The following is a 288,358-nucleotide window of genomic DNA, read 5'->3' on the forward strand; positions in this document are numbered from 1 at the left end:
TTTAAAACATGTTCTTGTTCCAGAAACAGGATTAAGGAGCAGGATGTGAAAGCTCCTTTTAACAGGCTGGGTGGGGTGAGGGTGCTCCTGTGCCTCCTGGGCACGGGGCAGGACCTCAGCTTTGGCCATCTGATCGGGAACAGTAACGTGGGCAGAAGATGACAAGCAGCTGGGAAAAAACCTCCAGAGGCTCGGAGGAGATGGGGGTGGTGGGAAAGTTACCACACGAGCTATGCTGCTGCCTTGCAGAGAAGGACTGCCCACCCAGGACCTGCCACGAGTGGGTTTCATCCCCTCTCTACCAGCCCTGGGGACCTGCAAACGGCTTCACAACGGTCTGTGAAGGCAAGCAGGGAGGTTTAAACACGTTAGGCAGGCGTGCACCATGGCAGGCCACCTTCCAGAGGCTCGCCTGCTGGGAGGGCCGGGAGGAGGGTGTTTCCCCAGGAAGATGAGGTGTCCTGGGCAGTGCACGGTGGAACGACGTCCTTCCGTGATGAGCTCTGCTGCCTGCGGGGCTTCCCTTTGAAGGGTGCGCTGGCGAGGTGACTGGGTGCCGGTGAGTTCATCGCCGGGTTAGCTGCCTCCCGGAGCTGCCAGCACTGCCCCGACCGGCCGGCTCGTGGGCTGGGGCCGCTCAGCCTGTTTGCCAGGCTGGCTGCTCCCGCCGGAGAGGCTGTCGGGTGCCAAGCCCCAGCAGGCTGCGGAGCTGACACCAGCAAGGCTCCTGCCACAGTTTTAATTAAATTTAATGGTTTTCATCTCAGAAGGGTGACGTCCCCACACTCGTTTTGTTGGTGTGGGCAGGCTTCGCAATCGCAAAAGCGTGTTCGAAAAGGTACGCACATAATCTCCCGGAGCTGATGGGGCAAGATGTGCCTCCGCAGGGGTGACGCCACCCCCGCATTGCCTACACGCTGCCCGCACCGGCAGGCTGGCCCACGCGGTGCACGCCCGATCCGAGTCGGTGTAGGTAAAGCAATAAAGGACCCCGAGTGCAGAAACAACACAGAAGGACCTGGAGCCCTGCCAGGGAGAGACTGCAGGGAATTTTAAAAGGCCCTTTGGAGGAAGCTGGTGCGAATCAGCTGCCACGTTGCTTGGGGGTCCCTGGCGAGCCGGGCCGGGCCGGTGGGGTACGGAGCGGTGGCGGGGTTGGACCGGGCACCCTGCGGTGACTCATGGCCTCGTCCCAGCTGGCAGAGGAGATGGAGAAAGCCCAAGGGGCAGGCGTGCGGGATGAGCATGGGGTGTCACTTCCCCTCTTAATGGCGTGCCGCGCAGGCACCTCTTCGTCAGGCTGCCGCAAAAGGGCTTTGGCTGCTCTCGAAGCCTCCACCCTTCGCATGCTGCGGAGAGACCTTGGCTCCTGCAGGGTTGCCTCCTGGGGTTTTTACACTTCTCCTCCTCCTCATGGTTAGCAATGGAGGAGAATGAGGCCAAACCCTGCCTCTCTTTCCCCATGGCTGTCTCAAACGAGGGGATGCATGCTGGTGCCCCAAGGTGCTGTGCCGGAGCTGGGGGATGTCCCCAGGGGAGTGTGGGCTGGCGCTGCAGGACCTTTCCCCTGCTGGAACCTGTTCCCAGCAATATGCTTGGTTGACCTGTTCGACCAAAACAGCTGTAAAACTGGAGATGATGAATCAGGCTTCGAGAGTTTCCTGCCGGAGGAGCCCTCCGCCCCTTGGGGGCCAGAGTGGCGTTCCCTCCCGGCATGGCTTGGAGTGGGGCTGGCAGTACAACTTAGCCAAAGTCACTGCGATGCCCTGCCTGAGCCCCGTGCCCACAGATGCCTCGTCCCAAACTGGGGGTGTCTACTGGGATTCAGAGCCCAGATGGGAACAGTGGAGGGTGACAGCACTACTGAGGAAAGATGGATCTGATACCGCTTTAATGAGCAATAGTGGTAGGGTCAAGTTGGGCTGCTGTCTTTCTCCCAAATCCCACACCATGGCCATAGCTCCAGTGTTGTCTCTCTCCCCAGGTACCCTGCAGGGGCGGGTGGCATTGTGACCCCCATGGAACCATGGATCCCTCAGGAACTGAGGAGCAAATGGACCTTCCAGACCATTCCAGCTGGATGCAGGTCGTTAATTCAGTGCTTTAGCCACCACACCTCACTGCTGCTTTGTGTCTGAGATGCACATGGTGCTTGCCAAAGCCAAGCAGGGGTCTTCACTGTGGGCAACACTCAAGAGGTCCATTCTGGAGCTGCTGGTAGACGGCGTAATGAGGGGTGAGGGCTGCAGATTGGCAGGCTGAGGATGCTTGGCAGGAAGAGTTTCTGCAAGGGAGATGCACAGCCCCGGGTAGGTACCCAGAGGAGGGATCTCCAGGCCTCGGGCTTTGCAGTAAAAAGCCACAGCAGATCTGATGTCGTGTTGGTTACATCTTGCTCTAAGCAGGAGATCAGGCTGGGGATGTCCTTGCCTGTCGCTGCCAGCAGTATTCAGGGAGTGCCCAGCTGCCACCCCATACGCAGTGCTGGAACAACACCTGGGGACGGCGTGTGCCTGCTCAGCACCAGGGGTATGACCCCGCTCACCCCTCGCCGTTGGGCACACAAGCTTCCCCCTGCTGCCATTTCACCCCTTGGGGTCACCCATCGCCCTAGCCATTTTGACTTCACTTAGTGGCCCTCTGCCCTGACCTGCAGCTGGGTAGCTGGGGGACAGGCTGCAAGTTTAGGATGGCAGCAGGGACAGGCTCCAAAGAGGGTCTCTATGGGCCCTCAGCAGGGATGTGCTGTGCCCCCGCGTTGGATGTGAGAACGTGTCCCTCCCTCATTCTCCGACGCTTAAGCTTCTCCCACTGCAGCTTCCTTGCAGAAATGTTTCCTTTCCTTTGTGCCTGCCTTGGAAAAAAAAAAGACAAGAAAAAGAAGGGAGGAACTGATAAAGTCCATTTACCCATCCAGATAGCATCGGCCCCAAACAGCCAGCCGGCATGGGCTGTGCTGGGGCTGGCGCGTGCCAAGGCTGCCTGGAGCTGGGCAGCGACGTCTCGGCTTTGCTGCTGGCCCCCCGGCCACGCCAGCAGCCTTCGCCGACGCCAAGTGTGTGAGCCAGGGCTGATAGCAGAAGGCGAAGGTCCCCTTGGCGTCACCTTGGCGGCATGGCGGAGGCTGGGGCCACTCAGAAATGCCTCCCACCTCTGCAGGCTGCCTTGGGGCCCAGGGCTGCCTGCTCACTCCGGGTACCTGCCTGCACTTAAATATTGGCATTTCTCCCTGGCCATACTTGCCGTTCGGGACTGAGACCTTTCCCTGAGCTCTGCAGCTCTGAGCACTCTCAGGGACTCGCACTGCGGCACCCCATGCAGCCCCGGCAGCCTGGGGTGCTGCACCTGGCTGCACCCCCTCTTCCATTGCCCGGGCATTTCCCGGAGGACGCGGCGGCTACTGGACAGGGCTGAGTTTTGCAGGGATACGGACTCTTTGATCCCCAGGCTGTAGGTGAAGACAGCTCCAGGGCTGTGCTGCAAGGGAGGGACAGCAAAGCCCCTTCCCTGCTGCCTGCTGCCCTGGAGGTGCTGAGCTCTGTGGGGTTCATCTGGCAACCGAGGTCCAGGGGTATTTCTCCATTTCGGTCGCTGAACATTTGGGGTGGTGGAAAATCCCTTCCCATGCCTGCCTTGGTCAGTGGATGCTGCCTGTTGGCACAAGGTGGCAGCCCAGCCCAGCTTATTTTCAGCAGGGCCACGTCCGGCGCCTTTTGGGCGGTGCTGGGCTCTGTCCTGCCAGGGGGGCTCCTGTCCCCGCAAACTTGGGGTGCAAGTCCTCTGCAGGGTGCTGCCCTCGCCCTGCCGTCGGTCAGCGTTATGGGACGGACAAGCCCTGCTGCAGGAGACAGCCCCACGAGGCACGGGGAGCAGCAGGGAGCCTTCGGTCAGTTGGCCAAACTGGCCATGGTGGCACAAGTCAGAGCCTGTCCCCTGCCAGCACCGGGAAGCCTTGCAGAGTGTGTCCCCTGCAAGCACGCGCCCAGCAGGTTGGTGCGAGACCCAGGCAAGTTGCCTGTCTCATTCCAGATCTGACATGTCCCCAGAGGAGGGCTGCCAGCGCAGCTGGGCAGCAGCCCCTGTGTTGCACCCATATTGCCCACCCTCTGGAGGACGGAGGGCCCCTGGGCACTGAGCTCTCTCTGACTCAGGCAGCAGCCCTGCCTGTGGGCACCCATGGGTTGCACCTCAGCTGTCCTGGCTCTGCTGTGCCTTCCCTCTGCGAGGGGATCTGGGGACAACGACATGCTGGTGAGCTCCAGTCCAGCAGCTCCTGGGCTAGAGAGAGCAAGGAGTGAGGCCACACCAGTTACATGGTTGCTACCAGGACCTTCTTTCAGGGCCTTTCTGAGCAAGAAGGAGTGAGGGAAATGAGCCAGCACAGCAATGGGGAATGATGGGCTCTTCTCTGCCCTTGTTGGGAGCAGGAACACCCTGGGGTCTGTGATAACCAGCCCAAGGTGGGGGTGTTAGGGTGCATTAAAAGTGTTCACAGGCTTCTCACCCTGATGTGGCCCTGCATCTCCAGTAAAGGGATGGAGAGAGGTGTTTTTACAAAGTCATGATGCTGTGGGGACTCTGGTTCTTTGGCATCAGGTGTCACTTCTTGGGGTTCACGGTATTCCCGTGTCCTGCTGTTTCCCTCTGCCCATTGCAGGTTGGAGGCTGTTTTGTGCCCAAGATTCCCTGTGGATGTGTTCAGTGACACAGCCATGAGGAGGCATGGCAGGCTCCCATTTCTTGCCTCCCTCCCTCCATGCATGATCTGCAGGTGCATTTTTGTAAGGACAAGACAAGTTGCGAAGCTCCTGACATGGAGTAATTCAGTGAGTGGATCTTCCTGATGGTGCCTGGCTCAGACTTGGGCTTTACCCATGACACCGAGCAGTCAAAGCTGGTGGGTGTGCCTGTGGTGCTGGACCAGCTCTGTCTTGATGTGCTCTCTTTCACATCTTCTGCTTGCTCATCTCTAACAGGGACACTTGAGAATGCTTATTGAGAACACCTTGTTAGAGGTCTGCACCAGCTAGCATTTCCTTTGTATTTATAGTGGAATCTCATGCCAGACCTGTTTAGCCCTTTGTTGTTGCCATAACCTGAGCTTTGACTATCTAAGGCTGGGAGCTGGGCACCCCCAACCTTTCCAGTCATTGCAGGACCCGGCTTTCCAGGCACTGCACCTTTGCCTTAAAACCAATTTTTTGGGATAGGGGCTGCTCCCAGCTTCTGTAGGAAACTCTGGCAGAAAGATGCCTCACTGAACGGTTGATCTTCCCCTCTTGCATCTTAAGTGCATTTGCAGCATCTATATATAGAGGAAACCAGGTCAGAAGGAGCCCATGGGGCAGGGGGGCAGGTCTGAAGGAGGGGCTGCGGTAAGTGCCAGCAGCATCAGGTAGGGCTGGGCAGCGGGAGCATGCTGCTGCACTGTCAGCATGCCTGTCAGCACCCAGAAAAACCCTGCCTGAGCACCCACCTGCGCACAACTGCTCTCCCTGCTCTGATGTGCAAACACATCCAGGACCATAGCACAGGCGTCCTGCGCGCAGGGGGTAGCAGGTAGCAGATAGGACAAACCTTGCGGTCCCAAATCACAGATGTGCATGACCTTCCACTGGCCCAAGACCTTCCCCGAGGTTTCGGCATGCTGCTTGCAGGCAGAATGGGAGCTGCCAGGTCTGGCTGCGTCACTGGTTTGCCGGCCAGAGAAATGCTCAGTCTGGCTGTTATTTCTGCCTTAGCTTCTCCCACTCAAAGCAACGTTTGGGAGCACCTTCAGCTCCCAGTGCCCACCTCTGCCCCCCATGCCTGCCCTTCATTTCCGCGAACGCACTCAATCCCTCACCAGGCTCTTTGGGAGGATTGAGAATTAAACGATGCAAAAATCCCTTCCAGCTGCCTGCGCGGGGCTCCCCGGATGAGTCTTGCTGGCTCAGCACAGGCAAGTGCACAAGAAAAAGAGGCCACGGCCACGGGGGAGGCAGGAGCCTCGGCCCCCAGCTCCGAGCACCGCAGCTGCCCCCGTCCTGGGGAAGCATCTGCCGGGGTGCAGATCCCTGGTGCCGTGGTGGAGAGGTGCGAGGGTGGCTGGGGCTCAGCAAAGCCCTCTCACCCGTGGGCTTTGCGCTACACTGGTGGAGGATGCCGCAGCAACGCCAGCAGCGAGGGCAATAGATGGAAAGTGGTTTTGGGCTCCCTGCAGCAATTTACAGCTCAGAGGACCTGCCTCCATACTGTTCACACTTAGATCTGGGGGGGCGGGGGGCGGAAGCCTCACTAGCAAAGCTGGTTTGATTTTAGTTCAGAGGGGAAAAAAATACAGCCTAAATGTGACCTAGTGCTGATAAATGACACCTGCGGATGCAGCTTATGCCGTTGAGTGAGTCCTTTGGACACCATATCCATGCTGTGGAGGCAAAAGGGCACACACTGGGTAGCTTTCACCCGCAAAGCTCTCCGGTGTGAAAGCCCAAGGGCCCAGGTCAGGAAGAGATCACAGACACCTCGTTTCGGGTGCAGGTGGCTGCGCAGCAGTGGGAGACAGTTGTCTACCTTTGGGGTATCCATGCCCAGACTGTGCTATCTGAACATGCTCCACAGGGATGAGCTATTTCCAGAAGCTGCCTTCTCACCCTGACAGCGCTGGCTCTGGAGTTTTATACCCACCGGCTGCAGCTGGAATAAACACACAGGGGAGCATGGGGGTACGTGTATCTCATAAAAGTGCGGCTCTGCAGACGTGCATCCACTTTGCTGCCAAATGGGTGAGGGAAGGAAAGAGGATAATGTTCATGAATTAAAGTTTCGGCCCTTTCCTACTCCATTACTAATCCCCATTCAGATTTAATCAGGCAAAGAGTGTACTTCAGTCCTTGTGGTCTGAGTTATTGCAGCAACAGCTGACTCCAGAGGGGTTGTACTTCAGCGGCTGTTGTGCAAGCTCACAATAAAAAGACAAACCTGTCTCTGAGAGGTTGCGATGTGAAGCACAGCAGCAGGTAGGGACAATGCCGAGGGGTACTGGCAAAAAACAAAGTCAGCCAACGCTGCACGGATCTGAGCATGCTAGCTGAGCCAGTCAGTCAGTTTGCATTTTGGGAGCGTTGCAAGATGAGTGTGGAGGGATGCTGAAGACCCTAGAGATGAAAACAAGGAGACAGTGGAGAACTGGGGGAGCCAGATGACAAATGCAGGAGGTTCATGTGGTTTCTCTTTAGGACTGTGTTAGCCAGATGGGTCCAACTTTTGGCTGGGAAAAAGCACCTTTGCTGCACAATTCAAAGTAGCTCTGATGGGAGATTTGAGGAGCCTCCTCCCTGCAAGGGAATGGGGAAAGATCAGAGGTGTTGTGCTGAATGGATCTGCAAGAGTTTGGTGTGGAGAGGGATCTGATTTGAAGACAATGTATTGGTTATGGGCTGAAAACCTGGTCCGGTAACAATTTTGTACCACATGATGGAGGACCTGATGAACATGCAGAGCTTTGTTCTGGACAGGTTGAGCTTGAGGCCATGGGATGTGTCTGTGAGGAGAAAATTGTGGCAGACTGAGTTAATTTTGTACAAAGAAAGCTACATCTGGGAAGAGAGGCAGATATGGGAGTTCCCAGCATGGAGCTGCAGAAGCTTCTGCCCATATTCAGAGATGAAGTGTTGGATTCATCTCATCTGACATTTTCCTTACTCTGAGCTAAGGTACCTAGCCTTCTTTTACAGTCAGTGCAGAAAAATAGGTACATTTGGGGCATCTAACCTAGTCTGAATATGTATTTGAGGGTGAAGGGAACTGTTCCCGAAAAGTGTTTCCACTGAGTATGACGAGGGACACAGTGGGAAGAGCTCAGAGACAGACACCCATGCTGTGGGCACCTGCATTTGCCCAGCTAAATCCTGAGCCACAGGGAATCTCACAGAAAGCCCAGGGGGATGCCCACTCCCAAAGGACACTCTGAGGAAAGGACCAGAAAGGTCACAGGACACAGAATCCGAAGGAAAACGTGGTCTCAAGGAGAAAAACATGGACAATGACCCAGCAGTGACAAATTAAGGAGGACAAAGCATCGTCTCACCCTCTAACACTGCATTGGGACGGCAACAGGACCGAGACGGGGCTAGAAAATGTCCTCCAGAGCTTTGCAGGGGAGCGGAGCAGTCGTACAGGCTTGTACAAACCCATTGTCAGGAGAAAGCAACCCCCCTGCTTTTGCTTCGTGGCCAAGGCACTGGCACATCCCATGTCTGTGAAACAGCTAGAGCTACCTGTGTGGCTGTACGAACACATAAAAATGTAAAAATTACGAGGCAGAGCGCATTCAGTGACAATGGCCTTGGAGGAAGGTGCAAGGATGAGTTTTAAAAAACCCCTGCATGCAAAGGGAATGTTTCTTCGTCTCGGTTTGCTTCTGCGAGATTGCTGCTGGCTCCCAGCTGTGCTGCCTGCTCGGCTCTTGGCCGGAGGCTGCAGTGTGCATCGCAACCCCCTTTTCCCTGCTGTCAGGAAGGGCTCGTGGTTTGGCTGATGGTCTAACACACACCTAAAGCACTAGAAAAGCTCTGCTTTTCCAGAAAGCTAAGATAGGGCGCAGATGCCAGGTCCTCCATCCCCACAAGCAGATGTAATTAGTACTGAAACTTAGTACTTAAGGGGCATTCATGTTGCCTTCACAGCAACCTGCAGTTAGAGATTTTGGCCTGAAAAAACTCTCTCTGTCAGCACTAAATTGATGAGGCCACAGGCAGAAACTTTCCCTAAATAACACCAAAACTGGGCTGTTTTCTGGTAAATGCTGAGATTACAACAAAGCCTGAAGAAACACATTAGGTTTGACCTGCAAGGCTCTTCAGTACTTCCAGCCTCTGCACTAAAACCTCTGGATCCTGCAGGGAATCACGCACTTTATTGCTGATGGATGCTGTCTTTACATGCAAGGGCAGGATTTGGGCTGTTTGGCAGTTTCATGGGAGACCTCTAGAGAAACTTAGCTGCCTTATGGGAACGTGGATTCAGATAGGGATGCTTTTCTCCTACATCTGTGTTGTCTCTGTAGGGGGTCCTGGTGCCAGAATATTTGGCTTTTTGCAGTCAAGCTTGCCATGGATGCTGCAGGCTGCACTTAGCCTGAGGAACTGAGCGTTTGCTTGTGAATGTGTCAGCCAAGGCTTGGCTTTAAGTAGCTTCTGAATGCAGAAGACAGCACCCGTGTCACCAAATGGGAACAGGAAATGATAGTTGGCTGGATGAGAGCTGCAAACCAGAGGGGAATTGCTGGGCAGGGGGAGGCAGATCATGGACAAAAGATCCTGTGACAGAAGCAAAGATCTCTTTACCCAGTATCTTTGTGAGCCATCAGCCGTTTTGTATGTATGTACGCAAATAACCCATGGGAGATAAATGTCTAGCAATTAAGGATCAAAAGACAGGGCAAAATTATGGTATCTGCATAAAATTTCCTGCATTTTGGATGTGGACTTTTTCTAGATTTGTGCGGTTGCCAGTGCTCAACATTTTTCCAAGCAGAATTTTCTATGTTAATGCATGTAGCTCTGAACATGAAAGCAAACAGCATCTGGAAGCAAACAACTTGTAATGAGTGCCATTAAGAATTTCAGTCTGCAAACCACAAAATGATCTCTAGCACATGTAAATGACTCTGCCAATCTGTCTCTTTCCTACCCACTAAGCATAACAATGACACTGGGTTCATTTTCCCCGTTGGGGGTCCTACTGCTCACACCTCAGCTCTTACAGCTCACACTGCTTGCATCAGTATTTCCCCAAATGGCAGGAGAACCTCTGACTACTATAGACAGTATCCAAGCCACCCAGGCAATACCCATTCTACAGGCAGGCCATGTACAGTGGAGCCATTCCCCAAGCTCTGCCAGCATTTAGTCTCCCACTGGCAAGGGAAACAGCCTTGCTAATGACTAGAAGACCTGAAAGCATCAAATAATTTAGAGCTAGGCTCCCTAGGGAAGAGGAATGGCATATTCAAGCAGTTACCTAATCATGGTCTAATTACTCAACTGGAATTTGGCCAGGATGTTGGCACTAAGAGCAGTACCCTAAGGAAAGGGTTGTAGGGTCTCTGGTGAGTGTGTGCACTTGGGATCTTGGCTTTATATATTTAGTGGAAAGTGTGAAGGGGCAGAAAGCATGCCTGGTACTGCCCCAAAATGCTCTGGGCTACACAAGTACCATTTCAGGTAGTTTGCCTCTTCATGGCTTCTTATTTCTAGAAATTAGACACCCATCTCTGCCTCCTGACAGGTCTTAGACACCCCAACTATTAATTGGCAGGGGCAGGTTTTGGTGCAGACAGGGGCCCAACTTAACCTTCAGCTGGGCACCCCTGTCATGATCCCATCAGCTCATACTGATGGACATCATAGAATCATTTAGGTTGGAAAAGACCTTTAAGATCATCAAGTCCAACCGTTAACCCTGCATTGCCAAGTCCACCACTAAACCATGTCCCTAAGTACCACGTCTACAAGGCTTTTAAATACCTCCACAGATGGTGACTCCACCACATCTCTGGGCAGCCTGTTCCAGTGCTTGACAACCCTTTCAGTGAAGAAATATTTCCTAATATCCAATCTAAACCTCCCCTGGCGCAACTTGAAGCCATTTCGCGTCACCCTATTGCTTGTTACTTGGGAGAAGAGACCGACCCCCACCTCGCTACAATCTCCTTTCAGGTCATTGTAGAGAGGTGGGTATCTAATCAAAGTTGGAGTCAACGGAGGGACAGGATTGCTAGGAGAGGAGACATCATGGCGTCAGTGCTGTTAACTGGGAGGGAGCCAAGACAGGCTGTGTGGTTTCAGAGCTCATGTGTGAGAAACTACATGAATGGGGACAGGGAATAGCACCTCAGCAGACCATGAACAGAAAAAGTTCATTACCCTGTAGGTGATGGGAGGCTAGACGTGAGCTGCTCTCCATCCCTCCTACAACACCCTGCTTTCCACTGCTGCATGTGACCGTATCTCAGTGGCATTACTCTGTTGCTGCCTTTTTCTTCAGGATTGTTTTGCTTTTGTGTCCCATTTCTCATTGAGAAACACCAGTTACGTGCTTAAGACAAGACCTGGCAAACTTGTGCATCAGGCATGGGTTAAAGGCATTGCTGGCAGCCATGCTCTGGTTGTGGGCTCTGAGAGATGCTTCAGCTAAGCCTTTTTCAGGCAGAGGGGAAGAGATGAGAAAGAAGAATAGCAGGGAGGGAAAAAACAGCCTCGGGTAATGCAGGCACTCTTCGGGGTGGAAATGGCGACTGCAGATGTTGGTGGCCCCGGATCCTTCCCTTTGGGTGGGTTTCGACAAGTGTCCCAGCTGAGGCGAGGGACGGCTGTTGTATCATGGTGTATTGCAAAGGGTACCGGGCATTACAGCAAGTCTCAGGGCTGCCTGCCCCGGTGCCCCACAAAAGAAATCCCCATGGGGCTGGCAGTTATAATCTAGTAGCCGGGGACTTTTCACTCCTCAGCTTTCGTAGCTTGCTGCCAAGGCAAACCTCGACCATGGCAAGATCCTTGTGGACCCCTTATCACAGCCTCAACGTTTAAACAACCATATCTGTGCCAGGCTATTTCTCTCCAACCTTTGCTGATTTTCCTAAGCAATTTTATGTAACCAGCTGTGTTGGATTTCCATTAGTATAGAGCAAAGGTTTATTGCCCTTTTTTGTTTTATTATGGTAGAAGAGAAATTTGGAAAAGCAGTATTTTCTTCCTTTTTTCAAAAATATTTTATTTCTTTTTATATCTCTTCTTATCCTCAACTCTTGGGAGAGGCTCAAAGAGCTTGTGAATGATGTCTGTTCTACTTGCAGCATAAAATGATTAATACCCAGCCCAAGAAACAGAGGAGATCTGGGATTGTTAGCTACAGTTTTGAATTTTGCTTTTGTGTTTGCTTTTTATCAATTTATTTCATTCAAAGATGCAGCAAGCAGTATAAAGAAACAGTCCCTAAATAATACTTACTCTGTTCAAATAGATGTTACTCAAGGTGTTCCTGGGGAAGATTTCAAAAGGATCCTCTATTTTTGCTACTCTTTCAAAAGCCACCCTCTCAGACCTACCACCAGGGATACAAGCAGAAGTTCAGCAACGCACAAATATTGGTAATAAACAGCTACAGTCCATAAAAACAACAGCTTTCATGCTGTAATGCTATGTCTTCTGCGACTTACCTTCACCTGCAGCTTGCTCTGTTATTAAGGAAACTGTGCCCCACAAGCTGCCAGGCAGGCTGTATTGTGGACGCAAGTAAGTAAAATCTGGAGAGTTCTTAATTTTTATTTTTGTTGTTTAAAAAAGGAGATTTGAGGGAGGAATGGGAAAAAATACCATCTGGACAGTGAGATGCTTCCTAATTTTTAGTTATTGCTTCTGTTAAACTGCAACAATCAGCAGCAAAGTGCTAGGCATTGCACGGGCATTTAATGAAATGGATAAGCTTCTCTTATCTCTGCATTTTAAATTCTTTGGAAAAGGATTCTTCCCGATCCTTTGGAAAAAGGGACAAAAAGGGGAGTCAAAATGTGGACTAGAGAGACTCCTGGGTGAAGCGGGGAGGACAGACTTGTGAAATGCTTGCTTTCTGCACATCCCACTGAGGAGGCCGGTGGCAGAAAATGTTCACAGCAGGGCTTCTATTCTGTTATCGCAGCTCTGAAAGCTTGATCCGTGTGCCTGGGGGAAGGCGAGCCTGCCTGCCTGCCTGCTTTTCCCCTGCTCTTCACGTAGCAGGAAGGTATGGCACGTACACACGGCACTTGGACTCTGGCGCCTACGGAACAAGTTAGCTGGAAGGTTAAACAGCCTGTTTGCATAGGAAATGTCAGTCACCTGGCCACTTTCTAGAGGGTTGGAGGCTCTGCTAAACTGTGGGAAGTTGCCCTTCCCCTGCAATGTTCTTTATTGCTTTAGAAAGTAATTTTACAAGAGGACTACAAAAATCCTTTGACAAAAAACACATTGCTCGTAAGTACAGTTAAATACCCTCCCATATTCTTCATGGGTCATACTGAGGCATTTTTTGTTTTCCTCTAGAAGCCCCCCTTCTCTGCCCGCTGCTGTCAGAGAACAGATACACTACCATACGAAATCACACCAGATGGGAGAAACTCCAGCCAGTGGCTCCACAGTAAAGCGAGAGGGATCCAGTATCCCCAAGGGGTAACACGGTTTCCCATATGCCTGTGATGCTCTTTGCTGGAAGGTGACTTTTGGCTGTGGTCCTGGGGTGGTGAAGCAGGTCAAGCAGACGGAAGAGTCCTTTTTGGTCTCGTGGCACTTCTTCCTCAGAGCCCATCACTTCATCTGTATTTGCCAACTTTAACTTTGACAAGTATCTCCTCTTTTATTTCTGACAAATATTCTTCTTCAATGAATAAAAACTACAAAAGCAAGAGGAAAGCTACCCCCCTTAGGCTTCTCTATTGAAGAATAACCTTCTGCACTCCTCAAATGTCTGCTAATGTGAACAGAACGAAAACTGAAGACATAGCTGTAAAGCAGGAAACAAGCCTGTCTGGGGTGAGGGGTTTTGCACCTTGCCAAGTTAAAAGTGACTCTTCTTGGACAGGCAAAATACCTGATTTCATTAAAATAAAAGAGTTACTCCCTTCCTTTATAACAGGGAAGCCATGGTTCAATTTAAACATGAATCCAAAGTGGAGGATGGAATAGCAAAATGGGCGTCACCAATTTTTACTGAATCAGAAGGTGACCACCTCACAAAACTAGATAGATCTGTCCAGCCAGTCTGAGGTATTGACGTCAGGAGATACTGGCCTGATCCTAATGACACCTGCTGTGTACAATACATGTCATCCATACTTGAGAATTGTTAACTCAATCAGAAAGAGCTATAAAACAGAAAGCAGGCGGTCAGAGCCAGTGGTCTCTAGACCAGTCAGAAAAGATGCCTTTTTAAAGTCTGGCAAAACAAAATTAGAGAGAGGACAGGGTTGCTGTCTTTGGATACATCTCATGGGTAAATACCAGGAAGAAAGAAACACCATTTTAGCTGAAAGGCGAAGCTGGCAGAAGGGTGAAGATCATGAATATGGTGGAGATGGTGGCTGCTGAGGAGTTCCTGTAAAGTACCAGAGAAAACCCCCAAGTTGTTTGTGAAAGAGACAGGGCTGGGGAAAAGGGGCAGTGTGACTGTAGGCACGGGGCTTCTGAGCCCAGAGGTCTCTTCCATCCTCTGTCCCCATGTCCCTAGCTCCTGACTGATGGATGGCAGGTATGTGTCAACCGGGAGACAGTTAAGGATAAAACATAGCCAAGAATAAATACTGCTCGAAGGATAGTATTTCTGCTGATCAGAAAGATCACTCCAGCTGAAGGCAAAGGCTTTCAGAGCACCTGAACATCCTTGTTGGATGGCAACAAGGTGTGACGGCACCTGCTTTTGGGGGAGCCGCAATAGTGGCAGTGTCCATGCTGGCCAAGCGAGGTATCACTAGCAGAGAGCACCAGTCCTAGCGTGCATGATTAGATCCTGGGGAAATATCCCCTGTCAGGGTCTATATTTCACAGAGACCCTGCATTGCTGGTGTTGCTTGTCACTGCTTGGACAGACAGAACCCCTATGCTGCACGTGTGTGGCACTGGATGTAGCCTGCAGTGCAATCCCACTGTGTTGCTCAAGGACAAAGTGACCCAATGTGAAGAAGAAATGCTGTGTTTGGGATGCTTGGGATAATTGCATGAGAAATGGGTTCAGTTCTATTGACTCTGGCATGAGCGGTTGAAAGACTTTTCTGCAGAGCAGCTGTAATTGAAAGGTCAGTTCCCATGGAAGCTGCCCCCTTATGCAGAGGGTTTTTTCCTTGAGATGAAAGGATTCTTCTCACCTCTCCAGCCTTTTGAACATGGATTTGTAATCTAAAAGCTGGCAGATCTCTTTGTGCTGTCTGTTTTAAATTGCTATATGGTGACAGTCTCCAAGCATTTCATCATTCCTAACATATTTATAATCAGGACAGCCCTTATCTTTAATAACTCCTTTCTAAAAGAATTATTGCAACCTTCATTTTGTGGATGGAGACTTGAGGCACAAAGACTAAACCCTACCCAACTGTTCATGCTATGCAGGGAGAAAAGCTAAATGGCTGCAGGGAGTTCCTGAGGATGCCAAAAGGAAATATGCAGTACGGGGACTCCAATGGCATGGTGGCAGGCTGAACAGGACAGTTGGAGAGTCTCTGATTCAAAAGGGAATTAAAATTAAGCCACCGGTTAATGCCTTAAATTGGCAGATCACTGTCACTTTCAGATGTCACCAACCTTTAGTAAAAGCCAAGATTGGGACACTGGAAAGAAGATGCCCCAAGTTGCAGCCTGAAGTCTGGCTGGTTGTTTGGTGGGGGCTACTGCCCCTCGTTGCCCTGTTCACCTCACTGCCCTGCAGGTGCAGAAGTCCTATCCACTCCCAGACTTTTAAAATTTCACAGCTGTCATCCTGTTTGAGCATTTTGGAGTGTTAAAACCAACATTCTGGTTTACATATAGCTGAGAGGATTGCAGGCCACTTCCCTGTGAGTTTCAGGGCATGTATATGGTGTTCTTCAGCTACTGCACTGATAGTCAGCTGTGATCCACTCCAGAGGAAACTACATTTCAAGATGCTATTGAAATGGCTCCCACACACAGGTAAGACACCACGCAGTGCTGTGAAAAAGATCCTGTGATCCCCTAGCTGTTCTGCAAATGTTACATTTTATTAGTAAACAAATACAGCAGAAATACTAGTGAATGGCATTTCACTAGCCTGTTACCTTTACAATCAAATCTGAGGGCTGCTTCCCAATATCAGAATATCAATCAACTGCTTAGTCTATATTCAGCACTCAATTCCTACCAAATGTCCTAGGGTAAATTAAAAGCTTTTCTCCCTTATCTTTAGAGCTTAGCCCCAAAGCCAGGTCTGAGATGATTTTTTTTTGTCAGTTGCGTAACAGAAAAAATGGTTTAACAGATCTAAACCTTTTGATTTAAAATAAAGCCCACGTGGGCTCACTACATGCCAAGTTTCAGCTTCAGCCACTCGCCAGCAGCAGAAATACAAAACTCAAAAAAGGCAGAAGAACAAGAAGAGATGAAGAAAACACAGTTTACTCAAACTGCAAATACAGCTACAGCATTGCTCTCTGAACAGGGAAACTATAGCAAATAGGCAGGTATAAAATAGCTCGCAAGCTGCAGTGAGTGGACGATCACCCATTTATTCCTTTCCTATCCAACAGTAGGTGAGCTGAGACCAATGGCTGGAGTCTGAGCAGTCAGAAAAAATTAACTCTTGTGCTGCAGGGAGTGAAACTTGGATATTGCTTTGGAGTTGGTAGTAATGCCTCCTTCCTGAGTTTGCAGAGTACATCAGTCTTTGTTCAGAAAGGCATATAGTTTCAGTGTGTCTGAAGGTACTGTAGTGTGCTTGCTGCACTGTATTTTACCTCTTTAATTCAGTGAAATTCTCCATTTAAAAAATTACACTGCTGACAGTGTACCGCCTGTGATACCGGGGCACATTGTCAGCTGCAAATTTAGATCCAGTCTGCTACAACATGGTTTGGGGCCTTGCTTGTAGTTACATATTTGTGAACCTGGCATTCCCCTTTGTGGATTTATAGAAACTGACTTGGAAAGATTGGTCATGGTTAAGAGGTTGAGGATAGCACAGGAACTGGTGGAGTTATTTTTCTCTTTCTATTGCAGTGGTTTTTATCACTAAACTATTTTTGTATTTATGACAACTATGTCCAGAGGAAGAACTAGAAAAAAATAACAGAGAAAGATGCATTTAGCGAATGTCACTTCAGCTGGGCAAACATAAGGAAGTTGATTTCAAGAAGCAAACGTAATTTAGAAGAAGGTAATTCTACCTTGCAGTAGTGGCACGGTCCTTCTTCCAGCCTATATGAAGCGGAAAGGAGAGGAGGGATGGACAGACACACAAGTAACCACCGTATTTGAGAGTAGGGAGTTACACAAATGATGTCTTCTGATTAGATAAAGACTGGTAAAACACTTGCATCTAATTAGACCTCAGAACTGCAGGGAGTTCATAACATCTATGATAATCCCAGCATTCACAGTTACTGTTGGTAGCAAGATACCTCATCCTAGCTACAGGACGCTTACTTGATTGCCATGCTTGCTAGTAACACATTACTATCATTTTAAAATGTGTATGGCATCATCTGCCCTTGATGAGATAATTTCTGTATTATGGTAGCATTTACAAGCTGTGGGCAAGATAGGGACGTGCTGTACCAGGTGCTGTGTGACACAGTGTGACAATCATGGCGTCAAGGGCTTTAATTTTTAAATTAGGACAGGCAGAGCAATGGGGCCCGGCAAAGGGAGGAAAGCAGTCATGACGGGATTGTGTGGTTATGGCAGAGATTAGTTTATGCACAGTTTAAGAGTTTTCATTTGCAACAAGGCTGCAAAGGAAGACAGGAAAGGAAAGGCATCAGAACAGCTCAGGGAACCCTGAGCAGATCTTTTGCTGATGAAAAGCTCTGAGGCTCTGATGAATGCAGAGGAGCAATGGATATCTGAAAAGGCTGGGGATCTGGCATTGTAGCCTAAGGCACGTGGCAGATAAATAGTAATAGTAGTAGTAATAGTAATTACAGTAATTATAGTAATTATAGTATAAATAGTAAAGGAATTTTAGAGCAAAACACTAATGTCCCCTGAAGTTAACAGAAAAGCCAGTGTTGTGCCCAGCTTACGGACAGGGCAAGCTTTGATGATGTATGGCCAAAATACAGAGGCTGGTGTGCTAGAGCCCTTACAGCCTGCCACTGCTAAACTTGAATCACACACAAAGCAGCAAGCCAGAGCTTTTGAGTTTAGCAGCATTTCAGGGGTAAGAAGAGTAGATTCCATTCCCGCCTGCCTCAGTGCTGGCACTTGCAGGTCCCTGCACCGACAGTCTGAATTCATACTGCTAAGTGGAAGTATTCCCAATACCTTGACACTGCCTCTGGTAACACCTCTGGGACACAGTCTGCTTGTTTGTTTGCAGGAACATCATGGTTTGTCCTTTCAAGTGGTTCCTCTCGGTATCTCAGAGATACTCTTCTGTGCAGCAAACACAAGGGCAGTAAAACACGCTGTGCTGGACAGGGCAGAAATTAAATCTCTCCCATCTAGGTGTGAATTGTGGGAAGGTTGGTTGTGTCTTTGAAACACCCAGCTAGGAGTCTTGTCCTCTACCTCAAAAGTGTAGACTCTTGAGTTATTCTAAACATTAGTGTGATAGCAATCACATTATATGTCACTTTGCTGTCAAGTTTCAACATCAGAAATTATTTATTTCTCCTTGCATCCTCTGTTTGGAACTAGAAGCACATTCTGCAGTGTTATGGTTATTTATAGGTCAGGATGAAGCTGCACTAAAAGCATTAGAGGCCATCAGGGAAAATTACTAGAACCAGGCTCTAGGGAGAACAAAGAATGGTTTTTCCTGCAACAGACAGCAGACCTGTGAAACACCTTATCAGAAGATGGGGATGCAAGGACTTTACAGGGACAAGCAGAGACATGGATTGGGGGTTACTAACCTCACAAACACGTCAAGCTTGGGAAGCCCTCAGAGCTGGTCACACCTTGGAGCTGGAAGGGTACTGATGGAGACCTTAAGGCACAGTAATCACAGCTGCTTGTCCTGCTCCTGCTGTTCCCAAAGTGTTTGCTTATGTTTTTTTGCTGCATGAGGGGATATGGAAGGTTGTTGCTGTGCATCAGTCAAGCTTCTTAACAGTGATACACCAGAGCCTGTCCCAGGACAGGTGGAGTGTAAAAGGCGGAAATGACTCCTGCAAAGACGCAGGCAGGAGCCCATGTATCCACTAAGTTCTCCTGCCTTGCAGGAGTGAAACAAAAGTGAGAAAAGTGAGTAAAAAAAAAGGGGCAAAGTACCAAAAAAAACCCAACCAAGTACAGCCCTCCCCTGCCCCAGGCAGGGACATCTCCGAGCCGGGGTCGGGCAGCGAAAGGGACCAGGACCCTGCCTCCACTGCCCTGCCCGGCGGCCTGCCGGCGCGCACGGGCCGTCCCCGGGCCTTTCCACCCGCACACGACGCCCCGGGAACCCGAGCCGCCCCGGTCGCCGTGCGGCGAAGGCATCCATCTCGATGAGGCCCACGCCGGTGTGCCCAGCTGTGCTTTCCTTCCATCGGTGCTAATTCCGGCGCTAATTGCAGCTCTCCACCCCACGCCGGTGTGCCCAGCTGTGCTTTCCTTCCATCGGTGCTAATTCCGGCGCTAATTGCAGCTCTCCACCCGCCGTAGCCCCAGGCCCGGGCGGTTGCCGCGGCGACGGCACTGCAGCGGTGGGGGGGGGCGGTGGCGGCGCCCCCTGCTGGCCGCCGCGGAGCAGCGTTAGCGGGGCGCTGGGGGGTTGCCCCGCCCTACCCCGCCCCGTCCCGGCCGGTGTCGCCCCGCCCCTCCCCTCAGCGGGGCGGCTCCGCCCCCTCCCAGCGCCGGCTCCTCACCCGCCCCGTGGCTGCGGGGCGGCATGCGGAGAGGTGGGGGCCGCTGGCGGGGCCGCAGCTGAGGCGCGGTGGCCGCCGCCATGTCGCTGTTATGCGTGCGAGGTGAGTTGATAGGCGGTGGGGTCCGCGGGAGCGGCGGGGGGCGACGTCCCGGCTGGGCGGAGCCCGGGGTGGCCGGTGCCGGGAGCGTCTGAGGCCGGGCCGGGCGCTGGCTGGCCGCGCTGTCCCGCCCCGAGGGGTCTCCTGCCTCACCTGCGGGGAGAGGCGTGGGGCGAAGCCGCCGGGCCCCAAAGGCAAGGCCGAACCTCCGCAGTTAGCTGTCACCCGGACACGCGGCTCTTGAGTGGGAGCACGGCCGGGAGACTTCACGCGTGCGTGGGGCTGGGGTTGGTCTTCTTTTAAACGCATGACTTCCGTCTGTCGGAGCGGAGACAGTGACCCCCCGGCTGAGCCCGTGCGCCATCGAGAGTGGACAAGCCGTCCGGGGTGGGAGCCACAGCCGGCCTCGCGCCGGAGCGTCCACCTCACGCGTGGGGCGAGGGCGGCTTTCGGAGCGAGGGAAGGCGAGAGAGCAGGTGCGATGTTGAGGAGCAGCAGTCCCGCCTGGTGCCAAAACCCCGGGAGCGAGGAGGAGCCGTGTTTGGTTTTTGTGGTTCCTTTGGGCACGAGTTGAAGCGCTGCTGCTGCTGCTGAATGAAAGCTCGCAGGAAGCCGGTTGCTGTCGCTGGCTTTAACGTTGCAGTCTTTGCTCTCCGTATACTTGCTTGTAACATGCTGCATTATCATTTCAGATACGTTACTAATTATCTTCTCATCCTGCTATCAAGCCTCGTTCCCCTGCTGAACAGGTTACTGAAAGGCGGCCCTTTCTCATGCAGGCTGGATTATAGTGCTAGCGGCTTGCTCTCTATTTCTGGTTTTCAATTTCTTGCTCTTGTGTGCCAAAAAAAAAAAAAAAAAAAAATCCCCGGAGAAAGCCATCTGCCGGGACTCATCGTTCTGGGACGTGTCTGCTGTCAGTGTTCTGCGCTGAACGCTGTGGTCACAGGGTGTCCCCGGACACCAGCTGTGCCTTGCGGCTTAAAAGTGTAGTTTTAATGTTCTCAACTCCTTTGCCAGGTGTGATAAAAAAAAGTAGCACCAGTGTGCTGCTGACAGGTGAGCTTCTTTCGCTCACATCAGTTGATTTGATAATAGCTCTTCATCCAGCTGTTTGCCACATTTTTGAGTATAAATCCTTGTGTTGACAATGGTGTTAAGAAAAAGATGCCAGCAGAGTATCTTGAGTGTGCCTTATTTTGGGGAGAATGCTGTTCTTGTGGGAGAGTTTTTAAATTAAGTTTCAGCCCTTTTATTAAACATCTGTTGTGTTTAAGGAGTTAGGAGAGGTGTACAAATGCAAAGTTTATCTTCAAAATTTTTTTGATGTAGTTCGGTGTAAAGTGTGAAGCACATATAGCATCTCTGGTAGACTTGTCTAGTCCATATTGAAGGCTTTGCCAAAATGTCTTCATTGAAGCTGATTCTCACTAGCTCAGGGATGCTTACATGTTACAAGTGCTTCTTCATTCTTTTTGGTGGTTCATCATCAAAATGTTCTCAGGCTGTGCTTTAAAGAGATGTGGCTTTGATACCACTTGGAGCTGACCCTGTTACAGAGATGTGTTTATGCCCCATCTGCTAAGAGTAGTGAAAGAATATGAAGAGGATGTTTGAGTTGCTGAAATTGTCTCGCCTCTTTAGGGTGTTAATCCTTGGTCTGTAGAGTCTTTGGGACAAAAGCGTTTTTCAGCAGCCTGGAATGATGTGCTCTTGTGTTTGGCTTACTCTTTGGTTACGTGTAAAGAGCTAAAGAAGAAACTTCAAGTGGCTGGTGAGTGTGTGTGATGGACAGTTATTGTGAAAATTATATCTTTCATTTCCATCTGTTGTGCTAAGACAGTAGAAAATACCATCAGTAACTCAGGTAGATGATACTGAGCAACCTTATTATAAGAATGCAGAATATAGTCAATTTACTAAACTTGAAGGAACATTTTTTTCTGAAGTGGTCATGACTGAGAGAGTGAGCTGATGAGATCTCAAGTATGAACTGGTAAATGTAAAATGGAAGTATGCTGAGGTAGAGCAGTCTGAAAACCAAAATGGGTACCAGGAGCTGAAGTAAAAGAATAATTTTTGGGGCAAGGCAGAGGAAGATCTATTAACTCTCACCTTTTTAAAGGAGTGACACTTTTCCTGCATTTTTCCTTTCCCCTGAAATGAACTAATCTTGCTGAGAAAACAGTGCAGCTGTTACTAAGAAAGTTGGAAAAGCTGCTTTTTTTCCCATTAGACATGGTTCACATGCAAGACTGCATAGTAACATGAGGTTGGATGCTGTAGACCTGAGATTAAAAATGAAAGACAGCAAAAAAACCCGTGTAAGAAATGTAGGCAATTGGGACACTGTTAATAGCCTCTGAATTGCAGTTTCACAGATAAAGGGAAATGTGGAAAAAACCCTAAGTGGCAGTGTAACAAGAAGCCTGGCAGCCAGAAAGATAGTGTTGTAATTCATTGATTTATTTCCCCCCCTGCCTTGAATTATGCACATTAATAGTATTTTAATGAATGGCTAATCTAAAACAGCGCACACCAAACACATCTGAGTGCTGCCTTTGTTCCTGAAAGAGCAGCTAACAGAATCACAGAATCACTAGGTTGGAAAGGACTTCAAGATCATCAAGTCCAACCATTAATCCAGCGCCACCATGTCCCCTAAACCATGTCCTGAAGCACCACATCCACACGTTTTTTGAACACTTCCAGAGATGGCGACTCCACCACCTCCCTGGGCAGCCTGTTCCAATGCCTGACCACCCTCTCAGTGAAGAAATTTTTCCTAATATCCAATCTAAAACCTCCCCTGGTGCAACTTGAGGCCATTTCCTCTCGTCCTATCACTAGTTACTTGGGAGAAGAGACCAACACCCTCGTCACCACAACCCCCTTTCAGGTAGTTGTAGAGAGCGATAAGGTCTCCCCTCAGCCTCCTCTTCTCCAGACTAAACAACCCCAGTTCCCTCAGCAGCTCCTCATAAGACTTGAGCTCCAGACCCCTCACCATCTTCGTTGCCCTTCTCTGGACACGCTCCAGTACCTCAACATCCTTCTTGTAGTGAGGGGCCCAAAACTAAACACAGGATTCGAGGTGTGGCCTCACCAGTGCCGAGTACAGGGGCACAATCACTTCCCTACTCCTGCTGGCCACACTAGTGCTGATACAGGCCAGGACGCTGTTGGCCTTCTTGGCCACCTGGGCACACTGCCGGCTCATGTTCAGCCGGCTGTCAACCAGCACCCCCAGGTCCCTTTCCGCCGGGCAGCTCTGCAGCCACTCCTCCCCAAGCCTGTAGCGTTGCATGGGGTTGTTGTGGCCGAAGTGCAGGACCCTGCACTTGGCCTTATTAAACCTCATACAGTTGACCTCTGCCCAGCGATCCAGCCTGTCTAGATCCCTCTGCAGAGCCCTCCTACCCTCCAGCAGATCAACACTCCCACCCAGCTTGGTGTCGTCTGCAAACTTACTGAGGGAACCAGGGACATACACAGCTTCTTGATCTCATGGTTAGCGGCACGTTCCTTTTACATTTTCTTCTTAGATAACAAATCAGGATTTTTTTTTTTTTAAAGCAGTGAGTTATATCTGCCATAGAAGTACCTGACAGAAAAATCTGAGCTCAGAGGAACTTCGAGTCTAGGCTCACCTGCCAGTGTGTAAAGGATGAAGTGAGCCAGTTGTAACAGGTTGTTGTAGGAGCAAATTAAGAGATTCTTTTGGAGCAGGAAAATATGCAGAGGGTGTAAGTGAAGTGAAGGAGAAAACAAATCCTGAATATTACATGATTGAGGCTTTTAGAAGAAACTTCTTTGTATTTTGATTCTATTGCTTAACTGCAAAAGAGATTGCATATACTCCTGTTTAGAGCAGCTGTGTCTGGATTATGTCTGATAATCTTCTCTTGGCATAGTTTGCTTTATTAGTTTGCATTTAGTGTTGTATTTGTGGAAATAGCACTTATAAAACTAAACCCAGTGAAGCAGTCTAGTTTTTCACATCAGTCTTGCATCGTTAACTTTCTTGGCCTTATCCTGGAAGTCTTGATTTTGCCTCAGGTCTCAACTTAATTAAATTTCTTCTTCTGATCTTTCCTGTCTTCTGACTTACAGCTAGAAATAACTACTATCCCAGCACAGCTTGCAAGAGTCGTAGCAAAGAAGGACCCTGCTGAGGTTGGATCACCCGGTCACGGGTGCTCTGCCATCGGTTCCTTTGCTCTGTTTGCATCATTGTCCTGAGATATACTTCAGACCCTTTCACTTGCTCACTCTTACTACATCTCACTTTGTCCCCAGCTCTTGCTATCTCAGATTAGTGATGGTTCTCTTTTAGTTTTCCTCCTCTTTGCTTAATAACAGCTTATGCTGTGTCTTCAGTGCCTCTATCTTCCTAGCGTCTTGATCTACCTTATCTGTCTGATAATTACAGTAAAAATTGTGTCTCTTAGTCTCATGCCGGGCCTGTCCTGTTCACTGTATCAATGTCTGAAATGCTTTGCTGCTTTGCTATTGCAAGGATATTGGCAGTGGGGATCGTCCCTCATCCCTGTGCCCGGTTACCTGGCTTGATCCCATGAAGGCATAGTGCTTTTGTTTGGGGCCCAATCCACAGTATCTGTGTGAGATTTGGCTGCCTGAGCTATGTAGGAGATTGAGTTAGGTGATCTCTTCTAGTCTTTCACTCTAAAATTTGAAGTTGTTGACTGCTGTCTGAAATCACACTGACTTTTTTTTTTTTTTTTGCCTACCGTTTATCTTGCTGCTGCTCTGAAGAGTTAGAAAAGCTTTCTTATCTGGTGACAATTTTGGTGTGTCAGTATAGCTGGTGTGCTGGAATACTGCTCAGTGAACTTAACTGTGTGTCCCTGTATTGCCAGCGAAATTCACGTTCTGGTACCTGTCAGTCAAACTGAACTCTGTTGTCATCCAAGTGAAAGAAACAAATAGGGAAAATGGAAACGGGTGTTAATGATAAGAGAAATGAAAACATGTTCGTCATGTGGAGTACTTAGAAATATGCATAACTAGAAGCCTGGAAGTCAAATGTCAGGGCTTTTTCTCTGTGTTTAAAGGATTTTTTCCTTCTTTGCACTGCCAATAGCCTCAGTTTACCTCAGTGCTCTCTGTAAGGCTGAATGCAGGGCCTCCAGGTCTTTCCGTCTCAGGGTGAAGGTCTTTGTCTGGAACTCCCTGCATTGCACACTTGTAAATATTACTCTTAGCAGTAGGGTAACTGTATTGCTGTGTTGTGACAGTATTGTGAAATGGTTGCAGAATTGAAAAGCCTGTCTTTGTGTAGATGAGAACAGAAAAGAACAGAATTGGACTCTAAAAGTGGTAGCAGAAGTACAGGTTATAAAAGTATGTTATGAATAAAAATATGATGCTTCATGAAGAATTTGCTATGTAAGTATTATGAACTCCTTTTCTCTAGCTGCAATTAGGGAGCTACATATGTATGTAGTGTTGGAACAAAATAAAATGCATGAGGAGTTTGCATAGTAATACTAAGATAAAAGACTGCTACTAAAGGAGCTTCTTTGTGCTGAGTCTTAAGTTTGGGGTTTCTAAAGATGTAAATTCTGGCTTAATAGGAGAGAAAACTTAAACTTTCAAGCTTCTTCTGTTAAATAATAGGAATCTTTAAAACCTACAAACCACATTTGGTTTGTGATGCACAGGCAGTCATTCATTTTCCTGTTTCAAACTCTCTCTCCTTCAGCTTTGGACACTTTTACTGCAAAAGTTTCAACAGAGAGTGTGGAGTCTTGGTTTTAAGTATTTAGGGACTAAGAGCTACTTGAAACCCCTCTATGATTTCAGTGGGATGAGGGAAATGTGGGGAGATGCTTCCTGAATTTGAATAGCATCTTCTTTCTTCTTGCTTTTTTGGTGTTCTCTCAGTTGACTCCTTCAGTTTGGGATCTGCCAGGTCAAACTTACTAATGTTGTTGTTAACATACAGTTCTAATATGCATCAAACTGCTGAATTTAAACTGCTGGATTTAATCCAAATGCTGAAAGATCCTCGTTTTGAACTCTAACTGTCTGAGAGCTAGTTGCAATTTACACAATGGCATATAAAGTCCAAGCAAATGAAACTGCTTTTTTAAATCCAGGACCTTACTTCAAATATTTGACTTGGAGGCATGTGAAATGCATATGTCTGATGGCAAGTGATCCTCTTATAAATTTCCTTTGAAATTTCCTCCTACATATTTTTTTTTATGCCTTGTGATCAAATTTTACTTGATATTTTGAAAAATACTTTAATCACTCAGTGAAAACTGTGCTCAGTGCTTTTCCAAGAGAGCTTAAAGCAGAGCGATGTGCCTAAATAACTTTTGCTTTTTCATTCACATAATTTGTTGTATGGTCTTGCAAAGAGATAGGGAGCTGCTATGAGGATGTGTATGGTCTTCCCTTACTTCTGCCTCTTTGGTATGTTAAAGCTTACTAGTACCTGGTGTTTTCTTGGTATGGATGTATGTGAAAGCAGCTTCGTATTCTTGTCTCTTGTTGGATAGAAAGACTTCTGGAGTCCGTAGTTGGAAAGGTTTCTCTTTAGCATTTGAATTTGCTCTTCTTTGCAGTCTTTGTTTTCTGACCATACTTCTAAAGTTTCTATAGAAATTAAAATTGCATTTAATATTATTGTGTTGATCTCATCATCATTAAATGGAGAACTAAAATCTGCTTTATTCCTATTGCCAACTCGTGCTTATCTGTGCCTGCATTAGCCATCTTTGCCAAGGATTTTGCTGAAATCATGTTTTGCTTGTCTAGTATGACCTGTAAAATTTGGCAGATGCTTTCTGTGATACTGATTCCTATTCTGTAGGTGTATCCTGGATGTTCAGATCAGATTTCCCTGCATTTAGCAGGACTTCAGGTGGATTTTCTTTTCACTTAGGCCCTCCTTACACTTGCCTAGGCTGCTGTGCATAATGCTTCTTTTATTACTTGCCTCTTCGCTGGCTTCTTTGCCCTGCTTGGTTTTGTATAAACGGCAAATGACCGATCTAGGAGTGAGAATGTTGAAACATGGCAGCCTTTAATACTGGTATTTGGGAAACCCCACTAATTGTGACTGGTCTCTTAAGTGGCTACTCTGTTTCACTGGCTTTCCACCATATTATGTCATTTTTTACTTTAGTGAGAATATCCTGCACTGGTAAGTCATACGTCTTAATGCTGCTTGTTATATTGGTGTGGTTTGGGTAAGTCTTTCCAAACCAGTCTTGAATAGTAGGCATCACTTTTCAAGAACTTCAACTCCTTACGCATTGATTGCTGTATTATTTTTTTCAGACATTTGTCTGGTGTGCGGAGTGATCTGTAGGTGCCTCTCCTCCTACCAAGTGTGTCCTGAGTGTGGTGAGGGTTCTGGAGCGCAAGTCTTATGAGGAGTGGCTGATGGAACTGGGGTTGTTTAGTCTGGAGGAGAGGAGCCTGAGGGGAGACCTTATCGCTCTCTACAACTACCTGAAAGGAGGTTGTAGTGAGGTGGGTGTTGGTATCTTCTCCCAAGGAACTAGCGATAGTATGAGAGGAAATGGCCTCAAGATGCACCAGGGGTTCTGAAAGAGTGGTCAAGCATTGGAACAGGCTGCCCAGAGTGGAGTCACCATCACTGGAGGTGTTCAAAAAACGTGTGGACGTGGCACTTCAAGACGTGTTTTAGCGGGCATGGTGATGTCAGGTTGACGGTTGGACTTGATCTTAAAGGTCTTTTCCAACCTTAATGATTCTGTGATTCTATGACTCTGCTCTCCTTGAAGCTTGTTTTCTAATCTCTCAGGATGCATTTAAAACAGTTGTTGCTGGGCTGCAGAGTTTTTCACTGACATCTGAGTGCCAGTTACCTAGACCTTCTGATTTTTATTATTTGCATCTTGGATGTTTAATGTCATCTTCAGTTACTGATGGGCTGGAAAGTACCTTGTCACACAAGTACTTGCCTCTACCTGAGCGTGGGGCAAATGTTTATTGGATGCCTGTCACTTTGCCATTAACAGTTAAGTCAGTGAGTGTGTTGGGAGGTCAATAATCTTGTTACTGTTATTTTTTTTCTCTAATATACTTAAGATTTTTTTTGTTATACTCTCTCTTTTTTTGTTGTTGAACTCTCTTGTTTTCCCCTGTGTCTAACTTCCTACACCTAGGGCCAGTCAATCTGTGTTGATACTGTTCATTTCTTGTATCCTGAACTGTGGCTTGCTACTTTTGGGGTGGGATGGACTAAAACTGTCCTTCTTGCTTGAGGAGTAGTGGCTTTTTGGACCCCTAGAAAACTCTTCGTAAATGATTTCTGCATCTGATGCCACAGTTTTGGTTCAAATTTTTTCTTCTGGGTCAATTTTCTAATAATTATCCTCAGCTTTATGAAACTAGCCCCCTCTGAAATGTCCCTTGCGTATTGCTAGGGATTCTCTTTGATTTGGCTACAACTACTGCAGGTAACTTTAAAATTATTTTTAAATTAAAAGTAAAATTCTATTTACTTTTACGAAAAGTAAATCATAGTGGGGATCCAAGATAGTTCTTCTTTTGTTTAGCCCTTTTTGAGTTGGACTGTTATTTAGAAGTTTTAAGAGAACTGAAGAATTACTGGTGGGCACGGGAACTCTCCAGTGTTTCTCCATTTAATGGTCTTTACCTATGGTTGATAGTTTAATGAAAAGATGGAAGTGAGGTTTACCTGTTGTATCAAAAAAAGCTGAGATTCCGAACTCCTTCACCAGGCTTTCAAAACAGATTCCTTAATGTCCTTTTAAGTTATTTTTCCCATTATTAACTTTGAGTTTCAATTGAATAATTACACTTCTAACTAACAAATAACGCACTGGGTACCTTTTCCTTCTTCTGCATCATGGAGTGCAAGAGACCTGCTGTGACTATGGGGTCAAGTTAGATGATGAAAAGTTCTCAGCTGGTGAATTCTTTTGACTGGTACTGGTTGAACTTCATAAGCACTGTGTTATGGCGTGGATTCATACCCTGCTGCTGTGGGAAGTGAAAAAGAAATTGGAGCATGGTACTGGCAGGTTTGCTGTCTCTCTGACAGCTAGGTGAGGGCATCTTAAAAATGAAAGGAAGCATTGCTGACAACTTTGTGCTGATCTCAGACCTCTGATCCTCTTCCTTGCAGTTGAACATCCCTTGTAAATGGAAAGTGAATTGGACTGGAATGGCATATCTGATGAGGGATAAGAGGAGGTGTCTTGTTTGAGATAATCTCTAGCCTAAAACTGTTGGTGAGTCTTGAAAGAAGTTTGGCGTCCAGCCTTGACCATGTCCCTTTAAGGAATACTGGTTTTAACCTTATTACTTAAAGCTCTTGTGACTTAAGTCTCTTAATTCTTTACAGCTAAATGCTCTGCTAAACAGCTCCAGCATGGAGCTCTACCATGGAGACATAATTATTAGGTGTATATATATACAGTCTGTAACTGTAGAATGACACTTTCAAGTATTGGCACACTCAATGGTTATTTTCTCAGCTCAGGCCAAAGTAGTAAATTTAAAGAACTTTGTTTAAGTTTAAACTCAGTTTAAGAAACATCCTTTAAAAAAATAATTGACATGCTAAAGAACTTCTTTGGTCACCCCTATGACCAGATGAAGTCTGCAACATATAACAAACCTACTGTTGTCTTTGTTGGCCTCTCCTGAAAAAAGGACTTTGGGTCTGGAGGTAAGTATGGTGGCCCATTAAACCCTTCATTCTTTTAAACTTTTATGGCAGCATAGTGGTGCAGGCTCTGTGGCAGGGATGCAGGTGTGCTTGAATAAGGCAAAGTGAACTGGTGAAGGGAATGCATCACCTGAAACCTGTTCTGGAGGATGACAGAGGGCTGCTGTCCAAGGCCTGAGCTCGGAGATGGTTGGTTGGCTTGGAAACAGACAAGCGTTGTTGCTTGAACTTCTTCTATGATGCTGTAGCAAATCTGTCAAGTGTTGTCCTGCTGTCTGGCATTTTTCTGACTTTGCCGCTAGACATTCTCTGCTCAGCTGTACCAGGGCAGCATTTGAGCTGGGGAGTGGGGTGGGTAGTGGTGCCCCGCACAGAGAAAAACCTGTAGAGTCAGGCACTGATTTGGAGCCTCGTGTGCTGATGAAAGTGCACTGTGCTTCTAACCCTTCACATGACTTTTCCCTGGCCTCCTCTGTTGACTTGCCATAATTTTTGGAGTTTTCATAGATTTATCTTATTTTTCTTACCAGTGGATACCTGATCGAGGCTCAACAGCTTTATAAACTTAAAGCATGGGGAGCTGTGTACTTTATTCTGCTCTGTACTGATTGTTGGCGTCCTGAGTATTACAAAAAGGTTACTTACTGTAAGGCTTTTTTTTTTTTTTTTTGGTAAATCCTTGACCAGGTTATTCAAAGACTGCTGTGCAAACTGAGTTCTTTCAGAATTTTGTGGGTTTTTTTAAATTGCTCTAAAATATGTTTTAACGGTATTTCAAAATAGTTCCATATAGTCAGGTGGTGATGGAAAGGCTAGGCATGAAGAAACTCTGTGTCAGATTTCACTTACGCTATGTCGTAAACTGAAAATTTCTGCTTATCAAACGTAGCAGTTTCCAAGGAATAAATATATATGTATGTATATGTAGATATTTAAATTTCTAGAGAGAAACTCGTTAGAGATGTTTTCCTTGCCTGATGCCGTGTATAAACCTCAGAATGTGTTTTCAGGAAATGTCCAGGGACTTTCTTGTCACACAGTCTTCTGTTGCAACAACCACAGTCCTTTGTAAACAGAGTCCCTGTGGAATGTCATGACTACAGTTATACGCTGGAGATCCACAAACTGTTATTCCAGAAATCTTTAATAACTGTTTTTTCCTATAGGGCCAGGAGTACCAGACACTAATTGAGATGATGCCAAGGTGGCTTATCAGCTTTGGGTGAGGAGGGAATTTGACTGTTAAGTAAACTACTACACACATTTTAGAAAATTATGTGTCATTCCTATTTTGTTAACCTTCCCAATTTCATGAGTTGTTCTTCATCATGAGAATTCTTTGAAGGCAAGCAGGTGGTGTTCTTCAGAAGATTGTTTGGCCTCTGTGGAAGGCACCTTCATGTGGTTCCTCTTTGAGATGCTGAGGGTCCATAAATTACTGGAAAGCTGATACTGCCTTTGGTTTTGGATTTTGGAGTTTTAACACTACCAAAATCATAATGCCATTTCATAGATTAATAAAGTCTTGTTTTTTAATGAAATAAATTATTGTTATTTTCTGGTTCAAACATCCCCCAACCTTGAGCTTCTGTTACCAACCTAAACATGTAGTATGTGATTTGAATTTGGCACCCAACATGGATATGGATTCGTGGGAAGGGAAAAATGGATGTGAAACAGCAATTTTATGTCAGCCTTTCCTACCTGGTATAACTTGCTGCATGTGCAAAATTTTATTAGATTTTGACATATCAAATTAAGTAAGTGGAATCTGTGTATGCTCCATTTTAGTAGGACATTTTTTGAGGAGATTAACTGCTTAGAAACTCTATAGTTTTAAGGCCAGAATGGATTGTTGTAATCATCTAATATGACCCTCTGTAGGACATAGTATTTTTTAGTATAACAACCTATAGTCTTCTATAAAAAGATCAGATTCTGAATTAAAACTAATGAAGCATTTTCTGCAGTTCTTGGCAGCTTTATATTAATTATTATCATATGTGACAAACTTCTGCTTTTTAGACTGGTTTTCCAGCTTCAGCATCACAACACCAGAAGTTGGTGTGCCTTTCCTTAGATTTGAGAAGCCATTATGAAATCTGTATTCCCTGCCCTTCCAGTGCTTAAGAATTGGGAAAAATGGAGTTGGGTAATGTCTGTTACGTGAGTAGAGGTATATGGCTGTTGTTTTATAACTAATCTGACTATAATGAAAGTGTTTACGTATTTTTCTATGGTTAAAAAAAGACATGCCATGATCTATTGGATTGCAGTGTTAAATCAGTATTTTGTTACACTTTGGCTATGTGGGAGGAGTGTGGTTTAACAGAGGTTTTCTGACAAACCTTTTACGTCCGTTTTAAACTTGAGTTTGAAGTTATTGTTCTGTATATATCTGACACTTGGGTCAAAGATATAGAAATGTGTTCAGACTTAATTGGAGCAGAGCAGCATGTGACAAAGCTGAATATGTATGAGTTAACTCTGTGCACACTTGCTGGGGGCCTGTATTGTATTTTTTTTTCTGCATAGAGCATTAGGAAGGAGCTGGTGTTGGAGATGAAACGGGGATTACATGACCCTGAAATGACAAGTGATACAGTTATATAAAGTAAACAGTGAAAAGCATTTTAATTAGTAGTTTTGTTTCCAAGAAGGTGCAAACGCACTAGTATTATGAAGCAAAGTGGGGAGCCTGTGGCTAAAGTCGTGGGAAGGGGGCTGTGGGTGTAGGACTCAGGACGAGCCTTCACAAGGTTAGGAGGAGCCATGAAGAGTGGGGGTTATGAGGGGAACAGAGACATTGGAGGGGGTGCCCTGCTCTGGGAAGAGAGGAATAAAGGTGACTGGGAAAATTCCACTGTGTGTTAGTGATGCAAAATTGTAAAGCAGCATTAGTGTGGATAAAAGAGAACCAGCTGGGATGAAATTGCTTTGGGAAGAGCTGATAAGAGATTTTGCTGTGATAGCGCAAGAGATCTACTGCATGTAGTCCAGGATTTAAATGTGGGTAGAAATCTCATAATATGGTTAGAGAGAAGTATTTCTGGGTATTGTCACTGTGAGAGACTAACTCCCCACACCAGAGCATGAATGCTGTTGGTAATGGCTGAGTACAGAGAGCTGTGTTATCTGGCAGTTTCGTCAACAGATAGTGACTGAAGCCATAAACTTGATGGACTTAACTGTAGATGTGGCTTTAAGAAGCACAGAAGATGCTTCAGGGAAGCTGGATATAGAAGTAAACTTGGTTTGAGTGATCACAACTTAAACTAGGTTGAGTTAAGCAGATAAAAATGTTGACCAGTAACTGTCAAGCCTTTAGAGAAACTGGAGAAGCTTTTTGGTGAAGCGAAGAGCTTGGATATGGAGGAGGGCATGAAATTCAGTGAAGCTACAGGTGTAAATATTAGCATCTCAAATAACAGAAAAGGCTCCACCTAGGAAATGACCCCAGAGCTGATGATTCACCTGATCATTGCGTCAGGATATGGTGAGCAAACACAGAACCTCTGAGAGGTGTGGGCAAAAAATCAGGTTGTAAAGGAAAGTGTATCTTGAGGATCAGGAAGTCAAGGGCTAAGGCAGGGGCTTCCACCTTAGCAGACAAGGCGAAGTCTTGCAAAGGGTATTAAAACAGGTAACAGAAGGTGCTTTGGTCACATGAAAAGGAGAAACAGCCAGTCTCACAAAGGAAGGAATCGAACTGCTCTGCACAGGGACAGGGAATTGAGTAAAAATGATCTGGGTGTGATCCCTGAATTGTAGGAATTGTTTCTTAGGAGGATGACACTGAAAATGAAGCACAGATATATGCTGTGGGAACAAAAGTTTTAATGCCTTAAGTGCTGAAACATGCAAAACTTGAAATCTGAACTCTTTAAACAGAAGTTTAACTACTGCTGTAAGCAAGCAGTGGCATTACCTAACTGGAGAACAAGAAAGGTGGTTTCTGTGGGTTGGCACGACGATAAGGAGACGGGTGATAAATGTGGATAAGTATGTGTCTTGACTTCAAAAGCAGGCAAGACTATGATAATATGCAGGGTTTAAAATCAACTTTAAAGAGAATAATAAAAACTTTATAGACAGGGTGAAGTGGTGTGGAAGATCATTGGTCACATATAAAATGAGGCATGGGTTTGTGAGAGGAAGATTGTACTGAGCTAACCATTGTTTCTAGATGAAAGCATGCATCTATTTGGACTCTTGTAATACTTCACAAATCACCATAGCAGTCATTTTCTTTGTGAAGAAAATTAGAATTGGCAAAAGACATGTAAAGAGTATAAGGAACTGGCTGTAGCAGAAGCTAGTAACATTGCAAAGACTGGTGGGAGAAGCAAATAGATGTCTTCTGCTTGTGGCGTGGCAAAAAAAGTAGGAATGCGTGTGTCAAAGTTCTTTTTAAGACAAGCCCTAATGGCATAATCAGTTTGGAAGTAGATAAATATAACACATGAAGGATCCAATGACCCTGAGGACAGCGATAATGAAAATGAGTTGGTATTATGTAGAAGAGCTGTGCATTTGAAGGCAAATGACAAGAATTTCTGGAAAATGTAAAGCTTGGTGAAAGGAGAGGTGTTGGGGAGTCCTTGTGACTCAGCACTGTGGTGTCAACCAGTACAGAATAATCGTGGGGAGAGGAGAAGGTGATACCAGTATTTGCTGGGGAAAGTATTCCTGGCAGAGAGGGAAGGACAAAGGCATGGGTAATTTGTCCTTGTGTGCTGTGGCCTATGCTGGTTGGCATTGTTCAGGAAGGATGAACTTAGGTAGGACTAAATAGAGAGGTTGAAAGAAAACCTTGACTGACACTCTCTTCACTCTCTGTGGTGAGATAACAAGGAGGCTGTGGCTTATTCCAGCTGGTAAACAGAAACTGATGGGATCTATGAGTTCTGTGCATTAAAAACATCAGAAAATTAAACACGGAGTGAGAAAAAACGTTAAAGTGGAAGATAGTGTTGACATAAGATATAGAAGGTGTAAGTGTGCCATTAATTAAAGTGTAGGCTGGAAGTCAGGAATGATTTTGAATGGGTTAAGCGGTACCGGTGATGGGAAAAGCAACAGTAGGGTTACTGACCCCAAAGGGCCCTTCCAGTCTTATGATCCTCACAGCTCATAACTTCATTATAATGTGAATTACTGCTTTGACAACTACTTGCTATAGACAAATTCTATATTAAAGTAAAATTTTGATGTAGCATCTTGCTTAGTTATACATTTTAATAATACAAAAACCCTACATGTGAGGGAACTTGCTCATACGCAATTGTTACCTAAGGCTGTTTATTCTAGTTAATGATTTTGATTCTAATGGCTTATAGCCTGATGGAATTTCAGTTTAATCTTTATGGAGGCCCAAATGCAAGCAAACAACATGGGCTTCAGGAGAACAGTCTTGGGTATAATCCTTGTTATTAGCAAGACCTGGTTGTGGTTCAGTTCTTTGTGTACATGCTGTGTCAAAATGAAAGTATTGGCAGGGGAATGCTAATGTGTTCGGGAGATACAGCTCCTTCAGATACTGTAAATCAAATGGGGAGCAGCCATTTGGTTCCTTCTCCCAGATGGAGTTAAAATCACATGCTTGCTCTGGTATCAGTCTCTAGGCTGACTTTTATAAAACACATTCTATCTTTACAAACTTAACTTAAAAAAAACCCAAACAGTCCCAAACAATCCTTTTCAGCTTCCTCGTAGGGGAATATTGTAAGTGACCTATTTCCAAAGACTCTAAGCAAAAAAACCAAACCAAAACAAAAAAAACCCCAAACACAAAAATGTTGGTGTCAATCTAACTGTCCTATTGCTGCATGTTGTGTGTGTCCTTTAGGGACCAGTGTTGTCTGAGAAGTTTGTGAGTGCTAAGAGTAAAGTCAGGATGCCAAAGAATTAGTCTGCAAACAGTGTCCTGTTAGATCTCCTGTTGCTGCCCTGGGAATCTGATTCAGTTACACCATAACTCATATCCTGAACAGTTCTTGTAGTCTTTCTTAATGCTCATAGTCAGCTTATTTCTATCTCCTAGATATTAATCTTTTCTCTGGTTTGTGAACTCAAGCACGTAACTATTTAAGTAACACAATATTTTCATTACAAATATTTTTCAAACTAGACCAGTACTGCTTCATTATTTGGTGCAGGAAAAAACAGGTGCTCCTTTTCCTGGGAGCTTATCATTTGCTACAGTATGGTGGGATCTTTTTGCTTTAAAAGAAATAAATGACTGAAACCACTGCCAATGTGGTGTTGCTTTATTTCTGAGTTTCTCTTTTGGTGAATGTGCTAGACATCTGAAGTTGAACAATGATATTTCTTAGTACCAGTTTTTAGCTTTAGTTTTGCCTTGTGCTCAGTCCTGCTTGACAAGTAGCCATGTTCCAGTTGGTTGATTGCTTGCATTCCTGTAACTTAAATCGAAACTACCAGAAAATATACCAACGCTGTGTTTAGGTGGCGATCACTTCTGGTGGTGTTAGTCAGCAGCTTTTCTTTCAGGGTGCCTCTCGTTTAAACTAAAATCTGAACAGGGAGTGTAGAAACCCGAGTCATTCAGGAGACTATACAGATGACTTCAGTGCTTTTATTGACTGGGGACAGAAGCGCACGCCAGCCAAAGGAAAAGCATACAAGTCGTTTTATTCTATCTGTAATTCATGCTTTTTCTACTTGTCTTCTAGCAGCTGTTACCTGTTACCTTGCCGTCACCAGGCCGTGTGATTTAACCTAATAACTCTGACAAGATTCTAGTCATATAAGTGGCCTTTATCTGTACGTACAATGTCGGAGCAGCAAGTTGCATATACTTTGTATGTTAGAAGAAATTACTGTGTAAGGAGATGTGTCTTATTTTCAAAATGAAAAAAAAAACCCTAATAAACACATTTGTCCACTAATCTGGTTTCTGAATTAGGTGTGTGGTGTTTTTTTTTTTTTAGTTTTTGCTCTTTGGTTTTTTTGGTTTGTTTTTTCTTTTGCACTGAAGCTTTTCTTATAAAGTAGTTGAACTATTGGCTTGTCAACAAAATCAGTTTACCAACTCACACTGGCTCCTAGCAGACTTAATATGTTATCAGTGTGTCTCTTTTCCTGCCTTCTGGTGCAAGGATATGGCTTTCATTGTGTGTATTTCCTTAGTCTTTGACAGCTGGGGTCATATATGAGTTGAAGTCTGTTTTGTGTAAAATTAAGTAACGTGGGTTTTGTTCCCTTACTCAATTAAGGAATCTCCACTAACTTAAAATAATATATTTCAGTACCTTACAGAACTTGAAAGAAGGGTAATTTATGCCACTGAAAGGTAGAAGCCTGCTTTATTCTCTGCCCAGTAGTATTTATCTTCTATATCTAAAAAGTCTGAATGATTTGACGGAGTTTGTTTTTTTTTTTTCCTAATGAGGCACAGATTCAGGAGTAGGGATGCTGTCTCTTCTGGTCATAAAACAGTTAAAAGTTCAGGAGAAATACGTAACTTGCAGGGTGCTCCTTAAAGCAAAGTGACCGAAGCACAATCTGACAGAATACGTCTTCTGAGAGAGAGTCACACACACAGTAACTCACTTCAGTACGTTGTACGGAAGCTGCTTTTTTACTAATAAAATAAAATAAAGGCTGCAACTGAATACTGGGGAGACGAGGCAGCTTGTATTACTGTTTAGTTCACCTCTTCATTGGGGAACCAGGTCGCCTGACAGAGTTGTCTGTGTTGCCAGTGTCAGGAGGATTAACCTCTCATAATCTCTGTGATTTGAATAAGAGATTTTGTTCCTGTCCTCACTGCTCAGTTCAAAGCAGCTGCTGAGCAGAAACTTCAGTGAACCTTCAGCAATGTGTCTGTGTTGGTCAGCCAAAAAAGGAGGAAATAGATGTTAGAGGAGTTCTCCTAGCTGTGCTTCTTAGGAACTGTTTTTAGTGTTTGGATGGTACGTGTATATAGGTGGAGCTGTTCTACGGAGTCAGGAAAGTTGGCTGCATCCTCAGTTTCCTTTTTGTTTAAAAGGTGTTCTGTTTCTCCATCACCACGCTCTGCTTCCCCACCTCCCTTGGAAAGCAAACTTTGGGCAAAGGTATCATCTCTTGGTTTCTAAGCACAACATAACAAAACTTCAGTGTGTGTTTGTTTTCCCACTTGTCAAGAAAAATGTAACTGATACAGACCGGTCAGTCAGAGGTGATGCTCTCCTGTCTGTGCTAGGTCAGGCCAAAGCTAGCAGGGATTACTTAGTCAACTAACGTTTGTGTATCTACCCTTGAGGAATGAGTAATAAGGGACTGAGCTCTGCTTATAGCCCCACAAAATCTGAAGAAGGATTTTCTTCTGTGTATCGTGGTTGTGGGGAGGGTATTTTAGTATATTAAAAAACCCAGACAGACTGTATTTGCTGTGTCAAACAGGTGGCAAAGCATCTTGCTTCTCTTTGAGTGATAGTCCATTTCTTCTCAATGCAGAGTGATACCGGTTTGCTTGTGTTGTCTGCCTTCTTTAAAACATTAATACTGCTCCGAAGTGACAGCAAAGATGTATAGCAAAGAGGCTAAATTGTGAAGTGGGGTCTCTGAAGCATGTGTTCCCCCTTGCTATTGAAGAAGTACAAAACTGGAATTCATCTGAAATTGCCTGTTGGTGCCCTCAAATCTTGGTTAGTTCGGGGATGAAGGACACTTGGTGGTAGAACAGACTGTGTGAAACTCTCCTTCCCAAAATGTCACCTCTTGGTCCTAAGCCTAGAAGCTGGGGGCATATTAATGTATAGAGTAAGTGCTGCTGTATCATCATGTCATGCTCTGTCATAGGAATCGTCTAGGTGTTTTATATGGACAAAGTACCAGGCTAAATGGGCTTGTTCTGCAGCCCTTCTTATTGTCATGTGACTTCTCTTTGTGCAAACTCCTGCTGAAGGTGTGCAAAGAGCCCCTCGGTCTGCATGGGGGAAGACATCTGGTTTGGGACCCAAGTGCCAGGTATCATTGATGTCAAAGTGGCTCTTAGGGAATTCCAGCATTGACAGCAGTGGGGCTGTCAGACTTACTCAAACAACTGATGTTTTGGGAGCAGCGAATTACGAATCTTACTGGCTTTGCCATGGTGCTGGTGGGGAGAGAGGCAGTAACCACAAGGCAAACATCTGTGAGGTGGCAAAAAGTTCTCTGTGAAGTATCATTTGTGAATACTCTTGTGTGGCTTGGTTGCAGTTCTCAGTGGAGATACAGGGCAGGAGAACTGACACTTAAGAGTCTGTCTTTGGTGAAGAAAACCATCTGAAGATAGCTTGAGTGCTCCACTGGTTTGTCTTAGAACCTGGGCCTTTGATTTTGAGTAGCAAATGGATGTTGAGCTGACAGCTAGGAGTGAAGTTAAATTTCAGGTAGATGTTAACATGTCTGTGGGAAGGTGATAAAGCAGCAAAGCACAATTCTAAATAAGTGTCTGAGTATGCTGGCTCTCACCTGACTGGAATGAACTTGTCAGTTTGCCTTGACATTGTGATTATCGTCAGGTAAGTTGAAAAGGTCTGTAATGAAGTAAGGGGCTCTGTGGAGAGCAGCACGCAGACTTGGTTTATCTCTGAGGCACCTTGTATTCCAGCACAGGCTGTGGGGCTCTTGAGAATTGGGGCTGTAATACTTTCTGCCCAGGCTTTAAGGATGGTAATGAGATGTGTTGCTAGAAGAGGAATTTTTGTTTGGGCACTGGGAGGCTGTCATTCCAGCAAGTCACAAAGTGAGCAGAAGAGAAGTTAGGATTCCTAACTTGTTCTAGTTACCTGAAAAGTGACTTAAGCTCAATGCGTTTATCTGCTTTGTGTTGGCTGGGGAAGCATGCCGAGACTGCCTGTCTGCCAGCTGAACTGTGGGACCATGCAGGTAGGAGAGACGGGGATAGATAGCCCCGTAGCCCAGAAGAGCATCTGCAGTGATGTGTCTTAGCTGACATTGGGAATTCCAGTGTGACACGTTCCATGCCTCTCCTCAAATTGCCACCTCCTCTATCCTGTATACAAGCTTCTTGGTAGTAGAAGATTCTGCACTTCTTCTGCTTCCAAGTATATTTCATGTGAAACTATAAAATATATTATGGGCTGTTGGCACTCTGAATTCACTTAGCAGTGCTAATCTGTTTCAGAAGTTTGTAAAGTTCAAGTCTTGCATGTTCCTACTTTCTTTACTGCTTCCCAGCATCTGTTTCCAGCTTTTTTGGCTATATGGTTCATGAATATTCTTTTTCTTTTCCCAAACAGAAGAAACAATGTTGTCAAGCTTATTTCAGCTGCTGCCTGTCTGAAATCAGCTGAATGCTTCCTACTGCCTTTCAAGAACCTTTTTCTGTGATCAGCTGCAAGTAAAGTTCTTGCAGCTTCCTTACTGCAAAGCAGAAGTTTCACTAAGTGCTAATGCTTAATGTAATAATGATTTGAGCTGTGGTTTACAAAATAATTTGTCAATGTTTTAAGCATTTTATTGGTAAGATCCCTTGAGGCTTTTTGGATAAAATGATCTGCATGTTTTAAAATGCTGGAATCCTTTTGCAGTACCTAATTGTCATGGTATATTGATTGTATTTTGCCAGTGTAGATCCTGTTCTGTGCTAGCTTTTTAGTAAAATCACCATATCCAGTTACAAGTTCAGAGATGAGAGGAGCTCTGAGCTTTGGGACCTGGTGTTTCGTGAGTCTCTTCCCTCCCTTCCTCTCTGTGAACCTATCCTGTCCTAGTTGCTCTGCTTCAAGTTTTATTTTCAAACCAACAAATAGCAGCATGACCTTGTTGCCTGGTACTATTTTACAGAGAAGTTCTGGTGTAATGATCTGGGAAGAGCAATCTGATGTCTACTCTAACTTCAGGAGAGGAATCAGTTGCAGACCTCATTAGTTTTCATCTTGCATTTTGTTTCCTGTCACAGTTGCTTTCTACAAGTTGCACACATAGTTTCAGTTCCATTTTTCCTGTCCGATGTTCTCCTAGTAAGATGCTTTGTTTTCAGTTTGTGTTTCTTTGAGATACAGGTTAGATTTTTCTATCCAAAACTCTGTTCACAACTGCAATCCTGATGGCCTATATTCTGCAGCACTATTTATTATTTTTTTCATTGCTGTAGCATTCTCTTCACCTGTGAATTTCTGTTGCTGAAATAGTTCAAAGAATATTTCTGGTAGGCAAGTTCTTGAGCTAAGCAACAAGCAAGAATGCATATGAAACTCTTCAGGAGGCTGAAAACCTGTGTGATGTTAAGTCAGTGTGTCAAATCAGATTGGGTAACAGATTAACCTGTAAACGAGACCCATATGTCTCTCTAACTGCCTGAATCTATTTTGTCATTGAAAGTGCTTAGAAGCGTACTTACATTAACTGCCTACTACATTAAACCATCATAGAAAGTAAATTGAATTGTTACCCCTTCTGTTGCATAAAATACCTTTTAGAGAAGTAGGGCCTTTTAAGAAAAGGCTCCTTTTGCTGATGACGGCTGAGTTTTATTTTAAAAAAACCCAAACAATTAAACAACCTTTGCCAAAGGGCCTGCAAAGTTGGTTCTCTGCTCCAGGTGTATCATCAGAATGTGGTTTTGACTGGAGTGTTGGCAATTGCCAGAAGGTGTTTCCCATGATTTCTTTAGTTTGTCCCTATTATCTAGTAACTTTGTTAAGGATGGGAGAAGCGAACACTATGAAGCTTTGATGCAAGCTGAGCTGTGCTGTATACACTTACCAAGTTTTATGCAAAAGTTGAGCTGAAAAGTGACAGTATCTGCAGGAGGTGAGTGAAATTACTTAGTTCACTAAGGTGATCAGACTGAAGGATTAAGCAAAATAGTCAGATATATCCTTCATTTGATAAGTGGTTCAGCACAGTATATTAACTGTGGATTTAAAATCATAGAGTCTTTGGGTTTGAAGGGACATTTTAAGGTCATCTAGTCCAATCTTCCTGCCATGAGCAGGGACATCCCCAGCTAGAGCAGGTTGCCCAGAATCCCGTCCAACCTGACCTGAAATGTGTCCAGGGATGGGGCATCTACCACCACTCTGGGCAACTTGTGCCAGAGTTTCACCACCCTCATCATAAAAAATTTCTTCCTTATATCTAGTTGAAATCCACCCTCTTTTAGTTTAAAACCATTACCCCTTGTTCTGTCGCTACAGGCCCTGCTAAAAAGCCTGTCCTCATCTTTCCTATAAGCACCCTTTAAGTACTGGCAGGCTGCAATAAGGTCTCTCCAGAGCCTTCTCTTCTCCAGGCTGAACCAACCCCAACTCTCTCAGCCTGTCCTCATAGCAGAGCTGTTCCATCCCTCTGATCATTGCTGTGGCCTCCTCTGGACCCACTCCAACAGGTCCATGTCTCTCCTGTGCTGAGGGCTCCAGAGCTGGATGCAGGACTCCAGGTGGGGTCTCAGCAGAGTGGAGTAGAGGGGCAGAATCCCTTCCCTTGACCTGCTGGCCATGCTGCTTTGGATGCAGCCCAGGACACGCTTGGCCTTCTGGGCTGTGAGCGCCCATTGCCGGCTCATGTGCAGCTTTTCTTCCCCCAGTACCCCCAAGTCCTTCTGGGCAGGGCTGCTCTCCATCCCTTCATCCCCTAGCCTGGATTGATACTGGGGGTTGCCCCGACCCAGGGGCAGGACCCTGCACTTGGCCTTTTTGAACCTCATGAGGTTCGCACAGGTCTATTTCTCGAGCTTGTCCAGGTCCCTCTGGATGACATCCTGTCCCACAGGTGTGTCAACTGCATTACTCAGCTTGGTGTCATCTGCAAACTTGCTGAAGGTGCACTCGATCCCACTGTTTATGTCATTGATGAAGATACTAGAGAGTACTGGTCCCAGTACAGACCGCTGAGGGACACCACTTGTCACTGATCTCCATCTGGACATTGAGCCGTTGACTGCTACCCTCTGGATACGACTCATCCACCAAACAGTCCCTCCGTCAAATCCATGTATCTCCAATTTAGAGAGAGGGATGTTGTTGGGGTCTGTGTGAAAGCCCTTACAGAAGTCCAGATGGATGACATTGGTAGGTAGCTCTTCCCTTGTCCACTGATGTGGTCCCTCCATCATAGAAGGCCACTAGGTTGGTCAGGCAGGACTTGCCCTTGGTGAAGCCATGCTGGCTGTCTCAAATCACCTCCCTGTCCTTCATGTGCCTTAGCATAGCTTCTAGGAGGATCTGTTCCATGGTCTTCCCGGGCACAGAGGTGAGGCTGACAGGTCGGTAGTTCCTAGGGTCCTCCCTGGGACCTTTCGCACAGTTTTGTGTAGATTGGCGATTGTGTTGTCCTGCTGTCTCTCCCAAGTTCGTGTGAATGAAACAGTGGGAAATAGTCCAGATACCCTGCCATTGTGCTATATCACTCTGAGGCCCATGGGCTTATGATAGTGGTAGAAGTTTAGACAAGACAATGGTATCTAGCTTTTTAGGCTTTTTCTGAGTAGATTTCAGTACTTTGCTTGCCAAAGTTCAGCCCATACAGGTGGTGGGATGCTGAGCCTGGGACTGTGAAAATTCTGGCACGAAACGAATGTTGAGGTGAGGCTTAGTAAGCAGAACCAGGCAGCGGCTTCAGTGTCCCATGGGGACTGGAAACGTCTGTCAGGCCCAATGCATGGGGTGTCTGGGCTGTGGAGGGAACGGGGGGGTGCTGTCTACCTGCAGGTTGTGACACCTGTGTGTGTGCAAGCTGTGGATCTTAACTGACCAGAGAATTTACAGCTGAACAGGGGAGTATCTAGTGAGCTTTGGCAGTGTGGAGGGTTATCGGGATGTGTGCTTTACATAGCGCTTTCCTGAGTTTCCTATACGAAATGGTGCTGAAGTTAAATGGGGCTGGTATTGAGTGTGTCTCCTTTATATCACAGGAATCTGGAAAACCCTTCCAAGCAGTCCCACATGTCCCAGCTGCTATCAGTCACTGTCCAGTTGGCAGAAAGGGTGGAGTGGCTGGTAGAAAGCTGTTTGTTGAAAATCATATTGTAAATCAAATAAACTTAGTAGCTTTGTGTGTCTCTGGACAGGGCGATGAATCTGCAGACCATCTGAGCAGGAAGATGCTAATTCATGTGAATTAGGAGGGATTCTAATTCATTCTTAAGACATCTGGCAAAATGGAAATCCCTTGGGTAGATCAATTTGCTACCACCAGCAACAGGATAGAGTTTCTCTCTTTCCTCCCCTCCCCCCTTCCTGAGAAGAATCCAAGAGTGATAGTAGTTGCTTTTTAAATGTGGTTGGTTGCTGAAGAGAGTGTACCTTCCCGTTGTTTGATGTGGTTCCCAAGGCTTTCAGAAAGGCAAGTCAAGTTGTCCCGTGGGCATTTAGAGTGGTCAAATTGAAGAAAGCTCTTTGCTACATGAACAGGAACTGCATGTAAAAGTGTTTTGCCTTTTTTTTTTTTTCATTTTGATGCACTATGAAAAATTAATATACTCTTACTGTGTCTATTCCATTTATTCTGGATTACTTATTAAAGCAGATTGAGCTCTTGATTCAGTTGAGGTAAATTTAGTGGTAGTGATACATTGCTGTTGAAGCTCTCTGGATTCCTTTACAAACAGGTGATGAATTTTTGAAGCACTATTTCGGGTACTAAGTCAGAAAAAATCTGCCCTTAGATGCAACCTTTGGGTTGCACTGATGGAAGTCTGCACTATATTCCTGCTCCCTGCCAGTTATCGACCAAAGCGGCATTTTGCAGTGGCTCTTCTTCCTTCTGGCAGCAGGGCAGTTCCCTGGTCAGCCCAGCCTCCATTCTCATGAAGCAGCGAATGTTGTCCACCATTTACTATGAATGAGGTCTCAGCTTTTATGTCTGTTGGTACATGAAGGTACCTGCTGTGTTTCTCTCATGTCATGCTTGAAGTGAATACGCTGGGGCATAAAGTGCTTCTCTTCCCTGCTTGAGTGGAACAGTGTTTATATGTGAACCAGTGGTTTGTTTTTCCTGGCAGAAAAACAAAGTATGAAGTAATAAATGTGACTTAAGTCTCTTGTCGTGGCTCCCAAGGCTCAAGGGATCTCTCAGCTGCAATAACCGCCCCGGCTGATCAGGGCTCTGTTGTGAGGAGACGGAGCCCAAGCGGACCCTGCTGCAGGCTCTGCAATTACAGCAGGGGCTGTCGAGGCGCTGCTGAGTGCGGCGGGTCCCTGGGGCCTCTTCTGCAATTATCCTTCTCTGAGCTAGTTCAGGAAAATGTTTTCCTTCTGAACATAATTTAGCTCTGAATGTATAGAATGCAGTGGAGCCTTTCTTTTTAGACCTGTCTCAGGCTGGGAATACCAGCGTGGCTGTGGCACCTCGAATCTTTGTAACAGGCTCAGAAAACCATTAAACTGCTGTGTTATCCAGCTCTTTCTTAGAGTTACGAAGGGATGAGAAGAGTTTCATGGTACAGTCAGTACTGCTGTTCTGCTATGGCACATGCAATTGCATTTAATAGCATGCCTCTCATGCTGCTGGGCTTTTATAGGGATTATGTGAAACAAAACAGTGACTGAGTTAAAATTAAGGGTGAGGTCACTGCATGGCCTCTGCTTCCTCCAGCCTGTAGCACCTTTTGGGTTCAGGCAGTGGGAAAGACAAGGGTTCTTCAACCTCAGGTGGGAGGTGAGGTTGTGCAGGGGCTGTGCATGTAAAATGTTTGGATTTCCAGGGGAGGGAAAGGAACCTGTGCGTCAGGGTGGGATCCCCAGGGACAGAAGAGTCGTTGTTAGATGTGCCAGTCTTGTGCCACTTGCCAGCCGCTCACTGATTTTATAAACAGCTTTCAAGAATTAACTAGGAGGTGTTGACTCTCTGGCTCTGCAGTGAGGACATGTGCTACAGCTGCTGGTGCAGGGTTCAGACAGCAAAATTCTTACCAAGGCTCAGTTGTAGAAAATGTAACAGACCTGAAGGACTAGAGCAGTCCCTAGCCAGAGCTTCCCTCCCAGAAGGGATTTCCTCCCTTCTGTGTGCGTGCTGCAGGGTGCACAGCCCCTGAATTTGGCGTATTGACTTAGCAAAACACTCATACTACGCAAGATTGTGGTCTGTTGTTTTTGTTGCTTAAGCAACCTTTGCACCTAGTACTGCGTATCACTGTGCGCTGAAGTCTGAGCACCTGGAGGAGGTGAGGAAAGCACAGAGTGAAATGGAAACATGTATTGATTCCACTGTTCAGATGGGGACAGTTACTGTAGAAGTTAGAGTGCTCTCAAACACATTAATGTTGCATTCATGTTTCACAGGGAAATGGAAGCTATTTGTCAAATTGCTGATCATGAAAATGCATTTTGAATGTTCTGCTTTCAGTATTGCATTTCCTATTAAAAGCTCTAATTAAACTGTATCCTTTCATTCTTTTATTTTCTCCCACAGCCCATCCATGGCACTTTATGGCCTCTGTGTAAGGGTGTAGATTTTGTTGTAGTGTGGTGAGCGACCAGCTTGTAAGTCATGTGCTGGGTTTAGTTAGGATGTAATCTTTTGGCCATATGCTCAGGCACTCCCTGTGTCTGTGTCCCTCTCTTTTGCAAGCAAATGTTAAAGGTGATCTCAAATCTGCAGATGTTCAGAACACCCAGGCTCCCTTTGGCTGAATATGAGGGTGATCCCACTTAGGAGGTTTGAGCAATGTGTTGACTGAACCTCGCAATAATTGATCACACTGGAATTTAATTCTCTGGCTGGTGTATGTGGCACCTAGTCAGGAAAAAAATATCCTTCATCCTTATTGAAAAATAAGTGAATATCAAGAATTTCTCTGCAGAACTGAGTTTAAGTATACTCAGATATGTTCTGCTGTTGTTTTTCCCCCCTCCTCCAAAGGTTCTGAACCTTTTTTGCTATCTCTGGCTTCTATTTTCCTTTCCTAGTCTCTAGGACTCTGTCTGAATCTCCAGCCTTTTGTAACTGACAGCTGTAGAGCATCTGGAATCCTGCTGTGGTGGTGGTTTTTTGTTTTGTTGTGTGGTGGTGTTTTTTGGGTTTTGTTTCTTTTTTTTTTTTTACATTGCAGGCAAGACTTGAACTTAATTTTCTTCTTGTCTCTTTATTTAGAGTAACACCAAAATGGTGAGATTCCCAGAGAAAAATCTCTGGATGAATTGAATGCTTACATCAATTTTAACTGCTTTTGTATCTGTCTGTCTAATTTGCATCCAGTTATTTCAGTGCAGCCCATCTGTTTTTTAATAGCTCCTTCAACTGAGGTGCAAAAGCTGTGTCTCTGATATGGCCAAGTCTTTTTTTTTAGTGATTAAATGAACCTTCGTGTGCACAGTGAGAGCAGGTGCATCTCTGTGCATCTGTATCATGCACTGCTCGCATGTCGCTCTAGGTCTCGCTTTCCTTTCTAATTTCTGTTGTTTTCATTCCCTCCCTGGTGTCCTTCCCATCCAGTGTTGCAGTGGGGTAGGAGGATTACAGTTCAGCGTAGTCCAATGTTTGCCCTCTGAATAGCTGGACTTTCTGTACTGCCCAGTTTGCTGACAGAAGACATTTGGAACTGAAAGTAATTTAGCATTTCCAGATAGTTTAAAAATGTGTCTTCTCCAGAGCCCAGAAGTGCCTGTGGGATAAATGGGAGTGAGCCAGGAAATCTCTGATCTAGGCCTTTGACTGACTTTGTCTTCACATTTTTACTTTGTGGCAGCAGAGAAGCCCCTGTACCTGTAAAACTTGGTGTCACTGTGTGCACTAGAGGATGGTTTCCTTTTGTGATACTTTTATAGATTTTATTTTATAGAAAGTACTGTTTCACGTGGCTTCAGTGCAGCCTGCTGTCCTCCTGCCCCTGGAGTAGCAATGACTTTTCAGCCTTTGTTGCAACACTGTGAGTAATTAACTGTTAAAGCGTCAGGCTTCCTCAGGACTTGGTTACTCCTTTGTGTCCTTTCTTGAGCACTTGGCATAGAGGAGCTCTAACCAGACAGAACGAGCAGGTGTGGGTACAAAAGTTTCCCTAGGGAAGCTAACCCTATTGTGCCTTTCCAAAGCTGTGGTCCTTCGGCGGTGGCATGGTGCATGCCGTTCTGCGTGTTGCACCCGACCTGTGAATTCCCTGGGCTGATGAACAGGCTGGGTCTTGGCAGCGTCTAACGGCTCCTTCCAGCTCTGAACTCCCAGACACTCACCCTGTTGTATGGGGAACCCTGCAGTCTCACAGCCTGTCCTGATCCTGAGGTGTTGTGGGAGCTGCACCCGTGCAATGATTTCTATGTACCCTGAGGAAGTGCTTTCCAGTGGGCTGACCAAATAAAAACATGTCCAAGCAATTTTTCATGGGAACTTTTTGAACAGGCTGTGTAAACTTGCAGATGGAGCAAAAGAGTTACTGGTGAGATAAGAATCCCAGGTTTGTGATCCAGCTCTTATTTTATAAGCCCTGATAGTAAATCACACTAAAGGTGTGATTTATTACATGTGGGTTGTGTAGGGACGTGGGGTTCATTCCTGGTAGATGCTAAAGATACAAAACTCCATTTTTGTTATGTGGGTCCATAGCAGGCTTGTGATCTTCATTTAGCCTTGCTGCTGCCCCAGGATATTCCTGCTGCTGTGAGCCCAGGGACAGCTCTTGCTGAAGCCCCACATGGGCACTGTTTTCAGCAGGGTTTGCTGCCTTTCATCAAATGAACCTCTTAATATTTAGAGGTTGAAACCACAATGTACAGACAGCATCTGTCTCTTAGTTTGCGTATCGCTTGCTGCAGGGACAGCGTCTTATCTCTGTGTCTAGGAGCCATTGGCCCACTCTGGCTGCTTTTTTGACAAATAACACCAAATTTCCACACTAGGGTTGCCTCTGCTTCCCTGCTAATGGTAGTGGAGCTTGTTATGAGCGGAGAGAGACCAGCTGAAGCATCCTCTGCCCTCTTTCTCCTTTTTTCCTTCCCTCAAGCACGTGCACTTGTTTCTTTGTCTCCTGCCTCTTGCAAAGGAGTGGGGAGAGGGGAGGACCAGAGTTAAGGCGGTGTCTGCCCACTCCAGGGCATTATTTAATGAAATTCCTGCTTTTGTGTCATATCCAAAGGCACCTATGAAGTGGGTAGATTGCCCTGCCTGTTTCTCAGTGGTTAAACGGACTGATCTGGAGATTAAAAAGGAATCTGCATCTTCAGTCAGCAGGAACGCTGGCCCCCACCATTGTATGTTTTGCTTCCACCATTAGGTTTATCATCAGGAGTGCTTCAGGCCCTGAACCTGGGAGAAAATGATTTAGTTTATTTTGGGTCTGAAGGCTCATGGGCCTTGGCACTGTAGGCAGAAGCTACAGCTCTTCTAACTTCTGCTTGAGATGCCTCTGGCTTATACCTGCCACAGCATTTCTTTCATGCCAACACCTATGACTGTAAATGCTCTCAAAGGAGAATTTCTCAAATAGCAAAGGTGTTCTCCAGCATCACACTCCATTGCAGCTCTGTGCAAGTAACTGTGTAAGGGCAGTTAGTTTTATTTTTCCATTTTATTATTTTTACTTTTTAATGTTCTTTTCTAGAACATTTCTTTTGGAAGTTAGACTCTCTGTGCTTTTAGTAAGTATTGGGTGCTCTGTTTTCTGGAGGAAACTTCACCACACCAGTTTTTAAATATTTTTGCTCTCAGGTGTATCTTGCTTCCTAGCTTGTTAAATACGTTTTCTTCTTAGTGTTAGTTTTCCACTGGGAAAACTAGCTGGAGCCTAGAGATGTCTTCTCTTTGTGCTTGCACTCAGCAGTACCAGTGATGATGTGAGCTTGCAGAATACAAATGTAAACAAAATTTCCCCTAGGTAGACACGGACCTTCTCCATCCAGTGAGATAAGAACCAGATTCTAACCATTGTTTTTTGATAAATACTGTCATGGAATCAAATTAACAGAGTAGAGCTCAGAAAAGTGACATTTGAGTTTAGGCTGCTGCTTTTTTGGCGTAGCGGGTTAATTTGATTTACAGATGTCATACTGTAGAGCCACTATTCAGGCTTGATTGTTTTCAAGTTGTGGTTGAAAGTCAGCTCTGCACTGTTAAGGAAAAGTTCTTTTTTTTAAAGAAATGTATATTTCTTCTAGAGTGTCTGTAACTTTAAGTGACATGGTATGAAATGACATCTTACTAAGCAGCTGTAACTTCTGGTTGCAAAAGACTGGTTTTGAAATTGCCTCGCATCAGCCATATCACATTGCTTCCCAAACATTAATCTTATGATTATTTTTAAATGTATTGATTTAGAGAGGTGAGATGGGATACAGAAGAGTTTTTTCCTCCAGATCTGTTAAACTGTTAAATGAGTGTGGATTGCCAGCTACCAGGCCCGTGCTGGGGAGTGTTGTCCTGTTAAGGTGATGCCCTGTGATGATTTGACTCAAATGAAACTGCAGCGGGACAAAATCACTAACAGCTTCTTTGTTTTTCTTTTCCTTTTTTCCCTTTACAGTAAAAAAAGCTAAACTCCAAGGACCACCAGGTAAGCCATGCTCTACTGCTTGTTTGCAGCACTGGTGATACCTGCTCTGTCACTCCTGCTCATGCTGCTCCCTCTAGTTCTCATCCACCTTCTCTCTTCTCCTCCATGTAGTCCTGAGTAACAAAAGCTACCCTGAGCGTCCAGGCAGCCTGAGTTAGTAGAAGGCTTGAGGATGTGACCTGGTGTCACAGTGCTGAGAAACCTCTACCTGCTCACCTGACTTCAACAGGTGATGGGTGAGGAAAGACGTTCCTTTACTGTTGCCAGTTCCCACCCCACCCTGCCCTTTCCTCTCATCCTTCCTCTGTTCCTGTTAAAAACTGGATCTGAAAATGTCTGCTGAGCAGAACTGGTGTGTGCCTGTGTGGATTCAGTGCCTCCTCAATCCTGGCTGGGATTGCTGGATGGTACCGCAGAAGTGATTAATTCTTTTATGTGGCAGTTCATAATGGCTGTGCTTGGGATTGAAATCCCGTCTGCCAGGTTTTGTGTTTGCATAATGAAATAAAAATAGACAGCTGGTGACACCCCGAATTTACAGTCTAGGCAACTATTACTTAGCAGGTAAATATGTTTATTGAATGAAATTTGATGTACTGTTTACAAAAGAATAAGCAGTTTGCTTCCAGAATGGCACCTATGCAGGTGTTTAGATCCGAAGGAATTGCACAGCTGTATTCATGATTTAATTGTTCAGTTTTATCCTCTTGGTATAGCTGTCCTAAGGTTAGAGCTGAGAGCTTCCCAGATCTCCTTGTCCATACTCTGTGTCAGGTCAAGAACTGTGTGTGCACCAACCTTGAATTCCCAGGAAAGGAAATGAGTGCCTGCACTGTAAGGGACATAGTTTGTACTTTATCCTTTCTCTAATCAAGAAGCCTCCTCATGGCTGCAAAATATTCGTCCTGTAGTCTACATTCAATTTACCTGAAGTGTGTGGTTTCCCTGATAAGCCCAGTGATCCAGGAGTATGGAAGTGGTATAGCTAGGTAGGAGTGACTCCCACTTCTTCCTGAGCTTCTGGATCACATAGTTTCCCTTTCCTGCTTTTCTAACAGGGTATATGAAGCTAGATACTGGATATGGTACAGTAGCCCACAGCAACAATGCATGTGAATCTTGGCAGTATTGAAATGGGCTGTGATCTACCTTTATGCTGGGAACAGATGCAGCAGAACACTGAAGTATTAAAACTCTACACTGCTACTTAACATCTGTCTTGTTCCAGGCTTAATGAAATTGCTAGACAGGTCTGAGGTGGTAACTCGCCTTAAAAGGGAGTTTGTTCATTCTCAGATGGTGATATTTAAACTTCGTATGTGTCTGTGCTCAGCTGCTTTTCGTTTTATTGGCAAAGAGGGAGGTGCAACTAGGAAAAAAAGTTGGTCTAGGCTTTTTTTTCGTATTTAAAAAAAAGAAAAAAGGCAAACCCAAAACATCTAAACAAAGCCTGTCTTGTCAAAATATGAGTGTAATCTGGTTCTTCTAGGTCGGTTGGTTTAAGCAAAATAGGTCAGTTTTAGCACACCCAGCACAACTCACTGTATTTTCCTTCTGCCCCTGGGTGGTCTATAAAGTTCTTTGTGAACTCATGGGTGGAAAACTGGGTTGGTACTAGGAGAGCAGTTGGGTCAGAAGGGAAGAAATGATATGATCAGCCCAACTCCTCCTTGCTTGTATGTTATGTCAGTTTGTTATTAGCTCTGCATGGTCTGCATGTTGGGCTTTATCCTTTGGACCGTCTCATTCTTCCTCTCATCTGCATTTCAGTAAGCAGTGTCTTGCACACAAAGTGTCTATGTTCTTCAGGATTTTACACTCTTTCTTTGTCCTTGACTTACTGCAAGTGCTTAGTTGCCTGTTTTCTGTCTGTACATGAATTTCTAAAAACCTGTGACTGAAAATTTGATGGCAGGTGAAAAGCATCTTGAACGTTTGACTCCTTAACCCAGTGATGTCTTCCCATATGGGCTTTTGGTTTGGGTCCCCCTGGGCTGCAGTGTATGGACTGAAAACCTTGAAATGTTATGCTTACATGATCAAAGAGCATATTGAAGCACATAACTTTTTGCCTCTCATTCCACAGATAAATTCAATACGTATGTTACCCTGAAAGTGCAAAATGTGAAGAGCACGACGGTAGCTGTGCGAGGTGACCAACCCTGCTGGGAGCAGGACTTCATGTTGTAAGTATGGTGTTGTGCAGCCATGGGGTGCTTGCGGGTGAGCCCTTTCACAGTGCTGATGTTTATGTGGAGTTGTATGAATTGGAGTACTTAAGTAGGTAAAATGCGCAAGCCTGGTGACAAGCTAAACCATTTGCTTTTCTGTTGTATGCACTTACTTGTGCTGAAGGAAATGTGTGTTGGAAGATTGTCTCTGCTGGTGCCACGGACTTGCTGGAGTAGCCTCTGTCCTTTAATAGCATCAGATTGCCTGGATTCCTATGCTTAGACCTGTGTGTCAGGGCCGCAGCGAGGGCCGGCTGCTCCTGCAGGGACAGGGAGCGAGAAGCAGAGTGTGGTAGGATGGCTGGTAGGGCAGGGTCCTCACCAGCCACAGCCCAGTCCCACAGTACGTGAGCAGTGCAAGTGGGGCAGGCCTGAGGATTAGACCAGTGTCTGCCAAGAGGTGAGGTCATCAGACAAGTTCGTAGTAATGAGGCAAGTCCTAGGTCAAGCTGGGAGTGCATGTTAGCAAGTGAGGCTCTGGGCTGTGTCTGGTAACAACAATCATGGTCAGACACAGTCCAATTGCCGGTCAGGTCCATCGTGACGAGGCAAGTCTGAGGTTGAGCTGGGAAGACAGTCTGTGGATTTGGTCTGGATTGATGTGGTGCATGGGCACAGCTGCAGCTAAGCTGGAGACAAGCACATCTACAACATAGCTTAGGCAAGGACTGAAGGCCCATAGCTGAGTTTAAATAGAGCTCCTGGGCCATACCCCTGGAAGAGGCTGTGGGTGGAGGCCACTGGTGAGGCTGGCCAGGGCAATTAAGGGCTGTTGGTAGTGCACTCAAGGGCCTCAACATGCCTGATCCTGGTTAGCTGAGTGCAGGATCTGTGTCTTGGTGTTTTGTGCCATTGCCCTGGTGCCTGTAAATGTGTTTTCCAGCTCCCCTGCTGCAGCTTTGGGGGCTGCCAGTCCCTGCCATGAGCAGCAGAACCAGTTGGCACCTCTGATTTGCTCTGGTCCTCATGGTCCTGACACATAGCCAGGTATCTTTTAGGATGGTGTGGGGTTTTTTTTTTGCTGATGGATGAATGGCTCATTGATATATTGCATCTGCTTCTGTATCCATAGCTTTGTAAGACAAAGTAAACTAACTAAATCCTGGACTCCAGGTGCTTTTCCCTGAACTTGGCATGGACTGCTGTTGTGTGGGGAATGTTGTTGTGTTCATCTGGTGGAGTCAAAGCTAGTGCTGCTGTTTTTGAGTGGGTCTGAGGTGTTTACACAGTATTTCTAGCAAGAGACCCACATGGGATTTTGTGAGTATGTTTACCAGTCCAGCAGCAGTTGGTTCTCCTCTGCTGCAAGTGGGAAACTTTTGCCTCTGGTTGAGGAGTTCACCTGGGTCAGTAGCGTTGCCATCATAGCTGTGCTCCCATCCCCCCTTTTTTGTGGTACTCTGCTTTTGGAGCAGCACATGAGGTGTGTGCTTCTGCATGGAGAGGCTGGAGCCTATCCTTTGTCATCTGGTGAAACACGTGTGCTCCTGAGCATCACCATCTTCTGGACTCTGCAGTTCCTGGTCAGACAGAGGCTGTGGCTATCACTGACATAAACCATGCAGGACTGGGGTAAGATTGGGGCAGGGAATTGCACCTGTCTGCCAAATCACATGCCCATACCCAAACTTCTAACTCATTCTTCCTGTGATTTGTGTTCAACCCATGGACAGGAACTAGCTTTAAATGTGGCCAGCTACAAAGGAGGCTACTCATCAGTGATTTAAGAATGGCACTTGTTTGTATTGGATGATGGCTTTCATGGTTGCTCCTCCTCCTTTCCCTCAAGCAGCTCCTGGAACTGCTCTCAGATACCAGCTGGGAGCTTAGGTAGCCTGCTGTGTAAGGTCACTGTACTGCTCTGTAATTAGTTGCTAGGGGACATGAAAGCAGAATATTAGCTGACCTACCTTACTGTTATTGTCCCTGCTTTAGCCAGGCAACAGCACAGTTTTTCTGATGTTTCTTTATAACAAAAATATTACACGTGGCAGGGAATGTGTTTTGCATGATCCTGTGTACATTAAGTTGTCCCAGGAGAAATAGCACTGATATTCCAATACTGCTATTCACTGGTTTGCTCTTTTTCTTTCTGGAGTTGGAAAAGGCTTCTGAACACAGTAGTTTCTCCCTGAGGGAAGGATGCTTTTACTGTCTGTGTTTACTTTTTTTATGAAGCATAGAAGAAGGAGAGACTACAAACAAGAAAATGCTTTCTATCTGTGTGTGTTGTTTTTGCTTCCAAACTCCGTGTGAGACATAACACTTCAGAATTTGGGACTTGGGGGATGTTTGAGATTTGCTTATTTACCAGACCAGTAAAGCGCTTTAATGTCTTTTTTGGGGACATCTTCTAATTTTGAAGCACCTTTAAAAGGACTGCATATTTGCAGCAAGCACCTCTTGATTGAAAGTGCAAACCGTTGTTTAGAACATGATGATTAAATGGATGTTGAAGTTGTTAGAAATGTCTTTCATTTAAATTCAATGTGTATGTGGAGGAGGAGAGACATCAAACTCCAGTCTCACCTCTTTTGTTCTTTGAAGCCATTCTGCATCTAACCAGAAGGTGGAGAAAGGGAGACATGAAGGCAATCAAAGCCACTGTACTGAAAATATTTTTTTTATTATTCTTATCTGGTGACCTGTCCTGTGGAGTTCTGTACGGAAGCCCATTCGGTGTCTTATGATCAATGTCTTGCTCTGTCAATGTATGTTGAAGCAAAGAATGTGGTTTTCCAGAGTGCCTGGAAATAAAATACTTCTTCCTTCCCTTCCTCTTCTGGCCTCACACTAGTCCAGCCAGCAGAAAACCAGCTGTTTCTGCTGTTAGTGCAAGTTTGTGCAATCAGACAAATATCATCTTCCAAGAGGGCAGAGCAGTGATGGTGCAGGTGGCTAGTTATTAGCTTGGCTGTATTCAGTAGCCATATCCAAACAGAGGGAGCTGGAGACTCAATTTCAAGATGCTAGCAGTAAACTCATAATAAGCCTGTGTAATAGCTTGATTTTGAACTATGTAGACTGAGTCACCCAAGTACTGGACACTTCTGACCTTAATTTCTCTGTCTTTAAACAAGAACAGAAGCACTTGCATTTAAAATAGATATTAATGTGTTTTGCTGTAGCTGTAGGGTTTGTCTTGAACCTTGTAGGTGCAATATTCTCTTTTAAAGTTATAAGAAGTCTCTGGGGCAAAGCTCAAATAGATGCTTGAACTGCTTTGCGGCAGTTCTTTTTTTTTTTGGCTGTGATGGCAGTCTGTAGAAATTAGCAACTGATGTGCTTTTAAATTCCCTTGATAAACTTAATGTTGGATACACTTGGACAGGAGGACAGCAGGCAGCAGCACTCTGTGTACAAGTTACGTACTTTTGTGGATTAGCGGTTGCACTAGGGGCAAGTCCCAAGCTCAGAGAAGTAGGAACAATAGCTTTTCTTCATGATAAGTGTGAGACAGTTCAATAGTGTATCAACAGACCACTCAGGGTTCTTCTCTACTTTGTTGTTTTTACCAGCATTCAGGCTGTGCGTGCGTTAGGCTGTTCTTAAGTAGGCATGTTATAAAGCAGCATGGAAGAGGGAAGCATAAATACTATGAAGCATTGGGAAGAAGTGAATTTTAGGTGCACCCTTTCCTCACTGAGAGTGAGGGTGTTCATGAAAACCCGCAGATAAGTATTTCCAAGAACTTGGCACTCAGTAGTCATGTGGCTGCATTTCCGCTTGCTGCCAGTGATTCACATGGCCTTGTAGTGTCACGCAGGGGAAGAAGCTAGTGCTGGAGCAGAAGCGGTGCAACGCGGGCGTGAGCAATAGGTAGTGCTGCTGATGCAGCTATGCTGGGCTTGGGACTGTTACTTTTGGCATGTGGCAGCTCCGCTTACAGACAGGTATTGACATGTTTGGACCTGCCAGAGTACGCTTATGTTACTGTGCTGCCAAGGAAAAGGAGACACACACTTTGTTAGAAATGGGGTGCCTGATGACAAAGAACAGCGCACCTCTAGGTTTTGGCCCAAGAAAAACTTCCTCCTCCTGTGTACATAGCTTCAAAGACAACTTTCCAACTGGCAGTCCATGCATAATATAGTTCAGGGTTTTAGTTTGCAATCTTTGTGTAGTTAGCATTAAACTGTGTGAAATCAGTCATTAGAAACTAGTGTTCCCTGTGGGTATAAGCCACCTTGACCACATGCTTCCAGGAGCGTTCTGTAGCTTGACGCAACTCTGTGGAAAGAGTTCATTGGTATAATCATGGTGGTAATGCAGAACCTAAAACAGAATAGATTCTATTCTGCTTTTTTCTCACCTGTGCTATCTTTTCTTGCAGTGAGATCAGTCGGCTGGACCTGGGCCTAATTGTTGAAGTATGGAACAAAGGACTGATCTGGGACACTCTGGTTGGGACTGTGTGGATTGCTCTGAAGGCCATTCACCAATCTGATGAGGTTAAGCTGACACAGAAGCTTTATTTTGGTAGTACCGATGTTGATAATTAACATGTTACAAACCTGGCCTGGTGCAGCCTTCTGCAAAAGTTCCACTTGCAAAGTCAGGAGGGCTGGGTGAGGGGAGAGAGCTGTTTTGTTGTTTTTGTTTTTCAAGGAGGCTGCCAACAGTGAGACCAAAACTGAGCTTACATAGGGGTCTTCGGTCTCATTTCACTCACATAAACTCAAAAAACAGGGCTTAATCTGTTAAGGAACATGTAGAATTGACAAGTGTCTGAAGTTTTAAGGACTGACTGTTTAGTCCAGTGCTCCAATTTTTATGAGTTCCTTCTAAAGACAGAGGGTGCCCTCATAATATACAAGCTGGCCTTTGAGGTAGACCCAGAGCATGTCTATGTCATCTTAAAGTTTCTGGTTGCAATGTTAGAGGGTGTCTAGTAGTTCTAATATGAATTGAAAAAACTAGGAACTGGGATGTGCTAATGTCTGTAACTGCCCTAATTACTGAATTTGGCAGTTCTTGTAGCTTAAGCAGGACATACTTGGTTTTTTGCCTCAAATTTCAGGGCATTTATTTAAAAGATTATTGAATTTGAGCAGGAAGAGCGAGCGAGCTTATATTTTCCATAAAACAAAAAGAATGGGGATGGCCAGCAGTGTGGCCATGAAGTCTAGCTGATGCTCAGTTCCTCTGGCTGTCCAGGTACTCCTTGGTGCATGCCTTTTGAGGGCTTACTTTTGCAGTTCTACTTAGAAGGCAGTAGTTCTGCTAGGAGGTGTTTGCTGCTTGTCTTGGTAAAAGCCTTTGAGATTTGGAAGAACAGCTGCCAGCATGTGCTGAATAGATGTCATTTGATGTTAAAATTGGGTACCAGGCCATGATAATACTGTTAGGCTCTTCCTGGAGTCTTTTACCTTAGCAAATGTGTGAGAGTCGCTGAATAAGGACCTGCCAGACTTGAAACTTCACCTGTGGCTTGTGATTCACAGGAGGGTCCTGGGGAGTGGTCTACGCTGGAGGCAGAAGTTGTAATGAAACATGATGAAATCTGTGGAACCAAAAACCCAACTCCTCATAAAATTTTGCTGGACACAAGATTTGAATTACCTTTTGGTGAGTGCATTTCAGTAGTTTACCCAGTGTGCTGATGGAAAGAAAGTGTTGGGGAGCAACTTGAGTTTTATAATGAAGTTGTGCTCATTCTCAGTTCAGTTCAAACAGCTCAGTGCAGATCAAATTGCTGGTGTTCTTTTCTTATTTGGCTTCTTTTTAACAAGATCAGAATAAATAGGGAAGATTTGAAGGTCTCCGAGTGCTGGAATATTTAGACTAGCAGCAGTTTAAGAAACTGTTAATGCTATTTCAGGATTGTGCAGTCAGACATTTTGTTCCTGAGCAGGGATCATTAATTTCTTTGTATCTAGACAAATTTGGCTCTAGAAGAGGTCAAGTGCGTTGTTAGAGCTGTTCTGTGGTAGGTGCACTTAAACCCTGGTAGAATCATGCAGTTCAGTTAGTGAAACATTAATGCTCAGTACTCCTGAACATTATCATTAGCAGAGTATATAAATAACTTGGTGTTATAAGAACTGCCTTTCTGGCAATTACTTGGGGTTGAAAAGTACAGAATGTGGAAAAGTAGCTAATGGGAGCAAACCAATCTCAAGTAAAGTTGTGTGTGTGTGGGGTTTAGTTTTATTTTACTTTAAAAACAAAACAAATAAACCCCAGAAGTAAGGCCTTAGCCAGAATGCATCCAAGGCTTACATAGCTTCTCTTTACAGCTCTTAGCTGACTTTTGGGACCATGAACAGCAATGATGTTTTTGGGGTTCCTGCTATTTTTTTTCTGCATTGGGCATTGAAGTGTTTCAAAGTTGTGTGTCATTGCAAGGCTCATCTCTCCCCTTCTGCCTGTTGCTTTTTTTTTGCTGCCAAGCCCCTGGCAATATGAGCATTGTATCATGCTCTAAGCACTGGTGGAGCATTTGTGCACCCACTGGCATTTGGCCAGCAACTGTCAGGATTGGCCATCTGTTGTGGAAAAAAAGTTAGGTCATCTATCAGTCTCATATTTCCCTTCCTGTGCAAGGGAGGATGCAGGCTTTGGCCCTGCAGCACGAAAGTAGGTATAATTTATATCTTGCGCTCTGGGAGCTAAGCTGGGTGTACTGTTTTGAGTGCATATACTGTTTTGAGTCTGGATGGTGCAATTCGGGGTGAGCGCAGTGTTTTATCGATGTAATAGGCAATGCTTTTTAATGACAGTTCAGTGTGTAAAGGGGAAGAGGTATCTGACATCTCAGCTCTCTTGACAACTAAGCTGTCTTAACGTTGGTCTGGAGCCATCCCTCTTCCTCCTGAAAATGTCCTGGTGATTCACTGCTGTCACCCTGTCAGTGGGAAGTTTATTACTTAAATTACTTGTTATGTAAGAAGAGGAACAACTCACTTGATTTCCTTGTGAGATGAAACATTGGTTCATTGGGGCAATGTTTAGGCTTTTGGGAGAGAGAGAACACAGCAAACGTATCTGAAGGCAAGGCTTGTAGTTGCTACCTTTGCATCTAAATTCATTCTGACATAGTGCTTCACTGTCTCTGCTTTAAAACAAAATGAAGTTCTATGTATTCAGAGAGTATCCAAAAGAGAATTTGCTTTCTTCTGCAGTTCATGTTTTGGACTGCATTACATTTTGTGATTTTTTTTTTTTTTTTTTAATTTTTTTTCTCAAGTGTAGGAAAACAGACTCCCTTTAAACCATTATGTGTCAAAGCACCTGGATTTAAAAAATAAGAAATATTTCAGGTAATAGTGTGTTTTCTCCCTACTACTATGCTCAAAACACAGGACTCTCTTGGGGTGGGGTTTTTTTTTTTGGTTGTTGTTTTGTTTTTTTAACTACTATTTTAAAACATATGATGTTCTACAGAATATAGAATTCTGAGAAATAGGATTTCCTGCAGAAAACTGAAAACATTAAGTGAATAACAAGCTTTTTGTGACTCTTCTGTTTCTGACACAATTGATCATTTAAAGCACATCTATTACTTATTCCTTTGCTTCCTATGCTAAATACTGAAATAACAGGAACTCTCCACTGCTGTATTGAAGGGTTTTTATTTTAGAGTGTGAGAAGTTGTCTCCCTGTCCAGTATTTCATAATGTCCAGGAAAAATGGGTGCATCAGTTAGCTCTTTCAAGGATTCTGCTGCTCTTCACTTGAAGAGTGCTGCAGTTTTTCTTGGATCTTCTCCATTTTCAGTCTGTCCTGCCATGATAAGGTCAGAAACAGGTTGAAGAGTGGTAGGCACCACAAGTGTGGGATATTTCTCTAGGAGCTAGCATCTACCCATATCCCTTCTCTAGCCGTGCTTCGCTTCACACCATGACTGAACTTCTCCTGCTGTCACCTCTAGGATAGAGAAGGACCCTGCAAGGTGGATTAGGCTCCATCTCCCTGCCCTTGCAGTACTGCGAGACTTGGAGGGATGCGTGGAGGTAGCTCAGCTCACAGCACTGCCTCTGCATCTCTCCCAGTGGATATGCAGGTCCCTCTAAGTGAAGGGTAGCTGTAGGGACTTGTAGTGCCCCACGTGTTAAGACCATGTTGTCATATGAGCTGAGAACTGCTGCTTTAAACCTACGCAGAGAACTAAATGGATCATTGATTTGCTGTGGAACTTCTTAAGTCAGCAGCTCTGTTGCTGTAGAGGTAATGTTTTAATAACACCATGTTTGCAGTGACACTTAGGAACATTGTGTATCACGTTTTGTTTCCCAGGTGAAGATCTCCTGGCTATTGTAGATACATGAGAACTGGAACGATATGTGTACACATGTACAGCATGTGCTGCTTTCCAAGTCTGGTAAAATACAGCTGTCTGGGACAAGAGCTTTAACAAAATAGTGTGTTCTTCTGTGTGGCTGTGCTTCTGTGCTTTTTCTATCACTTCTGGCTGCTCAGTTTCATTTAGGTTAGACGATACACATGGATGCAGTACTCCAGGTTACTCGATCTGTGTATTTAAAATGTTTCATTGTAGTTAGGTGGAGCTTGAGACATTTTTAAGGGATTGTAAGAGAAAATAAACAAATCTTAAAACAAGAAAAGCTGAAGTCCTTGGTGTAAAACATGATTGCATATGCAAAGAGGTTTAGAAACTGTCTTGTTGTTTGCACTATATTTATCCTGGATTAGTTTGCTGCCTCTCCTTCCACCTGATATATTTAGGATTCTTCCTCTCTGGTATGTCTTCTTCTGGTACTCTGGAGACTGGCAACAGCTAAAGCTGCAATAAATGCAAAACATGCTGATGCTGCTAGTGGTAATACGTGATGAAGGCAACTTAGAGGTTTTTTTGTGGTGTTTTTTTTTTTTTTCCCCTCCCATACAAAGTTGTTTTTAAGTGTTTACCAGGCTTGGAGTTGGGAAGCAATTTCCTAACAGAGGCAGGTGAGAGCTGTAGTCTTTGCTCCTGGTGGTATAAAATAACCTTTCCTGAGGTCATCCATTTGTTAATGCCCAGATTTCTAATGGGACAAAGAACGTCTACGGTGGCCTTGATACTTCCTCAGTGTGTCCCATTGCATGTTCCAGATGCAGCTCTTGCTTTGTGTTCAGTAGCGTTATTAGTGTGACATTAGCCTGTGGTGTACATGGGAGAGATCTCTGAGCCTTTCTGCAGTGAGCATCTGTGTGTGATGGACTGCAGCGCTGGGGACAAGACTGTCATCTAACGTTTTTTGCCAGCCCTATGTTCTTAAATGTTCAATCTTGCAGAAACAGAATGACTGAAAATCCTTTTCTATAAAAGTGCAGCAAAACGTGAGCATTTGAAATGTGAAGTGTTAGTGAGAGTTGATATTAACCCCTAGGGTGCAAAACATTGTTATGCTTGGTAGTCTTTTAAAAATGGCAATAAGCTGCCTTCTTGGTGGGAGGAAGTGGTTGTTGGCGAAGACAAGCTGGAGCAGCTTTCTCCACTGATGATACCTGTTTCTTTTCAGGAACAAGACAGACATATCAAGTAGGCAGGCAGCTTTTCTTCTTGGTTTAGAAAATTTGCTGGTAGGGAGAAGACAGTCTTGCTGTTGTTATCTTGATGTAGTGAATGTGTGCTGGCACAGACTTTCCAAGGTGCTGCTTTTCAATTGTAAACTTGTGCTGTTTAAAAGCAATTTTACTCAGTCCCCTGTTTTTAGAAGTGCAGTGGCTATGTGGCATCCTCTACACAAGCTGGAGTACTCAGAAATGCTTTTGGCTCCCAAACTATAGAAATTTGCGTCTGTGCCAGGCTGTTTCTAGCAGATAATTGGAGTGAAAATGCTTTTAGTGTTCTCACCACTCCCAATTGGGAGCATGCTGATCTGAGTCCAGCCATCAGGTGGAGTAAATGTGCTTTGTTGTTTTATTGTCTTGGGAACTATACAGAGAGAGAAATGCTCAGCTCTGCAAAGTTATTTCAGTGAGAACTTGTGAAGATTCGTGTACCTCTGGAAAGGGAAGAAATTGGGGCTGGGAAGAGAGGAAGCCAGGTGAAGGCTTGTAGGAAAGTGGGGAGAAAGGGGGTATCACTTTTACTTCCAAAACTTGTTCTCACTCATGCTGACCTGGGGTATGCCCCAGCCCAGGACTTGCTACTGGGGAAAAACTCAGGTTGCACAAGTTGATGTGCAAGGACTACAGCAAGGGCCACCAAGCCTAAGGTGAAGAAAAGCTTTAGGGCTGAAACTCCTGGTTACTGCCAAGCTAGAGATCTCTAAGCAGGAATACTGTCATCTTTAGGTACCTGAGAGGGTCTAACTGTGAGTGAAGTGGTCTGTATAGATGCAGCAAATTCTCCTCTAATTCCTTCCTCAGTCTGATAAGTCTCTGTACTGCTGTGTCCCCGTTTCCATGGCAGTGCAGTGCATCTAGGTGTCAGGGCCTTGGCTGTGCTGATAAGTCTTTATTGCTCTGAGCAGCCTCACCTGGGACCTCCACCCACAGCCCATGCTCTTGGGCCTGTGAGTCCCTCCTCAGCTCATCTCTGAAGCTTTCACTCCTGAGTGATGCTGTGGGAGTTACTGATCCCCCACCTCAACCATAACCATGTCTGTGCCTGCTTACGGACCCCATAGGTCCAAACCCAGGTGTGCACTTAATTCCTGGCTTGACGTTAGACCTGCCTTGTCACCATGGACCTGCTTGCCTATCTGAGCTCCTGGTTGAACCCAGCTGTGATCTCTGGGCCTGCCCTTCTCACCTTGCTCAAGTGCTGTAGGACAGGGCCCTGGCTGGCAAGTCCCTTGCCCTGCCAGACATGGGATCTCCCTTGCCTCTCTTCCGTTAGGGAGCAACCAGACTGCATTGCTCCCTGACACCAGGAGTCCAGAGAAGACAGGGTCTTCAGCTTCCAGCTGAAGACAGCAGTAGGATCAAGGACAGTAAAGCTTGCAACATTTCTAATTAAGAACTCCCAAAAGCTGGTGAACGTATCTGTCCATCTCTCAGTTCTTGTTCAGCAGTTTTGTTTCACTGACATATGGTCTTGCTCCTCTTATTTACCAAGCATGATGTCAATGGAGTACTGAGCTGGCATCAGTTGGCCTCTGTTTGGACTAGTTCAGCTTCTTATCTTGTAAGCAAAAGTTAATGTAGTGGAGTAACTTGCGCTTGTAATCAAAGCTGAGCAGTGATGTAGGAGTTGGCCAGTGGACGTGGCCTTGCAAGCAGTCAGTCTCAGATCTCTGCACTAGAGAGTTCCATTCCCTGCATTTGAAAGAACCAGCTTCAACAAACAGCTGAGACAAGGCACAAATAGATGGTGAAACTAAGCAATAGTTATAAACTGCTTCCTCAAAAAATTGAGAATTCTATTTCAGAATTTCTATTTCTGAGCAGGTATCTTTATTTAAGTTGATAGGCCTGTTGCTTCATGTTTAATGTTTGCTGTGCAGTAACTGTACTGCTGCTAGCATTGATGACAAGAGTTTCTCTAAGATCAAGAAGATGTCCTTAAAACAGCCAGTATCTAGACAGTAGCGGATTTTTATCTCTGACTTGTGTGAAACACTGTGAAGGTGTTTCAATAGAATAGCAGCAATCCTGCACTAAAAATCTGTTAGCTCCATTTATGAAATGGGCACCTTGGATACAAGATAGGGACAAGAAATCCAAGAGACACATGGTGCTCCTTCATGCCTGGCACGCTAGTAGACCGTGGTCTATGGGAAAGCATTGAAGCCTACCCTGAGACAACTGCAGTTTCTGCAGTGTTAATGGTAATCCATTGCTTCATCCCTCCTAGATGTTTTTGGTCTTGATTTCATGCTCCAGAATTGAGTTGTTTTGACTCTAACCTTTAGTTCTCAGCTCATGAGTTTTTCTTCATCTTTTACAGAAGCAATGGCTTTCAAAGACAAAATTCCATAGGCTTTGCTTTAAGGTTTGGATTGCTTCAGGTCCTTGTTGGAGTTTGTCCTCCTAAATCTTATCAGGTTGTATGCTGATAACCCTTCAGTTAATTGATGTCTTCTTTCTAGATCAATTCAGTACAGATTTCCTTTGTTTGCCATCCCCAATTTGTGCAGATCTAATCTAATAAATCTGTGCAGCTGTGATCCACAGCCCTGATGATCAAAAACATGTATGTTTTTCTACAACTCCTGCAGTTATGGAAGACTCTCTGATATTTCTCTTACCTTATTTTCTAATAGCATGTAACATCAAAGCAATGTACTGTACATCAGAAAGAGCAACTAGCTCTATGTATTATGATTAAAATAAATTACTGTGGCCTCCCTTCAAGCGAGGAGAAATAGGTTGTCTTTTTTCTACTTAATGCAGGTTTTCTAGAGCCAGGTACTAAGTTTCCAGTTCCCTAAAACTTTCTCAAGTGGGGCCTGTTTTATCCCCTTTGTCTGGGTGAGACCAGCTGCATAAAACTACAGTGTTTTTTTTGTTACAAAGGTGTAGACATTAATTCGTAGTCCAAGGAAATACCTACTTCTGAAACTTCAAATTCCACTAAATCTGGTATGTTCCTTGTTCTTGTTGAAAGTGGTTCATGTTCTAGTACACTGGCCACTATTATGTCCAGATGTTTTGGGGTCACTGGCTTCATAAGATGATGGTTTGTGTGGATGAAAGAGGGCACATGTAGGACAGATATCCCCTTTCAGTATAAGAAGAAAGCAATATTTGGTCCTTTCTGAAAGCATCATAGGTCTTGTTTCTTTCAGGAACGAGAGTGGATGTAACTTTCAGAACACCTTTTCATCAGAAGACCATACCAGCCTACTTCTCCCACTCTTGCCAACGCATAGCTTAGCATATCATTGTGGCTGTGTTCATGGGGTACAGTTCATTGCGGGAAAACAAACTTGTTAGATGTAAACTTCTTGCCTTCTAATGAGGCACTTGAGAGTGTGAAGAGTTACAAGAGATGGGAAAACTAGCTGAACTGGTATTATACTCATTTGTCAGCTTGCAGGGTTGGTGGTTTCTAGCTGGAGCAGTGCCTCCACTTCCTTCCAGTGTGAGCTCTGAAGTTTCTGCGTGGTGCAGTTTCGAGCCATGAATAGCCAAATTTCAGAAGTCATTACAGTCAGAGGGATGATGAGTGATTAAAAAAAAAAATACAACCCACACCCAAAATTTTTTTCCCCTCTTTCCCGTGATTTTACATGCCCCCATCCCCAAATAATTTACCTAATTCTCCTGTATTGAGAGCCTGACTGATGCTTTTTCGTTCAGTGGGTTATTTCCTTTAGTGCTGTGCACCTCTTGCTCAGTTCCGTAAGCATGGTTTGTACCTAACTTGCCTCTGTTAAGCTTTCCACAGCAGTTCATCCACACCTCTAAGGGTGCACTTTGAGAGATGAAATTTTGAGTGGCAGAACTCTGTGTTCCCTTCAAACCATTAGGACATTATATTACTTCAAAGTGTGAAATAGAAAATAATTGCCAAAATAAAGGTGATATGCTTGCTACTTGCTGTCAGTCATCAACCTGGTAAATCTTCTAGAAGGTAAAAGTGGTGTTGTGATTCATTTCACAATGAAGTTGCAGTGTGGTGCAAAAATAGGAACGTGCTCTCATGTGAATATGACTGCCTATAAAATTGTTCATTACCTCAAAAGATTCGGCTTATTGCCTGCAAAGGAAAAAAAGAGACTATTTCTTTTTTGGTATTTAATTTGTGTTACACCGGGTATGTAAGAAAGATGTGCTATTCAAAGGCAGCCCTTGTTCTACCGAGGTTATAAAAGCCTCCAGAAGAGGCTCTTGTTCTTGCTATGTGTTATCAAGCATATAGCAAGTGTATTAATATAATTGTGAAATGGCTCTTCATAAAACTAATACTTGAATTAAATCTGAACCAGTCTGTCTTACTCTTTCCTACCTTTGTGCAGTGTGAATTTGGTTAATCAGCTTTAAACAACAAAGCAATGTAAACCCTTGAACTGTGTTACTATTTACAATGTTTATTTTCCATCTTAGTGCTAACATAAGACAGTCCTTTTACTTCAAACTTACGTGTGTTTTTTTGTGGTGTGGTCTTGAAATACACTCCCTGTTTTAATGCTACGGATGATAAATGCAAATTTATCTGGTTAATAAGGTGGTGTGACTTACTCTTTTGGTATAGATATCCCTGAAGAAGAGGCCAGATACTGGACCAGAAAATTAGAACAAATAAATTCACTTGGAGATGATGAGGTAAATATCTAAACTGAAAAATGAATGTAACCCTGAATGCTGTAACTTGCTTTTATTCTTTGTGTTGGACACCTGTCATTGAGGTAACTAGTAAATGTTCATCATTTACAACTCTTCCATGAACTGTTTACAGAACTGTTCTAAGTGTACTGTTAGTGTTAAGGAGAGGAACATTCTTCCGCATGCTGGAAATGCTTGAATAGTCAGAACTGTTTTACTGATGTGCATACACTCAAAGGAAAGGTAATACCATGCTTTACCTCAGAAGAGGAGGAAACTGCTTTTGACAAGCTGTAGTAGATTCTCTTCATTTGTGAAATCAAGTCAAAAAGGACATTTTTTCAGTTGGCTGTTTCTGGGAAGAAGGCAAAGCAAGATACTGAATCTTTTTTGGAACTGAGGACTGTTGGAGCTGTTAGCTTTTATCCTAATCCAGCTGTTAATGACTCAGTTTATATGAATCTTGTATTGCAATACCTGCCAGCTATGGCTTTGGTTTCCTGTTTTTTGTAGTGTGTGCTTGGCTAAACAGCTATAAACTAAAAGTTACTTTTTTGTTTTGAGAGGCTGTTACGTAATGAAGACTTTTCTTTACAGTTCATACTGTTTCCACAATGTTTCCAAAATAAGATTGGACATATTAATGCTTGTACCAGAAGTTTAGCATTAAAAAAAACCCAACAAACCACTTACATGTCAATGCCCACGTCATTGAGTAGGAACATAGTGCTTGCTTAAACTCTTGATAGGTCTCTTTTCATAGCAAGATAACTTGCAAAATGTTCTGCCTGTGACTTTAGGAAGGTTTTTATTCTGGGATCTTTCATTGATTCTTTTCTGCTCTTTGAGAGTCATTTGGTTTGAAGAAAAATAAGGTGGGTTTTCTTTTTGACTGAGAACAGACCAATATTTGAGTGGATAAAAACATAACTGCTTGAGGGCAACCTCTCTTGCCTTCCTGGAAGTTTGAGAACCTCTTGGAGTTCACAAAAAGCTCAGTTTGTGGTTTGGCCTGTCAGTGATACTGCTGTGGTACCTCCCTGCTCCTGTGGACTGTAGCAGCAGTCTGTGCCAGGTACTTCAGTGAAGCATAGGTGCCCTCTAGTGCTTCACTGAGCTGGTACTTAGTGAAAGATATCCTGAGCTTGGTGAGACTCCGCTTTCCCTGGAATGCCATCCATCTGTATGCTAAGTGCATGCTTTTATCCAATACTAGTAACAAAATCATGCCTCTGATTTATGACCTAATGATCTCAAATTTATTATGGATGTTACCCTGTCACCCGTGAGAAAATTAAAAAAATGTAAGACACCTGTGCAGGGTCTGACCTAAGGTTCATCTTGTCCCATGTTTGACAGTGACTCATAGTGGGATGATCTCTTCCTTGCATATTCCTCTAATTTGCAGCTACTTGTAGGTCAGGAACTTCCAGGGCCAGAGGCAGTATCTTTGTGTTTAACAATACTCAGTGGATTTTTCTTCTGTGGATGTCAGTTGCCTTTTGAATGCACCTAGGTCAGTTATGTTGTAGCAAAGGAATTCAGTGCCTTAATTGTGCATTGCCTGAAGAAATATCTTATTTGCTCTGAGCAAACAAACCTTATGTTGTGAAACCAGCTGGAGGCAGGTTAATTTGAAGAAATTGAATGACTGATCCTCATTCACCCACTCTGTGCCACTCAGCTTTACAGACCTCACCTTCTTGCGTGGCTTTTGGGCTGCAGAGTCCTAGTCTGCGTACTGGTATTTAATACAGGACAACTTTGTGTCTTTATCATCTTTTCTGTGTGTTAAGTTTAGCTATCTCTGAGACAATGGATGAATAGACTAAATCTGCACAGCAGTATTCAAGAAGCAGGTTCATTTGGAGTTTATGTGGTGTCATAAAAACGCTTTCCAGTCTTTATTCCTGCAAAACACTTAATCTTCAGTTTTCTTTTTGGTACTGCTGATAGCTGTTGCGCTGATGCTTTGAAAAGAACAAACTACTGCCATTTTTTGATATCTAAGTATAATAATACAGAACCTATTGCTGCTCTGTGCTGCTGAAATTGCTCATCCACAGAATTCCTTTCACCACTTTGTCAACCAGTCAGTGCTGTGAGATCCAGCAGCTCTTGTTTTCACAATTCTGATTAACTCAGTGAGTTGGCAGTTTGCTGATGGGAAGACTAACCACCCTTCAGGATCACTTGTGCGTTTTAAATAGCACAGATCAGAAGATAGTCACAGCAGAAGTCTGAAGGTTGTCACCTTCCATGTAATGAACAGGTCATTAATCCGTACCAAATCCAAGGAGAGGCTGGCTGGTGGCTCTCTTTTGCACAGATTGCAGCACCAGGTTGCTAAGGTTGCCACTTCCTTTGTCATCAGATCTGGGTTTTTTCCTAGCAAAGACAATTGAGCAAAATACTGAGAACAGTCTAATTTTCTCATATTTCTGTGTAATACAAGACAGAGGAGAATTACAAAATAAAACCACTGGCATTCCCCTAGGGAATGCTTTGATGCTGTAACCAACAGCTTTGTAAAAAGTCCAAGTCGGCTAATTGAAATATCTCTTATGTTCTCTAATTTAGTATTAAATGAGATGAAAAATTCTTCACTTTAGATGTGCTGTGGATCACAGGAGAGTTTGTAAGTGTTGCAAACATTGTGTTGCTGCCCTGCTGGGCACACTAATTGTCTAACCACTTCAATCCCCCATTGCAGTGCTGCCGTGACCTCTCATGATTTTTGAACTGTTGAAGCCATGCTTGAGTGTCTAAACATAAACAGGCTTATATTCAGTTCTGAGCTCTCCATCACAGTGACATTGTGTGTGAAGAATCAGATCTTTTAGATGTCTAATTTGAGGTTTTACAACTGAGAATAGGGCCTGTGCTTGTAGAAAAGCAAACTGCACCTTAACCAGCTGTGTGCTTTTTAACACCTGGTTTTGGCATGAAAAAAGAGGAGATTTCTGGGAGTGTGTTTGAATATGGGTATTAAGGAGAATATTTAATGCTTTGAAACTACCAGGGATGTTGTTTTTCTGTTGTGTGGCATGCTGTACTCTGAAGGCTGTTTCGTTAAGTTGCCATTTGCTTTCTTATTGGTCTGTGTTACTTTTTTTTTTCCTCTCCTTTAGTATTCCTTTCAGGAGGAAGTCCAGAAGAAACCATTGCCCAGTGCTGCCTCCCAGTGTTGTAAGTTAGACTTTATTTCTCCTCAGTGTTTTCTCTTTCAGTGTACTTCATTTCCTTATCTGGTTAGTTATCAAGCCATGGTACATCTGAACAATATTTTCTTGTTAGAAGTACTTAAATATCTGTGAAACCGTTAATTTTTGTCGGTTATGAAAAACTGTGCACGTCAAAATGTTGGTCTAAAGCTTCTGATGCTAGAAAGTGAAATCAGGCATTGAGTCTTTAACCTATTTGTGTTCTCATGTGTAACAGGAACACAAAATGTGTTCAAAGTCACCTAGGTTGTCAGACCCTTGTAATATCGACGCAAGTAAGAAAATGCTGAGTTTTTTCAGGTAACTAAGTCAGGCTATGTTCTCTTTAAACATCATGTGTTGAATATTATTTTAATGACTTTTTAGTGAAATTTTAAGAGGAAGAGAATAGATGGTGACAGGTTACTGCCAGAAGCCTTTTAAAATGCACCAGATGTTTGTGTATTTGGTGCCTAATTTCTTCGATATTACTATCCAATGCTGTGTTGATGGATGAAAAATAGTTTTATTAATTTCTGCTTATCTCATCTTGTATTTTTTTATGCTTCTTAAAACATAGATGGAAAAATAACCTAGGACATAGTGTATCTGATGGTCTGCAAAATTAGATTTCCGAAACACTGCTTTTAACGTACAGTAGATGAAAGCTCAGTGATGTCTTATGAATTGTCTTATCTACTTTTGGCAACAACATTAATAAAATTCAAGTCTCATAATTTAAACAAATCTTTTACCCTCTACTTCAAATCCCATAAGATGTGCATATTACTCTTTGCAGGCTGTTTATCCATTAGCCTGATTATAGGATCTCTATAAAACTGTTAACATTAGGAAATGTGAATTACTGTTTACCTTTTTTTGAGTAGAATTAATTTATCTATGTACTATTATGTTATCTTAAAACTGTCTTCAAAAAAACATGGACATTAACCAATTGCCTAGGAAATCTGAATGTGTTGTGTAGCTGGAACATGTACAAAGCTACATGAAAGTACTCCAGCAGTGGTATCCTAGGTAATACCAAATGTGTCCTCCCATTTTTTTGATGAGAGTATATGTAAAGAATAAAGCACTTTTTTCTTTGTTTGTTTCTAAATAGTCAGAAGGGTACAATTGCTTTGTAAGGCCTACAAATAAGAAAAGTTGTTGGAGAAATTAGTATTTGACTAAATCATACTAGCAGAGTGTGCAGAACCTCTAATGTCAAAAGATCAAAGAAAAGCAGTCTAATACGAAGTGTCCAAGACATGAATGTGTTACTTGCTGAAATTACGTTCCTGGCTATTTGCCCTGGACTTTGCTTTTGTTCAAGAGAGGCTGGTTTGATTGACCCTTCTAAGTATTGGGATGTATGGGTAAATTAGGAGGAATGCTTCTGTGTAGGGAAAATAGCTGCACGTGTTCCCACAGCATGGTGCTTTTACATCCTCAAGCTCCTGTAGCTGGTTTCTTCCCTGGAGGACCAACTTGGCTCTTGCAAATAAAAAGTAGAACTGCAGCTGCCATTTTTGTGTTGCCTGTTAACAGCCTGCATCTTGCTAGAAAGTGACCTTTTACAATAATTAATTGAAGGCCCCTGGTTTGAACAATTAATACTGCATAAGAATTAATTTTATCATTCATGGGATTAAAACACTCATTAGAATTGATGTTAAATATTTCATAGCAGTCTATGATTAATGTATTTAAGAATTTTCTAGTAATTCAATAAAGCTTGTGGCACTACATGTACTTTTGCTTATCTACTGCCTGCAAGTATCCAGCATCTATGAATATTTAATTATTTACATGGACAACTATAAAGTAGACATTTAATGTAGAAGTACTTTTGAAAATGAACTCTGCCTGCATCAGTCTGTGCATAAGAATTGTAAGCTTGCCTGAATGCAGCACATCCTTTGGAACTCAAGAATTCAATCCAGAAGATGCATTTATTGTGTCTCTATTGAAAGCTGACCTGACCTTTGTCTATGACGCAGGAGCTCAACCGCCTTTTACATAGGAGCGGGATGGGTGTCCTTCCCTCACCTAAAACATGTTGAGTATGGAGTGTTCTTACTTACCATGTGGGTAAATAATTGATAGATATATTTTTAGATATAATAAAAATATCCTCAAGAACATTTGTAAGACTCATCCAATTTTCCATCACCATGTGCTACATGAGATGCGGTCACTGCTGGGAGCAGGACACAATCAGCTGGACGTCACACTAAGTATCTAGAAGGAGCAAAAAACCTTCTCAGTATGAATAGTTTTTGCCCCATGAGAGTATCTCCCCAAAAAATGAAGTTATCTTAAAACCTCATGCACTATAGACCAGAAGTGCAGCTAAACACTTCATATAGCTTGCATTTCAAGAAATAATGGTGTAACTGCACATGCCACAGGTGTCCTGCTTAGCCCTCTTGCAGCTCTCAGAAGAGTCTTCTGGTTTCTTTGTTCTTGCTAGAGAAAATCCTACTCCAGCAGGCAGGGTCAGGTTCATTAAATAGGGAAATACATGTCCTTAAATGCTAAAATTAGATTAAACTTTCAACCTGTTCTGCTTCTGTATTTTCCACACATGTCCGTTCCGTTTCTCAAACCACCTTTTCTCATGGTTCTTTCCCCATCTCCTGCATGGATGCAAATTGTTCTGTTACCTCCCCTGAGTAGAGAGGGGGAGAAGGATGGAGCGGGATGTGAAAGAAGAGATCTGGGCCATGTCTGAAAGCCAACATCTGATCTCTGAGGGTGGGTTTTCATCTCTGGTCACATATGGGCTGCTGCCTTGGTGTGTTGCCACAGGAAATCTCAGCCCAGACTAGGTGCTCAAATTTTTGCAGAGATGAGGGAGCTTTCAGGCCCACTTTCACAGACACAGATGCTGCTTTGTTATTAGAAGAATCTGACCCATGGTTTCTGAGGTAATGCAGGATTTGGGCTTCCTACCAGTTCTTAAATGAAGCAGGTGGGTCTGTTCTAGTACATGCAGTCACTTCTAAGCCCTACTTACTTTGGCACTTCCTGCCTCTTCCTTCACCATACTTAGCCATTTCATTTTTACTTCCCAACTTCTTCCCTGTATATTTCTCCTGCCCCACAAAGATGATATGCTTCTAATTGATTTAACCTTCAGTGATCCTAAGTAATAAACAAAGCACTATAGTGCCCATGGATCCAGTTCTGTTTGCATTTCTATAAAATGTAATCATAATTCTTAATTTCCTGGTAGCTCATTGTTGGATAACTGCATCATCCTCATATTGGCTTTTATCTGTAATCTGAAATTAAAAAGAAAGGAAGCTTTTATTGTCTGGAAATTCACTTTCAATTAAGCAGATTGAAAAAATGTTATTTGATTACTTTGGCATTCATTGAGTCAATAAGTTCTAAGTGATTTATTGTGGTAGGTATAGTTTTATTTTCCTTGTGTGCTCAAGATCATTTATGGCAACATAAAGTCCATTATAATCCATAAATGAGTCACTCTGTCAGTATTTTAAACACAGCTCTGACTTGGGGCAGTCACTGTGCAAACTGGTAAGAGGAAAGTATTCCGTATCTTTCTGGAAAAAATTTGGTAGTCTTATTTAATATCAGCTACTGTGAATACTGCCCTACACCTTTTGTTAGGGAGTTTACAAATCTGGAAGAGCGCAGGTTTGTTCAGTATGATTCTCAGAGAAGATAACCTAAGTGCCACTGAATCAACCAGTTATGTCTGTCCTCTTATCTTTGACTGAAAATCTTTCTGAGAATGCTTTGTCCTCCCTTCTCTGCATGTGTTTTTTTTCTTCCACTTCCTTGAGTCTGTGGTGTTGTTCTTTTCACAGTAAGACCCTAATAGACTACAGCACACCATAGTTCTGTCTTGCATGTCTTTTGCTCTGTAAAATCCCTGTCTAGGGCTGTGGTTTGTGGGTGGTTTGGTTGTTCTTATTGTGAATTTTGTTGGGTTTCTTTTTTTTTTTTTTTAATCCAGAAGAAGGTAAATTTGTTGCTTGGCTCTGGATTGTGAGTTGGTGCAACAAGGAAAGAAATAACTTTTCTGATACACTGTTATACCAGCAAAAAAGAACCAAAGCTAGCCTGTGCTTGGTCTGCCAGCAGATCAGAGAGAAAGAAGCAAGACGTCTCTTCCAGGAGAGTAAGAAGGAAACCTAAATGCTACCTGGAATGTGTGTGTGCACATGCATGCATGAAAAAAAAAATGCTACAGCTTTGTTGTAGATACGTAAGCAGTCTTTTAACTACTTAAAAGCTGGCAAAACATTTTATACACATTAAAGGAATGGTGTCACTCGATGCCAGATCACTTTGTGGGTTGATCCTTCTTCTCTCACTAATACTTGAAGAAATTTATTTCTGCAAAATGTGTAAGGCAAAATTCTGCTAACATCTACACATTCACCACTATTTCAAAAGTACCAAAGTCTGACTTTGGGAGGTTTCATTCCTGATGCTCATTAGTTCTTTTTTTAGGAGCTCAAATTCCATTGATGCATCAGGAAGGCATGTGCATTCTTCTGCATAGACTGACTGTAGTGCTGAGATTACAGTGCTTTCCATGGCACTGACGAGGAGTTTTGTCTGCTAAAAAAAACAGATGGCTGCCTTACCTGCCCCAGCTCCCCAGCAAGCTCTGATAACAGCCACACCAATTTTGTGTTTAGAGTGCTGCAGTGCGGATGCTAGAATGTGCTGTTGGGTTGGGGCTATCACACTGGGCTGCGAGGGTTTCCATAGCACAGGTGGTATGGTTCTAGCAGAAGCAGTGGCACTGAGTGCACAGATCTGGGCAGGCTGTGGGTCCAAGGCAGCTGGGGAAAGCTCGTGCCTAAAGAGCTTACTTGGCAGGATATGCATTGCAGCCTGTTTTCATGGAATGAAGTCATAGGCATGCAAGGTTACATGTGCACTCATTTGAGCATGCCATCTTGTGCTGTTGTTCAATCCTCTGGTTTATTCTAGCCAAAGATGTTGGCTGCCATCCACCAGTGTTCAACTGAGTGAACTGACCCTATGGCAGCAAATATGCTAAAATGACATCCTGTTAAGAGGTTTGTTTTTTTTTCTTTTTGGTAACAGTATGTATAAAAAAGCTATCTGCTATACCGGGCTCTCAAGGCTAGGCAACATCAAAATGCTTTTAAGCAGGCCACAACTTGACAGTCTTAATTTTTCATAGAGATGTATGATCTGTAATAGTGCAGGCAGCAGTCTGCTGCAATTGCTGGGAGGTGATACTACCCTCATTGCTGTAGATATGTATACTATATATCTAGATTCTTGCTGTTTTTGTTCTGGTTGCCAGCCTGCTTCTGCGCTTAGAAACAACAGAGGTCAGCAGCTACCTACAGTATCTCTAGACCGTGCCATTTTGGGAAGAGTAAGGAAGAGGGTAATGATTATTTTACCATTTTCAAGGGTACGTGACATTAAAGATCCTGCAGCTGTGCTCTTGTGAGAGTAAAACTACTGGCCACAGTGCAAACAGTAAGGCTTACAACAGTCCTCAAAAAATGTTCAGCATAATTCAAAACAGGGCATGTGAATGACGAATTACCTTTTTTTTTTTTTTTTTTTTTTTTTTTAAATTGACCTAGGTGGAGGGAAAACTACTCTGGTCTGTACAAGTGAAACCATGTTGTTTTGTGCAAGTTTTGCGGACAGCTTGAGCAAGTGAGTTCCTTGGCCTCTCTGTCTCTGGGTGTCTGGCAGCTCCTGTTTCTCTTTGTTTAGGATAAATCCCATCTGGGACGCTTGTTTTCTTGTGGCTTTGCCTGCGTTGGCTGAAGGCATGCTAGATCTGCTCAAAGGAATGCAAATTCAGGGTCTTAGTCTAAAATGTCTGCCTGCATTTTTAGGATAAAGCTACTACTTCAGGCCTGGATATGTCTAAGGCAAACTACTCAGCAAATGGAAGTTAAAAATACTGGCTATGTTAGAAGATTTATACAGTAACAAAGTTTGACTTACTGCTGAACTCTAGAGGGGAGCAGATCTGTGGCTTTGCTGCTGATCGTCTAAACGTGCTTTGTTAGCTGTTGTTTTCCTAGAGTACGTACTGTATTCTGAAAGATGTTGACAAGGAATTAAAGCTTTGACTTTCATGTAAGCCCCAAACCTAAAGTTCTTTCTGAAATGCTTAACACTTCTGATACTGACATGTTTCTCTATAAGCAGTGATCAAAACAAGTAAATGCTCAGTTAATCACTCTACATTTCGTAATTTGTTTAGTGCTCTTCATAATGCTTTTTTTTTTTTTCTGCTGGGGATTTTTTTAAGGCCTCTGAAACTGTGTTAGTCATCCTTTAATTTTCCATTATTGCTATGACATTAATTTGAATTTTGTTACCACAGTGGAATATAACCTTTTAAAAAATTAGATTAAAGATTTTAAACTGATAGGAAAACTATTGCTCAGCTTTATCACAAACCATAAATATGTCCTTGAGCAATGAGGCCTGTACTGAAAGACCAAGACTGAAAATCAGAAGGAAAAAAGGCACTAAATGTTTATATCTCTGCTGCAGTACATAGTCCTCTTTGCTATTATGCAGATAGGTAATGTTAGGTACTCCACTCCAGTCCAAAATTGTATCTCGTGAGGAGTATATAAGAATTCTTGTGTTTACATCCCTTAGCCAAACAGTCTTTATGACTTGGTAGCCCAGAAATTTGTAAGATGATACAGCTATGTTAGGTATGAGTGCAGTGATAGAAGTATTACAGTTTTTCCATTGTAGACAAAATTAAGCAGCACTCTGCCTGCCTCTTTTTAGTATAGTTATTAATGAGTTGCTCAAGTTTTTAATAACTTAGTGGATGCTCAATGATTTGATGGTGATCCAAGCCCTGCTTAAATTCTCATCTCTCAGTCTGATTTTGTTTAGCCATAGTAAAGGTGGACAGAAGGGCCATTTCATGTAGTGAAATAAAATACTCCAAAATTTCAGCATAAGCTGAATGCTAAACTAGAGTAAAATGTGGTGAAAAAGAGGGAGTAGTGAGCAAGGAGAGTACTCCAGCGCCGTACTGGAAAGCCCTGTTCTTGTCTCTATTACCTCACTCTAGCTCATTTCCCTCCTGTGCTTTCTCATCTCCTTTTGTGCAGAGGTCTTAGTTATCTGTGATGTTCCAAAACTGACCTGGAAATGCCGGTATTTGATATGAAACCCTCTTGGTCATTCTGCTTACTGAAAACTTGACTTTGTTCTAAAAAGATATTAAACGTTTGTTTTGTATTTTAGAAGCTTATTCCACTAAAAAAGCACATTTTATTTTGGGAAGTAAATTGAATAAATGGAAGAATGTACACTTTTATGGAATCTGAGATTTGTGTGCGTTGTGTTGAGGGTCTTATCCAGGGAAAAAGGGGATTTATTAAACCTAGAAGAACGAACTGACCAGGACCTTCCCAGCTCTGTTTGTATTCTATAAACAGTACTTTATCAGCACCAAATATAGTGTAATTTCCTGAGCTCGGTTTGCTTTTATAAACTTGTTTAGATGCTCTCTGTCTTTGCTCAGCATGGGATATAACAGGAGGATTAAATAATTTATCAGCATGACTGTAAGCAGTGGACAGTAGTAAACAATAATGTTCTGATGGGGATAGTATGTCCCAGCCACTATGAGACTTGTAAACAGAAATGAAACAAAATGGCACGCAGGCAATCAAATTAGACTGCATTAAAATCTTGGAAAATTCTGCTTTTCTACAGTGTCCCTGCTGATCAAGGCTTGACAGTGTGAAGTGGGGAGGAGGAGTTCCTCCTTGAATAGTTGCATAATTGAGACACAGAATGAGCATATGTTATGTTCAGCTAACTGTGGGAACTTAGATGTGCTTTATAAAATGTGTTAATGACAAGAATGCTGTAGCTTCCAAGGCACCAGGCTGCTGGCATTGCTTAGTCCTTAATTGGAGGTTTATATGAAACCTAATTTTTTGAGTAGTGAAACTTATGAATACAAAATAATGTGATAACCGAGATACACACTGTCGGTATTTAAGAGCACACAGAGTAACTAGTCTGACTTGTCTGTATCATCTATTCCAGTGTTAATGTATGTTGTTGTTGTATGTTTTTAGAATTAAAACTTTCCATTTTCCATCTGTGTGCACTTCTTGGTGTTTTCAGTTCAAGTTTGTACAGGCTTAAATTTGTTCCCAAAGGTGATCTGGAAGGGATTTTTTTCTTAACAAATTGAGGTTATGCATATTACTTTCATGAAGCAGAAAAACAACTTGAAAAGACTAAAAAGAAATTCTGTTTTCATTAACCTTCAAAATATCAAGACTGTCAGCCCAGGTCTTCTGTGATTATGCTGAAGGACTGAGATATATACTGTTAGCTCCTGAATCTTAAATGAAGCAGCATATGTGTTGAATCCTTAATAAATTCAACTTTTAACAAAAATGTTAGATGCTGAAGTGAAGTGGGCGTTAGGAAAAACAAACAAAAGTGGAGTTTTGAGATTCCGGCTGAAAATCCCTTACCCTGTTATTGCATCTCTTTCTATTTGCTTCTGCAGCGTTGTCTTCCTAGTTAGTCTCTAGTTGCAGCGTGCCCTGGTTAGCCAAGAGCCCAATTGTCGATGTGAGAAAACTTAGAGGGTAAGGAGCTGGTGTCTAAAGGCAGCTGCTCATTTCTCCACCATGCCCTGCCTAGCATCAGCTGTTCTTTGTCTTAAGGCAAGGGGTAATGGTTTTTAAACTAAAAGAGGGTAGGCTGAGGCTAGATATAAAGAAGCAATTTTTGACAATGAGGGTGGGTGAAACACTGGCACAGGTTGCCCAGAGAGGTGGTAGATGCCCCACCCCTGGAAACATTCCAGGTCAGGTTGGATGGGGCTCTGAGCAACCTGATCTACTTGAAGATGTCCCTGCTTTCTGCAGAGGGGTTGGACTAGATGGCCTTAAAAGGTCCCTTTAAACCCAAAGATTCTATTATTCTATGAAATAAGAGTTTCTAATCTGCTTTTGAAAGTTTGTGGGGTCTTCAGGCTGTTCCTAAGGAACTTGGTAGCAGTGAGGTAGGCAGGTAACTAGCTGGCTCAGGAATATCACTGTCAGTTTGAGGACTCTTGGCTATAAGAGGTGGCAGCGTTTCTTCTGCAAGGACAGACCTTGTAACTGCAGGTCTTATTTTTAATGCTTGGTGGTTTTTTCCTTGTTGCCATTTGAAACTGTGAGTAGTGTGCCAACCATCAGAACATTGGTTGTCATTGAAACGAGGACTAAGAATGGTCTGAACTGGTTTCTGGGGTCAGGTTTACTGTCTTCCCTTAAAGACCCACTCATTCCCTCTGTGCAGATGATTGTGGTTTTTGCAGAGATTTGTGCAGAGGCTGTCAGTCTGGGATTTTTATCTTTGGGAAAAGGGTGCGGGACAGGCAAGCTCCTTTTCCTCTGTAGTTTTTCTGATCTGTATACTGTTTTTGGAAATTTACACTATCTTCTGATGCTTATTCTCCAGTTACTTTGGGATGTTACATATGCATTCATTTGTGAATAATGAAATGGGTTTAACTAGCAGGTAGTTTAAGTGGAGTAATGTTGTGCCACTGCAGAGTTTTTCTGGATCTTTAATGGTAATCCAAGCTGCAAATACTTGAACATTGGCTTTCTTTCCCTCTTGCCATTTACCTGAGGTAGGAATCTTTTGATGGAAGAAGGTGCTGAGGTTGCTATCTTATGTGTTAGTGGATTGAGATTTTCAGGAATGAGATATGCAAAAGTTATTGTTTGACTTATACATTAATAGGAAATTGTCTTCTCTTTAATGTGAATTATTTATTACAGCAAATTAAAGCTCAGTTTAGAGTTCTGTCAACTTCTTGCTCTTCTTCCTCAGTCCTCTCCCTCTGTCCCCCCTGTGATGCTTCTGCTCTCCTTGCATCTTGTTTCTGTACCCTTTCTTCTGGTTGTCTCCCCTTCACATCTCTACCACGTTTTGCTTCTGTTTTCTTTGCCAGCTTGGTTGTGTGTTCCTCTTTCTCCTCTTCTTTTCCCCTGGAGAAGACTCGGGCCTCTGTCAAAGCTGATCATTAGGCAATCCATGGATTTCTGTTGCGAAAAACAAGCCTGAGATGACAGCACTCTGGTCAGGGTCATAGAAACACTGGTTGGTGGATCCTGGCAGGCTTCTGCGGCATCTGGGTATATCATCTTGACAGCATGGCTGGCTCAGATGCATTGTCCCAGTGGTGGCTTGTCACACTTGCTGCTGTGGACCAGAGAGGCTGTGTCTGTGGTGTCTTGGACTGTAGTCTGCTGGTGCTTGACTCTATGGACTTCAGTTTTTCTCACTTGTTAAGTTCTGTAAACAAGAAAAAAATTTTTGTTATTCCTGTAGACAAGAGAGGAGTAACCCTTTTATACTCCATGGAAACTGCATGTATTCACTATTAAATCATTATTATACAGTTTAATATGTGCTTTGTTCTAAATCAACCCAGTAAAAATGTAATTAAATTTGTTCCATGCACATACTTGGTCAGTGCTGCTTCATTTAATGACCAAAGCAAACATACGTATGTTACTTTTTTTTCCCCTCTGACTCCTACAGGAGGAGTTGGAAGGGAATGACATATCTTTGAAGCTCTACTAGATAATAGAAGTGCTGCTAAAACTTGAGCTACGGCTGTGCAAAGCACAATATGTGTGTGAGAGCAGAGAGTCCAGGAACCCTGCAAGTACCAAGATGAATCTGGGGAACTGCATTGCTTTGTAAACCTTTTATGTTTGAGAAGGAAGGAGCAACTGGTTGTAGCTTTGATGCACCATTAATTCCCAGATAAGGAGAGAGAATTAAACTCTGATTTCTGCCCCTTTTTTTTTTCTTTTTCTTTGGGAAGTCCACATATGTGGGCTTTTTTTTTTTCTGCTCTCCTTTTTCCCCCCCGCAGAATTAAAATGGCATCAGAGCCCTGCTGTAGTACATGTGCATAGGGAGTAAAGACTTGGGAAGCAGAGTTACTCACCAGAACCAATTATTGCTTAGCTAGTTCGGGGAGGGGGGAGGGGGAGAAAAAAAATCTTTGTCCTAAAAAATTACCACAAGACTATTTTTTGCAATTTTAGCTAAAAGGAAGAACTAGCCCATTCTAACTTTGTTAATGAGGGCAGGGGAAGGGATTTTTTCCATCGTCTGAGCTGTCCCCTTCCTGGAAATGTGTGCCTGTCTGGTAGCTAGAGATGAGGCTGCTAGCCAGGACAGAAAGCTCTTGCTTGTTCTCTGCCTGCTGTGTGAAGGATTTATTTATTACCTGCTGCACTTACACATCAACACTCCCCTAAACTTCACTTTTTAAACAATTTTTTACACGCTATCTTCTAGAAATGCTGGTTCTGAAGCTTTTCTTGGAGTTGAAAGTTGTGTGCATGCTTCCAAGTTGCTTTGAGTGTTTTATGTTGTAGTTTGTTGCCTTTATCATACTGAGTATGACCTTGGGGTGACAACATTGATATTACTAAGTAATAATGTGGCTGTCTTACCAACATGCAGTTTTACCTTTAGCGTGGATTTGTTGTCATGTCTAATTTAACATGGAGAGATTTGCTTACTGTTGTAGGATTAACCCATGACTATTTGCATCCTTAGGATGCTGTGAGAACTCCGAAGTTTTGTACCACTGTGTGTGTCTAGCTAAGAAAGCACACTTCACTTAATGCTGTGTTACATGTACAAAGCTAGTTTTGCCCACTATTATTACTGGTGTGGTGCTTTCATCACTGAGTTACCTTCGTTCTGGAAAGAGGGTAGAAATGGAAGTACGAAGCAACTTTTGCCACTTGACTTGCACAGTTCAGTCTAGAATCAGACACTACTCTTAACTGGAGTCTGGTTTCTGGGGCAATCTGTCTGTAATCCTGATAACGTGTGTAGTAGGAATTACAGTATTTAACTGCTCTTGTTAAGTAGTGTGTTGGTAAATATTTTGTCTACTTGTGTTAGTAAATGCATGATTGCTTAATTATTCCTAGAGCTTATAGTGATCTTAATCTTCAGAATGTCTTACAAACAAACTAGACAGTGAAGAGTAAGCTCCAAAATAAATTTAATGTTGTATTTATAATGAAAAAAAACCTCCTGCATTTTGAAGCTCTCAATCTAAGAGGCACTTTCAAATCATGAAAAATATGCTTGTGGTTTGTTTTTCTAAGCTTTCTTTTTTCCATTCCTATTCTTTGCTGCCATTTGTGTTACATGCAGGCAACTGGAGTTATTTCGGATGGGGAGAGCAGCTGAGTACGTAACAGTTTGATTTCTTGCAAGTTTTCTGATCCTATAGTGATGCAGCATGCTCCAGTACAAGGAAAGTAGAAATATTCATGCATATAGAAAATCTGTTCCATTATATTTTGTTTTACTTTCACAGAACCTTCATATTTGCGTGGATGGCTGTCCATTTTTTTTCACTGTTTAGTTTTGTTTTGGCCATGTTTTAAATGAGTTGCTTGTGCTTTTACTGGAATTTGAGGATTAGAAGGCAGAATTGGGCTATTATTCTTTTCCTGTAAAGGTGATTCCATTTTTCTGCTTGTGCCCTTCTTTTGTGATGGTCTTCATACTCATATAACCCCAAGTCAATGTTTGGAGTAACTGAAAAACACAAGGGAATCTGTAGTGATTGTTTTCAAAGATATGCTGGAAGTGATCACAGAAATTCCAAATACTACAAGTAGGAGCAAATCTGAGAGCAGAAATGGCTGGTGGACATCAGTGTGACAGAAGGGTTGTATGTATTGTAGCATATTCAAGCTCAGTGAGACAGTATCATGGCAAAAGTGGTGGGGCTTTTCTTTAACTAGTGCTTACCAGCCTTGGAAGGGTAAACTCAGATACCGCAGCTGTCGGTGATAAGTAGAGCTGATGCCCATGTCTGAAGGGTGGTGTGTGAACTCTTGCAGAGGCCACACAGCTCAATGTTTTTTTGTTAATTTTTCCAGAAAATGTGCATGAAGTGTCTTCACTTTCTGAAAGGCCCAGAAGTTCCAACAGGCAGGAACATGCTTAAGCTACAGTGCATGGCTTTTACCAGCTATAGGACCTCCAAAGATTGATCTATTGGTCTTAAAACAAATCTGTCTATTTCCTGTGTCAAAAAAAGAAGAGTGAGTGTGTTGCTGAGGGGGTGCATGCAAAGAAAGGTGACTGTGACTACTGCCAGCAGGGACGATATTCTGCCTCATGCTTTCCCATTTTTAACAAAATAGACATTGGAGCAGACACTCTTACTGCAGCCAAGTAACTTCAGTGTAATGCCCAGTTAATGTTACGGGGCATTTCACACATGGACCTGTTCTGCATTTTAGAAGTCTTCCACCAGTGACTTTCCAGTTTCTCCTCCCACAATATGTTTTGTCCTCATTGTTCCCTGCCTTTGATCAGACCATAAGTTCTTTGGGCATCAATAGTGTTGACCAGCTTCCTCGTGCTGTCACTGTTGGATGTCTCAATTGTTTGGGGTTATTTTCAGAGGTATGATAGGATAACTGAGAATTAGCTAAACTTTTGCATGCTACTAAAACAAAGATTAGTGTCCTAAATAGCTTTCTTTTATTCCCCAATTTTGTGTGTTTGGGAGGGAAATGGGGTGCTTAGGCATTGATCAGTCAGAGATTTAGGAGGATTGTGCGGAGGGTGTTTCTGCTGTTTATCTGAGATGCAGTGTTGATGTGTGGTGTTTTTGTTTTAAAAGGTGCTTGTATTCATGGAGCTCTCTCCCTCCCTCCACTTCATCCTTCCTGTGCTGTCCTCTTTGAAATCATGTTAGCATCCTTATAGGCAGGCTTGGGCCAGTGTTGATGATGTTTCCATGTGAACTCCATTAGCTTGTTGATGTAATGAAAAATATACTTCTAATTGTAAACTTACAATAGCAACTGAGAAGGAAGCAGCAGAAACAGCATGTTGATAGCTGGAAGACCTTTTCCTGGTGAGAGCTTCTTGCAAGAAGAGCGCTTGCAGCCTGGTGCCTTGCTAGTTGGGCGGAGTGCTTCAGAAAAGGGACATCTTGTGCTGCTGACCTAGTTTCATTTTAGGAAAGATAAAGACTTAAAGAAGCAGGATAGATGTTTAAGGCAGTCTTTGCACTTCAGACTGCCAGTCCAGTTCTTGACTGTTGAGTGTTTCAGCAGTATAAAGTATTTTTAAGTGGGAAAAACAAGGTTATGAAGGCTCTCAAACCAAAGACTGAATACTTGCTGTCTTAAAATTAATGCAAATTTCAAGTGTATTTTTAAGTGGTGAGAGCAACAGGATGGACTAATGACTTGCAAAGTTGCACTTAAATCATTGCTCAAAAGCTTTTGAGTTTTTAGCATGGAAAGCTATAGAAAAGCCTAAGAAAAATGCCCCACGTTCTTTTGAGATTTTTTTTCTCTTCTTTGTTGCTTCAGTAGTCCTCTTTAAACTGCTATGTATTTTAATTTTAAGATTTCAGAAAGTGTACATAATTGTCAGAAGTGACCGTGGTTCAGTAGACGATGGAGTATTGGGGTCTGAGCCTTAAGGAAAGAAGTTGTTGGCAGCTATTGTGAAAAGGAATTTAAATGGATGGAGAGCGGGGAAGGTGAGTTACAAAGGGCCTGGTGTGGAGCTGGCAGAGAGATCTTCTGGATTTGGACTGGAAGTCATTCATTGAGTTAGTACACTTTCTTCTCTTCTGATGTTTTAAAAATAGTCAAAAGCTGTGAGAAGCTCGGTGGCTTATTTTGGAGAAGTAGTGTGGGTTTTACGGTACAGAACCTTACATGAACCTCCTCCTTCCTGGGTGCCTGAGTGTTGTGTACTTACTGCTTTTGTCCAAGTTTTTGCCCAAGTTTGTGGAGGATAACTGAGCTTAGCAACTAGACCTCAGCTCCCAACAGCAGATGATACATCACTGCTAGAAAAGCAGGAGGCAATTTTAACTGAATGCAACCTTTTGAGAGGAGCTCCTGCTGTACATTGGGACCTTAAAACAACAAAAACTCTTCTGAAAGTGCATTCATGCAGCCACCTGTAATAATTTTGCTGTTAGCTTTCTTTCCTGTCCCGAAGCTTGATGTAAAGAAAGTTGCCAGAGGTTAAATGTGACTAGTAGAGCTGGTGTGACAGGACTGTGCAAAGTGGTTTTGAGGTCAGGATATTAAAAGCTGTATGTGTTCTGCCCCGCAGCAGTGGCGTAAGAACTCCTGGAGGCAGCAGTGGGGAGGAATAACAGGGTTTCCAGGAGGCAATTTGTTTCAGAGAAGCTATCTCCTTTCTTGCTTTTCCCCACTCTTTGTAAAACCCTGCTGTGTGATGTGACTGTCCAGTAGGTTTTCTTCTTATGCTGCCTATATGCATGAATATTCAATTATTAAACATAAACAGCATGCTTCTGCCCTGTCCTTCAGCCTTACCCCCCCATTCTCTACACAATGGGTCCAGCAACAAAGAAAAAGTTTTCATCCCTTGAGAGCTCTTTGGTACACGTGAAATTTCTCAAACTGGGATAAAACAATTGTTGTCGTCTTATATGTATTGTTATGTATCTTGTTATTAATTAACTGATCCTCAGAGACTGAGACTAAGCTACAACTTTCCTCATGGAAGACTTGGTGTATCATCTATTTGAAGAAGATAGTGCTTTAATTTATCACACCATGTGTGTTGTGAGGGATATTTTGCTGAAACATGGGCTGCAATGCGTGACCCCTCATTTTGAAGGGGTGCTGCATCCCCAGAGCTGCTTCTGTAAGTTCTTGTCAGTGTCTTGCTTAAACAAAATTTAAGTGTCAAGTACGTTAATGAAGGGGATCATCACCACGTGCAGGCATTTCACAGTATACTTTCTTGCAAAGGTAACATGTGCTATAAGCCACATATGGGCCAGGTTTTGGTGCTTTTAATCAGGCTGAGCAATGTCTTCATTTGTGAACACTTCTATTAAATAAAGTGAGGTTGCTCATAGGGTAAGTGCAATTCAGCATGAATAAGAGTTTCTGGAGTTGGTCCTTATTTATGAGTCAGTTGATGATTTCTGCCTGGTATTAACATATATGGATGCTGTAGATGCATGACGTATACATCGGAGAAACAGCGTTTTCCTGCCTCATCGTCGTTTGTGGTAGCTGGAGCCTTGCATCCTTTAAACATGTCATCGGTGAGGCATTTTGTGTCATGACCTCCAAGAGCCTTCCTCATGCTAACACCAGTAAGAACAGTGAGAAATTCTGGTGCCACCTTTTATAAACATATATGCTGTAAATGTTTGATTAACATTTAAGCTAATCAGCTATTTTTAGGTGTTGCTTAGAGATACTGTGGTTCATGTGGGAAATCTTTGTTTGATAGTGCAGAGGTGAGATGCGATGACTGGTTAACAAATCCAGGTAAGTGCTTTTGCAACAGTCTGATCAGGGAATTTGAAGTCTCACTCTGAGCACATCAGCTGTGTAGAGTCGCTGACCCGGAAAGCTGTGTCCTGCTTTCTGATAACCGTAACTGTGTAAGTCTTTGCACTCCCTGATACAAGTTCAGCCCAGTATTATTGAGTTACTGGATTCACTATTGTTTTGACACAGGTAATTGTACTATTGATTTGTTTTTGTATTATACTGTTGTGATGAGATAAAATGTTTATCCATAAAGCTGTTGGTCTGGTGTCTTTTACCAGATCCTGAACCTGTAACTCAGCTGGGCTGCCTTAAGACCCTACAAGTGCTCATAATCTTTATGAAGCCACAGCTGGAAGAACTTTGCATCATACCAGATTTATTTAGGTCTCACCTTAAACGAGAATTACATGTGATGGGAAGAAGAAATTAGTTGAGCAGCAAAGTGAGGCATTACAAAGCTCTTTGAAACAGTGTTTGTGTCACAATAAAAGTAATTATTGTGCATTAGACAGTAATGACTCAAGTGTTCAGCAATGACATTGCTCAGCTGAGCAATAGCTTGTTATGCTTCTGAGGATGCTGTGTGCTTATGATCTGCAAATAGATCAGCCCTTACTCCACAGACTGGAAGTTTGGTGCTTCTCAGAGAGGCTTGGCACTTCGGCATATCAAATCGTTTTTGTGTACAACATCTTCAGTGTTTCTTCTACGCACCGAACTGTGATAAAATTGAAGGACATTGTGCTTTTAATAAAGCTGAATAAAGCCATACATGATTGCTATTCATTTCTATTCAGTTGACTAGAGACTGACAAGAACTATGCAGCATTTAGACTACTAAAAAGCAAGAGGCTTAACTCCATTTTTGGTGTGGAAAATCAAATTGAATTGATCATACTTAAGAGACTAAAGCCGGGCATTTTCAAGTGGTTTGTATTCTGCAGACATGTTTTCTGCTTGGATTGTTTTCTACTCTTCCATCCAATTTAGAGCACTGATACAGCCTTACTAATTTGGGAAGTAACCAAAAAGATTGCTAAGAACAAACTTCACCGTGGGTTAAAAAAATGGAAATTGAATTGTAGGTGTGGGAAGCACCAGTGTAAGAAAATGGTGTTCTCTGATGCTGCGTTCCATCTCCTTGGAATTTCAGCAATTAAATTCAGGATTTTTTTTAGGGATCTGGCATGAAAACAGCACTTTCGCTTTATTGTTCAGCCTCGTGGTGAATGTCTATGCAGGGCACATACCATTCAGTAACTTACCAGAGGGGGCTTTAATTTGATAGTCCTTTTCAGATAGACTTTTGGTGGTAGAGAGAGTGGCTGATCCTTATTTTCCTTTGTTTCAAGCATGTTAATGGTGCACTCCACTACCATACAGTGTGTGTATTTCACTTGAAGGTTGCAAAGGTAACCTTGCATCCTGCGCAGCCAAACACAGCTGTACACCAGTGTTGTATTTTTGATAGCTTTCCTCACTATAACTCTCTGTTCTCTTTTTCTGAAGGGTTAGCAAGCAGAAGTGTTTCTGCAGGGAGACAGACTCACTGGAAAGGAGCTTTTTCCTTTGGGAAGTCTATCATTAGTGTTGACTACTAAAACTGATGTTCCTGTGTGTGTTAAATGTAGCGTTTTTTCTCCTGTAAGAAGTAGTGTATTTGTTTATAAGCAGAGCTGCTCTCAGTTCTTCTGATTTTCCTACTGAGTGCTTTTCATTAGCTTCTCTTAACTTAAGCTAATACTTTTACCAAAAACAAGACACTAAAAAAACCCCAGAGGCCTAGAGTAGTGATTAAGGATGCTGAAAAGAGGAGATTAATATTACAGCTTAAAGGTTTAAAGGTTTCCAGGAAAGAGCTCCTTTCCATACAGGAATATTTATGTTTGGTTCCCTACCCCACAACAACTAAATGTTCATTTTGGCAGCAGCAAAGAACCTGAAATTTTGGGTGTTGGGGTGGGTTTTTTTGTGTGTTATAAATAAAAATGTCTTAATCTACTTATTAGGAATGACTGAAGAGAAATAAACTCCTGTGACAGGAAGTGGGAAAGGAGGGTATTGGAGGTGATCACTGTAATTCCTTGGCACATACTTGGCAGAACTGGAGGTTATAACCAGCTACCAGATGGAGAGACATCCATAGCAGAAATAGCGGGTTTTGTCATTCTTTAAAAACTAAATGGGCCTCACTGTGCCAGCAAGGCAGCTTGAGAGAGCTGTGCCCTAACCGCTTTTGTTTCTTAGCCTTTGAAGATGCTGACAGTGCTGTGGATGATCGAGATAGTGACTATCGCAGTGAGACAAGTAACAGCATTCCGCCTCCATACCACACGACCGCACAGCCCAATGCCTCTGTGCACCAGTTCACTGTACCGTCACGCCTACAGCAGCAAGGGGTCTTGCGGGAATCCTGTGCCGAGTCCCTACAAAATTATGATTTGGATTATCGGGAGCATGTGGCCATCAGGTATGTGCTGTCTTCTGGGTAGCTCTTCTTTTCCTGTTGATTTTCCATAGCAGACCCTGAAGGTACCATGCTAGCAGAGGAGGACAACTCAAGGGCTCTGAAAGACTTCTGACAGGAAGTTTTGTTAGTTACATGTTTTGTTAACAGTTTTTGTTCAAATTTTTGTTAAAGTTACATGTTTTGTTAACAGTGGGACTCTGCCGTGAACCAAGAAAAATAAGCCTGTGTGTTACACCAGATCTGCCAGTTTAGCGAATTTCCTTTTAAAGATGTGCTCAACTCTGAGGTCATGTATTCTTGGTTCTACTTTCACCTTATCTCTTGAAGGCCAGAGCACTGGGTAATTGGTTGTTCTGGTACCATGGCATGGGTGTGCCTTGCAAGCCAGTGAAACACAGTCTAGCAGAGTTGTGCTATTAGGAGTTTCTTTCTTGCGGCAGATTTATTTTCTGTTTTAGATTAGCTCTGTTCTTCTATTAGCTCTGACAAAACAACATGTTCAAGAAGAAAGTCTGTAACCGGTTAGGGTTTTTTTTTCCGGTTATTGTGTAGCACTGTTGAATAGTGTGTTTTCTCTTTTGGTTTCCTTTGAGTTGTATGAAAGATAGTTTACTTGCTCAAAATTAGCTTTTTGAGCATAAATCAGTAGTTTCACAACTGCTTTTATCTTTTTTAAGTATCAAGCATTGCAGCATTAACTTACCAGGATCAATGACTGTGAGCTAGAGCTGGTTGTGCTGGGAACTGTAGAAACTTTATAAAACTGCTGTTCTAAATAAAGCATGAGTTAGGTGTATGGGGAAAGGAGAAGAACTTAGACAGTGCTGGTCAGCTTGGTAAGAGTGGGTGTGTAGAACAGGCCATGCTGCTGCTTCTGCCTTCAGTGCGGAAGGAAGAGGCAGTTGCTTAAACTCTGACACAGTTAAAAGTGCAGGGTTTTAGATGTGTTATCACTGATTTGTTCTACCTCACCCCCTTCGTAAGAATGTTCTTGTTTCCCGAAGCCTGAATCTGAATTCAGTTGTCTTTACGGGTGTATGGCTGAAGCTAAATTTTACTCTTTTTGCCTTATGGTCTTTAAAGGTAAAAGCTGAAGTTTAATGATAATATTTAATGTTGTTGCTGTTTTCACGATGTCAAGCAGCAGAGGCAAGTGTGCCCACAAAATGCATTTACTACAGTGTGACGTATCATTCTTAGTGCTCTTTTCCTAGTCCATTCAATGTCTTATATAAGGAAGTTATTCCCTTTCCCATGCTATTCTGTACTGCTGGTTTGCAGTGGTAAAATTGCTGAAGATCTTACTGAGAGTCTGGGAAGAAGAGTTGAAGCTTTTTCTTTACGGAAGAGCCAAGCTGGACAGTGGTATTGGGCCCCCAGGCTGCGGAAGGCTGGATGTTTTTGCAGTTCTGTGATTCTTGGGGTGGTGTTTACAATGGAACGATATGTGGCTCACCTTGCTTAGAGGCAGGTGGTGTGTGAACTTTTGACTGTGTCTAATGGATAAATGTATCTATAAGACGTTCCAAAGAAGCATTTCTGGTTTGAATTGTTAAAGAATACCAAGATGGAATATGTATACTTTTTCTGCTTTCCTGAAGGTATTGATATGAAAGGTTCTGGACTGATAAAGTTTACTTAAAAACTAAGAGCTTTGTAGTCTGCTCCGGTCTAAAATTACTGTCACTGCAGGAAGGCAAGTCCTAGGTGGTGATCGATTCCCTCTGAGCCTTCCTGTTCACCTGTTCATTTTCCACATGCCCAGCAAGATTTTTTGCTACATATTTAATCGTAAAACTTAGAAAATGCAAATAAGCTTTCCAAAGAAGCTAAGTGGGATTCTCTTTCTTATCAGAAAGATATTTCTAAGGAGAGTTGGCTGAATAGAAGCATGTGGGTGGACCTTAAATATTTTCAAAACACAGTTGTTTGTAGCTGTAGAGTATTGCAAAACTGAATTGTGTTTGACTTTTGCTCCTAGCAGTTCTAAGTGCTGTGGACCAGGCAGCCACCTGACAAAATCAGTGTTCCTGGCAGACTGCAGTTGATGATTGATTGCTGAGGAAATAACAGCTTGTAGGACCCCGTCCTGGGCACACCCAGAGGAACCAGACAGGGTTCTGGTAGAACCTGTCTTGAATTCAGCAAAAAGTTGTCTATGCCAAAAATGGTTCAGTTGAAACTGGCTGTAGTAACACCTGGAGTTTTTTTTCTAATGACATTCAGGTTTGGCTGGAAAAGTTCTGATCCTCTTTATCAGCTGTTACATGTGATTGTGTTCCTTTGATAGAAGTATATGTATTTTATTTCCCCCTCTCCTAAGGATAACAAGTATTAATCTTATTTGTCCTTAGAGTCTGTTTTGCTGCCAGCAGCCAGTTTTGACTTCAGAGTAGCACACATCTTCCCCTCAGATTTTTTTTTAAGCACTAACTTTTCTTTGCAATGCTCATTTTGTGTAACCATCTGTCCTCCATGTCTCCCTGCTCTTGCTCTATTTATTTCCAAGGCGATATGATAGCATAGATTCCACTGTGAGTGGCCGAACTGACCTAGAGTCCACATCTGAGTCTAGTCAAATGACAAGCCGCCAGTGCTCACTAGAGAGCAGGCGCTCTCTAGATCTGTCTGATAGGTGGGTTAACTTCTTTGCAGCCTGTGTGCCTGTCTCCTTGCTGTTGCTGCTGTGAAGTGGTCTTGTGGTATATTTCAGCTGATATTTGCTGTTTGCCTTGGCTCTGTTTCAGATCTATGGTAGTTTAATGCTGGGCTGATGCCGTCATCTTTTTCCCCTCGCGGGTGTTGGGCTTCTTGTTGTTGCTTTATTTCTAGTAAAAGGAATGCTTTGTAGAATGGCAGGGGAAACAGGAGGAGGAGGAGCTCAATGAGAAAGAAAAGTAATTTCCTTTATGCCTAAATTAGTCAATTGTTGGTTCAGCATTTACAGCTAATGGCTCTTCAGGCATTCATGTAGCTCCCATTGCTTTCAGCTGAGATCTGGCAGGGCTTGATCCAGTAACTATGGTGGCCCTGGGAGTCTTTTAAATTTTATTAGCTTTTTAAAGAAAATTATTTCATTTACCAGCTTAAAATTGCAAGCAAGAAGTGTAGGAAGTGTTCTAAACTGTGTAAAACAGGGCTCATTTAAAGTAATGAGTATCTTTCCAATTAATGTAAGTTAACTAATACTGGTGGAAATGAAGCACTAAACCAGCAGCAGTGAAAATGCAATGACCTATTTCTTTTTCAGTGCTATCCCATCAGTATCCTATCTTGGGGTGCCCCAGGCACCTGTCAAGGTGAAGACTTTTGTATTAGCAGTATCCATACAGTGCTCATGTGCCCTTTGCCCTTTCCCTTCTCTTGCCCTGCTCTTATGGGGTCAGAGCATTAAATCTCAACAACAAATTATGTGAGACAAAGCTGCAACGCATCTTTCAGATGAGCATTCTGAGTTTTTTACATCCACGTTCTACCTGTTTATTTTTATGTAGGCTAGCAGGTACTCTTCTGTGAGATTTAAGTAAAGAGGAAACTTTCTTGCTACTAGCCTTCATGTTGTTGAACAATTGAAATAATCCTTCTAATCAACGGCTCATTGCAGGGGGATTGGACTAGATGACCTTAAAAGGTCCCTTCCAACTCAAAGATTATATGATCAAGGGCTAGGAATTAATCCCAAAATCCTAAGGGTCGTTTACTTGGGTTTGTGGGAAGCTTCAGATTACTTGATAGCAAAACAGTAGCTGCTTTAGTCCGTTCTCCCACAATGGACAAGTAAAGATTGCTGGATCTGTTTAGATGCATTATAAATGGGAAGTACTGGTCCTGAAAAGTATCTGAGGCTTACAATGGAGTAATATCCATCGCCAATGTTTTGGTTTGCCTTCTGATCCAATAACAGTGCAGAGGATCTTCATTTTCTGTTGGTAGGAGCCCCTTCAGGGCATTAGCTGCAGTGAGAGCCCTCCCAACAAAGAGGTGCAGTGGAGTAGCTGGAACTCCTTGTGTTGCTGGTGTGCACAGCTTGCATTTTGTCCCCTGTCCCCACTTCCCTGGAGTCTAATGTCTCCTGAGTTTTTTTGCATGCAGTCTCTGCTCTGTAGCCACCCTTGGGAGAAACAAAGTGCCTGTGTGCTTTATGAATACTGCTAAAACAAAGTCTGTAGCCGAAAGTGACCGAAACACATACATAGCATAGTGGAGTGGTGAGTGTGGGCACTGTATCTCGAAGTAGTCCTGTTACTGTTCAGCATGCCTAAAAAAGTAACAGCAGACTACTGGTACAGCCAAGGCTGCGTGCCCTCACTTGGTCATAAAAAGCTGTTCTCCTTCAAACAGGCATTTCTAATTTTTGTGCAGCTGTAACTGGTGGAATATCATAACCCATGCTGCTTTTTTTGACTATTTGATTGAAATGTAATGGTGGTAGATTGGCGGGTTTTCAGTGTTGTTATCTCTGGATGTTTCTGATTTTAATTTTCCTTTATTAAATGCATGTTTTTCATTACTATTTTATATGTCCTTTCTAGAGCTTTTTAAAAAACCCTTATTTTTCTCTTCCTATTTTCTTTTGCTGCCTTTCTTTCTTTCCCTTCCACCCCCTTTATTCCTCATCTTAGGCAAGGATCTCTAGCTAGAAATGAAAGAGTCAGGATCATTCCATTTAACTCTGAAGATGGAGAAGAAGAACAGGAGAGTAACTATGAAAAGCTAGGAAAACTGCTAATAGATGAATTCTTAGAAAAGAGTCATAAAAATAGAAGTTGGCATGAACCAAACATAAAAAAGATGCAAACTCTTTCAAAAAGAGGAAATTTCAATCACTGTGAAAGATCAAGGTGCTGCCAAAATGTGTGTGTGGAGTCAGGGTCTGTAGATGTCCCCAGGTATCCTCAGGAATATGATACAATAGATAGGAGAAGGAAAAAGAAGCTGCGATACAATTTTGAAGAGAGTGAACAAATAAGCCTGCAAAGTAATGAAGGTCTTCAGTTTCCTGGGGAGAAAATGGTTTGTTTCAATGGTGTAGCAACTAATTCTGAACCTAATGATGATTTCCCAGTATATGATAGAACTGAAAAATATACCAGTAGCTCTGAAAATAAGGAACGGTTGCCTGCTTATCCCATCCTGCGTCCATACAAAAATGGCTTAATGGTTAAAAGTGGCAAGTTGCCCAACAAGCAGGGAGTGAATCTTGAGGACTCACTTCACCTCAGTAACAGGGAAGATGTGAAACTCATAGGGATACCAGATAACACTTTTGTGCCTGTCGATATCCTTGGGGAATTTGACAGCAGTGCTTCTGATGAGTACTCGCCTGTTTCAGACAACGAAATGGAGGAACTCGCTACACTTTCACAAACGTGGCGTGATTCTGACATCAGCCATTTGAGAAATTTCACTGTCAATTACCCTGCAAATCTGGGCTCCCAGTTAAAGGCTAGCTGTGATAAAAAACACAAGACTAAAGGGAGCAAGCATGGCCATCCTATGCAAGACTTAACACTATCTCCTGTTGAAGAACCCAGTGTGGAGTACATAGACACGATGGATGAACTTCAGTGTCTGGTAGAATCAGTTTCAGAATACTTGGCTGAAAAAGAGGAAGAAATCAGCAAATTTGGTACATTGCCAGAGACCAGAAAAGACGTTGAGAGCATGTCATTGGAGCAGGATAATGCTGATAAATCAGTAGAAGGCAAGAAGTCTGAACAGATCAAACATCCTGCTGCAGAAGAGAGTACCAAGGGCAAATCTGAGTCTCTCCCAGACTTGTCAGGTGTGAAGAGTACAGTGAATTCCCTGTTCAGCTCTTTCACTGAAAAGGTGGGGTCAAGCACAAAGCAGCTCACAGCCTCTGTTGAAAAGCTTGTTTCTTCCACTCCAGAGAAGACAGAAACCAGGAGCTCATCAGAAAGTGGAATCTCCAATGTATTTTCTAGTAAGTCCAAAAGTGAGAGTTCATCTTCTGGAGTGATGACAGATAATAAAACTGACACTAAGTTCTCCATTCACTCTTTGCTACCATCCCAGGTGAGTGGTGATAAAAAAGCCCAGAACATAAACTCCAACAAGCCAGAAACCACTGGGATGGACACTAAGGCTTCCGCACCGCATCTCCAGCAATCACAAGGAACTGCCGCTGGCAGCCAACAGAACCAACACTCAGTTATAAATTCTGTTCTAGGCATGTTTAATCCTTTGAAGATCTTCTCTGAGAAGGAAGTGCTAAAACAAGAAGTTGTAAAAGAGGAGCACACCAAGGAGGACAGCCATGTTGTGAAAGTTGATGAGGCGAACAGAAGCGAGAGACCATCTGGACAGACAGCAGCCAGGACCAGCAGCATTATACCAGGGATATGGATGAATGAGACTAAAAGCGAGGCAGAGGTAAATGCAAATAGCACTTCTGTGTCTTCAATCTTTGGCAGGCTCTCAAACTCAGTTAGTTCCTTCAGTCTGAAAGACAATTTAGATGGTCTCTTGGCTCCCAAGCAGCAGGATGTGCCACAGGAGCAGTCAGATTTGCATCATGTTACAAATCAGCCAGATGCCACTGTGAAAGAGGGTGCGCCCACTGCCAGGGAGCAGCCTCCTGAAAATCACTTAGAGGATCAGCATACTACAGGTCATGGACTAGAAAACAAGCAAAACAGAGGTAATGTGGAACTTCATTCACAGGCTCAAGATCAGGGTGCAGTATCTGAAAGATTTTTCAGTCCACTTAAAAAATCTTTCAGTCAATTGTTTCTTCCTTCTGCTGAACAAGAGCAGAAGGAAAGTACATCTGGGCATTTTAAGGGCCATAAGTCTGAGGACGATATAAGACAAAATAGTTCATCAACTGAAGAACACTTGTTTCCTTTCACAGGGAAGCTTCCCTTTTTCAGTGGGTTGGGCTTTTCAGAAAAGCAGAAACATATGAATGAGAAAGGAGGCTTTATTCCTTCGTTATTTAAATTTTCTTCTGCAGAAAATCTAGCACCTGCACAGGACCAAAAAAGTAATCAGAATTCTAGTGGCATTTCTTTGCTTGAAGACAGAAAAAGTCATTCAGAAAATGCCATTTCATTAAAATCTAACTCTATTCCAAATTTATCAGACCATAAGGAAGAATGCGTACAAACAAAAAACATGAATAAAGAAAACCTATCAAGTGCCCAAATAAATAGAAAAAAACACCAGGAGATTGCCTCTGCAACCTTTACGGCTGCAGGAGAGCAGCAGAGAACTAAGAGTTCTTGGGAAGAACCTAGAAATGTGAAAGGAGGACTGCCAAGAGAAGGACTAAAAGCACCAGATTTAAATGATGGCTCAGCTGAATCCATCTCTTCAGCCAGAGGGCCAGAAGCTTCAAGTACAGATGATACACAGAAGAAGCACACACCAGGTTTTCTTTCTGGGTTTCTTCGCATTTCTTCGAATGAAAACACAGCCAGTAATCAAGACTTGACTGCTAAAAGTGAGAGTGATGGGCAGAAAAGCACTTCTCCTGGATTATTTTCTGGCTTATTTAAATTTACTTCAAGTGAAAACTTGTCTGAATGTAAGCAAGAGAAGGTGAAAACAAACTCCCTAGGCTTCATGAAGCTTTTTGATAGAGGTGAGGATTCTAGCTCAGAGACAAAACCCAGCAACTCAGGAATGACTTCTGACACTCAAAGCAGCACTGGAGAAAAGCAGGAAGCTTCCAGCTTCTTAAAAAATCTCCTCCCCAAACCAAAGGAGAAACTGGATAATGTGAAAACAATGGAATCTTCCAAAACCACTGACCACCTGTCCACTGCAAGAGTAGAAACATCTGAGACTCATGTTCCCCACTGTGGGCATCCTGTGTTCCCTGATACTCTAGATCTTCAAGACAGGGTACAGGACTTATCTGGAAAGCCTGTAAATTGTAGGCATATCCCTTATCAGGATGCAGAATCGAGAGTTTTTCCAACTCTTTTAAACAAAGAATCAAATGAATTTCTCAATTTGACTAATAAAAGCTATAACCTTAAGGAGCAGTGCTCAGCTTACCAGGAAACAAGAAGCCATTCTAGCTTTGAATGGGAATATGAAGTGGGGGAGCTGGCTGACACTCATGAAATAGCAGTACCAGTTTACTATGTGTTAAACCAGAATTCTGTTCTGCCCCCTCAGTTCTTGGACTGGCCTGAAAATGATATGGTAATGAATCTCTGTAAAAAGGATGGAAATGCAAATGTGATGGATTGGCAGACTAATGCCAGTTTTGATGTACAGAGTTTAGATTTAAGTGTGATGTCATACGAGTCATTGGACCAGTTAATGTTTCAAGATGTTTGTTCAGAAGAAAATGATGCATGGACTGCTAATTCTCTCAATGAAAGTTATAGTAACTTTCCACCATTTGAAAGAGATGGCAGTTACTCACTAGAAGAATTGCCCATGGATTTAAGCTACTCCTCTGGCTGTGATGGAACTATGTGGACTCTAATTGACCAAGAGACTTTAAGTATGGATGAAGGCTTTATGTACTCATCCTATAGCCAGGAGTATCAGGAGTGGTTAATGATGCTTGAGCAGGGTATATGGTGGCCATCAGAAGATGGTGATTGTGGATACTACATGTACAGCGATAGCCAGTATGTGTATTCGCTGCTCACTGATCCCACTGGACAGTATGTCTATGTTTGTGCTCCTGAAACATATTCCTACATGGACTGCTGGGATTATGATTTTCAAATGGATTCCATTCCAAGAGCTGTGCTAGAAGACAACACAATTGCTGTTTGTGGTTTTAAAGTCCCTCTTGGCAGTGAAGATGAGCTGTTTTGGTTTGCTGAAGGACAGCCTTTAGATGATTATACAACAAATAAACCCCTGGATTTGTCAGTAGCTTTGCAGAGGAGTGATCAGCTAATGAACATGAATTTGGAGACTTTTTCACAAATGTTTGAAGAGTCTATTTATTATCAGCGAGACCAGCCGTTAGACTTCTCAGGTTATAAACTTCAAAAACTCAAAGTAGATTTTCGACCTGAGAAGGAAGCTGTGAATTATTCAGAGGAGTCTCCACTAACCCTTGATCTCAGAACACATTCCAGAGCAGCTTCCAATAAATCACCGAGTAAGGAAGTCCACACCAAGGAAGTGGACAAGGTTGTCCCCATGACAACTACTGGAAGTGGATCATCAGGATTCTTTGGTTTCCATCTGTTTCAGTCTACTCCTAAAGCTGAAGAAGCTGTGGCATCCACTGAAAGAGTAACAGAAGCAAAAAGGACTGAGGAAGATAAGAAAACACCGGTGAACAAAGTTAGCTCTTTGTTTTCTGCTTTGGGTGGACTAATTGGAAAGTCTTCAGGTCCTGACTCTGAGATATTAGAAGATTCCACTTTGAAGAGAACAGACACACAGTCAAAATCGTCTGAAAATAAAATTGATGTTTTACCACTTGCACCAAATAGAAAATTAGATGAGGCACAAGCAGGGCAAAATTTTCCCATTACATCAGAACCAAGAAGAAATACTTCATCGGAACTTAATTTGGAGGCTGCTAAAAATGAAAAGCCAGAATTAAATCAGAATGAAAATACCCATGTTAAAAAAGAAGGATTAACAAAATCTCCTACTCAGCTGAGCCAAACTGCTCCAGGTGTCAAGCTCATACGCGAAGAGAGACCTGTTAAAGCAACGCCAGCTTCCAGGCGTCTTGAAAGGCATGCAAGTATTAACGAACCTAGTCAATCACAGCCAAATCAGAGCCACCCAGCCACTGAGCCTGAGGAGACAATATTTAAAAGTGCTCTGAAATTGTTCAGTCTTGGAGAAGATTCTCCTGGAAGCTCAACTGCCAACAAAACCCAAGCTTCTGGATTTTTTGATTTCTTTAAAACACAAGTAAGCAAAGCACCACAGCCATCACCAAATTTGGAAAAAAGTCAAAGTGATAGACCACAAAAGGTGATACAACCAGAACAGAAAGAAACCTCCAGCATCTCATCATTATTTGGATCTCTTGGAGATCTCTTCAAAGTGGAGGCTGTGTCTTCTCAGCCAACCTCAAGTACTACGACTCTGCCAAAAACCAACAGGAGAACTGTGGCTGAGTCAAGGCAACAAACTGAGAAGTCTGGGGGTCTTCAGAGTGCCAGTATGCCATGTCTGTCCTCCACCTCTAAGGAAAGGGTGAGAACAGAAGGCATGGACAAGCAGGTCTCTCCTAGCCCTGGGGTGCAAATGGGACAACAAAGCAGAAGAGCTGAGGAGGACACTCCTGAGAGTAAAACAGCACCTCCTCAAAATGCTTCACAGAAGCCAGTGGGTGTAGGTGCCAGAATAAGCCAACTGAGTCAGTCATCAGTGCAGCAAAGCAGCGTACCCACGGTTACACAAAAGCATCAAGGAGGAAATCGTTCAGGAGGCACAGTTAATCAGACAAAACCAAAGCCAGATCAGACACCTAAAGAATCGGGTTTCAGTTTGCCGTTCAGCTTTTCTGATATAACTGCTTCGAAATCACAGCCAGCACAGCCAGCCAGTAGGAGCATATTCTCCCTCTTCACTGGATCAGATGAACCAAAGCCGTCAGCACCTGCTGCTGCTCCCGCTAGTGGGAAGCGGCAAGAAACTGAGGGGCTGTTTCACCTGCCCTCCTTCTTCTCCAGTGGTCCGACTGCTGAGAAGAGCATACCTCAAAGGAGTACTAGCTTTAGCTTCTTCAATTTGACATCCTTTTTGGATGAAAAGCCACAAACTGCTCCAGGACAGGAGAATAATACAAAAACAGCTAAACCAGTGAACTCTAAGCCATATGTGAAACAAAATATTTCCACTGACACTGGTGTCAAAATTAGCGGTTCTGCCAGGCAACAAGATGCAGACAATAAAAAAGAAGTTGATGATATTATTGCAGCAGTGACTGGCAAAAAAATGTCTAATAACCTCAAGATCCCAGAAAATAAATCAGAAATGCTGGCAGTGGAAAACATAGAAAGTGTTGCTGAGGTCGCTGAAGAGAGTAACTTAGAGAAGCTGCCACAGACTGATGACACTGCAGTAACCAATTCGGCTGCTTCTGGTCCTTGCCTTCAGATTCCCAGTGTGCAGGAGGGGTCTCAGGGCCAACAGACTACTTCCTTAGGGGCAGAAGAAGATGCTTTGAGTAGCACAGGGAAAATGGACAGTGTTGCATTTCCTATTGATATAGAAGAGCCTTATTCTTCAAAAGACCAAGCTTCTGAAAAGAAAGATTATAGCACAGCCTTAGAGGATAAAATGGATTCCCAGAGTCTACAGGACTTAAATATTATGAATGACATAAAAAGTGAAGCAATCTCTGAAGAAATATGTGTGCAACGTGAGTTGCCAGAACATAAATTACCCGAACAAACTCTTGGTGGCAGGTTACAACAGGCACAAGAGCTACAGTCTCCTAAAATGCCAGAGGCATCTAATTTGCAAAACAAACCTAAGGAATTTGAGAGTGATAAATCAGTACTGGATTCTTCAGTTGAAATGTTTTCAAGTTTCATGACAAAAATGAAACCACCTAAAACATTATCTGGTTTCTTTTCCCAACCTCAAGCTACTGCACCTCCTACTGCACAGAAGAAAAGCTCCTCTTTCTTTGGTTTCTCATCCATCCCAAGTAGCCCAGCACCAGCTTTCACAAATGATCTCTTTGGCATCTTCAAAGGTCCAAAAGAATCTCCAAAAGAGATGCCTCCAAAATCCATGCCTAAACCTCAAAGCAGTAGTGTGAAAGATGTCACTGGGTCTGTTCCAGCAAAAGACTCTAGGGAGACAGAAAATACAGCTGCACCCAGAGAGTCTAAAAGAGATGTCACAAGCTCGCCAAAGGAGGGTGCATTGCCTGTTTCAGCAGAAGATAATGCCACAAAAGAGTCTCTTATGACAATAGAAACCGAGGAAGGTAGGAACTCAGAAACCTGTGAAGAGGAACCTTTGAGGATCACTCCAGAAACAGCAGTCCCTAGTGAAAATGAAGCCCTCAATATTCTGCAGTTGGATAATGATGCAGAGTCCTCTGAGATGATGGATACTAAGCCATGCCAGTCTGCTTTCAGTAATGCAGCTGGTACAGTGCAGGCCAAGGCCATTGACCAGACTGATGTAAACGCATACCAGCTAGGTGTGGGGTCTTCACATGTACCAGAGGAACAAGCTGCTTCTACAGACAAGGCAGCTGTTGACATCCTCCAGACTGGCTCTACTGATGGGCTTGAGCTGGAAATGGAAGCCCCAACTAATGAGGCAGACACAAACCTTTCACAACTGGATGAGAGTGTTACACTTCAATCAGAGCCTGCTGTTACAGGGGGTCAGACCGATGCTGGTACTGATCAGCGGGACATGATCAGTAGCAATGGTAGAGAGCCCACAGCCCCAGCTAAGCCCAGTGTTCATCTGCTTCAGCTGAAAAAAGAAAAGACAAGTGAGGTAGAACAGCCAACTGCCAAACAGGAGAGACATTTAGCAATTGATGAAGTGCCTGCAGAAGGGATTGCTTCCAAATGTGACTTGAAGAAACAGGGTAAGCCTAATAACATTCCTCCAAATGCAAACAGTAGTAAAACGGTCTTTGAAATACCAAACATACCCAGTTTGCCAAAATTCGGCTTTATGTCATCTGCTGATAGTGGAAAGCCATTTGGGTCATTCTTCTCTCAGCAGCCACCTTCTGTTAATAAAGCAGGGACAGATCAGGGCCTCATGTCCAGCTTTAAGAAACTTTCTTCAACTCTGTTTGAAGGAGGTAGTGAAGAAAGGGTGAATAAGCCAGAGAATGCCCAAGGAGCAGTATTTGGGAAAAAGCTAGATTTCTCCTTTCCCTGGCAAAAAGACAACAGGGAGACCTCTGCCAAAAGAGAACCACATGCATCACCACAGGCTTTGTCAAAACCAGATGATAAGGTGTTAGGAACAGTGAGTTCAGATGGAAGCTCAAAATCTTCAGTGTCAGATCAACTGACTGATGCAAATATAGAAGTAAACTTGTCTTCAAAGCAGCCTGACACTGTAGACAATGAACTTTCTGGAGAACCATCTGGTGCAAGCGCTGTTGATGATACATCCAAGAAAGAGCTGGGAGACAAGTCTGATAAAAAGTCAGAAGATCAGCAGAACGTCATTTCAGGTGAACTGCAGAAAGAAGACGAGGCAGAAGAGCACACACCAGATGAGCCTGAACTGAAAAAAAATGAGCGTGATTCTGCTCCTAATGCAGCAGTGCTTCATCCTAGCACACAGGCTGCAGATCTGAATAGTGTGGAACAACTGAATGAGAAAAGGCTAGTTACAAATGAGGCATAATAAATGGTTTCAAGTTTTTGACCATTTATAATGCAATACTGCAGCAATAGATATTGGCCTTGGTGTCTGATGTTTGTAGCTCAGTCCCATCCCCTATTTGTTGTCAAGTGTTTGTAGTATTACTGATAGCTGTCACAGAGCATGTGGCAAACTGCAGTCATTAGTTATGTACAAGCCCTTAGACCATTTTCTCACCTTTTTCCACTCTTTTTTCTGTAAATGTACTTGGATTTCCCATGTTCTTATACTGTGTCCCACTGAATGAGATGCTTTTAGTGCTAATTTCATTAGCCTTTCAGAAGTTACATTCTTTGTGTGTTAATTCTGCTGCATACAATTCACTTTGCTTTCTTAGTTAGTGGTAATTATGTTGTATTTGCTAAGAAAAAAGTAGCAGTAGCTAGAATGTATCGGAAGGAATGAGCATTTTGTTTTCAAAATGCAAAGTAAAGGCTTTTAATTTTAGAGCGATATTTAACTTACTGCTGAAGTATTATAGAACTTATTAGGTTCATTCCACATTACTGAAGATTTTAAAAACATTTTCAGAGATATCAGTGAAGGTATTCTAATGCCTGCTTTTCCTGAAATCTGTGCAAAGGTTATTTCATGCAGTTAGGAAAGCCACTAAAGGAGAGTGTCAGTATTTCATGGGTCTGTATTCATCCTGTGCATGTGTTAAGTTACAGTTGTCCTCAAAAATCAAAACAGAGACTTACTAAACTTGTATCTCTGCATGATGTAAGTGAAACTCGTGCCTCTGATCATACAGTTGCAAGACTGCACTCCCAAAACTTCCTATCTGGCTTCAAATCTTCCAAAGTGTGCAAGTGAGAGAAACATTAGTGATGCTTAATTCTTGGCCACAGTTTTTCTGACTGCATGAGAAGTTTCCATCTACTGTATTTTGTGTGGGGATTTTAGGAATTCAGTCCTGGAAGTGGTGTCTTGAATCACAGAGATCATGCCCCTGTGGCATTTTTTTTTTAATAGAAATTAAATTCTTGAAAAAACTATTGGAGTGAGACGCGTGGCTTCCCTTTGAACTGTTGGTCTACTTTTGTAAAAGATTTTAAGTTTATAGTCTTGACAACCTTAACCTTGACTGCAGGTTATTTTATCATAAACGTATAATATATATAAAAATAAGTTAATTTTAAGTTAACTATACTTCTTTACAATAGTCAGCTTAAATGGTCATGGTAAAGACCTTAGCTGCAGTGAAAATGCAGAAGACAGAAACACTTCCACTCTGAATTGCTATGTTTCCATTCTTATTCCTGTGTGGTTATTAGAATATCTTCACTGTCAGTGTCTAGCTAAGATGAAGAAATAGTCTGTGCAAGAAAGACCATTGGCATATACTGTCTATATACTGGTGGGCTGTGTATGAAGTATGTCTACTGCTTACTGAAGTTTTGAGATTCAGAAGCCTAGATCTATTTCAGGGAGTATCATAGTTAAATATGACTTAGTAACATGTCTTTTAGTCATATTAGTGTCCCACTCAGTCTGTTAGATGTGCGTTTCTCCAAGCCACTGTTTTTCTTCTGATGAACTTTCTTATTCTCTCATAGTCCTGCTGGCAGTAGTAGATATGGCTCCTCTTGTAATGTCAGCCAGGGAAGCTCTCACCTAAGTGAGCTGGACCATTCCCATGAAAGTGCCCATGGCTCCGAGCAAGAAGACGATCACCAGGAAAGAGTGTCGAATCATTCCTACCACAGTTCAGGCAGCTACCAGAAGGATGGTCAGGCATGGCTCAGGGAGCAAGAGATGCCTCGTGGCATAGGAGAGGAGGAGAAAGTCTGCGAGACAGAGGAGAAATGTGCAGACCCTTCTGTAGCTACGTTGCCTGTGGAACTTGAGAAGCCCAAGGATGTTGATGAAGGAGCCCAAGTGAGGTAGGTGAAACTATTACTGAGTTCTTTTCAACTAATTCAAAAAGGATTCCTCTGTTTGCTATTTCCTGGGGCAAATGATGTACATTGTTCTTGCAGCCTTCTCTAACAACTAACTGGATGTTGCCGATACGTGAACATCTTTATGTGCAGGACCGATTATTTATGAGACATTGGCTAAGCTTAAACTATGTTTGCTATCTATGTGAAGAAGAATGCCTGCTATTGCCTTGAAGCTCATTTACTGTATTTTCTCTTTCTGGTTTGATGAATGTAGTCTGGCCCAAAGATAGCTGCTTCCATTGCTCATGTGTGATCAAGCTAACGTGTGAGCAACCAAGAGCTACATGTAGTCATGGTTAGAGCTGCACTAGTTCCATTCTTGTATAGCAGGCTACCACAATTAGAGTTAGTGTTTATGTAGTTGTAGGTTGTGGAATTATAATATGAATAGACATGTTGCTCTGACTCACTGTGGCAGCTTTTCTTGTCCTTGCACTTGGGCTTTCCAAGCTGTCAGCAGTATTGAAAACAGTCTTCAAAGGTATTTTAGCTAAGTTTGGGGGAGTAATGTGCTGAGTTTTGTACAGGTTTTGCAGGAATTTCAAATTACACTACTTTGTGTCTTTTTTTCCTTAAGGCAATCAAGTCACTGCAGCCCCTAGTGTGGATATGGTCATTACTTTCATAAGTATGAGTGATATATTAAACCTGGTTCAGTTAGATCCATGGAAGGATGTCTGCCTGTCTGCACCCTTTGGAGTGTACAGCTGGTGTCACTGTTCTTATATGAGAGAACTAACCACAACAGTATAGGCAACCCCTACACCAAAGATGAAAAAAGGAAAACAAGACTAGAAAAAGTGTTAAACTGTTTTTAAACTCTGACTCACTTTCCTCTTCTCCTTACAGAGCAGCAGGAGTCTTGTCCCAGAATGGCTGGTTTATATTTGTTCACAGGGAAGGTTATTCACGTAGTCTATTTCAGGCTAATTGCGGCATCTAACTTGGATACTCTTGTATCACTGGCTCCCTTTCTCTCCACTCTCTGGCAATGCATTCCAGTCTCCATGGAGTATGCACGGAACTGAGCTCTGAACCTTGCATCTGAGCTAGGTGGTGTAGCACGAATACATGTTGCTTTCAGCTATGTTTTTCTTAATACTATCAGCAGTGTGGGGTGCTTTGCAGACAGGGAAGGATGTTCGTTTTGACACCTCAGCAACATACAAGAGAAGGAATGCAACCAAAGGCCTGATGTGTCATGAGGTTAGGGAGTGTAAAATGTGCTGTGGGGCACTGAGATGGTGCATTGCTGCCAGATGTGCATGCCCTCTTGAAAAGCAAGCTGTAGAAAAGGGTGGAATGAGAAGGGTGCAGTGAACAGGCAAAACCACAGCTGAGCCCTGTTGCCGGTGTTTCCACTGCAGAGTGGATTTAAATTTGTAGCAGTAGGGGTAAGGAGAAAGAGGTTAGAAGGGACCTGCAACAGGCATAGGGATGGAAAATCTTCCATCTGCCTATGTGTGTGCAGTTATACCAGTGTGTTGAACTGGCTTGGTCAGGTATCTTGGACTGCTTTCCTAATGTTCTGACCAACATCATCTTACTCCTGGGGCTGGCTTGTATCCTAGTTTATATCTTTCAGTTCATCAGTTTCCAAGATGGTTCCTGTGTATAAGGAAAATTGCTCACTTCTCAGAGCATGTGCAGGGCTGTGTTGATTGGAGCCTGTTGGTTACTTCAGCTTCCGCAGCTGAAGCTGTGATTGTACTGTGTAATGTTGAATCTTTAATGCTACAGATGAGTGTTTTTCATATAGTGATTTTCTGTTTCTTGCCTTTAAGCTGTCATGGTGACAATGAGCCACCACCATTTCCTGCAGCAAGAGCCTATTGGATTAGAGCCATTAGCAAAGTTCGACTGCGGCTTCAAGAGGTAGGATGGAGTATTGCTTTGCTTCTTCTCTGTGCTACCTGGGTTTTAGATCTGTGGATGAAGGTTTCCTTTCTTCTTTGTTAGAAGACACCTCTTACAGTTTTGATGTTTTGCGGATAAAAAAATTAATCAAACATATTGTGTAGGACTGCAGATGTTGTGATGGTCTTAGAGCTATCTAGTTTTACAATATATTTTGAACATCATTGTGTGGAGCTAAAGATGAATATCAGAAAAGATGCAGAAGAAGAGAAATTGGTTCTGAGTTTGTAAACAGTAATAATAATGTCTGGGACTAATTTGATTGTGTTAAACTGTTTGAAATGAAGACTTTTTCTCAAGGCAACTTGAGGATAGCTTGTTAGCTTAGTAGGAGTTATCTGTATTATTTGTCGTGTGAAAATGTTCCTTGGGAAACTTTACATCAAATATTTTTATATATACTAATTGAAAGTGGGTGTATAATAAGTCTTGGCATTTCCATCTCATGAAAGTAAGATTTAAAAATAAATAATCTTGATTTGGGAAGTCAAAAGGAAAAGGTTGTGACATTTTCTTCAACAGTATAAACACTCTTGTTTTAGAAAACAGAGATTAAGACTAAAAAAGTTGTTGTGTGTTTTTTTTTTTTTTAAGTCTTATGCTTTCACCCATCTGTATGCCCACAGAAAGATAACATATGGTGTTCATATTCTATAGATGGTAAACTACTACCCAAAGTGCGGAACTAATATATTTTATTTGGAAATAATACTTTCTTCTAGAGCTCTCTTGTTTTGTTTTTATAAAAAATTCTTTTACAGTACCTACCTACCAGTAGCAGGACTTTACCTTCTCTTCTGGATTTGTTGCAAACTTTTAGGAAAATTTTTTTTGCGTCTGGGGAGGCATCTGAAGTGCCATCGTGGAAATAGTTTTTCCCTTGGCTTATCTGGGTTGTAAGTGCTTTTCCATCTAACAACTACTGTGTTACTTCCCTTCTGAGCAAAAGGGATTTGGGTCAAAACTGTCAGTGTGACATGGAAAGTGAGATTTAAGAACACTGTTAGTAGCTAAGAAGAAAAGGAACTTCTGTTGTGGTTTTGTAGAGCATGCAAGCAAAGCAGCTTAGTTCTGTGCCTTACAGAAAATGTGCACAAACATACTAAAAGGGATGAGGGATTCAATGATGCCTCTCCCTGGATATCTCTTTTGTTTTGTTTTGTTTTTTTCCCTGAGAGAGTACAAGTTTCATGAGGTGGTTCAGCATCAATCTTTGTGTTTCTGCTGAATTGGAAGGAAAGCATGCTTTGCGATGACTGTTACAGAAACACTGGTTTAGTTATGATAGCAAAATGTCATGATTTGCTTTGCCTTGACTACTCCTAACAATTATTGATCCAAAATTTCCTTGAAACAAAAATGTAAGAGAGAGACCTTCCCAGCAGTCTGCTCCAGGGCTTAGCTGTCTTGACTGTCCAAGGGCTTTCCCTAACCTCTGCTCTAGGCCTCTACTGTGCTGTATAAATCCATTTCTCGTGATTAGGACAAGTAATAAAGGAGCAGAACAGATTCCCTTCCTCTCTGTAAGAGTGAAGGGCTGCTGCAAAGAGAGGACAAAGGCCCACTCACTCTTCTCATGTTCACTAAATGATCATTTTTCTTTTAGCCTTTTCTTATCAGTTTTTTGTAGGGACTCTTTAATCAGCCTGTCTTTTTTTTTTTTCCTTTTCTCTCCTCCTTTCTTTGTTTTTCTTGAAGTGCAGCGTCCAAAGCTGAATGTAGAAACCAGCTGAGAGCCTGCTCATGTGTATTACAGAGCAACGAAGACTTTGTTCTCCAGGCTGTGATCCTGATATCCCAAGATATCAAGTATCCTGCTGTGATGGTGCTTTTTTATCGCAGACTAACACTGATGCATAGTTTGCCTCTTATCCTTTCTAGAGCTGAGGTTCCATGTGAAGGAGTGCTTTGTCAGTTGTTCCCTAGCTTGTATTAGTGTTGGATTACAGCTGAATATGGCTTTGCACTTGTTCTTACAGAATTCTTTTTTTTTTCACTCCTTAAGCACACTGCTGTCTGTCTCTTCCTAATCCATTATGCCTACAAATCCTTCAAGTTGTATGTGAAAAAGTTCTGTAGTACTCAAGCTGCCAGGCTGTGTGCTACCAGAGCTGCCTGAGGGACCCTGCTTGAGACATTCAGGCTAGCCTGAGTTAATTTTTTCCAGTGTGTTTGCAGCTATTTGAGCAGTTTCATCCAGACCTCAGGATATAAAACTTTTGCTGTTCTTATCCTACCCCTAAGACTAATTTACATGTCATAGAAGGAAGTTAAATGCATTTGACACAGTTCTACTCTTGATGAAACCCTGCTCACTGTTATTTCTCTCCTTTTTATGTTCTAGACGATTTGCAAATAATTTGATTATTTGTTCTAGTCTTCAATTCCCAGGGGATGGGGGAGGAAAGTCGTTAGCACTTTCATAATTATCCAAGTCCTCCTCTTCCTATTTTTTAAGCATAAATGTTTGCTCTGCTCGTTTCAAATCTTCAAGTGCATTGCCTGTTTTTCAAGTTCTTAGCGCTTTATGATTGTCACTGTTGCAACCTGGTGTCTGAGGATAAAGATTTTTCAGGGCCAGATGACTTAGAAATAACTACCTTATCTGTTTGCTTTCAAATTTGTTTTTCTTTACTGCAGCCAGGTTTTTTATAACCTGCTAAACTTCTTTCTTCCTGTTTTAAAAAGACAATATTAATTCTGTCAGCTACCTGACTGCAGTTGTCCCTGTCAGTGAAGACTTGAAGCAATGAAGGCATCAAATGTTCCAGCCTTCTTAATGCCACCTCATGATAACTTTGTCTTCCTATGAGCAGCAGCCATGTATTTTTTGTCATATTCTGTGTTCGTTGCTAGGTGTTTAATTTTGTGCTTCAGCCTGTTGATTTCTTTCCTGTGCAATCACGCTTGTCCCTAGAATCTTCCTCAAGAAGATCTCTGTAGTTGAAGGCTCAAGTCTTCTGAGGAGGGGGACAAGTCTCTCATTGTATATTCTTTCCTTCCTTTTCACTGGGATGGCTTGTAATTTTTTTCTGTTAATACTGTTTCAATAACTGTTAACAGCTTCCTGAACCCCCTGGTCCTTTAAATCCGTTTTTCATGAGCTCTAGCTACTGATTTTCTGAGTTTTGTATTAGTTTGTGTTCTTGGATTACATAGTTTTTTTGTAACTTGTCTAATTCCTTTCCTTCTAAGGAATGAGGAAAAATGCCACAGTTTTCTCAGATGCATTTGCATCCTCATTTCTCTCTGTACTTCTGCTCAAGTCTAGAAGAGCATCTCTGCTCATTGCTTTCTGCACCTTGTACATCGTCAGCTCATTCCTAGATCTTCTTTGAAAGTCAGTGATAAATATCATGATTTTAAAGGTCCCTGTGATGGTAGTCTCACCAGTTGATTCTGTTGGTAGTTAGAAAAGGTCACGTCTCATTTCTCTGATCACTTTATTAACATCTTGCCATCTCCTGTCATTACTTAGAAGCTTTCAAGAGGACTATCCTTCTCTTTTGTTTCAGCTGATTATGTCCTTAATGTTCAAAGCAATGCCTCCGGCTCTTTTCCATGTTCCCCTTCCTCAATGTGCAATATAATTTCATTAATACGTGTGGAGCTCCAGCACATGGATCCAAACTGCTGGATTCCTGTCACATAGACCACTGAAATGGTTCTTATGACTCTTAATTGTTCATGATCTGGCTGAAATTGGGAAGGGAAGGGAAGGGAAAAAAAGACACTCAAGAAGTTTCCATATGTGATGTGATTATAAATCCCCTGAGCAATTCAGCCTCCTACCTGGGAAGAGATTAATATTCATGTGAATAATATACATGCATCCTACAGCACCATGAGTCAGAGAAATGCAGTATTTTAATTAAGACTTGACAGTTATAAAATGGCACAGAAATTTGTAACTGTGCACGTTAAAAAAGCTTTGTGGTAGCATGCACAGTTTTTTTCTTCACTTCTGCTGTTTTCCTTATTCTCTTTCTCAGTTTGTGAAGAAGAAACTTAATTATGCCAGAACCAAACCAGGGTTTTCAGCCCTGAGAGGAATGACTCAATAATTCTCACCTTCACACTTAGAACTTTGTCTACAAAGAGGGATTAATTGATAGCTTGTCTGCTGCAGTCCCTCTGTGGCAGCTTCTTTTCCAGAAGAACAAACACACAGCTATTGCATCTTCAACTCGCAGCGCTCTTTAACTGAAATAGCCTTCAGCTAGGGACACAGCTGTGTGACTTTTAAAATCAGACAAATTTGAATCTGAGTTTGTATAATACAGAAGAATTGGCAGACTGGAGAAAAGCAAAAATTCAGTCAAATCATCAAATTAACTCTTACCAATTCCTTCAAGTATATTTAAGCATTGCAAGAGGGTGTGGCGTCTGCGGTTTTATCACTTATATTGAATTGGTTTACAGGGTAAAAAGTCTTATGCATCATTTTCCTCTTTTATGTCAGGAAATTAAATACATCAATTTACTTGTTTTCATTTGAAAACCAAAGTCATTGGAGCAGTGTTTCGACTTTGGTTTTTATTTTGAGAAAGAAAGCAGTTGGTGCAAACTACCACTCTTCCCTCTTACATAGCTGTGGGATGCCCTGAAGAGTCCTCTCTGGACTTCTGCTGCTAGTGAGGAGACCAGCAAGGCACTAGCTGGTGCCAGTTTTGTTTGCTAGTTTGATTGTAAGTTATCTGCCTGACTCCACTCTCCCCATCTGAATCCAGGCCCTCTGATCAGTAAAACCATGTACTGCACGCCAGCCCAGATGACTAATGGAGGACATGCCTGCTTTGAGCCAGTCACCAAAAGATGAGAAACTGTCCCTTTCCACCTCTCATGTCCATACAATAGTTTACTTTCAGCATTTTATTTCCCTTAAGCTTTGTTGCCTAGGTGTCTTTTTATCAGTCCCGTGAAGATGAGTAAGCTCTGCATTTTCAAAGCCTCCCACACAGTGGCAAATAAGCAAACTGAAGCACTGTGACTCTAACAGAGAGTTACTAGAAACTTCTCTTCATACAAAAAAGACTGCATCTCCAGTTAAATGTCTTCCTTCTTTCCTACCTGTTGTATTTATGAAGGTTATCTTTAACTTCCACCAAAATACCAGCATTTCTGATCAAATGTCGCAGGGATGAGGGTTGATTGATACTGGGGGTTACCTCGACCCAGGGGCAGGACCCTGCACTTGGCCTTGTTGAACCTCATGAGGTTCACGCAGGCCCATTCCTCAAGCTTGTCCAGCTCCCTCTGGATGGCATCCTGTCCCTTGGGCACGTCAGCCGCACCACTCAGCCTGGTGTCACCTGCAAACTTGCTGAGGGTGCACTCAATCCCACTGTCTGTGTCATTGATGAAGATATTAAAGAGTACTGGTCCCAGTACGGACCCCTGAGGGACACTGCTTGTCACCGATCTCCATCTGGACATTGAGCCTGTGGCCACTACCCTCTGGATGCAACTGTCCAACCCATTCCTCATCCACCAAACAGTCACTCCATCAAATCCATCTCTCTCCAATTTAGAGAGAAGGGTGTTGTGGGGGACCATGTCAAAGCCCTTACAGAAGTCCAGATAGACGACATCTGTAGCTCTTCCCTTGCCCACTGATGTGGTCCCTCCATCACAGAAGGCCACGGGGTTGGTCAGGCAGGACTTGCCCTTGGTGAAGCCATGCTGGCTGTCTTGAATCACCTCTTTGTCCTCCATGTGCCGTACCATAGCTTCTAGGAGGATCTGTGCCATGGTCTTCCGAGGCACAGAAGTGAGGCTGACAGGTCGGTAGTTCTCAGGGTCCTCCTTGCTACCCCTTTTAAAAAGTGGTTTCTACCCTTTTTAAACTCTCGTTGCCTCTATGCAAGGGAATATTCAGCTGACATGCTGTACTCGGAGGAGAAGTTTTCTTCATCTCTGAGTGTCTTAAATACCTGCATATTCACATCTGTTTGGAAGAAAACGCACGTCTATTTATCCTTACTGAGATTCTCTGAGACCTAGTGTCATTTTTTAACCTGGTTTATGATGATTGTTAACAGTTATGTTACAGAAAAGAGATATTTATTTGTATGTACCCACAAGAAAATAGTGTTGTGGCTTCATTAGCTGCTGTTGTTGATGTTTTAGTAGCTTTTTCATAACCTTATCTCCAGTGAGAGAAATCAGCAGACTTGACCTTTTTAGAGTAGTTATGCCAAAATTACGAGAAATGCTCTTTTGTGGAGAAACATGCTGGTGAGGAATGCTTTTCTCATAATGACCACAGCAGCTAGGAGCCTGTTCAGTTGCTAACAGGATTTTCTGCAAGCTTCTCTGAACATACCAATGTACTCACACTCTACTTCTGTTCACCTCTGCTAAAAACCAGTTTTGCTGTTGATGGTCTGTATTCCCCAGCACACAGGATGTCTGTCCCCTTCAGTGACAACAGAGTTCCTCCATACCTTGCTGTTGCTGGTTAAAAAAAACCCAGACTTGGGGAGTTTTCTTAGTCGTAACAGGAGTTTGCAGAGTGGATAATGAACTTTCCTATAGTGCTATTTTACTTTTCCACTGCAAGCTTCCTGACCAAGACCAGGGGTGGCCTCCACAAGAAGGCAAAGAATCCTGACATGTTATTTCTTTTCCTGATCCATAGTAGTATTTAGGACTGTAGCTTTGCATCTCTAGTTTTGTATTTTAAACTCTACACTTGTATAAGTTAAAATTCTTATGAAACCTTTGAATGGGAATCCAAGTGTACTTTACTTTTCTTCCAAGGTTTATTCCACTGATTTCCTTAAAAAGAAAGGGAAGCTGTTTGTGCAACATCTGGGATATGGTTTACAAACGTTGGATGTTCCACAATGTCTTACTTTGTGCCAGCACTGCACATTAAGTTCAAGTAATCCAGTTTGGCTGAACTGTATGCTTCTCTTCTCTGACTTGTAATGTCATAATGACAGTACTAGTATGCATGTAAATAGTCTGCTATTGCATTTAATTTTTTTTTACTTGAAACGCTGTGTGTTTGAGTATTTGACTCCTGGAGTGAAGCTGGATGGTAGGTGGCTGCTGCTTTTGCAGTGTGGGGTTTTTTTTTTGGGGCGGTGTGGTGTTAGACTTCCTGGTTTTGACTTTTTGAGATTGACTGGGATATGACAGATGGGAGACCTCTCTGTGGAAGAGCCAGCACTTTAAGCTAGAATAAGGGCGGAATAGGACTCTAGTTCCTGATCTGAACTGGGCAACACTGAGATTTTAACCTAGGTTTCCCATGATTTAGAAAACTGCATTGACTGCTAAGCTGTAGCACTCTTCTAGGGAATGACTCTTCAGTGTACTCCCTTCCATGTTTGGACATCCTACACCAGAAAAATATTCCTGTTCAAATTCATCGTGATCCTGTAAACCAGATTTTGATTCTGACAAGCTGGTGTTTTCTGAAGGAAGAGTTCTTAGTCACCTTTCTTCCTCTTGCATGGAAGTTTACTTGTGCTGATCAGAGAGCAAGATGTGGGTGGCAACAGTGGGCTCGTGATGTGGATAGCTGACCTATGTCTTGCACAGCTCCTAGATTCCCACTTAGACTACAGACCCAGAATTGCTGCCTTTTTGTCTCTAGCATCGTTTCTCTTGGGCAATCTGGTCACGGCAATTTCTGCGTTTGTTATGTCCAGAAAGACACTTGCATGTTGCAGGCTGAAGGAACTATGCATGTGCACAGGGCACCTCTGAACAAGGATGAACTACAGTAAGCTCTTTTCCCCTGTCTGATGCTACCCAGCTTGCATTCACATTTGTACCAAGACTTTTCCGTATATTTTGTTGAGCTGCTGCAGCAGCTGTCTGAAGCTTTCAGGAAAAATGGAACACAGGTCTGTTTGGAGAACGGGCCGAGTCCTCTAAATAGTATATACCAAAGGCTGTAGAATAATACTGAGAATGTCGGAGCAGGGGCAACTGTTGCCACCCTATGCAATACTCCCCTCTTTGCACCTTGTTTTGGGGATGTAATGGCAGAAGGAATTACAGCAGTGTGCTCTGTTGATAGAGGCTTGTATCTGATGCGGAGTGGGGCACAGAAACCTGCAGTGTCCTGGCCACTTAAACCTGCCACTTGCACATGGTGCTGATCAGTAGAAATTGAGAGCACTTCATCTGGAGTGGAGTAAGTCAGTTTCTCCTGCTCAGAATAGGGGTACAGTGGGAGAGGTGGGTGGGGGGACTCCTACCTGCCACATACACAGCCCTTTAAAAATAGCATTGGCTGTTGGGAGAGCCAGACTTCACACTCTTATTTTTAAGGCTCTGTGTGGGAGGAGGGGATATTTCCCAGTGTTGTGTATTGCTGAAGCAATCTGTACAAGAAATGCTGCACTGGAGAGATAGCAGTGGGCTTTGGCTTACCAAGCACAAGAGTTGGGGAAAACATGAGCTAACCAGTACTGGCTGAGAGTATCATAAATGAAGCATTAACTATCCGTGCAATGTTAGCAAATGCTTTGAATAATATAATGACTTCACAGAAAAAGGCAGTAGGTCAGAAAAAGGGGTTTGGTACATGTCAGTTTTGTCTTTTAGTGTTGTTTTGCTTTCACTTGTTTCTTTTTTTCCAAACTGCATAGTTACACAAGTTTAGATGTAGGGCAGGGTTGCCTTGCATGCTTCTTCAGGTAATTTTTGGAGTTGTCTAAGGGCTGTTGTAACTAGAATCTTCTATTACTGTGCATCTGAATTTAAGTAAGATGATTGCTCCCCCCCTGTTGTAAAAGTTGCATTTGGAAGTCAAGATGCTGTTAAGAGTGCTTAATGTAATGCCTGAAGACAGCAGAGCTTCAGTTCAGGCTGGTGCTACGTAGTATGTAAAACAGTAGCATTTTTATTTTCTGCACATCTTAATGGCAATGATTTACTGAATTCAAGCCACTGAAGGTCTTGTGGTACAGCAAATGAATGCTGTCGTTTAGGAGGTAGTTCTAGTGATAGGTGATACAAGCCAGGTGATAGGAGGACTTTCTTGTCATCCAGACTCCTTTCTTGGTAACCAAACAGGATTTCTAAGCCATATCATGGCCACCGGGAAATTGTCTACTGTCAGCTTGTATTTAGAGTCTGAACAATTTTGTGACATTGTGAAAGACTGATCAGAGGAGCCTGGATCAAGGATCTGGATCAAGCTGTGTGTTAACCATCCATTGCTGTGATGGTTAATCACTGGCACTTCCAAAAAAGGGCTTTTTGGTTGTTCCCTTTCAGTTTCATTTGAAACCCATACTTGGTGAAGGTTGGACCAATTCTACCTCTCCTTGGCTTTTGAATCTGTAAGGAGATGCCTGCAGCCTTTCCTGGCAGCCTGTGAGTGGGGCTTGTAACGTGCATCCCCTGCTGAAAGGCTCTTGAGAACATCAAGATATTTGATATCTGTTCTGGAGGGAGTGCGTTGACAGCTTCATCCTTCCTATGGTATGAAACTGAAGATAATTTAGGCATAAAGCTGGGGTGAAATCACAAATGTAGCTTGCGATTTTCATCTGTTGCTCAAGCATGCAGGTACCAGATGCTGCAAGGGCTGTGATAAATCTGACTGCTGATCTACTGGTGTGCCATAGGCAGTGAGTCTTGTTGTACAGCTTAGCTTGTACCTTCAGTCTTTGAGGATGGTGAGGTACCAGGTGAGCACTGATTCTACTCTCTGGCCTATGGGAGTATTCTGTTAAAATCAGGATGATCCTGTTTAAGCCACTACCATGCATTGCATCAGGAAGAGAGAAGGAAGGGCTGTTTTGGGTAACTATAGGCTCATTTAGTCTGCCCTTGCTAGTGTGTGAGGCTGTACAAATAATTCATAAAGAAAGTGTTACTGCCTGGCAAATGGGAAATTAGTAAAAACACTAATTGCATGCTGCTCTATACCCTGTACTACACTGACAGACCAGATAGGCAGTAGGTCCTGCCTGCCTGCATTTCCGTAATATTTCTAATATGCCATCTAGGAAACGAGCAAATGATTTGGAGAAGATGGGGACTATTGCAAAAATCAGAGAATAGGTTATAGAAGTGGGAGAGGGGACACTGGGGCAGTCCTGGGAGGAGAGGTGCTGAGGACGTGTGAAATGAGACCAAACAAGTATGGCTCAGCTTAGCAGACTGGGAGCTGAGAGCGGATGTTGCTGCCATGTACTAACAGAGCATGGGAGTAAATATTGGCAAGTTTACAGCTATTAAAGCTAAAGGTTAATGTTAGCTCACGAACAGAAGGGTATAAGCTGGTTATGAACAAACCCAGGCTAGAAATCAGAAAGCGGTGTTTCTGATTGTTAGTGAACAGCTTCCAAATGGGTTTCTTTGCCCTTTCTGTTTCTAATTAATCTAAAAGTGTGTCTGTTTATGAAAGCTATTATATGATAGTCACCTGTGGGAGCAAAGAATGGGACTTCATCATCCAGGAAGCCTCTAAGTAGGCTATGAGAAACGTCCGTGGAAACCACAGCCTCTGTAACTATTTTCGTAGCGTGGCCTCCCCGTGTTCACGCTGCCCACCTGCCTGCCTTTGCTGCCAAGCTGTGCTGAGTTGCAGGTCCCTGTGGGTTTCGGAGCACAACCAGAGGTGCGTGGGAGAGGTACTTGCTCCTTAGATGCTGTCACTGAAGTAAAATTGTGAAAATCATATTGCAGCCCCTCTTGGATGCTAGCTTTTCCGTGCAGTTGCACAGTAGATACTGAGGGTGCTAGACTTGTGAGGGGTTTCTTGAAGAATGGTAGTTATTAGTGACTAGTGCCTGGAAATGAACTTGTCATAGATATAATTTTGTTTTCTGACAAATGTTCATGTGGTAACAGTTTCAGAAAATATGGTGTAGTTTGTAAACAGGTTTGTTCTTAAACAGGATTTTTAAAATTTCCTATGGGATTTCAGTTGCTTACTTAAAGTACAATTGAATCTATACTCCTTAAAAGTTTTTGAAAGCTAACACTGGAAAATTATTGTTCAGGGGAGCTTGGAAAGCAACAGAGAATATCAAGACAAATTCAGTGATGTGTACTAAAAAGGAGATCACAGAACTATCCATCTAGAAGGGAATTTAGATTTAGCCTTGAACTATTGGGTGAGGTTATTTAGCCTCACTTGGGTTAGCCTTGAACTATTAGGTGAGGTTATTTAGCCTCACTTGGGTTAATTCTCCAAGTTGTTATGTACAAGAATATATGAAGTACAAATAGACATTGCTTTATGTAAAAGATCAGTTTATTTTAACCATGTTTCCATCTGGTTTTTATTCTTGTTAATGAGTCAATATTCACCTTGTATTTTGAGAAACTGTTATTGAGAAACTGAGAGTGCTAAATCTTATTGAAATTTATTTAAATTTTTCTATTTTTATTAAGTGTATCATGTTAGTGCAGCAGATTGGAATGCATGCAAGTGTTTTTGTGGTATCTTAGCTTATGATATAATGGGTTCTTGAAGGATCCAGTTTTGTCTACACAAGTATCTATAGATTGGCTGGTGTATTTCTCTGAATTTTGTTATGCCTAATTTAAGGAACTAAATTTACAGGAAGTATAACTCTCCTTCATATTTGTGTGACATGGATACATGTTACTCATCCTAATTAAGTTGTTCTATTTTTAGCATGCAGTAGTAATAGCTAGTTAATATACAACTGTGTACAGCTGCTAGAATTACTCCTTTTTCATCCTGTCTTTACATTCACCACTCTCCAGTTTTGGTTGAAAGTGGAGTGCCTTCTGTGACCTGAGAGCACAGAGCAGAGGCAGCAGCTGCTGGAATGATCCCCCCGCCATTCCTGCTCGGTATTTGGGTGTGTTTCGGCCAAACTGCTTGTCCCTCCCATCACAGGCTTGCCAAAGGGGTTGATTGGCCTCTCAGGCGCTTGACTGAGGTTCGCTATCTAATCAAAGCCTAGTTTGTAGTGCAATTTTTATCCCCTTGCAGAGACTGTCTAAATCCAGTTATTTTAATTTTTTGCATTAAATTTCCTTCCCGTCCCTCCTGATCAGGGGACCAGACTGACTGAGTTTCTGGACGCAGTTAATTCAGGCCCATTTGTGGAGCCTGTCATGTGCCATTACTGGAGGTGTGAAAGCTGTGTCTGGGCTTATCAATATGGGTGTGATTCCTGGAGTTAGCTTTGTCAGAGCCACGGTGTGGCAGTGCCCTTTTTTTCTTGATCAGTGCCTACACTAACAGTGTCCTCAGAGACTGACAGAGGTTTATATGTGGTCCATAACAAGTTTTTGTGGGGTATTTTTATTCATCAATCAACTGCCTTCTGCAGGGAATATAAATATATGAAATTAATGCTACCTACAGAGAAAAGCATATTATTTAAGCCAACAGTCATAAAGACAAATGTAGGGTAGTAAAAAAGATTCTTTCCCTGCTTTTCAGAAGTTGGTACACTTGTAGCAAATGAGGAAGAAGGTGCCTGCAGAGGAATAAATTTGTCAGCAGAGGTAGCTGGGCATTGCTCCATATGGTTATTAGTTATTCCTCTGCCATGCCGTTAGATGAGGCTGGACAAGCCATGGTGGTTTTTGAAAAGGGTTTTTCTGTTGCCTCTCCCTGTGATCCATGAATTGATTTCTTTTTATTTGATGTAAGATTCTGGAAATGAGACATCAGAGCAGTAAGTGAAGTAGCTGGAAGCCAGACTTCATAGATTTTGATACGCTCCAAACTTAAGTACTCTGAAAAAATCAGCGTTTTGTTAATCTTGGCTGTCCAAACAGAGAAGAAGGTCTTGACCTGACTCTGCCCTCATTCTTCAGTTGTAATGAGGACTTTGTCACTTCACAGGTGTACTATGAAACCACCAATTAATGCTTGAATTACTTGAGTAATACAGTGATGAGTGCAAAGAACACTCCTTAGCCCATTGCATGTAACAGTGATGTAACAGCATGTAATGTAGGGCCTGGCTGTGATACAATAAATAATGCATGTAGTCATGCTTTGGGTAACATGAAGGAAACAATATTAAATAGTTCCTTGTTCAGTGAGCAGTAGAACACCCTCTCTTCTCGCTGAAAAGGGGGTTTACCTCCAATCAGAGAAGGAATGGTCTTTAAGTTCATATGGGGTGCTACCTTGTAGGATCAAGGTGCTGAATTACTGTAGCCAAACCCTTATGTGTTGGACCTACCTTTTGCAGAATGCATGAACAGTTTTGTAAGAGACCATCTCCCTGTTCTCACTGTCAACCTCAGGTAGGAAAACATGTTTCAACTAAGCCCTGGTGTTAAGGGCAGCTGGGTTGTCATGCAGGCCATCCATGGGGAGTCATGCACTTTCATGCCTATTAGCAGGTATATGGTGTTACCATGTAGTTTCCTATCTGAGATAGGTTCTGGAATGATGTAGGTATGAAGCAGTAAAACCAGGACCTGGGCAGTGTGTGAAGAGATTAACTAGACCATCTATCTTCCTCAAAAACATCCCTGAAAAATGCATGTAGACCCTTTTGTTAAAACCTTCTGGGACAGAGATTTTGTAGCTTCCCTAGACAAACCATGCTCACTTATACTTAACGATTAAAAGCTTTTCCAGATGTGTAACCTAGCTTTCCATGTTTGAAGGCTGTTGTATCTACTTGAGGTCTGCATTTCACAGCATCTGCAACTTTTCAATTGTGAGCAGCGTAAGGAGAGGGGTCAGCAAAACTGCTACCATGGACTTCCGGAGGGCAGACTTTGGCCAGTTCAGGTCACTGGTTGAGAGAGTCCCTTGGGAGACAGTCCTGAAGGACAAAGGGGTCCAGGAAGGCTGGACAGCCTTCAAGAAGGAAATCTTAAAGGCGCAGGAGCAGGCGGTCCTCATGTGCCGTAAGAAGAGCTGGGGGGGAAGGCGACCGGCCTGGCTGAACAGGGAGATTTTGCTGGGACTCAGGGAAAAGAGGAGAGTTTATCACCTCTGGAAGAAGGGGCAGGCAACTCATGAAGAGTACAAGGATCTCGTTAGGTCAAGCAGGGACAAAATTAGAAAGGCAAAAGCCCAGCTAGAGCTCAGTCTGGCCACATTTGTAAAGGATAATAAAAAATGCTTCTACAAATATATTAACAACAGAAAGAGAGGCAAGGAGAATCTCCATCCCTTACTGGGTATGGCAGGGAACATTGTCTCCAAGGTTGAGGACAAGGCTGAGGTACTTAATGCCTTCTTTGCCTCAGTCTTTAATAGCCAGTCCAGGTATCCGCAGGGTATTCAGCCCCCTGAGCTGGAAGATGGGGATGGAGAGCACAATAACCCGCCCATAATCCAGGAGGAAGCAGTTAAGGACCTGTTAAGCCACCTGGACACCCATAAGTCTACGGGTCCTGGTGGGATCCACCTGAGAGTGCCGAGAGAGCTGGCGGAAGAGCTTGCCAAGCCACTCTCCATCATTTATCAGCAGTCGTGGTTAACAGGGGAGGTCCCAGAAGACTGGAGGCTTGCCAGTGTGACACCCATCTACAAGAAAGGCTGGAAGGAGGATCCTGGGAACTACAGGCCTTTCAGCCTGACCTCCGTACCGGGGAAGATCATGGAGCGGTTCGTCTTGAGAGTGCTCACAGGGCATGTGCAGGACAACCGAGGGATCAGGCCCAGCCAGCATGGGTTCATGAAAGGCAGGTCCTGCTTGACCAACCTGGTCTCCTTGTATGACCAGGTGACCCGCTTAGTGGATGAGGGAAAGACTGTGGATGTTGTCTACCTGGACTTTAGTAAAGCCTTTGACAGCGTCTCCCACAGCATTCTCCTGGAGAAACTGGCGGCTCGTGGCTTAGACAGGTTTACTCCTTGTTGGGTAAAGAACTGGCTGGATGGTGAATGGCGTTAAATCCGGCTGGTGGCTGGTCACAAGCGGTGTTCCCCAGGGCTCGGTTCTGGGGCCAGTCTTACTCAGTATCTTTATTGATGACCTGGATGAGGGGATCGAGTGCTCCCTCAGTAAGTTTGCAGATGACACCAAGCTGAGTGGGAGTGCTGATCTGCTGGAGGGTAGGAGGGCTCTGCAGAGGGATCTGGACAGGCTGGATCAATGGGCTGAGGTCAACTGTATGAGGTTTAATAAGGCCAAGTGCAGGGTCCTGCACCTGGGTCACAACAACCCCATGCAATGCTACAGGCTTGGGGAGGGGTGGCTGGAGAGCTGCCCGGCGGAAAGGGACCTGGGGGTGCTGGCTGACACCCAGCTGAATATGAGCCGGCAGTGTGCCCAGGTGGCCAAGAAGGCCAACAGCATCCTGGCCTGTATCAGCACTAGCGTGGCCAGCAGGAGTAGGGAGGTGATCGTGCCCCTGTACTTAGCACTGGTGAGGCCGCACCTTGAATCCTGTGTTCAGTTTTGGACCCCTCACTCCAAATGCTGAGGTGCTGGAGCGTGTCCAGAGAAGGGCAATGAAGCTGGTGAGGGGTCTGGAGCACAAGTCTTATGAGGAGCGGCTGAGGGAACTGGGCTTGTTCAATCTGGAGGAGGCTGAGGGGAGACCTTATCGCTCTCTACAACTACCTGAAAGGGGGTTGTGGTGACGAGGGCGCTGGTCTCTTCTCCCAAGTAACCAGCGATAGGACGAGAGGAAATGGCCTCAAGTTACGCCGGAGGTTTAGATTGGATATTAGGAAAAATTTCTTCACCAAGAGGGTGGTCAGGCATTGGAACAGGCTGCCCAGGGAGGTGGTGGAGTCACCGTCACTGAAGTGTTCAAAAAACGTGTGGATGTGGTGCTTCAGGACACAGTTTAGGGGACAATTAATGGTTGGACTTGATGATCTTGAAGGTCCTTTCCAGCCTTAGTGATTCTGTGATTTTCCTTCCCAGGTTTCTTGATCAAAAAAGCAATTACAGCTCTAATTGAGAGTATAACTTCAGGGTTTTGCACCTCCAGAACATGTCTGTGCTCAGATGCCTTTGCATTTTGGTGATGCTGATTATTTAATTAGATGTGCAATTAAGACATTGATTGTAATTTTCCAATTTCATGAATTACCAAGTCCTTATGTTTTGGATGCCATTAGGAGGGAGGGATGTAATTTGAGGGAGGAAGCAGCAGAGGGAGAGTTTTCTCTGCTATAAATGCTTCCTTGCTGCTTGTTGACCTAAGGTATTCAACCTGACTCTAAAAGCCACTATAATAGTTGTATCTGGAATAGGGGCATGCAATTGGTAAAATTTTTGAATCAGATGAGTTTTGGTTAGCACAGGTTTGCTAAGAGTCTGTCTTCTACTTGTACTTTTTGATTAAAAATGGAGAATGACAGTTCAGCTAGAGAAAAGCTTCCACACTTTTGGGTGGGCAGCCAAAATCCAGGACAAGAGCTCTGGGAGCACTCAGTTGTTTTCAGGAGTACATTTAAAGAAGCTTTTCTGTCTGTAATTGCTGGGGCACAAGGAGGCAGCATGCTACCCCAGAGCCTGTCACCTGAAACAGCTTTGCTTTTAAAGTCTGACTCTGAAGGGTGGTGTGGGCTGTGATGGGTGGCGTTGGCACTATCTTGGCAGCAGCTTGTCAGGAGGTAAGGCTTGTTTGTGTCCTGGAGTAGCTGGATGAAGAATAAAATAGCCTCTTCTGTGGAGTGCTGGGTTGCAGAGATGATAGTATTTGATTTTGTATCCCAAACGTCAAGCAAACATCCATGTGGAAATAAGAATGGGACAAGCAGGCTTATCCTGTGCATTTAAAGGGCTGCTTCAGCTCATCTCTTAGGAAAGGCTTTGCCTGTTGTTATGAGTGACAGTGATGACTATAAACAAATCAAATGGAGGACGATTTTAATCTGAGCTTTTCTAACTTTATGACCAACACCCCTTTAAGGATTTTGCACCTTAAAAATTCCCATGTCAAACTAGATCTGTTCTAGACCCAGGAGGAGTATTTGACTGGTGTGGCAGCAGTAGCCTTAGAGGGAAGAACACGCGAGGACTCACTGCAGGCAGCTATAAGGTCTCTTCTCAATACCTGCCTGATAAAAATCAGCCTCAACTGTGAAGTGTGAAGATTTGTAGCCCTGCAAAAGCATTAATGTTATGTTAACTCATTTTTTCCTTAACCTTATAAAAATCCTACTCCTTGAGTCTTGCTGCATTCTTGGCCTTGCAAATATTCATTATTCCCAGGCTATGTGAAAGTCTTTCCTTCAATTAGTTCAGAAATGTTCATCTCTCAGGGTTCAGCAGACATCCTTAGAGTCAAATATTGCTAATATATGGAGTGTATACTTCTTTCTTATGAAGACAAGTCAGCCAGTGGTTTGATCTCACGTATTCACAACAGATGGACTTACATTGCTTGTCTTTGGAAGGTAAACAGTCCCAGCATCTCCGATCTTTAGCAGTTTTTTCAATGTGCCAGTGCTATACTTGTTGCCTTTCTACAAGCCAAATAATTCACCTTTTTCTTTTATGGGAGGGAAGAACCTTTTTCCAGGAGGAGAGCTTTTGGGGAAGATTGTCTCCTTCCTCTTTTTCAAGTGTTTCAAGGCCAATGTCTGGCCATTATCAGTTTGCAAAGTCCTCGGGGTACTGTAGGAAGGACCTGTGTCTTCATTCCCTTATGAGCTTGCAGGTTGCCCTTGCACCTTGCCTTACTCTTTCCTAAGGGGAAGAAGAAAGAATCAGTGCTTGAGTGACACATTGCTTAAAGAAGTTTGTTCTTTCATCTGAAAGCAACATCTTAAGCATATATTTTATAAGTGTGTTCTGGTAGTATTGTAATGACAGAAACTGCATTGACGGGGTAGTTTTAAGTGCCTTGGAATATAGTCTTCTGTCTTCCAATTGTCTGTCTTGGCAGCACTGCTTAGGTTGTGTTGATGCACAGCTCCTCAAAGTGTGGTATTCCTTGAGGACAGCTGTCAAACAGGAGGAGGTCAGTGTTCTTTCCATAACACTTTGTCTTTACACTGCTGATTGATTTGATCTTCTTGTGGCTTTCAAGAAGATCAGAAATGGCACGTTTTCACTCCTGAATGAATTGACGAACTTTATACTGTGTATTTGAACTTCTAAGGTCTAATGCAGCTCTGAAATGGAGTTTACTGAGAATTCTGCTTTAGGGAGACGCAGCAAGCAGTTTCATTTGGGACAGGTGGTTCTTATTTTTCTTCCAGTGAAACAAACTAAAAATTTGTTTTTGAGATCTGGGGTCAGAGATGTCTGAGGCCATTTGTGAGATGAAGTAAACCTGAGTGTGGGTTGGACAGAATTTATCCCTACTGTTCCAGACAAACACTCTCTATTGAGTTTTCCCTCTTCCCTCTTGACTTTTTTTTCTCTCTCTCTTTGTTTAATCCCTATATGTAACATCCTTATCTTCTAATGTCATGGAATCATCGAACAGGTTGGGCTGGAAGGGACTTTAAAGGTCATCTAGTCCAATCTCCCTGCCATGAGCAGGGATAGCTTCAATTAGACCAGGTTGCTCAGAGCCCCGTCCAACCTGACCTGGAATGTTTTGAGGGACGGGGCATTCTACCACTTCTCTGGGAAACCTGTGCCAGTGTTTCACCACCCTCATCATGAAAAACCTCTTCCTTATATCTAGTCAAAATCCACCCTCTTTTAGTTTAAACCTGCTGCCCCTTGTCCTGTTGCATCAGGCCCTGCTAAAAAGTCTATCCTCATCTTTCTTATAAGCCCCCTTTAAGTACTGGCAGGCTGCAATAAGGTCTCCCTAGAGCCTTCTCTTCTCCAGTCTTTGCAATCCCAACTCTCTCAGCCTGTCCTCAGAGGAGAGGTGTTCCATCCCTCTGATCATTGTTGTGGCCTCCTCTGGACCCACTCCAACAGGTCCATGTCTTTCCTGTGCTGAGGGCTCCAGAGCTGGATGCAGGACTCCGGGTGGGGTCTCAGCAGAGCGGAGCAGAGGGGCAGAATCCCTTGCCTTGACCTGCTGGCCACGCTGCTTTGGATGCAGACCAGGATGTGGTTGGCCGCCTGGGCTGTGAGCGCATATTGCTGGCTCATGTCCAGCTTTTCATCCCCCAGTACCCCAATTCCTTCTGGGCAGGGCTGCTCTCCATCCCTTCATCCCCCAGCCTGGATTGATACTGGGGGTTACCTCGACCCAGGGGCTGGACCCTGCACTTGGCCTTGTTGAACCTCATGAGGTTCACACAGGCCCATTCCTCAAGCTTGTCCAGCTCCCTCTGGATGGCATCCTGTCCCTTGGGCACATCAGCCGCACCACTCAGCCTGGTGTCACCTGCAAACTTGCTGAGGGTGCACTCAATCCCACTATGTCGTTGATGAAGATACTAGAGAGTACTGGTCCCAGTATGGACCCCTGAGGGACACCACTCACCACTGATCTCCAGCTGGACATTGAGCTGTTGACTGCTACCCTCTGGATGTGACCATCCAACCAATTCCTCATCCACCCAAAAGTCCACCCATCAAATCCATCTCGTTCGCATTTTGAGAGAGGGATGCTGTGGAGGACTGTGTCAAAGGCCTTACAGAAGTCCAGACAGACAACATCGGTAGCTCTTCCCTTGTCCACTGATGTGGTCCCTCCATCATAGAAGGCCACTAGGTTGGTCAGGCAGGAATTACCCTTGGTGAAGCCATGATCACTGTCTCAAATCACCTCCTTGTCTTCCATGTGCCTTAGCATAGCTTCTAGGAGGATCTGTTCCATGATCTTCCCAGGCACCGAGGCGAGGCTGACAGGTCAGTAGTTCCCAAGGTCCTTCTTGCTACTTTTTTAAGAAAGGGGTGCAATGTTTCCCTTTTTCCAGTCTCCAGGGACTTTACCTGACTGCCAGGACTTTTCAGACATCATAGATATTTCATCATATTTTCAAATACCATAGATATCATGACTTTTTAATATAATAGATTCAAATATTATAAAGCATTTACTTAACCCACCAGTTTTGTACTTCCCCAAGAGTCATGACACTGGAAGTGTTCTTGCTTGTCCTCCTGCAGGGAGAAGGGGTGCAAGTGTGAGAGAGGGAGGAGCAGGACCTGTGCTTGAAGCGTGCTCATTTTCCTTTGGTTAATCCACTTGTGCTCATGAGGGAATTGCTTACTTTTACAATTTTATCAGTAATTCAGTCCTTTAGAGGAAGTTGGAATGAAATAGATAATGAGGATTAAAAAAGAAGAAAGGATAATATATACCTCGCAGACATCAAAGCATTTGACCTATATAGCTGAGCCTGGCTTTATCAGTTTTAGTAATTCCCTGCTGGCTCAACCTAAAATTAAAATCTGTTGGTGAATTAAAAAATCACAGTAAGAAGTATTTAAATTTTTATGTGGAAGTTTATTTCTGTAGTAGAAGGCAAATAACTCAGCACTCTGAGCCTTAAGGTAAAGCACACTCTTTCTCCCAGGCTTCTTTTTGTTCAAGTTGTGCCTGTTTTTCCCAGTTCGGAATGATCTTTATTATTTCAGTAAACAAAACATCACTGAAAAACAGAGCCTGTCTCAATCTCCTATGCATTAGGTAAGGGTTTTTAAATGTTCGAAAACTGCAGCCTTCCTTGCTTCTGAGGGCACCTGTGTTTTTGTCTTTTCGTAGCCACTTTTTTCATTCCAGCTCCTTGTGAGCTGTGGTGAGGGCTGTGACATTTTCCAGCACTTCATTACTCTGTTAACGATGTCTCTTGCTTCTTTCTCTAATGTGACTTGCTCACTTTTTCCGTGTTTTTTCTCTGGTCCTGTTCCTAGAAGGTAGCCATGGGAGTACCAGGATTTTATGAGATAGTGCTTGGAAATCTGCACAGGCTCTTTGGGTCTCAACAGCTGCAGCTGGAGGACTGTGTTTGGCTCCAGTGCATTCTTGTCTTGCTTGTGCTAATGTCTGGTGTTGATGGCTGCAGGGATGGGCAAAGACCAAGGAAGGAAGAGATGTGAAGGACAGAGCCAGTGATGGCAAGATTACATTGGCTCCACTTGTACTAGGATCTTGGGAAAAAGTAAGACATGTAAAAGCCAGGGGGGCTGTCTGATGGATGCTCCAGGTGCTACATAGAGTTGACGTGAATTAGAAGGTGTTGTCTGACAGGTGCTTAATATTTTTTAAAACTATTGCTGTGAGAGAGACCCCTGGCAAGATCTTTTTTGTCTTATTCATATGTAGAGCTTTGAAGATGCTAAGTGCTGCACAAATCCTGGATTGCATTTTTATTTTCTCAGTTGAGCAGTCTTCATCCTTATGTGGATGAATTTGATACAGAGCTTCGGCTCTGAGCTCAAGTGCTATAATTGGTGTGTTTAGTAGCAATAATTTCTATTGCAGTGGAACTCTGTGCCCTCAGTTGGGTAGCAGCCCTGTTCTCCTGGCAGGGTGCAAACATATAATGAGAAATTCGGGGTCAGACTCTTAAAATAATTTAAAGCTAAAGCACTTCTGAAAATCCTGACCTATGGTCCCTGTCCCTGCAGCAAGGGAAAGACCAAGAAGAGGGAGGGTTTTCTGGGGATTGGAGGATATGAGTGACCACAGAGGAGCACCAGCCTTACAGGGGGTCAGAAAGGAGGCCGGTGGCCTGATTTCTGTGCCTGGCTGCAAGGAGCAGTGCTGTGGCTGCATGTGGAAAGAGCAAAGGGGTACTATGCACCAGCGGTGCTGATGAGACGAAGAAAGTATTGTGAATCATGGCATTAGTCTATCTGTATGCAAAATTTGTGCTTACGTCCATCAAACAAACGAGCTGATAGGGACACCAGCCTGGCTGATGTCGGCTGATGCTTCAGCAAGGTGCTGGGATGGAGCGGTGGGACCAGAGGGTAGAAGGTGCCAGCAGAATATCCCATGCAGCGAGGGCAGGGCTGGGAGCACAGTGATGCTTGTGGAGGAAGTGGTGAATAAATGTTGTTACTGGTGTAGGTAAGAGATTGTGGGGGGGAGGTATCATTCACAGCAAGGCTGGCTCACGAGGAGGTAGGAGGTATTTGAGCAGATGGGAGGATAGTGGCATTTCCACAGCTAAGTCATATAGGCCTCTTCAAAATCCCACCCCACACTGTGAAAAGACTTTGTTTTGAAAGATGCAGTGAGTTGTCCTTGAGCAAAACCAGGAAGTGTGCACAGCTCCCATAGAGTACCTTTGGTGCTAAAGGCAGAGCAACAGCATTTGGGAAGGAGGTGGGTGCTTGTGTTGGGTGCATGAAGAAGGGAGACAGGATGGAGGGGGCATTTGTGAAAAGGAGGATGTGAACGTGGACCAACTGTCCAGGAAGATTTTCTTAGCACAGTGTGTTGGATGCCCCTGGAGCAGCTTGTGGGGCGAGTAAATGGTGCCTTTAATTCAGGCACTTCTTGCAGGATGTGTGCCTACTGCTGCTCACTCCCAGGAGAGAAGTGTTGGTACAACGTGAGTGGATCTGATTCTGTGCACAACACTTCTGCGGTCATTCTTTTATGTAACAGTGTGACTTTTATTTTTGGGAAATGCAAGATCAATGCAGTCCCTCACACTCGTAAGCAGAACTGGTACTAGTCTTCCTTGGAAACTGGATACGATTCATTTCAGCAAGGGCATTGCTGAATCTTGTGGGTTAGTCTGGGGGTGAACAGGAGATGTTAAAAAAGCTCATCTATATCAGAGTGGCGTGAAGAATTGTCTTGGAGCTGGTTAATTATGTTGAGTCCCGGGCTTTTTTCCTCTGCTCCGCAGTCCTGCAGGATGCCAGGAGTCAGGCAGAGCGCTTTTCCAGCACGGATCTGCTCGCTGCGCTGTACTGCCTGCTCTCGTAATGCTGAAGGAGTGCGTTTTGTCTTTAGTCAGATTGGCTTCATCAGTTCGTATTTCCTTCTGAATGGATAATAACGGGGAGAATCATCTCGAGGCGAGGAGCGTTGGTGCGCGAGTGGAGCGGGAGGCTGTGTGTGAGGAGCTACGCAGTCAGCAGCTGACGAGGAGGAGTAAAGTAGCAGTAGCTGCACAGCTTTCTCTCTGCCTCTGAAGTACAATATTTTCTGTTGAGTCACAACTGAAGAGAAGGATGAAGTTTTAACTGTACTTGGTACTGCCTGAGAAAGGGAAAAGATGCACTGTGGCAGTGAACTAAAGAATTTCTGTTGAGGGATACTCCTGGAAGCCGACAGGATTTCTGCATTTTTGGCTTTTACATTCATTGGCTTCTGCTGTTTTTTGCTTTTTGAATTTTTAGTAGCTGTTTGCATTTTTTTTCCCCCTTCAAAACATGCCTTCAACTTTACCTGATTTCTCATCCTAGTGCTGCCATGGAACGGGATACTCTTGGTGCCTTTAACATTGCTTTCCCCGATACCTGAGATGGGACAGCAACAATATGTTAATAATTTCCATAGCAAAAGTTCGTTATCTGGTGAACCTTTAACAAGATTAGGAATCCTTCAGGACTTGTATTTTCTATGAGAACAAGCTATTGTATTCTGTCATTTTCTATTAATTCTATACATTTCCTTTACAATTTAACCTTTTATTTTATTTTGAATCAGCAAGGTAAGTGAATGATTGGATCAAATGAAGGGGCTGGGTATGAACTGCAAATAGGCAGCAACCAAGGAAAATTGTTCTTTATTTTTAAAGTATGCTCTGTGTGTGCATGTATTTACTTTAGCAATACAACAGCTCTGTTGGAAGCTGACTGGATTTAAACACGTGCTTTGTGAAAACAATTTAATCTTAGTATGTTCATTTGTATGCTCTGTTTCTTAGTTTTTGTGTTCGCCCATTAGACACTAATTGTAGATGTCTTGTAGCTGGTATAATTGAGGTTGTGTCTGTTTACTTCTCATACTTTTCTGTTACGAGGGTTTGTATCTCAGCTGGAATTTGACATCAAAATCACTATGTGAAGAAGAGCTAAAGGGAGAGGGATTTGGGGATAATTTAAATTTGATCACTTGAAAAGCAAATACCTTGAGGGTAATTAAATTACTGGTTTGATTCTTCCTTAAATGTCACTTAAAAACAGGCTTGCTTTTAACCCAGAGTGTTTGTCACTGGCCTGATTTCCTGTGCTGAGAAGCTTGTGAGTTGATGAGATGAGATGAAATGACTGGCATGCAGGAGCAATGAGGATGCTGTACAAGCTCGTGAATCAGAGCAGATGGTGTGACTGTTTCACATATCTTTTCAGTTTTCATTACTTTTATATGGGCAGCTTTCTTTTGCTAATGGAGTGAGCCTTTGGGGGATAAACATCAAGACTTGCTACAGAATGCTAAGGTCTTCTGTCCTCAAGATGAAAAGAAGAAAGCTTATAGAAGTAAAGCTGCAGTTATAGCCCAGGAGGATTTTAGTTGCCAAGCGCCGCAGTTTGGTAGCATGAGCTGGAAAACCCTAATTATTCCATCAGCTGCCTACGTTACCTTCACCTCGCCTGGCTGAACGCTGCTGAGTGTCTGCTCTAAAGGAGTCCAGGACAGGTCAGAAACAGTGGGCAAGATCATGTAGCACCAGTCTGTACTGCAGCTGTGCTAGCACTGCCCTGACAACAGAAGTTGCATCTCCTAATTCATCACCCCGGGTTGGTGAGTGCTGCCTGTCCCTCCCCTACCTGAGTGTGCCTGTGAGCTGAGGCACTGTTCCTTGGAACACTGGCTCCAGACCTCCTCAGTGAGTAATCTGTTTGGAGAAAATTCTTAGGGGTGAGTGTTTCCTGGTGGTTCTTGTCAGAAATGCAGCACTTGCAGCGTTCACACTAGTGCTTCAGCACTGGGCTGTAAATTGGATTACAAGTAGAGGAAAGATATAGCATGTTCTGTTTCTGTTAGTCTAGGCAGAGCTGTTAGCATCCTTCAGCATTTTCATCATGGTGCATGCAAACCTTATTTAAACCAGAAGTACTGGGTTTGTACTGGCAGTGCTGTCTGTCTGCTCTCTGGTTAGAAGCAGCTCAATAACCAGAAACCTTTCCCCAAAGCCTAGCAGACATTTCTATAGTTCTGATGCCAGGGCCAGGCAACTTGTCAGTATGCTCCAGTACTTTTGTTTCAGTTCTTGGTGCTGTTTCCTTTAAACAAAAAGTTGGTTCTTCCCCCTGGCTCAACTGTTCATTATACTTGGTCTTTAGGATTCTTAATTGGGAAAAATCTGTTTTAAGGAACAAGTAGTGCTTTAGGTTGTCATGGGTAAATCATGTACTGATTGATTCAGCTGTGTACAAAGCCCCCATGCTCTGGAAGTAAGGGGACTGCTGAACTTAATTGTGTCTCGGTTTGCTCTTAAACTGCCGATAGCTGCGGCTCAGGTTTTGTGTTTGCTGCTAAGGAGTGAAGTAACTTTACATAAGAATGACAGAAGCACCCGTGATTTCTTTTTTTAGTAGTCAATTATCCTTTTGCCTTTTTCTCAGCACAAGATGGTCTCAGAGCTAGGCAGGTGCCTCAGACTTAGCTTGCTGCCAGCTGGGCATGAGCCTTGCACTTCTGTGTTCGGCGGCTTCCAGCCTGTGCCTTCCTATGCATTTGGGGACAACCCCTATTTCTGTCCCTGGATGCCACCTTTTCTTGGCTGCCAGGTAATGACAGACCTCATTTATTACTGCCACCAGTGCATCACTGTGACAGCCACTGCTGCTTTAGCTTGCAGAAAAAACTGTGATAAGAGGGGTTGAGCACAGAGAATGCAAGGGCTGCCTGGTGCCGAGGCGCTCTGGGGGGGCTCCCAAGACAGCTGGACTTAAAAGGCCTGAACATCTCAATCCCGCTCCATCTGTGCTCACAGAAGTGATGCTGGCGGGGCGACCGACGTTAGTCCCATTTTACAGAAAGCTGAGATGCACTCTAGCAACTTTTGTGGTGTACCCTATGTTTGTAGGGAGTATTAAGAAGTTAAGGCGGAGTGTGCTATCTCCTTGCTCTACTACATAGCAATACTCTTTAATTACATTAATTTAATTTCATGCTGTTTCACAACAGAATTTTTTTATGCTGGTAAATGCACTTGCAACAGTTCAGTGGGTGTTTTACCATCATACTTAATGATTTTTACTGTTCCTTCACTTTGTAGCCACACTGATAACTTGCTTGTACAGCACAAGAGGTGGATTTTGCCTCAGTTGATTCGCCTTTTGCAAAAAGTAATAAATAACTGCTATGTGGGAGGTGCAGAACTGTGTAAGTCATTCAGCAATGTTCCCCAGATCTGTTTTCCACCATGAGAGTGACTGACTGGCCAAACCTGACCTTTTGTCATATCTATCAAACTGCTTTCAAAAGATTTCAAGTGTGTTTTTTCTAAAGTGTGACAGGTGGGAAGGCTGGCTCTTGTTGATGTCCCTATTGAAGTGTTCTGACAGTTTTTGCTCAGCTTTGTTGAAACAAACTTGTAGGTATAGATGAAACATGGAAAACATAAATTGGAAGTGCTTAAAAATTTCAGAAGGTTCTACAAGCAGGGCTGGGATGTGGTTTTGCAGCTCCTGCAGTAATCCCTGAATAAAGTTGAGGGTTGGCTGCAAAAAGGCAGTGAAAGGGATACTGAAGGACTGTATAATAGTTTCTTTGCTCACATTGTTTTGTTTTAAAAATAATTTTCGTCCTTCTGTAACTACTGTCTTTTCAATTAGCATGGCTGTATTTCCTCTTTAAGCCACTGTGAAGTGCCAGGTGTCTCTTCTGCATCTTACTTTCAGCAGAAATGTCCTGAGGTGAACACATTTTTCAAGAGAACGTTTTGTTCTCCAGTCCGGCTGCTCTTCACCCAGGATCACTCAGCTCAGTGCCTCCTTGTTCCAATAATTGATGCCAGGACTCAAACTCAAAACGTTTTTGTTTCAAAGCTATCAGGAGAAGGTTTGAAAAGAGACATTCTCAGAAGCAAGCAATAATGCTATGTTTAGGTATGATCCAACCCAAAATTAAATCTAATCATGTTAATTAGAAAATAGTATGCTCACCTCCAGAAGTCATACCTCAGCAAAGCTGGCCGTAACCCTTCATGTCTCTGTCAAGCCCTGTTGTTAGGATTCTTCCAGCAATTAATGTAATATAGCTTAAAAATGCTATAATATTCCAGGAAGAGTTGATGTTTCAGCATGCAGAGTGCTGGGGTGATGTTGCTATGGCAGCCTTAGGCATGATTTCTTTCTCTTGCTAATGCCAAAACCTTTTTCTCCTGGAATGTCCAGCACTTAGTTATTGATAGGCTTCATCTTTAAATGGTTCTTTATAAAGTAGCAAGACCATTTATCAGCCATTTTATTGCTTTTCCTAATGTAATTGCTGGTATAGGTAATGCAATGCCACTTTGTGTGGAAGATACTGTAAATACAATCTAATTTAAATCTAAAAGACTTCACTCAGTGCAATGGTGGCATGAGTTGATAGCCAGAGAGGCTGCTGTGAAGTGTTTTTTGGTCGTAGTTAATTGTTTTTATACTTATTTGCTTGTGACTCTGAACATCATGTCTACCCTGGGGTATCAGCACCTAACGTGATGGTGCAAGGTAAAGGTGACTCTATTTCCTTAGTGTGATGAAAACCAGACATCTTGTAAAAAGCTAAACCAACCTCATTTTAGCAGAGGTTTAGTGGACACAGAAGTTGTGTTCTCACCCCGAGGTCTTCCACCTGACTGCAGCCAGCTCACTGCTGTGTGGGCAGGGCTGAAAGGCACTGCGGAGCTGCCTTTGTTTTGAACCACGTTTGTCCAGTGGCTCACAGAAGTGAAGATGCTGCTCAGAGTGGGCTGCAGCCAGCTCTCCTGAATCTGGTGAGAGCCTGACCTTCTCCAGAGTGCTGTATGTGTAAAGTAATTACAGTTCATCACTTCGTGGGATTTCTCACACTCTTGTTTCTCACTCATTGCTGGCATGCCACATTTGCGCTCCTATTGTCATCGCAAATCCGTATTTCAGGAGCAAAAGTAACCGTTACTTGTGTTATGAGGATATTTCAGAACTGTGGATGGTAATAAGCTGTGCAGTCTTTGTGGTAGTTCACCTGTTTCTCCCATTTGAAATCTTAGTATGTCAGTTTTGTCCTCCTGGGAATTGCAAAACAACCCAAGCATCCCCAGGTAAAGCCACAGATGTCTTCCTTGTGCTCAGCTTGAGCCTGGCTGACTTTTGAGAAGTTGGGAAGCATAGAAATGGTGGTACCTGTGCATGCTGCTCTTCAGTCTGCACACCCAGAGACAGCTGTGCTGAACTGAGCATGGAGTTCTGGAGAGAAACGCCTGCAAAAAAGGCAGTCAGAACAAAGCTTGTGTAGTGAGTGAGGTCTTGCAGTATCTGGCAGGGTACCCGGATGAAAATACTCTTTCTTTAAAGAATTGATTTCTTGTTATGTGTTAATGTGACTCCTGGAGTGATTCTGGAAGAGAAGAAGACTTCAGCAAGGATTTGCATCCAGATTAGATTTTTTTTTTTTCCTCCCCCTGGCTGAACCTGCATTACCTTTCATTGTCACTTTGCCCGTCTGTGCTACAAAGAAGCATGACTCTAACACAGGCAACATTAGAGGAATAAGGGATCTTAACAGGGAACAAGTGTCTGCAGAGCACCTAGTATAGAGCAGTGGAAGGAACGGGAGCACACACACACCCGGGGTGGGGAGAAGTGGTGGACCCTGGCAGGAGGTGCAGAGGCAGCATGGGGCCAGCCTACACGATGAAGTGGGCACATATCCAGAGCTCCAGGTCTGAGCGTGGGTCTGGGGTAGCAGAAGTCAGGGAACGGAGGGAAGCAGACTGTGGGAGAGGTGCGAAGAGGGCAATTCTCTTACCTGCTCTTGGGATTCCTGTAAGTGGGCAGTGTTTTGTTCTTTGATGGAAATGGAGATTTCGGTTCACTTCGACCCACTGTAGGGATAAGTAGTAAGGCTTCCGTCTGAGCCAGAGCTGCCATCCTTGTGTTCTGCTCTGGCCTTGTTCCCAGCCTTGGAGAAACAGTTTCTGTCCCTCTTGGGGCAAGCTGGAAAAGTATTGCTGGTATTTGAAATCAAAGATGTTTTTTTGAAAGTCTCTAACAAAATAAGTATTTCTGTATGTCTATATATGCACATACATACATCCATCTATGTACCACAAACATTATATATAAAGATAAAAATAACAGCATTGTAGTGTTTGCACTGAGTTGCCTGCTTTGGAATGGCTGCAGTCCTGCGATTAAGTGTTCAGCAGGAAAAAGCATTCTCCGTAACAAACTGCTGCTGTCAAGTGTTGCAGCAGACAATGGAAATGAGAGTGAACTCTGGCTTGAATTGATTTCTTTTTTTAAACTAAAATGATCATTAAGCCCCTCTGGTGCCTTGAAAACTGCATGTGGAAGAAGTGTGATGAACATTGAGCATTCCGAGGGAATCCTTGCACAAGCATGTATAGGTTTTTCTCCTAGAGCTTGGGGTTCGATATGCTGGAAGATATTTGAAATTAGCATCTCTGTGTGCTACTCGCAAGCAACACACATAGGGAGCCACAAATGTAGAGCTCTTCTTGGCTGCTGTTAATTCAGGTGCTTGCTCGCTGAGGGTTCACTTCTTAATTTTGATACAAAAGTGTTTTTCTGTTGTTAAACACCGGTTAGCCACTCAAGTGAAAGGTAAACTGTGTAAATGGTGGAAAAAGAGAGCCTGAGCAAGTATTTCTTAGGTCAGCCCTGTTCTATGAGGAACAATCAATGAGTTAGATACAACAGGCATTGAAAAGAAAAGCTGGTATTTATGGACTAATGGTCTGAAAATTCTATAAAATCAAAATTTATTTTCTATAAGAAGCTGACGGTCAATCTAACAGGGAATTTGCCTAGCCTACATAAGGTCAGGTATTGCCTTTGATATGGAAGTTCAGCTGAGATGCTGGATGATGGGGCTTAAAACTGAAGCACAGATGCAACCTCTGTTACAGAATATTAATTAGCTCTGGTTGTAGAGATTGGTATTTGCAAATGCTGGTTCCTCCAAATCAGAATCCACTCTCTCCTCCCTTGCCCCCAAAGTGAAACAAGCAAAATGAAAACAAAATACTCACCAGGATGAAGATGCTGGCTGTAGCATAAATGGCTGTCAGGTGGAGCTGGAGGATGTGTTAGGAAGAGTTTCTGCACTGCAGCAGCTTGGGATCAGTGCAGGTGTTGAAACTTTGAGTTAATGATTTGAAAATGGGAATTGTTGTTTGATGTCTGAAAGAGGCACCGGTGAAAGCTTCTGTGAGCTCTGGAGCGGGCCTTGGGCCGTGAAAATGCTCAGAGTGAGTTTCTTGAGCCTTAGATGACAGCCTCAATCCGGTGCAAAGAGGACTATTGTAGTGTTCAGTCCTCTGCTTAGTATGAGAGTGTGACATATTTGGGCTCAGCACTTGGTTCAGCATTCTCCAGTGGGTGCTGCTGTAACAATATGTGACCCTCCCCGCAGAAGACTTCAGGGTTGCAAAGACCGTGTTAGGAGAGCCAAGGTTGCCAGACCTCAAAGAAGGTGTGGATGGAGCAGTAAACAACGTCTTGATATGAACTCTAACACATTAGACTTGAAACAGCTAAACCAAAAACAGGGTTAGAAACCCTGTTTCTATTCCTTTCAACATGGCAGTAAACCTTCCTGCTTAAAGCCAAACGCACTTGGCAAATTTAAGTTAGGCTGAAAGTTGCGTTTGATGATTATGTTTGTGCATTGTGGAGCTTAAAAGAAAAATCTATTTTTACAACTAGGTAATAATAAACATGAAAGACAGTTACTATCAATCTTAAATCAAACAAGAATGTGAAAAGAATATGTACTTCAGCAGCAAGTCAAAATTGAATCATCAAAGACATTGGGGTTCTCCAGTCACGTTGGCTCCAGGAGGACTTCTGTATGGGTCTCTGTCTACCTTGCTCTCTGGAGGAAAAAGCTAACTGTATGTTGCTTAGTAAGTATAACAGTGAAGACACATGAAAACTTTAAGTAGTTAACATAGTATTTTTTTTTTTTTGCTCTTTACAGAGGGGATTTAAATCGGGGAAGATGATCCACTGCAAAATCTTGTGGGTTGGAGTAGAAGTGACATGCAGAGTCTTCATTCTGTCAGCTCAGCCTGTCTGTACATATGCTGAGTGTGGCATATTTAACTGCAGGTTAGCTTGGGAGCTTGTAAGCTTTGAGGTTTTTTGGTTTTTTTTTTCATGTTTGGTAGCAAAATATTAAGATAAAAATATTAAAATAGCAAAAAGGTTTTACACTTAAAATCTGTCATCCAGTCTTCCTGCCACTTTACATTGCTTTGTGCAATTCTTGTGGGATAGCTGGTACTGTGCCAAGTTAAACTTGATTTCTGCTTTGGTTTGAAGCAAGAAAGGATGAAGGTAGTGGACTTGAAAGGAAAGGAAATGTGCAGGGATAGAATCCCTAATTGTCAGAATTCTCTATTCAGAGGGGTAATTATATCACACAGCGCACCATTGCCAGGAGCTCAGCTTAGAGTAATTTGCAAATCTGGTAGAAAAAGGGAATGGCCACAGAATTGCTTTTTTGTTTGTGGGTTTTTTTTGTGGTTTTTTTTTTGTGTTCCTTTTTTTTTTTTTTTAACTTTCTTGGATAGAATAGGGAGCAAGGAACACTTATTTTGACAAAGAAGGACCTGATCTGGGGAGGTGACCAAAACCAAGACGATGTCTGCACACTTTAAATAGCATGTCCTCTTTCTGTCTGCTTTTATGTGGATTCTGTTTTTTTTATTCTGCTGCCTAAGTTACTTTGGCTATTTCTATCTGAACCAAACTGTAATGTTTTTTCCCCTCTTTTGGTAGCTGCTTCGTGACAGAATAAAATACTGGATGCGAGTTGTGCATTGGGAAGTGATTGATGTGTGCTTGTGCAACTTGTAGCACTATGAGAAATACAGGTGCAGCTGCTGATGATGTTTGCTAGAAGTAGACTGAAAAGGCAAGAAAATGAAATTGCGCTTCTGTACAAACAACCTGTTGTAAAACTCTGGGGCAGGAAGCAATTCCGGAAGCAAAAACTCCATTTGTTTCTGCGGGACAAAATGAAGAGGCTTCTTCAAGGCCAGGTAGATGAGAATCCAAACCATGCTCATCACTGCCAGCTCTCCCCAGTGGAGATCGAAACGGACATGTATGTTTGTGGAATAAAGAGGAGTTCTGCAAGCACTGAATTTTCCACTGCTGGAGGGGGCTTTCATCAGGATGGAGGACGTGATTCCAAGGGAGTAAGCGAAGTGTGTGTTGGTGAGGTGGAACTGAACTGGGATGGCTATGTAAAAATACCATGCTCTGTTCAACAGAACAAGAAGGACTTGCAGGGAAGTTCTTCTGATGCTACGACACAGGCCTCTTCTGAAAGAAAGGGCAGAGTGTCTGAGGGGCAGGACCTTTCTTCCTTGAGCATTACTATGAGCTGGAGGGAGGTAGCTGAAAGGCAAGGGTGCTTTCCCCAGGAAAAGTCCACTGCATACAAGAGTCGTCGACGGCAGTCAAGAGATCGCTCAGCTGATGTGGTTGATTACATTGTTAAAGAGCTCCAGGGAATAAGTCGCATCCAGACAGAGATTGCAGAGCTCCGGCAGCACCTCACCTTGATAAAAGGCTCTGTGGATGAAGTCTCCAGCTGCGTGGATACGGTCTTGAGTGAGATAGAAGGCCTGCAAGGTGGTTCCACTGGCAAAACCCAGGGTACACGTGCTCGAGAGTCAAGTAGGGAAGTACACAAGGAAGAACCAGTATTATATTTTTATGGTATCCCAGAAAAAGATGGTGAAAACACAGTAGAGCTTATCTGCAGCTTCTTGTCTGAATATCACTGTTTCAATGGTATCCAGTGCAGCAAGTATATAAAAGATGCCTATAGATCAGATATTGGTACAGGCAAGCCATTAACACCAAGACCAGCAGTCGTGAAACTTGTCAACTGTGAACAGAGAGACTTTATTTTACAGAAATCTATTGTTCTGCAAAGCTCAGGGGTCCGAATTGCTACCAGTGAAGAGCAAAAGCAGCAGAATGGCCAGAGGGGCCGCAAACCAGATTCAGTCTCTTCGCAGTCTGGCTTCAAGAAAAATCATCGCAACTCAGTGAATCCTGATGCAGCTCAGAGAACTGATGTAGTTGGGAACCTTCAAAGGGACTCATGCCAGATTAAGTATAAAAGCACGAGTAGGAAAACACAGTGCATAGGGGAGAGACTTGATTCCGTGCAGAAGTCAACCTTGACTAAGAAAAGCAACTTGATAAGTGAAACTGGGAAGGAAGCACAAACAATAAGCTGCAGTGAGCAGCCTTCAGATGACAGTGACATTGACCAGGCCCTTCAAGAACCTCTACAAAGTCCACAGGTGAACAATTTGGCCAAATTGGGTGATGGAAATTACTGCTGCTCATCTGACTCTTTGGGCCATGCAAGCCAGACGTGTGCTTCGAGCAATGGTAGTGAGCACAGGCTTGACACTGAAAGTGTCCCTCGGAATTCTTCCCTTGTAGATAAAGATGAGGGGATAACTGCAGAAGAAATTGAAATAGACTCTGGTACCCCATGCAAATTTACCAGTGTGGAGAAAGTTGATATTCAAAGAGAAGATGTTTCTAGTGCGGTGACAACCATTAGCTGTGATCATACAACAGATGAAATGGCTGATAGTAGTGACAGCTTGAAAGATATGATGCAAATGGACCTGAATGATCAAGATCCAACTGATCAGGTCTTTAGGGATGTCCTGGAAAATTCTCAATATTTCCTTGACCACTCCCGGGATAACATTGATCTTGTAGACATGAAGTTTTACACTAATAAGCTTGGGAAAGCAATTAATCACTTCAGGTCTGCTCTGCAGGTAGTGTTTCACAAACTGGAGACAAGTGATTCTGAAATCCTTTTAGAAAATGATAGTGGATTACAGATGGATGATGACAACACGCTTATGCTGACTAGTTCAGGTATGTGTGGCAGCTCTGACAACTTTGCAGAAACCCCTCCTAGTCAGTCCTCTGAGAGCCAGGCAAACACAGTTGTCACCAGCGAAACATCTGCTCAGATGCACTTTGTTCCTTCCAGTCTTTCCTCTGTTCCACATGAGCCTCCTGTTTCCAGTTTGATGCCATCATCTGACTGTGAAATCCCCACTGGGCAGCACTCGCCTCCCGAGGAGCTTGGAGGAGATGTGAACTCTCTACCTGACCCCGCAAAGGAGTGCAGACCCATGAGCCTTGACAAGGTGTGCGCAGAGACCATCTACCTGAACAAATGCATCAACAATTTCAAAAATGTGCTGAGGGAAAAGAGACAAATGCGTAGGAGACTCTTAAAAGAATTAGCTCAGGAAGGAAACTGGATTTCTGCTGAGGAGGCAAATTCAGGTAAACAAATGTTTTTACGGAGATGTCAAAGTCTGATATTTGTGCAGCCAGTAGCCAACACCTTATTCTGTGGGTGAATAATTTGTTAGAAGCTGTGAGCAGGCAGTTACAAAGGCAAGTACATATGCTATACAACAGCACTGGCCAAAACCCCCTAAAATTTCTTGTGTAGCACACTGAAATGCAAGTTAGCAAGCTTCACCTCTTTTTTTTTTAATTTCTTTGTGAGAGGGAGGGAGATTTGCAGTGCATCTTCAAAATAGCAGGTGCGAAGGTTTTTTACCATAATTCGTTATTTGGTTTCTTCTTAAATATAATAGTCAAGGCATGATAACAAAGTGTGCATTTGAGCTATAAGTAGCTCAATAGTAGATTTGCAGTTTTGGGAGTTGAGTGGATCCAGACTTCAAGTGGCTCCACCATGAAGTGGAAACTCTCAGTGTTTAATTACTGCTAGATGTTATCCTAGTAGAGACCTTTAAAAATAAAAATAAGAACAGTTGAGACCTGTGTTTTGGTATTGTTTCTATAACTTGTCCATGAGATAAGAAATTTTCCATTTCCATGCAGCTACATCCCTTTATTGCCAGCACAGATAGTGAAGTGTTTGACCACAGCAGATGTGAGCTGATAACAGCGGTGCAGCAGTTCTGGTCAACCCATTCCTGAGGATGTGGGAGATAGAAATGACTGACATGTTTTGATAGGCCTTGATTTGATAAAGCAAAACCTAACCTTGAAATGTAGATGCATCTGCCCCCTCCTTCTCCAGAGAGTGAGAAAAACTTCTCTGTCCAAATCACTGCACAGTTAAGGGAAGAGGCTTTGTTTCAAGAGTGGTAGATGTTGCAACTACAGCTTGAAATCTTCACATCTGTCTTGTGAAAAGCCTTGTATCAAATGTTTTTTTTACTTTTCTCCCTGCAGTTCTGAAAGCTAGTCAGAATAATCAGAGTGCTCTTTTTCCCATTGAAAGAGTTGTCTCGCTCCAAGCGTCTTTTTCAGTGACTGCTTTCGCTGTGAAGAAACAATCTGTCAAGCCGTATTTGACTTCTGTACCAGTGACCTTCTCAGTTATGCAGATCATAAAGCTTGTAATCAGCTTGTTGCTTTCTTATTTTGTATGGTCCTTAGTATAGGGTTTATTCAAACAATAGGTATTTAATGAGGGAAACACTAGGATTTTGTTAGCAGGCTTGGCACAGATACATGTGTATTTTTGTGTTTCAAGGGAATGTTTAAATTACTAAAGTATAGGTAGTACAGATGAAACTGATTTTTATTTATTTTTAAATTCAGAAAGCTATTTTTATTTTCTGTTAATCCTTTTCGTTTTTTTTCGTAGTGTTTCTATAGTGCTCAAGTCCTGGACGTATGTCAAAATTTTAGGAATCAAGGGAACAGACAGTGCTTTGGATTGCATTTGCCACAGTGCAACAAAAGTATTGAAATAACCTATTTCTGAATGTGAGAGGAGGCTGCTCACCTCAGCAGAGTTTGAGCAGTACAGGCACGTTCACAAGGCGAGAAGTAGCCAAAACCAGTTAAGGAGCAGGAGGATCACAGCTGGATTTTGGTACCTTAGATCTGGCTCCAGGGTAGACTGGAATTCCTGAGCATCCCTGGTTCAGTTCTCCTGAACATCATCTAGTGATGTGACAAAGAGTTGATGCTTGTGTGACACTTGTGTAATGGCATATCTATGTGGTAGATAGGACAATTGAAGTTATAACAATAAGTATGGGATGAAATCTCAGTGTAGGAAGTGTGCTCTGAGAGACTGGAGGCATCTAAAGGAGTCAAGGGTAGTGGAAAACACCGGATAAAGAATGAGAAATGACAGAGAACTGGGAAGAAACCCTGGAGGAGATGTCAGGAATCAAAGCAGCCCAGACCATCAGGTCAGGGAAGGGGAGAGCAGGCCTGTCCGGAGTGCAGGTCGAGGGATGTAATCACAGCAGCAGCCGTTCGCACCGGACGGGCAAGGAAGCAGTGGATGAGTAACCACTTGGCAGTAGCCAGAGACAGAGAAGGGGATTACAGTATTGCCAAGGGCTGTAGAGCAGGGCAAAATTAATCATATAATCATTCAGTTTGAAATAGGGTTGTTTTGGCATGCATTTTCTGAGGAGGTAAAGCAACAGTTTTACGTGCTTCTTCTCTGTACTTGACTTAAAATTTGAGCCAAGCTCCTATTTTCTTTTTTGGGAAAAGCATCATACTCAGAATGCAATGCAGGTTGTTTGCTTGCTTTTTTTCCCAGCTCCAGATGAGTGTTTATGTCTTACTTAAAAAATACAATTTGTTCTTAATAGGCTTTTAAGTTCCTGGGTCAGGTCCACTGAAAACCCAGTTCTGCCTGCTTGCTTTTTGATTCTGAGCCTGAACCACTGTATTACTCATGCCTGCTTGAAAGTTCCGTTCAAGGTATTTTATTAAATGTGTTTGGCAGCAGTCTGTAGCAAAGCAATGGATGATAACTTTGAAGGTCTTGGTAAATCTGTGTGTTTTGGTGAATCAGAAAAATGCACTAGCAGAAAGGTTTAAATTATTTATAGTTGTACACAGATGAAAATTACCCGAACAGTTTAGAACTTGGCAGATGCATGTAAATGATTGTTGTCTTTAATTTGGAGTCAAAACAGAAATTATAAGATATCCCCTGAAAATCTGAGCAAGCTTTTAAAGTTTTAATTTGAAGGGGGAAAAAAAAAGTGTAAGTGAAGATGAAGGTAGTTGGACTTTGTGTATGTTTAAAAAAAGCCCTGAAATGGTGGAGATTTTTGTAGATGTAACCTGACTGCTCAAAAGTGGAGTGGTGAGAGGATTCTGTGATCAGGGTTTAACAAAGTTAGTCACCGTTGATGATGCTGTGAGCATACCTGCCATAATGAGACATAATCAGAAGATTTTAAATCTTTGTCTACATTTATTCAAAGCTTTGCCAAACTTTATATTTGTCCTGAAACTGTACCTAACAGCTTGAAACTGAAGGGGCTCAGAAATCAAAGAAAATGTATGGAATTTAAGCCAAAATAATCCTCTTTTTTTTTTTCCCCCAAAAAATTAGTCTAATGCAAGATTCATTGCTTTGTGTTTGTATAAAAATAAGTGTGACCTATATTTGAGAAGCTCTAGTGCCCTCAGGCCTTAAGATTTGGCAGTGCTAGTCTGTGTCAAGCATTTATCTGTGGAAAATGAACCCCAAATGAGTGAAGAGAGTAAGTCTTTGAAAAACGTGTAGTTTGCATATGCTCACTGGTAGCTTGCTGCAGTTGGGCTGTTGTGCTGCTAGAGACTCCATCTGTCCTTGGCATTTTCCAGCTGGGGGCTAAAGCAGGGCTTTCCCTGCTCGGCATGACTGAGAGCCATGGCAGACCTGAGAGGGGACAGAAGTCCAGGTCGTCTTTGTCTTCTTGTGCTCGGAGACTTCATGGGAGACATCAGGAAGGAATCTGGTTCAAGTGCAAAGGAGATAGAAGTCCAAGAATGAGGGAAGTCTGGACCTGCTTCAGGCACACTGAACAACCCCAGGGACCAAATCAGGAGAGGTTGGGCTTAGGCTTGAAGGGTTTGAGGTGACTGTGCAAAAAGAAGGAGAAAACCAGATGACATGAAGTGGAATTGGGGCTGCCTAAGGTGAGAAAGTTTTCCTTAATAGAAGGGGACAGCCAGGAGTAAAGAAAATGGCTTTAGAGGGGAACAGTCAGAACTGTCTGGGCCCAAAAAAGCATGTTCCCATCTAAGTCTGGGGTGGACCCCAAGTTTCCTCAGCCTCTCTAGGTCGGCAGGTCTGTGCAGAGCTGACTGTCAAAACACGGCACTCCTGCAGCACCGGCTGCTGTGCAGAAGACAGCAGCATACTGCCACTTGCATTTTCTCCTCCATTAACTCACTCATGTGGGCACGTCTTAAGGTAGAAGGCAGGGTTTTTACTTTTGCTACAATCCAGCACTTCATTTGCTAAAGTAATTTGACTTCTCCTTAGTGACTGAGTTAAAATAACTTCTCTATTTTCCTGTCTTAGTGATTGCATGTGTATAATTACACCCATATAGACAGTAACTTTGAAAACTATTTTAGCTTTTAAACCAATTTGAGTGGCTCTTGTTGCCATGAAGATATTCCTTCCCCTCCATCTTTCATACACAAATGAGTAATAAGATTCTTCTATGTTGATAAAGAATTATCTGATTGGAAGAATTAAAAAATACCATGTCTGTGCCGGAAGTTTTGAGTATGACTCTCATATAACTATACTAGCCTTGAAATTGCCTATCCATAAACATGAGATTTAGTGTAGGAGGCTTCTCTATTTTTTTTTTCCTCAGAGGAGAATTGCCTAGATTTATAAAACCAGAAAAATCTCTCTCTGTCTTATGGTACTTGCAAAAGCAAAAGTAGGAGCTACCAGTTTCATCGTAATAGGCAAAATGTACGGGGGGTGAGGAGTGAAGGAAGGGCAATGCTTCAGATGCAGGCAGTGAATTCAGTCTTGGGGAAAGGGGGACCAAATCTGTTCCTCTCTGTAATAAATACAGGTTCTCTTTCCAGTGTGTAAAATTCTTCAGTTAATAAAAGAGGAACTGTAACTCTAAAAATCAGCTCTCAAAAGCATGTGTTCTAATGCATGTGTAGTTAGGGATGAAACTTGATTAGTTTAACTCAAGATTAAGTGGTAGAGATTAACTAACTGGTGTATGTCCCAGGAAGCACATGGGAAAACTGTCCGCTGCACAAATGTTTTACCAACTTGCAGCAAATGTTTACCCCACTTTCTGAAATCATTTTACAGAGCTCATGGCAGAAATCTGGTCTATTAACTTTTGTTCCTCTCCTTCTCTTTTTTTCTTCACAGAAGGAGGTAGAGGAGAGCTCCAGGTTGTACATGTTATCCCTCGTAACCAGCATCTCTTTCTGAAACTCCTGTGTGTGCATGCCTTGTCTTCATGTAGCCAGTTGCTCCTGCTGAGGCGCTGAGATTCAGTTCAGCATGTTGTGGTTGTCAGAGGAATTGTTAACACTTGTGTATGAGTTAAGAGTCTGTTCAGTGCGTGCGGCCTTGTACAAAGAGGAAAACATGAATGCTTGAAGTGATCTCCTCCCTTTGGTGCTCTGTGGGGTGTGTGTAATGTGCACAAGCACTGTGTTAGCAGACTACAAATTGTTTATCTTTTCCAGTCTTTGTCTTTATGAATCTTGTTTAAACCAAGTTATTTCCTCATTTTTCCTCAGTTGTCTTATTTCATTCCATCTCTATCTAGTTTGTACACTTAACAGCAGCTAAAGTCAAAAGTACCATTATGGGGTATAATATTAAGCTTAAGCAAGACTATGGAAGCTGGAAGGTGTCTGCTGCAGATCCCGTGCTTTTTTAGCTAGCTACAGACTGCAAGACTGCACTTTGCTTTGAGCAGGTCTGTATGCCCCATAGGAAGGACTGGACTTTTCCCTTAATACCCACAGCTGTTGCCTCTCCACTCGTGGACTGCTTGCCACTCTGTTTATCACCCTGTGGGCAACAGGTAACTCTTTCCTCCTAAGGATCCACAGAATTTTTTTTGTCCACTGCTGTGTAACATCTTAGTTTGTGTTTGCAACAGTACCTCATATAGAGAAATTTCTGGCTCTTGGATTCTCAGCTTTAGTTTCTTGAGTCTATGCTGTGTGGATTCAGTGCCTCCTGTGCTTTTGCCTCTCCCTTAATTGTATTAATCAGGTTAAATCAGCTTCTTGGAGGAGACTGAACATTGGATGACTTTAGGGCCTCCATGCAGATCTCATCCTTCGAGTTTGATAAACTTGCATTTCTAAGCTTTATTGCCTCATGTATCAATAGTTTTGTCTCATTCTTACTGGCAAGTGTCTGTCCATTAATGCTTTTTCAGGAATGCAGAGATATCCAGTGTGAAATATTGGTGTAAAATTCTGTCCTCTTCTGGCTTCAGTGCAAAACCACTGCAGCCTCTTTTAAGCTGCTCATCTGGCAGCTGGAAAACTGATGCTGGAAGATACATCAGGTGGAAGACACTTCCTTTGGGGCTCTTCAGTCATTATTTAAATTGATGCTGTTGCAGAACACAGTGAATTAAAATAATCCCTTGGCTTGTTGCAGCTTTGTATTCCATGTAAAATGTAGCATACTTGAGTCAATAAAGACATTGAACCACAAGACCGGCTAGTTTAATTGGGATGACTTAGTTCAGTCTGATTCTGCTAATACCCCTGAAGAAATGGTCTAATTAGGCATGACCAGAAGTTTAATTTAGGCAGTGAAACAGTTGCTCCTTGTTTTAGCCTGATTCAGATTAATATATAGCTAAAGTGAGTTCTTTGAGGTTTAATAATGAAGCATGGTATTTGAAAACAAGTTAGGATGATTTTCAAAACAAATAAAAGGTCATTATTGATTTTTCTTATCTGTTTAAATAAAGCAGCTTTCCATGTTTTACATCTGTTTTTTATCTAAGAGGATAATGTGCTAGACGCAGTACTTCAATGTGATGGAAAGTTACATTGTTAGAAAGCCTTTTATGTGGAGAGATGGATTTATATTGAAAAGGCTAACAGATCTGGGGATGTTATTCCTTTTCTTAGTGCTGCTCCAGACTTGGTGTTTTTTTTTTCTTTTTTTTAATGCCTCTCTGTCCATTTTATGGACTTTCTTTTATACAGAAGTACATAATTGTTTGTTCTGTCCATTGTAACACCTTCTTGTGTATGAGATATATTGTGAAATTTACAAATTGCAGCTTGGGTAAATAACTTCTCAAATTACTGGTAATTCCAGGATAAGCAAAACTCCTATTACTATTCTTTTTAGTCTTCACTAAACATTGCCTTCCCTATGACTGAACACTGCACCTTAAATGATCATGTCTGATGACTTGTTTAATCCAGGGTATTAAATTTATGCTACTCTGTCACTGGCATTATTTTGCTAACTGGTTCTTTGTTGACAAGAAACTTTAACTGCTTGGAGAAGACTTTTCAGCAACCGACTGCAGCATGCTTTACTGTGAGTGAATACACTGCGTTACTAGGCATGACAAGCACTGCCCTGGACGCAGGTATTTGTTGGAGAAAGGCTCTAAAACTGTCATCCATCAGCATCAGAAATAAAAAAAAAAATTGACTAGAGATGTGATGGGCTGTTTTGCTTACATATTTGCTTCTCCATCTTTTCAGTGTTTCTTTATGTGCTTGCTGGAGTTTTTTTAAAAAAAAAATTCTGATTCAGGCTGGTCTGGCTGCTTTCAAGGAGAGCTCAAGTGAGAGAGCTGTGCAGAGAAGTAAAGCATAAGCTACCCAAAGACTTTCCGTGATGTGCAGCATGTGGATGTCTAGGTGTTAAATTCGTCTACTTTCCCTTTGCTCTCACCTTTGTTTCAGGAAGGACAGTGCTAAAAACTCTCAGTTTTTCCAGTGTTGTTCTCATCTGCTCATAATTTCTTCTGCTTGTCCAGGCTCTAAGCAAGCCAGGCTGTCATCCTGGGCTGAACTTGAGCAGATCCATGGTTGGTGACAAGACCCAGAGCAGATACTGGAGCCCTCCTTTGTTCTGGTGCAAATGCTGCCTTCAGAGGGTGGGAAACTCCCCACCTGCAGCAAATCCATCTAAACAGCATTGCTATTTGCTTTCTTTAATTGATGAGGAATAGATGAAGCGTTCTTATCTGCAACAATGGTGTAAACTGAGGATTATTTTGTTTAACTGGCTCTCCCAGAGGTGTTTGGACCCTGTTAACCGTCATGCCAACACTTGTGGGTAATGCAGCCTCTGGTTCTTTGACTACATATGTCAGTGCAACAAGGGACTGCAGTGGACTTCTTGTCTTGGTGACTGCCAGCCCTCTGCCATCGTGTGATACTGTGCCATTACCTCATCTATAAACTGCCCAGTTTCCTTCTTTAAAACTGGTTAGGTTTGGTGTCTGCTTCTTCTTTAGAAAGGCTACAACAGAACTGTCATGGTTAGACACCTTCTAATTTTCATCCTCCATTTATATTTAGCTGCAGTTCTTCTTCCATGCAGTGTGTTCTCCTGTGCATTGAGTAAGCACAGAAAAAGGTTCTTTTTGCTAGAGTAAGCAAGCTGTCCTCTTCTCCTCCTATAGTATTATGTTTACATCCACATATTGCTTTTGCCATTTTCCTCTCTGAATTCTTTTCACTTTGGTATAGAACAAAAAGATTGTATATGCCTTTCTGAAGGATTCTTGCCAGCACAGTACAGTGGTATTTATGCTTTTATTTCTATGGAGACATTTCACTGGACATACTCCATGGATGATGTTCCCTCCTTACACGGCTGTATCACAGTGGCTTATGGCCAGTGTGATGACAAGAACTCAAGTCCGTCATCATGTGCTTTTCCCCACTGAGGAATGCCTTATATGTGGCCAAATTCACAGCAGGCTTTGGAGCTCTGACCTTGCCACTTGTACCATGTTTATCCTCTGTTGTTGCAATCTTCACTGCCATCAGTTCTTTCCATGGGGCATCTGAGTTCTGTATCAATAACTCTTCCTGTGTTTGTCATTGGCAGATTTTGCCAGCAGATCCTGCTTACTCCCACTAGCTTCCTTATTGCGTTGTCCATGGCTGGCTCAGCGACATTTACTTGTTTACCCACCTTAAAGCTCCCTACTCCTTCTCAGCTTATCCGGCCTTATTAACGTCACATGGCATTGCATCAAAAGTTTTTTGTTGAAATAAAAATTCAGTTGATAATTCTTTTTACAGTCTAAAGAAAAATGGTTCCTTTGCCAAACAAACAAAATTTTTTCAAAACTGGTGTGCCCTATATTTTTTCCCATTTTCTGATTGCCTTCATGTTAATTCTTTCCTTCGTGTTTGCTCTGAAGCCTTTCAAGCCCATAATGAGTCTATGGTAGGCTAGATGACGTTTCCCTCCTTTCCCCACGCACCTTAACTGTGGGTACTGCATTGGCTCTTCTGCAGTCTTAAGGCATCAGCCCTTGTTTGATGGATGTCAGGTGCTGGATCTCTCAGCATTTTCTCAGGAAGAATGCTGCCTGGAGCAAATTACCTCTTTACTTTGCTTTCATCAGGTGATAACTCCTGTTTCCACACAGCCATTGCCTGCCTTGCCCCTGCATCAATATTGTCACTTACCGAAAGCTTTTTTGGTTGCTTTGTGCTGTTGTACCAAGATGACTTTTTTAATCTTGACCCTAGAGAAGGTCTTTCTCTTCTCTTGTTTTCTTTTTATTTGCATGTCTGAAAGCCTTGGCAAAAGTAATTAAAATAAATGAGCAGAATACAGTTTATCTGGACCGTCAGCAATTTTGACTTGGCATGTCTCAAAAACTGGGAGATGTGGAGGCTTGTTTCCTGATCACACTTTCTGCCCTTCCCAGCATCCCCACTCCAGCTGTTCTCTGTTGACTTGTGGTTTCCTGCGGGAAATGGTTATTGCTCAGTTAGGTAATAGATTTCCCTGGATCTTTTTCCCCTTAACAGAGTTCTTGATGCTCTCGCGGTCTCCACGTTGCAGTGTTGCCCATGCTATTTGTGATCTGTTGATGTCTCAAATATTGGTTGCTTATATTTAGAGTTTCAAACTGATTGAAAACCCTGTTACACTAATTCCTTTTCCCACGTTTGTGTTTGTCATTCTCTGTCATTCAGTACAGCTGAACCAACTGATGTCAAGCTTGGTCCAGTATAAATTGTTCCATTTTACGATTGCTTTCTAGCCACAGCTCTTCCAAGTGTTCAGAGGTAACAGTAGGGATGTCCTGCCTTGTGTGCTCTGAAGGATCTGGTTGCATTTGCATCATGAAATCTTTTCTCTTGATCAGCAGTTGATTCAGATCCCTCCAGAGGAAATGCAGGTTTCAGGCTGAGGGGTTCTGGAAGCCCAGCGTGGAGCAGAGATGTGTAGAGCACAGTCCTTTCTGCAGGAGCCTGGAGCCTGCTGTGCCGCTCTGGCTGCAGGGGAAATGGGCACCTGTGCTCATGGTCTGAGCTCCTGCCTGCTCTGCAGGCCTGTGTCATCATGTAGAAAAGCTGCAGTGTCCATTCAGTTACGGATAATGTCATGTTCTTCATGCATGTTTAAAAAGAAAACAATAAATATTATGTAGTCTTCAGATCTGCATAGCCCTGAAATTGTAGGAATAACAAATAAGAAATTTGGACTTTTGCTGCTGTGCAAGTTGAGACCTCAAATAGAAACCTGTTTTCCTTGGTTATTTCTGATCTTTTTGGGAGACCTTGTCTGCAACCTCTGAACAACCTGAGGTTGCACAGCTCATCCAAAGCACAGGACAAAAAAAACCCCAAAACTGAATCTTTCTTCTGGAGCTGTGTTCTTTTATCTAGCCTAAAACTGGAGTTTATTTCCTGACAGGTACTCTTTTACTTTGTGATGATTCTCAGGTTGCAAACCCCATGCCTGGAAATACCTTGTTTTCCACTGTGTGCAAGTTGCAGTCTCTATACTCTTGCCAGGCATGATTATCTGAGGTTGGAATGTTACCTATTTAGAAGTGTGTCTTGTTTACTCCTGTTTGAAACCAGCTTTTCTTTCAAAGGAGTGCAAGAGAATGTATGAACTGTAAGCTGGAACAAAGAAGTTTTCAGTTATAGGAAGGCCATTTTCCCCTTACCTAAAAACTTTTCTGTTTCCACCTGGTACATTGCAAGTGTTTAAACGCACCTCAGCTCTAATTAGTCCACTGAAGATTTTCAAAGAAACAAAGCATCTCTCTGTAAACACACTCCTAAGGCAAATGAAGAATATGGTTTTAATTCATGAATATGAATCCATATATTGCAGTCTGTGGTGTTTTCTATCATACTGTGAGATCCCAGTTCACTTGCAGTCATCTTGCCAGTGATGGATGGGCCTTGTTTGACACCTGTTGGAAATTAAATACTTGCATATGAATGGGTGGAGCTGCAATGGGACCTCCCTGCTTAGGGGCCTAAAGAGTCTTTGCATTTGAGCATGAACAATGTTCATAAGTGTTTGTGCAAAGTTTCATGTTGATCACTCATTTATGCATTTCATACAGGTGCTTTTAATTTTTAGCATCTTCATTATAACCATGTTCATATAAATGTTGATCTGTGGTAACAGGACCTCTCCAATAACTCTTGCTTTTGTTGGGCTGGAAAAGAGTTGGTCTTCGAGACTGCCTTTTGAAAGAGTGCACTGAACAGGCTCTTCTGGTCCTGGCTCTAGGTGTTCAATGAAACTGCATAGCCTGTCTGTGTCCATACGACTTGTCCTGACATGTTGGTCATTAGAGGTGCTTGAGTAAGTTTCTGTATGCATTTGCCTGCATGCAGTGTGGTCTGTTATCCTTTCCTCAGAATATAATCTGAATACTTTTTCTGATGTTTTTGGAAATCAATTTAATATTGTTCTTTTCCCTTCTCCCCATTTAAGGGTCAAGATGAGGCTGATCCATCAAAACCACCCTGGCTCAAAGGGTAAGTGGTATTTTGAGACCTTGTTTCCTTGTGTTTATAATTACAGTGTATTTTGAGGTCTGCAGTTCAACTTAAGTAGAAGCAGCACTTCTGATGTTTTTAATGGCTGTTTTCAGGAATAAAGTGGCCATGCCGCACTTAGGGCCAGGCTGCTGCTATATTTCAAGAATCTTCTCTTGAACAGCTGGGAGTGGACTGTGCAGCTTGTCAAGAGATCTGTAGTTAAGAACAGATTATAGTTGCAATGTATGATCTGTAATGTGATGGCAGCAGTATAAAATAATCCCTGCTGAGCACAACAGAGCGGTCTGGATGAGAGCCTTTTTCCTGAATTAGTCACTGATGGCACCAGGGAAGGGAAAGAGTAGCTCAGAAAGGTTGCTGTGTCTTTTGCTCTTAGAAGAAAAAAGTAACTTTGGGGCAGTCTTCTGTTTTTGGAATTACTTCTGTGGTCACTGTAGTAGTCCAAACTGCAGTAACTCTGGAAATCATTTAAGTTTGCCATTTTTAAAACAGTGATCATCATGCCTCTTTTGCACTGGTGAGAGTGAGAGGCCATGCATTCTCTCTGCAACACACTACTCGTAGCAAATGAAGCGGACAAATTCTGATTGTGTTTAATTTCACCATGATACTCTGCATAATAGGTGCCAGCATGGTAGCTTCCCTAGAATCCTCTTTGGGAAAAAAAAAGACAATGACACGTTTTACAAGCTGCTAGGTTATGTGCCTTGTACACGATTAGGGCGGTACAGTTGGGTGGTGGTGCACTCATGAGGAGCTGACATAGCTGCAGATTTGCCCTGAAATCTCAGCAAGAGGTTGGCTTGCTACACGCGTAAGTTAATTCTCCTGCTGCTGAAGGAAGCTTCCCTAATAAAACGCAAAGTTAAATTGGAGGCTTCTTTGTACGGCTTTCTGCTTTTGTAGTCGTTGTTCTGCCATGTTGGTATTCCCGCAAAACATCCTCTACACCTGCGGATGCCTGGAGCTGCCTAGCAACCCCGTGCTTTCCTAAGGAGCCCAGGATTTCGCTGAGCAGGCTGCTGGAGAACTGGCAGTTAGCAGGAGCAGAAGACAATGATTTAGTCTAACTATAAACAGCACCTTCTCCTGCTTTAACAAGGAGACAATGTACTGAGTTTATTGGTTCATGCACACAAAATTATTTCCAAGCCTGAAAGATGAATACACCTACAGACTTGAAATACTTAAAAATGTGTTATGTCAATTCAAGGCAATGTTTGCTCTAGTCTGTAGGTTTTTTTCCCTTTCTATGTGAGCTATAACAAAACAGACTGCTAATGTAGTTTTGAAAAAAGTTTGTCTTATTCACTGTATCCCCACACGCAAGAGATTTCCAGAAAAGGTGGTTGTGGGTGGTGAACCCTTAATTCTATCATTAGTAATCATCTTCTGTCATTACAAACCATCTTTGCTTGCTTAAATTTTCAAAATTTAATGTAAGCATCTATGTGATAAAACTTGTGTTAAAAGATGAATACTTGCTTCAAGCTATTTGCACTTCTAGCTTAATGGTATAGCGTAGTTCCTTGTCTGTAATCACTGGCTTTGGAGAGAGAGCTTAAAAAAAAATAAATTACAATTGGTATTATGGATCAGTCTCTGAATGTAATATCTGGTATCTCTATATTTTATTTATTAGTGCAAACCATCTTCTCATATAGAAATGCTATTCATTCCTTGATACATCACCCCATAATAATGCTTTAAATATTACATGCATTGCAGAGGAGAGTTACTCTATTACATATGAAGCTACAGTATGCATATTTGACGCATTGTCAGTAGTTCTGTCTGCGCACTGTAATTCTGTTAAGCCGAGTAGAGATTGTGCTTGAATAAAGAGACTGAGGTAGCTGAAAGCACAAGATGAATAGTTCTGAAAATGAAAAATTGTTACTGAAAATTAACAAAAAATATTAACAAGCTAAAAGCAGGTCATCTGAGTGTATAAATATCTAGGTACTAGGATACCTCTTTTCAGTGGCGAATGCAAGCACCTTTCAGATAGTCTTGTTCTCTGTCAGTCTGACTTACAACTCGTTCTATCATAAACCTCAGTCTATCATAAATATTTGGCAACAAACCAGGTTGTAACTAGACATGTTTCTCAAGCACAGTAACTTGTTTAGGCTCATCTTGAATTTATAAAGCATGCAATTTTAATGTTTTCCTTTCCTGGGAAATGTCAGAGTGTCATAGTTTCCTTTCAATTGAATTAGAAAAAAATGATCATTGGAAATCTTGTAGAAAAGAAGTGTAAATTTCCAGCTGCACCATTGACTTTTAGCAGGAGCATTGATTCTGGATTTTTACTTGTGACCATTTTGTTGCACTTTTTCAGCTTACAGACTCTCCCTTTCTATTTTGCATATGATTTAATAATTCAAGCCATTTGACACAAATCTTTGACCCAAAACTTACCAATAAGCTGTTTGTGATTTAAGTAATGCTGGAATTCTTGGCATTACCTGGATAGTCTTCTATGACACCTATTTTACCCCAAAACAGTATTGTTAGTATCAGAAAGGGTTTGTAACATTAGGGCAGCAGACAAAAGTCCATGTTTGATCCGAGCAAGACTGTCCTTAGTTCTGACAATATAAACACTTTATGCAGCTATTTCTTATTTCGTGGTGTGGGTCAGATTTTTCTATAATAACCAGAAGGGATTATTGCAGTGTAACTTGGGCAAAAAGTTTTTCTGGAATTCTCTGTTGGAAATGAAGGTAGCCTCTCAGTAAAGATTTCCAGCATTGGAAAACTGTTCTCGTTCTTGGCCAAAGATTCCAGTAGTCTTAATGAACTGCTGTAAATCTCCACCTTCCTCACGTCCGAGTTTGTCTCCTGCTTCCCGCTGCGAAGTCTAGTTGTCGCAGCTGCCTGCGGGTGGTTTGTGTTCACCGTGGTCAGAGCCGTGCACGGTGCTGTGGTGCAAGCGTGACTCATGCCGCATGCAGAGGCGACGCGGTTCGCGCAGTTACACGTGACTGCTCACCTTCCCACCAGGCTTGTTCAGCCAGCAGCAGCTGTCAGCTCAGCCGTGGCTCGGACATGTCGCCTTCCTACGCCACGTCAAAAGAGTCAATTTTACTATTAACAGCGCTATGGTGTTTCTTTATATAATAAACTGTTTCTCTCTGACATAGCCTTGTACTAGGCAGTGCTGTGACATCCCTGTCCATCCCAGAGCATGGGCTGCTATAAAGTAGCTTTGATCGTTCTTTGTTTTTTCCTGGGTCGTTTTTTTACTTTTGGCAGTGTTGAAAGGGGATTTGAGTAGGTCCTGCTTGCCAAGGGGTGCAGGTTGCCTCTTGTCACTTACCAGCCTCCCAATTTTCATGTCGTGTGCAAATTTGTAGTTGCAGTTCAGTTTCCTAGATTGTTTTAAAGTGTAGCTCCACGTGTGTCTGTGACTGCAGTAGGAACAGTTTGACCCATACTCCTCATTCCTGCAGTTGTGGTGTCCTACAGCATTTCAGCTGGGTGTGGTGTACCAAATCGGGGAAACGTGCAGGTTAAAAGTGCCAACCAGTTTATCCCGCAACTGCAAAAAGGTGTAAGCCAACATGGCATGGGGTGAAAATGAATGGCTAAGGATAGAGAGGCAGGATGTTCCTTTACAGTCTCTGTAGCTGAGCAAAAAGGCCTTGGAAACCATATTCTTAGTGATACCAAGGCATGAGAACAGCATGGATATGGGGAGGTTGGGTGGGACACTGAGGTGAGCTGTGGGTTTTGGCTGGCATCTGGATGTTCATTGCAGGGAGGGAGTCACGTTGCGGGTCTGTTCTTCAGTTTGGGGCAAACACAATAAGCGCAACAGCAGAGAAATGTGTGCTCAGTTCTCAACCTTAGCGAAAAACATTACCTTAAGGACTTAACAGATGTATGCAGTTGACTAACTTGGGTCCTTTAAGCTGAATTAACAGATCTGCTTTAAGCACAGGCTGCTGTCCATGTGGTGTTACCAGTGCATGGCAGGATCCAGATACAAATTATTCAGGCTGGTCTCATCAGGAAGGAAGGAGGCTGTCACGTTTTATTTTTGCAGACTCCAGGCGTTGCTGGGGTAATGTTCCTTTTGCTCCATTGCCACCTCCACCAGCAAATAGCAGCTCATATGTGTAGAGGTCTGTATGGCTTGAAGCACTAGGCACCACATCTCTGCAGATGTGAGGTTTTTCCTCTAATAATTATGTGGACCTCGAAGGCCAGAATTAAGTATGTTCTAGCCTAGAATCAGATGATGAGCAGCAGCGTTCTGCCCCAGGGCAGAACTTTGACATGCTCCCTCCCAACCACCGACACCAGGCAGGAATGCCTGGATTGTTGCATGCAAAGAAGAAAAACACTTAATCGTTTTTAACATTAACTTTACGCTTTCTTAAGTATAATATTCTGTCTGATTTTGCTTCCTCCAGTAAAGCATACCCCGCGCAGCCCAACCCTAAATTAATTAAATGTACAGAAAGGGGATGGAGGAATACTGGACACAGGATGTTTTTGAGTTTCCAAGTCTTTCCTGCCATGATGCTCAATGCCAATAGTAAACTATAAACTAAGCTCTTCCCTGAGAAGCAAAAGGTACTTCTGAGAGCGGAGGTGTGTGGCTCAGTAACCACAGACTAAGCCATGTGTGAATTACTGCCGCAGAGCTCTGGTTCTGCCACTAGGTAAGTACTTTTGCCAAAACGGTGCCCTGTAGAAGAGGCAGGGATAAGGCTGCCTTCACCGACCATGCTAGCAGCAGTGACTCTGAAGCAAAGCATGTGCCCAGCCTGCTCTGAGCTAGCTCAGAGCCTCAGCTCTGAGAATGGGAAAATGACCTTTTTTTAGTGTGTTAACAGCTTTGGTTTATTACTAAGTTGCATTGGCCATGAACTGATTCTTCCTTTTCTCCTTGACTATGATAGTAGCAAGGAGACTGATGTTTTAAGGAAGCTTTTTGCTCATTTGTTTACTGTCTGTCACTGTTGGTGAGATTTTTTAATCTTTCTTTCTTTTTTTCTTCTGAATTTCCAGGCCTGCAGGTGGTCTCTATGGCATTGATAGCATGCCCGATTTACGCAAAAAAAAGCCAATTCCACTTGTCAGTGATCTGGTAAGAGATTTTTCTTCAGCCACACAGTCATTGGTGGAAGTGGCTTTACTTTTTTGACATACGGTAACATTCATTGTCATGTCAAGAACTTGAAGGTTTCCCATGTAGTTAAATTAATTTTTACAGTAAGGGGTTGGGAGTTGTGCTTGGAAAAATTTTAGTGAGAGTGAGCTACAGTTTTGTAGACTGTTTCATTCATTTGCCAGAATTAAGGTGTTTTTCATGTCCTTTTCCTTTTTTTTCCTAGACAGAATATTTGATTATTTTTAGGCCTGTATTATTTTTAAATCTTTTCCTAAAAATCACATACTTGGGGAAAGTTGCAATGTCCATGTGAGATTTGGCAGCTTACCAGGAGGTTGGAATTTCAAAGGACAGATAAACGAGCATATGTGCTTGGATTTTTAAAGTAATTTGCAATATTGCCAGTAGGCTTCTGCACTGAGGAAGCACAAGAACCAAGCGAGTAATGAGGACAAGTTTCATATGCTTGTGTGACATGGTGAAAATAAGTCTTCTGCAGGACAAAAGGTGTTCTGTTGGCTGTGTTCAGTACACGTAGTGATTTCATACTTGGGAGAAATTATGTTAACAGCTGAAAGACCGAAGTTTCCATATCCTGTAATTCCTGTGAAAAGATGCATGCAATCCTCTCTGCCAGCTTATGCATGGAAAGGCTAATATGTCTCTTAATAACTGCATGTATCTTAAATCTTTGCAATAATGGCATTAACTTGTGTTACTTCCTTTGTATGCTTTCATTCTCTCTCTCTACAGGCCATGGTAAGTGGAGCTAAAGACTATCCACCAAGTCTTCACCAGAAACAAAAATTATTTTACCTTATTTTCCCTCCACTTTTTTGCTTTTTATTTTTAACCTGCAGTGTTGCAGTGCATGCGTATCCAGCGCTCTGTCCTGCTCCATCACTGATGGAATGAACTTTTTCAGTTTGTCTTCAAACAGCATAGAGCATAAATGCAGGTTTCTGATAGGGTTTGATCATTTCAAAGAAGATGTTCCTAGCTTTAGTTGCCTTCTCTGCCTTCATCTAACTGGAGTGGCTTGCTGAAAAAGTCTTTTGTGTGCCTGTGTGAGGTGCTGCAAAGGCACTGCCCTGTGCTGTCCAGGGCTGCAGAACTTAGTGTTGGCATGGTGTGAAAGCGGCAGTTTTGAGGGAAAAATGCTGTTCATTGCGTTCAGTGATGGCCAATGAATGTGATACACCAGCGCATTCAAACCTGAGCTCCCAACCCACCCTTTCCTTTTTTTATCCTGTTTATTTGTAACCCTTTCGCTGTCTTGTTGGGGGTTGTTGTGTACGTTGTAAAACTGATAAAATACTCTCCTTTTGGATATGAATGAAGTTAGACATAGAAGAGTGAGTTCCATGTAGTAGTCCCATATAGGCAATAGCAAAGTTAACATTGCTACCAGAACATAGAAGTGGAGATGTGAACCCAGGTTTCATTGACAGTTCTTACCAGAAAACAAATAGAAATTTACCAGGGTGAGACTGGTTGTGGGCAAATGGTAGCAAGTTGGAGACCTTTCAGAATATGCATTTGACTCTTCTGAGATGTGAGCTATCATTTAAGAAATCAACCTGAATGTAATAGACTGCTGGTTTGATGTCTGGGATGACTGAGTCCCCTTGGTCACATCTCTGGGCATGTAGTGCCAGAGCATTTCTGAATATTGGTGGTGAATAACAGACTTTCTTCCTTCTTAGTCACTGGTTCAGTCCCGGAAAGCCGGAATTACCTCAGCAATGGCCACTAGAACATCTCTCAAAGATGAAGAGCTGGTAAGTGGGAGGGTTGCTTGGCTCCTCTTAACTTTTAGTAAGCAAATTAAGGGAATTTGGCTCTCTGGGATGCAGAACCAGCTTCACAGATGTCTAAAAATATAGATGCAAAGCTTCTTATATCACTTGTTTAAAGAAACCAAACATGTAAAAAATAAAATTTAATGTGTCAATATGATCCTGAAAAATGTAATCTTACCATTTCCTTCTGTGCTATCTACCGTGGGGGACAGTGTGTGAAACTTGCTTTATGCAAGATATTCCTCATCCACAAACCTTAATTCTTTTCTTCCATCTCCTCCACTTTTTTAAATGCCTGTAGAAGCATTTTTTGAAGCTGCTGCTTGTAAAAGTTTGATAAATTTGGCTATCTCAAATGTGTAGATTTATTGCACTGCCCATGCCTTTCCCTTAAAACTCATGTGTTAACCAGCAAAAGTAGGTTCAGTCACCTTCCGGGATGTCGATTTATGTGTGCTCTTGCCTTTCAGAAATCTCATGTCTACAAGAAGACCTTGCAAGCCTTAATTTACCCCATCTCTTGTACAACCCCACACAACTTTGAAGTGTGGACAGCCACAACTCCCACTTACTGCTACGAATGCGAGGGGCTGCTGTGGGGTATCGCACGGCAGGGAATGCGCTGCGGTGAATGTGGAGTCAAGTGCCATGAGAAGTGCCAAGACTTGCTCAATGCTGACTGCCTGCAGAGTGAGTAGTGGCCAGTGGAGTGCAGCTGTTCCAAAAGTGTTACCAGAACTTTTCGAAACGTATAGGTGAAACCTCAGTGATTAGTGAAGCTGCATTTATTAACATGACTTATGATTTATGTTCCTGCTTGAGAGCAAAATATCTTAATCTAAATGGAATAGAAATTTCTGCCATATGTGTTAAATCTTGAGTAGGAAGGTGGGGCTGTTTCTGGTCACTCTTGATTTTCTTGGCATTCCAGCTTGATGGACTAAGTCTAAGGAATCAGAAAAGTTTGTGAAGTATGAACAGAATTATTGCAAATCTATGTCAGCAATTATAGGAATATAAAGAGTCAAATCTTGTATCTGCCTCAGGCTCTAGTTGTTTGGGAAAGCCAGGCTGGATGATCCAGCAAGGGATACCAGTGAATCATAGGCCATTTTTTTTTTTTTCTTATGGCTTATCTTGAGACAGTTTATACTTGTATTTTTGATGTGTGCAGAGTTTTAAATAAGTCATAGTTAGGACTGGGGCTATTTGCAATGGCTTATTTATCAGACATAGCTGATACTGGTGAAACATCTCTGTTCCTCCTCAGTTGCTTAGCGTTTCTAGATTTGTATTTGAGAGTTGCAAGGTGATCTTTACAGTTCATAGCATTCGAGCAATTGCATCATTGACACCTTGGCTTTGTTGCAACCATTTTGTGCCTAAGCAAAGAGCTGCTGTGTTTCAGTTGGTTCAGGAGAATGTAGTTAAGCCATAACTCAGTTTTCTGTCAAAACCTGATGTAGAGGGTCAGTTAGAGTCAGGATAACTTTATTTGTTTCTGGAGTTCAACAGAATCGTCTACTGACTGGTGATTTTCAGTATTTGAGATGAAAAGTTGCTGGTACGCACATCCAGGCTTGATTCAGAGCGTGTCCAAGATGTTATAATGTTGCAGTGGTGTTGTGATATCTCAGTATGGGGGGGAAAATGCTACGGAGAGTAGAGGAAAATCAGGTTCGCACCAGCAGGAATGAGGAAACAGGCACAAAGCTGTTGTACTGAGCAGAGGTCATGAAGTCGAAAACAACAGAAGAAAAACTAAATTTAAGAAATAGCTAATGACTAAGAAGAAATATATTCCTGCAGAGGACAGCTGTGGCTATCATGTTCAAGAAGGGAGACTTCAGACTGGGATGGATACTGGAGAGAGTTCAATGGTAATGAGGAAAATATGAGAATATCTTGAGAGAGGATGATGGGATTTTGGTAATCTTTCAAAAGAGAGACTTGGCAGTGTGGGACAGGAGAAGGAGAGGAATGATGCTGTTTCAAAAAAGTAAAATTAGCTATACTAGGCCTGTCCCAATAGACTGTTTCTAAAGGGATGTTGTGGAGACCAAGGCAGAGGTGTAAGACATGTGCATGTAGAGCTCCTATGGCTCTGGCTAACTCTTGCAGCTGTCCATGGCTTAAAGCCTTTCTGAACAGTAGCTGCTATGTTTAATAGCTAGCAGTCATGGCTTGTGAATTGGTTTAATCCTTGTTTGAACTTGTTTATGCCTGAACTATGTTGGGAAAGAGGGAGATAAGCAGGGAGGAAGACAGTCTGTTTAAGCTTACTGTTTACAATAGAAAAAATGGAATAAATTTGCTGTAAGAAAATTAAAGGTGGAAGTAGAAGACAACTTCATGAGAACAGGGAGTCTCAGGAACTCTGAAGAATAACCATGGGGGCAGGTTTTCTGTCTCTGGTTGGAATTAAATAAGCTTATGCAATGGGCTGTGGGATGTGATGATGGCATTTGAAAGCAGTCTGCGCTTTTCTTACGGAATAGAAGCAACAACTGGGAATTACTCTGCTTTTCATATATGGTAAAGCATTAGATGAGAACTTGTTATTTTATTCATTGGATTACAGATGTTTGCTTTGCACATTTTCTTTCAAAATGTAAACACAAGATACTTCAGCATGCAGAGTTAAAGAAACAGAGAGGAAACAACTGAGAGTACACCAGGCTCAAAACTTGTGAAGTGTGTAGAAAGGTAAAACCCAAACAAACAAAAACTTTACTTACTGTGTTGTTTGAAAGCTGCTCAGCATCAGAACAGGGGAGATACAGAGGCTGTGAGCTGAGGCTCTGTGAGGGCACCCAGTGTGACTGTGGTAGGTATCATTATGTGGGGTAGAGATGTAAAGGAAATTGAAGATGACAATTGTGTAATTAAAATTGCTTTTTGCATGAGAAGCTTGTGTGTGTTGCACTCTGAATTCAGAGACTGCAATCCAGAGACTGGCTCAGTGAGTGGACTGTTAGTGAGACCAATTAAGACACTCTTATGATAATTGTCTTGGCTTCTGGGTTGAATGACGGTTAGATACCATGGTGATGAACATTGTTTGCTCCCAGAATCCTATGTAGGAAAATATTTGCCCAGAAGGAGGAAGGATGCCTTTATTTGAAACTTGAATATCTATTTTAAGTTTCAAGAATACATCATTTCTAAGCATTATCCGCCTACTGAACAGCTGTCTTCTATCCTGCCAGTGTTGCTTTCTTGACTTTTTCATGTTAAAGCATAGGGTAACAGCACTGGTGCTTTACTAATAACTGTATCAATACAATTCCCAATATAGACATATTTGCTTTTTATTTCCAGTCATAAATCGACTCACAGTCCTAGAGAGGAAGAGACAAGGAAAACCGAGTACCATTTGTATGATACTGTACACAGCATTTTTATATTCCTGTGCCTTTTTATTGCCATTTACAGGACTACTTGAAAAACTGATCCACTGGCCAAAGCCTTCCTTTTGCAGCTGAATAAACATGATTCAGGTCCAACAGCAGTAAAAGCACCTTCTGCCGTCCATTTTAGTGACATGCTTCAGGTTTATATCACATACATTATAGATAATTAGTCCCCCCGTGGTTGTTTTGGAAACTCTAATGGTTTTATACCAACAAGCAGGTCTTAAAATTAAGAAATAGTGTGTTGTTGAGACAGAGGGTTTGTCTGTTCTTTATTAGTCCATATTGTTAAAATAAGGTGTCTGTCTGATTCTGGCTTTTGCACTGCAGTTCAAGTGCCACCTCTGCAGGGAGAGAGACACCTTTCCCAGGAAAGGAATAATGGAGCATTCTTACCTGGGTGAATTACCTGGGCAAGGTCAGGGAGCAGCATGGATGGAGATGGGGGATTTCCTCTGAAAGTCAGGAGGCAGAGCCAAGCCTTAGGGGTGACTAAAGAGAGGGCTCTCTAGGGATGACTGTGACGTGGCTTGCACATCCTGCAGCCCAGGGCGCCCCACGCTGCTGCTAGCCTTGCAGAGGGATAAATACACAATGCAAGGCCTCTGGAGATGCTGCGGATGTTAAACGTGTTTTTAAGTCGAATTCCTCCATTGGTCCAAGTTAGTGTTCTAAAGCATCACTTGATGCCCCTGGAGTGCTTGCATCAAGGCAGTGATGCAGAGCATGTGACCCCGGAACTGTGATAACTCTTGTCCGGTCTCAGTGATGAACAGTGAAACATTTATATTTGCAAGCTGCCTGGCTAATAACTTATTTAGAAAATGGCTCTGAAATAGATCCCTCCACTCATGAACAATATTAACTCCTAATGTTTGGTTCTTAATTTCCTTAAAGTCAGAAAGGTCAAGGCAGGGTTGCTTTCTTTAGATCACCACAGATTTCAGAATTACGGCTAGGAAAGGCAAAATGTTATGTTTGGCCTTTCCCAATTTCCCAAGGATTTTCTGTAGCTGTGTAGTCCACCTTCCTCCCCAGAAGACCCAGTTCTGTGAAAGCTGAATAGCACTTCTTACCTGAAGTTCAAAGTATAGCCGCTGGTATCATTTCGGTTTCATATTCCTTTAATAAATGTTGAGTCTACAGCTAGATGATTGCCTGATACAAGACATTACTTTGGGTGGTGCTAGTTCTTCATCACTGGTGAGTAGAAACAGCAGGGACTGTGTAATTAATTCCAGTATTTTGATTTCATTTCATCTTAAGCCAACAATAGGAAATTCTGGGGCAAATACATTTTATTGTGCTAAATGAAATACTGAACATCAAGCCTCTAGCAGGTAAAATGAAAAAATAATTACCAGGTAATGTGAAGTTACGGCTTGTTTTATACCCAGGTCTTTAATAGCATCCCTTTGGTATGCAGTGTCCTTAATGAACTTCTGAAACTTCAGCAGTCACAGTCTGTTCCAAACTGTGTTTAAATTCTTTGTGGTTTGGATGGTGGAAGTTATAATTGAGTTTTGTTTCTTTATTGAAGTGAATTTAGTAATGGTGAAAGGTGTTTGATTGAAGGCCCTAGAAATGGATGTCTTCAGGCAGCATTAGTCACAGGGCACCCTGTCGAGCCTGCTAACAAGGTTGCCTGTTATGTTGTACTACTGGGGGACATTTATGTGTGTGTATTCATAGAACTTTATTCATATTTGGTCATTACCTGCTGAAACTGTTTCATATGCAAAACTGTAATGCCCATATTAAAGGTGCTCCAGATACCATATTTGCCCACTTCTTACAGAAGGAAACAGTTTTATGTATCTTTGTGATTGGTGGCTCCCTTTGCACAGACTTGTACCTGCTTTAGTACATATTTTTAAGGTAATTTAATGTTTGGTGAACACCTGAATGAAGATAATTTTTCTAGGACAAAGCTTACTTTAATCAAACTATCCTGGAGAAGAAAAATACCCAAAAGCATATTAAACTAAACAGAAATATTATGACTGAATGTGTTCACAGGACTTTTGTACCTGAAGTAACTTTGTAAATTGAAATTGATGCAGACTGCGTGTAGAGACAGCACAGTCTTGGGTTCCTGCTTTTCGTTTCACACCTTGGTTTGTCTGCCCTGTTAGCTCATGTCAGTGCTTTCAGTAACACATGCCTCACATCTGACACAGTTGTCAGTGGCTGAATTTTGACAGGAAACATGACTGTCAAAATTGATTAGGGAGTAACTGGTTGCAAGAGTGTTCTCATCTCATAGTTAAACGAACTTTTACAGTCTGTAAGAGTTATGCAAGTGACTAGAGGCCTCTGATTTTCCAGATACAGTTAACTACCTGTGTAGTACAGTCACTATGCCTGAGTCTTGTGTTTCCAGCTGCTAGATACTGTACTAGTGCTCCATGCTTATGATGGCCCGAGTTTTTAACTATCGAATTTGTTACCTTACAGGTATTTGTTATAGTTACTCTGCCTATGCCATTCTAAGAATGGATTGAGTTGTCTCCTTACAAACTGATAAAATAGCATGGAATCCAGTGAGGCAGTTTGGATGCCCCCAGCTTGATATCTGATGCAGGCACGGTGATTCCAGGCAGAAGAATGGAACACAGATTGTGCAGCGACTCTGTGCTGAATGGGGAGTCGTGTGGCACACATCAGTAGGAAATGCTGACTCTGTCAGCTCATCTGAACTTCTGCTCTTCCATGGTGCTGAGGTGCAGCATTGAGACAAGCTCATAGATACTCTTTGAAACGGAGGTCCTGTGTGCTCTTCTTAGCACTTGCCCAAGCAGGGATTTATTTATTCAAAGCAAGGTGTTGAGAGGAAGGGGCATGCTGATGTCTGCTGTTAAAGGACAAACCTCATTTCTGGCACCCTTAGCTGCAAGGATATTAAACTTAGGCCTGTTGTCAGGAGAGCAACCTGGTCCCAGGTTATAGAGGAATCTGGGTACTCCCCTTCCGTTATCCCCTCACAGCTCTGGATTGTCCAGATTCTCTTGTGTGTATGTTGAAATGGGGGGAAGGAGGGGGTCTGACTGTATAAGTCAATAGGAAGAGCCATCATCTGGAGGGTAGCTCATGGCTTTGATCCTGCTGTCCAGATTCAGTGAAACATGATTTTGTGTTTGTATGTTTCTGATGAATGTTGTGTACTTTCTGGTGCACAGGAGCAGCAGAGAAGAGCTCGAAGCATGGAGCTGAAGACCGAACCCAGAATTTCATCATGGCTATGAAGGATCGCATGAAAATCCGGGAGCGGAACAAACCAGAGATCTTTGACTTGATCAGAGATGTGTTCTGTGAGAGCAAATTGACACATGCACAGCAGATGAAAACAGTGAAGCAGAGTGTGCTTGATGGCACCTCAAAATGGTCAGCAAAGATCACGATCACAGGTAAGTGAGGGACGCATGGGTTCTCTTGGCCACGCTTGGGAGCCTAAGGTAAGAGAGAGTTGGTGTGAAGCTAGAGAGACTGGAGAGGAAGGGCTTCTCTGACCTGTATCTCTTTCTGCTCAGTGCGCACGTAGCTGGTGGAGCTACTCCTGCCCCAGGCGATGTAGCGTGCCATGAGCTGAGGCTCATCGGAAAAGCTCTCATGAGTGATATTCCTGACTCTCTGGCCATTCTGAGCTGCTGCTTCATGTGGTGTGTGGATATATTGTCGTATTGCATAGTGATGGTAACCCTTCTCTTTTCCATCCAGTGGTGTGTGCTCAGGGTCTGCAGGCCAAAGACAAGACTGGGTCCAGCGATCCATATGTAACCGTTCAAGTGGGTAAAACAAAGAAGAGGACAAAAACGATTTTTGGGAATCTGAACCCTGTTTGGGAAGAGAAGTTTTACTTGTAAGTGCTCTTACAAGGGCTCTTAGCCCTATTTTTCCTGTTTGTATGACCTGTGCTTTGACAGCTCAGTGTTGTCTGTCAGTATGCATTCCCACACCACCTGTTTTGTTTCTGGTTATGATGGTTTTTTGTTCCTGGTTATTTCTGGTTATGATGGTTTTGTTTCTGCTCAGCATTGTATGTGTGCATCTGGAGGGTTGATGTCTTTAACAGTGTACGTAGTGCACACCTGTCCATTTCATCTGTCTGACTTGTGTATATATAAATGGTCTGCTCTGTGAACACTTTTATATTGATGTTTCTTAGAGAAAGCTAAAGAGAAAGGAAAATCTGTAACTGAGCAACTTTTCTTCCTGGCTAATAGACATACTTTCAAAATTCTTTGTAATATAAAAGAGTAAAGTTTCTGTAAAAGACTAAGCAAACTTCCTGTGACCTGCTACCATTGTTTGACCAACAGATGTTAAAGGTGGGTAGTTGTCTGTCACTTATCTGTGACACTACAACCTTCCCTTTTAATTCTGGAAAATCAGTGCAACAATAACTCGAGGGACTACCTACTTTCAAGGTGAGTGATGTATCCATGTCTGATTTGAAAGCAAAGGCTGGAGGCACAATTCTTTAGATAATGACTGTTATCAGAAGGCTGGAGAATGTATTATTCCATACTGCTTTTATTGAATAAGTAAACAGCATCCTCAATTTATCATCGAACATGTTATAAAACAAAATTGAGACATGAAATCCAGCAAGCGTTTTCTGAAGATTCTGAGTGATCTCATTCAACCTCAAACATCTTTATTTCCTTTAACATGTAAGCTCTTCCCTTGTCCCTTCTCTCCCTTTCCTTTTTTTTTCTTCCCCTTTTTTTCCTAAAGTGCTTAGGGAGAGCTCTCTCTGCAAACTGAAATTTGTTTGTGTTTTAAAATCAGGCTCGTATCAGCCCAACTTTGTCTTTACAAAGCACTGTGCAGACAAAATTATTTTTGAAGTAGTTTTGAGCTACTCATTAATGTCAAAACAACTCTTGGTGCTATTTTGAGCAAGTAAGCCCTTGGCTTTATTCTTAGTTTAATCCAAGGTAACATTACTGCTTGGTAAGTAGTAAGTATGCTTAGGTGCCGTTTGGATAACTCTAGTCACAATAGCAGTAAGTCTGTGTGGGAGCCTTAAGGACCTTCATTTACCATGCCAAGTAGTTACTATGGTATTTGCAGTGTGTTCCCTTCTAATTTTAGGACCTTCAACAAATACTGTGTTTAAAGATAGATAGCGCAATGTGATAAATGTCACAGTTTTAACAGTGACACTGTTTAAATTTTATCGCCATGTCTGTGATTCAGCAGATAATATGCTGTTAGGCATTAGAGTTGATGCTACTTACTATCTTGCCTATGTCTAGGTGGTTGTTTTAATTGCCTGGGAATAGCAGGAGGAGATGAAGGAAGTGAGCAGAGTGTCCAGATCAATGGCAGGAGAGCATTCAGTGCTGTGGAATCAATGTGTTGTTTCGTTAGCTCAACTTATGCTTATGACGAGGGAGTCATTTAGAAGTGTATGCAGCACTGATCTTTTACACGCCCATCTTCCTTTTTTGCATTTATGGATCTTTCTTCAGCTTACAACTCTTAAAATTTATAGAATTTTCTACCCCATAATCAAATGGAAATTTAAATCGTCATATGCAGGCCGAAAATACCCATTGCATACCAAGCTTTTTTAGAAGATATTGTCAGGACAATCAAGAGATTGTCAAATATAAAGGGTTGAGGGGGGATGGTGTGTTTTTTAGAATGAAGTTAATTTGTTACAGTGGTGTAACACCAGGTGTGCTGGTAGTTACTGAAAGCATACCATGCAGTAAAAATATGAAGAGTTTGCTGTTCAAAACACTGAAAGATTTCAGTAGGCACAAGATTTGTGAGTAGAGAGAGGTCAGGTCAGTAACTAATGCGTGGATTAGCAATTGCTGTTCCTTTTCTGTTTGGCTTGTTGGACAAACTTGTTTGTAGCTGGTGCTCGTTAGGTGCCCCAAGTCTTTTATACAAACACAATTCAGCGTCTTCACAAAGGTTGTATATGGAGCCAGAAATATGCATGCATCAATCATAACTATTGTGTTGCTATTGTAATCCATGGTATGAATTGAGGCAGACTATGTGCAGCTGAGTGATACAATTCTTTCCACAGACTCAGTAACGTTATTAAAAGCAACTTTAAAAAGTTTGAAAAATTTTAAGGCTGCAGTAACATATTTCAAATAGTTTTTCTGTGTTTATATACGGTGGTGGATGGAAAAGTTAATACCTCCGGAAAACTTAAATACCTCTCCTTAAATATGACTTTGTTCCTCTTTTATGTATTTTCAGAAAAAAATGTTGTGGTAGGCTTGACCCAGTTGAGAAGTCCAGATTTAGAACTGTATTTCAGAAAAGACAATGTTGAAAACACTTCAGGTTTCCATTATAAGTGCTATTTAGGTCACTACTAGCCTGCGTCACTATTAATGACCAGTTCTTGGGGCATATCCATGTTGTCTGAGCAAGTGATTGCAGGTCATGTTTCTTTCTGAAAGCTATGTCTTTGTGTATTTACATCTTCAGCTTTAGGAAACACATTGTTATAGAGAGATTTTTTGTATCTTTCATTGGAGTTTGAAGACCTATGAAAATACAAGGGGTTGATCTTTCTGCTCAGTTCAAAGTTTTGCAGGCTTGATGCAAAGACTCTGCATATATGGTGCTTGGCAGGAGGAAGCTTGATGGGGGATGCCAGCCATTGCTGCAATGCGGAAATGTTCTGTGAGCAAGGAAGCCTGCTTCCCTTGCTTTACATCCCATTCCTTTTCTGCAGTAATCCCAGATCCCTTTCCTACAGCTATGATGAGCAGGTTTATAGGAAGCCTACTTTGCCCTGTAGATTCCTCCTCTGTGCCCTCATCTCTCTTTGTATGCCCTTAATTCTGTCTGCACAAAAGGCAGCATGTGTCATACCTCCAGTTGGTTCTCAGTTGTCTGGATTGGTTGGTACACGAGAGCCAGGTGGTTGTAGATTTTCCAGGGATGACAGCTGGTATGGGTTTCTCTTCTCCATCTAGCTGTGATTTTTTTCACAAAATGTGTGGAACATGGAAGCTTTGATAACAAGTCTGCTTAACTCTTGTTTCCTTAGGAAATGGACCGGTAATATTGGAGAGAAGATGTTTTTGCACTATTCATTACAATTAGAACTGGACATTTAATTCCCCATCTAGACATATTTTGGACTATCAGTAGAAAATACAGGCTTTCTAGAATCTTACTTGTAAAGGCTGAAGCTGAGCATCCATTTGAACAGGCTACAATGGCAGATCGTGTTTATGAGAATAAATGTTTGACCGCAGCAAAGAGTTTGTTTTAAAGGGCGAGCCCTGGGTTCAGTTGGAGGCTGCTAGTCAGTACCATTTTTCAGGAAGCACCCCAGTTTTCAATGACTGTGAGCATGAGAAGTTACTGGATTCAAGCAGGACTTTGCTGTTTTCCTTGGCCTAGGGACAAAACCAACTCGTTCATTTTACAGTAATATCCCCTTGAAGTTGTATTGTCTGAGTACAGCTGTGTCTGAAGCTTTGAATGGTGGGTGTGAAATCATTGCCTGGAACAGATTACGTTGTCACTGAACAGTTTGCAAGAGTCATGTTTATTCTTTCATACTGCAGAAGAGTAACTGAGTTAAAATAAATGCAGTTCCTCCTGCTAGCAGATAATCAGTATTTTACTAGGCCATGCAAGCCCCACATGACATCCATTCCTGTTAATCCTTTGGGAATGGTGCTGTTGCATAGCTAACCACTGAGCTGGCACCCAAAAGCTTCTATTCTGTTCCTCAATTTTACTTTCAGCTGCTGAGCCTGTTACCAAGCTCAGCATCTTTCAGTTATCTCTGTGGTTATATGTGACTGTTCCAGAGCTTTTTTTTAGCCTTACCCTTCTGAGACCACTGTGTTTATAAATGTCAGTGTAATTCTGCACCTTCAGCCTTCCATCCGCTGCATGGCAGGTGCCATTCAGTTTGTCTTGCTTTCTTTATTCTCCAGGTACTGCAGATGCTGAAATTGGTACTCTGATAAAATCCGGCTTGTTTCCCTGCTCACTTACCAATGTGAAACTTCAATTTGAACACAGAGTTGATGTCTTGTGGCAAGTGTCTGTTGGGCAGCTGAGTTAATCTAGCTAAGGATGTAATGCTCAGAATGACTTTATCTGCTCTTTGTAGTTAGGAGAGCTGCACCATTAATTTGTCAGTTGGTATTGTAGCATTGGGTAACAGCAAAATGATTGTACTTGTTCCCCTAAGAAAAGAGCTTCATTCTAGTAGGAACAGAAAACTCATTTCTTTGTTCTTAGACAGCAACAGCTGGATCTCAGGGCGTGTTATTATTGTGCTGTTGTGCTTAACTTCTAAATTGCTGAGGATTTTAGCTTTATTTTCTTACCACTCTGATTTTGCCTTCAGTGTTTTCTCCACTGTCCTTTTTTCTCCCTAATAGAGGAGACTTGGCATTGTTTAAAAATTAACCTGTCCTGAGAAGTTTTCTGTGTTCCATTCCCATTGAAGTTGGCACAACAGAGCTGCCAGTTGGACCCTGCCATGTCAAGACACTTAATTTGAAGCACATCCAGATCTCTCTGCTTTTTCAGCCAGACCATTTCCCATAGACAGCCTTTTTTCTGCTCCCTCTGTGTATGTTGTTATAACTCTTTACTGGGCTTTCTCATACTGGTTGCTACAACTAGATACAGTTGTTTTAGACTAGATACAAGGAAGAAATTTTTGACAATGAGGGTGGTGAAACCCTGGCCCAGGTTGCCCAGAGAGGTGGTAGATGCCTCATCCCTGGAAACATTCCAGGACGGGGCTCTGAGCAACCTGGTCTAGTTGAAGCTGTCCCTGCTCATTGCAGGGGGGTTGGGCTAGATGGTCTTTAAAAGTCCCTTCCAACCCAAAGATTCTATGATTCTGTGAACAAATTCTTTCTCATTTTCCAGAAAATTGCTTTGCTTTTCTTTGAAGCTCTGCTCCTCACAAACAAAATTTTACTCCTAAAATGATCACAGGTCCTAAAGTCTTGCCTATCTGTTCTCTCCTGTGCATTTTCCCCCCTCCTGCACTCTCATCCATTATTTCTGCAAGCACCTCTGCACTTTCTCTACCATTGCATGAAATGTCCCCTGTGCTGGACCGTGAAACTTTACAGGCCCTTCTTGAGAGCTGCATCTGCCGTGGTGCAGAAGGGAAACTGCTCACAGAATATGGCCACATAGCTAGTCACTAGACTCTTGGAACCATAAATATTTTTTTAATATCAAAACGCACCAAAACGACTTAATTCAGGGCTTGACTGGCCTACTTTTAAATCTGCAAAATGCTGTTGCTGCCTCTGCTCCCTCACTTCCATTGTTTGTTCTTGCTACAGCTACTTGTTGCTTTTTGTCTTTATTAGCCTGTCAGCTCTACCAGGCAGGGGCTGTCTTCTCCTCTGGGAGCTGCCAAGCACAGTGGAGTCCTGGCTGCATCTGGGGCCTCTGGGCCCTCCTGTTCTTCAGGCAGAAAATACAAGAAAACAACATTATTTGAGGAAACATCTTCATGTAAAATGGGCATGTTTAGTCATAGGATTGTGTTGGTGTCCCACCTCTTCAGTCTACACAATGTATTTTAAAGGAGCACAGTCTAGGTCTCACTGTAGCATTATAAATGAAACTGAAGGCTTGGTGTGTCCTACATGGCTAACATGTTGATAACAGCTTTCTTGAGATGAGAAACTGATTGGGAAGAAACATTCATGTGGATATGATACAAATGGACCTTCACCCTTATGGGTAATTTAGCAGACTCTGTCTTTATGAGTGTATGTTCAGCAACATGAGCTAATGGTCTTAGAAGGTTATAGGTTTTTGATGTGGTACGCGCCGTGCTTTAAACTTATGAACTTTACTGTGGATAGAGATAATTTTGAGAACCACTGGACACAAGGTTTTGTAGGTATACCTTTGTGTCTCTTATGGCAGAACTTTCAAAAACTTTCACTGTTGCCACAACTTAACAAGGCTTATGACTTTGGCTTTAGCATTCTTGTGGAGGTTAAGTAACAGTCCTGCAACTGTTGTTAGCACAAGCAGCAAATGATTACCAAATTCAGCACAAATGTCATTGTTTTTTTTGTTTCAAAGTATGAATCACTGTCTCAAAAGTGGTGTTCTGGTCATTTTTAGACACTTCTCCTTTCCCTTTCTCTCCACTTTTTGGAGGAGATGAGGCACATGCAGTAAGCTGTCCCAGACCGCTGGTGTCATGTGAGCCAATTTGGGCCAACCTTTACAGGTGGGCAGAGGTCTCAAGCTAAGAATCACTTTCTACAATTTTTTGGTGGAAGAGCTAGATTAGAAGGATACAAATTACTAACTTCATTGTGGGAGGCACAATAATGTAAATTCAGCAGTTGTGTGTTCTGTTTAGCCACCAATATACCAGTTAGCATGTGTGTGGGCATGCCACTGTGTGTGTGGATCAGAATTCACTGCAGCTTCATGTGCTCACGTGCTTCCCCTCAGCCTACTTGCTAGCTGGGCATGGGAAGAGGCCACAGTATTGGCAGTGCAGGACATGTGTGTGGGGAACTGGTAGTTTGGGGCTGGGTAAGGGTGGAAGGGAACATGGCAGAATAGATGGAGGTAGATACTGGGATAGAGAGCAAGTCAGCAGAACCAGGCAGAACCAGGCTCAGCTGCCTCCACGCCTCCTGCAACCACTGGCTTCAAGCAGAAGAATTTAATGGAAAAAAAATCACAATTTATTTTATTTTAATTTTTATAAAAGATTTTGTGTGCTGTTTCCTGAAACTGTTACTTTATATGGTAGCTTGAAGTGTAGAAGTAAGTTCTTTATAAAAATGGCACCACTGCAAACACCAGGAAAATACGGATATAAAAGAAAAAAGGCAATTTCTGAGCCATGTACAAGGGAACCTGGTTTGCAGTCTCTCACACTCTGTAATAGGCCTAAAATTATTCGGTAGTTTCTTCCTTGCAGTGGAGCCACAGAGTGTTTCTTGTCTCTTTGTCCTCTTGGGAAAGCTGTGGGGAGCTCAGCTGTGGGAGACTGAATGGATGTATGTGCGCACACAGTAAATCAAGTTTCACAAAAAATGTAGTGAGAAGTGGGGCAGGCATCTTTAGAAATGTACCAGCTCCTCTGTTAATGAAGGGGAAAGCTTCTAGCAGCAGAGCTTGTGAGCCACAGTCTTATGGTGTCGTGATGCTGTCACAATTTGGAAGCTATTTCTCATTAGTTAGAAAGCCTGTTACCACTTAACAGGCCCAAGTCCCCCAGTATTCATGAGTCTGTTTTGGCAGTGCTCTCTGGAAGGTGAACTGGTATTGACACAGCTGTCTTGCTTCACCAAAAGCAAGGACTGTGGTTCCTGCAGACTTAGGTGGTGATGTTTTATCAGTAAGCCACCAACCAAAGGCTTTCAGCTGCTGTGAACAAGTAATAAGGCTCCGTCTCTGGCATGGGAGCAGCATAAGGAATACAAATTGATCAATCTCTTAAAAACAACAGAGAAAGGTGTGGTAAAATAGAAGCTTCAGTATCTCAGTAAATGCCACTGGAAAGTTTCCTGTAGCACTGTCATGGTTTAACCCCATCTGGCAACTAAGCACCACGCAGCTACTCGTTCAGTCCTCCCCACTACCCCCACCCCCAGTGGGATGGGGAGGAGAATCGAAAAAAAATGTAAAATTCATGGGCTGAGATAAAGGCAGTTTAATAGGACAGCAAGAGAAGAGAAAAAAATAAATAATAATAATATGCAAAATAAGTGATGCACAGTACAAATGCTCACCACCCGCTGACTGATGCCCAGCCAGTTCCCAAGCCGCGGTCACCACCTCTCAGCCAGCTCCCCCCAGTTTATATACTGACCGTGACATTATGTGGTATGGAATGTCCCTTCAGCCAGGCTGGCTTAGCTGTCCCGGCTGTGCCCCCTCCCAGTTTCTTGTGCACCTCCTCACTGCCAGAGCATGGGGACCTGAAAAGTCCTTGACTTAGTTGTGGCTAAGCAGTGCTTATACTGAAACATTAGTGTGTTGGCAACATTATTCTCATACTAAATCCAAAACAGAGCGCTATACCAGCTATAGGAAGAAAATTAACTCTATCTCAGCCAAAACCAGGATACACACTTAGTAGTGGGTTATGCTGCTGTCGCGAAGTGAAGGATGGTAACCAGCCACTCCAGGAGCATGGGATGATGCATGTGGTACCGCCTAAGGTAGCCTTAGGTCTAAACAGTAAATGCTGTCCTAAAGCAAAGAGCAGTTTCTGACCATCGGTAGCGAAGAAGGAGGATCAACGTGGTCCTAACAAAGAACTGGCATGCCAAAAGGTGAGGTCTGAGAAAGCCAGGTGCTTTGTAAGTGACAGTATGTGCCAATCTGTGCTTTTAGGCACTGGTGCATTTCTGAACCCTGAGCCTCTACAGTACTGCCAGGATGTACATTAGTGCAGCGTGTCAGGATCGGAGAATTTCTTTTACATGCTTATGCTGTGCTGCTGATAGATATGGCAATGCCCTCAGATAAATTTGAGAGCTACAAAGAGCAACAGTCCAAGTGTTCCTTGCTTGTGAATGCTTGCTGCATAGTTTTGTTAAAGGAAGACATCCTTGAAGTAGTGGAGGAGGAAGGGGAGAATAAAGACAGGAAAGAAACATTGAACCTCTAAATACAGGTTTGATTGCAAAGGCAGAGAGCAATGAGGCTGTCTGCCCGTGATCAGAACTGACCGGAATTGCCTCTAACTCATCTCTGTATAATTCTCAGCTGTTCCTCTGTGGTGGAAAAATTGGTAGGAGCTGCATGGATGTCTGCTACGCAGTCCTGAATCACAATAGTGGCAATAGGAGCCCAGATGATTTGTTGGTAGGGAGAATGCAAATACCAGTCACTGCCACATCTTATTGACCAGGTTTAGCAGATCTCTTCTGACCCATTTCTTCCTTTTCCCTGTTGCTTAGCAACAGATGCAGCATGTTAAAGTTAAAAAGGCTAGAAAACAGGCCTTCAGCAGAAGTTGCCTGTTTTCATAGGTTTTATTTCCTTGAGGGCAGACATTTGTAGTGGTTATGGTGAGTAATCACCCTTGTCATGGTCTTATATGAGCATGCAAATTGCTTTATTGTATTGCATGCCCTGTAAATGAGCAGAGCTCTTATAACAAGGTTCTTCTTCCCACCTCTGACATCCAGGAGCCTGTTTGTATCTACAAAAGGTATCTGAACACCTAAAAAGAAGGGGAGGCTGCAAATTCTGTGTGTGCCTTAAGCTGGAGGGTGCTGATTCAGCAAACTGCTATTTTTAAATGGAAGTGTCTTTATTGATCTGCCCAGAACACAAAGTATCAGTCTGAGCTGTGAATAATAGACAGAATCAATTCTAGTAATTAAATACCAACTGTGTAACTGTTGTATCCCACCCTTTTCTCCCATGCACAGGCAGCATTTGTGTCATCTGATTGTAATGTATTGTACATTAATACACTACTGCTTTGTGACTATTTTGAGATAAGAGAGCTAATTCCAGCTGAGCTATTTATCTTTTAGTCGAAAACAGCATGAAAGGTGTTTGTCATAGGCCTTGACCGTGCTATCCTAGATCCTCCATATGCATAAGCAGCCTTTAACACCTACAGCTGAACTGAAGATCATTGATGGGGAGAGCTGTCCAAAACCAGTGAGATGCTCATTGGCATTTTTGGGGTGTGTAGGCTGAGTTGACCAGCCTAGCTATCACCACGCTTTTGTGGGCTTCCCAGCAAACATAGCAGCAGTGAAGAGAATTCCCAGGTTTAGGGAGCTGCTGCTGAGAGTGAGGACGAGCAGGAGAGTCACAGCCACTTAGCAAGTCTGAAGTTGTTGATTGCAGTCAGGGCAGGGCAGTTCTTCAACATGCATCTGAAGTGCAGTATCCACCATGTCACAGGAGCGTTTAGACTGCACCAAAAAGTTGTCATGTAGTTCCCATCAGACACTCCATTTTTTTAAAAGTAGGCATTTGTTTACATTTTGTTTATGCATCCCTCTACTGTTGGACAAGTGGGTCAAGAGGAACGTGAAGCATGTAGCATATAAATGTTGGCTGCATTATGTGCTCTTCAACGTTGTGTTTGTCTTGTTTGCAGTGAGTGCCATAATTCTTCTGACCGGATCAAGGTGCGAGTATGGGATGAAGATGATGACATCAAGTCTCGTGTCAAGCAGAGATTGAAACGCGAGTCAGATGATTTCCTGGGGCAGACAATAATTGAAGTTCGTACTCTGAGTGGAGAAATGGATGTGTGGTACAACCTTGGTGAGCAGGCCTTTGGGGTTGAAAACATGTCACATGTTAGTTTGGGAATGTTTAAGAACACTTGGGTGCATCTGGGCAGTGTGCAAGAAAGGGAAAAAACCCCACATAATTTCCAAGGGCATACGATGGTGCTGTGGAGCAGCTGCAAAGCTTTGATCCAAGTTAAAATGACGAGGAGGAGTATAATATGTCAGAAAGGTGAATGGGTTTCCCTGTCAGGTATTGGAACGTACAGTGGGTAAATGCTTAAAGCAGGGTTGGATTCCACCTGTGCTGCAGACATGTTTCTTGTCCAGTGCCCTTTTTTTGTGCTGACACAAGCATTTACCAGTGTCTAAGACCTGCAAGTGCACTGCACTGGGCTGGGAAGTTGTTGAGACCTTTCCAAGTGGCCAAAATAGAACGTTGTAGAAAGTACTGACAAGTAGCCAGGTGGTGCTGAGTTGACAGGCATGGTAATAATCCTAGGAGGTCCAAAATCTTGGTAGGGACAACCAGCAGTTCCTAGGAGCTGAGCTGTGGTGAAGTCAGGAACAAATTCCACGTCAGTCAGCCCTGTTCTCAGATAACGGATATGTCCTTGGTGGTTCTAGTTCAGCTGACCAGCTCAGAACCCTATAGGCACCCTATAGCACATTTGCTGACAGAAGGAATAGCTCACAGTCAGTCTTTCAAAGTTTTGAAAGAAAAAAGTGAGAAGTTTTCTCCATGGTGACTCTGATGACAAGCTCAGCCTGAGCTTTCAGCAGTTTCTTTTCCAATGTTTTTACCCCAAGATGGCTGTGCTCTGAACATGAAAAATGCGTGTAATTGCTGACGATTTTTCTTTCTAGAGAAGCGAACAGATAAGTCTGCAGTCTCTGGGGCTATTCGCCTGCAAATCAGCGTGGAGATCAAAGGCGAGGAGAAGGTGGCTCCATATCATATTCAGTACACTTGCCTTCATGAGGTAAGAAGCAGGTTCATCTCAGTCATCACCATGTCCCTTCTGTCTCTTGAAGAAGCAATTTTCTGACCTTTATTTCCTCAAGACATTCATCCTTGCCTTAGATGAGCTCTCTTCCCTCCCTCTTTCCCAGGCCTGGAAACATGCTGAATCATGAGACCTGCATTTGTCAGGAAGGGCAAGAAGGCTTTAGACTGTCTGCCCTGCACTGAGGGCTGGCTGGCTCAGTCTGTTGCACTGTCACAGTTGTGCTGTGCTGCTGACAGGCAAAGATCACGCATTGGTCCAGCTCAGAGTCCCCCCATGGGTTTAACGTGGAGAAACCTCTGAATTTCCTTGAGTGATGTTTTCAGCATGTACTGTAGTATGTCTTTCTTTAGAGAAGGCATACTAAAATGCTTCATGAGTAAATTCTGATCTGGGGAGGGCTTTGACTCTGGCTGTTGAGTGATGCAGATATTGGTGTTATAAATTCTTCTGTACTGCTGCACTGGTGTGTAGCTGTGAACAACTACTGGGGTACAGAAGATAAGCTGCGGTTACTGGGTACTGACCTGTCTCAGGGTGGACTAAGCTGGGCAGGCAGTGCTGCAGAAGTTGAGAGAAATCCAAAGATGACTTGTGAGAAAGACTAAAGGAAAACCCCTGTCTCTCAGAGAAGCATGGTGAAGTCTATCAAAGAGACTACCGGTAGCAGAGTCAGACTGTAAGTGCCTGAATAAGAAAGAGTAGTCAAAGCCCCTTGCACCTGACATAAAAGAATATCTTGAGGTTCAGTGAGGTTTAAGAAAATTCAGATTAGAAAAGAAGGGCAGATGTATCACAGAGAGGAATGTTCAGCTATGAAAATAATGTATTTATCCGTCCATTGGGCTAGATGGAGCCCTGTGGTGTCTCCTGGCCTTATCAGGGAACAGACAGGTATGAAGCTTAGGAAAAAATCAGTAGGCTTCTTTTAGTAGGCTGTGTTTTGTTCTTCAATACATATTTATTGTCTTTTAATTCAGTGGTGGCTTCTGTTTGGTAAGCTATTTAGTAAGCTATTTAAGTTTTTTCCTTCTGAACATGCATGATGACTTGCTGCCCTTTTTTGCAAAGATTTTTTTTTTTAAGTATCACTTTCTTTCATTTGTGATTCATAAAATGAAGGTGATTTACAGCTAGAATAATTTAATCAGGAAAAATAGTAGTGTAAAGCAGAGGCCTTTACCTCCTAATGAGATCATTAGACTTTTGCATCCCTTACTTCCAGGAGCCAGCTGTCTGAAAGGCTGATGAATCTGTAAGTGACATGAATTTGAGGATTACTGAGAAACCCACTGAACTGAATGTGCAATTTCTGCACAGCAATGGTAGCTGAAAGCCTTTGCAGTGTTAGATAAAGTGAAAGGTTATGTTGAATAATAATGCAAGTGTCTAGTTTTTAGGGGTGATCTTAAGGATGTCCTTTTCAGAAAAAAAAAATCTGTTTGGACTGTTCTGCTGTATAATAATAATTACAAAGCTGATACAGAGCTATTATGTCATCTAGTTTAAATAGCTTGTCCACGTTAAGGCATTTCATTCTGAGGACAGGAATGTGTAGGTTGCAGGAAACTAATTAGTCTGTGGCTTCACTGCATTGAAGCACTCCTCTGCATCATTCACAATGTGTGCTGGGTAAAGTTGTATAGGTATGCATGCAAAAAATTCAGCTAGGAGCACTTGAGAAGAAAAGAAGGTAAAAGCAGAAAAATACATAGTGGGTAGGGGGAAATAAGAGGGGAGAAGAGCAAGGAAATTCGTGTTAGTGTCACCTTCTCAGCAGTTCCAAGATCTTCATGAAACTCACTTGGAGGTTTCAGCAGCCTCACCTGTAATTTCATTCCTGTTTTGTATTTCAGAACCTCTTTCACCATCTCACAGATGTGCAAGGGAGTGGGGTGGTGAAGATCCCTGATGCCAAAGGAGATGATGCCTGGAAGGTGTATTTTGATGAGACAGCTCAAGAGATCGTAGATGAATTTGCAATGCGTTACGGCATTGAATCAATATACCAGGCCATGACGTAAGATGCATTTCGTGTGTTCTTTAGTGCAGATAATCAGTGTAACTAATTGGCGTGACTGTTTATATTTAGAAAATGAAACGTGTTGGCAATGGAAGGCTTGGCAGTGACAGCTGCTCTTTATGGGGCTTAGTGTGAGCGGGAAGAGACTGCCTGTCTCTGAATCACTGGTTTCCTCAAAGTCTAGAAAGTAATGTCTGACAAAGAGCTGGAATTAAGCAGCTATCTAAACAGTTTGTGTGAGCACCTTTAAAACTTTAAAATCTTCATTAATCTTTAATTGAGCAGTCTTCTGTTAAAAAGGTACTGCCCAAGGATCCTGCTGAAGATTTCTGATGATGTGAGAAGGGATGAGTTTTTGTGAAAGTGTTTGTGTCCTGCATGTCTGTGTGGCAATTGATAGAGTCCATTGAAGTCACTAATTTCCCAGGTGCTGCTGAAGGCATTTATAGGAAGTTTGAGTAATGGAACCACTGATTTGTCCTCTTTGGAGTTAGGCTAATGCAGTTCTTGATCTTCAAAGAGCGTTTTCCTTGTCACTATAATTTTACTTGGATTTGGGATTAGCCATTCTTCCTCTTAAAGACTAGTAGCGCTATGCTTAGGTCATTTCTTATTTCAAATATAATATTAAATATAGCAGACAAAAGTGAACTTTTTCACGTTAGAATCTGAAACTTTTGGGATCTGGGTCCTTGGATGAGTTATGTTCTGTACTTATGTCACCTTGCGAGCACCTTTTCTGCATATTGATTTAAGCCAAAGAAATTGGCTTAAATTGGGAAAAGAATTGGAAGGTACCTCCAGAGGTCTAGTCCCTGCTTATAGCAGGCCTAACTTGGAAGTTGGACCAGACTGCTCAGGGCCCCTTTCAGTTTGTTGAAAATTTCCAAGCATAGAGATCCACCACCACTCTGGGTTTCTGTTCTCAGGCTGTATTACTCTGGGGAAGAAATTCCTGGTTGAAATCCAAATTGGAAAATCCTACTTTGAATTTCCTATGCTGTAATTGCTCTGTATTGCTGCTTATCTTTTAGTCTTCCATCTAAAAGGATTTTGGCCTGACTCAATCTTCTCACTAACTTTCCCCTCTCTGCTAAGTAGTCAAGACATTGATTAGATCTCCACCCCTCATGCCTTCTCTTCTTCAAGCTAAACAATGCCATTTTATGTGTCTGTTTACCAAATGCCTAAATGACCAGTTGGTATGTAGGTATCGTACAGCAAGCAAGTTAACATTTAGGCATCAGTATCGTGTTTGTCTGAAATACTGACTTGTGAATTCCTACGAAATTCTCTCACTGGAGCATTTTGTTTGTAATCATTTGTACATTAACTAGCACAGCAGCTAACGTCTATGATAAGTCCCTTAGCGAGAAAAGCTGCATTCAGTAAATAGTTCCCAAATTTAGTTTGGGAGCTCAGTGAGGATTCCTGCTTAAAAAGGACTGCTTAAAAATGGCCCACTCTCCTGTCTGTTAGAATGAACTTTGCTTGCCATGTGCCATAATATCAGACCTCTTAAGATATCCTTTTTTTTTTTTTCCCCTCTTATGTCTAACAGATTTTCTTTGATTTGTTTAACCATTTCACAAGCCCGAATGCTTCTGCAATAATTTTGAGACTTCCTGCAGGAGGGTTCCTTGCAATTTAATGACAGCAGTTAAATGGGAAAATGCAAATGAGTGTGTTCGCTTCCTGCAGGCTGGAAGGACTAGCCCTAAGGAATCATATATCACTGCAGCACAGAAATACTACCGCGTGATCTTGCCGTGCTTGAATGCTTTTCAGTTGCTGCTGCCTCATGACACCTCAGAACCTGTGACTGCCTCAAGTGGCAGCAAATTATATAGATCTCCTTGTGTCAGGCTTGGCTCCAGGAATTGGCCTCGGGACCCATGGTATCACTTAGGTCACAAGCTGTTGGCAACAAGTAGTTGAGAAGCGATCTTACAATCTGGAAAGGGCTGTAATAAAGGGATTTCTCTGTTTCAAGCATATCTGTTCTCTAGGTGGCATCTTTCTGAAAAAGGTCTGAGATGCTGGAGATTTGCAGGAAGGAAGAAAACATAACTTTCTTCTGTTCATGGTGCCAGCTAGAGTAAGGGGGCTATTAAAGACATAGAATCAAGTCATGCTATGCACAAGATACCGAATGGCTTACAAAACTGTCCTTTTGCAGGCATTTTGCATGTCTCTCCTCTAAATACATGTGCCCAGGCGTGCCAGCTGTGATGAGCACCTTACTTGCCAATATCAATGCTTATTATGCGCACACCACTGCCTCCACAAATGTGTCTGCTTCGGACCGCTTTGCAGCCTCCAATTTTGGGGTATGTTTGCATGTTTGGTGATGTTACAATTGGACTTCTGTAATTTGCCTACAGAGCTTCTGCCTTTCAATAAATAACTTGCTTTGTTTAGGGAACATTAAATCTGTGAGGAGTTGGAAGCTGTGGAGCTCTTCTAGACTAGACAAAGAGAACATTTTTTTTTGTCGTCATCATCACACATTTTAGATATTAATCAATGTAATGCATTGTGATGTTTATTCTTTGTGTTCAGATTACACTGGAGCACAGATGGTATGGAAATGAGCAAATAATATTAAACTCTGCATGGTGGTGCTGTTGATAAAATACTCTGTGTGATCTGATCATTTCAGAACTTTGTTTTTAAAAACAGCAACTGCTTTAAGAAGAAAAAAAAAAGTCTAGTCCCCTAACAGCTAAAATTTTTTTGTATAACATGCAGTGGAGTTGAGTGTGCTGAAAAAGTATTTGGAAGAGCTTGTGCTTCCTGTCAGACTGAAAATTTATAGATTGAATGAGGAGGTATTCACAATGCCAAACCAGAATCCACTGGAGAGACCTGCCCTAGAGAAGATGATCACAAGAAGCTTGTAATACTTGTCACTGAACTAAAAGATAAGATCTTGGAGCTGTGTCATTGCTTTTCTGCCTGTTCCTTTTATTTATCTCTGTATAAATACTTTCTCTTAAATGTAAGTTTGGTGCAAACTGCAGACTAGGAGTCAGAGGGGTTTTCTGTACTGCCTCTGCTTCAGAGTGATAATGGAGTACTTTTCTGACAATTCTAATGTTACACAGACTTAAGAAATAATTACAGTATGAGAGTAAATCCAAGAATTGAAAGAAAATATTGTTTGCACAATACCATGGATATTGCTTTCTTCTGCTCTCCTGAGATCTGACACTAATTCTCTGATATGCTGCCACTTACTCTGAACATCGATTCAACAGTGGTGATGTGACGTTTGTTGGTGTTTTCTGGTCCACAGAAAGAACGATTTGTGAAGCTTCTGGACCAGCTTCATAATTCACTTCGGATTGATCTGTCAATGTACAGGGTAAGTGGGAATAAACACAATTGTTTCAGGCATTCTGGTGGGCAGAAGGGATACACACCATTTGGATTTCTCTTACATTTCTAACCTTTTGGGTAGTTTGTGTCTTACGGAATTGTCATGACAAGCTTGTTGCTCGAACACACCATTTTGTTTTCCTCATGGATAGAACTTAAACCATGTTTTTTTCTTCCTTTATAACTTCCTCAAGACTTCTGAAATAATTTAAGGATTGTGAACTGTGCTCACCTCTGATAACGCTCCCAGAAATGCAAGTTGGATTGGATTAATAAATTTGAATTATTCTTATCGGCTACTTCAGGTATCATCTAAAAAGGGAAAAAAGACTTGTTCTCCCCTAGTAAGACAGAAATCTTTCGGAGGACCTGCAGCCATGTTATCACTTATTTTAGGTTTGGCAAACTCAAATCACTGTCCCTGACCCTGGATCTACAAGACGTGCTCTCAGGTTGACATCGACCCCCCTGCCACTTCAGCATATTGGGAATCGATGAATTTCAAATGTTGGCATCAGTCCATCAGGCTTCTTAAACTCTCTAGTTTCTTTCTTCACTACTTCAGAGTCAACATAGTCTTACCATGTAACTTAGCTTTTTTTTTTATTTCCTTGCTATATTATTTTAATTAGTGGCTAATTGAAGAATTTTTAAATGGTGGCAAAATGTGAGCTTTGATTTTATTTATTTATTTAAAAGTAGATCCTCTTCTGATTAGTGCATTTATTTGAAACACAGTAAAACATACAGAGGAGGGAAACATGAGCAGACTAAGAGGAGTGCATTAGGAAGACAAACAAAAAGTACAAGGGCCAAGGTGCAAAAGAAGATAAAAGGAATGTTGTGTAAAAAGCTATTCTAAAACTACATTACTCGTAAGAGAAGGTCTAAAGAGAGCAGTGATCCACTGAGTAGCAGAGGGAAAATTACCAACACATAGCAATAGGAATCTGTAGTGGTGATACCTTTTTTATTTGCTTGGCCTTCAATAAAAGCTGCTTTCCAGTAGCTAATGCAACTAAACCTTGGACAAACAAGTAAAATCTTACATAAAGGACCAGGAAGGATTTATGTAGGTTAAATAATTTAGATGTTATCTTATTGGCAGTATATTTAGAGAAATGGCTGAAGCAATTTGGGAGCTCTTAGTTATTATTTTAAGACTCCTGAAGGGCAGGTTAAATTCTGGAAGAAAAAAGTGTTAGTTTCCAGCTTTCAAGACAGGAGATGGCAATTTACAACTTAAATCACCCAGATTAAGCCTCCCCCTCCTGCTAATTTAGTCAAGCTATTTGTAAGCACTTGAAACATCGAATAACCAGCAGTGTGGATTTGTGAAAAAGAAAGTGTCAAACCAATGTGGACTTGATGATCTTAGAGGTCCTTTCCAACCTTAATGGTTCTAATGTGTGTTCCTTCCAGGGCAGTGTGGCATGGGAGAGGTGGAGCTCCCTCAAGAGTAGCACCAAGTCACCCTCTGAATAATTATTTTGGCAAGCATTTTGTGAGCAAGTGCAGTTATTCTGTATGCATGTCAGTTGTTCTTTCTGTTGGTTGGTCACTAGCTGACATTATTAGCATAGAGGAGGTTGAATTTCCATATAGATAATGCTCTCTTTTCCTGATTATTATTCCTAATCAAGAACATGCATTCAGTCCCCAATATTCATCTAACAGTTTGTGTTTACAGTTTGATCCCTGGAAGCCTTTGATTTTGTTAAATACCCTGAGCGCTAGAGTGCATGTGTGGACAACTTAACTTTAAAAGGAGAGTTGTCTAGGAATGAGTATCAACAAATAACTGTAAAGGGCATTAAATCATTTGCAGTTGTTAGCTAACTGCAGCAATACTCAATTGCTGTCAAGAGACAGCACATTTTTGTGTAAGTCCTTAGAAATAAATGAAAACTTTTTTCCCCACTGCCCTTTTTAGCCTTTTCTCTAACAATTTTTCAATGTGCAGATGTGAAGAGACTATCCAAGGTTGCTTTTGCTATTTTACTTGCAGCAAAACCAATCACATCAGCTTGAATCTAAGAACATGCTGAGGAACGTGAACGCTGTTAAAAGACACAGGAAGGAAAGAAGGGGAATGTAGGGAAGGGTGCAGTGCCTGAGGTCAGAAAGGGAAGGAAAGCTTGCTGCGTTCAGCATAGGCATTTACATGTATATATATACATGCACACATATGTATCTCATCTAGAAGGGGCAATGAGACTTCTAATTCCAGCGGAACCCAGAGAGTGGAAGAGGAAGCTGCGGCTATGGACAGTGGGGTGGCGGGCAGAGTATGTAAGATAAATGCGTTAGAGCGAAGGAGGCATTGAAGGATACATGCTCATCTTGGCAGATTGGATCTCCCAGGGGACGGAGTTATGACGACTTCCTGCAGGGAACAGTGCTCATTTTCCCTTCTCACTCCCGTTTTATTTCTCTGGAAAGGTTGCTGCTATACCACACCTCTCAGTGTCTCAGAAGCGAAGCCAAAAACCAAGCGGTGGGTGCAGGAGGGAAAGGGCCCCCACAAGCAACCTCAAGCAAGAGGCCAGGGCTGCCGGTGGCAAGGCTATTGCTCCCTGCCTGCTCCTTCTACAGCCAAGGGGAGGTCTCCTGCTGCCGAGGGCTGTCAGTCTCCTGGCATCCACAAACTTTGAATTCCTATGAGAAGCTATTTAATTAAGCAAACAGATAAGCTCCTGCAGCAAAAAGGCCTTATTTATTGAGCATTGTTTTGACTGGTACAAGCTTCTTGAGCAGGAAATGTTTCCAAGGCAGTTTCCTTATTTAGCACATGCTTGCAGCCTTGCATAGATCTGACTGCGCTTTCCAACAGGATTTCCCTTTTTTGTCAACAGAATAACTTCCCAGCCAGCAGCCGCGAACGGCTGCAGGATCTGAAGTCTACAGTGGATTTGCTGACCAGCATCACTTTTTTCAGGATGAAGGTAGTGTTAGGGGTGGGGATGGGAATGGGGCCTCTGCAGTTTTTGCTGCAGGAGTTGGTTTCCCATTTTCAAACCATTGTTTCATGTCGTTGTGCTTTTTTCTTGGAGAGTAAGATACTGAAATGGGATAGTATCTCGCAGTAGAAAACCAGGAGAGTTGTTTTGAATGCTAATGTGCTGGTTCTGTAGTTAAGTTTATTGTTCTAGCAATGTGTAATGAGTTTATTTTTAGTTCCTGATTTTTGTTTCTAAACTTAAAAAAAAAAAAACTGTTGTAGGTTACCATGTGTCACTTAGTAATTTTTGTCTTATCAAAACCAAAGCAAGTAGTTAATTTGAGCTATTTCAGGAAGTGCTTAAAATTTTACTCTTAAGCCCTAGCATAAATGATGTTTAAGAACTTTATTTTGAAAGTGTTCATTCAGATAATATGTCTGTATTGAAAGTTTGCTTTACAGAAATACTTGGGAAAGTTTAGAGGTAGTGACAATAGCAAAATTGTCTCAGGTTATAGTTTCATTTTCAGGGTGATACCTGCATATCTGTTTAGTTTAAAGTAACCCTGAAGTGTTTTTCTAAAGCAACGTAACAATGAAATAGTGAAAAGAGCTGTCATTGCAAGAGGAGAAGGCATAGCAGTTGGCATGTCCCTAAGGATTCTGCTGTGCTTCAAAATTCAGTAAATCTTGTGAAGAAAGATGTACTTAAAGAAAGTTACTGTATTTAAGGGCATGCGAGTGTTTAATCTTCACCAAGACTTTCCAGATCAGATGTAATGTGCTCTGCTAGCCTGTTGCATGTTCTTCCAATGTTTGAAAAGATTGCTTGCTGGCTTCATAGCAAAATCCTAGAAATTTAGCAGAAATTGTGTGTGCTTGGCTCGGATTATACACATATCAAATCACATGATTTATTTATTCTGAAGAATCTTCCTTGGCACTTCAAAATCTCTTTTATGCTCCAACGGATCCTGTGGGGACATAAGTTGTCACTGCTGTTTTATGCCTGGGGAGAACAACCGGTTCATGCTTTCAGGTCACTGATAGCGCAGGTCGCTGAAGGGACATCCACCAAGTCCTGGGTAGTTCCCAAACTGGTGACTTGTTCTTCCCCTGTTTGATTTATGAACAGTGCTTTGTTTGACTGTCTGTATTGTCTGTCTCCTTGCCAGGTCCAAGAGCTGCAGAGTCCACCCCGAGCCAGCCAAGTAGTGAAAGACTGTGTAAAAGCTTGCCTCAACTCCACCTATGAGTACATTTTCAACAATTGTCATGAGCTGTACAGTCGCGAGTACCAGACAGATCCTGTGAGTAGCTGATGAATGGGCAGAAATCCAAGTTTCTGATTTTCTTAAGACAATAACGAGAATACTAATTGATACAAAAAGCCACATAATCAAAATTATGACTTGTTATCTTCTGAATGCACAAAACTTCTAATCAATTAATGTGCAGTAGTTAGTAAGTGGAGGGTGATAACAGTTTTACACTAACTGTAATGATCTGTTTTGCCAGCCTCAGCTATTTTATTTCATGAGCAGTTACTTGGGAAGGTTTGATGCAGCTTTGAGTGAGCAAAAGGCAATTACAGCAAATGTAGACTGATCAAGAAAACCGTCTTTAGCATAGATAAACTTCAGGCAGTGTAATTTTATCTTGTTTTCTCGCACCCGGTGTCCTGCACTGGGCTTAGGAAGTAACTCTAGACACAAACTGTTTTCAAATCCATGAGAGCTCTACTGGCCACTCTGCAGTAATGCACACACAATGTGTCAATATGGATATAGTCATCAACCCAGGTGCCTAAAAAGCAAGTATTTGGAACAATCTTAGAGCAAATGATGTCTCAGCAGGTCTCCTGGAGCCTGACCTGCTCTTGGCATGGTAAATGACAAAATGGGGATTATTTGGGTTTGAGGCCACTGGTAAGCAACATGGTGTGGCATGTTACCATGTTTTGCATTAGATCATGCAAGTTGCCAGCAAACATTAATAATTTTAAGCTCTACAGAAGAAAGGATCCACAGGTAATTAGTGTTTGGAGTTTGTATGGTGTTCAACATTTGTCAGATTTTTCTTTCCCCTTTAAATTTACATTGGTTTTCCAATGGCTTCCTTCACAGAACAAAAATCAGGACCTTCCTCCTGAGGAGCAGGGCCCCAGCATCAGGAACTTGGATTTCTGGCCCAAGCTCATCACTTTGATAGTTTCCATCATAGAAGAGGATAAGAATTCTTATACCCCAGTCCTGAATCAGTAAGAATCTACTGTCCTGTGTCACTAATGCTAGTCTCTGTGTGCTCTGCTTTATTTGTTAAACTGCTTTCTATCTCTTCTGTCACTTGTGTATTTATAGAAGTACTTATCTTGTCTGTCTGTCTTTCTGTCTTATCTGTCTCTGTCTATATAAATAACTCTTTTTGATTGGGATGGAAGAGTTTCAAAAGGTTCAGTTACGATGGCGTTCAAGCACAAACACCCTGATTATTACAATCCTGAACTCAGGGAGGCACCTGAAAACGGGGTGAGAGTTCTTTTGGTTTTTTCTGACGTTGAACAGTTCTGGAATGCACATTAATGCACACAGTGGTGCTGCTGTGGTGACAATACCTTATGCTGTGATTTAGGAATGTGGTGTTCAGTGCAGCACTGGGAGATTGCATTGGATGGGGTTCATGCAGCGTTGGAAAGGAACTTGAGACCAGTCTGTTTAACTGGTGGATACTCCAACAGTCCCATAGCGCAGGAGAGAGGGAGACACTTGACAAGGTGTTATACACAAACAGCTGGATTATGCCCTAGTGATCATTGATTTAACATCGCAGGGACACCTGATTAGTGTTCATCTGTCAGCCTAGTAACGCTGGGGGGGGGGTGTGTGTGCAGGGAATATGGACAAGAAAGGAGGAAAAAGGTGCAAGGGCATTGAGATCACATTCCCAGAATTATTGTATGCATCTCTTCTAGGACAGACATCCAGGGCCTGGCTTGTTGAGTTAAAACCAGTGTCAATGGCAGTGTTGTTTTCAGGTTATTTAACCTATGACAGAGTCCAGTCCATGATCTCCACTTTCCACCTGATCATTTATCTAGGGTGAAGGAAGCGCCTGTAATGCAGAGCTTTTCAGCTTGTAGTTTAGCTCAGAGCTGAGTAAAGAAGAGCCCTTTGCTCTGATAAATGCCAAAGCCTTTCCCAAATGTCCCCTCAGGTTTCCTCAGGAGCTTGCTGTTGGGAAGATCAGTGCAGAGGTGATGTGGAGTCTTTTTGCCCAGGATATGAAATATGCCATGGAAGGTAAGAGAATTCCTCACTGCTACCAGCTGATGTGTTGCTGATCTCTTGTTCTCCATCCATTTGGTGTAAACGAGGCTTAAGCACATTAGTAGCACCACTATTTGGAGCAGGGATTTCTAGTAGATTGTTTGTGGGCAGCTGTTTTCTGGGTGAGAATTGAGGCTGAGATCTGCATGAACTCTAGACCTGTGTGTCAGGCTGTGTTGCAAGCTGTTTATTGTCATCCCAGCTGGTTTGAAATCACAAGTTCACTTTGACCTGAAGATACGATGGCTTAGATCAGCAGCAGCTTCTTTCTGAAATGTGCAATGGTAGAAGGGTCTGAAGAATTAGGTGGAGGTGGACTCTGCGTTGTGCCATGACTGTAGTTCCCTGTGTGATGCAGCATAGACAGTCTAAGCCATTGACAGAAACATGCTATTAGAGCAAATCCTGCTGCAGACGTATTAAGTTTGAATTAATCTTTGCATAATTCCACCAGACTCCTAGTAAAGGAGAAAACTTACTGTTTCTGAAAATGAATTAGGTATGCAGAGCCCAGCAAACACCTGGAAAGGAATTCTGCTATGTGCAGTACTCTTCTGATGGTCAATTACAGTTTCTGAACTTGGTTTTAGTTCTATAAATTCATTCACACAATGTAATGAGCTTCTTACAAGATTCAGAGAACATCCAGCTCCCACTGGCTCTGCAGCTGCAGTAGCAGTTGTTTTCCCAATATTTTGCAGGGTCAGGCTTTATGATCAGCTATAAGGTGATATTGTGATAAAACAGAAGTGCCAGTGCTGCCTATGGCATGCTAGCTGTATTCATATTCCAAAACCAAGTCAAGTTACTGCTTTTGGTCACTCATAAAATTATGCTTAATCCATTTGCCTCCCGTTTGATCTAAGGTTACTTACAGGAGTGACAGCCTGTTAGGCTCTTACTTTAGACTGCTAGAAGAAAAACTCCTGCCAGCTAAGAGAGTTTCCTGCATTTTGTTCTTCAGGAAGAATTTGTGGTGTTGCTCTGTAAGTGAAGAAGATTGACTCCATCTATTTCTTAGTCTCTGTCAGTGCAACAAGGGTAGAGACTGTGCTGTGGGGGGACACCCTTTGCCAGCTCTAGGCGTAAATTCATCAGGCCTCAGGACTGGACAAAATGTTCTCATTTCTGTGTTAGGAACTTTTTATATATGCTTGTACCTCACAGTGCCTTTGTCTTGTCTTACATGAACATGAGCTCACAAGACACCGGAAAGAGGGCCTACTAACTGTGTTGAAGAGTCTCTTTATAGTGACTGTCACTGCTTGCTAGTAGATAAGGCAACTGTGATAACTTCATATTCACTTTCTCTAGAAACTGTTGGCTCCTGCAACCATTCTGGCTTCCCTTTCCATCTTGTCCTTATTTACCCCTGTACACTCACCCTCAGGAATTTATAGTGCAGTTTGCTCTTCCACGTGTTTTAAGTGCTGTATCTTCGTCCTTTCCCAGCAGCCATGAGAATTGGATCACTCCAGGTCTAATTGCTGACCTTCCTAAGATTCGTTTTCCATGGGGCGTCCAAAATGCAGCTGCAGAAAGTTTACTGGTGGTGTGTGTGAATTTGACTGTCAAAGGGGACATGACTTTGATTTTTATTTTTTTTCCTCTTTTGCATGGTTCTATTTGATTACCAGTGCCCAAGTTAACTTTGCTTCCCTGGTTTTCTCTGTTTACATCTCATACCGTGTCCTCTTTGTCTCTGTCCTCCCTGGTGAATCTGAGCTTATTTGAGCTTTTCCTGAATTCCTTCTTGTTATTTGTGAGCTTCTTAAGACAAAGATTCACATGATGTTTCCACAATGCATAGCAAATACTTGCGGAAAGAGCATCCCTCTTCAAAGTATTTCTTGATGAGAAAAGTTGACACAAAGGCAGGCGATGGACTGGGAAGGGTTTGTATTTTGAACCAAGGCTGAAAAACTGCATCGTACATGTATTTGTACTGTAGCTGTGGAATTCCTGCAGGAGGATTGAACAATGCAGGGTCTGTGTTTGTGTGTGTCTCTTCCAAATACATATTCAAGAAATCCTCGGAGTGCAAAATTCTATTTGAGGCAAGTTTGATTCCTCGCTGCTTTGCTCTCCAGAAACTTGTGAAGATAACCTTTATAACAAGCTCTACAATAATTACAGGCCTTACTACATGTATTTTAAATACAGATGATTGGATTAGCTTACTGCATTTTATTTTTTTTTTAAAAGAGGGAAAAAAGGGTTTAAAGGAAACAGATGAAGTGATGTGAAGGATGATGATTAGGTTTGCTGTCCTTCGCTCTTGGCTCTGCCATTTCTCAGTTTGAGTTGATAATTTCTCTACCAGTTTAACTATTCCAAAAGTTTCATATTCCTGACTTTGCCAGTTTATGGAGTAATACCTGGGTACATTTCTGGTGTGTTCCAAGATCTGTATGCATCAGGAGTTCTCTGCAACAAAAGCTAATCTGTTTTGTAGAGATACGTGGACATGAACCCAGAGTATAATACTTGTTCCTAACTGTCTTCACGGTGTTTTCCTTTATGTTCTGTTCTCAAGTTCTGGATAACACGAGCTCATTCACCTCACCAAGTGGTAAGTTCATGCTCCTTGGTAGAGTTTATAGTTGTGATCAGGCAAAGACTTTCATTTACTACCTGTAGTTTTAGCACTTAGGATGTAGTTGCTAATATTAGCTTTAGTGTCCTGTAGTTTTATGCCAGTGATGAGCAGATCTGCAAAGAAGATGGGGAAGACCATACTGCTGCTACAGAAATGGAGGGTATGCACTGCTTAGGAGACTCCTGTTCAGACTAGTCACTCCAGTTGTTTTTTGACGGTACCCAATACACTGAGCAGTTCTGGGTGAGAGCCCTTTTGCTGGGTCCCAGGCATTAAGCTGTAGATAACATCTGATGGAGAATAACGGGTGAGGTCAGAGCTCTAGTTCGTGCATGGCTCTATTCCTTCCCTCCTGGCTGCCATGACGATTGAGGGTCTCTGGACCTTTTACTCTGCAGTGGGAGTAAACTTTCTACCTTAAAGGCCATGCAGTGTCTCTGGTGTAGAAAGAGTGCCGGCCTGGCTGCGTGAAACTGCCACCTCCCTCCTTCCAGCCTGATGCTTCCACATGGCTCTCCAGTCTGTGGTGTGGAAGAGTTAGGAGGCTCAGGTGAGAGATGGCTTCTCTGAGTTGGAAAGCAGTGCCTGGCTGTGTGAGTTGTTTTCCTTTTTCCCCATGGGTGGCAACTAACTGTGCCTCTCTCAGTTGGAGCTTACCCCCATGTGCACTGTGTGGGGCAATGTGTAAATACTAGTTTATACACAGAATACAGTGTTTAGGGGCTTCAGAAGCAGAAGTCTTGCTAGCCTGTGAATGCTGCAGCATGTGTCCTTTCGGCACCTTCTGAGGAGTTAGATTGCTAGTGTGTAAAATGTTCAAGTCAAAAATAAAACACCTGTTTTCTATTTAAAATATGTTCAGCAACTGGTAGCGATAGTCACGGCAGCAGTGTGTCTGACTGCTGGAAAGCAAGTGCACTGCAGACCTATCTTATGCCTTCGTCTCCCCTAAGGAGACTCAGCTGCTGAGACCCAGCAGGAGCTCAAGGATCTACCCTGCTTCTTCTCTCTCCCCCAGAGCAGTGACAGCTCAGGGCACCATGAGCAGCAGACCTGGCCCTTCCCTCCTCACTGGCGAAGGCAGTACAGGATAAGGCATTGAGAAGTATCCCTTGTTCCACATCAACCCAAGAGTAAAACAGATGAGAGACATGCTGTGAGGTCCAGACTTGGCTGGCGAGATCATGCTTAACCTAGAGTCAATGTAGCATAGATGATGATTTTTCAGAGTCATACAATTAGTTCCACCTCTGGGATGCTGACCAGTGCTCAGCAGCTGGATAACCTCCTTGTGAGCCTGCTGGTACCTGGGGTTACTAGTTTTCTTGCTGTCCTCTGTGAAACCTTTGTGACCCAGAGAGCACAAACTATCTGAGCAAAGAGGGCTTCTGCTCTTCCTTTACTAGTAAGACACTAAAAGACAGTAATAGAAAATCAGTGTCATCCCTGACAGCCATGATTTATCTTATTTTGGATGCATCAGCATTAGGACAGTTGTAAATTGGAAGCATCTCTTAATAGGGAGACCGAGTAGACCTGGCAGGCAAAATGGAAATAACTCCTTCTGCCACATTCTCATTTCTAATAAGGGGAGGGGGATCAGATGCAGACACAGATGCCAGCTGTCTGAAGTGTAACCACTTCAACAGTCTCAGTACCTATCAGAGTTTCTTTGCAGAAATTCATGATTATTTGCTAGAAATTAACCCATCGGAAGTAGGCTGTTGATCAAGAAAAAATCCATGGATTAAAATGTGGTGGAAGCCCTGGACATGACACTAGACAGTGTGCTGCTAAGCAGCAGTTCCTTATTAATGCCTTAATAATATGGCCTCGGTGACCCTAAAAGCTCTTCTCCAGGGGAGACTGTTTGCAGATGAAATCTGCTGAGGAAATGTGAGAGACTTACAGAACTCTGCGGTCTTTTCAGGATAAAACACAGCAATTGCTCTAAAGTATCAGTGCACTCTTCCACTGTTGCTGCCACTAACCTCTTTAAAAGCCAGCAGGTTATAAAGCAGAACAGAAATGTGCTGAGACTGATGGCTCCCACGTTCTTCACTTTTTCTAAAATGGGTTTTCAAACTATACTTCTGGCCGATGTGTTTCCATGTCACCTTCAAGTGACATGGAAACATTGTCTTTTAAACATTTCCCTTTACAAAGAAATCAGCTGATCAAAACTATTCAGGGTCTGTTGAAGGGGAAAGGCAGATGGTACGAGCTGTTGGGGATGAGGGGGCTTGGGGGCTTTGTTGGCTTTCTTTGTCCTCCAGCACGTTTGAGCTGTTATAGTTCACTTTTGTCTTTTCTCTGTCACAAGCCCCACCTTTCTTTCGCATACGTAAAGTTCTCTTTTATGGTGGTAAGACTCTCCTTTCTTTTACTTTCCTGTAGTTTTATCCCCCTGGTGTCAAGCCTCTCCTTTACCACTTAGAGGGCTAGGTAGTCCTAGTAGTAGTCCTTGGGCTTATGCTTCTGCGGCTGCTTTGCGTCTTCCTTTTCTGCAACTTAGTAGTGTTTTTAATGTCCTAAAAAACAGGAAAAGGCTTGACTTACTTGCTTTTAGTGCACTGCTTAATTTTGAAGAAATAAAGCTGATTTGAGTCCTTTTTATCTCCAAGTCAGACCTTCCCTTGGCAGGAAGAGCACCTTCCCGTTGCAGGAACCCCTTCCCTGTGTGTGAAGAGCACCTGGGTGGCAGCGCATATCGAAGCTAATGCGGTTGTAATTGTCTGTTCATTTCCTCACTCTCACAGGGAGCTAAGCAGGCGCAGTTATTGCTGTGTTTGTTTCCAGTTTTAGATCTGCAGAGAGAGATTTGCATTTTCTTCTGCACTTCTCCCTCCTCTTCTTGAGAGAGGTCAGCAGTTCAGATGTGGAGTATACTCATACTTCCTTAGTGCTTAAGAAAGATACTAGATTTATCAATGTAAAACATGGATGGACTTTCCTTTGTCTCCAGTACAAGGAAATTCACTGTGGAGAGTAATGGATCGTAGCACATGTAATTTGTCCATCAAACTATCACCCCTGGGGACTATGTCTCTCAGATATTGGCATTTTAATTTCTTTAAAACAAAGCTTGGGTTTCTTTTTTTTGAGATTCTATCTGTGTGGACCTGGTACATGTGAATTAGAAGGAAGTCTGTGTTACACTCTTACAGAGGGTTGCAAACAGCTCACTGGAGTGTTCCACTGGTTGGGAATTTACAAGCTTTATGGAATAACTATGCATGAAAAGTTCACTGTTTTTTGTGTTTTCAGTTGGGTAATTCATAATTTCTTTGGCCTTTCTTCTTGTGCATGTTGTTGAAGCTTCAAGAAAGATGTGGAAATTTCTTAACATTTTGAAATAGTTGCAAGAATTCACATTTACATGAAAATAGATGATGATGTTATAAGATAAGCTTGTCTGTCAGGTAACTGATTAGAATGCTGGTGCCATTTTACATCATTAAGACGTGCCTTCTGCTGATGAATATCTGTAGCATGTATTGCTTGCATGTGCATATATCTACCTGGTTACCAGATACTTGTAGCAAAGTCCTAGATTAAAGCCACTCAAAGAGAAAGACTTCCACCTTTTAACATAGTTGGATCCTATCTACATGTCAGCAGTGGTGCCCTTGGAAAGTTACATCAATAATGAGGTAACCACATAAAAGGTAGGAAGACGAGTCTGAAGTAAAATTTGGGGAAAAAAACCCTGAGTCTAAGCCAAAATCATGTATGTTTTAGTCTTGTGTCTCACGCTGTAGTCATGGACTAGCAGCTTATTGTGGTGCTGAAGTGAACAAAGAAGCCTGGCACAAAGTATGTTCATGATGCTGAAGCTTGGCAGAAAAAGAGATGGATATGGACAGGCAGCACTAGGGAGCGGTGGTGCAGAATTGGTCGGCTGATAATTCAGGATCACAGTACAGGCAAAAGCCAGCTGCTGAGTCCTCTTAGCATCATGAAAAATAAATTAATTTTACTCTTTTCAAAGAGGATTTTGAAGAAAAGCAGTGCAGTGGAAGGAGCTGCCTGTGTAAGCACAGAGAGATGGCGTAGTAGAAAGCATTGAGATGCTTTTGGGAGAACTTAACAAGTAGTTTAAAAACAGGGATTGTGGGCTGATCAGAGGTGGGAGTCAACTGCTGAAAGGTGGTAGTGTGGATGTATGCTGTGAAGGGCCTTGAGGGTGAAGACATGGAGCGTACATTTCTCATGAAAGGGGAGTGGTGGTCTAGGGAGATTGTCTCTGCAGAAACATAGGTCTGAGTATGGCAAGCAGCATAGGTGTGTGGGAACGGTCATGTTGTGGAGGCATGTGTGTTACACAGGAACTGCATTGTCCCGACATAGCCTGGGTACAAAACATAAAGAAATCTGGCAGGAGGAAGAGGCCCAGCAGCAGGTAGGTAACCATGGGTTGCTTCACTGGACTGTGCTCAGGAAGGCAATACAAATAAGAAAACAGTTGCCTTCTGAAAGAAGAGTGTCACTGATTTCTCCAAACTGGGAATCAGGGAAGGCTCCAGCTTTTGTGTAGCTCATTTGAACTTGGTTGTGATTCTTTCAACTCCGGTCTCTTAGAGGACATAGTGCAATGTGTTGGTATTGCCTTTGTGTTTATATCCAAGAATGAACAGATTTGCACTTCTTGATTTGTTTCCTGCAAAGATGAAATCTAGACTGTCATATGTTAAATGGAAAGGCCTTAAGAGATTGCTCTGTGTTTACTGCTTTCACAACCAAAAAATCTTCCATACAAATGGAAGTATTAATTGGAGCTGTAGAAATAAACTCCAGAGCCCCCAGTGGTCAACCACCAAGAACCCCTGCCTACCGCCAAAATCCTGTGTTGTGAAGATTTTGTGGCTCTATAGGTGCTTCATGCTCAAAACTACTGCATACTGTGGACATGCTTTATAAGACCCTCCTGTGCCTGATGAAGTGATAGTGGTAAATTCAGACCTAACTGCTTTTTTTTCCTTCCTTACAGAGCACGAAAAACACAGACTGTGTAAGAGCGCAGACTATATGAATTTACACTTCAAAGTGAAGTGGCTGTACAATGAATATGTTCGTGATCTGCCTGCCTTCAAGGGAAGAGTGCCTGAATATCCAGCGTGAGTGTGTTATGTCTCCTGTAGTAAATCCCCACTATGCATCTCTTTGTGTTACCTCGAGGGCAGTCATTTTGTTCTCCTGTGGCTCCCTTCATTGTACACCATTTCTTCACTCATGATTTTCTGTGTTTATGTGCATGTTTGTCCCCTCTGTTCTGTGACACTGTCCCTGACACAATTCAATCCCTTATTGTACAGTATCTCCCAAGATCTCAAAAGCTTTAGCAATGGCATGGACAGTCTTTAAGCTGCTTTGTGCGTGCAGTGTGGCCTTTGGTCAATTCTTGAACAGCAGACTTCTGGATGTATGCTTCCATTCTTGTGTTAACAGATACAGTTTTGTCTGTATGTACTGTATGTATGTCTATATGTGTGTGTATGAACGTCATATGTATACACACAACAGAATTTGTAAGTAGAGATAATGTTTTCTTTTTTTAGTAAGAACAGGTGGTTAGTTGGAAACATCGGATAAGCAATCGCTTGTAAGCTCTAAGCGATTGCTGGCAACTTTTATTTAACTTTAAAAGAGCAGCAGTATATTTCGGACCCGGAGAAGGTTTATGAGCCCAAAAAGTTGTCTGAGCAACCTGGAGAGAATACTGTAGTTAGAGTCCCACACTTGGCCTAAGGCAAGAGCAGGTGTGTTGTTTCTGGCCAGTGTTTAAGTGGTTTTCAGAGGCTTTCAGTGGTAGTTGCTCCACACCTCCTTCAAGCAGCGTTTTTTTCCCATGCTTCACTGTTACCCCTCTGCTGAGTTTTGGGGGTTTAACACACTTCCCTTTTTCCCCCCTACAAATCTTTCTTGCTTCAATTTGAGATTGTTATATCTTGGTCTACCAGCCTAGGCATGGAGAAAAAATTGTTCCAATTTTACAAGAGTAAAATGCTTTTCTCACATCCCTTCCCAGTTTTCTGCTGGTTCCCTTTTGTCCTTAGCTTTCCTTTTAAATGAGGTTTACTTGCCTCTTTTCAGCTCGTCTGTGTCTGGATGTACAACATCCAGACTTAAATACTGATGTTTCATCTAGACCTTGCCTTGCATTGCCTTGTAGGCAGCACTGCTGCTTTTGGACGCTGGGATGATAGCAACATTTTTTTTTTTTCTTCAGTGGTATTGTTGACTAGTGATGCTTCCAGTGGGCCACAAACCAACCCCTAGGCACCCTCAAAAGAGTGTCATAGCTGTTCTTCCCATCCTGTATATGACTGTTCACTACTGTATAATGCAGCACTTTGCACTTGTCCCTCCTGAAAAACGCATCTTGCTTAGACTGTGTTTCCAGTTTGGCATTTTGAATTTTCTTCCCATCCTGCAGTGCACTCATTCCCTCAAGCATGGTGCTAGCTGCATACTAACAGGACTTGAGGCAGTTGGTGTAATTGCTCGGCTTGGGCTATGGGCCTTGCTTAACAAATCAGGTCATCGGGAGGCATTAACTCAGTGAACAGGGTGCTGGAGTGACAGTCTCGGAAGCCCTATGCTCTTTGCTGTGCCTCTGAGTCAGTGCAGTCTCAGGCAAGACATCATTAAGATATTCTTAATCTCTCTTTTTTCTCGTGTGTAATCAGGATAATGATGCTTAGTTTTACTCTGCAGCCTTTTGCAGACTGTTCTGCTCTGCTAGCTTTTGTGGTAGAGCTTCAGTGCTCCATGTACATTTGCAGCCACTGGGTTTGATAGTCCACTCTAGTATTTTAATACAATAGCCACATTGTCACACAGGTGGTGTTTATTTCAACCATAACCTTCACCTGTCACAAAATATCCCCTTGGTGTCAATTACAGCAATATGCTCTTGTCCTTAGATTTGCTTCACCACAAGTATTTTTAGTCTTGAAGGTTCCATAAACAAAGGAGTCCACCCATCAGTTCTGCACATCAGTAAACTCCTCAGATGAAACTAAATTGCTGCTGTCCAGAGAACAGCTGAGTTGTCTGTCTACTTGACAGACAAGAGGCTATCCACAAACTTGCTTTTCATGTTGAAACTATGAGAACCCATATTTCTGATAGCCTTGAGATATGATTGAGTAAAGTGAAGGCTCCAAAGTATTGAGGCTGAAGGTTTTATGCTCTTTTCTGAAGTGCAGCAGCAGTTTCTGAAACTGAAGTAGCAACATAGCTGGGAGTGGATCGTCAAAACTTCCTCTTTTCACATTTTAGCTGCCAGCTAAAATCTGTACAGTGTCAGTTTCCCTAGCTTTTTAAATGTGTAAAGAAGTGTTCTATGTTTTGTTTTAATACTGATGTTAGCATGCAGCCAGTATTGCAGCTGTACTGGAGACTAACTCCTTTCTGGTGAGGGAAGGCATTCATTCTATTGAAAGCCTGTCTCATTCTTCTGGCTCACTTCATCAAACATAGTATTTGTTCTTTTACTCTTTGAAACCCTTCCTGCCTTCTTGCCTCTGTGCTTGCCAAAGCCCACAGGATGTTCATCGGGTACCCATATGCATCAACACAGCAAATGAACAAGATCAATTCACCTGTAAAGTCTGAGACCACAGGAGCCAGGAGCCAGCCAGGCTCATGGCCAAGCTGAAATTGCAGCCTTTTGTGTTACATTACTGTTGTGCAACCAAGAGAGGTAAACTTTCATTTAGTCACAAAGCACCGCTCCCTTTCCTGGCAGGCAGGACTGGGGCATATCGTGTGCAAACCTTGTTTGGAGAGGTTGGCTGTGCCGTCTGGAGTCAGGCTGTGCTGACCGCTGCAAGCACAGAATGTCTCTGAGGCAGCAGCATGAGCCTCTGCCTTGTGTGCTGGTGCATGAGTCATTACGGCATTTGCTTCTAGATCAATAATTGAAGCAAACGAGGAAGAAGATATTTGCCATATAACAACATTTTGAAGCTATTTCTGCATGAAATCAGATTATTTTCATTAGTTTCTGTGCTAGATAATTTTGAATATTGTTTTGGAGATAAGTTGTCTTCGTTGCCCTCAGAGTCCCCCTCTCACTTGCTCAGCTGTGCAAGATCTGGTAGTAAAACACTGTAAGGGGTATGTGGCCTAAGATAACTCTAGGTTTGTGTTACACCTCAAAGCACATTTTGGTCCTGACTGTGCCCAGGGACTGGAAGAATTTATAGATGATTTCTCTCTTTTATTTTTATGCCAGCCAATAAAGGACAAAGTTGAGGCCAGCTTTGCAAATGTAGTTACAGAATTGCCTGACCTGTTTCAAGCAGTTCACTTTGCCCTTAAACATTGATATTAAATGCCTTTCTGGAGGTAGTGCATTTTTTTATTTGGGATGGAGGTGGTGGTAATTCCACCCCTCCAGCAGTACCTTTTTCCATGCTACCTTTGTTTAGACAATTTGGTAAGACAGTAACATACCTATGTACTTGATTTTGTATAGTCACATGTGGCAGCCGTAAAAATGGACAATGACTGTTGTCAACAGTGAACGGTCCTTTCTTATGCTTGTGGTGCAATAACTAAGATGAATGATAGTGAGGAAGTAGTTCTACTTCTGAGAGCGAAAATTGTGGCTTCTGGCACAAACAAGTAATCCTCTGTGTACCTATGACATGTGAAGCAGTCAGCAATTTGCAGCCTGGGTAGAGGTGGAAGATGTGTAGTTGCTTCCTTGTAAACTGCCTGAGTTGTCCTCTAAGGATTGAGCTGTCGCTTTAAAATATGCTATTATAATTAATAATAAAATGTCAAAAGCTTGAGAAACTTGCAGTAGACTCTGCAATATGTTGACTTTTAGAAGCCCGAAGTGTCATTCAAAAGGAATCTTTCCAGAACACAGGAAGTCCATATACCTATGACAATGTTCCACTGCTGCTGTCTATATTAAATAGGGCTGCATAGACAGGTTGCTGTTGGCATTTAATACTGTGTCGGTTACAGTTTCCAATATTAGCATTGATGTGCTTTATATTTCAAAGTGTAGAGAGTATTTAAGGCTATCTGGTATGCTCTGTCTGTGAATTTGCTCTTGATCTCCCTCTCACGTCTGCCACATACTTTTTATGCAAACTCAGCCCATAATTAGCACAATCTCTATGAACACAGCTAGCTGTTTAGAGGAGGCTGTACTTTGTGAAGGTCATATAATAATTTTTTTTATGGGCTGAAGTAACACATGGGTACTTTTTTCCCTTGTTTGTGAATGCTGTTTAGTAATATTTGAAATTAAGATTTGCATCAACTGTGGTATGTTGGCACTTGCGTACAACAAATCCTAGACAGACATTTAAATAAAGCTGTGGTTGCTTAAACACAGACAACCCCCCACCCCACATACACACCCACTTTTGTACTATGTGGATATGCCCCGCAGAGCAGAGAACAGAGGGTTGACTAGCTGTAAGATCCCTTCACTGAAGCTGCTTCTCACCTTGCTTATTTGGCCAAGCTGGGCTTGTGTAGCAGCCTTTTCTTCAGTGCAGGAGGTAGCTCCAGGTACCACTTCACATAAGACATCTCCCCAAGATAGAGCAGTGGCTGTTTCAGCAGCTTCTTGGATTCTGCTCTACCATTTAGCTTATCCTCCTAAGTGAGGAGAAGGATCAGAGACAAACTCTGCTGTCGTGCTTCTAGGACCTGCGTGATTTGGGGACTGTTGGTTCAGCACTTAACATGAACTAAGTTTGTGCTTCTTTGAAAGAAAACAATGAAGAACTGCTTACAGGGCTGGCCAGCTTCCTGCAAGCCCTAGCAGATGTGCTGTGCTATCACCAGAAGTTAATCTTACTCAAGCATCTTCACAGTGAGATCAGCAACCCGCAGAAATGGGAGGGTGTTCTAGAGAAGGCGTGGGGAAAGGGAGAGCAGGATTAAAGTAGAGAAAACTCCTAGCCTTGATTCTCCCTCCTGGCACTCCAGAAATACATCTGCAAATAAAGTGGCTGAAGGGCCCTGGAAAACAGGCACTTCTTTTCCTCCCTTTATACTCACTTGCAGCTCTCATGCGAAAGACGGTAGACAGATATGAGCAGCAGGACAGTATATCATCTCTCTTAGCATGCAGAGATAGTGGCATTGGAGGTCTCTCTTGTCCTGTCTAGCACGAGTGAAAGGGGAAGAAAAGACAAAGTGTCTGACTTGACTCAAAGTTAAAGATGGTGCTCAAGGGGAAAAAACATGAAGGTACAAAGAAAGATGAAAGAGAAGGGAGAAGGACAAAACTAGCACAGGGACAACAATCTGCAGGGGCTGAGCTGGGATGTGTCCTGCTTGTCCTGCCCAAGTGATGGTACAGCTCCTGCTCACTGGTAGCTTGTGTACAAGTAAGAGTATTTTTGGGAACTTTGACTGCATACACAGATAACAGCATTCAGAAATGTAACCATGGCAAGCTTTCACAAGGCTTGCTGAAACAGTTGCACTGTCTGAGTCTGGTTGGGGTGCTCTGTTTCTTGATGTAATTTGCTGTCTCTCCTGTCCCTCCTGCAGGTGGTTTGAGCAGTTTGTGATGCAGTGGCTGGATGAAAATGAAGATGTTTCCTTAGAATTTCTGCATGGTGCCCTGGAGAGAGATAAAAAAGATGGGGTATGTAGGTCACTCTGAGACTTGGCCCTACATCCTTCAGTGCCCAGAACCAAACACCACCACTGTAAATTCAGCTGTCATACAAATGGAGGATGCAGCCTTTTTTGCTTGCTAAACAACTGGGAACGTGTTTATTTTAGGACTTTTCTTTACAGGTCACAGAGAATTGTTTAATAGCAAGGTGCATATCATTCATTTATGTCTGGTCTGTTCTGCTGCTATTAGTCTGTCAGCCAGTAGCTTGGTGCTCTCTCATCTCTCTATGTTTGTGAGATGTAACTGAAATATAAGGCATTTTGCATGTACTTAGTCATGCAGGGAGAATGTGACCTTAATCCATTGACAGAGTAATCTTAATTTGTCGAGTATTCATGATGGAGAGCAAAAATCTTCCCATTTGTTCAGTGACTGTTGGCACTATAGTCTGTGATGCTAATCTAAGCATTCTCTTTAAGAAAAATCTAAAAAAAGCTCTTCAATCTCTCCTCCTTTCCTCACTAACTGACAGGCAAGCCATGCATTTTGTTAAGGGTCTTCGCATCATGTTGCATTTCCTTGGTGCTTTTCATGTCATAGTTGGTGAAGAACAGTAAACCTGTTACGCAACAGTATTGGCTTTTTATCTCCTCTGTGCCTTTTGGAGAGCTTTTGACTCATTCTGAGGAAGATGCAGGTTTTGGTAAAGTTGTCCTGCCTCTAACACAGCAGATGATGGAGACACCCATGAAATGGGTGTATTTCAGATCTTTCCGTTTGAGAATAACTCTTTGTACTTCTGTTTTAGTTCCAGCAAACATCCGAGCATGCTCTGTTCTCTTGCTCTGTGGTGGACGTCTTCACGCAGCTCAATCAGAGCTTTGAGATCATTAAGAAGCTGGAGTGCCCAGACCCTGTCATTGTTGCTCATTATAATAGGAGGTTTGCTAAGGTAAAACCCTCAATATCTAGCTGTTTATGTTTCCTTAGTGGGGTGCAAAACAGCGTGATTTTGGGGGGTTTTATTGCCTGGAGTTCTCCGCTAGCGATAGAGGACAAGTAACCGTCTTGTCTTCACAGACTATTGGGAAAGTGCTGATGCAGTATTCTGACATCCTCTCCAAGAGCTTCCAGTCCTACTGTTCCAAGGAGAAACTGGTGAGTCATGCTGAGTTTCTCTTCTGCCCTGAGGAATTACATAATTGTCCATATAAAAATCAGTTTCTTGTGTTGCTCCTGACCATGTTGATGGTGTAAATATTTTCGGTATTGTTTTTTGTCATAATTTCCTTTTTTGTGGATTGAATTCTTTCTTGGCCATAAAATAAAACTGGGTCCTAATGGTGACCTGCAGGGCTTAGAGGCTGTCAGGTCCCCTTGAAATAAACTCTGCCTGTCTGGGTTGTGTGTCACAGAGGTGATTAAAAAAAAAACAAACCCTAAAACATGGGCACAAGTTGCTCTGTAGATCGGGTACTCAGCAGCACTCTTGGTGTACTGTTGTCTCCATCTAATTATCTTGCTGTTTAATCCTGACTGAAGTAAAATTCTGTGTACTAAATAAAACAGGGTCTTAAATTTTTGAACCCTGGCTCTGTCCTGTACTGCTTTTGCTATCTCCTGCACCTGTACTGGGGACGTAGCTGCAGAGGGAAGAGTCTGCTACTCAGGCTGCCCTTGAACGTTGCTCCCAAGCGTGGCCTGGCAGGACCCAGATGCGTCTCTGAACACAGCTTTGGCTGGCAGTTCCCCATCTGACCTGGGATGTACTCCATTTACAGTAGTACATTGCAGCATTAAGAGGCTGAAGGTGACACAGCTTGGACACTTGTAGGGAGTGTCAGGAGCTGCAGAGTTGGGCCTTGTCCTGACACTGATTTCTTGTCAGCTCATTCTCTGTTTGTGGTAAAGTTGAGGAGGAAAATACAACAGCAGAGATCTCCCTGATCTAGGGTTTCTGGAACTGGTCATCCCATTTCAAACTGGAGATAAAAATTACTGGCCTTTTTTAAGGCTTGAGTGCTGAAATCTGTGCATACCCTATCTCCTGTTGGGCTGTCAGATCTGGTGGTACTTGGAGAAGGGTGCTGAGGCACAGACTGCACCACTGGTGAAAACGTGTTGTTACCCTGAGCAGTAACAGGCACCTGCTTTTGTCCCTTCAGCCCTGCATCCTGATGAATAACATCCAACAGCTGAGGGTGCAGCTAGAGAAGATGTTCGAAGCCATGGGTGGTAAAGAGGTAAGAGTGCTAAGAGGCTGAGTATCACTCATTCCTACTTGCACTGTTAACAGGTTATTTGCATCATACTGGTACTTGCAGACTGAAGTCATAAGGAGAGCCCCATGACACCTGGCACTATAAGAAGTGTGAAGGGACAGCTATGCCTCAAGACTTTTCAAAAAATTTATTGTAAGATGCAGGAGAGAATGTTTCAAGGCACAGAAGAGTATGGAGGAGGAAAGAGAAGGATATGTACTATGCTCATGTGGGCTGGATGTGGGTGCGGCTGGTGGTTTCACAGCTCTGAAGACACACAGATAGGTCTGAGAACTGTTGACATCAGGCCATTTTATGTGGTGCATAAATGTGGGACAGTACTTTTGGCATTAAATGTCCAATATCTAATGCAGACATGCAAGTAAGAGTTCTATACTCATGCTTTGTTAGATATTCAGATGTGTCCATGAATGTAAATATCTTAGTTTTTGTTCTTTGTTCTGAGGTGGCCATTTTTACAGAAGTAAGATTTTCTTTCCCAGATTATTGTGTCTGTTCTGATATAATCCATGTATCTGGTTTTTTTCCTCTTCTTTTTTCATTGCTTTTCAAGATTCGTGAAGATGAAGAAAAGGCTGCTGATGCTGATGTTAGGGAAAAATTATTTTCAATGCCTAAGTGCATTCTTTTTGGTTGTGTTGTGGTAGAACCTGTGCTATGACCTGTATGCCAAAAGGAAAGTCAGCTTTGCTGATGGGCAACTCAGTTTTTGCCTGTATTGCTGTTTCAAATCTTTCTTGTGTTCAGTGGCAGAATTCCATGAAGTGGCAAAAATCTCAGCAAAATACTTTTACCCCATGAGGCAAGGAAAACTGCTATCATTCTTTCACATGTGATCTCAACAATCCTAATTTCTGAGCCCTGCATCAAGAAGTAGATTTATATGCCCCTAGCTGTAATACTTGTGGTAGCTAAATGCTCATTTTTTAGGAAAAAATAAACTTGTGATGAAATGTTTGTGAGGTGGTTTATAAAGCCTTAATCCACATGCACTTAATTTCCCTTAAGGAATCAATTTGCTACTTTTTTCCATAGCAGTGGCCATTAAGTAGGGTTTCCCTACATTTCAAATTAAAAATACTACCTCATAGTGTATTAAACAGGGGAGGAAAAAAAGTCTTTATTAAGACTGTCAGCTACTTTTCCTAGCTTAGACCTGCATTCTGCCCTTTAAAACCATCCTCGGGAGGTACAGGTAAGGTAGAACAGAGGTGATGAATCCACTGTTTCCCTGGCACTGTGGAATCAAAATTAAAAAAAGAGAGAGGAACCCAGACTGTGAGCAATGAAACACACAGGAGAAACCTGGCAAACATGCTAGGAAGCTGGTTTTTGGAAGTTGTTTTTTCTTCCTTTTATTTTCAAATGCACTTGTCCACTTCATTAGGCTGCTGCTGATCACCAGAAATAAATCGTGTTGTGTTAGGTGCCTGTATTATTTGCCATCCCCAGGGGTTTCCCTCTTGATGACCGTGTAGTACCTTGCTTCCTGACTTGAAACCTCTGTTTTGCTAGAGTAGATGAGGTCTTGTCCTAGTTTGAGTAGTCTTTTTTCTGATGTAGATTGAACCTGGCTACTGAGTAACAGTTGGTGAGACAACAACTTTGAAAATAGAACATGCAGACAAACATGCTGCTGGAAATGCATCTGCGGGTTTTATCCTCTCCTTCAGGAAGGGCAGTTCTTACGTTCTGTGACAGATTTGTGACACAAGTTTACATTGCACAAACGTAAGCATTGTCCTGACTTCTGTACCCAGAAAGGAACTGTTTCCTTGGGGGAATAAGAAAGTGGCATGGTGGTATGTCCTGGTTGTCTTGAACTGTTCACCTTTTTGTGTTCCCAAAGATGTTGTTGAGAACTAGGTACCAAATACTGCGTTGTGACAGGTATGTTAGATGTGCCATGTGTGAAGCCAGAACGTGGGGATTGGTTTCAGTTACTGCATTCTTGTGGCTTCATCTGCTTCTGATTAACAGATTCATCTCCCACTACAGCTGTGGCACCACATAGTTCTGGAAAGCTTTGAAATACTGCTGCTACTTAGAGCTCTTTGCCAGTGCATCCAAAACACACTCCTATGGAAATCCATATCACTTACTCCCTTTTGCAGCAAGGGAAATGAAGGGTGAGGGCTCACCTACAGTCACCCTGCGGTGTAATGGCATAACATGGAACAGAAGTGCTTGCCCAGTACTATTTCTTGAGATTGGGCTCCTTGATATAGTGCTTTCCTTTACTTCCCCCCCCACCCCCAAATGAGGAATAGTACCTTTGCCCCCACTTCTCTTATTCTTTTTCCATCTGTAGTACTCAGAAGGCACAAAATAGGGCAAAAGCTTCCCAGCGTCTCTGCATTTAATGTGTTGACATCATGTGGTCTGTGAACATTACTAGTCAGAAACAATAAGGACAGAAACAGAGCTTTAGAGAGCTTTGTGTGGAGGGATTCTCTTGTGCTTGAGATCTCAAGGTGCGTGTATATATATATGCACACATGTATCTATATACACACACACAGAAGGAAGCATCTTAAATGATTTTTAGGAGCTATCTCATGAGATCAAAACAGCTTCACTGTGGCTCAGTAGCATTCTCAGACATTCCTGAAGCATGTTTGGGAAAGGCATCACTTATGGAGTGGCAGGTAGCCTTAAAAGCATAATGAACAGTGGAATGGGGAGGGGTCAGTCCTGGACAGAAATTGGGTACATGAATACTTTTTGAAACCTTTGATTCCTCTGAACCATCTCCCATACACCCACAGAATGGAGATTGTAATTTATCTCTGTGCGAAAGTGGGCTATATAAATTCATTGCTAGTGTTGGCCTGAACTTGGCCCCATTTATTAAATTATTCATACATTATCTAATAAAACCTAATGTGACCTGCATTTTCTATCCACCTCTGCAGTTTGCCTGCAGACTTCAGCCTGCTCTGTACGCTGTTCCTGACACCAGAATAAGCCTTTCTCATTTTGCTTGAGAGAGATGGCTTTCTGTAGTCCATTATTTTGCTTTGCTTGCTTAGCTTTTAATGGCACTGAAATTAAAAGGCACTGTACTGCATTGCCCACTGCTGGATTCTAGATGTGCTGTGGAAGCCTAGTTTAAAACATTTCTGCACTTTTTCTCCTAAAGTCAAGCATGTGGGGTAAGTATCAGAGACAAGCACTGCCTAGGGAACCCAAAGAATTAACTACTGAGTAGCAGCAGATTGTCATCATACAATTTTCATGCCTTCAGTTTCAAGCTAATCTGTACAATTAATGCATCAAGAAACTTTCCTCTTAATACTCAGACAGGGTTAGCCCACATTTTAAATCCTAAGTTAGCCACCTGAATAACAAATTGCAGGACAGCTTAGAAACAGCCAAGACTTGATAGAAACATTCTCAAAGGATTTGCAGTACCTACTGATTGCTCCTTTTCAGTATCCCATGTGCCATAGCTAAGGCCACCCCAGTATTTGAGAAGCTGGCAGCTGTTGTTTGGATTCAGCATGCCAAGTGCCTTACTCTTGAATCCTACAGCAAATGGGGGATGAAAATTCAGTGCAAGTGAGTCCCTAGAAGGAGGTCAAATCTGTTGATCACCCTGCCTCACAGTCATCTCTGTAGAAGGGAGCTCCAAGGGTCTAGTGGAGCGAGGCAGAACAAAAATCAGCAACTTCGGCTGGAGCCAGATGCATCCTATAACTTGCATAAAGCTAAAATAGGGTAACAGGGCAAAATTCTCTAGCTGCTGATATGTCAGATCAGACCTGATGATTTCATTAGGTTCTCTGGCTTTAAGATGTGAGTTGATTAACATCTTCAACCTTCTAGAAGGCAAGTTCTATGACTCATCAACTACAGAGGAGTCTTCCAATTCTTGTTGCTTGTGCTTCACCAGCATGTGCAGAAACCAAAGAAGAACTAGTGACATCTCTTGGAAAACTTGGAAGCCCAGCACAGCACATTCTTAGACTGTGCACAGCACATTCTTAGACTTGCGCCCCTCACTACAAGAAGGACGCTGAGGTGCTTGAGTGTGTCCAGAGAAGGGCAACGAAGCTGGTGAGGGGTCTGGAGAACAAGTCTTATGAGGAGCAGTTGAGGGTACTGGGGTTGTTTAGTCTGGAGAAAAGGAGGCTGAGGGGAGCCTTATTGCTCTGTACAACTACCTGAAAGGGTGTTGTGGTGCGGTGGGTTTTGATCTCTTCTCCCAAGTAACTAGTGATAGGACGAGAGGAAATGGCCTCAAGTTGTGCCAGGGGAGGTTTAGATTGGATATTAGGAAAAATGTCTTCACTGAGAGGGTGGTTAAGCATTGGAACAGGCTGCCCAGGGAGGTGGTGGAGTCACCATCTCTGGAAGTGTTAAAAAAACGTGTGGATGTGGTGCTTCAGGACATGGTTTTTAGAGGACATGGTGGTGCTGGATTAATGGTTGGACTTGATGATCTTGAAGGTCCTTTCCAGCCTCTGTGATTCTGTGTAATTCTGTAGACTCATGGGTTCCATTTCATCAATGAGAGAATCATAAGAGCAAACTAAACTGAAGTTCATAGCAGTATGCTGTAAATGGCAGTATTCAGATCAGCAGAGAACTTGAGGTTCCAGCCCTGAATGTGCTTGGATGAGACTCTGAGGCCTGGATTCTCTGAAGTGCCAAGTCCAAGATCTTTGCAGGAAATTAACAGGGCCCTGCTTTCTTCCATGAAATGTAAATAGAGGGTTACCTCTTAACTCTTTGCGTGCACCTCAGTTTCCTGTATTGCACATTTCAGTTTTCTCTTTTGCACATTTCATAGAATCTTTTGAATTGGAAGGGACCTTTAAAGGTCATCTAGCCCAAACCCCCTGCCATGAGCAGGGACATTTTCAACTGGCCCAGGTTGCTCAGAGCCCCATCCAACCTAATCTTAAATGTTTGCAGGGATGGGGCATCTTCCACCTCTCTGGGCAACCTGGGCCAGGGTTTCACCACCATCATTGTCAAAAATTTCTTCCTTATATCTCGTTGAAATCTACTCTCTTTTAGTTTAAAACCATTACCCTTTGTCCTATCACAACAGGCCCTGCTAAAAAGTCTGTCCCCATCTTTCTTATAAGCCCCCTTTAAGTCCTGGCAGGCTGCCATAAGGTCCCCCCTGGACCCTTCTCTTCTCCAGGCTGAACAACCCCAACTCTCTCAGCCTGGAGCTGTTCCATCCCTCTGATCATTGCTGTGGCCTCCTCTGGACCCACTCCAACAGGTCCATGTCTTTGCTGTGCTGAGGGCTCCAGAGCTGGATGCAGGACTCCAGGTGGAGTCTCAGCAGAGTGGAGCAGAGGGGCAGAATCCCCTCCCTCGACCTCCTGGCCACATTGCTTTGGATGCAGCCCAGGGTCTGGTTGGCTTTCTGGGCTGCAAGCACACATTGCCAGCTCACGTCCAGCTTTTCATTCACCAGTACCCCCAAGTCCTCCTCGGCAGGGCTGGTCTCAATCCTTTTATCCCGCAGCCTGGATTGATACTGGGGGTTGCCCTGACCCAGGGGCAGGACCCTGCACTTGGCCTTTTTGAACCTCATGAGTTTCACACGGGCCCATTCCTTGATTTTGTCAAGGTCCCTCTGGATGGTATCCCATCCCTCAGGCATGACAACTGCACCACTCAGCTTGGCGTCATCTGCAAACTCGCTGAGGGTGCACTCGATCCCACTGTCTATGTCACTGATGAAGATATTAAAGAGTACTGGTCCCAGTACTGACCCCTGAGGGACACTGCTCATCACTGACCTCCATCTGGACATTGAGCCTTGACTACTACCCTCTGGATGTGATCATCCAACCAATTCCTCATCCACCCAAAAGTCCACCCATCAAATCCATCTCTCTCCAATTTAGAGAGAAGGGTGTTGTGGGGGACTGTGTCAAAGGCCTTACAGAAGTCCAGATAGATGACATCTGTAGTTCTTCCCTTGCCCACTGATGTGGTCCCTCCATCATAGAAAGCCACTAGGTTGGTCAGGCAGGACTTGCCCTTGGTGAAGCCATGTTGGCTGTCCCGAATCACTCCCTGTCCTCCATGTGCCTTAGCATAGCTTCTAGGAGGATCTGTTCCATGATCTTCCCAGGCACAGAGGTGAGGCTGACAGATCAGTAGTTCCCAGGGCCCTCCTTTCTACCCTTTTTTAGAAATGGGTGCAATGTTTCTTTTTTTCCAGTCTCCAAGGACTTCACCTGACTGCCAGGACTTTTCATATATTATGGAAAGGGGCTTGACAACTACATGAGCCAATTCCCTTAGGACTCTGGGATGCATCTCATCAGGTCCCATAGACTTGTGCATGTTCAGGTTCCTCAGGTGGTCTCAGACCTGATCTTTTCTTACAGTGGGAGGGACTTTACCCTTCCAGTCTCCATCTTGCAGGCCATCCCCTTGAGAAGTGTGGGAACAGACACTGCTAGTGAAGACTGAGGCAAAGAAGTCATTGAGTACCTTGGCCTTCTCCTCATCCGTTGTTACCAGTCTGCCAGTCTTGCTCATCACAGAGGGATACACTTTCTTTGACCTTCCTTTTCTGGCTGACATACCTGTAGAAGCCCTTCTTGTTATTCTTTGCATCCCTTGCCAGGTTCAGCTCCAGCTGCGCTTTGGCCTGCCTGGCCCCCTCCCTACACAACCAGGCAGCGTCCCTGTACTTTTCCCAGGATGCTTCTCCCTGGTTCCACTGCCTCTGCATTTCCTTCTTGCTCTTGAGTTTGACTAGCAGGTCTCCACTCAGCCATGCTGGTCTCTTGCCTTCCTTTCCTGATTTCTTACACCTGGTGATCGTCAGCTCTTGTGCTCTATGGAAGGCATCCTTAAAGATCTGCCAGCTCTGTTCTGCTCCCTTGTCCCTGAGGCTCGATTCCCAGGAGGTCCTATTGCCTAACTCCCTGAAGAACTGGAATTCTGCTTTCCTGAAATTCAAGGTCCTGAACTATGGACACGCCAGCCATTATTTCCACTGGAATTGCAGCACTTGCTCAGAGATCAGAAGCCACCTCACTGTGGGTACTGTCCTGTGTTTTGTACAGAGAACTTCTAATTAGCTTTCTTCCTCTGAATCATCTCTGATGCACCCACGGAATGGAGATCATAAGCCTACTGAGCTTCAGTTTCTGGTAAAAATGGGCAGGACATGACATATGGCAGTGGCCCAACTGCCTAATACAGCTTTCTCCTTTACCAGCTAGATTTATCATGCAGTCCAAGTAGTTTCCTGGTATCAATGATGGCTGATGTGCGTAGAATTCATTGGGTGAGCAGCAATAGCAAAACATACGCTGTCTCCTTTGAGCACTGTTATCAATGCTTCACCATATTGGCAAGGAGTAGTTTGCAGTTATACCACATGCCTCAGGGACTCTGTAACTGGTGTGTAATTTATATATGTGAAAGAGTAGTACACACCTACCAGCACATTCCTAGTAGACTTGAATCACACTCAGGTAATTCCCTGAAATGTGCTTTCAAGCCAAACCATGCCTATACCTAAGCATTAACGATCAGCAATGTATTATATGGACACCTTTGTAGTAGCAGTTGCTCAGAAGGCAACAGCCTTTCTAGGATGACAGAGGACTTGGTGGATACTGAACCAGAATGCACACCACCAAGGTTTGCCTTCCTGAGTGTGAGGCTTGGCACCCCAAAGTTAAATCTGGGCAGCTGTCTTGCCAGTTGCACCCAGAGACCCGTGAGCTGATATTCTGGAGGAGAGTTCGTTCCTTGCCACAGAAGATGATGGAGCTCATCTCCTTGGCAAAGCATTGTTCCAGCTGTTCCTTCTTGCAGTACAGGGCTGGCAATCGGTGTTTCTTATGCTCCTGAGAAGATCAGTTTGCAGTCAACAAGTACAATAGGAAGGAGAAACTTAGAGATAGTTGGCAAGTTTTCCATGTCACTTCACAATAAAACAAGGCATTAATTGCATGATTCATGAAGTAGGGCACTAAGCTGTAGATCCTCATCTCAGTCATCCTCTCTAGACCTGTAACACATGCATCTAGTAGCTTATAAAGAAGTAGAAGTAAATAGTGAGGAATCGGTGTCTTGTGCCAAATTTTTCTGGCTTTTTTTGTCAACTGGAAAAGCAATTACTTGAAGTGTTTTGATGAATCATGAACAAGTCCAGCCTCAAATCTACCAGAAATGGCCAAAATCAGAGAACTGTTCAGTGCCATTAATTGTAGATAGCAAACCAGACAGCTTGTGACTTGTTGACCCTTGACATAGTAGGAGAAGGGAAGGATTCATGTAGGGGCAAGACAAGCCACTACCAACAGATGACGATTTTGTTTTGTTACCTACAAGTTTGGGTAGAATGACTGATGATTGGCATGACATTAGTTCCCTTCTGCCATCATAGCATAAAGACAATAGGAATACAAATTCACTTTAATAAAGGAAAAATAATCAGAACTAGCAATGCCTAAAGCTATAAGGCTTAATTAATCATAATTTGCCTTTTTCTTTTTTAAATTGTTTTTAAAATTCTGATCCAGGAGTTTCACTAGCACAGGTTCAAATGCCTAATAGAGTCAGTTTTCCATGCCAGCTTACAACAGGAAAATGAACAGATCAGATTCCAAATCCCCTAAGGCTTGGCTTTCTCTGGCAGATGCTGAGGACTATGAAGGGGGCTTCAACACTGTATAAAGAAGTGGAAACTCCTGTCATATTCAAATCCTGCATAGCTGCATGCATCGATATACCATAAAAATCCAAACTGATTTTTAACCACTGTACTGGCATTTGGCTCATTACATTCATAAACAGATACTCTGCCTTATAGGTAAAGGCTGAAGCTCTGTATGCCAAATGCAAACATTTCTGGAAGGTTTTTGTTTTACAGGCAGCTTGCCTGCCTGCATACAAAGGCAAATCTGTTTTACGAGTTACTTTTTCAGAGCAAATGATCCCAAAGCATTCAATATGTCTTCTTATGTACACACACAGGCAGGTTGCTCAGACGTGGCTCTTCTGAGGCTGGAGGGATGACTACAGCTGGAATACAGGGCACTGTCAATGTAAAAACAGATGGCTTTGGGCTGATAATAATGGAACAAGCACTTTCTTATAGCATGTGCCAAGGTGTCAGCGGTGTCCATGTAGTGCTTGGAGTACTTTTCTTTGTTTTGTGAAGTCTCCTCTGAACAGTTGTATACAAAAAGCTGTCTGGCTCCATGTGAGAGTACAGGTACTTGTGCTCAATACCCATAGCTGAGATTATGCTTTACAAAAGTGATCAGTGCACAACAGTTCCTGCCATGATATTGTGGCCAGATTTTCAGAATAGCTGGGCTCCAGTCTTCTTAGACCAGTGGCTGGGTCAGTCTTCAGTTCGAATACTGACAGCAGGGTGGAAGGTGAAATAGCATCTTTCAAGACCATGCCTGGAGAAATGCAGAAGTAAATAACATCCAGTCTGAAAATCCCTGTCTCCTTCTAGACTTAGAGAGATTAAATGACCCGTGAGCCCAAGGTAATGCACAGTGCTTAATGATTTCGCAGCCTGCTTACTTTGTTGGCCGCAGGGGGTTCACATTCACTTTCTTTTTTAACTTTGCCAATATTAGGAGGGGTGTCGGAGGGTATTGGAGCCTGGGGAAGTCACTTGCTGCTGTTTAGGCAAATATCTGTTGATGATTTCACAGCTTCTGTAACAGTGGCAGGCAGTGGAGGGGAGCATCTTAGCTGGCAGAGTCCCGTGGTGATAGTTCACCTGCTTATTAAGAGTAGCCTCAACAGTGAAGAGCAGCACTGTGAAGGACAGCAGTCTGCACTCTTGGTTCAGGCTAAGCTCTTCTTTCATCCACAGTTGGATGCAGAAGCAAGTGACCATCTCAAAGAGCTCCAGGTGAAGCTGAACAATGTTTTGGATGAGCTGAGTGCAGTGTTTGGTAACAGGTGAGTATAATGAGGTCTCTGTCCTTGAAGCATTCCTTTCTTTTGTCTAATCTCATTCAGTCAGGTTAAGAAGAGAAAAGAAACTTCTGTCAACTGCATTATATTTTTCTTTTTGTCATAAATTCATGGTCTTTCAAATACTGAGACCATGTAAAGAAGTGAGAAATGTTTTTAAAGTCTCTCTTTTCTATATCGCTCTGCTTAGAAATGTTACATGGAGATCTCTCAACTGTGAAATGTATTTGAATTACATAGAGTGATTTTTTTTCTGTAAGTAGTGCTTGTCAGTAACAGAATTGCCTGCTCCTTTATTGCTCGGAAGGCAGTTTCCAGCTTAGCATTTAATGAAGCAACGTTCTTGTTTAAATATTCTGCTCCAAATGTATGAAACAGCTGACCGGTTTCTGATTGTTAAATGAATATTGGAATAAGAAGGAAACAGGTTTAGAATTTGAGATTAACTTCTTCTAATGTTGCAGTGAATGGTGTTTTCTAATGTTTCAGGGAGAGGAGTTCTTTAAAGTATTATCAGAGTAATTGATGGCAATTAAGTTTTATTGCAAATCATGTTACCATTTACCTGAGGATAAAAATGTGCTTGACTTCATAATAATTTTGTAGTGAACTATAAAAGAAGTCAATTGAGCAAAATCTAGAAATACAAGGCTCCCAAGTGATCTTCAAAAACAACCACTTCTCATGATAAACGCCATTCATTTCATGTTGTGCTTTATAACAAGATTAATGCAGGCATGAACTGTAGTATAGCTGAAACATGGGCAACGCAAATAAAGCAAATTTTACCAACTTGGCCTCCTACAGTTTACAGATTTGCAGTACTTACGACCAAAAAAATCATGATGGGATTTGTCAGTAACCGTTTGGATTTCAGCAAGTGAGGAGTTCCCATTGACAGTAATGGATGCTATAGCAAGAAATTGAAAGATTCGAACTGTAACTGAATTGAAAAGATAAGGTTCATAATGAGATGGAGGATGAGTAAGAAACCATAATTAGGGGATGAATTTTGTTATCTGAAACCTGTCTTCATGGTGTCACTGCTACAAGACAATTAGGGTACAATCTTGACATTCGCACATATGATTTAAAGAGATTATTCAGTATCAGCATATATAGCAGAGAGTGTTTTAGAGAGATGTGCCAGCAAGAGATTTAGCCAGTCAGACGGCTCGGATGCTTCAGTCATTCCTTAACAGTGACAGGGAATGAAAAGCAGAGCTGCAGTTTACTGTATACGCAGTATCTTCCAAAGGCTGTAGATGTGGGAGGTAAGACAGATATCCACAATATGCTGTGCAGGGCCTGTAAACAGTTGCTCCTACAATACAGTGCACACCTGACACTGCAGATCTTAACTTTTCTTCACCTGCGTGAGATCACTGAGTCTGCTGGGAAAGCAGCAGACATCTGGAGAGCCTCACCACCCAAAGGTGGTGAGAGAGGATTAGGTCTGGACACAGAAGCATTTTCTGCTTTAAAGGTTATCATAGAGAAAAGGAGCCTTGTGAGGGTTTATACTTCATGTAAGGCTAGCTGCTCTTTTGTTATTGGAGGCTGTAGGAGTGAAGGAGGGAATTCCTGCAGGAATTAGGGAGCAGAAGGCCCTGTCCAACAGCATATGTGATGTTGTCTTTTAACTTGCTGCTGCCAAGGGCTCCTGTTAAGCTGAACATCTACACCAGCTTTACTTTCAGGTGAACTTGTTGCCACAGTAACTGATCTATCATTTTTCATAATTGGTGACAATTTTGCCTCATATTAATTTTTATCTTTGAAGGGATTATGTTATTTTTCATCCCCTCACTGGAGATTGACAGCATCTTGAAGCAGGATCCGACAACTGATGCAGTATTTGGGAGAACTTTGGGGTGAGATTAGCCTGTAATAGAACAGGGACTGTCAGCAGTACAGGAAATGCTTGGTACTGTTTTATTTGACATGACATGTCTCTGGTTAAGCTGTCATTGTAGGCACAACTGGCTGCTGCAAGCCATTCTCCTAGAAATGGGGAAGGTAGAAGTGGAGGCTGCATGGGGAAAGAGCTCTGGAATTGCTTCAGTGAGAGGCAGGTTAGAAGTGAGCAAGAGGGACCATGGAGGTGGCAGTGCAGGAGGGGGAAGAGGTGACGGGGTGGAGAAGGAAGGTGAGAGCCACAGGACAGAGGGGTTGTATGCTAGCACCCAACCCACAGATGTCCTAGGTAGCTCACACTGCAGAAGTTCAGGCCACTTACGCACATACGAAGCTGACTTCCAAACCTGTGTTCTTTCTCTTAAATCTTTACCCTAACTCCTGGCACTGACTTCTCTTCCTTCAAGAGGTTTCAAACCTCTGTGCTGTTAGTGGATAGCTAAATGTCACTTGTAATGCCTGTTGTTAGTAACTGTTCTTTAAATGTCAAAGTATTTTCCTTTCTTCACTGAACTGGTATGTTGACAGCTCTGCTGATCTATTCATCATTTTTAACCATTGTATTATTTCATTTTGAACCTCCTCTCAGCAGTAAGAGATGGAACAGTAACTGTGCTTTAATGGCTTGCATATCACTTCATTACAGTGACACTGATCGTTTCACAGCTGAGCCCCACATCCCATTTTGACATTGATATAACATGTACTGTATGGCAGTGGGCTGGTTTCAGCCTGCCTTCGGGCTGGCTCTGTTATTTTATAAGACTTAACCTATGGTGGGTCATAACTGGATTACTGCCGATAGACCCCTGGGTGCTCAGAGTTGTGCATGCATTGTGCCACTGCTCCATACAATATCCCAATCTGAGGTGTAATACCCTGTGTAGAAAGCAAAGATAGAGCAGGGTGCACTGAAAATAACAGTGTTTCTTTGAAATCAGGAAAGGATCATTTCTTTTTGCAAGCTGAATGAACAAACTCCTCTCAAATGTGATTGTGTCTTGTGTTCAGAGATGGTAAGCTGTCTGTGGATGATGGGCATAAGGAACCGGGATATCATGGCCCTTGATAACAAATACAGTAAGGAAACGAGCAGCAAATCTTGGGAAAGAAGAGTGTGTAATTGAGTGCATGGTTTATGGAGTTGCAATATTTTACCTTATGTACTAGAGCTGACATATCTGCCACTGATAATCTTGTTTTTGCATCTCTCCTATCTGTTCAGCTTTCAGACTCGTATTGATGAGTGTGTTAAGCAAATGTCTGATATCCTCTGTCAAGTGAAAGGGACAGGAAATGTTGCTGCTAATGCCAGAAACACAGTTGCACAAGATGCAGATAATGTCCTGAGACCACTGATGGATTTCCTGGATGGAAAGTAAGCAAGTGTTCAAATATATGTTACACATGCAGTGCATGGGATTGGGAACAGGATGGGGGAACAGCTCCATGTTCTTGGATTGTTCTTGAGTTGTCCGGCCTCTGAATTCTCAGAAAGAATTAATGGCTTTTCTTCCAATATCTGCCTCTCTTTCAAGCCATGGATCACCTCTTCAGCCTCCATTCAGTGCCAGAGCACACTCTCAGTTCTCCTTTTTCTTTCTGGCAATTATAGCAACGAGCAAAACACACTGCTGATCAGGTAGTGATCAGGTAGACTGAAATTCCAAATTTACTAGCAATGTTTTTTTTACCTATACAAATTGTACTGCAGCCAGTTAGCAAACGTATTGCAAACCATACTTGATACATACACTATGTAGTATTCCAGTCATATTAAGCCTGTGTGTTCTAGTCATACCTGGTGCTGTTCTGATAAGAAATAAGCTTCTGAACTATGTGATGTACATAAGTTTGATCTGTTGCTTTAATTGACTGTTGCCATTAACACTATGCAGCATGATTCAGCTGTACAGTGACTTTTTGTGGCTAACTGCACATAATTCTCATCAGCTAGGCCTTGATCAACAAAGAGAAATAGTTTTTAATCATTGTAGAAGTTAAACTTCTTGCTGATGCGCAGCATTTCTTTATTTTGAAAGGGGTGGCCAGCAATTTTCGTAATAAGGGCCATGAGAGATGTGAGGCTTTGTAAATTTAAAATAGAGTTTCTTGAGTTGCTCTTTTATTGATTGTCCCATCTTTCCTTTGGATCACCAGGTAAATAGTAAGTGACTTTCTGCAGCAGTCATTACATCTAGGAGCCCTCTCACTTGAGCGTTTTCCATGCATGCCTTCATGATCCTTGATACAAAGGAAGCCACCGTCCTTTGTATCACTGGGAACTCAGTATGCTACAGGCTTTTTGTCCAGCTGTGGAGCAAGTCATTTTGGTTATGAAGATCCAAGCCTGAATTTTCTTTCCTCCTTTACAGGAGAGCCTTATTTGATGCTTCCTGCATCCTACCCACATCAGTCTTGTCCCTGTTCAGTTGTTCATTTACTGGCTAACCAGCTATAGGAAGAAGAGAAATCTGGGAGAAAGTGTTACACCTTCTACAATGTAGAAGGGTCAGCTATCACCTGTGCACTGCTGAAGATTTCTTGTTTTGTAGCTCTCCCAGCGTGATCAGTAAATGACAACATCCAGCAATCATTTCAAAGAAGAATCTAACATTTCTTGGACTTTTTGGTAGCCCGTACAATAATAAAGGAGGAATAACTAGGGAGGTAAAGCAGAACTTCTTTATGTAAAAGGGAATAAACATACGGCTGGTGATTGGTGGTGAATGCAATTGCAACAAAATACAGAGGAGTCCAAGAAATGCTTCAAGGTGGTTATAGAGGTGGAAGATTTAGAGACCTCAGCAGCTATCAGAAGCTGTGCAGGAAGTTCTGCATAACAGTCGGGGTAGTATTAATTTAGGTATTCAACAAAAATCATTATAATAACCCCTTGAAATTTAAAACCTATTCTTCTATATTTGTTTGTAATTTTTTCCTATATACTCTGTAAACCTGATACATCAGGAAGTATCTCCTCGAAGGGAACAGGTTCGATAGTACCTGCTCTTATTTAGACTGTTTCCAACCACCATAATTTAGTGATACCTTCTGTAATCCTTAGGTCAACAAATATAAGTGATTGAGATCCGAAATGTCAGTAATCTATTTTGGCCAAATGTCTTTAGTGCTAGAACTCCAAGGGTGAAGACAGGCTGTACTTTATGAAAAGGGAAGATTTTACACTTAAAGCAATTGTTACGTCATTACTTGAAGGAGGCTTATACAAAAGATGGGGACAGACCTGTTAGCAGGGCCTGTTGCAATAGGACAAGGGGTAATGGTTTTAAACTAAAAGAGGACAGATTTAGACTAGATACAAGGAAGAAATTTTTGACAATGAGTGTGGTGAAACACTGGCCCAGGTTGCTCAGAGAGGTGGTAGATGCCTCATCCCTGGTAACATTCCAGGTCAGGTTGGACGGCGCTCTGAGCAACCTGGTCTAGTTGAAGATGTCCCTGCTCATTGCAGGGGGGTTGGACTAGATGTCCTTAAGAAGTCCATTCCAATCCAAACCATTCTATGATTCTATGACAAACTGCTTTGGATGGAGTACTGATTCTCGCATGTACATCTCCTTTTTCCTTGCAAATTGCATTGTTTGAACTTACTCAGCTCTTGCTCTCTCCCTGCAGCCTGACACTGTTTGCGACTGTCTGTGAAAAGACAGTGTTGAAGCGGGTGCTGAAAGAGCTCTGGAGGGTGGTAATGAATACCATGGAGAAGCTGATTGTGCTGCCTCCTCTTACAGACCATACGGTAAAGCATTTTCTCCTTCCTGACTCATAGCAGAAAGTGTTGCCATTGCCTGTGTAACTCACCTCCTTGACCTAATGAGTCATCTGTCCAGGTAAATTTGCCTGCCTGTAGCCTGCTCAAGGATGGAAATATATGTATGTAACGTAGGAAAGTAAGAAAGCAGCTCTATTTATAGTAGGGTTGTGAGATACAGAGCACACTCTAGAAAAAACAATTGAAAATCCATGATCCAAAAAGAGTTGTCGTCAAGTATATTAAATCGTATTGATTAGGGATTTGCAGTCCTTTAAAGAGAGCTGCGTATGCGGGATTATCACGCAGTTAGTGTTGTCTTCATGGCATTAGATCAACACCTTTAAACACTTTTGCCTAATTATTGTCATCTGTTAGTCAGGTGTCTCTCTGTACGGTTGTGGTTAATTTGGGCTGGCTTTTTAATGACACCACCTCCCATTTTGCCCCCCAGGAGGCTTTAACATCAGCATGGGCTGGCATGATTTCTGTGTCTTCAATGTTGGGGAGTTGGAAACATGTCCAGATAGTTTGCTGTCAAAGGCAGTCTTTTATATAATTGTTCATCTCTGTGGATGTGCTGGATGAATGTGTGTCATGAATGTAGTGATGTTTTTAACAATGGAAGATTAACCTCTTCCCCTATTTTGAGAAACCACAGAAACTGATTAAATGTTACTCATGCAGGCCCAGTGCTCTGGGGGATGACACTTATTTGGAGGCAGTTTGAAGTTTGGGCTATAACCTCATTATTTGGAGATGATCCAGGACTACTTTTTATCTCTGTGTTGGGGTAAACTTGTGGTCTGTGGCTAATTTATGCTCCTTTTTTTTTTTTTTCTTTTTCCCCCTAGTAGTGGGTAGAACAGTAACAGTTTTCATTATTCAACAGTTGCCTACATATTTTGAGTGGATTTCTTGGGTTGCAGTGTCTAGAGAAGTGATGCAAACCTGCATTTTGCACTAGGTGTTTCTTGCTCTGAGAGGGAAAACCTTTGTCTCTGGGCTTGATGATGACAACTTTAAACAAAACTGCTGAGATGCAGAGTGCTGTCATACCTACTAAGCATAAAATTAGCATGAGGCATAATTTGCTAAAGACTGCTTGCTCTGAGCTTGGATTTGGAGAAATCATTTCTGCTTGCCTTTTTAATTTATAAAGAAAAAAAATTTCTAAATTTAAGAGGATGAAATTTCTTTCTTTCAGTTGAATTGCTTTAAAAAGGAGTCTTTGGGGACAGGTGCTAAAATCATCATGTAAGAACAGTATTAAGATGAGCCCTTCAGAATGGCAGCAGTGAGATCAAGGGCCTCAGGGAGAACCAGGGAGGAGCTGCTTTGAGCTTTATACTTGCTAATTTTAAAAGCAGAGTAGGAGAGTGATTCAGTGCTTGTATCATGAAGAAGGCAATAACTGTGATCAGCCAATTCTTCTAATCTGCAGGATGTTGCTACAAGCCACTTCGACTTTGGGGTTTTTTTTTTACACAGAATTTCTTGTTGCCATCCCTTCAGTTTCAAATTGAGAAACTCTTCTTGTGTAATGAAGCACATCCTCAGTTTTCTGAGATAATGCAAAATGCTTATAGCTGGATTTTTAGCTGTCTAATCAATTGTATCATAGTGAGGAGGCTGAACTAGTCCAAACTGGAAAAGAGCTGCTGTTTCAGAAAGGTGGCTGTGAACAATGCAACGATTAAAATGGCCCTGTCTGAAGTCCTTGAGCAGGGAACCTGTGGCGTGGCAAGATGGGCTACAGGGGCAAAGAGCTGCTTCCACTCTCCCCTGGGACATAGTGATTTATTCTGTCACCACCAGATTTTCGTCATCCGGTGAAGGCTGGCAGAGCAAGGCAAGGCAAAACTCGGGTCTGGCACTTTGGGCAGAAGCAGTAGTTTCTCTTTGTTATTCTACTTCTCCACCACACACTTTTTACCTAATTTTGCTTTCTCTTTTTTTCTTTTGAAAGCACATCAGACTCAGAAATAGCCCCAAGCACTGTAACTCACTTTCCTCCCAGCCCTCAGCAATAGAAAGCCCTAGTGATGCCTCTCCAGGTTTGAAGGACTGCTGGATGGGGATTTTCCTCCTAAAACTCCTCTGCAGCCCTTAGGAAGCAGGGGATATTCATGGTAGAAAAGAGTCCCTTTTATGGAATATTTTCTCTCCGTCTGTAAAATTGCTAGAGGTGCAAAAGCGTTTTTGATGGTGGTCATGGAAAGCATACTTGGGTAGAAGGTTCCTGACACACTGCAGTCTCACTCATTGCTTGCACGACCCTGTCCCTGCACAGGGCTTTAATGCCTGTTAACTCTCCAGACTGATCTATTCCACTTAAGTTAGCTCAGCCTGTTACACAGGGAAGAAAAATCTGCTGCTTCTGGAAGATTTTTGTGCAGGGTGGGGCTCAGGTCAGAAAGCAGTCAGCTTTCTCAAAGCATCTGTGAAGGGTGCCGTGGGGATGGGGCAGTTGTACAGCCTCCCACTCCGAGCGCCTAAGCTGCAGATGCCTTAATGACCTCCAGATGAGTGGCTTCTATCTCTGAGCACTGACCGCTTGTGGGCTGTGAGATTAGTAGGAACTTGATCTCCAGTAACTCACTGAGCAGTTCACACCTCGCTAGTTTTAAACAAAGATCAAAATTTATAATCAAACACTCTGTGTTGGATGAGTAGATATGCAAACACAGCTCCCTGGGAATCCTTATTTTGGGGTTCAGTGCACAACACTTGGGGATATTAATGGATTAGTTATAACTTTCTTTCTCCTTCGCTGCTTAGGATGAAACTATAGGTCAATGAAGAGTTGCTTAATTTATACACGAATGATTCCCCTGGAGCCTCTCCTTTATTTATTTCACACAGTACAATGCTGCCATTCACGTGAGGCTCCATTTGTGCTTGCTCCTGCTGTGCTTTTTTCTACTCATCAGACTTCTTTTCGCTAAATAAGATTGTGGTCCAGGATAAGAATAAAATTTTCTTTAAGCTGCAGATGGATTTTACACGTGAATTCCAAACTGAGTGTTCTTTAGGCTCGTCTGCAAGCAGCACCACTCCAGAGGTATTCTGTGGTGGAGAAAATTGTGGCTTTAAGAGGTTTTCCAGAACCTTTCTTAACTTGTGTTAGTTTAAATGGATCCTATCCCTTGTGCTAGCAAGGAGGAGAAAAGACCAAGGATGCCTCTGATGAGGAGAAAAAGCTTTCTTAGCCTTGAATGAAATGATGGTCTGTGAACTGCACATGTGCCCAGATCTCTGTACCGAGAGGTAATTATTTTCCCTTTTTCATCCCCACTTTTAAGCCTATTTTCTCAGTGTTTAATACACCACAACAGCTAAAAAATAGTCTTAATTTTTAATGGGTGGTAGCAATCATTGCCTGATGATAAAGTTTTTTAAATCAACTTAAATGCTGCTAATAAATTATCAGATCTCAATGTTGTTGAATGAAGGAATTAAAATAAATCTGAGAAAGGAATGTACAATACCAGATGAAACTTCCTTGCACTGGTATGTCTCAGAAAAAAAAGCCTGATTAATAATATGTTTTCAAAAAGAGGACTGGAATTCAAAAGACTTGCAGTGAGCTTTTGTCTCCTAACTTTGGCAACTGAGCAGTAGAACAGTTAAGCTGTGAAAGTTTGAGCTTCTTGGAATACACAGAACATGCAGTTCTGTTGGCTTCTAGCGATCAGACTTGAGTCAGCTGATGTTCCTTCTCTAAATGCTTTCACTGAGGGGGAAAAAAAACAGTCAGAGTATTAACAAGGAATTTTAAATCTTTGTGTTGTGGACTATAGATGTTTTTCACATTTCCAAAAAATTCAGGAAAGTGGAACTAATTTCATGGGAAGAACCAGGAAAACCAGCACTGTCCCCTTTCCAGCTGTGTTTGCCACAGAGCTAGGCAGAAACAATTCATAATAAGGACTTAATTTTTCTTGGTCTTCTATCATTGACATTTTAATCAATTCCATTGTGGGCAGCTTTTCTCAAAACTACTTGATATTTAACTTTTAGTTGTTTTTATTCCCTAGAGGCGCGCCTGGAATAAATGCTGTCTGTAGAGCTTTCTGATACGTTTTCCGTGACTAAGTAACTTCTTTTGAGGAGGTACAGCATCTTGTTTACAAGAACGCCATTTGGCAGAGGAAGGAGCTGTCCAGATTTTCTTTAGATGTTACCAGCATTGACGACAAACGCAATGTAACAGTAAAATAACTTCTCCTTGCAGACACACTGACAGAGATTGGCACTGATAATGAGGATTTTCTTAACAGCCAAGAACTGAGGAGTAGTTATCTGAGCAGCTTTGTTCCTTGAAGCGTATTAAGTCACTGGGTATTGCTCAGTGTCACCGACCTGCCCTCCTTAGAAGCCTGCAGCAGAGAAAATATGTGCCTAGGCTAGTTAATGTTGTTGTTCAAATGCATATAAAAAATCCAAAGTGTCTAATGGAGGTTGAAAATGCTGGATCAAGAAATGTTAGTATTAGTGTATTTTGAGACTACTCACTTAACTTTTTTGAATTTCAAAATTATTATTAAAATGTTCTTTTTTTTTCCTGCTTGGTCAACAGGCATGAAAACCTTAAGTGTTAAGACCCGTAAGTCAAACAAACTTTGTGACCAATCATACAGAACAGCAGGCACATCTGTTGGATACCAGAGCACTGGAAGAAGCCAAGTTCCTTGGTGGATTATTTGGTGTGGCCCACAGTGAAATCTCTGTATTGCTACTGGTGTACAGTCATGTTCAACCTTGCTCGCTGGAAATACAGAGAATTCTGCACTCTTTCAGTTTAGAGAGTTGAACTCTTTTAAGACTACCCATAGGATAGTAGCAGCAAGTGAAGCTCCCAATGTAATTTCAGAAGCTTTCCTTTATGGATGCATTGTCCTTGTCTGCACTCCCCGCACCCCACCAGGAGCTGTGAATTTAATCAATTATCAAGAACTTCTGTTTAGCTACAAAGTCAATAATGTTCATTCTGTATTGATTTGTATGCAACTAACATAAAAGGCTGAGGAACAGTGAGGGTTAGGTGATGATTATGGACAGAGAATATCAAGAGCTTGTCTGTGATTTCAGATCATAGAGTCTTTCAGCTTGAAGAAATTTCCAAAGCTGGCAAAACTAAAGAAGAAGTATCTCATCTAAAAATTAACTTCTGGACTGCTGTTGTAATGGGCGGAGGGTGTCCAGTGTCCCTAGAGTGGGTCTCAGTCTTGCCAGTGTTACAGCTGTAAACTGCTTGTCTGCTTTTCATCTGTGAAAGTGTACCTGCTACCTCTAGCAACAGGTATAAAAACACTTTTTTGCTGAGGGGACCGCATCAGTGAGGCTGATGTTAGCTTTAGTCCTAGAAAAAAAATAATTATTTCAGCAATGATCTTTGCAATAAAACCCAGTTCCCAGAGTCTTCCCTGCAAATGCATATATGGAGTAGTTCCTGCTCCACAGAGTGCTGACTTAAAAAATAAACAAATACCAAAGAAGGCAATAATGAAGACAAATTGAGTGGCATAGGCAGGGACAAAGGGCAGTATAATAATTCTGGGTTTACATCTTGCTTCATTACAGTTTGAAGGATTTTGGGGTGGGGAGTGGTCATGGCAGTCGGACATGGGAGTTAAGTGGGAGGGTGAAAGACTATTGAGATGAGAAAGGGTGGTAAAGGAGAGGGAAGGAAGGCTGTGGAAAGGAGAATTGGATTTTACTGGAGATCTGTGGGGAAATATGGTCCTCAGGGAGCCAGCAGTCCCCAAATAAGATGAGTTTTATCTTCTCCCAAGTGTTTTCCTGAGCAAAAAGACCGTACTGGAAAGTGACACACACCAGTGTCTGTCCCTGGAAGCTTACTTCAGTCATTCAGCTGGGACATCCCCCAGGCACTTCTTAAGTGATACCTGCGGTGACATTTACACATAATTTTAATGCCAGCCCCTTAATGACCCCTAATGAGAAGCGAGGAGAGTCAAAGATCATCCTGAGAGGGCAGTGCTTCTGACATACCAAAGGCTTTCATCAGAGAGGTGATGGCGGGGAGGTTTAATTAGGGAAGAGGGACCACCTGTAGCTTTGTCTTGGTCCCAAAGCCCAAAGATGACTAGCATGAGAGGGCTGAAGTGGAGGGCAAAGTTTCATGGTAAGTTTCAGATGTGCAATTCACAGCCAGAATTACAGTAGGCCAGGGTTTTATTCTGAGTGGAGTAACAGGCAGTTGTGACTTTTTTTAAATAAAAGGCAAGATCAGATGAGTGAAAAGGAGCTAAGTGGAAGAAAATAAATTCTAGCACACCCCATAAAGCATCTCTGGGAGAAGAGACCGAAGAATTGTCTTGGTTGCTTTTGGCTTTCTCGTTTAAGATGTGGACTTCCCCAGGCAAAGGAATATTACACAACAGACAAATGCTGTGGTGGGGAAAGGGAAAAATATCTTTGTTGTAACCATTGCAGAGAAAGTATATGAAAATCCATTATTCTAGAGTGTAAGTGACTCCAAGCAAGATTTTCCATCACTGGGATTTATCTTCCCTTTTTGTTTCTTCATTGGTCATACAGCGTCAGGAAACCACAGTGGGGGAAGAAGAGCCATTGGCCAAGCTTTTGACATGTAAAGGCAATGCTGTAGTGTTCACTGCACTTTGTCTGCCGATCTCTCACCCAAAAACTGCTCAGATCCAGTTTTGCTTCTCATCTGATGTATGCTTACCCCCACCCACTGATTGCGCTCTACTTCTCTAAAGAGATTGTCATCAGTTGTGTGTCTTTTGCTTTGGCCAGTCTTACGCTGTCTTCATGTGTATTTAGACTTGAAATCTAAGGGAACACTTGGAGACAAAGCCAGTGCACGTGCCTTCACACCCAGCCTGTGCAATCCATTTGAAGGCACATCCTCTTTAAAAGTGTGGCTGTTGTAAGCAAGAATGAACCAGTTAGCAGAATGTTGTGCTCCGAAATAGCTCTTGTTGTGGTATCTACGGAAATGCCAGATTTTATACTAGGTAACAAACTGGCAAGGAGTCAAATTGTTGTGACTGGCCTTGGGGTGGTTATGTAAAGTTCTAACTGTGAACTGACTTGTCTTGCTCAAAGGAAAAACATGTAAAGCTTGTTTATAATATTTTCTTTCCCCTCCTTTCTTTTCTAACTTCTTGCAATCATAGGGCACACAGTTGATTTTCAGTGCTGCTAAGGAACTGGGGCACTTGTCAAAGTTGAAGGTATTGTTCTGCATGGCTTGTGTTAATGTCCGTGTGTGTAAGCATGGAAGTGTAGCAGTGCCTAGCATGTCTTGTACTTCCAGTGGTTTGTTGCTGAATGTAATTGTAGAGAAATGTTTTAAAATGCATTATATGTACTTTGAAATGCATTCTGCTAACATTAGTATTGTGTTTAACTTAAATTTTATTGTCGCTTTAATCATCAAAGTAGTTTCTCTCTTCTGTAGATAGAGCAATTGGTTTGGTATATCAGTTTACAATGGAAAAAGTAGAGTTCTCAATATTTGGCAGATTTCTCTGTATCTCCATGTATAAAGGGAGTCCCTTATGTCATTCTGATAATGAGGTATCAGTTGGAAAGATGATTGTGCTAACTATTGATGAGTTATATGAACTGTTACAAAAATAACTGTTGCTTATGGAAGAGAGCCTGTGTCTGCAAATTCCTTCTGCGTGGGCTCTCTTTACAGGCAAGCTGGCATTTAGCATGAAGGCTATGTTGATGTGTTTTGACAGTGCATGACGTGACAGTGCATGACATGAGCATTACTAAATGCACGCCACCTCATCATAAGCCAATCAAGCATTAATTCACTGGTCACGACGGGAATGGTATGGAAAGAGTGATGCCTTACAACATTCTAATTGCAACCACATTGTGGTTTGACTTGTCCTGCAAGACAGGTATTGTGCAAGAGGAGGTCTAAATCTGAAGTGTCACAGTGCACAAACTGTGCTGCAAAGAAGACGGAGCTGAATGTGAACTCTGTCTCGGAGGGTGATCGGGGGAGTCTTCCCACAGCAAAGGGCATTCTCTTGCGTGATTAAGTGCAATTTCATCATGCATTTGTTTTTCCCCATAATTTTTTTTGCCTTGTGCACTTCTTACAGCTGTCTTTATACGATTATCTATTTCCCTTGCCCTGCAGTCACATTTTACATATGCATTTGTGAGCCAGGACAGTACACAATTCATTTAAGGTTGTGCTTATCAGCAATCCTGATAAGTGATCTGGACATGCAGGTGTGTTACCAGATGCACAGGCTTTTCTCCAGCTGCATTTTGACGCTGTTACATAGGAGTTCACAGTGGCATAACATCAACCTTCAGGTGTGGTTCCCTGGGGGAATAGCTGTCACTTGTGCTGGGGGAAGGCCCTGTGCACTCCCACAGCCAGGTTGCTCTCACCAGTGACGTGGTGGCTCCTGAGGATTGCACTACTTCTGCAGCTTCCTGTGCTTACAGTGCTCTGTGTCATGTCCATCAGAGAAATGGGGAGAGAGGAGCTTTGTAGCCTGCAAATGTGATTCCCATTTCCTGTGAGTATCCCCTTCCACTTTCGAAAACATCAGCAAGAGCCCAGGAAGAGAAGCCATCCCTACCTTCTACACGTACTTCTGGTGTCAAAGGGGAAGAGCTTTGGATTTGCTCCGTTTCTCCTCCCAGGTCACAAGGACAAGTTTGTGCACAGACAACTGCAAGTTCCTTGCAGCTTGCTTGCATTCTTGGGCATAGCCAGTGACATTCACTGTTATGTTTTACTACTTCCATATTTTCTCATGACTGGAATTTTTTAATATGTATATGTACAAGGTGCCTTTTGCCAGGAACGAGTTGGAAACTTTGGGGTTTCCATTTGCACTGGTCAGATGAAGGCCATCCCTCAGCAGCAGCCTCTCTTCACAGAATCACAGAATCACTAGGTTGGAAAGGACCTTCAAGATCATCAAGTCCAACCATTAATCCAGCACCACCATGTTCCCTAAACCATGTCCTGAAGCGCCACATCCACACGTTTTTTGAACACTTCCAGAGATGGCGACTCCACCACCTCCCTGGGCAGCCTGTTCCAATGCTTGACCAAACTGTAAAATTTTTCAGTTACTGTAAAATTTAATTTTGGTTACTCTGGACTGCATTTTTAGAAATGCACATAATCATGTAAATCAGGCAAGCTCTGGTGTGGGTTCAAGCCTTTATTTGCCTATCGACGTATAGGCCTACAGCAGTACAGGCACACAGGATTTTGTATGTGGTAAGAGAGCTGTACACAAGTGTGAAAGCACTCTACTACCTGAATTTTGGAGACCTTTAGTTCAGATGGTGTGAAACAACGTTGCATCCAAAAATTTCCAGGAGGGTAAAGGTGTTACAAGAGTGTAAATTGGGTCTGAGTAAGCATCATGGATTTTTTTTTTTTTTCTGTCCTTTTGTTTTTGCAGGTACATAAAAGCTAACAGGGAAGGCATGAGTAAATGGCTCTTCAGAGCCCCTCTCCTATGAATTTTGCAGTTCCACTAAAAGCCTGGGAAAATTATGGGATGGATTTTAAGTCTTATTTTTCTTTAAATAGAAGAAGGGAAACAGAGCCCTAGTGAATCAAATAACTCAGCTGAAAACTGAGACTGACAGATGTGACAAGCACAGGCTCTCATCCCGATGACAAATCAATTTCACAGGGTATTTTTAAATGCTCAGAAAACCAACCATAAACCTGGCACCTTGGTGCCGTGTATCTGCCTCCCATTTATTATCAAACTGTTTCTGCTTGGTTTGCTTAATAGCCAGCAGCTGGAGCAGCGAGCAGCAGCCTTGGCTCCTTTGCACTGCCACCAGGGTAACCAGCCGAGCTCTCACTGCATAGGTTCTTCTGAGACTACCTGTGGAGACCACAAGGATGAGTCTGAAAGACCAGGAAAAGATTTTATTTTCTTATTATTGTTTTTTTACTGCTACTGCTTGAAGTTGCATAATTATTTGATGTAAATATTAGTGGCTTGCTCCTGGCTGGCAATCTGGGAAGTGCAGGGTAGTACTCTGTGCAATCCTTTATGGGAACAGTGTGGGATTTGCAGAGGGCAGGTACACAGGGGAGCAACAGTCATGAGGTCCTCTGTGTGTAGGTGCAAGCATTACCAGACCAGTCACTGGGTTATTTTTACCTAATGTTGAAGTAAATGGCACTGGGAAGCTCTCTTAGAAAGCAGTGATGTGTTGCTGTGCATTGACAGCATGGGCATGGATGGGGTGATCGCCTCGGAGTGGGGCTGAATGAGCTCTTCAGGTGTTCAAGAGAAGAATGCTGACCACGTGGTTTCTGTCGCAGTGTGGGGTCTCTGGCAGGGAGACCTACAAAGTCATTTCAACAGACATGAAAGTCACTCTGCCTCAGGGACACAGCTACCCGGACTAAGTTGGCCTCTCCTATGAACGTGGCCTTGAGCTCTGGCTGATTGTGCACTTAATCTGACTGTCAGACAGAGAAAAGACTGTTTCACCCTCTGTGTACTGAAGTGTGAAGCCACATCATCTTCAATTGAATTGCTCATAACTCATGAAGAAGAGGGAGGAGAGCTGTTGCTCCCCTGAGGACAGCTTGTCACAACAGAAGATACCTTGCAGCTTACAGAGTACTGTGCGGCTGCACATAGGTCCCCAGACCAGGAGCATCCTGTGGGGGGGAAAGGGTCAAGTTGAGACATATCTCTAGTACTCGAGAAAGCGTGGTGCAAACTTGTCTGAGGTACTGCTGACTTGAGAGGCACCTTCTGTACAGTTCAATGCAACACTGTGCGAAGGGACTAGTTAGATGTCTGTAAGAAGTGTTGCAAAAGCCTGGCACTGCACCTAGGCTGCAGTGACGCCCATCTGCATCAGGACTGTGGTGGATAATGAACGGGAGCAGCACCCTCGGGCAATGTGAAGAATCACCAGGCTGCAAGATAGCCAGCAGGTTTATCAGTGTGAAACACACACAGGATGCCACACACTAGGCATGCTTTACTCAAAGACAATTTAGTAGCCATGTCTCCTGGAAAGTCTCTTATCAGAGGCTATGACAGGTTTAAGCCTTTGCCTGGTTTGCATGCATCTTTTTTATGAATGCTTCAGCACCCAGGCCGCAGTCAGCTGGCCCAACCCTCCAGCAGCTCAAAGAGTTAGAACTTGGGTGTGTGCAAAGCTTTGACTTCCTAAAATGTACTGTTTTCCCCTGAAACTTAGTCTAAGTAAGCATCAGAGAGAAAGCTTAGTGAAACACCAAAGTATGGCACATCCTTGTAGTCAGGCAGAAGTCTAACACAAGTATGCTCCCAGTGCAGGAAAGGGAATCCCATCCCAAGGGATTCCTGGGTCTTTGCTATTAGAGATGACGGGTTTTAATGGGAACAACTTCTTTTAGCAAAGGTATTTTCTAGAACATGTTGCTTGCTTGTTTGTTTTTCTTCCTCTACACCAATGATACAATGAATTACTGATGTTTGCAGATGAAAGAATTAAAAATCCACAGACAGCATATAACAACTTCGCCCAATGTCTCGTTGTCAGAATTCCTTGATTTAGGTGGTGGTTTCAGAGTTTTGTTGTGGCTGCAGTAGAATGACAGGGGTAGTAAGTGGACTCCTGTTTGGGTTTCCTGAGACAAACTGTGATTTTTAGATTGCCACTGTCCAGTTCCTTTCCTTATTTCTCTCTTTTTGCCTGCTAGAAACAGAGGAAGTGGATTTATTTTCAAGTTAAGCTGTAATAAGTTACTCTGAGAGACTCCATTAAGTGTTACTTAAACAGCTGAATTAATGCTGTGGCCACATAGCCACAACATGAATCCAGAGAAAGTGATGACACTGGGGACTCCTTTCCCTTCAGTCTCTGACAGCATACTCATGTCGAATATAATGGTTGTTTTCAGGATCATATGGTGAGAGAAGAAACTAGGAGTCTCACTCCAAAGCAGTGTGCTGTTTTGGATCTGGCACTGGATACGATCAAAGTGAGTGATTCTGTTTCTGTCTCTGTCATTCCCTTGCTCCATCCCTAAATACTATTTGGGAAGATAGTGCCTGTACCAGTTCAGGAGATGGCAGGAGTCTGTCGCTGCTGTTACAGCGATAAAGGCACTGAGTGAGCGATACTGCCATGTCTGTGTAAACCTGAATAGGCTCAGGTGACTGACATGTGCTGGAAGCCAGCATGTTTATATTTAAGTGCTTTGGAAGAGGAAAGCCATAAGCAGTTGGTAATCGGTTGGTCTAAGAGCTGGATTTCCAGCACAGAAGCTGTTTTGTGATTTTTTTTTTCCAGCTCTTTCCCATCCGCACACACAATAGCATGTCAATGTTGGTTGCTGGTTGCAATTCTTCCTAAATATTTTTCCTGTTTCTTTTTACTCTTAGCAATATTTCCATGCTGGTGGGAATGGTCTGAAGAAAACCTTCTTGGAGAAGAGTCCAGACCTGCAGTCACTTCGATATGCTCTCTCTCTTTACACTCAGACCACAGACACTCTCATCAAAACCTTTGTCCAGACCCAGACAGCACAGGGTAAGATTCTTTTGTGTTGTTGGCAAAGTTAAATGGAGCTATCTGCTCTGTTCATAATTGCTGCTGGCTACTGCCAGTTTGTAGAGTGCTTTTGGCAGTAACACTTCTGGAAACATGACAGTTCAGAGCTTTTGAAACTGGGAAGGAAGGGAAGGAGGTTATTTCCCACGCAACTACGTTTTGAGAGAGCAGAAATATGTGAAACTGCCTGGAAATAAAGCCTGGGGTGTTTGTGGTCGTCTTTTCTGCAATCCTTACTTAACAGTCACGTTTCATGAATTAATGTGGGTGGGTCATTTAAGTGAAATACAAAGCTATTGTACTGAGACTTACATGGTGGTGTGAGAGACCGTTTCAGCAAGACACCACCAGAGAAACTAGTTCATCCCTGTGTCGCAGGCCAGCTGCCAGCAGCCCATGTAGCCCTGGCTAAGGCTGATTGACAGCAATGTGATGAGTCACGGAGCTACATGCTGCCTGTAAAGGGGAAAGTCTCTTAGGAGAGCAGTGAAAACACTGTTTTGTCTGTAGCCAGTACAGGATATGTGCGAGCTAGATGATTACAAATCACTACAACATATTAGTAAGCTGCTGGGATGGGTCACTGGAGTTCTTTGGTAGCTCTCTGGGAAGGCATGATAGTGGTGCTATTTCATTGATTTGGAAGGGGTAAACAATTAATTGTCTTTCTCCTTTATTGCTTTCATGTAAACACCTCCAGATTGTTGTTCAGAATAATTTGGTCTCTAGTCAGAGAGCTTCACTGGCTGACTCACTAATCTCAGGAAGAGGGGACAGATGCTATTAGAAGTTAGGTCAAAGCTGAAACTGATGTTTTAAGTTTTCAGGCTATTTAAGTACAAGCCTCGGCATTGGGCCACTTCACCTTAGCAGCAAAAGTCATACAACTCCATGGAAGTGTCTTTCTGCTATCTTTTGGCTTGGGGTCCTTTTTCCCTTAATCCTTCCAAGCCTATGAGAGCTGGTGACCCCACAGACTGTACTAACTCTGTCAGCATACTGTCACACCGAGCCCTGAAATCAAGGGGAAAACACTCCCTGGCCAGCATACTTTTGCCTTGTGTGCAAATGAGACTGCTTGATACTGGCATTCCCCAACCAGTGGAGAAAGTACTGAGAATTCTTGAGCAAAAGAAGGTCTGTTTTTAAAGTGAAAAGCTGAGTGTAGTTTTGGGGGACTGAATCATCTCTGCCTTTAACAGCAAGATATATTCTTCCTTGGGTTGAAACATACTACATTAAAACACTGAAGTTAACTAAGAGTCAGTACCTGCATTTGAGAGAATGGTTCTGTAGCTGTGTCCCAGCAGAGCAACGATGACATCCAGTGGCCAGACAGGTCAAAGACTGATACATCCCCAAGGAACTCCAGGAACTTGGCTGTTGCTGTTAGAGTTACACAAAACACTTTTTAAGGGGGAACTTGTGTGCACAGTGTGTTTTCAGTCTTTGCTGTTCTATGCTGAGTGTTTCCCATTTTATATTCAGACCATGAATTGAAGCTGGTTTTTTATGTGGATCCTATTATGTTGTCACGATGAGCCAACATGATGAGGATGTGTGCAGCACTGCTGTTCTACATTCCATGCTACAGTCAGGAGTGTTTAAAAGTAGAGGAAGAAGATGCTCCGTTGAAGTTGCAAAGTGGCAAATTCAAAGCTGATATGAGGAAGCAGCTTCATGCAAAGCATGATCAGACTATAAAATTCCACTGAGGGCAAGTGTTTAGCAGATATACAAAGATAACTGAACATAATCTAAGAGCAGCAGGAATATACAGGGTTGCCACAGAAAGGGGGGGTAAGAAGCTTAGAAAGAATGAAGCTTCTAGCTTTAGGATGTAAGATGCACTCATTACGAGGTCATCAATTATATCTCATAGCTGACTGATGACGTTTCTTTGTGACTTGTCTGAGCCACTTTAGAAGACAGGTACTAGGCGTGGTAGACCACTGAGTTCCTCCGGATCAGCATTTTCTACATTAGTAAGCTTGAGAGTTTTGGACCCTGTTCGGGGAACAAAAGACTTGGGCTATGCCACCTAAATCTGTAGGATCAATGATGGAATATCTCTGAGAAAGGCATGACTTGCTCATGGGATTTGGGCTAGATATTGCTTGCATACACTTCTCAGTAACCCCAGCTGGTAGACTGGTTTGGAGAGCTGCACATGCATTGGAGGGACAGAAGGGACAGCACTAGTATTTACAGCTGACACCTGCTTACCAGAGCTTTCTGACTGATGTTTCCCTTTGCATAAGTCAAGCTTACCACAAGCCTGTGGGAGGAAATGGCCACATGCAGAACTATTTAAATACTGATTATTTGCCTCTTACTTCACTGCTCAATGGTTGCATCTTCCAGTTTGCGAGGTATCTATTGCCCTAATTTTCTTACTGAGCAGGCTTCCATAGCACTATGCTGTTAAATGTTTGCTCTGCAAAGGTGGGTCAAGGCTTGCAGTTTAGTTATGTCAGCACAAATCCTGTTCTTGTTTTAACCCAGACAATCCCTTACTCACAGACAGCCTTGCTCTCCAAAGGCTCTGTTGGTGAGGAAGGTCTAAGAGGATATTTTGTCTATTAAGAGCTAGAATATTGTCTTGTATTTGTTTAAGTGACACCACTAATTGGATTGTAATTCATACTCTTCTCTCTTTATCCTGCTTGTTTCTTGCCTTTTGAACTCATGTCTCAGTGCATGATGGGAAAGGTATTAGGTTTACCGCTAATGAGGACGTTCTTCCTGATAAGGGTATGTTCAAGACTAATGTTGTTACCATAACAACATTAGCCAACTGCCTTGCTTTTGAAGTCATCTTGCCCATGCTCGGAAACCTTTTCCAGAGACCCGTTCCCTATAGCTCCCTGTAGAAGTGAACTTTCACCAAATGCTTGCGTCCCACAGACAGAGCCACAGGTTGTGCAGTTTAAAAGTCTGTACCTTGCCTGAGAGCCTGTCTTCAAGCTTGAGATTTATTCATGGGATATGAGAGCTGTCTTGAAAATGGACTGTTTTTTGAGAGATGCTACGGACTTGTTGCCCTGCCCTTTACCATGGGCTGTGTATTGCTGTTTACAGTCCAAGACTTGCATGCGTGTGGTTTGCTGAAATGGGCTACTGTAATACATGGTAATGTCTGATATGGTCTCAAGGTTATGGCTGAGCTTGAACCACCTGCCTTGAAGCGGGGTAGCTAAAAGTCTAGGTGCTCAGGAGAGCCCCAAAAAATTAAGTCTTGTTGTGTTTTGTCTCTCAATTTATTTTTTGCTGTCCAAAGTCTTTTTGTTATCCTAGGTGAAACACATATGTAACCCATTGCACGAGCTCAGTTCTGCAGTTTCACCTTCCAATATCTCAATACCAATGAGATTTTCATGTCAAGATTTAAATCTGCTTGCACTAAAGGTGCAAGCATTTGTATGCTTGCAGTTGTACGTGCTCAGAATATTTTTCACTGTCCATCTACAAAGTGTTTTTTTGTCTCTGAACATTTCAGTTAACAGAATAAGATTTTTGTAGGAAAAGACAAGAATAAAGATTAAAAACAAACAAAAAAAATCTACATTTTATGTGTCTCAGAGGTGATGGGATTATGCTGCTGTCATTCTTCTGAAACATCAGTGTCTCCTTTATAATCTGTTAATTATACTAAAGATCAGTAAAATGAAGACCTGAGTATTTGGTGGCCGATGTTTCTGCAGATATGGCCTGTTAAAATTGTTATTTTAAATAAAATATTTATTTATTTAAATAAAATATTAAAAAAATTAAAATTGTTGCTAATCTTGTCTGTTCCCATGGAAAATGCCAGCAGTGTAAGTGGCAGATCTGCATCATCAGATGGGTCAGGTCAATAATTAAGCCTATCAAATTTAAAGCTCTGTGCTTATATATAGAAAAGAAGGAACACTGTCCTTCTAAGCGGGGAGAAAACAATACATTCAAGATCATATACAAATGTTATAGCCTAGAGGCTGTTTATTGTACTCAGGTCAAGAATGATAATCTACCCTAAGATAATAATTTGAGGTTCTCTTTTGTTTGCTCAGATACTCTTACTTGTATATTAATGTGACTTTCACTGCCTACAGTTCTGTGCCATGTAATTCTCTTCGGAGAATTGCACAGATTAGCTTTCAACCTCTTGGTTTTTTAATAAATGTCTTTGCTGCCTGCAGACTGTTCTTGTGAAAGTTGACATGTTAGATCTATCTAACCAAAATGTTTGTTTAACGATATCCTTCAAGCTCCTTATCTTGAATTTCAAACACACCAATTCTTTCACTTAGTAATGTGTCTTAACCTCAAAATTGACAAAATAATACTGCTGTTCATAAGTACTCAAATTACCCTGTAGGTATCCAATTACAACAGCATTGCTAATTGTCAACCTGAGATCAGACAGTTATCAGAGAGAAGGTAAAATCAATTTCACTATCGTATCAAAGACTTAATTTTCTTTTTGCAAAGCGGTCTTTTTTTGTAATTTATATGGCATCTTGACTTTCTTACCCAGAACAAATTTATTTCCAGATATTGCCTGATAATTATGACTAAAAGTTAGAAAATTGAAAACATCATAATACACGAATTGTAAGGTTCATGAGATCTTTTCCCTATCACTTTATCTTTTCCTCTGTGAAGCTACATCTTGTTTTCTCCCTGGCTAATTGATGAAGGGAAATAAATATGCAAGCTGTGAGTGCTTCTCTCTCATGATTTTTGGTGCACAACAGTGAAGGGATTCTCATTATCCTCCAAAGAGATGCAGATAGGTAGTCAGGATGACAGCTTCTATCTCATGTACAACATGGAAAAAGGCTCTTGGAGGGTGAGACTGCAGTATGGCTCCATGCAAATCACTCACATCTTTTTTTTTTCCTAAACTTCCTCTCTGGTGTGGGGTTTTTTTTTGGTTTTTTGGTGGTTTTTGTCCTCCCTTCTTCCCTTAGCAGACAGGAATGCCAATGCCCACCACTGGAATGCCTGCATGTACACACAATAGCTTGGCAGGAACCTCTGAAAAATCCTTGCTCTCTGTGAGAGTCCATTGTTGAGCTTTAGGTCTTTTAAATTCCTTTAATATTCTTACTAGTATTCTCGACAGGATGCGATCTTTATGGTGGAGTGCAAAGATTGTTAGTGTTTATGCGTGTTGGGCATGCAAGCCTGATGTTATCTTGCATTAACGTTACATTATCAGTGTTGACTGAAAAGCTGGCTATGAAAGGTGCACTGTGAAAATGCTATATTGTCTTGCCGCGGCCATAAACCAAAGACAGGGGCCAGTAAACAATAATCCGTGTGTGCATGGGGGGTGTCACTTTTCTTCCAACAGGCTCTGGTGTGGATGATCCTGTGGGTGAAGTGTCCATACAGATCGACCTGTATACCCACCCAGGAACTGGTGAACACAAGGTCACGGTGAAAGGTATGGTGAAGTATGTGTTTCTGCTCAGACTCTGAATGTGTCAAGGCAAATCTCCAGTTGACAGCCGTCGTATTTCTGCGTTAGCTCATGGGATGTGAATCCAGAATTGTTTTCTCTGTTTCACATCAGGAACATGTAGGGAAACAGCAAATGAGCTTGTCCAGCCAGTGACAGGGCAACGTACAGTCCCGTTGCTTATTGGCAACGATATATGAAGTAAACAAAAATCAGATGATAACTCTCACCAGGCGCCACAGTTTAGCCTGTGCTGCAGAGAACAGGGCAGCATGACAGGGTGGTGTTGCGAAATTGCTCAGTGTAAACCAAAAGATTGCAGAGCCAGAAAGAGTTCAGAGGCTCCTTTCCCCCTTCCCGAAGGCCACGCTGGTCCCTGAAGAGCTGCTCTGAAAATAACCAAAGCAGTGATTCATCCCAGGCTTCCTCTTCCTCCTTCGTCTCCTTTCCTTGAATACAGCATATTTAACTGCTTTAATTTCCTCTGAAGATTTATATAAACAGCTCTTCAGGCCTCTCTTCTGGCTAAATCTACACTGCAATGCAAAAACTGATTTTCAGAGTTATTTCCTGTGCTTCAGACTGTTCCCTGCAGTGACATGGGAGAGAATGAGAATTAAAGAGCTAATAATTCTGAGTTCTGGAACCACCCATGGCTCATGGGCTTTGTTGTCTTACCTGCAGTCTCATTTTCCCTTTCAGTGGAGACCTTAATATCGGCCCCCAAAATGCCCCTTTTTTTTCCTCATTCCACACGTAATGTAGATGTAAGCACCGAACTGGCAGGGCAGCCTGCCTGGAGCTGCAGGAATGCCTGTTACTTTGGACTAATTCCTTGACTATGTATATGGCAAAAGCTACGTGCTGTCCCAAGCATTAAATTCCCTTCACAGAATTTGAACTAGAGCAAAAAAGCGTATCTTTGTATTATAAAAAAGTCCTGCCCTTGTGTGTTGGGACACTGGCGTGGTTTGAGTTGGACTTTGTCCTCTGAAACAAGAAATTGAAAGCAGAGCGGAAAGGTGTCCGGAGCAATGGGAACAAATGAGTAGTTACTGTAAAACAGGTTGTGACTCTCTTTTCCAGTTGTGGCAGCCAACGACCTGAAGTGGCAAACGTCTGGCATGTTCCGTCCATTCGTTGAAATCACCATGATTGGGCCCCATCAGAGTGACAAGAAGAGGAAGTTCACAACCAAGTCAAAGAGCAACAACTGGGCTCCCAAGTACAATGAAACCTTTCACTTGTAAGTGTGAAAAATAGCCTGGGGATCTGACGTGGCAAGTGCAGATGCAGGAGACAGATAGCGTTTTCCAGTGTCCCGGAATAGCCTGCTCAGGGCCCAAAAGAGTATGTGAACCAGTAGCTTGGCCCTGTCTTTGATGTCTTGGCAGGAAAAGCTAGATTATGGGAGTTTTTGCTGTGGGTGGGATGCGGGGGTCTGTACGGTACCAGCAGTACCCTTTGGCTACCTTCTGAAACGTGTTGTGTGTCTTGTGAACATATTTTACTGTGTTCCATCATTTTAATGAACTTTGTATCTTTTATTGGTAGAGCTGAGGCTAAAAGTTCATTACATATTTTTAGTTCTTTTAATCTTAATGTGTGGTTTTTATCCCAACTTGACCTGTGGGACTGAACTTGTTTCCAAGGATACAGCCCTTGGAACTGGTAGCAAGTTGCACTGCTAAAATTGCAGCCTTTCTCAACACTGAGTATTGATCTCTTCTTATTTGGCTTTCATTATTACAAAGGCATCTTCCTTTTTGGAAGGCTCAACAAAGTTGCTACCTATCTGTACAGTAATAATGAGCGGAGAAGAGATGACTAGCAAAAGACTGTAAACATCTAGGGGAGAGGGACTGTCCATATTTTTCTTCGATGTGAGGAAGGGCAGACTCCCTCTTAAGTGGAGAGATTTCGTATGTTCCCCCTTTTTTTTAAATTTTAGAAACATCAGAAAGGTTGGGGATGCATTTTTACTAGCTTTTGCTTTAAGGAAGCAAAATTATGGACCTTTATGGAAGGTCCTGAATCTTTAACAAAGACTTTATCTAATTAAAATATTAATTACTGAAATGAAGCAACCCTTAAACAGAAGTAGAAATGTTTAAAATCATCTTGAGTTGAAAATTTGTTAGTATGACTTTAATGTTCTCTGCTCCTCATTTCACAGTTTAACACACACGCAAAGGCAACTTGATAAGGGTTGTTCGTTTTTTTCTTTTTATGTAGACAGGTTGTCTTTATCAGCTGTAAATCAGCAAAAATGCCCATATGCCATAGGTTTTACTTCTCCCTCTCTGACTGGTGTTTTCTGTGGCTCATCAAAGCACTCTACTCAGCTGCTGACACCTTTATTTTGCAGAGGAATTTGTGCATTCTGAGAAACTAAGTAAACTTGTGTGTGTTTTCTAGCATACTGGGGAATGAAGACGGCCCTGACGCCTATGAGCTCCAAGTCTGTGTGAAGGACTACTGCTTTGCTCGGGAGGACCGGGTACTGGGGATAGCAGTGATGCAGCTCAGAGACATCGCAGACAAAGGAAGCTGTGCTTGCTGGTGCCCCCTCGGGCGCAGGATTCACATGGATGAGACTGGACTAACAGTCCTGAGGATTCTCTCGCAAAGAAGCAATGATGAAGTTGCCAGAGAATTCGTGAAGTTGAAATCTGAGTCCCGCTCCACGGAGGAAGGCACCTGAGCTGAGCTGTGTAATGTTCCCTTTTCTCTTTTGCCTTGTGCCAATATGTGCAAGTGTTCAACAATTCTCTTTTATTAATTACAAAAGGTTTTTTCATGTTGTCCTTGTCAGCTCTGATAGCGCACGTGTGCTGTTCAGGAAACAAATCCATCAATCTGATGTGAATTATTTATTTTTTAGTAGCTGGGTAAGACACCATAGAGAATGAAACAATCTCTTCTTATTTAAGATGCAAATTCTGCTTTGTGTATATAAATTATTTTATATTGGAGGCTGGGTATGCTGGGTTTTGTTGATATGCAGCACTGTGATTTTATCCTCTGAAGCTGGCAGACGTTAAAAGGGTTCTACATAATCACACTATGATACAACCACACAACTGTGTGGAAACTGGGAGAATAATGATTTGGGGTTTTGGCAAAGCACAGTTATCTCTTATTGAATTCATGTACTGTGGAGCTGCCAGGGGATGTTCTGGCACAGATTATACCAATGTCCCAGTGTGATATGCAGACACCTCAATGTCTGCCTACAAAATAAGTTGCAAATTGCTCTGGAGATGCACACCAAATGAATGTATGACCATGGATGTGCTGCTGTGAGCATGGGCAAGATCAGTGGGACAAGTGTAGAGGGGCCTAAGATCTCATAGCCAAAAGCTGCGAAGGCAACACACCAGGAGCAGACTGCAGCTGGCCTGCTGTTGTAATTAGATGGTGTGTCTCGGGGAATATAAATCCCCACGTGCTGCTGGGAATCCAGCATCACCATGGGGGTGCTGTAAGCTGCTGAACTCCGCAAGTCACACTTTGGCTACCGTGACCAACACGGTAAGGAAGGGAAAAACATTAGAGCCGTGACAAATAACATGGCTGCTATATACTTTTCCCACTTCAATATTCTTCTGTTAGTTTTTTGACATAGGATTGCATAATTTAATACTTGCAGGCTTTCTGTAGCATTTTGTTACCCTGACGTAGCTGAGACCATTCCTCACTATGAACCCAGAAATGATGGCTTGCTTGGGAGAGAGCAACACATCTCCCCCCTGCAAGCACTCAGTCCAGAGTGCTGGTCTAGTCAAGGGGCAGCAGGTCCATCTGGTTCTGATCTTGAAGTCGCCGTTGGCCGTGCTGCAGTTGATCCATGCTGATTGTCATTAATCTGTGATTTAACGATACCATTGAAAATATTTTTGCACTGTCTTAAAGAAGCATCCTGGTTTGGTTTTCTTGCAAAGTGAAAACACTGTCCTGAGTAACGTGATTGCAGGGAGGTCAGAATTTCTGACTGAAAATTCGTAAGCAGGAAGGTCTCGAGTAGTGATTGCACTTGAGGTATGTTTGTTGGAGGGGATGTTTTATCGTTATGGGGATTTTTCTGCTATTTCCAGCTGCCCTTGTGCTCTGGAAAGTGCAGCTGGAACAAGCCAGTCCTTGCCCATAAAGTACTGTAATACTGTCAATAAATTCAAGGACTGCATATTAAATGACTTTTTTTTCTATTTTCTCTGACACTTGTACAGCTGTATGATACAACTCCTGTATTTCGTGGGCCTGCTTGTAGAGTTCTGAGACGGCACATCTGCTTTGTTCTTGTCCGTGGTGTATTGTAATACTGCTCTTCAAAACTCCACGCTATTTGTCATGATTTTGAATCATTGTACGTGCCATTGTTATGAGAACTGTTAGTACAGTCTTTAATAAACTCTTTTAGCAGCATTTGGAGTTGTTTGTTGAAGTGTAACTAACTGGTTTTGCTAAATCACATAGGGCTGAACCGCTACTGCATCTTTGCAAATTACTCTCCTTTAGTACGTAGATATTTCTTTGGTGCTGTGGACACCCAGCAAGAGGTATGAGTCAGACAAATCCCCTCACCTCCACAGTGCGTCTGTCTTTGACATCTTTCCCTGAAGTTCTTGGCTTCTGATAACACACCGGGACATCATAGAAAAGCATAGAGAATAACTTACTTCCTTTTCTTCTCCTATCTGTCCTTTAAGTCAAGTTTCCTTTGTACTCGGGTAGCCTCCTGAAGATGCTGAATGGAAAGATTCAGGCAGGCAGTAGGACACATTATGGATAACATATGAAAAAAACAATTACATACCAAACTTGATTCGTAGCTTTCAGTCTGATATGAACATTAATTCTGTGTAGATGGTAGTGATAAGGGATGAGAGAACAAACCTTCTTGATGTCAAGTAAACTACTCCCTCTCCTCAGTTTTTGGGGATGCTGCCAATTTCCAGCAGACAAGCTCAAATAACTCAGAGACTCATATTTCATGATAATGTGGGTCTCTGAATTTTTGTGATCCGAGACGCAATTTTTTCCTTAGGTAACATATGCTCAGCAATGTGAGTAACGCGGCTAACTCACAGTCCAGCTTGTATCTCTATTTCTGTTTCTGGCTTCGTATGGGGAAGTTACAGAGTTTGATGACATATCCCGTGCGATGTGTTGTTTAAAGCTCCACTTCAGGACGAAGTTAGATGGTACACAGGTTTCGAACTCACCAGTATGCTCGCTTGTCATCGCTTCAGCGAGCGCTGCAGTTCAGAGAGACCAATAAATAGCTATGCAAAGGAAAAGCGCTGCCTGTAACCATGGGGAAGAGGCCTGGGCAGTGCAAGAGGTTTGGCTGTTATTAACAGAGCTGGGAACCCGAGGCTCCTGAACTTACTGCTTATCCACCAGTCTAGTGCTTTTCCTGCAAACCAAGCTTGTGAACTTTTTAACCACAGGGTCAGTTTCCATGAGTGTTGCTTTGTAACGTGTTTGTCTAAAACTGTCTGCCCATCTTGCCTTGTTTCTTGGGTTTACACTCGTCGTGACGCTCTCAGATTTTCTCTCCTGCCTGAAAAAATCATGCAGTCGTGAGCTACAAACCCGCAGACTTTTTCTTGTACCTGTGGCAACAATACTGTGTTGTGCACATGGCTCTCTTCACTCTATCTGAACACACCTAGGAACAGGATGTAACAGCTGATTATAGATTTTATATTATATATATTGTATCCTCAGAATAGGATATAACAGCTGCATATAGGATATACACTCTGTATCAAAAATATATACATATATAATAATATATTAAATTAATAATTAGAATACACATATTTTATAAGTGTGCGTGTATATATATGCTGGTGTACCTGGGGTGGAAACAGCTATGCTGAGTTGGAAAAGGCTGTCCCAGGAACACCGTGCAAAGATGACAAGCAGCAGGGAGTGGTAAGTTGCCTGCCATCCCACCCAGGAGGAGTCTGCAGAGTGGACTGACACTAACTTCAGGTGGGGCAGGAGAGCCGTGAGACGAGCTGGATGCTGGAGGCAGGTGGGTGAATTATGCCGATGGTCCGACCATTCTCGCCTGGGGGCTTTCTGCTGGGTCCAGGAGAGCAGCAGCGTGGTTTCAGACCAGGAGTCCACCTCATGCAAATCCTGCCTCCAGGAGTGTTACAAGTCCAGAGAAGAGTAACAACAAGGTGAACTAATGATGCTTCCTTCTGGTGTGCTTTACAGTGCTGGTAATTTTTAAATCAAGTGATGCTCCTGACTCTGTGATTTCTCTTTAGTTAAGTCCTAAGCTGTCCTCCTATCCACCCTTGAGCCCCTGAAAAGGAGTTTTGTGGATTTACAAGTTGTTTTATGAAGATCTATAGTTTTTGTTTTGAACCTGATTCCAGCTATTTTAGTTTGGTGCCCTCCATTCTTCTGAAAAATGCTAAAGTGCTGGTCCTACCTGCCCTTACCTGGGCAACGGAGATGCTGTAGACCTCTATCATATCCCACTCTAGTCATTGGTTTTTGACACTGCAGTGTCCCAGTTCATTCCGTTATCCCAAACCTTTGGTAATCTTTGCTGTACTTTGAACCTTTTCCATTTATATGGATCACTTCTGAGTTATGAGGAGCAGAAATATGAGGACAAGAATGGCCTCCAGCATTAAAAATGTAGACCAACTTCCAGGAGGTAGCCTTCTGAAGGTAGAAGTTTGCTCCTAATCTTAAAAGCAGTAGTCAGCAGTTCAAAATCTTCCAGGCAGAAGGGAGGAGCAAGGGGCAGACACGCTGCCAGACTTCCCGGGTGACAGAGAGACCTTTCCTAGGAGCCCAAAAGGGGAAGTTCAAGAGGTTGCTGCAGCTTGAGAACTTGGTGTTACTCAGAGCAAACCCAAGAGGGAGTGCAGACACCCTGCTGAGATTCAGTGGATGGTGGAGAGCCGTTAACAATCCCTTTATTTCTAGTCTTCATTTGAAAAGATAATTGTCTGAGAGAAAGACAGCAAGCCTGGATTTTAGACTTAACAGTCTTTCTGATCTTTGGGAAATTGCCTTCTAAAGCTGTGGCCAGCTCGGGGCTGTGACACTGTCAGAAAAAAGAGCTGGGGGAGCGAGAGGGCAGGACTCGAAGGGATGACACGTGTTTATGAGCATGTGTTGGGGATAAAAGGGCCTTACGGGAAAGGACGTTGTGTTTCTGGGTGTGTGATGGGAGAGAGCAGAGACCCAAGGGCAGGGGTGGGGAGGGCAGCTTATCAGTCTTCCTGGAAGAGATTAGCAAGTTGATGGATGGAGAAGGCAGGCAGGAGAACGGGAGGGTTTGAGGAGGGACTAGGACAGACTGGGAAGGCAGCTGGCACTTCAGGCATGGGATTCAGTTTCCCTCTTTCTGAGCAGCAGCAGGGAGGGAGGAGGTCAGGCTGCTCATGGGATTTCCTCCAGACACGTCATCTTCCTCCTTTTCTGCTCTCACACCCTCATTTCCTCCCTTCTAGAGAAAATTCTGGACATAGGCCTGTGAACATGTGCAATACGGCTAATGGGGCAGCTGATATGTCCTGGTGCTTTGTGGAACATACACTGTGGGTCTGAGGCCTCCTTGGGGGATGTGGGATAATCCCCCAAACTCCTCTTTTAAGCCAGGCGTGTGGACACTGGATAATTTTTTTCAGGACCTCAGTTCTCTGATGCTTAAAACTACCTCTATGGACAATCTAGAAATACCTGTTCTTGCACCACAGTGTGGTTTATCATGATGACGTCTCTTTAGTAGCTCCTGATGCTTGGATGACATTGCCATCTCCACTAAACTTTGTTCTGCTGAACTGAACAAGAGCTAAGTTTCTGCTCATATGAAATGCTCTCCATTTCCAGTCATCTGTGCATAATTTCTTTGGATCTGCTCTAACGTGCAGCCCTTCTAGCATCGCTTTTCCCTAGCTTTAAGAAGAACTTCAGGTTATCGGTCCCTGCCTTCATGGGCTTCTCATATTTCTCAGCTCATTTCTGTTATGTCCCCTCATAGTCCTTTCACCAATTCCAGTCTCCTCCAGTTTCACCTGCCAGCCTGACCTGGGAACCTCCATACCCAACTCTGCTTAACACTGAGCAAGACTGTGAGATGCTTGAGCCGATTTCTTAGCACCTTTTGTGCATTGCAAAATACACTGAAATTCAGAGCAGTTACGCATTGGGAAAGAAGAGCGATAGTTTCTGGCAGCCTACAGATGACAAGCAGAAGTCTGGAAGTGTAGCGTTAGTTATTTCAGTACAACATAACACCCTGTGATAAATAATGTAAACATATTGAAAGTTCAAGGCATATCAGATAAGACACACAGTACTTGGACACTAAAGCTTTTATCGGAGTTACTGATCTCCCCCTCTGGCACTCTGGAGGATGGCAGGCCGGCAGCGCCCATCACAAACTGTGTCAAAGACTTCTTCCAGCCCAGTAATGATGTCACTTGGAGACCAAAGTACTAGCTTCAAGTTCTGCCACGACAAAGTGCGTAGCGCTCTGTGCTCTCAATCTATGTGCCTCAGAGAATCTCTGCATTTTCTCTGTTGGCAAGATTAACCCAGATGAACTTTAACCAGTTCTTATTTACCTTTGCTTGATTTTCAACACGTGAGTTTTTTTGTTGTTGTTTCAGAAATTAAAAGACCCTTTACTTATGCTTGCCTTTAAACTGCAAATAACTATTCACTGAATAGTAGGGCTTTTATGAGTTACTCTTGTATGTGTTTTTTTCCCAGTGTTTTCACTGCTTATTGGAACCAAACACGGAATAACACCTCCTTTTATCTTCTTTGTGACTATGTGGTGACAAAACCTGTCAGTTGTCACATTCAGAAGTGCCATTATTAAGAGCAGCTATTCACCAATTGCTGAGATGCTAGTTTCCTGTATTGACAACTGTCAGACAAAAGGATTTCCATCCATTGCCTATCATTCAGATTATGTGAGAATATCAACCCTGTGAACCAACCTATGGGGAGGTACATCTGAGTTATGTGAATTTTGCAAAGATGCACTCACAGTGCCTGTTGGGCATCTTTTTTCTTTTCTCCCCCACCACCTGGACATGCTCTTTCCCAAGACCCCCTCTGATTACCCACTGATGTTTGGCAAACTGAGGAACATAAGCCTTGTCTGTCAGCATCTTCAGAAGCAGAAAATACCATTTACTGTGATCTACCACCTTCCTAATCACAGCTAGAGGTACAGGGAGGTGTATCACTTTGGCAGCTGCAAGAAGCGATGAAGTCAAAAAACCTCCTTTAATTTAAGTTTCTGCTAAACATGGTCAGTTTATCCCTCTCTTGAGCACAGCAGCTTGTCAGGCTGCAGATCCTTATTTGGAATTATTTTTGTGTGCGTGGAGTCAAGCCTAGGTCAGGTCATCCGTTTCATCAAAGGAGGAAGTTTCTGAGGATGAACATCATGGATGCAATAAACCCACACAATAGCGGCCAAGGTTTTCTCTCAAAGTTTGGCAGCCGCAATAGCTTATTCCCTTGGGGGGGGGTGGAGTTTGAAGACACAAATACACTCTGTGTTTCAAGAAAGGTTCTTGTTCAGTTTTGAAACATTTTTCAACAAAACCAGCCACCCTCTGACAGGTAGCCTCAACCCCCACATGCTGCAATGTGTGAAATTTCTGGGGCATTTTCCTCCTTGCCCCTTTTCGCCCCATTGGAAGTAGCAAAACAGGAGATCACTGTCAGTGCTGGATGTGAAGCTATGGTATTACAGCTGATTTCTCCAAACCACCCCTTCGTTAATCTGATAACACTGCCTGAGCAATCCCTGCACATTTTTCTGCAGGGGGAGCTTGTAGTCCAGTCTAGACACTGGAAGTAGAAAAACCAACTGGAGAACATGTGGTTCTTTCCGCTGGACTCCAGATTAACTAAACTCCTGCCATTACTCCCCGAATGAAGGAGGTACAAGGGCTTCAGTCACCTGGCCAGTGCAGCATGCTATCAAATTTGTTCTCTGAAAGTGACAAGGTACGAAGGAAATGAAAGTAAAACCTCTGCTGGAGGAAGTTTTGTTTCACAGATTTGTAGGGCAGTGACATTTTTTTCTTTGGGACCACTCTTGAAAAAGCAGAAACCTGAAGGTGACAACCTCAGGGTGACAAGCCAAACTTCTTCCACTGGACGACTCACAAGCTCACACATTAAACCCAGTTTTTCTATGTTTCTGTGCCAGCAGAAGCAAGAATTTCCATGGTTGTAAGTCAGCAAGTACAAGCCATGCTTCCCAGCACTCGCCTTATAATTGGCACGATGACACTTGGTGATGACCCCCTCCCCCTCAGTCTGTCTTGGACCCTTTCACAATAAAAAGACATCTCTGTAAGCAATATACAATCCTTAAACTTCACATATGTAGCGATGCCAGCAAATGCCTTTCTCCACTAAACGCAACAGCAAACAAAATGGAGGCCGATATATTTTGCATGGGAAGTCTCTCTCTTCTCTGTCCTTGACAAGTCATTTACTGGCTTTCTTTTGTGTTTTGTAACTTAACATTTTTTTTGTCCAGACAGTCAAAATGAGTTGTGCCTCTGCCTACATTCAATCTTTTGTTCCTGACGTTGAGAAAATCTGCAGGATTCACCTGTGCTACCTGAAGTAACTGTAGCAACCAGGCATTTTGCTGAAATTTGAAAATTGTTAGCTCATATGCATGAAGTTTGAGCCAAAGGGAAATAGAGGAGGGGGACAAGAAGGGAATGTGGCTCGAGAATATCCCACTTGTAATTTTCTTTGCACAGTGTGGGGTGATGAAGTGGGAGATAAAGAAACAAGTTTTGCTCCTCAACATTGCCACTGTTCAGTCTCCAGTATCTGTCTGGTGCCATCCCCAAACCAGGTAGAGCTCACCCTTGGTAACAGCTCACATCTGTTCTGCAGAACACTGTTCTTACAATGTAATGAGCATCAGTAAACCAAGTGCTAATGCTGTAGCCAATTTTGTCCATGCAGTGGGTTTCATCTGAGTCATGCAATGTGGTTTTAAAAGATTGACAGAAAAGCGTGACTTGGTAGAAAGCATTGCTAACATGAGTTTTAAAAGCGATCTTCTCAAGCAATTAAAAGCCATCAACTTCTGTGACAGAAGGGCCCACCCGTTCTCTTATAGCTTATTCCCCCAGCATCTGCCCGATTCACTACGGACGATTGCGACCTTTTCCTGTATTCCACCAAAGCAATGATGGCTGCAGTGTGTGTAACACCCACAGAATCAGAGCCAGGGAAGGATCAGTAGATCATTTACCTCATCTACTGCATTGCCCAGGCCATAGTGCATCACTCACTTAACTCTGCATTGAGCTCAGTGGCTTTGGATGTGTCTGTCACCTCTCCCAGAAAGATGCTCTTCATCTTGCTGCTAAAACACTAAGAAATGGAAATCAGCTGTTGGTGTTTTGCTTTGTTGGTTAATGGTTTGGCAGTGTTGAGTTTCCTAACACTGGTTTCTTTGGTTTGAGTCTTCCAGACATTGGTTCTTACTTTTACACAATTGTGACAGGAGGTCAGGTGTCCAGAGCAAGAGAATATGAGGTTTGACTGGGGTTATCTAGCTGCAGGTTTACCAGAAAAGCATTACTTGCTGAAATGAACCCACATGGACCAAATCAGATGGAGTTAGGTCCAGAACAAAGAAATGCCAGAAAACCGATCATTACCAGGTCATATGCTTCAGTACTTCATAAGTCTCCTGGAAGGATCAGGCAGAATTGCCCCTCCCCATCCCCCTGAACTGCTGGTTAGAAAGAAGCTAAAACTGAATACATCTATTTCGTTCTCCCACCTCTCCTGTGAAACACCAGAGATTGATCTAGTCCCTCCCCCATGGGTTATGGGTAGCATGAAGCTTCCCTTTTCTGAAATGTCTGGTTGGTACATCTCAAATGCTCAAGGTCATACTGGTTAATGGATTTGGGATCAAGCAGAAGTATTCTTTCAGGTCATGTTGACTTGTGCTGCAGAGGGTTTCCACACAGCTCTTCTTCACAGCTTTAAACAACTTTCCAAGCTCTTTTGGCATCTATGTCCCAAGTAAAGCTTTTTCAAAGAAAGGGTCTTGACTGCTGGAGGCCTCTCAATTAATCCTGTTACCTGCTTCTGGTAAATAGCAGATCAGCCTGCTGAGGATTCAGATATTTTTTGTCAATTAGTGGTTTGGGTTCTTACCACCTCCTCTTCTACACCTAGCCAGTTCCTGGGAACATCTAATATGACTATATAGTTCTGTAAAATAGGAGTCATAGGCAGAAATGTTTTTTTCCCCCCTATTAAAAACAAGCCCTCTGAATGTTCAGAGATTTCTTTTTGTGTGACTAACATTGCAAATAATGAGGAAAATAAATGCAAAATCTAGTTCTAGCACAGTCAAGAAAAGAACATGGTTAGTTTATCTTTGTAGCAGAAACAATGCTGGAGGACTTGTGTTGCTTTTGGTTAGATTTGTTAGCCAGAATACAGAGGTCTCTGGAGGCCCTTATGGCTCTGTAGCCCCCCATGTTTGTCATTTGCATGGAGCAGGTGTTTTGCGACTACGTAATGGACCATTTTGCAGAACTATAAACACTGTAAAATACTGACACAGGGTATTTGGTGAGGATAAAATAATTTTCTTGTCAAATGGTGTGAAAGAAAAACTCCTTTATAGCACAGCAGCACAAGCAGATTTCCCACATACCCACTACACCAGCACGCCTAAGTCCTGGTCTGCGTGTGGGGCTTCAGCCAGGAATAACTTGTCCTTCACACTTATGTGAGGTCCTACCTCCATTGGGATCCTACCTTGGGTAGGGTGATACTGTGCAATCTGGTGCTCTGCAGAAATAGAGGGATGAGATTCTGCAAGTGTTGTGGCTTTGCTGGCCCAGTGCTGATCCAACTAACCACAGGGTTCTCGCTGCCAGGTTAATCATGTTGTTTTTCTTTGGAGCTCGGCCTGGCAGGGGTGTTGCTCCAATACAACAGAATGAGTCCATTATAGAGAACTTGGCTTATGAGACATGAGAAAAATGATGAGAAATCATGATCAACTGTGAAAAATATTTTAAATGAGATGGTAGAGCCTTACTAGACACACAAGGTCATGGTTAAAATAGCATTAAGGTTGGAGAATGACTCAAATTTTGATTAATTTTCATGCTATCAAGAAAGCTGATTTTTCTGCCTCTTCATGAATGCATGCAATGGTGGTATGGTCTGTGCAATTACAGCATGTGTCCCTGCGTTGACTGTTTGGCATTAAATCAACCACCCAAACTGAAGGCATAACTGGAAGGGCAGCTCAGCAGAGTCCCAACTTTCCCCCGGGTGTGCACGGTGGTGTGCGCGGAAGACCTCATCTTCCTCCCATTGTCCAGATCAATGACTTGGCCCAAGTGTGCCATGCAGCCATCTGTAGTGTCCCCAAGGAGAAATACTATTTACTCAATTCTCCTCCCTGGTAGAAAGCAGGGCATGACACCTGCAGTGAGAGATTACATATGAGGGCAAGACCCAGCAGTGTAGGAACTGGTATGCAACCATGGTTTATGCCTGGAGACTTGGGAAGGCTCCCAGGCAACCAATTTAGGCATAACCTTTGTGAAGTGGCCACTGTAATTAAATTAGGGACGGGGAATGCAAGCTCTCAAAATGCTGCCCATGGTTTGCCAAGGTCTAAGCACCCTGTCCATGGGCTTGCAGGAGAGCACTGCCTTTATCATGGGCTTACTTACCGGTTCAGGTCTCAGACGAAGTGAAGCGCATGTATGTGTGTTTACACATCTGAGGCAGAGGCCAATATATCTGACGGGTTGTATTTCATGCTCTCACTCCTGCAAGGAAAACCAAAGCCTCTCATGAACGTGTTTCTCCTTGAGTATCGTTCATAGAAGTTCAGCGTGGAGCCTGCCCTGAGAAACATCACATCTTCTAGGGCTGACAGCGTCCAGAGGCAGCAGAGAGGGAAACCGGAGTGGTAAATAGAAAATAACTTTCCTCTCTCCTTTGAAGTCTCGCAGACACAGTGCTGAAGCCAGCCCTCTTGGAAAGCAGAGCAGCTCACTGGGTTGTAAATTCAAGGACGCTGGGGCTCCTTCAGAAATCACTTCCAACTTCTGTGAGCAGAGAGTTGTGAGAGATCAAAGCCTTAGGTAAGTAGGGCACCTATTATACTGAGCCTTTATTTTTTATTGAGAGGAGATGGGAGACAGTAGGAAGTTTGATGATTTTGCAAAGCTAAACCAAAAGTTTATTTTGGTAGCTGGGGGATATCGCAGGCGTCTTCACAGCGGTTTTAAATTTGCATCTCTCAACATCTGATGTCCCCAGTGTGCAAGAAACATACTCAGGGACTCCAAAAAGATGTAGGGAAAAGGGGGAATGATGCTAACAAGATAACATCCTTGTTTAACTTATTCTCCTGTGAACTTAAAGTGACTGGGGATGTCATTGTTGAAATTACTTCTCTTGTTCTTATTTGTCAGATGCTTCTTTTCAAAAGCATAAATACTATTGCTGGGGAAAACAGAAGTTTTTAGGTATGTCTGTGACATTGCCTTAACTCATACTGTCCCCAGAGGAGCGGGGAAGCTATTCATCTGCTCAGAAGACTATGGGAATGCATGAAAAGTCCTAGAAAAATATAATTCCTGCCTAATTTTTCCTCCCCAGACCTATTCCAGGGTCTCAATGGCCTCAGGCACCTCTTTGGGACACATCAAATAACGAAGAGCCAAAAGCTGGGTAAGATTTGCAGTAATGAGTGTAAAGTAAAGTAGATTTGCTGACTAATTCAGTAATGTAAATCTGGGTAAAGCAAAATCTGGGTAAGATTTGCAGTAATGGAAATCTGGGTAACATCCCATTGTTCCGGGGCAAAAAGGTGGATTTGACCAGGTAAGGAAAGCCAGGTGTGATCTGGGTGCCTGTGCTGCTGTTTCCTTGCTAAGGACAATTAATTACTGGCTCTTTTGTAAATTGACTCTCAGTGAGAGTTGTGCTGTAGGAAGGGGATGTGTTGTGGGGGGTCCTTTGGAGGAACAGCTTCTGAGGATGGAAACTGAATCACCCAAAGCTGCTGAGTTGAACACCAGGTGGGAATCTGAGTTGTGGGTTGTATTCCCATCTACTGGACGATGTAGTTTGGTTTGCTGAGGCAAATGCTGCAGGTTGGAGACATCCACCTGGCCTGGAAAATTAAAAAACTCAGGCCAATCTTTGACCAGAACAGCTTCATTTCTGACTTATGCTGGGCCAGAAAATGGCCGTTGATACCTTGTTCCACAAGGGGAAACAGGGCCTCATGTACTCTGCTTGGCCTGTTGTGCTGAGGGAGTATTTTAATGTTAATCTTTTACCATAGACATGTCAACCATTATGTTTCTGGAAGTCCTTCACCAAAATTTCTCCTCTGCTTGAATGTGTATTCGTGTGTCTGAGTCTGCTTTTGGGGTGGGGATTTGGACTCCCTTATGCACTGTGTTGCTCATGACGAACCCAGTTGTAATCAATGTGATATATTAAAAAAAAGTATTTTGTAATATTTTAGAGCTCGCTGACTAAGTCAGGATGGACAAGGCTAGACAGAGGTATGTCGATGATCACTTGCAATAATGCTTTAAATGTCTCCAGTTGTAAGAGTTTGTGTGTGTTTAACAACTACAAGCTTAACACTCGTTTTGTGATCTTTTACTTGTTTGCACGGAGTTAGGTGTGTGGGGTCAAATTCTAATTTCTGATCCTGTTGTAAGTTCAAAGTCCTGTAACGTTAATGATGTTAACTATGGATCACATTAATGATGTTAACTTCAATCACAGGAAAAGTGAGCTGAACCTGAGCAGAAAGCTTGCAGAAGTCTTGATGTACCTCTAACAATATGAGCTCTGAACATGCTGTTCATGCCTATCTGAGAATAAGTTTCACCTTCACTGGGACCAGATTTTATTCTGTTACTGTTCTTTAGCTGATATTTTATAAAGATGTCTCTTCCACCTTTTAATGTTCTTTTCTGGTAATGTTCTCTACATTCAACTGCTAATACGATAGTTCAGAGAGCTGAAAGGTTTCTCTTTGGGTATTCAGCCATGACTGAAACGTCTCCATTTCTCCAGAAGCCTCAGAAATTGACATTTTGAAGGTTATGTCACTGGTATTCTAACAAATTGCTGGGAAACTGAGACTGTTCACAGCGGCCAAAGGGAAGTAAGTGCATGAATCTTCCTGAAATTTGCTGGAAGGTGACAACTGCACTATTGCAGAAGTTAAAATGGAAACTTCGGTCAGAAACTCTCATCATGGCAGTGGGCTGTAATGACTACATGGCCATGTGCTGCTTTTAGACTCAGATTATTACACCTTTTCTTTACTTACACCTCTTTTTTTTTTTTTCCCATCATGGTGCACACATCAGGGAATCTGTACAACAAGCATCTGACATTCCTCAGAACAAATTGCACCAGAACCAACAATGCCAGGGAGGGCTGTCTGAATCTTAACTGGGAACAGCAACCCTACTTCTACAGAGCTGTCCCTCCCTGGGGTCTTGTGCTATTCTTTGATATGTTTTGGAGTGGAAGGCAGCTGATAGCCTCATTTTAGGGTGCTTAGCATTAAATACCAGGAAGCAGCTGCTGGCACATTTCTCAGTAAGAGACTGCTAAATTCTGCAAGTTTTGGTAGCTGTCGTGAATATACATGGGAGTTCCCTCTAGAGATTTGGATGATGTCTTTGAAGGCAAGTTAAAGCTGCCTTGTTGCAAATACACTTCATAAAGAGTTCTCCATAAAGAGTCAAGGTGAATATTCAACAGTAGGCATTCTCATCTTCCCTCTTTTCAGTAACATCCACTCTCTGGCCCATATTGTAGGCACCACTGGGAGACTTCTTTTGCTGGTATTATTGCCATGTGTGAAGACACACTTCCATAAGACACTGGTTTCAGCCATAAAAATGGCTTAAGAAGTTAACCTCTGCCAGACACTAGCATCACAGTTCATTGCCCCATGGGTTGTGACAACACAAGTCTTTGTGAGACCCTGTTTTGAACTCCGTTGCTGAAAAGATCTCAAAAAAAAAAATCATGTGTTTCATTGAGTGAAATCATGTGGCTGATGGATGCATCTCTACTTTAGGACCAGTCTTCAGTTAGAGTGGTTTTGTCCTGTTTGGATCTGCAGGAGGACCAAACCGCAGTATTTTCTGCTTCATCTGTCAGTGTCATACTAAATTTTCTTATGCCAGGATGGTTGGTGTGCTTATTGCTCGTGAGATGAGACTCCACAAGAAATCATGAGATTTTTGCCATGCCTATTTCCCAGCACGTTACAGCTGAAGGAGGAAGCCACGATATAGTGGGACGTTTCTAAAGCAGAACCTGGGGATGAAGAAACACACTTAGCAGCTCTGTACAAACAGACTGAATTCACAGAGGAAGAGAAAAATAGGTTATTGGTCCCACCCATAGCCTGGAAGCTGGAGAGAAGTAGAAGATGAGAGAGATGGGAAACACTCCCCAGCAGGTTTTATTTTGTAAAGGGGACAACAACTTTTGAAAGAGTGTCTCTGGAAGAAATATTCTGGGAAAGAGCTGAGGGATGTTAAGGGAAGAGCGAATCATGTAAGCAGTTCTTGCGAAACGACTTTCCATTAGGCAGCAGCAGGTCTTTCTTTTCCCCTTAAATATTGCATCATTCTTAAACAGTAGCTTTTTAACTCCAAACAAAGGGAGTTCTCATGCTATGAAAGCTTTAATCTCCAGCTGTACTCTTAGTTCCTAATTGTTAACCATTGTTAATTTGAAGTTATTTTTACTTTAGTGACCAAAACAGCAAAGACAGGAAAGAATTGTAATTCTGCGTATCCTCCAAGACCGATCCTGAATGCTGTGTAAAAGTTTTCCCACAGCTCGCTGACTCAGAACTGTAGTGCTTGGAGGCAAAATGCTAGCAGGAGAGGCTGTCATATTACTATGATATTAAGCCTGAAATTTGCACTATGTGGCACCTTTTTCCTTAAGATGACATTCTTCTGTTTCAATAATAGTGTCATGAACTTATATAAGAACTGGAAAGCGAGCAGAAAAAAGCTTATGCATTTGTATCCCCAAGAAAGGTGAGTATTCCCATTTAAAACAAACAAACAAACAAACAAACAGTTTTTACCAGGACTTTGGGATAGCCTGTGCCTTTGTTACATGAGAGAGATTTAGCAGTTCTCACGCACTGAGATGTCACTGGTGTGTTTCTAAACACCTTGTAGTCCCTGATGCCTCCTACCTGGTCTCTTGAGGAAGTGAAGAATTATTATGCCCTTTCATGAATAAGAAAATAGAAGTACAGCAGCATTAACTGACTCACCCAGAGTCTGTCACAGGCATGAGAAGGGATTTGAGTCTCATTTCAGTGTTGCTCATTCTGCTATCCTTCCTTCTTTAGGTGTCCACATGAACCTGTTAGTCATAACTGCGGCCCATTGTCTACTGGGATAAATAACACGGTAAGCCTCCACTGCCATGTTTGCAATCCTATCTGCAGCACTGACAACCAAAGAATAGATTTCACTTGAAAAAGGCTGCAGAGAACAGTTGGTAGTGATGAGTCCCTTCTCATTAGCCGAGAACAAAAAGCACCGAAAAACCCCCAAACAGACAAGGTGGGTAAAGAAATGTGATTTACCTTTTCAAAAGTCTTCCACTTCAATAATTTAGCATGTTGCAAGGAATTTAAAAACAAAAATAATTATGTTTCTTTGAAAAAAATCCTTATTTATTTAAATGTGACACTAATTCTGAATTTTTCAGGCAGAAATTGTCATCAAACCTAAAAGTAGGTGGCAAAAAGGCCTACCGGAGCAAACCAAAGCTTTTGAATTAGCAATAGAAGTTTGCATTATTGAATTGTAGGAAAATCTGCAATGCTGGTGTGGTTTCATAAATGCCATTACTTAGATTTTTTTTTTAATCTTAAGTTTTCATTTTACACCCTGTCACAATTGCACTTGGGTGATTTTTTTTTTAGATTAGTTCTGTCTCTATCTCAGAATTATCTTTGTAAAGCTTTTCTTAGGCTGAACAGGGAATTGAAACAAATAACTTGGTGTCAAAAGTTGAACCCACGTTTTTGTTCACACAACCACAGCACCCAGAAACCTGAATCAGGATCCTGTTGTACCTGGTGCCATAACCCCCCAATTAATTTATTATCCCGCAGAAACTATACGCATTTTATACATCCTTATGGGAGATAGTGAGATGTCTGTCCTTGGAGAAAAAATACGTTTTGTGTTTGAAATCCTCCCCGTGCTGTCAAAGAAAATAAATCTGTTGCGTGCTGAAAGTTGGGCGCAATGTCTCGTTTGCACCTTTTGCGGCTGCTGTAGCTGCAGCAGTGGGCAGCAGCAGGTTTTTAAGGATGCGTTTCTCTTAGTTGAAATACAGAGTCCTGCCTATGGTATATAAACCTTTGTAATACATGACGTCATACCCGAGTCCAACGATCAATTGCTTTTTATTTACTCAGTGCTACACGGTGCCGTGTTCCACCCACAGCTTCGGGAACTTTGCCTGTCCTTTTGCAGTCCTTACCGAGTACACGAAGCGCGCCGAGAGGTCCTGTGGCTTCTGGGTCGCGCTCAGCGTGCCCCGGCGCGGGTTTACCTCCGGACCCTGGGAAGCGCGGCGTGCCCCGGCGAGCGCCGCGGCCGGGCGGGGGAGAAGCCTGGCACGCTCTGCGGAGAGACCCTCCAGGGACCTTAGAAGAAGCTGCAGCTTTTTGTATGGTGCTGAGAACGATCCCTTCGGACTGTGGTGACAAACAGCTTCAGGTAGAAAAGGAGACACAGAACAGCCAGGTAGGAAAATTTCTTAATTTCTTCTTCTAGAAGAAAAGTGTAAAAACTTGTATAGTAGCCCACATTTCGGTTACTTTCTCCTGTGTGTTTTTTTGCACACTAGGTTGTTCTGCACCTGTAAATCTTGGTTATCGTTAATGGGTCCCGTGCCTAAGTGTTCTTTACATAGTACCAGCGGCACATAGCAGTGTGTCTCTCTCTTTTTAAAACTTCTGAAGGGAGAGCCAGGCTTCTCCTTCTGTGCGTGCTTATACCTAAAGGTGCTCAGCGTTCTCCCTGTCGTCGTTACTGGCGATTGCATTTTGATTTAACAGTAAAGGCAGGAAACATGGGGACATCTTGCCTCCATCATAGAGGGTTTTGCATCATAACGGACTGCCTCCGGAGGAGACGTACTCTAGCCCAAACTGGCAGATAAGCCAGTTAATGAGTCTTGTTTTCTGACCTGTTGTGTACTTGGTGATAAATGGTCTCACTGCCTTGAAAACTGGAGGGTGCAAGACTGGGATGGAGCATTTGCACCACTTGCTTAAGACCCTTATATAGATACTACGGCTCATCAGGTTTCACCTGGATATGCTTTCACCTAGCATGGTTATTTTTGTTTCAATTAACTAGTAAGTGTGTGCCACGCTGTGCAAAGAGGTGAGGCCAACGCATGCATGCCCAAAGACTTTATGAATGCAGAGAACTGATTAGATTAAATGCATCCGAAATATCTTCTGTACTACAAAGAAAAAAAACCCTTTCCCTCCCAAATCCTTGCATATCTGATATAGGAAATCCTCCATCCTTCCCGCATATCTGATACTAGTTTAACTCTCAACCCACAAGTAAAACACTCTAACATGTATTGAACGAGGATTTTCACCACAAAACATTGCTCTTCTCCCTCTGCCCATAAAACATGACTATTCCGGCATCCTGACACAGCCAAAAGTGCCACAAAAGCCAGCAGGAGATTTGCTAAGTAAGGCTGCAAGGGGAAGAAACATTTTTGGTTTAGCTAAAGTTAACCTGCTGCACTAAACTTAATATAAATCTCTGCAAATGATAAATTAGTTCAAAAATAACATTGAAAAGAAAGGTTAAGGCCATGCTATTCGTGATAGAGGCACTCTCTTTGTCTCTCAGTGTTACTTGCTTGCAAACCATCAGAGCAAAGTAACCCTCAGTTCACACTACAGAAGTAACTGTTTACTTCCTTTCAAGCAAATGGCTTATTTTTCTTAGCGATAAAAACTCTCCGCAGATCTCTGTTTAGTCAAATGTGTGACTTACTGCACCTTAGTTTTGGTTCTAGGTGTTAGCTTATTCATGACCTAGCATTACTGAAAGTCACTATTCTGGGCTTACGCAAAAAAATAACTGGAAGGAAAGGAACAGCAAAGTAGGCTAATTCTCTGATATCAAAGTAAATCATACAGTTTGCTGGGAATATGACCCTCTTCAAGTCAACCTGTAAATCTGCTTACAGTTTCAAGACAGATCCCCAGGGCAAGACCAGTTGGCTATCTGCATTAGAGAGACTACTCTGTGCTCGCTGGTGACCAACCTCTCACACACTCAGCGTGGCGGTGTTTAGTCTAGATATCTGTCCAGTCCCTCATACTCATGGATCCAGTCTAGGACCCATAAATGTTTGCATGTGCTCAGCATTGGTCCCAGGAGGAAAAGGATTAGGTTCTTGCATGCATATAAACTGATGCAGAGGTGATGATGAAAAGGAACCTGAATCTCCGAGACTCAGATGGCAGGAAAGCACAAAAACGTGAGTTCTGCTCTAATGTCTGTAGTTACTGTGTGAATGTAAATATATTTTTATATACATTTAAAACTGAATTTCCCATCTCAAAGGTTGAATTACGAAGTTTTAGCAGTGCTTCCAAGGCCATAATCCAAGCAGGAGGAAACACAGGTAGATCACTGACTGATGTAATTGCCAAGCCACTCTCCATGATAGTTGAAAAGTCCTGGCAGTCAGAAGACCCTGGAGACTGGAAAAAGGGAAAAATTGCACCCATTTTTAAAAAGGTAGCAAGAGGACCTTGGGAACTACTGACCTGTCAGCCTCACCTCTGTGCCTGGGAAGATCATGGAACAGATCCTCCTAGAAGCTATGCTAAAGCACATGGAGGACAGGGAGGTGATTTGAGACAGCCAACACGGCTTCACCAAGGGCAATTCCTGCCTGACCAAACCCGTGGCCTTCTGTGATGGAGGCCCCACATCAGTGGGCAAGGGAAGAGCTACCGATGTTGTCTATCTGGTCTTCTGTAAGGCCTTTGACACAGTACCCAACAACATCCTTCTCTCAAAATTGGAGAGAGATGGATTTGATGGGTGGACTTTTGGGTGGATGAGGAATTGGTTGCATGGTCACATCCAGAGGGTAGTGGTTGATGGCTCAATGTCATCAGAGGGTAAAGAGCTGGTGTCTAAAGGCAGCTGCTCATTTCTCCACCATGCCCTGCCTAGCATCAGCTGTTCTTTGTCTTAAGGCAAGGGGTAATGGTTTTTAAACTAAAAGAGGGTAGGCTGAGGCTAGATATAAAGAAGCAATTTTTGACAATGATGGTGGTGAAACCTTGGCCCAGGTTGCCCAGAGAGGTGGTAGATGCCCCATCCCTGGACACATTCCAGGTCAGGTTGGACAGGGCTCTGAGCAACCTGATCTAGTTGAAGCTGTCCCTGCTCACTGCAGGGGAGTTGGACTAGATGGCCTTTAAACATCCCTTCCAACGCAAAGTATTCTATGAATCTATGATCACAGTCCATTAAAGACTTTACTTTTCCCCATGTGCTCCAGTGATGCACAGCAGTGTGAAATGCTTAGACTGAGGGTTGGGCAATACTATGGTGGATCAAACATCAAAGCTGGGTGCATGCCTTGTAGACAGGGGCAATAACTATGATCCACAGATAAACAAGACTCCTTTTCATTTTCCCTGACTCACTGCAGGGGCCTGTGCAGCTCTCTGCCCACCTCCTTAGGTTATTCAGTGTTATGCTTTCATCTCTTGCTTTCCTCCTCCATTGTTCATGTGATCCTGAGTTTACTGGGACTTGCAGCTACTGTTGGTTGCAATTTCACTGGCAATCTGGATTACCTACTAGTTCAACATTAAGACCTCCACTTTCTTTCCCCTGCCCTTTCATAAGACCAGCTGTGTGTTGTTGTTGTCGGGAAAGTTGCCAATACTTTCCCCACCTGCCATTTCACTTCTTGGACAAACAAGATTTAGTTTACTTTTCCATCTTAAGTCTACAGCTTTGGCTTTAAAACAGTACAAAAGGTATTGATACAGGTGTGAAAGGAGTGAGAACAATGGTTCTGCTTTAATTTATGCTTGGTTGCAATAGAGTGCTGTCTTGCATCCTAGTTAGGATTGCTCTCCCTGGTATTCTTTTCTAGGCCCCTCCACCCTTGGTGGGGTGTCCTTGTAGACTTGGGAGAAACAGTCTCTATATCAGAGTCTTTCTTCCCAAGGCCTCTGGCTCTGCACCGGGGTGGGATGGCTGGAGTGGCAACTACCTCGCACATCTCCTGAAGACCACTCCCATATAACAAAGCCATCCAAACAGATGTGTATCTCCTCCTGAGTTGCCGTAGGAACTGTGATGTGAGCATAAACTGAAATTGATGGTGATTTATCTTGTAAACCATGACTACTCCAAGTAACATCTCTTTAAACTGTATCTGCTGCAAGACCAACCAGTGCCTCAGATGCCTGTGTGTGTTAGACATCCCAGGTACCTTACAGGAACCCTCAGGCTCCACTCATAGAAAATACAGGCATCTGTACATACCTGTAAGTACATTAAACTCACTGGCTTCCAGTGCTTTTCATTACCATTTTATCCATCAAGTAGTGAGTTTGTCTTTCAGTTTAGGTCTGACTCTAGAGCTGTTTCATTTCATCCTAATAGGCTCCTAAATTTTCTTTTTTCTCACATGTGAGTCCTTTTCCTTCTGCTACGTGGCATTCACAGGTCCATAAGTGCCTTCCTTCATCATTTGAGTCTTCTCCATCAAGTGCTGCAAGAGCCTCTCGGGAGGGCCCTTATTATTTCCTTAACAAACAGAAGACCAGAAACACAAACCAAAAATAAACAAACCTGACCAAATTTGTAGGACACTTGCAAAATGGACTGCAGACTGAAACAAGCTTTGAAGAAATCATTCATCCAAAAATTTTCCACCATACCAGACACTGATTAATGAAGGAATACACACTTTGGTCTATTTAAATTTCCTCATGTCGTGAACATTTTGGGGAGTCTCAAGGTATAGACATGCTACCCACAACTTTGCCACATGCCAGAAAGGTTTTCCAGCTACAGCTGATCACCAGACACTATTGATTCTGTCTGCTTGCTAGAGATCATCATTCTCTGGATTGTCACCACAGTTTCCCTTATGGTCAACCCTTGCTGCAAAGCTGTGCTGCAGTTGGGCTGGCCAGGCTAACATGTGCTTTTCTTTATTTGGTTTACAAACAAAATTTTTTCTCAGCATTTCTCCTGGAGTAGTGTAAATATGCTCTTCCCAAACATGCTCCACAAACTCACTTGGGACACTGCCTTTTCCTAACCCCTTTGTATTTTATGCTACTTTTTCTCCTATGGCCAAAACAGCAATCTGAAGGAGGAAAAAATTAATGTCCATGACTTTCCGGGCAGACATAACCTGTTCAGCAGATGGTATCCAAAGAAACACTCAGACCACTGTCTGAGCTGTTTACATCTCTCGCCCCCAAAGCTAATCCAAATCTTGCTTTTTCTGAGCGATATTACGACTTTCTTTTACTGACACAAGGCATTTATTCTGTTCTAATTACACCATTGTTGCAAAGGTCTTTAGGGATTACACATGTTTTCTAGTACTTTGCTTTATTTCAGGGAACTTGACCAGATACTGGCGGTCCTTAGAAGACATTTCTTCCTCATCCAAGCCCTGCAAATATTAGCTGTAAAACTAGCCTGAGCAGTTACATGGGCAGATGTACTCTTGGGGTACCAGCAGCCTAACACAGAGCTGGGCGATAGGCAGAGCATTGCAGAGCTCTGCTTTTGAGATGTGCCACCGCTTGGATGAGGAGCGCTTTGTCGCTTGCCAAGATTCAAGCTGGTAAGAAAGTTAAAAATGCAGATTTGGAAATAATGGAACATGGCACAAAAAGAAGCTAAAATAACAAAACACCCCCTTGAAGATTATGCTTAAGAGCACAGTTTCTCATCGGCTGCACTAAGCTTCATGTCGTTTGCACCTATCTCTATTATTTTAAGTTGGGATGTCCTGTCATTATCTGAAGATTATCTATCTCATTGCAGGGAGGAGGCACCAAAAAAAGGTTGAGCTTTACTTTCTGTGCCACACCAAGCTGGAGAGCCACGGGTTTTGTGGTTTTTTACTTCCTTGTTAAGGAAACTCCTTCCTTTATTTCTCCTGACTAGGTGCTGCGCAGTACTGCTGAAAACTTACCTAATCCCCTTTTGTCTCTCAGAGTCTTTGATTAAGTTTTCTGTTGTGAGCCTTCATTAGCGCATTCCTAGCTTCAGGCTGTGTGCCATTGCCTTCTGGGGATACACCGGTAAAATCTTGATCACTCTATTAGAAACATCAAACATTGCCTCTTCTTACGGGACCACAGATAATTTTACCCTGCAAGCAGCAAGTGAAAACCAAACATGGATGACAATCCCTGCACATTGCCAGGGGCGTCGGACTAGATGACCTTAAAAGGTTCCTTCCAACACAAAGATTCCATGATTCTATGATTCTTTGACAACAAATTGTAATGCTGGGAATGGGGTGTTTAGTTTAAATACCTGCCTCGCTTTCCATATATTTCCTTGCTTTTAAAGGGAGCTTCTGTGATACTGCATCACACATCAACAGGAGAAATGGCAACAATTAATCTCAAATAAGAGCTATACCCCCAGCATCCGTGTGGCTGTGTGCACTGCAGTACTCTCATCTCTGCATTTCTCACTGGCTTGGCTGCTGCTGCCTTCTCCCCCTCCAGGTTCTCCTAAATTGTTGGGAGAAGAACATGCCCTCCTTAACTCTGCCACCACATCCTGAGGGTCCTGTGCACCCATCAGGTTTTTTCTCTCTTTCATATGGCTGCAGAGGGATTTAGGTACATAACCTCCATTTAATGGGACTTTACTAACAAAATAAGCCCAACTGTCCATGTGCACAGAGATGAGAATAATAGAGGTCTTTGTTCTCAACCATGCAAGTGCAGAGGCATGTGTATTTCTGTTAAACACCTGGTGAACAGATAAAGGAACAACCTAACATAAAATAGACCTGCACTGAATAAAAGCAAAGGCTGCCAGTGCCAGGCCCTGGCATGTCTGTGCCATGGCTGTGGTAGTGCAGCCGTGGTTATATACGGCTTATTTACTGCCAAGGTGATGCTGCAATTGAAGTGCAAACTGTTGATAGAAATGTCATGCAGTTTCCTTGGGGAAATCTCCAGGAAAATCAATGGTTTTGTGTATATTTACGCCACATTGTGTTAGCACAGACGTTTCTGATCTTTGGTTAATTAACTAAAATTTGATTTTTCGTAGAGGAACCAAATTCTCTCTTCTTGATACATTAGGTTCCCTGGGCCTTGTTTTATAAGGTGGCTATTTTTTTTTTTTTTTTATTCCATCCTGACCATGCTCCTTTGCCACCAGGCAGAGGTTTCCTTTTTCTTCTTTATTGCTCACAGAACTTGAGTTATCACAGGTCAAGAAATCACCCAGTCCCAGCCATCAGCACTAGAATAATACATTCCTACACACTCCCGTCCCCTTTTGGGACCATGCCCAAAAGTGCAGCAATGTTGGTGCTGCTGCATAGCCCTAGAGCGAATATGAGTTGGTCACCCCTGAGATACCGCTGACCTCTCTGAAGTGGGCCATCTTATTGCTGTCCAGTCAGCAAGAGCTATAATAATATAATAAGGACCTCATGCAGAAAATACTACTTTAAAATATGCAAAAGATTATTGATACTAGGGAGAATTTCATGGAAGGCAGCAGGTTGCCTCCGTATTTCTCCTGGCAGGATAGATGTGATTGTAACCTGGAAAAGAGGAGGAACAGATATGCATGCACATGGTGTATTTAATTGGGAATTATGGTTCAAGTGTTTATGAGCATAATGGATGTGACATGACACTTAAAGGAATCCTCTCAGAATGCCACTGAGTTTTTCATGTGAAGGATAACTGACTGTCAGAGCAATATAGAATGCAAACCATGAGGGGATTACAGAAATAAATCCCAGATCTCTTGGGTGATGCTGCAGGGAATGCAGAGGCAATCTGTTCCCTGCAGATGCAGGGATCTCCCCTCCTCTTCACACAGGCTTGGTGCAGAAACCTGTGGAAGTGGCAATGGGGGACGAGGCTGCTATGAAACCACCTGTCCAGCGTGGTGGTCACCTTTCCTCTGTGTGCCCTGTGACTACCACCTGGAAGACTGAAGGGCAGATCCACTGCTGCCCTGTCCTTTTGCTCGCTGAGCTCTCCCAGCACATCTGCCAGGCACTGGCACTGGCTCTGCCGGGGCAGTGGAGGTCGTAGAGAGAGGAGCTAAGCACAAGTGGGATGCGAGCATCTCTGAGAGGCTACCGGAGATTAGACTTTGTATGGCCATTAAACAGCCCTTCGGGTGATGTTATACCGTGCCAAAAGTGCCGTTTCTCCCATGAGTGCAGCCCGTTTTTCCCATAAGCACAGCTCGTGGGAAGACTCTGCAAAATGCCGAGGCTTTTTGTTGGCTCTGCATGGGTTGGATTTCCTCCCTGTGTTCAATCACGGGGTCCCACTGAGGGGTGTCCTAATTCCCCAGTGGTATGAGCTGGGTTTTTTGATGTGTGTCTGAGCAGCGTGCATGTGACAGTGTTGGAAGTGTCACAGGATACGGCATATGTGCTTGTGGCAGCTACTGCCTGGCGGATGACAGCAGGAGGTCTTGTGTAATACCTGTGCCACAAAGGGCACTTTCGTTGGAGGCTCTAACAAGCTGGGCTGTTGCTTTGCCCTCAGCTATTGATTTTTCTATTCAAGTAGGCATGATTAGCTTTTAACGAGCCCTCCCAAGCATCCCTCCCCCCCCCCCCCCCCCCCCCAAGATTCTACTTTGTTCACTGACGATGATTAGGAAATATGTGCTAAAGGCAGTGTGGGCACATCTGGGGTTTGCTGCAGTGGCTGATTAATCCCCGTGCAGTCAGGCACGTGCAGTGTCCTCGGCAAATGAAGAGACACAGATTCGTAGTCCAAGAACGTAATCCCGAGACAGGTGGATCTCCATCTGCTCCCACTGATTTCTGTGTCCATCAAATCACTTAATTTCTCACGAGATCACAGCAAACATCTCAGGTACCCGGGAGACTTTCCCCCTCGCAACAGCCCCTTCCCTATCAGAGCAATGAAATTTTTGGCCAGAAAGGAGTTCATAAACACAAGATCACAAATCTGGTGGGAACTGGACCTCAGAGACAAGATGGCCTTGGGCCTTATTCCCTGCAGAATTGAGCTGAGCTTTATCTCCCCTTCAAGTGTAATCTGAGCAGCTGAACCCAGATGAAAGCTCTTTGACCAAAAGGTTTTCAGCTCTGCTCTGTCTCCTACGGGCTGCAAGAGACGATTGAGAGAAACTATTTTAATTTCTGTTTTAAAGTGTCAGGAGGTATCACATTTGCAGGTGTTGGTGCCAGGAAGATGAGATCAATAGTCACCAGAGCAAGTTGCTGCTTTCTTTTTAAGGGCAAGAGGCTGTACCTTTATGGATTTCTTAGGGTTTTCCCCAGTTGATCATTGTTTGTTAAGGGTCTGGATTACCGGGCAAGGGGCTCTGATGGAGAAAGGGAATTTTTGCCAGGCACGCTTCCTTCCTTGCTGCAGGTAAGTGGCACTCTACTGAATCCTGATCAGTATGAGTCATGTTATTCTGCACACACCCACTGAAACTATTTTCTGACCATTTCCATTTGGCATGTACCTTATAGCACTGTGTTGGCTTCCAGCTTCTGGAGTAACCAGTGAGGTATGGGAATATTTCTGTACGAACCTGCAGTGCTGAAGCTGCACACTTCAGCTCAGATCACACCCAGGGAGACAGATGCACACAGGTAGGAATCCAGAGCACTCCTTCATATTGAGTTACTTTGGATTTCTACAAGTTTATGAGTTCCTTGGAGGAGCAGTTAAATGAATTTGGCTGAGTAGCTCCCAACAGGCAAGAACAGCCCTAGAACAACTGATCACTTCGTGACATTGCCTTCCTGCATCCATTTAATCTGGCCATGATAACAGGAACATGTAGGATTTCTTTTTTCTTTTTTTTTTTCCTGCAGCATCATGGTGTGCTTTCTGCTGCCAGTTGAACAGTTTCACCTGCCACAACCTCTGCAGGGATCGAGGACACTGCCAGCACACTTCATGTTTCCTCACCTGTGACACAGTGTATTTTGGGACCTTTGGTCTTTCACTATTAACTTTATGATTGTGCTGCTATTTGCTGGACTATGGCAATTTGCAAACTGGATATTCCTCCTACACTATATTTTTTAAACAGCTCTCTTATATTCAAGGGTTGGGCATCAATGTCGCAATTTGTTCCTTTCAGTCCTGTATTTCTTACGCATTCTGCGCTGACCTTTGACAGCAAAAGGATGCGGAATGTTTCTCATAGCAAGGGCAGTTGGGACAAGATGCCCATCTGACCCTTGCAGCCATTGCAGGTGCTCGTAACAAGAGATGTGTCAGCGGTCCCCCTAGTGAAGTATGCTCCTTATCCTTCCCCTACACAAGGAGTTCCTCCCTGGCCAGGATTAGTCAGGAAAGGGCAATAAAATTGGGATGAGGAAAGCATAGGCTACAAGAGGAGATTTGGTCAATGAAGGCTGATTCTTGGGGATTTGTGATTGAACTCTTCAGCATCATGTAGAAAGGCTTTTCTGGAGTTGTGACTCCCATGGTTAGTATGAGCAATGCACTTGTGTTCTTTCAGGAGCTGGAGATGAGATTGTTTGGGTGGAAATAATCCCTGGACATTGCACCAGTTCTGGGTGTGGGGGAGCCCAGCCTGGCTCAATAGGCCACAGTTACTTCTCCACAGTGAGAGGTACTGCCCGTGGTAGAGCAGGTCAAGCTTCAAACCTTGCAGGTCAGGAGTTGCAGACTGTGGTTACAAGACAGTAAGGGAAAGCAAAGATCATCAGTGCTCCTTTTGAACTAAATAGGACAGTTGGGAAAGCATCTAGGTTGACAATAATTTTAAAAATAGCATTGACAGAAGGAGGGCTTCTCGCAAGGACTGGCGTTAGTTTAAGTCTACACTGTGGGGTGCTCCAGGGTGTGTTTCTCTCTCACTTCTCTCCTATCCTCTAGTTATCCTCTCCAGTTACTTGGGGACATATTAAGCCATTCAAACCCTTACTAGGTCAGCAGGCATGTTGGTGTCCTGTGTGCTCCAGTGAGGGTCCTCTGCTCTCTCAGCTTTGCTGTTTGGAGGGAGAGCAAATCTGGTCCCAGCGGTGGGCTGAGGGCATCCCTTAAACATCAGTGGCAGTAAGTCTTCAGATTTGCATCTTGATCATTGTTGAAATGCAGCACAGGCTGAATAACTGGAAGTCATTCTCCCAGATACAGTCCTAAGAGAAGGTGTTAATGGCATGATTTTAAATCCATCCCACTCTAAGCTACCCCTGTGTGACTTGTGGGCACTCAGGAAAGTGGAGGATTCAAAGGTGAAGCACCATGGTTTGGAGGTAGCTGCCTGGAAAAGAAAACAGCTCATTTACTGGAAAGGCAACTGACTGAACTTCTTCCCATATCTATGGGAAACTCACTGCTGCCTTGCTGTACCTGGTCAGCTGAATCTCTGCCCAAACCAGGCTGGCTGCAGTTGGAACTCAGACACCCAGCATACATGTGCCACACTTTATGCAGGCACTGAAATTCAGACAACTGACATTGCAGACTGCAGCCCTCCCTGATGTGTTCAGAAATTTGCAAAGGAGGGTGCAAAAAGTGTGATTATTGGAGACATGTTACCCAGGAGCCAAAGCGTAAAGCAAGGACAAGAGACCTCAGAGCTGAGTTCATAACACTGAGTCACTCCTCCTCTTGTGAGTGCTTCCACATGTGCTGAGCTTCCCTACAGGAGCAGGTTCACTGGGAAAAGCATAGCTGAGGGAAAATGTCATGGCCAACGTATGTGAAGTGGATTTCAGTGCTAAGAAAAATCATTAACAAAACAGCCTACCCAATTTTTACCTATTTTGAAGTCTAAACAAGCCCCAAGGCCAGGTAATTTTATGGTTGGGTCCACTGTCATGTGAAAGGAAGGAGATGAACCTAATTCTAGGAAGGAAGAAATGACTGTGGCCGAGGTCAAAGCAGTAACAAGCAAGTATAAAGACAGCAGCAAAGTAAAGTGGGAGTAGTGTGGCATGAATCGTCACTAGCTAATATATTAAAATGGGGGGGAAGGAGCAGAAGAAAGTTCTAAGAAGGAGCAAAACTCCAGAATGAAGCGAGAACAAGGTGTTCTCCAAATATAGAGAAGGACCAAAGTTAATCCAGATCCTTGTACTTTTGGTCGTAGTATAAAACATGGTACTTGTGGCTGTTGCTGTTGAGATGGGGTATGGGTGCTGAGAACATAAGAAATGGCTAGTGCAGGGGAATTCCTTCTCATGTTAGATGCTTTTCAGTTCAAAAACATCTGAAAATGACCTGGGTCTTGAGGAGATTGGTCCTACATGCCATGTCACATGTTGGTTGTTTGTGTGGATACTTTGTGTTGGAATTCAGATGCCAATTCAATGAATGTTGTCTCAAATAGGTGTAGCTTGGAAGCATAACCCTGGAGTCATCACATCTTGTTCTTCCTTCAGAAATTGCCTATTGTGGTATAGGGTCTTTTTCATTGTCACTCTGCACTTCAACCTTTGGAATTACTGCAGTGTGGCCACTGGGATACTGCTGTTACAGCATCCAGGGTCCTCCATAGCTTTTGTCTTGACAGGACTTCAGAAAATTTCACCTTCTAGAAAATACTCTTTGGCAAAGCCTTGACTCCCATGTTACTATAATTAATCAGCTGATTAATGTGTTAAAGTGTTTGAGGGTAGGTTTGAAATTAATTCTAACAGTGTTCACATAAATTCAGTGGGAAAACACAGAAGATGAAGGAAAAAACAGAGATAAATACATATAGAAATCTTTCAGGTTAAACTTGCTCTTGCTGTCTGCAAGCAATTGGCACGTTCTTGGCAGGCATCACTGTCAATGCAACTTAAGGGAAGACTATGGTGATCTTAGAATAATTGCAGTTCACAAGTATAGGGAAGCAGGAGGTAGGTTAAAGTTGTAGTTGGCCAGTTTTAGTCTTGTAGTGCATCTGGTAGGCTAATTGCCAGGGGACTGGCATATAGGAGGGCACTGTATTGTGGTGGGTCCCACAATTTGGGGAAAAAAAAATGAATGTTTGGTTTGTTGAAGGTGGGAGAACGTGTGGTATGGTCAGGAGGCTCATGAGAGTGCTGAGGGGTTTTGGTGAGGAGGGCCCCCTGATGGCGGTGAGGCCAGGCGTGTGTCCTAGAGGCCAAGGGGAGGTCATGCTCTCAGGGATGAGCAAGCCCTGACGTTTCGGCGTTGATGCGATCCTCCAGCTGGCTGGAGGAAGCTCTGTGGTTGAGTTATGCAATTGTGCTCTATGAGGTTTTTCTCTGCAGAGTTTTTGCTGCTCACAACTATTGGAAAGCGGGTGAGGTGGAGCCTTGGGATCAGCTTGTAGGACAGTGTCTCTGGGTTTAAGGAGTCCTCACAGAGTCCAGCATTACGGACACAGAGAGAGGGGCTGCTTCTTGGAAATGGATCCCTTACCAAGTTCATCCTTTTTTGAAGGAATTTGATATGCTGGACTCTTTTACTTGTGTGGCTTCCTTTCGAAAGCTTCCACGTCAGCAGGAGGTAGGTAAGGCGAGTAGCAGCTGCCCCTGGAATCAATCGGGGTGCCCCAAGCCTAGGTGTTCTGCTTTTACGCTTTACTCTTTCACAGCTTGTTGTGCTGAAGCATTTTATTTTTAAGGGAGCTACTACACTCTCCCTATCTACAGGAAACAGAATTAAAAAAAAAAAAAAAAAAAGGAAGAATTTGGCAAGGGGCCAGGACCAGTGGCTGAAGTAAGAAGTAGGGAACTTAGGGTAAGTTTAGTTAGCAGGACGTTGCATGGCAGAGTGGGTCTATGTTGGATTTTAAGGGGCTCGGAGACAAGCAGGCGATGCCCATTTCACAGTGAAAAGAAGCTTTGCGTTCTTAGATGAATGTCCTGGCACTGCGACTACGAGCGGAGCTGTCGGTCTTGGGAGGGGATAAAGTTGCGTGTAAATGAGAAGAGAGGAGTGTACCAGAGTGCTATGGAGGGCAGAAGCTTTGTTGCTGTGACTTTTACAAGCCTTCAAGGGTAAGACTCAAAGCTTTCCTTCCGCTTGTTTGTTTTCTCTCTCAGTTTTTGGGGGCAGAAAACTCGCTTTTTTTTTTTCAGACCAGAGAGATTTGCAAAGCTTAATCAAAAGTGCTTGGGGTTGAGCTTTCTCCGTGAGCGAGCTGACAGACTTCTGGGTGAAGTGAGCTGAGCTGTGTTTGATTTCAAGCAGCAGCAGCCGCCCGGGGAAGCTGCTATTGTTCGCACGGTTTCGGGGGGAGCAGACTGCAGCCTGTTCGGGAGCTCGCTCTTGCCTCGGCTGCTGATCGGTAACTTGAGCGTTGCAACTAACGCACCCAAAGGAGCTGGATGCAAATTTTTGACTGCCATTCTGGTGTCAATTCAAAGAGTGTTTTAATGAAGACAGATGGAGGATATTGGATCATTACTTTAAAACGTGGCAGATAACAGACTGAGTCTGTTTCCCAGCAATTATAGCTAATTGCATGGGCACATTTGAGTGTAGGGGTGGGAGCACACAGTTTTCATGGGGTTCTGTATGTACAGCTTGGAACAGCACCAAAAAATAGCTGGAGGGCTAGCTTACCTCATCCAGGATACTTCTTCAGGTATTTAAAAAGCTGGGGAGGTTTCAATGGTGCTTTGAAACTCTGTGCACTGAGCTAGTAGATTTAAACTGGAGTCACCTCTCCTTTTGAAAAACCTGATGCCAAGAGTGACCATTTATAGCTTCTTAAACTTATTCCAGGTTGAATTCAGGCAAATCTGATTTCAGCCCGGAAAGAGGGTTATTCTGGGATTAAAAACGCATGTTTCAGTTGTCTATCCTGCAACTCGCTTTCTGTGTTTCCCACCTGAAAAGCAGGGAGGTGTACAACACATGCTACTCTCTGTTTTGCTCTTGAGGTGTACCAGTACAAGAGGATGTAAGGAGAGGTGGGGAAATAGAAACGTTAACGTATTTCAATGTTGAAAGACTATTACTACTAATTATCTCTAATGGCTGAAATTTTTGTGTTTGCTTTCGATAGGGGAAAGCAAATGCATCGTACTCTTCGGAACAAAAAATTGAGCAATTTGATTGAAACAGCTAATACACCCCAAGTTTAAAGGGGGTCCTTTGCAAACATGCCTTTGTGTGGCACATTACAAGGTCTGTCCGTGCCCGGTGTGCCAGGCCTTTGCATTGCTCTTGCCAGAGCATTAGTAAACATTGCGCCAGCTGTGATGTCCTTCTCTGCGATACCCGGGAGTGAACGCGACTCTCCTGCTTTAGCGCCTGACGTGCACCCTCTTAGCAAGCGTACCACTGAGGCGTGGAGAAAACAGGGAGTTTGAGGTCCTAATGTGTTTTAAACCCTTAATATCTTCCCAGTTGTGCCTCCAAATCCACCTTAAAGTCCTATGTCTTCAGAATCGGGGGACTTAGATTTGGTTCATCTCGTGGCATTTAACAGCATTGCTCCACTAAGAGCTCTAGGCAACACAGGCAGGCTTCAACCCCCCAGTGCTTGGGATCTACTTTCTCATATACGGAGCTACTGGTTGGATATTTAGTACTCTAGCATGCAAAAAAAGTTTGCATGGGTATTTGTGATTGTTAATTCAGCTGAATATAGATTTCTAAAAATTAACTTATAAATCTTGCTCACATGCAAAAACTGACCTGACATGGGAAGTTGGTGAGTGAAGGTGTGGTGTGCTTTATGAATTTTTACCTGGACTGGGCTATTTATGCTTTTTAGGGTGTATACATACCACACTATGTTTGGTGCAAACCTGGCTGGAGAAATCTTGTCCTCTTGCCTAATTCTCCTGGACTCTGCGTGCTTGTTTCTAGTATTACAGCACAATTTGCTGCCCTCTCAGATCTGTTCAAACCACTGCTTGAGCAGGAATTTCAGTCTGTACCAAACTACACCTCATGATCTGGATTAAAATAACCCTTCCAAAAACTATTGTATTTAACATGGATCATTTCACAGAGTCTGGGAACAAGGTGATGGGAGCAGAAGCACCAAGTATTTTCTAATCCGTATTTATCTTTGAATCTGATGTATCGTGTAGCTATGTCCAGAGAAACTGGGCCAAGAAACTAGCCACGTTTTCCATCTGCAACATCTGCTCTCCATTCATCTGAGTTGTGCCATGTCTTTTCTCATTTTGCTACTTACCACTGTGGCGGTGGGAAGTGCCGCCCTCCACCTCCAGCTTGCCATATAGCCCTTAGCGAGCCACGGTTCTGGATTCAGCTGTAGCCTTTGCAAATTCCACGTGCCGCAGCATTCTGCAACCTGCGCTTCATGCAGGAGGGGCTTTGCAGTTGTGTTTTCAAGCCAAATCTGGCTCTTGTCTCTCTTAAATAAGGCTGAACTTGGTTTGCGAGAAAGCATGCCTTCCCTATTCAAGACCCATCAAAGTGGCTTCTTGCTGTGGATATTAAAGTGCCCAGAGCCCATGATTAAACTGTCAGTAGCCATAAAGCAGTTCGATTGTCTTTGCAGAAGTGTAAGCCGTAACTAGACAGTTTGTAGAGCACTGTCGGTACAAAAGCCTTCTATAGTGCGAAGGGATAACTTATTCGTAGCTTATATCCCCAAACCCCCACAAATGAGGAACTGGGAATTTGAGCTTTAAATCATTTTTGCTATAGGCTCTGGAAACAACATGTGTCTTGTTAAGCAGAGGAGTTGGACCTCTGTGATTACTCAAATGTTACAAGCCCCAGTTGATTACTGAACAGTGAGGGTATCGGGAGTAAAGAGAAATGAAAAAAAAAAGAAAGGAGTGGAAAATGGAACAGAAAAAAAAGTCCAGAAGGGCTGACACAGACTGTAGGACACAACTTGAGGAGATTTAAGCAGTGCTTCACTTTGCATTGGAAAATAGTTGGTGCCAGGGAAAATGAAGGCAAACAGGAAACTGCCTTTTTTCCTGACTATAGAAAGTTTTCATGTGTTTTATGGGTTTCCAATCAAATCAGGAATAGGAAGCTGTGAAAGTGTCTTACCAAAATCTGATAAGTGCTTCATGCCACATGAAAATGAAACATGAGAGAGAATTCTTTCCAGAAAGGCCACAGGGAAATTAAAATCATAGCAGTATAATGTGAGTGACACGAGGCTGAAGACCCATCGTTGCAATTTTGGAAGGGAAACTGAATCTCAGATTTAAAAAATTGAGATATGTGTGAAGAAAACTGAACAGAGACATGAATTTTGATTACAAGTGGAATCTGGAGAAAAAAAATACCCTGAGGGAGATAGTTGATAAAGGTGTAAAGATGTTGGACCCTGCAGGTAGGATTAAGAGTCCAAAACACCCCAAGAAAAGGACCTGGGACTGAAAGGCAGGTGAGCTAAGGTCAGCCAAGAGACCACATTTGTCTATAGAAGCTGTGGTAGCTAATACAAACGGGAGTAGTACCTGGAGCACCACCAAAGGGACAACTCCACCATCGTTCGCTTAGCTTTGTTTTCACACTTGCAGCCGATGGTCAATGAACTATCAGACGGAAAACAGACACCTGGAAGTGCGAAGCTGTACTGGCACAAACTGAGCTGTGAGCTGGCAGGCAGCGTTGAGAGTGGCTTGCCAGGTAAAGGAGCATGAGGATTAGATGTGTGCGTCAATAACAAAGCAGCAAAGGAAGATATTGGCAATATTACGAAAATAAAGGGTACACCTTAGTGCAATAGGGGTGTGTCAAGCCCTTAATGCCATCGTGTGTGAGCCCATTGAATACTGACACATTCGCAAATGACATTGTGGTTTGGGGAAGCCAGGAACCGAGTTTTGCGTAAAGAATCAGGTCAGCTTTGGAAGGATTCATAACTCCTGGGCTTAGTTAACTAAGTATGCTATATCTGTGTGGTGGAAATGATGTACCAGGGAGGTAATTGCTACAACTGGATATGGCAAAGTTATCACCCGCAGCTGCCCTAAAAGACATGGTTTTATGGGAATGGTGAGCCTGTAAGGATATTTGTGCTGGCCATGGTGGTAACTTAAACTTGCTGCTGAGCGAAGATGTTAAATGAATGCAATCCTAACCAAGTGCACTGAGAAGCTGAAGGAATTAAAGATGCCCTCCATGCCAAAATGGCATATTGTTGCAGTCTTGTTGTCATACTGCAGTCACGCCAGAAACCAGTGATTAAAGAATCACAGTAATTAACAAAAGCCATGTGTCAGAGCTGAAGGAAGTTTCAGGTTTTTGTTTGTGAGACACGGAACTTAAGTCTATTGTTTGTTTCATGTTATTACTGCTGAAAGAAAACTTATAACCACCCTCTCTTCTCAGCTCTCCCACAAACATAAACATCCTTTTTTTCCCCTCTCCTGAAATTATATGCCTTGTCAATTGAGTCCGCAGCTGGGAGAGGTTTGGTAGTTGCATATAGTCTTCCTAAAACGTATGGCATATACAGCAAAATCCAGGGGTCAGCAGTATAGCCATATGATGATTACAATGAGCAAACCTTTTGAATCCTTGTGCTGCCAGTGGACAGTGATTATCAGATCTGTGGCTCTTGGTGCTCTAGCAAATCTGAGGTCTTTACCTCTGTGTGTGTGGGTAGCGTGTCTCACTCCTCCCACCAGTGTTTGGGGAGCTCTCAGTCCTAGTTAGGAGGGTTTTGTAAGACACAATACTAATTCTAAAACATGGAAGAAATTATGTTGAAAATGATAGGTGGAGGTCAGTTAGGGATGGAAAGTAAGGTTGGTCAGCAGGGTTGAGAAAGCTTTAGGTTGTGACATTGAATAATGTAACTGTAAGTGGTTTAGCTCCATGGACAGAGGTACTTTTGGGGACAGGTGTTGCCTAAGCATTTGCTCTGGTGAGCAGAAATAATTGGATCTACATAGGTGAATAGAAAAAGGATCACGCTCCAGCACAGTGGGCAGGGGGGTTCCCAAACAACGTGGTGAGTGGAAGGGAGCACTGAGCCGGGGCCGTGCTCTGCTCAGGGTGTGCAGCACTCAGCTGGCTAGCTGGTGTTTACCTGCTTGCTGTTTGCCTTATCTCAGGCTCATTGAATTGCAGCTGCTAAATATAACTTTGCTTTAGCATCTGGAATAGAGATCTGTGTAGAACTGTTCAACCTATGCAATGATTGTAGAGCTCTCCTTAAAGGTTTACCTTCATTTTCTGAAAAGACATGAAGCCCAAGCTTGCACCAGGCATGGTCCAGCGGTGATGCATCAGGCTTGCATTTGGGCAGTGGCATAGGCTGTATTTGCATTTGTGTGTTTCCAAAGTATGATATATTTGCTATACTTGTCTCCTTAGACACCTTTGCCCTGCACAGATAGCATAGGATAAAGTGCAAATACTTCATTCTGTCACCTAGAAAACTTGTTCTAGATAGATTATGATTTCCTCAAACATCTCAGCTTGGCTCCCTTGGCCAGTTAAGCAACGGGTACAATGTTCTTATTGATTCAGGCTCCTGGTCAGCAAGGCGTGCTGAGCATCCAGCTTGTCTCATGCTCATGTACCTTTGCAGGCCGTCAGCACTAACATCACCATTAAGTCCTTTAAATAAACTGTCCGATTCTTGGAACACTGAAAGTTTCATTACTGACAGTTTTTGATGTGATTTTTTTTAATGCTCAATTCCTCTGCGTATCAGGATATATTCAGTGCCTTAAATGCATTTCTGGTGTCTGTTTATTGGCTTCGGGGCCAGGAAGTTTGCAGCCAGCAGGGGAGAAGTTTTACTCAGAGCCGTACAGGCTAGTCCAGCCCAAACATGGAGGGTCACCAGCAGATAGGCAACAGTGTGAACCAGCACGTGTTGAGCACAGGCACATGTACAGGAAACCAGTGTTTCCCACTGCTTCCTCCTCTTCAAGGAGGCTGATCTCACTCTGGGTAGTCACACAGTTCCTCCGTACCTTAAGTACAAGCCCTGTGCCTGTATTTTTCCTTTTCGTATGGGGCCAAGGTCTCTCCTTTCAGTCTCTCTTCCACTGCCCCCTTCTTTGTGCCACATCAGGAGATGAACAGATCAAAATGTCCAAGGTAAGGTAGCCCACAATGATGGGGTGCAGCTTGCAAACCTGTGAAGGTTTTGCATTTTAAAGCACACTATGTCATAAATTGTAGCTGTTGGCCATGGTGCTTAGGAGTTTGGTTCTCCCATTTTCTGGGCACAGAATTACATGTATGTGCTGCATCATGTCGTGCTGCGGGACTAGAAACCCCCATTGTGAATTACCTTCTCTTTTCTCTTGCAGAAGTTCCATGGAGTTGGACTAAAATAAAGGTTTGGGATGTCTCTATTCGGGTTAAAATTTGGAAAGAAGAAATTGAAAGGTGAGTGCTGTCTCATGATGCCGTTGTCATGAGTGACAAACTAAGGGATGTAAATACAGCACACGTGCGAGCCCTTGAGGTCCTGTTTGGGAGCATGTCTTACATCTGCACAGCAGGCATGGGAAGACAGACTTTCTTGTCTTTTCCTGCATTTTTTACTACCTTGGAGGAGTGCTGCGGAGTGTGTGCCAGTGAGTGGAGGAAGATCTGCAACAGAACAGGCTGCAAAGTTTCTGCTCTGATGTGGCACATGACCGGCTTGAGGAAGTTGAGTTTTGGTGTTTTTTCTACAAGGATCTTTTTGGGAGAGTGGGTGGATGGGCAATGCATAGTGCCCTCTTCCAAGCAGTTTATAAACTATGCTAGAAGCAAGTTAGTGTTAAGGTCTGATGCAGTCTTTTGATGATGAAATATGTTGATGGCAGTGCCCCGGATATTCCCTTCAATGAGAGGTAGGAAGAAGAACAAAGTACAGAGACGCACCCTGAGAGCACCCCAAAAGCTGCTGAGGGGAAAACTAACTCTGGAGGAGAAACCAGACCCCTTCCTGTGAGCTCCACATGGCACCCAAATAAATGGGTGTGGAGCTAGGGAGCAGCCATCCTCTGCAGCACAATCCTCACCAGACTTTGCAACAGAAATCCCTGAAGAGCTGAATGCTGGGAAGAAGTCCAACAGGAGGGCTACTAGCATATTCTTAAAGATGGCCAGCTTCCTACAGCTTCTTAGGGTGCGTCTTCATTAGGCTTTGCAGCAGGAGCCACTGAACTGAGTCTCGTGTTTTGTCACTTCACCTCCAGGCCCACGGTGCGCTCTCTGGTCAGGGATTCAGGTCCACAGACACTGTGAAGAGGGAAAGTCTCTAAGCTTTCCCTTCCAGGGTGTTCCTCCCTGTATTTGATGAACACAGAGATTACTGCCCTACTTGTATTTTGACAAGAAATTATTTTTTTCCCAACCTCTCTGAGCTCAGAAGACTGAATAGCTTTTCCCCAAGGGTTTATTTTTGCAATTGTGCTGCTGTTTCCCATTCCTGGCATGGGGCAGACCATGAGCCCTGGTGTTAAGACAGGGGCATCCGTTTGCTGCTCTGATAGTCCCAGGAGAGGAGGTTGTGGTTGCTCCTGGAAAAGGATCTCTGCCAGCCCGAGGTCTCTTTCTCCAGCTTGGCTTTGGAGATGAGGGAGCACAGGCTTGCCTGTGAGCCACTGTCCACCCAGGGCATCCTCTCTTGTAGAGCGGTAGCAGTTCTGCCCATCAAAAGGGTTATGCCACTATATTAGGAAAATTGTGGTTTGCCTGGCCCTGTATCCGGGTTTTAGCAGAGAAATGTTCATCCCCCTCTTCAACGAAGTGTCTAAGAAACTCAGATCTTCCTAGATGTAAAAACCATACTTCATAGGGAAAAATAATTTATTTTCACATTTTATGTGCTTTTGATCACCAGTTCAAAACCAATGAATTCAAACTGGAGGAAGTTCAGAGAAGGATAAGGGAAGCTGTGGTGATCAGGGAATGAGGAGCTTCCGTAACAGGAAGCTAAAAGAGCATTTTTTCCTCCTCTTTTATTTTTAATTCTTTTGCCTTGCAGCCCAAAAGCTGAAAGGGCTATGTTTGCTCCTTGCAGACATTTCACTGGAGTAAATGCCAGGGTTGAAGTGCTATTTTAATCCAACAGTTTATAAGACTTTGTATTTGGAGAAATCCGTAGGACTGTCCTGTCTGAGAGCAGGCAAGGCTCTTCTGTGGGGAACACTCCATGCAATCATCTTGGAGGGACAGTACTGCTCATGGAAAGACCATATTTCTATTCCAAAAACAAAGCTGGATGACAGTTAACCTTACTAAAGAGCCATGCTTGTGGCATAACTCTCATGGGAGTGAATGGGTTACCTAAAGCATCAGCTGCTGAAACTGGGATCAGGATTGCTCCCATGAGAACCAGTAATACTTTGCTGTTTCTTCCCAGCACGACATGGCTGTTTCCACATAACCTGAAATGCAGGCAAAATTGGGATTTTTTTCAGGATAGGTATAGATTAACGATTCAGGTTACATGGTCTAAATTTCTTGGAGATAATAGTCAGTTTTTATAGTTCTATGTTCTTTATACAAGGAATCGGGGATGTAAAAACTAACCTTCACAGAGCAGTAATGCGTAGTGTCATGTCAGACACGCAAATACTGTTGGAGGAAACCAGTTCCCAGACGACTGAACCTTAGTGAAGCTCTTCAAGCCAAAGTGGGTAAATACATCTGAGATGAGCAGCAGTAGTGTTTCTATGGAAAAGATGCCCGAGATCTTTTACACTAAGGTTTAACCTACAATGAACATCGATGAAACAGAGAAGAATGGGGACACTTTTTGCTCATGTAGTCTGTGGGAAGAAATAAGGATTGTGCCTTGGTGATTGCTGACAAATGTGGAATATCTCTGGTCACGGGCTTGTTCCCATGGCAGCTTAACTCAGCACTAGAGCTTCATACCTCGAGGATGAGGATGGTCAAGTACTATCTATGAAACAAGCAGAAACAGGGAACAGGGAGAGCTCATCTACACAAGTAACCTTATCCCAAGGTGTGTGCTTCCAGTTGATGGCAAGAACAGTCATTGCTGCAGCATCGTCTCCCTAAACCCAGCCTAGGGGCACCGTGAGGGGAAGAAGAAGGATATAAATTGAGCCAGGGCTTCTGAAAACTCCATTGGGTTTTCCTTCTTGCTGCTAAGCACATCCTGCTCTCCAGGGCAGCTGGGTTTTGAGCAGCCAGGCCCTGGGCAGAGCTTGGCAGGGGTAGCAGCTCCCTACGGAGAAGGCAGACCAAGATTGGCTCTACAGACATAAAACTCATCTGCCTTCTGGGACTCCCATTCAGATCTGATAGGAAATGTGTTACCACAACAGACATTGAGTATGAAAAAAACACTTATTTTTTCCATAATTTCCCATGAGGGAAATAACTGTGAATTGAAAAACTTCTCAAAGTTTGTTTCAGAGCTGTATTTATGTTTATGATTTTTACATCACTTCCTATCACTGTGTATCGCTGTTATTAACAACATGTGCAGTTGTGTCAAGCTGTGGCATTACCAGCATGTCAAGGACATACTGTTTTCTAGTAAAGGAAATTACATGTGCCAGCCAGTCCCTGTCAGACCAGTTTTTAAAATAAAACCAAATTACTATTTCAGCTGCTTTATTTGGCATGCTGATATTGGTCAAAATATTGTGAACTACTGTTCCTAAAATCCAGGATAGAAAGTGATATAAAATTCTAAACCAAATTTGAAAAAAAAAAATCCAAAATGAAGAACAGACAATTTCTACTGCTAATACATTTGAAAAATGCACACTTTCACTCTGAAGTGGACTGAAAACAAACATGAAATGTTAGATGCTTCTTGAGAAATAACCCACTGCAAGGCATTTCTGAGATGTGGTCAGTCCCCACCCGTTGCCCACAGCCAAGGCAGGTGGGTGAGACATCTCCAGGAAGACGAAGTGAAAGACAGACCAGAATTGGTATTATTGCAGGAGATGGGAAAAGGTAGAGATGAGGCAGAATAACTTAAAAGGGAATGTGTTCTGTTTTAAGGTTATCTAGCACTTTTTCCAGGCCCGTGTCCCAAGAGTGCTGCTTGACCATGAGTGTTGTACATGCCGGGCAAACCTGAGGCACCCTTTTGGAGATCTCTTCTTGTTTTTTTTCTCTTTGTGGTGACAATATCAAATACTGCTTTTAGAAAAGGGCAGAATCTGATATTGAACTTTACCTTCACATTAAAAATTTACTGGACCTGAGGCAGAAATAATTCCAGTTGACCCCCAAGATTTTTGATTTCAGACCTTGCATCTCCTGTATGAAAATGGAGGCATGTCAGTACACCACCTAAGTGGGCCCTCTGTTAGTAATGCCAGAAAAAAAATAATTTTGCATTAATAACAGGGACATATGAAATGTTTTACCTGTGTGGGAAATTCCAGTTGCCACGTAGTGTTTGTTTAGTGCTAGCAGGAGGCTGAGCTCAGTACCAAAGACACAATCCATCACCACAAAAGTGTATTTCTTGCATTTAATTTCTTCAGGATGAAGGAGGATTCTTGTTCTTTCAAGGGAAAAAGAAATAATAAAGAAGATCTTCATTTAATAATGGACAAACAGGCAGGAGGGAATAGGGCTAAACCCATTTATGGTGGTGTCTCTGAATGGACTTGCTGCAGGTTTTTTTAAATTAAATCCCTCATACTCCGTCCAAGCTACTCCATTACAGAGATGAAACTGCATGTGATTGCCAGCATAAATCCTGTCCAGCCACAGCAGCCGGAGAGGCTTTGTAAAGGAAGGGGCATCTACACTTCAAAAATGTGCAGTTTTGTAACATGGAGCCCTGGAGAGCCCTTCCCTTGAGTCAATAATTAAAAACACATTTATTTGCCAGGCAACTGGGCATGTTCCTGCTCCGAGCAGGGCTTGGCTGTGACCTTCTCCTTCCCTCTTCCCACCCCACCAGGTTCTCACCGTTCCTCCTGCCCCAGCCACGCTCGCTGCACCCTGCCAGGCTCTGGCTGTGGTTCAGGGCAGGGATGGGCTTCGGTTTCGTGCCGCAGAGCAGCTGGCACACCGGCACCAGGCAGGTGACGGCGTCAGGTTGACACTCAAGTAATGAGGGTTTGGCTTTCGCCTATATCCCAGACTGGCTGTGAAATGTAGATATTTAGCTAGTGTGAGCCTCAGACCTGTCTTATGGCTCTTCCCTTCACCCACCTATGCCCTCATCCATAGTAAATGTTGAGCTTGTTGGGTAAAGTCCCATGGTTTTGGTTTTGGGTAGAGTTCACTTGGTGCAGCTCTGATTCCAGCAAGACACTGCTGTATTATGAATATGAAATCCTGTGATATCACTGCTATAAAAAAATAACGCTGTTTTCTTTAAGCCAACGGTAGGGACTCTACCCAGGTAAGGCACCTGCAAATTGAGAAACTTGTTGCATGGTTCCTTCATCTCTCACAATTGCAAAAAGGGGCAATTATTGCTTTAAGGTGCAAGGAGATTTTGGCTATTAGCTTGTACAATAACCTCCCTCGGAGCTGCGCTTTTAGTTGCCTAATGACTTACAATGACTTGCCCTCTCCCATGGAGTGCCTTTCAATGAACACTGTAATTCTCTTTTTTGAGGGCAGGATAGAAGTACCAACACATCATGGCAGGTTTCAATAACAGTCCAGCAAAGACCAGAAATAAGGTTTGTGAAGAGATGGGTGGTCTCCTGGGTGCTTGATGTGAGGTGGCACTGGTGCCGTTGCTGAGAGGTGACACCAAAAGCTGGGTCACACAGTGACAATGAAGTGCCCAAAAGCAGGGTCAACAAAAGTAGAAGGGAGATGGAAGAGGAGGAAGTGAAAGGAGACACTCGTGAGATTTGAAACAAAGAATGTGCTGCGACTGGTGGAGGTCTTCTGAGACTGCTTATAGCCTGTTGCAGGAATGACCTGAATTACGGTCTCAGGAAGGTCAGATATGTGCCCTTGGGAGCAGCATAGCTGTGTTACAGCTTTCACAACTTGGTATTGAAAAGGTTAATTGCTTTGCTAAGAGCCACTCTGGAAGGAAGGCTGGGGGGATGAGTCCAGCTCTCAGATGCCACTCTTTGTAGCTGGTGCAGGGCAGCATTTGTGCTCTTGAGGTTGCTTGTTTAAAGGGTGGAGTAGAGGTTATTATTTTTACAGAGTTTTTCTTCTCTCTGTTCTGTTGTCAGGCTTAGTTGCACCGGCACTCCCCTAATTGGGCTGCGTTTGTTTCATGCATGAGGTATCAGGTTTGTATATGACTTGGCAAAACCAGGCAGATCTTAACCTCATGTTTCTTGGAGCCACAAGACCTAATATCTACAAAATTTTTCCAACAGCCTGTTTAAAGCATTGCTCTTGGCACATGCTCTTTAGCATAAACCAGAAACAAATTTCCAGGCTGCCTAACCAGATCTTTCATCTAACCTTTTGCAGGACTTTTCCATGCAGCAGTCCTAAGTGGAGAAGTCTGGTGGGCTGGCCAGTTACATTTATAGCTGATTTTTGGCATGCGTTTAATTTTATTAAATACAGATGTTATTCTGTGGTTTAGTTCCTAAATGTGTCTGCCTGAGAAAACAGCCACTTTCCCAGTGACTTGGTCTCAGTGGTTAGACCAAGAACTGGGCACTAAGCCATATTTATGTATGCTGAGTTTCCACTGATGAATAATTTAAAATAGTTTTCAGTGGCAGTGAAATGATAACTTGGAGCACAAATCCCATTCCTTATTTCCAGTGATTTGTTACTGCAGTTTGCAGAAGCAGAAAGTTTGAGTTCCTTGGAGATATAAAAAAGTTTCAAGAAATTAAAAACTTCTCATCTGATAGCCCTTCAGGTTTCCCCTCCCTTTTTCCTCAATGCTTTCAGAATCAACAGGGCACGATAAGACATATAATGTCAATAACAGGGCATGCTGGATCTACAGCCAAAATATCCTGAGCAGTGGTTTCCAGGCAAAGCTGTTGTAATGCTTGACTTTCCCTAACTTTTTGTTTATTGTGATCATCCAAGAGGCTTCATTTCTGTCCAAATGTTCCAGAAACAAGTAAGAGTTGTCTGGTCTATGATAGTTGAGAACTGCTAGTTTAGGAGGCACAGCAGTAGGCCCTCACAGTCCTCCGTTTGTAAAAATAAAGGCAGTGTTGCCCTGTGCATGTGGCCTGTGGTGGTTCTCCTTTGGTGTAGCCAGAGGACAGAATGTTCTGCTTGCTGATGTTGTTGTATGAGGCACCCTTTGTAATTCGTTGTGGTTGTTCTTGCTTTAGCCAAGAGTATTGGCTGTTATCGAGTAAGGAAAGTTAAAATCTTGCCACTAGAAATTAGCCTTGTATTTTGACCTTTAGGAACACTGCCCCTGAGAGGGATGGATGGCTATGGCAGGCCAGAGAAATCTGGTTCAAAACTGAACCTGCTGGCTGTTCAGTTTTGAACCAGTTTCATAGCTATCTGGGGCCTTCAGAAATGGGTTGTCCTAGAAAACCTGCCCTTAAGTACCATATGATCAGGCACAGGAGGTCAATGCCTCGAGTGACTTCCATTTGCTGTTCTGTTTCACATGGCACTGATTCATGTTTCTGTGCCATTCCTAAGCTGTTTGAAGCTATTTGTGTGTTTCACATAAAAGCCATTACTCTTAGAGAGTGCCTCTTTCACCATGGTGAGAAGCCAGGCTCCTTTCCTACAGGAGCAGATGCACACGTGGTTTCTACAAGCATTTGAGATCCTTGAATTCAAATGCACATCAAGCACCTCTTCCACCGATGCACCGACCCTGGGGGCAGGCTGAGGAAGGGAGACGGCTCCTCACTCCCCCACTGAGCCCTGGGAAGAGCAAAGGACCTTGCAGCATGTCCAGCTGCTGCCAGCAGCACTTGGATTTCTGTTTCAGTGTGCAGTCCCCTTGAGGGCTGCCTATGAAAAACAGAAAGTCACTGAGGACTTTAGAGAATCATAGAATCTTTGGGTTGGAAGGTACCTTTAAAGGCCATCTAGTCCAACCCTCCTGCAATGAGCAGGAACAGCTTCAACTAGACCAGGTTGCTCAGAGCCCCATCCAACCTGACCTGGAATGTGTCCGGGGATGGGGCATCTACCACCTCTCTGGGCAACCTGGGCCAGGGTTCTTACCACCCTCAGTGTGAAAAATTTCTTCCTTATATCTAGTCTAAATCTGTCCTCTTTTAGTTTAAAACAATTACCCCTTGTCCTATCGCATCAGGCCCTGCTAACAATTCTGTCCCCATCTGTTGTATAAGCCCCCTTTAAGTCCTGGCAGGCTGCAATAACGTCTCCCTGGAGCCTTCTCTTCTCCAGGCTGAACAGCACCAACTCGCTCAGTCTTTCAAAGAAGGGCCTCTCAGAAGCTTCCCTGTGACCCCGAGGCTCTGCCCTGGGGGTCATGTGCTGGCAAGGGAATAGTTACCCGAAGGACTCTGGCCCAGATTAGCAGTTCTGGATGTCTTCCTGCCTCTCCGGCCATCATGCGTTTCCACAGCTCCTTCTGGCAAGGCAGCTGGGCAGACCTGCTGGCTATGAGCAGCACGGACAATGTTGTCCCCTGCCTGCTGGTCCCCCTTCCCAGGACCAGCACGGGCTTTGCGAGCGTGCCTCTGTAGCCCAGTAGCTTTTCAAGCTTTGTCATCTATTCCTATTTACACTAAAGCTGTTTATCTTTTCTGTGGCATTTATTCCAGGACTAGACTTGGAGCCCCTGGGGAGGGGATCAGAGCAGCGCTTACTCTATGGGAGGAAATGTGCGAGTGTTGGGAAGTTCTGTTTTTAACAAGTAGCTTTATCTTTCGTCTGCTTTGATTATACTGGTTGCTCTCAGGAAAATTCTTGAAGGGTCACATAACACAATAGTTGAAGCCCTCCAAGCCTGGACTTCTTGAGCTTTGCTTCTGTTTTCCGCTGAGACACTGGACAAGCTACTCTGATCTCTCTGTACGTTGTTGTACCCATTGTGAAAGATGAGAAAAATGTGTCTGAGGAAAGCAGTGAAGGATTAAGCACTTTGAGGGTCTTGAATGAAGTCTCTGTGTTGGTCTGAATCACTCGTTTGGGGCGGGCAGATGGGAGCTGAATTGGAAATGCCTGACACAACTAAATGTGATTGAAGAAAAGGAAAAGCACATTTACCTGCTAACATAGCTTTAAATTAGTAATTAGAGATCTTCATGAAAACAGCCCACGGAGACAAAAAAAAAAAAGGTGATGTGAAAAAGGGCTTAAAAATTAGGGGTGCTGTGTTATTTATAGGGTTATTGGAGGGAAAGGAGGAGGAGTAGCAGTTCAATGCACTGAATATCTTAGATGCTTGCTAATGCAAGAGTGAATAAACAGGAAGAACTAGATGTTTTAACACATCATTTAATAGGTATAATAGACACATGCTGGGATAACTCATGATGCTGGAATATTAATAGAAAAGAATAAAGCTTATTCTGAAAGGGTAACAGAGGTGGCAAGGGAAGAGATGTTTTCCTTGTATGTTCATGTGCTCTGAGATCCAGTGTGAAGAAAGAGATGAACAAATCGCAGATCTCTGAGTAATGCTACAAGTGTAAAGAACAGAGGCATAGCAAACCATGAAGGGCAGTCTTTTGTGAAAAAAATGATATATAGTTTCCTGAGGGACAGGGCATGGCGGGAAATGTAGAATTCTAGTTATGCAGAGGCAGAGTTGGAGAGGAGCGTAGGGGAACACGACCTGTTCAGCTGGCATAGTGTTTTGGTGCAGAGGTGGGTAAGATTTTGGAGCTAGAGAGGGGGCTGTTCCAGAACTGATTCCCTCCAACAGGGAGGAGCTGGCTGGTCCTGTGAAAGCAGGAGGGAGCGTAAACAGGAATGGTTATGAAATGATGATATGATATTTAGGACAAAGTGACAATAACAAGGTGTTTAAAATGGACTTCAAGAAGGAAATCTTCAGTAAATATGAAGAACTAGTAACTGAGATCTCATGGGAAGGAAGTCTGGGGTGGAGGGAGAATTAAGCAGAGCCATCATTTCCTTAAATACTTGATATTAAGGGCACAGGTGTAAGTTATCATCTTTCATGGAAAGTCTCAGAAGGGTGAGTGAAATGGTGAAATTGCAAGATTCTCATTAACTTCAGGTAGAGAAAGGGTGTCTCTCGAAGGTGCAAAGCAGCTTGTTTTATCCAGCACAAACTGTGTGGCAAAGGCTCAAAGTGAGAAAAAGTTATCGAGGACTTAAAGGGTAATAAAAGTTGTTCTGTAAGAGTTGGGTTCTCTAGGGTTCTGTAACCCTTCTAGCAAGAGGGAGATCAAAGATGGTTTTATGTCTGCTACTCAGTGAAAAAAGCCTAGCAAATAATGATAAGAAATCTGGGTTGGGAGGGGGGTTGGGGTTTTTTTTTCTTTAGACATGTAACACAATAGTTGCCAGAAACAGAGGAGAAGGGGGGATTTGGGCCCAGAATAGAGAGGGAATAGGTTAGCTAGGTAAGGTAGAGTTTCTGGTGCACAGACAGGAAAAGTTCAGACGACTTGGAAAAGAGCAAGCATAGCACCTATCTTGAAAAAGGGGAACAAGAAAAGCTGAGCAATTATAGCTATATTGGCTTCACTTCTTGGGTAAAGGTTAAAACAACCCAACAAACCACTTCAAAGTAACTAGAAGTGTGCGTGTGGGGAAGAGATGATTAACAGTCAACAGTCCTGAAAAACTGCACCAAGCCAAAATTAATTCTGTTTTAGTGGTAGCCAGAGGGCTAGAGAAAAAGCCTTAGATAGCTGTCATGTATCTTGACTGTCACTTATGGCATTTTTACAAGTAAACTGGAGATACCTGCTCAAGATAAAATCATCATGTAATGAGTACCAGACATTTCAGAAAGAAAAATACACTGACAATAGTTATCAATGACTGATTATGAAACTTGAGAGATTCATCATGGATGTATCCTGAGTCTGGTATTCAATACTTTCTTCTACATCTTGGCTGTCTGAATAAAGAACACACTTAGTAAATCTGTGAATGGCACCACGCTGGCAGGAGCTACAAGCACTCTGAAAGATAGGATTAGAATTGACTAGTTGGAGAAATAGTCTAAAAAATTTGGATGCAGTTCATCAAGGACAAATGAAAGATTTGTACTGCCTGATGAGGCATTGGCTCTGCCAGAAAGGATCTGCCAAAATGGATCATATTTTGGAATGCTGTCAACTGTGTGCTGGTGGTACATACAGATATTATTTTAAATTACTTCTGGGTGAATTCCCATGTCAAATATGCATTGTCTACAAGATAGGTGGAGTGTCCCTTTTGCTCCAGTCAGATTTGGTCTGCTGCAAACTGTGGCCCGTTTTGGCCACTGTGCATCCAGAACGAGATGAACTAGCTGGAAGTCCACTGGAGTGCAGCAAGAGTGATCCTACTTCTGACAGACTGACCCGTAAAAAATAACTGAAGAAACTGGAGTTGCTTACACTTGGGAAGAGAAGACTCCAGTAAGGCATAATGGCCTTCAAAACATAATGAACTCACCTGTGCTCTGTGTCCTTGGCAAGTAGTACAAGGAACTGAAGGGGAGCAGAAGAGCACTTTTGACCATCCCAGGAGAAGATACAATTTATTTAAATTGCAGTAGTGACTTTTATGTTAGACAATGGGGGAAAAACT

General features: G+C 43.1%; 2 protein-coding genes across 2 annotated transcripts; both read left to right on the forward strand.

Annotated features, from left to right (window-relative positions):
- Positions 1–19,608: 19,608 nt before the first annotated feature.
- Positions 19,609–240,190, forward strand: LOC309415350 (protein unc-13 homolog B-like; the record flags this gene model as incomplete). The annotated part of the gene is made up of 40 exons (XM_082012849.1): positions 19,609–19,630; positions 49,735–49,764; positions 51,851–51,950; positions 56,329–56,446; positions 57,440–57,563; positions 66,085–66,155; positions 69,287–69,344; positions 87,991–88,213; positions 90,723–90,848; positions 103,099–103,425; positions 105,270–105,360; positions 151,042–151,085; positions 156,135–156,213; positions 157,944–158,018; positions 158,510–158,729; positions 164,632–164,859; positions 165,170–165,311; positions 175,536–175,705; positions 176,539–176,654; positions 178,535–178,698; positions 180,881–181,031; positions 182,000–182,068; positions 184,938–185,027; positions 186,199–186,333; positions 187,150–187,283; positions 188,237–188,322; positions 195,939–196,065; positions 201,482–201,578; positions 202,363–202,506; positions 202,635–202,712; positions 203,720–203,797; positions 213,672–213,760; positions 216,918–217,070; positions 219,332–219,455; positions 226,640–226,696; positions 231,385–231,465; positions 231,869–232,016; positions 237,379–237,471; positions 238,573–238,732; positions 239,905–240,190. The coding sequence occupies 40 exons, from the start codon at positions 19,609–19,611 to the stop codon at positions 240,188–240,190; spliced, it is 4,908 nt and encodes a 1,635-aa protein (XP_081868975.1).
- LOC309415984 (uncharacterized protein) lies at positions 137,297–139,696 on the forward strand (the record flags this gene model as incomplete). Its single annotated transcript, XM_082013723.1, has 1 exon — positions 137,297–139,696. The coding sequence occupies one exon, from the start codon at positions 137,297–137,299 to the stop codon at positions 139,694–139,696; it is 2,400 nt and encodes a 799-aa protein (XP_081869849.1).
- Positions 240,191–288,358: the final 48,168 nt, after the last annotated feature.

The sequence above is a fragment of the Phaethon aethereus genome (genome assembly GCF_964289735.1).
Source record: "Phaethon aethereus genome assembly, chromosome: Z".
In the NCBI taxonomy this organism is placed as follows: domain Eukaryota; kingdom Metazoa; phylum Chordata; class Aves; order Phaethontiformes; family Phaethontidae; genus Phaethon; species Phaethon aethereus.